We start from the raw sequence: 243,793 nt of genomic DNA, 5'->3' as shown, positions 1-243,793 counted from the left end.
AATGAGCAGTGTGAGTCTTAAAGGGACAGTGGCAGCTAATCATACTTTGGGAATTGGACAATCGAAACTTGGATGCCAGCCATTGTTCAGACTGGACCATGACATAAACTTTTTTTTTATCAATCTCTCAGCTAGTCCTGATGAAGGGCTTCAGCCCGAAACATTGACTGTTTATTCCCCTCCATAGATGCTGCCCAACTTGCTGAGTTCCTCCAGCACTTTATGTATGTTGCTCAAGAACAGAATCTCTTGTGTGTATGATCTAGTGAACTTGCCTAGCTGAAGTTTGCAAGCCCACTTATGACAGCAACAGAACTGACAAGATCTTTGCATAGAATATTTGCTATATGCTGGTTAAAATCTGAAATGGCAATGGTAAATGCAGTATAAGGTAGTCACAACATTTGTTTTTGACTTGTCTACTAATTGAGCAGGGTCAGTGCAGCAGTGAGGCCAATGCGACAACCGTGAAATGCAGATCAATTTAAGCATGGTCCCATTTAATGTTTTGCTAGTGGGGTGCTTAAGATTTAAACCAGATTAAAAATGAAAGCTGAAAAAGATACAAACTGTAATTGTAAAGTAAAAAGCCACAGATCTGTGGCTTTTTACTTTACAATTACAGTTGGGTGCCATTGAGCTGGGAAATCAGGCTCTATTCCCCTAGCAGTGTTTTTGGTTTCTACATTTATGACTAAATGCCAAGCATAGAAGGCAGCATTTCTTTAAATCGTAATGGTAAAACAAAATAATATTCATACTCCAGATATGGGAACTGAGGCAGGAAATCAATGACTGTACTTAGCAGGTCAGGCAGCATTAGTAGAGCGAGAATCGAGAATCAATGTTTCAGATCAATGCAGCAGACACAAAGTGCTGGAGGAACTCAGAAGGCCAGGCAGCATCAAATCCTTCCCCATCCTTCTTTCTTCAGTCCTGACAAAGGGTTCCGGCCCGAAACGTCGACTCATCGTTTCCACTGATGCTGCCCGACCTGCTGAGTTCCTCCAGCATGCGGGTCAGGCAGCATCTATGGAAATGAAGTCGACTTTTCGGGCCGAGATCCTTCATCAGTCCATTGTTGCTGCCTGACCAGCTGAGTTCCTCCTGTACTGGTTAATGCTTAAGATTTACAGCAAATGCAAAATCTCTTGTGCCGATGATTTGCGGAAAAGTCTGACGCAAAGCTTGATTTTCACAGTAGGCCGCGTCTCCGGTTACCATGGGAACCAGGAGCGGAGTTGCCGGGTGACCGGCCTTGTGCTTTCAGGCGGTGTCGGTGAAGTAACGTGGGCTCGGTTACTAAGCTTTTGCTTTTACGATGAGCGGTCACCTGACCACGGCGGTGGAGACGGAAGGGAAATTAAAGGAAGCCTGCGACCGCACCATAGGCACCGACACGGGAAATTTGACGGGCGATGGGCTAGGGTCGAAAGCAGCGCCGCTGACGTACAATCCCAGGCCGCCGAAATTGCGCAAAAATAAGACTGAGTGCTCGGTGTAAGTGAGCGTTACAATCGCGGCGGGGCTGGAGTCTGCTCCATTACTGCAATAACCTCAAGTCATTCTCACACTAAAATCAAGTGCAGGGCCATCCACAAGAATCTGTATGGGGCAAAATTGTTGTTTGACAACTTTGGGGAAAAATCTTGCATTTTTAATTAATATTAATGGAACTTATTTTGAAAAACTACATATAAATACTCAAGTTTTTGTGGTTTGAAATAGTTCTACTGTTTGTGTTGAAAATGATTACTCAAGAGTTTAATAATAGTTGAGAATGATTGGAGTTTTGTTATTAATGAAACTCAGAAATAGAGAATATTGGTAGATTTAAAAGTACATTTCACGAAAGCCTATAAAATGTAATGAAAATGTTCATAAACAAGAGAGAATCTGCAGATGCTGGAAATCCAAACAACACACACCAACTGCTGAAGAAACTCAGCAGGCCAAGCAGTAGCAATGGAAACGCGTGCAGTCGATGTTTCAGTCGGAGATCCCTGGGCAGGACCTTCCATTTCGATTCCAGTTAATATTAAATACTTCTTAAGCAGAAACCCTTCAGGGCTGAGGATGACTTGCTTCCACTTCAATTCTCAGGGTTTTTCCTATGATGGGTTCATTGTGGGTCCTGCAGATTAAATACAGGTGGTGTTGGTGTTTGCATGAACAGGTGTGTTGACTAGGAGGTAGCGTGCTCCTCTTGGCATATGTGCGTGCTTCTGTTCTGTTCACTCTGTATCCTTGCCGAAAATGACAGCAGGAGCAGAAATGTTGTGAAAAGTAAATCAACATTTTAAGACCACAAGGACTCACACCCACAGAGCACCCTGCAGGTAAGCTGACAATTACCAACCAGCTGCAAAGTGTCCCCAGCATCTGAATTGTCTGTCATAATTAATATTTGTGCGGAGATTCTTGGCCTTTCTACCAGAAAGTCTGGGACTGGTTTAATGAAAATAACCTGAAAATCTAGTTAATTAACCACAAACAAGGCATTTTTGGTTTGAAAACATCACCGTACAGCAAGGGAGGAGGAAAAACAACTTTAAAGGTAGCTGAAAAGTAAAGTTAATTAGAAGAATTAACTTTTTTGAGGAAATTACCGGTAGGCTAGACAAGGGAGATGTAGTAGATGTTGTATATTTGGATTTTCAGAAGGCCTTTGACAAGGTGCCACACATGAGGCCACTAACAAGATAAGAGCCCATGGAATTACAGTAAAGTTACATACGTGGATAGAGTGTTGGCTGATTGGCAGGAAACAGAGTGGGAATAAAGGGATCCTATTCTGGTCGGCTGCCGGTTACCAGTGGTGTTCCACAGGGGTCCGTGTTGGGGCCGCTTCTTTTTACATTGTAAATCAACAATTTAGATTATGGAATAGATGGCTTTGTGGCTAAGTTTGCTGACGATACAAAGATACGTGGAGGGGCCGGTAGTGCTGAGGAAACGGAGAGTCTGTAGAGAGACTTGGATAGATTGGAAGAATGGGCAAAGAAGTGGCAAATGAAGTACAATGTTGGAAAGTGTATGGTTATGCACTTTGGCAGAAGTAATAAACAGGCAGACTATTATTTAAGTGGGGAAAGAATTCAAAGTTCTGAGATGCAACGGAACTTGGGAGTCCTCGTACAGGATACCCTTAAAGTTAACCTCCAGGTTGAGTCGGTAGTGAAGAAGGCGAATGCAATATTGGCATTCATTTCTAGAGGAATAGAGTGTAGGAGCAGGGATGTGATGTTGAGGCTCTATAAGGCACTGGTGAGACCTCACTTGGAGTACTATGGGCAGTTTTGGTCTCCTTATTTAAGAAAGGATGTGCTGACATTGGAGAGGGTACAGAAAAGATTCACTAGAATGATTTCGGGAATGAGAGGGTTAACATATGAGGAACGTTTGTCCGCTCTTGGACTGTATTCCTTGGAGTTTAGAAGAATGAGGGGAGACCTTATAACATTTCCAATGTTGAAAGGCATGGACAGTGGATGTGGCAAAGTTGTTTCCCATGATGGGGGAGTCTTGTACAAGAGGGCATGACTTAAGGATTGAAGGGCGCCCATTCAGAACAGAAATGCAGAGAAATTTTTTTAGTCAGAGGGTGGTGAATCTATGGAATTTGTTGCCACGGGCAGCAGTGGAGGCCAAGTCATTGGGTGTATTTAAGGCAGAGATTGATAGGTATCTGAGGCCAGGGCATCAAAGGTTATGGTGAAAAGGTGGGGGAGTGGGACTAACTGGGAGAATGGATCAGCTCACGATAAAATGGCAGAGCAGACTCGATGGGCCAAATGGCCGACTGCTCCTTTGTCTTATGGTCTTATGGAAGAATGACCAAATGAATAGATGGTGGGTTGGAAAGATTGCAGAAGGTCCAGTAACTTGTTGATAAGCATGACATGCACAAGTTCTTCAACACTGTTAAGACCATGTAAGACCCAGTGTATCCACTGGCTCAACTGAGAGCTGAGGTGGGCTTAAAAGGACGGTGAGACACCTTGACGCTGTCTCTGACATTTGCATCCCTGATTCTGTCTCATAGCAAGGTAAATGGTTTGATGTTCCCCTTTCCCTGAGGAGGGTGCAGAGAATTGCAGCTTCTTTTGAATTGTTGAGGGAGTAGACATGTACATAACAGATGCAGTATAACCTGGATAAATGCAAGGTTCTCCAGTTTGGCAGCAATAAGAAGAAGGCAGATAATTACTAAATGATGATAAATTAGTGAAAGTGAAATAGACTGGATTTATTTGGGTATCATTCAATTGAAGGTAATCCTACAGGTGCAGCAGGTGATTAAGAAGGCAAATTGTATGCTGGCTTCATGGCAAGTGGATTTATGTCTCGGAGCAGGGATGTCTTACCCCAAACTTACAGTGTCATCGTGAGACCCTTCCTTAAGTATAATATGCATTGTAGGAGCCGTGCATCTGTTTTCTATCTGTTTTCATGTATAGTATTTTGTGTTCCACATTTATTATGTTTTTTATCTTAACTAGTCATGTGGGTGGGGGTGTAGTAAAAGCGAACTGTTTAGTTATTTATTTGTGTTTAGCTCTGGGCCATTTGGAGCTGGGGACCTCTGTTGACTGCTTAATTGCATCACTTCAAGATTGTACGCTTCGTTAGTTGCTAAAAGATCGAATACAGTTCTTTGACTTTTTGGAGCATTATTATTGGATTGATTGGAGGGCATGTCATATAAGGATAACAAACCGTGCCAGGTTGCCAGCAGTGGCATTGATTTGCTCTCCCTATCCAAAGAAGAAAGTTCTTACTACAAAGGGAATTGAGCAAAAACTTAACCAGACTGCTTCCTTTGTTGGCAAGAATGTTGTACAGTAAGAGATGTGATTATAAATGTAATTGAATTCACAAGGAACTAGAGAAAATTTACAATATTCAAACAAGCTGGCAGGACAGGTGTTCCCAATAGCTGAGAAGTCCAACAGTCTAAGGCTATGCCATTAAGGCTGACATGTGAGGGGGGAATTGCTTCTGAAGATGTTGAACCAGCAGAAATCTTTCCCACAGAAAGCAGTTGAAGCCAGCCATTAGATATATTAAAGTGAAGTGGATATTGTTCTTGGTTAGAGGGATTAAGAGATATGAGAAGAAAGCTGGAACATTGAATTTTGGTGATCAGCCATGATCATATTGAATATGCAGAGCAAAGCTTGAGGAGTCAAATAACTTTCTTCTCCTCCTATACTCTGCTTCTATATTTAACAGACTTCTGGCATACTCTAGTGCTGTTTATACAAGTTACATAAGAAAGTAAGACTCCCTGTGTGACATTGTCAAAACACAGCTGTTGGATTTACCCCTATGTAATATTGCACTGAACAAAACTTGGCTGACTTCAGCATCATATTTATTCTGTTTTGATGTATTGTGGAAGAGCCTGTAGGTGCGTTTCAGAGCTTAAGGACAGGTATCCCTGGCACGAGGTTGCTAGGATAATCTTTTGAAGGTCATGAACGCCTGCATTATGAAATATCTGCAGTGGAGGCAAATAGCAGTGTCTTCGCCTGCTTATTGATGTTGTATTTGGAGAATATTTAACAGTGAGCAGTATGAGCGGGATATTGTGGAGATTAACAGCACTTGGAAATGGTTCTAAGCCTAGGAAGCTAAGCATTGTGATGTATCAGCAAAGCAGTGAAGGCACATGTATGAAGGTATATGGGAGGTTTAAGTTCTCAGTGCAGGCAAAAATGTAGTTTGAGTAAATAAGAATTGTCTCTTTTCAAACCAAAGAGGTTCAAAATATCACAGAAGACAAATTTTGCATATGGCTTGACTGTTAGGGAATTTTATGCTGGGGGCATGAAACTGCAAGAGAACATGAAAATTCTGCCGGTAAATGAGGAAATTACTTCATTACTTTCCTGACTGGTGCATGAATACCCAGAAATGTGTGCAAAATTGCCCTCCACAGTGCTAAGCCATTTTCAACAGCAGCTGTTTATTCCAACCACCCTCCGCCCCCCGCCAACGTGATGTGAAAGAATTTCTAGCCTTTGATTTTTTCCAAAAGTTCAATCTTCTTGTGAGATATAATTGAAACATTTCATTAGTGGACTCGGGATGCACAAACACCGTTAAAAGTAGTCATGCCAAATCCTACTATTTCATAGTGTTTGCTACATAATGACAAATAGCCATTCCATTGAATACATGCAAAACAACCAAAAAAAATCAAAAGCTGACAAAATGAATCCTAAATTACTGCCTTACCTGTCTTCGGAGTCTGCAGCAACAATGTCAGTAGACTCAGTTATGGTCAAAAAATCAAGTTGCTTAATTTTTTTGAGTTTGCCATTGTAAATTAAGAAAAATTATGTTAAATGTTCATGATGTAGTAGATCTAATAAATTAAATAGAAATGTAATTTTATTTTTTTAAATAATTTCCATAAATTATCTAACAAACTCTGCTTTATTCACAACATAAAATAAATAACCTGTGATGGATAACCTTCTATTTCAGATAGACAAAGAAGACTTTTTATTGGCTGTGGCATAATGTGGAGACTGTATTCCCTACTGTGTATTTATTCTATACTTTAAGAACCATTATTTTTTCAATTTGGTTATTATACAGTACCTGCACAAAATCAACTTAAAATGTATCATTGCTTCTGAAAGGCAAAATTCCAAAAGGGGGTATTGGTTAACTGTTAACCATTCACAAAATAGTGGTGCTTTCTGCCTAACTATGTCAAATGACTTTGCAGATAAAACAAGATCACAAGTTCCAATCAATACTTGGAACAAATTGCCAGACATTAATACATTTGTAAAGTAAATGTACATATAATATGCAAGGATATTTCAGGACAGGTAAATGTGATGCACGCAACACACATCAAAGTTTCTGGTGAATGCAGCAGGCCAGGCAACATCTCTAGGAAGAGGTACAGTCTATGTTTCGGGTCGAGACCTGAGTCCTGATGAAGGGTCTTGGACCGAAATGTCGACTGTACCTCTTCCTAGAGATGCTGCCTGGTCTGCTGTGTACACCAGCAACTTTGATGTGTGTTACTTGAATTTCCAGCATCTGCAGATTTCCTCATAAATGTGATACACTACATTTTTATAAGAAAATATTCATATTATTTTGAAGAAATATCTAGGACAGAGGACCTAAGGAATCTGAGTTCAACTATACACATCAGCAAAGTAAGAAGAGCCATTAGAATAGCAATCAGTAAGGATCCTTTAATGCAGCGTTCCCAACAAGGGACCGTGGACCCCTTGATTAATAGTACGGGTCCATGTCATGAAAGTGGTTGGCAATCCCTGTTTTAATGGAACTAAATTTTAGAGAGGTTATTCTATATTTGCATAGAAATTAATTAGACCACTATAGGAATACTGCCTACATTTCTGGTTATGTTTTATAAGAAGGATCTAGACTCCAGAAAAAAATTGCGGAAAAAAACTATGGGGACTGCATAGTTATACTTACCAAGAAAAGTGAATAAAGAGTTGGGAGGAGAGAAATAAATTAATAATTTGAAGTTCCAAAAGCTTCTGCCTTGTTTTGAGAGGTTAGTTATGACTAGACTGAACTCCTGCCTCAGCAAGGACCTGGACCCATTGCAGTTTGCCTATCATCACAATAGGTCAATGGCAGACGCAATCTTCACGGCTCTTCACACAGCTTTAGACCACCTAGGCAACACAAGCATCTAGGTCAGGGTGCTGTTCATCGACTATAGCTCAGTATTTAATACCATCATTCCCACAATCCTGATTGAGAAGTTGCAGAAGCTGGGCCTCTGTACCTCCCTCTGTAATTGGATCCTCGACTTCCTAACTGGAAGACCACAATTTGTGTGGATTAGTGATAACATATCCTCTTTGCTGACGATCAACACTGGCGCACCTCAGGGGTGTGTGCTTAGCCCACTGCTTTACTCTGTGTGTACACATGACTGTGGCTAGACATAGCTCAAATACCATCTATAAATTTGCTGACGATGCAACTACTGTTGGTAGAATCTCAGGTAGTGATGAGAGGGTGTACAGGAGTGAGATATGCCAACTAGTGGAATGATGCTGCAGCAACAACCTGGCACTCAATGTCAGTAAGACAAAAGAGCTGATGTGGACTTCAGGAAGTGTAAGTCGAAGGAACCCGTAACAATCCTCATAGAGGGATCAGAAGTGGAGAGAGTGAGCAGCTTCAAGTTCCTGGGTCTCAAGATCTCTGAGGATCTAACCTGGTTCCAACATATTGATGTAGTCATAAAGAAGGCAAAACAGCAGCTGTATCTTATTAGGAGTTTGAAGCGATTTGGCATGTCAACAAATATGCTCAAAAACTTCTACAGTTGTACAGTGAAGAGCATTCTGACAGGCTGCATCACTGTCTGGTATGGAGGGGCTACTGCACAAGACTGAAAGAAGCTGCAGAATGTTGTAAATCTAGTTAGCTCCATTTTGGGCACTAGCCTACAAAGTACCCAGGAAGATGTGTCTCAGAAAGGCAGCGTCCCTTCTGAAAGACCTCCAGCACCCTGGGCATGCACTCTTCTCATTGTTACCATCAGGTAGGAGATACAGAAGCCTAAAGGCACCAGGAACAGCTTCTTCCCCTCTGCCATCTGATTTCTAAATGGACATTGAAGCTTTGGACACTACCTCACTTTTTAAATATACAGTATTTCTGTTTTTGCACATTTTAAAGATAATCTATTCAATATACATAATTGATTTACTTGTTTATTATTATGTTTTATTTTGTTTTTTTTTTCTTTCTCTGCTAGATTATGTATTGCATTGAACTGCTGCTGCTAAGTTAACAAATTTCATGTCATGTGCCGGTTATAATAAACCTGATTCTGAAAAGATTGACATTAGGAAAGCCAAAATAGAAGCTATTAGCTTAAGACAGGGAAGTCCATTAGGTACTGATAAAAATGGGAAATGTGCTAGTGGCTACCACATGGAGTAGTTGAATATTTTGAATGCAGTTTACTGGTAGTAGATAAGCTTACAAGGGAGGAGACTGTAGGTTATGCTGATAGGATTAGGCAAGGTAAAATTTGTTGAGAGGAGGATGGATATCCTGTGGATTGTTAGAAATGGTCTATTAATGCACTTGATGTCCTATTTAATAAATGAAATACCTGAAACTCACTAACATTTATTTTAGCTGGTGTTGCCTCTGGACATAAGAACTCCATAATCATGAAGGAAAAAAAGAATTCTGGGAATCCACCTGTAAAGGAAAGCAATTCCTACATGAAACTAAAAATATCCAGAGAACAAACCAATTCCTAGTCATCCACAATTGTTTTCTAATGGAAGAACCGCTAGTGCTGATAATGTGAAATCATGAAGGAAACTGCTCCCCTTGCTTGGAATCTAAAGGTTGAATACATGGAAAAACTACACACCACTAATCTATCAAACAGATGTTTGATTTTGCTCTGATTGTGATGACAGGACAACAGCATGCTTGCTCTTCAATTTAAATTCTTTTGGAACTTGTTTGAACTGCTTAAGAATTTCTCTGGTGTGTATTGAAATTTGGTCTGACAACATTAGAGAAATATAAGAATTTTTTAAACTTGTCAAAATGATTAATTACAAATATGGCATGCCTAAAGCAAAATAAAATGCCATGTGATTATTGGCTTTCCTTCCTCTTACGTTATATATTTGTCCATAGGAATGACAATGTGGAATGCATGGGGCTTTGTATCCGAGGTCAAAATTTTTAAGGTCTGCTGAAACTAAATGGAGATGTTAGGATTCCAATGTAACTGAACCTTGATTTATAAGAAGGTCTTGGCCCAAAACGTCGACTGTTTACTCTTTTCCATAGATACTGCCTGGCCTGCTGAGTTCCTCCACAGCATTTTGTGTGTTACATTGAATGGAAGTTGATGTAGGTTCATTCCAATATACAGTATAACACATTACAAAATATAACAAGGATGAATCAGCTGCACACACCTTATCACTGAACCCTCCCAAATTATTTACTAGCAAACCAAAAATTTGGCTTAAAGCAGAAACTGAGCAGTTCAGGCAGCATCTGTACAAAGGTGTAATGTTCATTCTGTTTGTGTTGTCACGAATGCTGAACTACTACGTATTTCCAGCATTTTCTGTTTCTAAAGTTCCAGTATCTGCAGTGTTTTGATTTACTAAATGTATACTGTTGTTTTGAGAATTTTATTAACTTTTTAAAAATCAGATGATCAATAGCAAAATATTATGATGTTTTATAAAAATACTGTAGCTTTCTTCCATACGGATGTGTAATTGTATATACGTGCATTTTCCTTGTACTCAATATGTTTATTTTCTGTAGAGTAGATTTTCAGATTATGCTTTCTGGTGTCTCATCAATTTTTAATCCAATATTTGCTGAATCAGTGGTCACTTTGTATTGATAATAAAAGTTTTCTGAGATAACATCACAGTTGTATTTCTCTTGGTAAAAAGCATAGTGAATTCTAAATGACATTTTTGAAATCTCAGCAGTACATTAAAACGGTATAAAATGTATCAGGGCTGTTCTGTGGTGGTTGTGTAATAAGGAGTGATAAAGAGAAATAGACCTTGCGCAAAGATAAATTTAAACATAGGGGATAATTCGTTCAAAGTGAGCATTTGCAGTTCTTTTATTAAAATCCCTGCTTCCTTTTAATAATGCTCTGATGTTTGAAATTGCTGTGTTTCAGTGCTTTTGCCTATGAAATCTGATACAAAGTGATGCAGGGTTATAGAAATGTCTCTTCAGTATAAGCTTAAAGTCAAAAAATGAAAAACTGATGGATCATCCTACCATTTCCACCAGAAGCATGAATTTGTGGTGTGAGAAGTTTACACAAATAACCATCAGAAACACAGACAAATGAATATTGAGAGGAGGGATGTGAGATTCTAAATATTATCCAAATATTTACAGTCAGCATTAGAAAAATTGGTGCTAACCTTAATGAAAACTGCTGACAAGTATCCAGGGATTTCTCTGAGGCAAACTTTTTCATTTCTGTGCTTGTTGGCATTAGGTATCAGTTCAGCAGATCTGTAATGTCCAACAGCTGTGATATAACAAACATTGCTGAACAATTAAATTTATTAAAAGGACAGTGGATAATGCATCAGGAAGTAAATTTGCACCTAATTAATTTTTTTAAATCCAAAACTTTGTTTAAAACTTTTCCTGTCCAAAACTTTTTTTTTAAAACTTTCCTGGTATTAAACTTAAAATTATATATGAAATCCCATTTATTTTAAAGTATTTGTGAGGGTGTTAAATTACACCTACATAGAATTAAATTGTTGCGACCAGAGAGTTTGCTAAGGAGTAGTTAACATCACTATGAATCAGACTGCAGAGGCGGAGAATTGAACAGCTTGCAGATGTATGTTGAATCACTTGCATCACTTAAGGATTTTCATATTAAATTGCCTGTACTTTAATGATAACAGTGAACACTTTTTGTTTTGCTGTCTAGTAAAATCCCAGACTATCTGCAAGTCACAAACTTAATATATGGAAGCAAAGAAATAAAATTAATTTGATTAAGTGAGTTCCTCTGTAGATTAGGCTGGTGCGTGGGGTGATGTGAAGCAGAATATTTAGAAGTGGGAAGTTGTAACTGTTAAACTATTGGTTTATATCAGCAATTTATAATATAAATGTGGATATAGGAATGTAAAATGTGATTTATTTTTTGAAAATGTGATATTAGAAAGTACACACAAATAAAACCTCAGGTATAGTAAGGAATTTGGGGAGAAATAAATCAGCAAAATAATATAAATTAATTGCTGATGTTAATTAGTTATATCCAAGTTTAATCATTGTTCTCATCTAACTTATATTTTTGCTCAGTACCTCTATAGCAGGGATTCCCAACCTATTTTATGCTACAGATCAATGTCATTAAGCAAGGGGTCTCTGGACCCCAGGTTGGGAACCTCTGCTCTATAGTCATCACGTGTGAGAAAATACAAAATACAAATTAGTGAATGCCAGCATAGTAAAGGGTTGGCACAAAGTGATTAGGATAATGAACATCTCTTCAAGAGTGTTATGAGGAAATAATTTGATGGCAGAAAACAGATCTAAGGAGGCCTTAATATATATTCCCTCAATTTCCTGGCAGGAAGGTTTTTTAATGCTGCACGGTGGGGATTAAACTAGAGTTGCAGGGGGATGGGAACAGTTACTGGAGAGATTGTGGAGGCAGGTATTGATAAGACCTCAGATAAAGTTAGGAATCAAAAAGATGAGCATGGTGCAACTAGTATCCTGAGCTGTGTATATTTTAATGCAAGAAGTATTGTAGGATGATAGTGCTGAAGAAGTGGTATCTGGTTTACAAACGGGCAATAAGTAGCGAGGAGAGGCTGTTGATGTGGCAAAATTGCAGTCAACAGGATGAGTTGCAACGTAAAAGGCAGACAAAACTCGAAAAAGATGAATACAGGATTGAAGGTCTTATATTTGAATGTGCGCAGTATACGGAATAGATGAACTTGTAGCGCAGTTACATATTGGCATGCATGATGTTGTCGGCATCACTGAAGCATGGCTGAAAGAAGATTATAGTTAGGAGCTGAATGTCCAAGGATACTTGTATCGAAAGGAAAGACAGGAAGGTAGAGGGTGTGGCGTTGCCCTGTTTGTTTAAAAAAAATGAAATCAAATCATTAGAGGTGACATGGGTCAGAAGGTGCTGTATCATTATGGACAGAGCTAAGGAACTGCGAGGGTAAAATACCCTGATGGGAGTTGTATAGTATACAGACCCCCAAACAGTAGTAAGGTGTGGTCTACAAATTACAACAGGAGATAGAAAATGCATGACAAAAGGGCATTGTTACAATAGTCATGGATTTCAATATGCAGGTAGATTGGGAAAGTCAGGTTGGTACTGGATTCCAAGGGGGGAGTTTCTAAAATACCGAAAGGTTGGCTTTTATTGCAGCTTGTGCTTGAACCCACTCAGGGATTAGGTATTCTCGATTGGGTGTTGAGCAATGAAGCAGAATTGATTAGAGGGAAGGTAAAAGAACCCTTAGGGGAAAGTAATCATGATATCATCAAATTCACCCAGAATGTAAGAAGGAGAAGCTAAAGTCAGATGTATCAATATTACAGTGGAGTAAAGGAAATTACAGAGGAATGCGAGAAGAGTTGGCCAGAATTGATTGGAAAAGAACACTGGCATGGATGACAGCAGAGCAGCAATGGCTGGAATTTCTGGAAGCAATTTGGAATGCACAGGATATATACATCCGAAAGAGGAAGAAGTATTCTCAAGGAAAGATGACCCAACTGTGCCTAACGAGAAGTCAAAGCCAACATAAAAGCCAAAGAGAGGGCATATAATAGAGCAAAACTTAGTGAGAAGTTAGAGGATTGAGGAGTTTTTTTAAATCAACAGAAAGCAACTAAAAAGAGTTATTAAGAAAGTAAAGATGTAAAGATGGAATAGGAATTTGAGCTAGCTAATAATAATAAAGAGAATACCAAAAGTTTCTCCAGATACTTAAAGTGTAAAGGAGAGGTGATGGTGGATATCGGACCACTGGAAAATGATGCTGGAGAGATAGTAATGGGCAAACAAGGAAATGGCAGACAAATTAAATAATTATTTTGCATCAGTCTTCACTGTGGAAGACACAAGCAGTATGGTGGAAGATCCAGGTGTCAGGGGTTATGAATTGTATAAAGTTACCATTACTGGAGAGGAAGGTCTGAAGATAGATAAGTGGCCTGGACCAGATGATGTACCGAAGAGATTGTGGAGGCATTGGTAATGATCATTCAAGAATCACTAGATCCTGGAATGGTTCTGGAAGACTGGAAAATTACAAATATCACTCTACTCTTCAAGAAGGGAGAGAGGCAGAAGAAAGGAAACTATGGGCCAGTTAGTCTGACCATAGTAGTTGGGAGATGTTGGAGCTGATTATTAAGGATGAGATCTCAGGGTACTTGGAGGTACATGATAAAATAGACCATAGTGCATGGTTCCTCAAAGGAAAATCTTGTCTGACAAATCTGTTGCAATACATTGAAAAAATAACAAGCAGGATTGACAAAGTAGAATCGGTTGATGTTATGTATTTCGAATTTCAGAAGACCTTTGACAAGATCCCACACATGAGGTTGCTTAACAAGCTACAAAGCCTGTCGTATTACAGGAAAGATTCTAGCATGAATAAAGCTATTGGCAGGAGGCAAAGAGTGGGAATAAAGGGAGCCTTTTCTGGTTGGCTGCTGGTAACTAGTGGTGTTCCACAGGGGAATGTGTTGGGACTGATTTTTTTTAAGTTATATATCAATGATTTGGATGACAGAATTAATGGTTTTGTTGCAAAGTTTGCAGACTAAATGAAGATGAGTGGACGGTCAAGTAGGTTTGAAGAAGTAGAGAGGCTACAGAAGGACTTAGATTAGGAGAATGGGAAAAGAAGTGGCAGGTGGAATACAGTGTTGGGAAGTGTTGGTTGTGCACTTTGGTAGAATAAATGAAATGGTAGGCTATTTACTGAATGGAAAAATACAAGAAACTGAGGCGCAAAGGGACTTGGGAGTCCTTGTGCAGGATTCTCTAAAGGTTAATTTGCAGGTGGAGTCTAGTGAGGAAGGCAAATGTGGTGTTAGTATTCATTTTAAGAGGACTAGAAGATAAAAGTAAAGACGTAATGTTGAGACGTTGTAAAGCTCTGGTGAGGCCTCACTTGGAGTATTGTTAGCAGTTTTGGGAGCCTTATCTTAGAAAGGATGTGCTGAAACTGGAGAGGGTCCAAGGGAGGTTCACGAAAGCAATTCCAGGATTAAGTGGCTTGTCGTATGAGGAGTGTTTGATGGCTCTGGGTCTGTATTCACTAGAATTCAAAGAATAAGGGGTGGCCTAATTGAAATCTATTGAATGGTGAAAGGCCTTGATATAGTGGATGTTTCTTGTGGTGGGAGTGTCTTAGACCAGAGGACACAGCCTCAGAATAGAACAGAGATGAGGAGGAATTTACTTAGCCGGAGAGTGGTGTATCTGTGGAATTCTTTACACAGGCAACTATGGAGGCCAAGTCTTTATGTATATTTAAGCAGAGAATAATAGATTCTTGATTGGTCAGGGCATGAAGGGATACAGGGAGAAGGCAGGATATTGGAGCTGAGAGGAAAATTGAATCAGCCGTGTTGAACTGGCGGATCAGAGTCAATGGACCAAATGCCCTAATTCTGCTCCTATACTGTATATTATAGTCTTATGATCTAATCCAACATTGAGAGCATTTATGACTTATTAAGAACTCAAAGTTCTTACAGGTATGTAAAAAGGGTTCATTGGATCATTGGGGACCCAAGTCACACCATACACAATCTATTCTAGCTTCTACCATCTGGGAAGCAGTACCACAGCATAAAAGCCAGGACCAACAGGCTCCGGGATAGCTTCTTCCACCAGGCCATCAAGCTGATGAACTCATGCTGATTTGAGTGTACTCTATATTACATTGACTGTTCTATTTATTATAAATTACTACCATTGCACATAGCATGTTTAGATGGAGACGTAACATAAAGATTTTTACTCCTCATGTATGTGAAGGATGTAAGAAATAGTCAATTCAATTCAAATGAGGTTAAGGTATTATTTCCTTGTCTGTTACTTGATCTAACACCCTGATTAGAACTGCAAGTTACTTTTGGAATACAGTAATATATTCATACAGAATCCTATGTTGGTTAATTTATGCACAGTCAAACAGACTTCTGTGACATTTGTGAAGGTGAAGATATTTCTTTCCTCTGTTCTTGTTTTTGCAGAGCAGTATTGAAATCCTCTTATTTATCACCATCAGATTATCTATCTCAAGTTCCATACCAAACTCTGACAGAGGTACGTGAACTTATATTAAAACTGCAGAAAATCTTTGTTTACCGTGAACACAATTATGTTTATTTCACTTAAAGAAGGATAAGTGTAAACTACAAACAGTGTAAAAGCAGAAAGTAAGAGCTTCTGCGGATATAAAAAGGGAGAGAGGCACTAAATAAACATATTACTTTTGAGAATTAAACTGCATTGCTCATGGTAAAAAGAGAAATAGCAAGCTTTATTTATTTGTTTATTTATTGAGATACAGTGCCGCCCAGCAACTCCCAATTTCACCCTAGCCTAGAGGCAGCACGATGGCGTAGTGGTTAGTGCAAAACTTTACAGTACAGTACAGGTGACCCAGGTTCAATCCCAGCAGCTACCTGTTCTCTCTGTGACTGTATGGGATTCCTCTGGGTGCTCTGGTTTCCTCCCACAGTCCAAAGATGTACCAGTGGTAGTTTAATTGGTCATTGTGAATTGTCCCGTGATTAGGCTAGGATTAAATTGGGGGTTGCTAGGCTGTGTGGTTTGAAGGGCTGGAAGATTGGATTCAAAGTTGAAGAAACTACTGGCCTCTGTATCATCATTCCAGTCACTCTCCTCAAATGTGCCCACACCCTTAACAGACGGAAACAGGGGAGGATCATTCTCTGCCAAAGTCTCAGCGCTATCCCCACATCCCTCCCTCCTTCATGGAGAGAGTCAGGAGCACCAAGTTATCTGACAAATGGAGACTATAGTGATGTAACAGTAATAGTGGCTGCATCGTACCTGCAGTGAACCAGGTTTAACTTGATCTCTTGGACTCTCTATGTTAAATTTGCACATTCTGCCTTGACTGTATGGAGTTTGAATGCTTGTGAGTGATCTGAAGCGGCGCAGGTAATTGTGCCAGTTTCCTGGCACGCAAAAACTGAAATTCAGTAGTTCCATCTGGAACCAGCAAAATCTCTCAGGAAAACCTGTGTTATTTTGTTTTTCTTCTGAGTCATTACATAAGAAATTATTTTTCTAATTTCTGGCTCAAGAATTGACTAACAGTATCATTTGGCTGTTTCTCTTTATACCTTTCCTACAACAGTGATGCATTTTTGGAACTATTAGCAAATGTCTGGTAATCCATTATCCAACCATTTGGAAATCCCAGTGATTTGCCATCTGGCTCGCCAAGTGATGTTTGTTATGTATTAAAATTAAAATTTGTTGGGTCATTAACAGGAAAAACAAAGATCTTGAAAATTTGTTCATGCCCTAGTATGTCAGCTAATCTGAGTTTTACTGTACAAGCAGTTAAGAATAGCAAATGTCATACAATAGATTTAATTTACTCCTTTCCTTAAAAATTGGGGATCTTGTTATTATAGTGTCTCTTGTGTCCTTATACCTAGAGGCACTAGTGGCAAATAGAACATCCACATCATGATCCCATTTAGTTCAGAATTGACTGCAGATCAAGGCAGAGATTATTCTGGCCCAAATGTTACTGTGTTCCTCTTGCCGTTGCTTTTGTCTTCTGCCAGTTTGTATATCCAATTTCCTTTGCCGTGTATTGTGAGTACTAACAGAAATAGTTGGAATATTTTTTTAAAATTAAAAAAAATCTCCAGGTTTAGCTTCTTTCCAAATCTAATTTCATTGGCAGCAAAATCATTAATAGCAGAATGATCGTTTTCCAGTTCTGTGTGTAACACATAAATTCTTTTGACTCCTGAACTTAGGTTTCATCAACTGATAAGCTACGCATACAAGCCGGCATCACTAACCGTTTTCAGGCAAAAGGGCCTTTGGATTCTGATTTGCTGGGAAAAGCACAGGCTACAAAAGCAGTTAACGTCTGTTTCAACGAGTCATTACAAAGAATATTAACAGGTAGCACAACATGAATGTATAGGCTTCACATATTAGATTTCTGAAAGATTTTTATATGTTTGCAAGAACAAGGAAGTCTGCAGATGCTGGAAATCCAAAGCGACATATTTAAAATGCTGGAGGCACTCAGCAGGTCAGGCAGCATCTATGGAAAAGGATAAACAGTGAACGTTTCGGGCTGAGGCCCTTCCTCAGTCCTGAAATGCGAAAGTGTTGACTTTTTCTTATTCTTTTCCATAGATGACACCTGACCTGCTGAGTTCCTTCAACGTTTTGTGTGTGTTGCTTTATATGTTTGCAGTCTTTTTAAAAATACTGATAAACATTCTCATTATTAAAGTGTAACATGTTGTTTGTGTTGATTCTTTGAAAAACTGTCCAATTGCTTCCACTCAAATGCTCCTTTCCCACAATCTTGTGATATTGTCTCTTTAAGTATAGACATACTTGTTGAAATTGTTGAAACAATTCATAGTATGAGTCTCCTGAACCACCAACATCCTCTAAAGTCAGCAAACAATGAACATGAAACCCTTGGTAAATAATGGTGGAATAAATAATTAATGTGTATTCAGCTCTTCTAAGTATGTACGGTAGGGGGACAGTATTTTCATGGTGAAATGTTTATGAATTAAATTAATTGATGTAGTGAATTAACATTTATGAACTGCCATGTCTTATACATGAAACTGAAAGAAAATTTTAGGTAATAAGAATTGAATGTGCACACAGATCCAATCCAGCTAATTACCACCCAATAAAGAGACATCATCACTATCATTAAGTGCCGTGTTGTATGATGTGGGCAGTTATGGTTTATTCATGCCCATGATTGTTCTTGGCAAATTTTTCTTCAGAAGTGGTTTGCCATTGCCTTCTTCTGGGCAGTGTCTTTACTGGACAGGGGACACCAGCCACTATCAATACTCTTCAGAGACTGCCTGCCTGGCGTCACTGGTTACTTAACCAGAACTTGTGATATGCACCAGCTGCTCATGTGACCATCCGCTACTTGCTCTCATGGCTTCATGTGACCCTGATCAGGGGCTAAGCAGCCACTCCACCTTGCCCAAGGGTGACCTACAGGCTAGCAGAGGGAAGGAGCACCTTACACTTCCTTTGATAGAGACGTATCTCGACCCTCCCACCTGAAATGGAGGGGAAAGAGGCTGCAAATGCTGGAATCTGGAAGCAACAAGCAAGATGTTAGGGGATCTCAACAGGTCAGGCATCACCTGTGAAGCAAAATGAACAGTTGATATTTCGGGTCATAACCCTTCATTTGGACTGAAAGATAGAGGAGAGTAGCCAGTGTAAGGAGATGAAATGAAGAAGTAGAGCAAGAGCTGGCAACTGATAGATTGATACAGGTGAGCTGTTGCCTGGCACACTGAGCTCCTCCAGCTTTTTGTTTCTTAATTGCCGCCATATCTGCTCTGAATCAGGAGCAAAGTGATGGAGGTTCATTGTAGTGCTAGGAATTGCCATCTATTTCCCAATAATCTGCTCATTCATGCCTGCTTTGGGCTCTTTCTTCGAACATGCACTGCCATCATTGTTTTAGATCAAACATGGACCAGGGAACTAAATTCCAGAATTAAGATGTAAATGATTGTCCTTCGTATCGAGGCAACGTTTAGCATAGTGTGACATTGAGGAGCTCTGGTGGAACTGACTGTTAAAAAGCATCGAAAGAATCCAATTGTGTTGGACTTCAGTCATCCCTACCCCAACATAAATGACAGGATTCTTCAAGCCAGTAATCAGGGCTTCATTAATGATCATATCTAGAAATATTTACTGATGAATGCATAATGTTTAATTCAAATGTGCAAATGCTGAGCAAATGAAGCAGTTCATTTATGCCACCATGCAGTCTCATTTCAGCATCTCTACTTCCCTGAATGAGTGCAGATGCAATCACATTTAAGCTCAAAAATCTTCCAAGACAATGCTTGACTGACACCCTTTCAATATCTCAAAACATTTCTTTCGTCCACCCTATTCGAACAAGGTTAGAATTTTTATCACCGACAAAAAGCACCGCAGTTACGCATCAAGGCGAATCTCAAAGCGCCTCTCAAACCCATGGCCTCTACTAACCAGGACAAGGACAAGACTGCAGGTGCATTGAAATGCCGTAATTGTTGGCATTTTCTCTCCCAGCTGCACCACCACATTGACTTGGAAGTAAATCACCACTCCACTATTGTCAGTGTGTCAAAATCCTGAAACTTAGTACTGAACAACATTATGGAAGTACAGTACTGTACAAAATTCTTGGGCACATATATATAGCTATAGTGCCTCAGACTTTTGCATGGTGCTTTAGTAATTCTATATATTGCACTGTGCTGCTGTCACAAAAATAAAACACAGTTAATGACATATGTGAGTGATGATAATCCAGATTCTGATACGGGTTTCTATTGTGCACTGAGAATGGGAAGAGGGCAGGGAGAGGGGAATCATGGTTGGGAAAGGAGGAAGGAGAGGGGAGGGAGCAGGAAGCATTCTGTGATGATTAATCAGCCAACAGTTTGGAACCAAATGGTGTCTCAGGGCTGGGTGTGTCTGCACATGTTCCACCCCGCCCCTGGCTCTCCTTCTATGCCACCTGTCTCACACCCCTCTTAGTGTTCCACACTCACCATTCCCAACATCCTTTGCTCCCACCAGATTTACAGACTTGCTGTCCACTCCACATTGACAAGTACAGTGCTGTGCAAAAGTCTTAGGCACCCGAGTTACATATAGTGCCTCTAAAAAATATTCACCCCCCACCCTTGGAAGATTTCATGTTTTATTGGTCTAGAACATTGAATCACGGTGGATTCAATTTGGCTCTTTTGACACTGATCAACAGAAAAAGACTGTTTCATGTCAAAGTGAAAACAGATCTCTACAAAGTGATCTAAATTAATTACAAAGAAAACACAAAATAATTGATTGCATAAGTATTCACCCCCTTTAATATGACACATCAAATCATCACTGGTACCATCAATTGGTTTTAGAAGTCACATGATTAGTTATATGGAGCTCACTATGTACAATCAGGGTCTTTCAATTGATTGTAGTAAAAATACATCTGTATCTGGAAGGTCCAACTGCTGGTGAGTCAATACCCTGGCAAAAACTACACCATGAAGACAAAAGAATAGTCCAAGTAACTCTGTGAAACTCAAGTCAGGAGATGGATACAAGAAAATTTCCAAGTCATTGAATATCCCTTGGAGAACAGTTAAGTCAATCATCAAGAAATGGAAAGAATATGGCACAGCTGTAATTTTGCCTAGAGCAGGCCGTCCTCAAAAACTGAGTGACCATTGCAAGAAGGAGACTAGTGAGGAAGGCCACTAAGAGACATATGGCAACTCTGGAGGAGCTCAAGCATCAGTGGCTAAAATGGGAGAGACTGCACATACAATTATTGCCTGGGTACTTCACCAGTTGGAGTTTTATGGGAGAGTCACAAAGGGAAAGCCACTGTTGAAAAAAGACTCACATGAAGTCTTGGCTGGAGTTTGCAAGAAGGCATGTGGGAGACTCTGAAGTCAGCTGGAAGAAGATTCTATTGTCTGATGAAGCCAAAATTGAGCTTTCTGGCCATCAGACTAAAAATGCACCATCAAAAATACACCATTCCTACTGTGAAGCCTGTTGCTAGCTACATCATGCTGAGAAGATGCTTCACTGCAGCAGGCTCTGGAAGGCTTGTGAAGGTAGAGAGTAAAATGAATACAGCAAAATACAGGGAAATCCTGGAGGAAAACTTGATGCAGTCTGCAAGAGAACTTGGGAGAAGATTTGTTTTCCAGCAAGATAATAACCCCAAGAATAAAGCCAAAGCTACACTGGAATGGCTTAAAAACAACAAAGTTAATGTCCTGGAGTGGCCAAGTCAGGGTCCAGACCTCAATCCCATTGAGAATTTGTGGCTGGACTTGAAAAGGCCGGTCCAATCACAATCCCCATGCAATCTGAAAAAACTTGAGCAGTTTTGTAAAGAAGAATAGGGAAAAATTGCAGTGTCCAGAAGTGTAAAGCTGATGGAGGCCTAGCTATCACTCAAGGCTGTAATTGCTGCCAAAGGTGCATCTACTAAATACTGACCTGAAAGGGGCAAGTAATTATGCAATCAATTATTCTGTGTTTAATAATTGTAATAAATTTAGACCAATTTGTAGAAATCTGTTTTCACTTTGACATGAAATAGTCTTTTTTGTTTTGTTAATCAGTGTTAAAAAAGCCAAATTAAATCCACTGTGATTTAAGGTTGTAAAACAATAAAACATGAAAACTTCCTAGGGGGTGTGAGTACTTTTTATAGGCACTGTATATATGATTAGGAGAGAGGAGTTAGAATGCACGGTAATTATGGGAAAGATTGAAGGGAAGAAAGCAAAAGGAAGGCAAAGACAAATGATGATAGAGACAGCAGCCAGAGAACTAGAAATGAATACCAGTGAATTGATCCACTTGACCTGAAACAGGAGTGTGTGGGCCATGGCAGTCAAAGCTCAAACTGGGCTTGGCACCTGATGATGATGATGATATATGCCTCAGACTTTTGCACAGTACTGTACTTCTCCACAGGACTGAAGCAGGTGAAGAAAGTAGCCCACCACCACTAAATGGGAGTTGATGTTGGGTAATAAATGTTAGCTTAGCCTGTTCTATGAACATCTCAAGAAATTAAAACTTTGCAACCTGTTCTCTGAGGAAATATGATGAGTCATGAAAATATATCAGCACATATACTGATTGTCACAATTGTAGAATGTACCCCATTGCTTGTAACTGATTAATTTTTTTTGTGTGTTTAGCTGATTGTCCTATGACCCCTTGGTCTGCAGAAAATGATCTACGTGCATCTCCAACTCAAGATTCTAGCTGTGTGCTCCATCTGCCAAAGTGTCATGCTGTTTCAAAAGCTAAAGGTTCAATTAAACCAGTCTATCATAAAAAAAGGTAATAATCCCATAGAGTTTATTATCTTGGTTCCTAACAGTTCGTTCCCATATTCCTTTTCCCTCAATGTAGGAAAAATAAGACATTTCTATGAGAATTAAACATCCTGAACATTGCTACTCTATTCCACTTTTAAAATCTCTTCACACTCTCAGTAACATCTTAAAACTATGTGTTCTATCATAGTTTCTAATTGCATTCTTTGCCTATCCGATGTTGGCGTTATCTTAATAAGAGCGCTATGTTACTCACACTTTATATCAATAGCTGCTTTAGCGTTATGCAATTTTTGGCCTTTAAGTTAAAGAGTTTTCAAGATTCTTAAATGACTTTGTATCTTGATTAACTGCAGCTTACCTGAAGTTATTAAACCTAATGAAATCTCCTGTTGCTATTCAAGAAAGCTGAGAGATGGCATGACTCCAGGTTTGTATTTTTTTAATCCAGTTATAAAACCACTACCATTTTGGATGTTAGAATGGAAAGGTAGATGACAAGACCAATATTTAAGGCCCTTTCCTAAATACCTTAAAGTTGGTTGTAAGGTAGCTTCTCAAACACTGTGGCTTCATTGGCCAGTTCATGGGGCAGTTAAAAGTCAATCACATTGCCATAGATCCAGAATCCCACCTAGACCAGTCCATCATGTACTGAACCTTCTTCCCTAAGAAACATTTTTTAAAAAAAACTTTGTTTCAACAATCCAAAGATTTTATAATCACTAGCATTGACATTAGCTTTGGACCATGAAACATAGGAGTGGAATTAGGCCTTTCGGCCCATCGAGTCTGCTCCAACATTCTATCATGGATGATTTATTATCCCTCTCAACCCCACTCTCTGGCCTTCTTCCTGTAACCTTTGACACCCTGATTAATCAAAAAAGTATCAACTTCCACTCTAAATATACCCAATGACTTGGCCTACACAGCCATCTGTGGCAATGAATTCCACAGATTCACCACCCTCTGGCTAAAGAAAGTTTTCCTTAACTCTGTTTTACATGGATGTCCTTTTTTTCTGAGGCTGTGGCCTCTGGTCCTAGACTCCGCACTATATGAAACATCCTCTCCATGTCCACCCTGCCTTAGCCTTTAAGTATTCAATGTTTTATTATGATCCTCCCCTCATTCATCTAAACTCCAGTGAGTACAGGCCCAGAGCCATGAAACACATCTCGTATGTTAACCCTTTCAATCTTGGGATCATTCTCATGAACCTCATCTGGACCCTCTCCAATGCCACCACATCTTTTTTTAAATAAGGGGCCTAAAATTGCTAACAATACTCCAAGTGTGGTCTGACCAATGCCTTTTAAAGTCCTAGCATTACATCCTTGCTTTTGTTTTCTAGTCCTCTCAAAATGAATGCTAACATTACATTTTCTTTCCTTACCACCAAACTACAAATTAACCTTTAGGGAATCCTGCCCAAGGTCCTTTTGCATCTCTTGTTTAAAAAAAATTTTCTCCCTGCCTAGAAACTGTTGTTGTTGTTGAGTGCCATTGAGTCTTCGTTGACTCATGGTGACCCTGTGGATAGTGTAGTTGTCCATGGATTTTCATGGCAAGATACAGAAGTAATTTTCCAAACCCTTCCTCTGCACAGGTACTACTGCTGCTGCCCAGGTTGGAACCTAGTCAGGTTCAAACTTGGGACTCTCTGCCTCGAGGTTCAGTGCAGATGCTGCTATGGCACTGGCTGGCCCATTTAGAAAGTAGTTTGCACCTTTATTTCTTCTACCAAAGGGGATGAACATGCAGTTCCCCATGCTATATTCCATCTACCATTTCTTTGCCCATTCTCCCAATCTGTTTAAGTCCTTCTGCAGCCTCCCTGCTACCTGCCCCTCTACCTATCTTTGTATCATCTGCAAACTTGACTACAAAGCCATCAAGTTAGGCCTTAGAAAATCCAAATAAACAACATCCACTGACTCAACTTTGTCTGTTCTCACTGTTACTTGCTCAAAGAATTCTCACAGATTGTCAGGCAAGATTTACCCTTAAGAAAACCATGCTGACTTTGGCCTATGTTGTTCTCTGCCTCCAAGCACCCCAAAACCTCATCCTCAGTAATAGACTCCAACATCTTTACAACCACTGAAGTCAGGCTAACTGGCCTATAATTTCCTTTCTTCTGTCTCTCTCCCTTCTTGAATAGCAGAGTGACATTTGCAATTTTTCAGTATTCCAGAATCTGGTAATTCTTGAAAGATCATTACTAATGCCTCCACAATCTCTTCAGCTACTTCTTTCAGAACCCTAGGATGTAGTCCATTTTGTCCAGATGACGTATTTACATTCCAACTTTTCAGCTTCTCAAGCATCTCCTCCTTAGTAATAGCCATGGCACTCACCTCTGCCCTCTGAGACTCTTGTGTTCCTTGTGTTCTGCTAGTGTGTTTCACAGTGAAGACTGATACAAAATACCTATTAAGTTCATCCATCATTCTTTTTCCCTCTTTACTGCCTCTCCAGCACAATTTTCCAGTGGTCCGATACCCACTCTCATCTCTCTCTTTTATTCTTTATATATCTTTTAAAAACTTTTTACATTATTGGTGAGCTTGCCTTCATATTTCATCTTTTATTTCTTTATGGCTTTTTAGTTGCCTTCTCAAATAAGAGAAAATCTGCAGATGCTGGAAATATAAGCAACACACACAAAATTCTGGAGGAACTCAGCAGGCCAGGCAGCATCTATGGAGAAGAGTAACTCTTTTCCATAGATGCTGCCTGGCCTGCTGAGTTCCTCCAGCATTTTGTGTTAGTTGCCATCTGTTAGTTTTTAAAGGCTTCCAATCCTCTAACTTCCCTCTAATTTTTGTTTTATTATTGGCCCTCTCTTTTGCTTCTCTGCTGACTTTGACTTTCCTTATCAACTGTGGTTTCCTCATCCCCTTTTTAGAATTCTTCTTCATATTTGGGATGTATCTTTCCTGTGCCTTCTGAATTGCTCCCAGAAGCTCCAACCATTGTTATTCTGCCATCTTCCAATGCCACCATCCTCTTCCAATCAACTTTGTCTAGCTCTTCTCTCATGCCCCTTTATCTCCCTTTACTCCACTGTAATACTGATACATCTGGTTTTAGCTTCTTCTCAAACTGCAGGGTGAATGCTATCATATTATGATCAATCACTCCTAAGGGTTCCTTTACCTTGAGCTCCCGAGTCAAGTCTGGGTCATTACACAACACCTCATCCAGAATTGCATTCCCCTAGTGGGCCCAACCACAAACGAGAAAATCTGCAGATGCTGGAAATCCAAGCAACACACACAAAATGCTGGGATTTTGTGCTCAACCACAAAATGCTCGAAGAAGCCATATCATGGGCATTCTACAAATTCCCTCTCTGGGTTCCAGCACCAACCTGATTTTCCCACTCTACCTGCATTTTGAAATCTCCCATGACTATTGTAACATTGCCCTGTTACTTGCCTTTTCTATCTCCTGTTGTAATTTGTATGCCACACCTTCGCTACTGTTCAGAGGCCCGTACATATCTTGCACCAGGATCCCCCCATGTCGGGTTAGGAATGCATATTTCCATTATTTAGTCCATTTTCTGAATTACTAATATGACAGCCATTTTACACTATCCTGTTCACCGGCTGCTGTGGACATATGCAACATGACCTCAATCTGCATTGGCAGCTTTCCACTTCAATTGAATGCACTGAAGCTGTTTTTCACTTTATTTTACTGTATGCCTTCTATTAATTTCAAGTAACTTAAGATATTTTTAAATAATTAGATTTTTTATTCAATTAAAAGTTTGGAACCCTAGACAACGGGGCTGTGAAGAAACCATCAGGGCCCTGAGAGTTGGGGTCTCAGGAACATTGCTTGAAACTAGTCAGAGCTGATGGCCTGCTCTCACTAGCTAGGCAACCAGTTTGATCTTAGTCCTGGAGGTCCACAAATCCATGCAAGGAGCATAAGCATGATGTCAGGCAACAAGCTGGGTTGAATGTGATCTGGTATATTTTTTGAAAACTTGAATGGGTGTAATTTGCACAGCTTCTGCTCATCCAATTTTTTGATCAGACTTTTTACTGTCACCAAAATACAGTATTGTGCAAAGGTCTTGGGCACCATCGTTTTTTATTCTTTAAATGTTTTCAGATGATATGGCCTCCACAGAGCCCTGATCTCAACTGCATCAAGGCTGCCTAGGATTACCTGTAGAGACAAAAGCAAGTGAAACAGCTAAAGTCTGCAGAAGAACCGTGACAAGTTCTCCAAGATACTTGGAACAACCTACCAGCTAATTTTCTTATAAAACTACACGACAGTGTACCTAAGAAAATTGATGCAGTTTTAAAGACAAAAGGTGGTCACACAAAATACTGATTTGATTTAGTTTTTCTTTACTGTTTACTGCTCTTTATAGTAAATATTTTGATATTTAGAAAGTTTTCTTTTAATTACTTTTGAAAGCATTTTCACTTCACATAAATTTTTACACGTGCTAAGACTTGCACAGTACTGTACCTCTGTTTGAATTTAATAATGATATTAAAATCGGGCTCAGATCATTTCAGCATAAATAAAATTGTGACTTTGTCTTCATAATCAATTTGTAACTTATATTTTTGTATTTGTTATCAATGAAGTTGGTATAAATTCAGCAATGTTTAGACATTACTTTTTTAATGTTTCAAATCAATAACAATGTTTCACGATAAGTATTTCATCTTTATTTCATCAGATGTAGTATTAGAAAGTATGAATACCTTGTGGGAGCTACATAGTCAATTTTTCTCAAAATCGGAACGGTTGCTTAACTTATTAAATACTTCAGATCAGTCAGAGTATTGCAAAAACAAATCAAGAGAAACCGGAGGTATCTGCCAAACAGGTGAGAAAACAAATGGATACTTTACTAATCTTTGACCATTTTCAGTAGAAAGCAAATCAAAAGTTCCCCACATATAGAAATTATTAATTATTATTTATTTATAGAGCACTTTTCATACAAATGATGTAAGTCAAGCTGCCTTACAATGGATAATGTACAAACATTGAAATAAAATAAATAAATATGAAAATAAAAGACAAAAATGTTAGTTAAAAGCAACGTTAAATAAATAGGTTTGGAACTGGGGAGTTCAAAAGTGTTAACTGAGGCTGTATCCCTTAGTTTTAGGTGTTGAATTCCACAGTGCAGGATCTATATTCAAAAAAGCTTCTGTGTTATAAAAATGTTTGAGAATTATGGCACTCATTCTCTCAATTGCGAGTTATGCGTGCAAATTGGATGTCTTCTGCACTTGTATTTAATTCCATCACATCCATGGACAATTTTAACTTAGTAAAATTGTTATAAGGTGGGTGGTACAGTGGGTGTAGCCAGCACCAGTGAGCACTGATCCATAGCCTGTGAGGAGTTTGTTCTTCCTCTCCATAACCACATGGGTTTCCTCTCAGTGCTCCATCTCCTCCCTTATTCCAAATATGTAGAACTGGGATTAAGGGTGAATAAGTTTGGGGCATATTTTATCAGCACTATAAGCACGGCGAAACTTTTGGTCTGCCCCAGGGACCGGTCCTTGCTGATTTGATTTGATGCATGTGATGCATTTCACTCTTTGTTTTGATGTACATGTGAAAAATAAAGCCCATCCTTAAACCATCCAAGCATAACTACAAGAATATGAAAAATCCAATCCATTCCACTTCCTCATGGTTGACTATCAATCAGCAGAAAAGTGATGGAAACTGTGATTGACAGTGATATCCAGGAGAACTTACTCACCAATTATTTGCTCACTGATAAACGCAAACAACAGGAATTCTGCAGATGCTGGAAATTCAAGCAACACACATAAAAGTTGCTGGTGAACGCAGCAGGCCAGGCAGCATCTCTAGGAAGAGGTGCAGTCGACGTTTCAGGCCGAGACCCTTCGTCAGGACCGATCACTTTGGATTTGGCCTGGGTTGTGTGTACAGGTCTCATTTCAACCTGGGACTAAATGTGTGTCAAAATGTGAGTTCTAGGTGTGAGATGAGAATGACAGACCTTGACATTGAGGCAGGATCTGACCCCAAGTGTGGAAGTTCAGATCCTTAGGAAAACTGAAGGCAATTGGAAAATTTGAGATCTTGTGAATAAAGGGAAAGCTCAATATTGTGCATTTCAGGATAGTTCTAGTTGTTCGAAGCTAATAACCTCATCTTAAGATATTGTTGCAGGACAGTGACTGAGGATCCAACTATCTTTAGCAACAGGCCCACTAATGTGATGATTGGTGATCTGGGTAATTGTACAATGTGTGATTCCATGTAATCATTCACCTGATGAAACCAGCCAGACGTATTGGCAAATTAATTCTGACAAAATACTAGCTCGCATCATCCCTGACTTCTCCCATCAACAATATCTTATGGGCCCAATTGACTAGCAATTTAAGTGGCCACATAAATTCTGTGCCACCTTAAGCACACAGTTCCAAAGCAGTACATCAGAAGTACCAGTCATATCATCTGCAAACTGGTCTTCAGCAGCATTTCCAAACCTGCGATACCTACTATCAGCTAAATGGTCAAGGTTTGCATGCAGATTGGAAAACCACACCTGCAAAGATACTTTCCTGACTTTGAAATTTACCCCCATTGTTGGCCAAATCTTGGAACTCACTACTCAATAGCATGATACAGACTGCATTGTTCAAAGCAGCAGTACATCTCCATCTTCTTAAAAACAATGACAGAAAATAAATACTGGCCTTGCTTGCAACACTCACCTTTCTGAAGTGGAAATAAAAACCATACCTTATGAGAGCCAAAGTTATAAAGCTGGAATTCCGTCTGTGTTTCTACCTACTTTTTCCATTCATCATCATCATCATTATGTGCCGTGTCGTATGATTGGATGATCATGATCTTTGATCATGATTGTTCTTGGCAAATTTTTCAACAGAAGTAGTTTAGCATAGCCTTCTTCTGGACAGTGTCTTTGCAAGACAGGTGACCCCCAAAATTATCAATAACCTTCAGAGATTGCCTGCTGTCAGTGGTTGCATAATCAGGACTTGTGATGTGCACCAGCTGTTTATGTGACCATCCACCACCTGCACCCATGGCTTTATGTGACCCTGCTTGGGTGGTGGTGGGGGGTGCTAAGCAGGTGCTACACGTTGTCCGAGGGTGACCTACAGGCTAGCGGAGGAAAGATGGTAGTGGGTATCATAGGTTTGGAAGTGCCGCTGAAAACCAGTTTGTAGACGTTACTGGTATTTGTGGTGTTTTGTTTTGGAGCTTGTGCTGAAGGAGGTACACCTCCTTTGGTAGAGATGTACTTCCTATTTTCTTCATTAACAGTCCTTAAATGCCTAAACATTTGATCACCAATGTTAATATCTCTGTATATGGCTAGATGCCAAATTTCATTTGAAGGTGCTGCTGTGAGGTGACCCAGGATGTTTTATTACTGGTGTTATTTACGTGCATTGTGTTAAAGCTGTTTTTGATGTACACCAAAACATGCAACATCTTTCCAAAGTTAAAGAGGAGATTCACCTTTCCCACTCAACATTCATAAGAAAAAGAGGCATTCAATTATATTGCACCTATCACAACATCAATATTTGCACACCTATTGAAGTTCTTGGGGAAAATAAACTTATCAATAAAGGTTAAATGGAAATGAGTCCCAACTCTTCCAGTTTTATTCTTTTGATTCAATCGCCTACACAAATACCATGAATTAATATCATGCAAAAATAATTAACTTAAGGAACACACACAAAATACTGGAGGAATTCAGCAGGTCAGACAGCATCTATAAACACTAGCTAATAAACACTCGACGTTTCGGGCTGAGGCCCTTCCTCAAGACTTTAAGTTAATCATTAAATTCTGTTTTGTTTGTTAGAAAAAAAATTACTCGTTAGAAAAAAATTACTCAAATTTGATTCTCAATATTTCATTGAACATAATTCTTAATTGAATGGTTCCATTTCTTTGTAGGAGGCTTGTATTACTGTGGTCCTGAAGATACATGTTGTGAATACAAGCCTAACAATTTAAAGAAGTGTAACTTGTGCAAGGTACATAATAAGGAAAACTACTGGATCACAGATAGAATAAAAAATATGAAGAGAATCATCAGTTTGAAGCTTGATGTGACAGACCCACTTGTCACTAGAGAAGGTATCAAATCTTGTGCATTGTGACTCATTTAGTTTTGGCTTCGTTATCACAGAATATGATAAAACCATTTCACATATGTACATGATGTGAAGTGCTTTTATCACATAAGTGTATACATTTATACTTACTGACATGTTTGCGTAATGGTTGGCGTGACACTGTTACAATTGGTGGTGTCAAAGTTCGGAGTTCAATCCTGGCGTTCCCTGTAAGGAGTTTCTATACGTCCTCCCTGTGGAATGCTTATGTATTCTGCGGGTGCTCCGGTTTCCTCCAAAGTTGTGCCTGGTAGGTTAGTTGGTCATTGTAAATTGTCCTGTGATTAGGTTAGGGTTAAATCGGGGTTGCTGGGCAGCACGGCTCGAAGAGCCAGAAGGGCCTATTCCAAACTCTATTTCTAAATAAGTACATTTTCATTTCTTCTGTTTTACAATCTGTGTATTCTGCTACTTGGCTTTCTTTCCTGCTTTGTTGCTTGTATACAAATATACCAAAGTGCTATAGCAATGATTAACTATCAATTTTGGCATTTTTAGCAACAAAATACTTCCTCAAGGATATTTATACAAGTATTGCTACAAATTCAAATAATTTTATTCACCAGACTTAACTCCTCCAAGAACAAAATAAATCCTTTGGTAAAGCACTCAAAACCTTTGTTCTGTGATGTTTAATATTGTGATCAAAATTAAATAATCTGGACTTTAATGTTATTTCATGCAGTACTTACTGTTTTAAAGATCAGAGCAGATTTTTTTAAATCACCAAAACATTAAAAATTCCTTTCTTTCATAACTACAACCTATATTTGCTTGTTTATCTTGTTTTTTTCATACTGTGCTAATGTGTAATGTGCACTGCAGGTCTATTCAATGGCCCAGTTGTCTCAAATTTAAAATCGAAATGCCAAAAAAATTTGGAAGTGACGATAGCGACTGATCTTCATTACATGCTCAGATGCAGAATTCATCAGCCCTCTGTGTGATCTGATGTTGACAGTTCCTCAATAATGACCACTCTCTACATCAAACATAACCATTTTACTTATAAGTACAAACATATTATTGGAAGGGAACCTTACCCAATTTGAACACTTTCTGATAGCTGGTAATTTAATTATCATTTCTTTGGATTACTAACCTGTGTACATTATTTGAAAGGAACATTGCATTTTATTGAGAATATTCTTGTATCATAGTTACAATAGTTGAATCATTGAGGTGACTCTAATGATGATCTTCTTGATGCTCCTAGAATCACAGATGCAATACAACCTACTATAGCAAGCAAACATCCTCCAACTCCATTTCCTGGAAGTGAGACAAAATATCAGATAAAATAATCTAAACTTAACTCCAACTCCCAAGACAAAACAGCAAGCTCCAGTAACACACCACTAATTACTGATACCTCACAATTATCCACAATAATTCATCACATTCTCAACTCTTGAAAAGCTGTCCAGTTTCCCCCTTATGGCAGTGAATCCATACTTAATGTATATTCTCATTTCCACCTTTTGCATTTTCAAGAGACTTGTTGCCCTCCAACCCATAAAGAAGTCATATTTCTACAGACCATTAAATTGTTGTAATAGTGTCAAGTTAATGATGGGTAATATACAAAAAACATATTAATTAACACACTTTTTACAAACTAATAATAACAACTGCTAGTTCAGTGAAATCCACATTCAGTTGTAGGTGTTTGTGAGCCTGTCAAGTCTGTCCATTTTAAGGTTCATAAAATTTAACATTCAAAAAATATTTTGCAGATACAATAAAACAAAATTTAGCTTGAGTAAATTTGGTTGTAGGAAGGATATACAAAGAATTTAACTTGGTTGTCGTAATCTGGAAATTAAATTTGGTTGCAGGAAGGATGTATAATTAATTAAACTTGCTTGGCCTAATCTATTTTGAATGAGTGTGAAATCATTTATTGTTGTGGTTAGCCTTAAAAATAACCAGCCCAAATGCAATTCCATTCATTGAAAGAAAGTTTACATTTATTAAGTATAAAATAATATGCTACTTGGAGTGGATCTGTATTGTGTCTAACAATAAATATTTTGTTGGTATAGGTTTTGCTATTGCATTAGGAAACCTGTATGATGATAAACCAGAAGTGGAAGTAGAACATATTTTGGGTGTCTTTGCTGCTGCTGTAGTTTTGCAATTCAAACGTCTGTTTAACAAGTAAGCATTTCTCTTTTAAACGTAGAACCTTTTGAAGGAAGCTTCTTGTTGATAAGATTTATGAAATGTTGAATTTGTAGCTGCCTGAGATTTCATAGCAGTTTCTTGGTTTCATTTCTTGTAGAACTATTAAAACAAAACTTGAGGTGTTAGTTTCCAAAAGTTTGGTAAATAACCAGCTGCAGCTAATCATCATTCTTATTTTTTAAAATGATTCTCAATGGGGGAAAAAGTGAAGTTACTCTAATCTCTAATTGGAGGTAATGTAATTTCAAGACCATAAAACCATTAAGACATTGGAGCAGAATTAGGCCATCTGGCCCATCGGGTCTGCTCCTCCATTTCATCTTGGCTGATCCATTTTCTTCTCAACCCCATTCTTCTGCTTTATCCCTTCATGCCCTGACTAATCAAGAATCTGTCAACCTCCACCTTAAATACACCCAATGACTTGACCTCCACAGTTGCCTATGGCAACGAATTCCATAGATTCACCACCCACTGGCTAAAGAAGCTCCTTCTCATCTATTCTAAGCCGACATCTCTCTCTATTTCGAAATTGTCCCCTCTGGTCCTATTCCTCCACCAAAAGAAACGTCCTCTTCACATCCTTTCTACCTAAGACTTTCAACATTCAATCAGTTCATTGAACTCCCCCCACCAAAATTCTTCTAAATTCTAGTGAGTACAGGCCCAAAGCCTTAAATCCCTACTCATATGATAATCCTTTCATCCCTGAAATCCTCCTTGTGAACCTCCCCTGAACCTTCTTCAATGTCAGCATTACTTTTTAAAAATAAGGGGCTCAAAACTGCTCACAATACTTGAAGTGAGACCTCACCATACAGCCTCAGCATTACATCCTTGCTTTTATATTCTAATCCTCTGAAATGAATGGTAACAATGTTTGGCCTTCCCCACCACCGGTTCAACCTGCAAATTAACCTTTAGGGAGTCCAGCACAAGGACTCTCAAACTCTTTTGCACCTTGGATTTTTGAATTTTTTTCCCTGTTTAGAATATTGCCTATGCTTTTATTCCTTCTACCAAAGTGCATGACCACACACTTGTGTTCCAGCTGCCACCTCTTTGCCCATTCTTCTAATCTGTCAAAGTCCTTCTGCAGCCTCTCTGCTTCCTCAACAGCATCTGCTCTTCCACCTATCTTCGTATCATCCACAAACTTGGTCACAAAGACATCAATTTCATCATCCAAATTGTTGACATACAATGGAAAAATAAGCGATTCCAATACAGATCCCTATGGAACATCACTAATCACTGGCAGCCAATTTGAAAAAGATCCCTTTATTCTCTCTCTTTGCCTCCTGCCAATCAGCAAAAGCTCTATCCATGCTGGTATCTTTCCTATAATACCCTGGGCACTTACGTATTTAGCAGCCTCAGGCGGCCTTCTGAAATTCCAAGTACACACATCAAACTGATTCTTTCCTTCCCCCAACTCTTCCCTTCTTCTTCTATTCTGCACTCTGACGCTTACCTCTTCTCACCTGCCTATCACCTCTCCTTGGGTCCTTTCCTCCTTCCCTTTCTCCTATGGTCCACTCTCCTTTCCATCTGTGATAAGACTGCTGAACGGATCCTGACCCGGATCTGGGCTGTACCCTCCAAATATCCGGACCTGCCTCTTGGTTTTTTTGCACTACCTTACTTTCCATTTTTCTATTTTCTATTTATGATTTACAATTTAAATTTTTAATATTTAGTATCGATTTATAATCCAGGGAGCGGGAAGCACAGAATCAGATATCGCTGTCATGATTGTATGTTCTAGTATCAATTGTTTGGCGACATTAAAGTATAAAGTATCTAAAAAAAAGTATCAGATTTCTTCTTCTCCAGTCCTTTATCTTTCCAACCCACTTGGTTTCACCTATCACCTTCTAGCTATCCTCCTTTCCTCCCCCCCCCCACTTTTTTATTCCGGTGTCTTCCCCCAACCCCCCCCCCGCTTCCTTTTCAGCCCTGAAGACTGATCTCGGCCCAATACATCGACTGTTTATTCATTTCCATAGGTGCTACCTGACCTGCTGCGTCTTGCCAGCATCTTGTGTGTGTTGTTTTTAAACCTTTCTCCTGCACCTGGGTGAAGACACCTTTACTTTTTGCTCCCGACCTCCGATTGCTGCTGTTTTAGCAATTGGAGTAGAGATACTCTACTAAAATTGAGATACGTTAATTCTAATCTGGATGTAGGGAAGTGTGCTCTTCTGAGGCGTGAGTAAATTTAAATGGCCAATATTTTCTTTAAGGTCTGTAAATGCCAATGAATTTAATATAAGTGATAAAACACATACCTTTCCTCACTGTAAAATGAACTTGTGACTGTCATTGTTGCCTTGCATGTAGTCCAATCGATACTAAATCCTTAGAAGATAAGTCCACATTGTTCTTAAACTGTCTATTGCTGTCACCCAAGTACCCTATTTACCAAAATGATTGTGGACTGTGATTGCTCTGGAGCTGAGCAATGAGGCCTTTGTTGTTGAACAATGTAATCAGATAATGAGAGGACCCAGAACACAAACTGCCTATGAAACCACTCTGGAATTTATTGTTTTATATGACAAAACTGTTATCATTGCTTCTCACTATTCTTAATATTAAGAAACATGTAAGTCCATTAAAATGAAACAAATGTTTAAAAATTAAGCACATATTTAAAACTAAAAGTAACCAAAATTATAAAATCTCGAAGTAATTTTTAAAAATCAAAGTACATATATAGAGTCATAGAAAAGTACAGCACAGAATTAGGCCTATCAGCCCATCTAGTCTGTGCCAAACCATTTAAACTGTCTACTCCCATTGACACACACCTGGGACCATAGCCCTCCATACCCCAACATCCATTTAACTATCTGAAATTTGCTTATACATTGAAATCGAGCTCACATGTCCCACTTGTGCTGGCAGCTCATTCCACACCCTCATGACCTGCTGAGTGAAGAAGTTTCCCCTAATGTTCCCCTTACACTTTTCATCTTTCACTCTTAACCTATGACCTCAGGTTGTAGTCCCACTCAACCTCAGTGAACAAGCCTGCTTGCATACCCTGTCTATACCCTTCATAATTTTGTATACCTCTATCAAATCTCCTCCTAATCTTCTACATTCCAAAGAATAAAGTGCTAACCTATAGAATAAAGTGCTAATCTTTCCTTGTAACTGGGCTCCTCCAGACTAGGCAAATCCTTGTAAATGTTCTCTGTAGTCTTTCAACCTTATTTATATTTTTCTTGCAGGTAGGTGACCAAAACTGCACACAAACTCCAAATTAGGCTTCACCAATGTCTTATACAACTTCAACATAACATCCCATCTCCAGTACTCAGTGCTTTGATTTATGAAGGCCAATGTGTCAAGAGCTTTCTTTCAGACCCTATCTACTTGTGACACCAGTTTTAACAAATTGTGGACCTGTATTCCCAGATCCCTTTGTTCTACTGCACTCCTCAGTGCCCTACCATACACTGTGTAAGACCCGTCACTATATATAACCCTGAGATTCATTTTCTTGTAGGCAAATCTATAGAATGATAACTGTGACAGAGTCAGTGAAAGACCACTCAACTTGGGTGTTCAACCACAGTGTAGAAGACAAGAAACTGTGTAAATATAAAAGAAAACAAATAATAATAATAAATAAATAAGCAACAGATATTGAGAACATGAGATGAAGAGTCCTTGAAAGTGAGTCCCTGGTTGTGGGAACATTTCAATGATGAGGCAAGTGAAGTTGGTTAAGTTATCCCCTTTGGTTCAAGAGCCTGGTGGATGAGGGGTAATAACTGTTCCTGGACCTGGTGGTGTGAGTCCTGAGGCTCCTGTACCTTCATCCTGAGTGCAGCCACAAGAAGAGAGCATGACCTGGGTGGTGATGGCCCCTGATGATGGATTCGGCTTTCCTGCAACAGCATTTCATGTAGATATGCTCAATCTTTTTAATAATTAAAACATTAAATGTAATGCAAATAACAAAAAAAAAGCAACTTGCTTATTCTTGCCATTTCTCCTCATAGTGGAACAGTTCCCATTCAAAGGAAGGATTTCATAGATCTAGCATTGAATCTAGCTTGGCACCTATTCTGAGAACCGATTCTCAGGAGGTGCCTTCTCTTCTGTTTAATTCCCCGTGAAGCTGAGCGACGGAATGCAGCTGAGAAATTGACAGTGAAATTTGGACTGTAAATTTAAGAGTTCTGGTTTTGCCCAGGGCTGATGAAACATGCTGGCATGACGTGTCGCAAATGATTAGTGGAACCTTCTGATAAATATGGAGAAATGCTATTCACTGTAAGTCACAGAACATAAATTGTGCTGTTTGCCGAAGTTGACCATCCAGTTCTGGAATGCGGTAGTGATTGTCTAAAGCTGTTATATAGAATGGGCAAAATGCTACATCTTCCATAGTCCAATGCTCATTTGGAGGGGAAAATGGACCACTGTTTTATGCTTTAGAAATATATTTTAAAATTCACAGAGAAGCTTATTTTCATAAAATCTCCATTTAAAAAGAGCTTTGACCAGCAACCAATTGGCATTTGAGATTGATTAGTAAGAGCAAATTAAAGGAAGGCAGGGGCAATCGCAGCGGCCGTCATCTGTGTGGACATAGTCAGAGTGATGATCTTGAGGCTTCAGTCAGAGGAAGCAAAGCTAATACAATAGAGATGCCAGGCAGGACAGTGAAATGCTCCTCTTGCAGGATGTGGGAAGGTAGGGACACCTCCACAATTCCTTACAACTGCAGGAAGTGCATCCAGCTGCAGCTTCTAACAAACCACATGTAGAGAGATAGTTACACCCAAGGTGCAGAACGCAGGAAACCGGGTGACAGTCAGTAAAGGGAAAATGTTTAAGAAGCCAGTGCAGAGTACCCCTGTGTCCATCTCCCTGAGCAACAGGTATATCACTTTTGGTGGGGGGAATGACCAAACAAAGGAAAGCCACAATGGTTGGGTCTCTGGCACAAAGTCTACCTGTAACTCATAAGGGAAGGAGGGAGAAGATGCACACCGTGGCAATAGGGGATTTGTTAGGGGAATGGACAGGAGGTTCTGTGGGTGAGAACGAGATTCCTGGATGGAATTTTGCCTCCCGGGAGCCAAGCTCAGGGGTATCTTGGATCGAGTCCTCAGCATTCATAAGTAGGAAGATTGACAGCCAGAAGCCATGGTCAAATAGGTACCAATAAATGAGTAGGTCGAGTGAAGAGGTTCAGCATAGGGAGTTCAGGGAGTCAGGTGCTAAGTTAAAGGGCAGAATCTCTGAAGTTGGGATCTCAGGATTGCTACCCACGTTACATGCCAGTGAGGTCAGAACTAGGAAACTTATACAGTTTAATTCGTGGCTAAGAAGTTGGTGTAGGAGGGAGGGCATAAGATTTTTGGATCATTGGGCTCTCTTCCAGGGAAGGTAGGACCTGTACAGAAGAGACGGCTTGCACCTGGACTGGAGGGGGACTAATATCCTTGCAGAAAAGTTTGATAATGGTACACAGTGGAGTTTGAACTAGAGTTGCAGGGGGATGGGAACCAGAGTGCCAGAACAGCTAGTGTTGTGGGGGCAGATGTTAGTGAGACCTCAAAGTTGGAAATCAAAAGGTTGAGCATGTTGAGACTAGTGTCCTGAGCTGCATATATTTCAATGCAGGATAATAGTACCGAAGATGAGGTAGCTGGTTTACAATAAGCAGCAATGTGTAGTGAGGAGAGGCTTTTGCTAGGGCAAAATTGCAGTCAACAAGATGAGTTGCAATGTAACAGTAGACAAAATTGAAAAAAGTGAATACAGGACTGAAGGTGTTGCATTTGAATGCGCACAGTATACGGAATAAAGTAGATGAAAGCAGCACAGTTACAGATTGGCAGGTATGTTTGTAGGCATCACTGAATCATGGCTGAAAGATTATAACTGGAAGTTAATGTTCAAGGATACACATTGCATTGAAAGGGTAGGTAGAAAGGCAAAGGGCAGCATTGATCTGTTGGTAAAAAAAAGAAATCAAATCAGTAGAAAGAGGTGACATAGAGTTGGAAGGTGTTGAATCATAGTGGATAAAGTTAAGGAACTGCAAGACCCTGATGGGAGTTGTATACAGACCCCCAAACAGCAGTAAGGATGTGGTCTACAAATTACAATAGAACTTAGAAAATGCATTCCAGAAGGGCAATGTTACTATCATCATGAAGGACATCAGTGTGCAGGTAGATTGAGAAAATCAAGTTGGAGCTGGATTACTGAAAGGGGAATTTCTAGAGTGCCTATTAGGTGGCTTTTTTAGAGCAGCTCATGGTTGAGGCCACTTTAGCTATTCTGGATTGGCTGTTGTGCAATGAACTAGAATTGATTAGAGAGCTTAAGTTAAAAGAAACCCTGGGGGAATGTGATCATAATATGATCAAATTCACCCAGAAATTTGAGAGAGAAGAAGCTAAAGTCAGATGTGTCCATTTTATAGTGGAGTAAATGGAATTACAGAGGCATGAGAGGAGATGGCCAGATTGTTTGGAAGTGAACACTGACAGGGATGTTGGCAGAGCACTAATGGCTGGAATTTCTGGAAGCAATTGGAAGGCTCAGGACATATACATCACAAAGAAGAAGAATTATTCTAAAGGAAAGATGACACAACCGTGGCTAACAAGAGAAATCAAAGGCAACATAAAATCCAAAGAGAGGGCAGTAAAAATTAATGGGAAGTTAAAGGATTGGTAAGCTTTTAAAAAGCAATAAAAGACAACTAAAAAAGTCATTAAAATGGTAAAGGTGGAATACAACAGTAAGCTAGCCAATAATATAAAAGAGGATACCAGAAGTTTCTTCAGATACATAAAGTGTGAAAAAGAGAAAGGAGTGGATATTGGTCCACTGGAAAATGATGTTGGAGAGTTAGTAATAGGGAAACAAGGAAATGGCAGGCGAGCTGCATAAGTATTTTGCATCAGTCTTCACTGTGGAAGACACTAGCAGTATGATGGAAGTTCCAGGTGTCAGCGATCATGAAGTGTGTGAAGTATAACTGGACAGGGTCTTGGGAAACTGAAAGGTCTGAAGGTAGATAAGTCACCTGGACCAGATGGTGTACACCCCAGAGTTCTGAAAGAGGTGGCTGCAGAGATTGCAAGGGCATTAGTAATGATCATTCAGGAATCACTAGATTCTGGATTGGCTCTAGGAAGACTGGAAAATTACAAATGTCACTCCACTCTTCAAGAAGGCAGAGAGGCAGAAGAAAGGAAACTATAGGCCAGTCAGTCTGACTTCAATGTTTGGGAAGATGTTCAAATTGATTATTACTTGGAGAAATATGATAAAATAGGCTGTAGTCAGCATGGTTTCCTCAAGGGAAAATCTTGCCTGACAAATCAGTTGGAATTCTTTGAAGAAATAACAAGCAGTATAAACAAAGGAGAATCAGTTGATGTTGTGTACTTGGATTTTCAGAAGATGTTTGACGAGGTGCCATACCTGAGGCTGCTTAACAAGCTACAAGTCCGTGGTATTACAGGAAAGATTCTAGCATGGATAAAGCAGTGGCTGATTTGGCAAGAGACAAAGAGTAGGAATAAAGGGAGGCTTTTTTGGCTGGCTGCCGGTGACTAGTTGTATTCCACAGGGATCTGTGTTGAAACTGATTTTTGTATTATATGTCAGTGATTTGAATGATGGAATTGATGACACTTACTGCAAAATTTGCAGACCATATGAATATAGGTGAAGGGGCAGATAGTTTTGAGGAAGTTTTGATGGGCAAAGAAATGGCAGATACAATACTATGCCGGGAAGTGTAAGGTCATGCACTTTCGTAGAAGAAATGAAAGGGTTAACTATTTTCTACCTGGACAGAAAATACAGAAAACTGAAATTCAGAAATCAGAGTTGCAAAGGGACTTGAGAATCCTTGTGTAGGTTAAGTGTGTGGTGAGGAAGGCAAATGCAATGTTAGCATTCATTTTAACAGGATTTGAACAAAAAAGGCAAGGATATAATGTTGAAACTTTATCAAGCCTGGTGAGGCCTTGCTTGGAGTATTGTGAGCAGGTTTGAGCTTCTTATCTTAGAAAGGATGTGCTGAACCTGGAGGGGGTTCAAAGGAGGTTCACAGAAATGATTCCAGGATTGAATGGCTTGTGTTTGATAGCTCTAGGCCTGTATTCACTGGAATTCAAAAGAATATGGGATGACCTCATTGAAACTTATAGAGTGGTGAAAGGCCTTGACAGAGTAGATGTGGAGAGAATGTTTTCTATGGTGGGAGAGTCTAGGACCAACAGACACATCCTCAAAATAGAGGGTTGTGCTTTTAGAACAGAAATGAGGAATTTCTTTAGCCAGAGAGGGGTGAATCTGTGAATTCTTTGCCACGGGCAGCTGTGGAGCCAAGTCTTTATGTATATGTAAGGCAGAGGTTGATCGATTCTTGGTTGATCAGGGCATGAATGGATATGGGAAGAAGGCAGGTGATTGGGGCTGAGAGGAAATAGTGGAGCAGACTTGTTGGGCCAAATGGCCTGATTCTGCTCCTATATTTTATGGTCTTATTTACTTGATGACAAGCCTCTATCAATATGAACTGTATAGCACTAAGATAAACAAAGTATCATCACAATCATCATTATGTGCTGTGTTGTATGACATGGGCAATCATGGTCCCAAGACTATGATTGTTCTTGGCAAATTTTTCTACAGAAGTAGTTTACCTTCGTCTTCTTCTGGGCAGTGTCCTTACAAGACAGGTGACCTCAGCCCTTGTCAATACTCTTCTGAAGTTGTCTGTCTTGCATCAGTTGTCACAAAACCAGGACTTGTGATACGCACCAGCTGCTCGTAAACCATCCACCACCTGCTCCCATAGCTTCACGTGACCGTGATTGGGGTGGGGGAGGGGCTGCGCAAGTCTACACATTGCCCAAGGCTGACCTGCCGGCTAGCGGAGTGAAGAAGTGCTAAACACCTCCTTTGGTAGAGGCATATCTCCACAACACCTCCCCACCATCCTGGAAACAAAGCACCGTGTCCTCAAAAAAGCATATGGACTCTTCTGCCCTAATCATGATTAAATATTATATTGGCATTAATAGGCCTAGGTTAACTCTGCAGTGGAAATTTAGTACTCCAATTTAGGAATAGTCCATTTTCTAGATAGGTGTTTTTTTTTAGCATCAATTCATATCAATTTTCATCACTATTTCTATTAAGAGATGCTGAAAGTGTCTCATGATGACACCCGAAACATAACAATAAGGTTTGGTCAAAGTAATCTCTTTTCCTTTTATTCTTTTAATTATTTTAGAAGGAATTAAATTATTTGCTACTTGTAATATCAGCTATAAACCATGAGGTAGCACTCTTGTCCACGAATCAGATGATGTATGTCTAAGTCCAACTCTAACAACCCAAATACAGTGGGTTCCGGTTAAATGGGACACATCAGGACCAGTACATTTTTGCCCAATTAAGTCGCTGACCCAATGAGCTGATGTTTCATGAAAATAGTTAAAAAGCTGTAAAAAAACTGCAACAAATTATGTATTTATATGAAATACAGAACCAATTTGAACACTACCAATAGTACTACAGTACTATCAAACTGTGTATTAGTTCCTTTTAGTTATTGATAGGGGAATTCATCCAGTGAACCCAATGAGCAAAATAGACGCAGACAGCTAGTGCAGATAACAGACTGCCTTCATACAATGCTATCAATAATTGCATCCTCCAAATCTTCTTTTTCATTGTAGCATTCAAGATGATTGTCGATACCTTCCAATTCTTTGTAGTTCCTAATTTGTTCATCTTTACTCCCAGCCATTTCTGGCATTTCCAAGCCTGTATGCTTGAAACTGCAGTGAGCAAAACAGTTAGGAATTGTTTTGCTGCTTATTTCTCACCAACTATGAGTGACAAAAATCACTACTTTTTGAACACAACACAACCGACACTATTTAAAAATTGTTCACTCAGCACAGTGTAGTATCTAACAGCCACACTGACATTAGTTAAAACCCATTCAGCAACAGTCTCCTGCCCCAATTAAGCAGCACAGCACATCCAAATAAACAGTTTTCCCAATCAGAATCAGGTTTAATATCACCGGAAGATGTTGTGAAATTTGTTAACTGTGCGGCTTCAGTACAATGCAACTGTGAATTATGGTAAGTAATTAAATAGTTAAATAAGTAGTACAAAAACAAATAAAAAAGTAGTGAGGTAGGATTCATGGGTTCACTGTCCATTTAGAAATCGGATGGCAGAGCGGAAGAAGCTGTTCCTGAATCATTGAGTGTGTGCCTTCAGGCTTCTGTACCTCCTACCTGATGGTAACAATGAGAAGAAGACATGTCCTGGGTGCTGGAGGTCCTTAATGATGAACGCTGTCTTTTTGAGACACCACTCCTTGAAGACGTCTTGGATACCACAGAGGCTAGTACCCATGATGGAGCTGCCTAATTTTACAACTCTCTGCAGCTTGCTTCGATCCTGTGCAGTAGCCATCCCCTCCCCCCCCCCCATACCAGACGGTGATACAACCAGTTAGAATTTTCTCCATGGTATATCTGTAGAAATTTATCAGTGTTTTAGGTGACATACCAAATCTCTCAGACTTCTAATGAAATATAACTGCTGACTTGCCTTCTTTATAGCTGCATCGATATGCTGGGACCAGGTAAGGTCCTCAGAGATATTAACACTCAGGAACTTGAAATTGCTCGCTCTCTCTACTCCTGATATTTCAAATACAAAAATCTAGGCTAACACTCCAGTATAGTTTATGTTTGACACCTTCAGTGATACTCCCTTTATCATAAAATGTCAATTCAAAGCACCAACAGCTGCCCCCTAGTGGAAGTAGAAGGTCTTATATTATTTTTTTTGCAGAGAATGAAGAAGTTTTCCCAGCTTTCCAGGGCATGTTTATCCATCAATCAGCATCATTGCAACAGATAATTTTGCCAGTTTCACATTGTTATTTAGAGGACTTGTGGCGTGGAAATTAGATGCCTCATTTCCTAAATTGAATCTGCTCTCAACTATTCTTAAAGATATTTATGAATTTATAAGGCAGTATAAATGTAAGCCTTTTCTTATTTCATAGGTTTGCATTTTGTTTATCCTGCTTTTCTTTATGCAATAATTAATATCCTCACAATCTTACTACCACATTTTTATTAGAAGATTCATATGTGAACGTAACGTAAAAATGACCCTAGGGGTTTTGTCCTCTTAGGAAGCAGGATCTATGCAGCTGTAATTGACAATGAAACAGATACTTGTAATATTTTTATCAAATATTATAGACAAAATACATTATTTTACTATTAGCAACAATCAATCATGTTAAATTTTATTCCAAATAGGTAAAAATTATGTGTTGTAATTGTAGGTGTGCAACTGTTATGCTGGATAACATAAATACCACGACTGTCTGTCACTTCCATCAAGCTGCTTTGAAGGTAAATTGTTGGTAATTCCCGAAATAATATGTTAGTTATTTTAAGTAATCTCAAACATTGACAATACATTTTGGAAATCATGTACATTGGTCCAAATTTTCTTGTAAGAGCACACAAAGTTTGAAAGAGAACAGAGAAAATTTGCTGCCAGAACTTGAGGACTCGAGTTATAGGGAAAGGTTGAATAGGTTAGAACTTCACTCCCTGGAGTGTAGGAGAATGAGAGGAGATTTGATAGAGGTGAACAATATTATGAGGGGATAGGGTAAATGCAAGTGAGCTTTTTCCACTGAGGTTGGGTAAGGCTAGATCAAAAGGTCATAGGGTACCTGAAGGAGTATTCCTTCATTCAGAGGGTGGTGTGAATGTGGAATGGCCTGTCAGTGGAAGTGGTGGAGGTGGGTTTGATTGCAACATGTAAGAAAAGTTTTATATGTACATGGATGGAAGGGGTATGGATGGCTCTGGCACAGGTGTGGGTTAATGGGACTTGGCAGAATTGCAGCTTGGCACAGACTAGCTGGTCTGAAGAGCCTACTTCTGCATTGAAGTGCTCTTTATGACTAATTAGAATAAACTAATTGCATATTTTGATAATTTGAAAGAATATTAGTTAATAGAATTCCTGTTACCTTATCATGTGTAAATTATGATTAGGAACAGAGATAACTAATGTGACATCTTGCTTCCCTGGTCATCTTCAAAGTTCAAAGTAAATGTTATGATTAAAGTACATATATGTCCCCATATACTACCTTGTGATTCATTTTCTTGTGGGCATACTCAATAATGCTATAGAATAACCATAACAAAATTAATGAAAGACTGCCCAAATAGGGCGTTCAACTAGAGTGCAGAAGACAACAAACTGCGCAAATACTAAAATAAATAATAATAATAATAAATAAGCAATAAATTTTGAGAACAGGAGATGAAGAGTCCTTGACAGTGAGCCCATTGGTTGCATGAACATTTCAGTGATGAGGCATATGAGGGTGAATGAAGTTATCCCCTTTGGTTCAAGAGCCTGATGGTTGAGGGGTAATAACTGTTCATGAACCTGGAGGTGTGAGTTCTGAGGCTCCTTTACCTTTGTCCTGATGGCAGCAGTAAGAAGAGAGCATGTCCTAGGTGGTGGGAGTCCCTGATGATGGATGGAGCTTTCCTGCAACAGCATTTCATGTAGATATGCTCAATCTTCGTTGGACCTACACTGTGCTTACACTGTGGCATTTACACTGAACCTACCTGATATTCTGTGGCTGCTCCTCTGAGGTAATAGAAGTTTGCAACTTTAAGTGCCAAACTATATAGTGACATAGAGAAGTACACCACAGAAACAGGTTATTCGGCCCATCTAGTCTGTGCCAAACGATTTAAACTGCCTAGTCCCATTGACCTGCACCCAAACTATAGCCCTCCGTACCCTGATATCCTTATACCTATCAAAATTTCTCTTAAACGTTGAAATAGAGCTGGTATGCACCACTTGCAGTGGCAGCTCATTCTACACTCTCATGACCCTCCGAGTGAAGAAGTTGCCCCTCATGTTCCCCTTAAACACTTCACCTTTAACCATTAACCAACAACCTCTAGTTGTAGTCCACCCAACCACAGTGGAAAATGCCTGCTTGCATTTACCCTATCTATACCCCTCATAATTTTGTATACTTCAATCAAATCTTCCCTCAATCTTCTACTTTCCAAGGAATAAAACCCTAACCTATTCAATGTTTCCTTATAACTCAGCTCCTCCAGTCCCAGCAATATCCTTGTGAGTTTTTGATGTTGTACTTCTGAGTTTACAGTGTGGAAATGACCAGCCTTTCCACATTAAAGAGGGACTGCAGGGTTTGCATGAAGGAGAAGAATGGGAGAGAATATAGTCGACCTCCATTGTTGGCAGAATGTTTCAATTCATCATTAACTCATCCTAGGAGCAGCCACAGAATGTGAAGTAGGCTCAATGTAAATGCTATGGTGCAAACTCAGTGTGATTCCAATGTAATTACTGCAACATTCACATATTAGTATTGTAACCAGAGTCTAACATATGATTAGTCAGAGGAGTGTGAAGAAAAAAATGGTTTCTGACTAATTGAAAAGAAGTTTTTGGAGCTAATAAAGTGGATGGAGGCAGTGAATGCATTGTTCCTAGATTTTCAAAAAACATTTTCATTCTAAGCGGCAGGTTATTGCATAAAATAAGGGCGTATGGGATTGAAATTATCTGTTACCACAGATGGAAGCTTGGCTGAAGTACTGAAAAAAGAGAGAAATAAGTGGGTTGGTTTTAAGTTGGCAGATTGTTACATGTGTACTACCTCAGGGATAATAGGGCCTTAGCTATTCAAAATTTATTTTAATGACGTCGATGAAACCACAGTGTGTAACATATCTAAGTTTGCCACTGCTAGAAATCCAATTAAGAAAATGAACCATAAGAGAAATGGAAAGAGCCTGCAATGGATATCATCAAAGGACTGAATATATCAGCAAGTTGAGTTGAGTTGCCAGAACAACCTTGTACTTAATATCAGTAAGACCAAAATACTGATTGTGGACTTTAGAAAGGGTAAAACGAGGGAACACACACCAGGAAAGGGTGAGCAATTTCAGGTTTCTGCATGTCAACATTTCTGAGGATCTATCCTGAGCCCAATGTATCAGTATGGCTACAAAGGAGGCACTGCCGCAGCTATCTTTAATTCAGAGTTTGAGGAGATTAGGTATGTCACCAAAGACACTCAAATTTCTACAGATGTACCATGGAGAGCATTCTGACTGGCTGCATCGCCATCTGGTATGATGAGAAGGAAACTGATGGAGTACAATTGGGCAGCACGGTAGTATAGTGGCTAGCATAACATTTTATAGCACGGGGATTTGGGTTTAATTCCTGCCGCTGTCTGTTAGGAGTTTGTACGTTCTCCCCGTGACTGTGTGGGTTTTCTCCGGGTGCTCTGGTTTCCCCTCACAGTCCAAAGATGTACCAGTTGGTAGGTTAATTGGTCATTGTAAATTGTCCTGTGATTAAGTTAGGATTAAATCGGGGTTGCTGGGACGCATGGCTTAAAGTGCCAGAAGGGTCTCTTTCATGTTGCGTCTCAGTAAATAAAATAAATAATATACTTTATGAGAGATTATGCACCTTAGTAGAGAGAATGGAAAGCTGCCTACATTTGAAAAGCTGAAAAAGAAACAATTCAGCTAATAAGATCTTTAATTTTTTTTTGAAATGTGTATATAATTGTTAAGGCCAGGATTTATTGCCGACATCCTAAGTAACTTGAGAAACTGGGATTCAGTTACCTTCTTGAACTGCAGTTCTTTTGGTGATGGCAGGAGATTCCACATTTCCCTCTGGGTTCACTCCCCATGAGTGGGTATAGCCGCAGTGCAGCAGAGGTTTGCGATAAGAGTTGTCCTTCTCCCAGCAGAGCTGTCAACCATGGCTGACAAGCCCCATCTGCTCGAAACGACTGGTTTTAAGGCACCAGCCTTTGCCCCTTCTCCTGTCATAGAAATGGTTCCACTAGGCTTAGTAGCTAAACCACATGTGAAGGCCAGGAGCTGGACTTGGTTATTCGATTAGAGTAGATTATGAGGACACTCAGTCCTCGTTTATTGTCATTTAGAAATGCATGCATGCATTAAGAAATGATACGATGTTCCTCCAGAGTGATATCACAAAAAGAACAAGACAAACCAAAGACTAACACTGACGACCACATAATTATAACATACAGCAGTGCAAAACAATACCATAATTTGATAAAGAGCAGACCATGGGAACTGTAAAAAAAAGTCTCAAAGTTCCGATCGACTCCTGATAGTCCCCGATAACAGGCGGCAGAAGGGAGAAACTTTCTCTGCCATAAACCTCCAGGCACTGACAACTGTCGATGCATTGGAAGCACCCGACCATAGCAGACTCTGAGTCAGTCTGAAAACTTCGAGCCTCTGACTAGCCCTTCGACAGCGAGCACCAAGCACCACCTCTGCCAAGCGCTTCGACCCCGTCCCGGCCGCTGAGCAACAAGCAAAGCCTTCCCCTCCGGAGATTCTGGATCACACAGTAACAGCGGCAGCGAAAAGGCATTTCAGAAGTTTCTCCAGATGTTCCTCCGTTCTCTCATGCCTGTCTCCATCAAATCAGGATTGTGCACAGCACCCTACTTGACAGATAGCAGATATCATTCACCGGAGTGGCCGCGCAAGCTGCATCGCGTCACCATCTTCTCCTCCGAGGATATTTGAGGCATACACCATTGGGAGCATTTATTAGGTGGTGGGAGTTTGTCCAGATTACCGCTGTGACGCCAAACCAAGTTATCAGACGATTGATGCTAATGAGAGAGATAAGAGAGACAATGGAGAAATGTTCAAAATATTAATGAGAAAGGAGAGAGAGATTAACAGAAAAGAAACACAATTCAGCTATTGACAGACCGGTTACTTTGAACCTGAACTGTTTGAAGTTTGATGGACAAGTGATACCCCAGCAGGGGGATAAAAAGAGCAGGTTTGCTAGGCACGGACACACACCACAAGATCGCGAAATAACGAGACCCTGGAAAGAGTGATGCACCCCCACAAGTTGGTGGGAGCTTGGAGGTCCGGTTCGCGGGAACCGACCATAGGCTCGCAGGGTGTAAAGGTACAATCGGTGGGAACCTGGTGTGTGTGTCCGCCCTTGCCTGGGTGCCGGGTTCACCACGGAAGAACGATCGTAACCGGAATGGAGGGGTCACAGTCGGTGACCACAGCGGGATAGAAGACATAAAAGGGTCCGCCCGAAAACCACTTACGAAGACATCAAAGGTCTGCCTGAATCAAATTGCATCCCCCTCCCCCCCCTCTCCAACGGCACAACAGCGATTACTGCGAACTGTACTAGCTGAACTGAGCTCTGCGTCACTTAAGACTGATCATTTTACCCCTAGACTGCGATAGAGCTTGGTTTGATTCCTATTACCCTAGTTCTGTGTACATGTGTGTATTATCATTGCTAACCTGTTGCATGTATATCCTTACGATTAGAGTACTGTGTTACTTATTTCTTTAATAAAACTTTATTAGTTCCTAGTAATCCAGACTCCAACTAGTGGTCCATTTCTGCTGGTTTGGCAACCCAGTTACGGGGTACGTAACACCACCCCCCGGCTATAACAACCTTAAGGACTGGAATATATTATAGATAATGCACCCACAGTTTCTTTCTGGCCATTGGTGGGGAGAATGAATGCTCATGCTATTGGATTGGTGAACCAGTCCCGTGGACTGACTTGTGCTGGATGCTGATGAACTTCTAAAATGTCATTTGAGCTGCTCTTATTCAAGCAAGTTGAAAGTATTTAATTGTGCATTGTAAATGGTGGAAAGGCTTTGGATGCCAGGAAGCAAGTCACTCACCACAAGCTGAGGAAGCAGCTGTTTAGGACTAATATGAGATGAAATGATCACAACTAAATTGTCACTGGAATTCTTTACTTGGATGCTCAGTTATTTTGTATACTCAAGGCCATGATTCACAAAGTCTTATATAGAAAGTAATTGAAAGAGTGACTTAAAACCCTAAGAAGAAATGGAGAGCAGCAGTAAATAGATATAGAGGCACAGAATCGTCTATGATCTTATCAAGTTCAAGCAAGCACCCCGCTTCTATTTATATGTTATCAAGCCAATGATTCATAAACTTTCGAAAGTTTAGCTATCGCATCAAATACATATTATATACTACATCTGAGTTGTGAGAACCTGTGAAGGCCTTATTTCATTGCCCTCCAGCAGAATGCCACTCTAATAAATCCTGAATTTCTCCCCTGTGTGGTTCCAGTCTCTGAACTAATTTTGAAGACCGTACATAGTATATGTTTCCTTGCTCTCTTCCTTTCTGTATTCTTCCTTATTTAATTCCTTGAAGGAATTTAAGGGGATGGTAATTCTTGCTATTGCTACTAGTATAACATGACCACAGATGATCAAGAGTGATGAAACAACATGGAGCTTTAAGTTATGATAAATTTCGGTTCATAATAATTATTTAGTGTAATGAAGCTTGAGTGGCCAGATAGCTGCAGGCAGCATTTCTTACTCAGTGCTGTGACTCAGCAATTGGCACTCCCTTCATGATTATTCTAATCCGGTAATAATCTGCTAGTTTCTATTATGTTTTATCCTGGATTTAAACATTTGTGGTTGTGAATGAATGTGTTTGTTAGGAAGTGTAGAGAAGGCTTGACCAAATGCAGAGCAGCGGTGAGAGATCACTTTAATAATAAACTGCAAAATAACAAGTCACAAGGGGCCACAAAACAATGGAGAATGGATACTTAACCTGGCAAGGCAACAAGTGACTGAAGGCTAGGAGCAACCGGTTGAGGCTGGCTTGTTCCCATGAATGAAAAAGGATTTTGGATGAGAGCTGGGTTTAAATCGACTGCAGGTGATGAATTGGAAACGAGTGGGAGTTGACTCCTGTTAGGTAGGTGGAGACTGGGAGGTGTCTGTTTGTCCAGGCCTTACAATATTAGCAAATGTATTGCATGTGCAATACTTTACATCATTGAAGAGCTGAAACTGGATCCAAGATATGAACAGTCCCATGAAGAATACAAAATATAGATTATGTGAAATAATCATGCTATCCTTTTAGTAAGTCCTCTTTGTAGCCTAGATCTGTTTTGTAATTGGGGAGGGTCTGGAAGGCTATGTGAGGGGTTCCAGGTCACACAAAGTTCTCTAAAGAATCAATGGATTCAATTGGAGCATCATCATCTTTTGTTACTGTATTAAGGGGCCCTTCATATAAACCGTAAGACCATAAGACAAAGGAGCAGAAGTCGGCCATTCGGCCCATCGAGTCTGCTCCGCCATTTTATCATGAGCTGATCCATTCTCCCATTTAGTCCCACTCCTCCGCCTTCTCACCATAACCTTTGATGCCCTGGCTACTCAGATACCTATCAATCTCTGAACACAACAAAACACAACAATCCTATTTATGAGTTAAATTTAACAAAAAAAATGTTTACAAGGAGAATTTTCATTTCAATTTCTTAATTGCTTTTCAAATGATGTGTTTTGCTTCCAGGTAGAACAGATCCTTCATGACATTACTTTGAATTAACTTGTTGATTTGTTATTTCTGATTCAGTATAACCAAGAAAAATTGAGACAAGCCTGTGAGAGATGGTTGGAGTTAAATCTTATTGTGCATTTAAGATATGAGACCACTCTGCGAGATTTACAAATGGAAGTCCTGCAAAAAACTTTATTCTCACCAAGGTTAGTTGACTGTTATGTTTGTGTGTGAAGTACCCACTTTAGAAACATAGAGAACCTACAGCACAATACAGGCCCTTCGGCCCACAAAGTTGTGCCGAACATGTCCTTACCTTAGAAATTACTAGGCTTACACATAGCCTTCTATTTTTCTGAGCTCCATGTACCTACCCAAAACTCTCTTAAAAGACCCTATCATATCTGTCTCCACCACCGTTGCTGATTTGCTACAACCTGCTCAGATACAATGTAGACCATCCTGAACAAATCCTCTCCTGAAACCACAATAAAAATATAATCACTGGTTGAATTTTTTGGATCGAACCCTGGATGTTCCAGGATTTCAGAATCACAAACTATTCCCTGAAATGGATATCAAGTGCTCCATAAACTGGAGTCTGTCTTAACAATCAATATAAGTTGAGTTCAGGTATGAGCTTGCATTTGTCTATGCCAGATGCTGAAGATGATGAATGCCACACCTTGTTCCCTTTACCCTAGGCTGTCATATTGAATGTATCCTCTTTTGACATCTATTATAATTTGAGTTCTCATGCATCATTGGATGTGTTCCTATATTAGCATATTTGCCTGCCTGCCTGCCTTCTCATTGTAATTCTGTTTCTTTTCACAGACCTTTTAAATTCCACGGAGGTCAATTTTTGAGAACAATGGTGACCATGATCACATGGTAATCATTGGGATTCTATCCTATAGAATTGATTGTGTCCTATAGGATTGTATCTTATTTCTTGCTGTAAATTTCAGTTCAGGGCCATTAATACCCCAGACTTTCAAATGATGATTACTGTCTGCACTTTGATAAGTTTTATGTTCTGAAAGTGGAATGGGATTTCTATCTGACAACATGACACTGGGAACATTCAGTGTTTTTTTTACTGGGGTCAGAAATAATTTTTTTTACATGGGACATCATCAACTAATATTCTCACTTCTAAGAGAGACCTTCTGCAGTAAAAGAAAACTCAGGCTGCTGCTCCAGCAAAATAAAAACAACTGATGTCGAAGTCCAGATACAAAATCTTTTTAAGATTCATTCTATTTCTGCCAAATGATTCTTGCTGTTTTGTGTGTGTAGGTTGTGCAAGCACAAAAGATACAAGCTCAGATGCAGGGGACTGCTGGTGCATCATCATCATCATCATCATCATCATCATCATCATGTGCCATGTCGTATGACGTGGGCAACATTGTCTTCATGACCATGATTGTTCTTTCCAAATTTTTCTACAGAAGTAGTTTGCCATTGCCACCTTCTGGGCAGTTGACCCCAACCATTATCAGTATTCTTCAGAGATTGTCTGCCTGGTGTCAGGGAAACTCTACCAGGGCTTGTGATATCAAAGTTCAAAGTAAAATTTATTATTGGAGTACATACTTGTCAGTACAAACAACCCTGAGATTCTTTATCTGCAGGCGCACTTAGCAAATCTATAGAACAGTAACTGTAAACATCAGGAACTGTTAACTTTAAACAAACTGTGCAAATGCAGATATAAATGAATAGCAATAAATAACGCGCCTGAAGTAACAATATAACAGAGTCCTTAAATGGGTGTAGCTATCCCTTTTTGCTCAAGAGCCTGGTGGCTGAGGGTGAAAAAACATGGCCTGGGTGGTGAGGATCTTTGATGATTAATGTTACTTTTCTACAGCAACATTTCATGTAGATGTGCTCAATGGTTGGGAGGATTTTACCCGTGTTGTACTGGGCCGAATCCACTACCTTTTGCAGGATTTTCCGTTAAAGGCATTGGTATCCCCATATCAGGCTCTAACGCAGCCAGTCAGCATAATTTCCACCACATATCTATGGACATTTGCCAAGGTTATCGATGACATGCCGAACCTCTGCAGACTCCTGAGGAAGTAGAGTGGCTGTCATGCTTTCTTCACAATAATATTTATATAATGGATCCAGGACAGGTCGTCTCAGATATCCAGGAATTTAAAGTTACTGACACCCTTCACTGCTGATCCTCTAATGATTACTAGCTCATGGACCTCTGGTTTCCCTCTCCTGAAGTCTAGAATCATTTCCTTTGTCATATTAACATTGAGTGAGAGGTTGTTGTTATTACACCACTCAGTCAAGATTTCAATCTCCTCCTGTATGCTAATTCACCACCCCCTTTGATACAGCCCACCACAGTGGTGTCGTCAGTAAACTTGTATATGGTGTTGGAGCTGTACTTAGCCACACAGTCATGGATGAAAAGCGAGTAGATCAGGGGGCTAAGCACACATCCCTGTGGTGATCCTGTGCTAATGGAGATTGTGGGGGAGATGTTTTTACCAAACCAAACTGACTGAGGTCTACAAATCCAGGATCCAATTGCACAAGGTGGTATTGAGGCCCAGGTCTTGGACTTTACTGATTAGTCTTGAGGGGATGATGGTGTTAAATGCCGAGCTGTAATCAACAAAGAGCATCCTGATGTGTGCATCTTTGCTGTCTGGATAAGGGTTGTGTGAAGAACTAATGAGATAGCTTCTGCTGTAGATCTGTTGCTGCAGTAGACGAAGTGGATCAAAGTCACCATTCAGACAGGAGCTGGTATGCTTCAACACCAGCCTCTCAAAGCACTTCATCACTGGATGTAAGTGTCACTGGTGATAGTCACTTAGACAGGTTACCACGCTCTTCTTGGGCACTGGTACGATTGAAGCCTGCTTGAAGCAGGAGAGGTTGAAGGTAGCTGTGAATACAGCAGCTGGTTGGTTGACATGGGTTTTCAGTACTCAGCCTGGTACTCCATCCGGACTGGATGCTTTCCTCGGATTCATTCGCTTGAAGGCAGCCCACACGTCATCTTCAGATACTGAGACCAAAGGATCAGCAGGAGTCATGGGGGTGCGAGATGGTTCCTCTCTTTACCTCTTGCAGCATTCCTGATCTGGCTCTCAGCAGGTTCCGGATTTCGTTGTTCATCCAGGGCTTCTGATTGGGGAAAACCCTGAATGATTTGGTGGGGCCACACTTATCCACAGCTGTTCTGATAAAGTCTGCAACAACCCTGGTGTTACAGGTCCTCAGATGAGTTCTTGAGCACAGCCCAGCTGCCCCAGCTGCTCATATGACCATCCACCACCATCTCCCATGGCTTCAAGTGACCCTGATCGGGGTCTAAGCAGGTGCTACACCTTGCCCAAGGGTGACCTGCAGGCTAGCATACGGAAGGAACATCGGACAGCTCTTCTGGCAGAGACATATTTCCACTCCACCACTCAATCGTGCATCCCAATATTAACATAAATAGACCGCTGAGAATTCACACCAATGAAGAAAATGAATGGTTGACGTATCATGTTGAGATCCCTCATCTGGACAGAAAGGTAGAGGAGAGACAGCCAGTTTAAAAAGGTGGAGCAAGAGCTGGCAGACTATAGATAGATGCAGGTGAAGCAAGGCAAGAGGCAGACGGAAGACAAAAGAATAGAATTTGTGTCACAGGCTGGAAGGTGGTTGGTGGAGGCATCAAAGGGCTAATCTAATGGAAAGGAGGGTGGAGCATGGAGCCAAATAAGGGAGGTAGGGTGGACAGATGGGAACAGTAGAGAGAGAGAGGGTCCAGTATGAGGAGTGTGCAGATGATGGGCAATAGTGTGGCTAGAAAAGGGTAAAGAAACAATTATGGTGGGGGAAAGTGGAGAATTCAATGTTCGTGCCATCAGGTTGTCAATTACCCAGGTTGAATATGAGGTGCTGTTCATCTACTTTGTGTTTATCCTCTCCCTGGCAGTGGATGAAGCTGAGGACACACAGGTAGGGATTGGGAGAGGAATTAAAATGGTAAGCAACTGGGAGCGCCAGAAGGCATGATGAATAGAACATAAATGCTTGGCAATGTGGTCATCTAGTCTGCACTTGGCTTCACTGATGTAGAGGAGACCTCATCGAGAGCACTAAATGGAGATGCCTGTGAATCGCTGCCTCATCTGAAAGGCTGTTTTAGAGCCCAGGAGGTGGTTGAGTGTAGAATAGAATACAATTTCAAATGGATGTTTCTTTAAAAAAGGACCTGGGATTTATCAGAGCAATGTGCATAAGTTTAATGTATGAGAAAGGAATTTTAAAGGGACTTGAAGGGTAGGGTTTGTACACAGAAAGTGGTTAATGTCTGGAATGAGAAGAATGTAGTATCAGATACAATCACAATGTTTAACAGATATTTCAACAGGAACTTGTCTCGGCAAGGCATAGCAGGATATAGAACTAATGTGGATTAGTGTAGATGGGCATTAAGGTCAGCATGGATGTGGTGGGCCAATTGGCCTGTCCCTGTGCTGTACAACTCTGACTCTATGCCGCCTGATAATTCTTATACTTCATATCACTGAAGGAGTGATACCCCTTTCTGGATATTGGCCTATATTGACAAATCGTTTGATTAAAGTGTGAAATGGAAACAGGAATCTGCTGTCAATAAGTTGATTCATGCCTTCCTTGCAAATCATACAATTACATTTTGCTTTTAGTTACCATGATACTTTATGTTGAAGCTTACATTATGCTGTTCTGTTTTTGCAGATTGTTTACTTTTACTGAATACCACGTACTACAAACTGTCCTCACCTGGGTTTTCCTTCAGGTGAATACCAAGGTGCGGTTAATGCCGCCGTACGGTACAATCATAGCCTATTTTATCAGGTGATTATCTTACCAGTCTGTTTCATTAAAACAAAAGTTAGTAGTTTTAAGTACAAATCTCTGGATGATGAATATTTCTCTTCAATTTTTTAGGTAGTGTATATGTAAAATTAAATAAAATACGTTGTGTAAAACAAGAGGAAAAATGGTGATGTAGATCTCTTGGGTTCACTGTCCATTCAGAAATCTGAAACGTTGAGTGTGTGTCTTCAGGCTTCTGTACCTCCTTCCTGAGGGTAGCAGAGAGAAGAGGGCGTGTTCTTAATGATGGATGCTGCCTTCCTGAGGCATCGCCGTTTGAAGGTGTCCTTGATGCTGGGGAGGATAGTGCCCATGAAGGAGTCGGCTGAGCTTACAACTTTCGGCAGCTTTTTTCCAACCTCCATACTAGACGGAGCTGCAGCCATTTAGAATGCTCTCCATGTAGTAATTTCCATGTGTCATTGGTGACGTACCAAGTCTCCCCTGCCGCTGTCATGCCTCAATATTGCATCAATATGTTGAGCCAAGAATAGATCTGCAGAGATGGGCAGGCAGGGACTGGAAACTGCTCACCCTTTCCGTTACTCAACCCTTGATGAGGACTGGTGTGCATTCGCTCACCACCCCCTTCCTGAAGTCCACAATCAATTCCTTGGTCTTATTGATGTTGAGTGAAAGGTTGTTGATGCAATACTGTTCAACCAGCCAATCTATCTCAGCCTTCCTGGTCACCACCTGAAATACTGCCAAGGATAGTTAGTTTATTTATTTGTTGATATACAGCATGGAATATGCCCTTTGAGCCAAGCCACCCAGCAATCCCTTGATTTAATCCTAACCTAATCACGGGAGAATTTATGGTGGTCAATGAACCGACCAGCTGGTACATCTGTGGGAGGAAACCAGAGCACCTGGAGGAACCCGTGTGGTCATGGGCAGAAGGTACAAACACCTTGCAGGCAGCAGTGGAAACTGCACCCGAGTGCTGGTACTGTAAAGCATTGTGCTAACTACCACACTACCTTGCCGCCCCAATAATTGTGTCATTGGCAAATTTATAGATAGCGTTTGAGTGTTCGAGCTACCGCACTCTTCTCAACCTAAAATGACAATGAGAACTCTATACTCTATCAATGAACACCAGCAGCACTACAAACACGAGAAAATCTGAAGATGCTGGACATCCAAGGCAACACACACAAAATGCTGGAGGAGTTCATCAGGCCAGGCAGCATCTAGGAAAGGAATAAACAGTCAACGTTTCGGGCCAAGGCCCTTCATTAGGGCTGGAAAAAAAGATGAGAAGTCAGAATAAGAAGGTGAGGGGAGGGAAGGGGAGGAAGCAGTACAAGGTGGTAGGTGATAGGTGAAATCGACCAAGGGGGAGGGGTGAAGTAAAGAGCTGGCAGTTGATTGGTGAAAGAAACCAAGGGCTGGAGGAGGGGGAATATGCTAGGAGAGGGTAGAGTACCATGGAAGAAAGGGGAGGAGGAGGAGTACCAGAGGGGGGTGATAAGCAGGTAAAGAAAAAGGTGAGAAAGGGAAACAGGAATGGGGAATGGTGAAAGGGACAATTTTTTTGCAAATGGGAGTTTTTTTTTATGTAACGCCCTGGTTAAGATTTCTGCTGCTATGCTGTGTGGTAGTTTCTATTAGGAGCTTTCTGTAAAACTGCAGGAAAGTATGCTTTGGCTTCGGCTAAGATGAGGACCCATTTTGTCCATCGAAGGAATGTGTGTCAGCTAAGCAGGATTGTGGGGTGTGAGAGAAGGTTCTAGAGAGCTGTGGGGAAGAGTTTTCTGAAGTACAGTAATCTGGTTTGGGGTCTTTTGGCGGGAGCTATGGAGTGGAGTGCAAGGGAAGATGCTGCAGAGTGCCATTGGACGGAGAGTCCCCATTGCATGAAATGCTTTGTGTAGATGAATGGCTCCAGGGAGGAAGGGCCGATACTCCTGAGAGAGCCAGTTCAGTTGAGATCGTCTTGGGGGGTGGGGGGGTTCAGAATGCAGTAGGTGCTTTCATGCAGACCGTGAGTCCAATGCGTGAGTAAAGAGTTACATCTCTGACTACTCCACTATGAGCTCCAACATATATGTGCACATTGGACTGGTTTAGCTGTAATGGGCCCTTTTACTTTTCTGTTCTTTTTCTGTTACTGTTTGTTAAAGCTGAAAATTTGGTAAATATACTTTGTCTATCATTTTATGCTGATGTACAAATGGATGGTACATAGAGCTTAGAAAAGTAGAGGGCTATGGGTAACCCTAGTTAATTTCTGAAGTAAGTACATGTTTGGCACAGCATTGTGGGCCAAAGGGCCTGTATTGTGCTGTAGGTTTTCTATGTTTCTACAATCTGTCATTTCTGGGCTACCGATAACAGTGTACGGGCGGTGCTTACACAGCATTTGCTCAAATTGAAGTTCCTTTCATCGGAACATCATGACATTCCTGTTTGGCTGAACCCCAAATCATACCGACCCTAGATGTTTGTTGTTTATGAAAGGTGGTCTTCTCACTGCTGAGTCACGTGGCTGGTGGCAGAGTTAGCTCACAAGCCAGGTCTGTGTACAGGCCCCGATGAGAAGGTTACATATATCTTTTTAAAGATCTTCTGCCTTGGATGCCAACAATGTTGACATATAATGACAATATTAACTATGAGGTTAAAAATACCCCGTTTAAAGTATTTTGTGCTGTAAATTGCTAGAAGTGTGAGTGAGTAATGGTATTGTGAGATCAGTGGTACATCTGTGACCTTCATGAACAATGGAATAATAGGTTTACCACTTAACTAATAAGATTTAAGCATAGGACCAATAGTCAGGAAAGTAAGAGAGGCATACTGCCTAGAAATTGCTTCCTGGTCAATATTGCTTCATTCAATATGTAGTAAGAACAATACATTCAACACTACCTCTTAATTCACTGGTACCAAGGTTCAGAAGCAGAATAAAACTTTAAGTTCTGAGGGACATAGGGTGATGTTTTATACCAGGGTAGGGGTGTCTGAAGTCAGAGGGTTTATGGTAGGAGAAATTGGGCTGAAGGCCCTGTTTCCATGATGTACTGCTCTCTGAATCATTGCTACACTAGGGTTTATCAAGGTTGAACTGATGTGTGTTAGAATGCAATAACAAAGAGAAAGAAATGTTTTTTAAAATCTTTATAATATTTCAAAGAGTGGCACAGATCTTCATGAATCTAAGCAACATACACAAAATGCTGGAGGAACTGCCATCCACCACTGCCCCCCCCCCCACCATTCCACATCCCCTTCGCCTTTCATCTTATCTCCTTATCTGCCCATCGCCTCCCTCTGGTGATCACTCCCCCTTTTCTTTCTCCCATGGCCTTCTGTCCTCTTCTATCAGACTCTCCCTTCTCAAGCCCTGTATCTTTTTCACCAATCACCTTCCCAGCTCTTTACTTCATCCCTCCCCCTTCAGGTTTCACCTATCACCTGGTGTTTCTCTCTCCCCTACCCCCAACTTTCAAATCTACCCCTCAGCGTTTTTTCTCCAGTCGACTGCATTCTTTTCCATAGATGCTGCCTGATCTGCTGAGTTCCTCCAGTGTTTTGTGTGTGTTGCTTGGGTTTCCAGCATCTGCAGATTTTCTCATGTTTGTCTTCAGGAATCCAGGTGTATTTAGTTTTTTTATAAAAGGAAAAAATTCTAACAATATTTTACAAACAATAGGAAAATGATATAACAACTTCAACAGAGAGATTGTGTGGTGTTAAAGGAATATAAATCTCATCAGTAGAAGCTCCTGTTGCAATAAAGCTCCAATTCTATGTCGTGCCTTTGATTTGTCTAATGCAAATTTTTGTAAAAAATTCTTGGAAAAATTGATGCAAACTGCTTTTTTCACAAGATTATGCCAAAATTTCCAACAATTTGTAACTCGTGGGATAGCATTCTGTTATCACAATTTGCTAATGATTTTCCCATTTAGAACGTCTGTGTTTAATGTTTATATTCTTATAGCATATTTTGATGAATAAGTTGTTTTAAAGCACTACACTCATCTAAAAGGAAAGCAATTTATTGCTTCCCAGTATTCTTTAAAAATGAATGGAATGTATTGATAAATAGTTTTTCTGACACTTTCACATTTATCTTGATATGTTGATACTAAATAATCCTTCTGTTAAGAGATTACTATGGCAGATTTGATGAGGAGTGTTGGAATCATAGAATTTTGGCATAAGGAAGGACCCCGTTCAGTGTGCAGCATGTCCATACCATATGGGTAAAGTGCTTTTTAGTCTAATCCCACTCCTGGATATTGGCCCATATTTTTATGGGTTGTGGCTTTGGACCTTCTTCAATATCTGTCCCCAATATCTCTTACATTTTTATATAAATTGTTGATTAATAAGTCTGGAGTTAGCTTTGGTTTTAAATCGTTCTCCTGATTTTCATCCATTCATTTCTGCAGAGGCAATTCTCAGAGCAATCAATACTTGTTCTGCTTTATTGTTTCTATCTACCCAAAATTTTGCAAAAACTAAACACCAGAAACTATTATTAATGAAGTTTCAGAAGTTTCTTCCCAAAAGAAACTTCTGTGGAAGTTAACTTTATGTTGTCTTGCCATTCAGTTCAAATCAGAATTCTTTTAATTTACTCTTTACTTCCCATTGAGGAAGTAATATTTTCATGGAGCAGAAAATCTAACCGTATTCACTTAAATGTCTTTTGTCCCTTTAGTTTACGTGAGATGGAAGTCTACCTAGATAAGGAAATTCGTCTGAAGTATTCTGGAGTGTTTCAGTCCGTCCGTTTCCATGGAATAACAGAAAGTAAGCAAGCTCTCTGAATCACTGAACAGTGCTGTTTTGTTCATTATTGTAGAAATGTTACCTTTTAATTCAAACCAAAGCCAGGCTTTAGAAATATTGAGGGTTTTTGTTCGCTTGATGATTTTATTACCTCTATATTCTGAAGTCAATTGTCTTATCCCACTCTTCACTATTACAGTGTCTTGAATTGTTTCTTTAAGCTTTAAGAAAATGTGTGTATCTGTTAAAATATACAGTATGCTTCAGAATGCTAGTTGCAATATTAGGCTTCAGATGGATTTGAAAGTTTCTACAGCCTTAGTACATCATCCATCTTGAATTTTAAGATAACTTGGATTCTTATATTGTACACAATAGCAACAACAGCATGCAGTAAAATTCTCTTCTGAAATCCTGATGGTTTGGGATTTGGTTCACTCTTTAGAGCAGGGGTTCCCAACCTGGGATCCACGGACCCCTTGGTGAATAGTACGTCTCCATTGCATAAAAATGGTTGAGAACCCCTGGTCTACAGCATGAAGGTTTGTGTGGAACCTGAGCCAGGGCCAGCAAAACAGGAACATGGTAATGTGTACTGGGGTCTGGAGTGCCTGTAGGATTCAGCTTGTTATGTTGCATCAAACTCTTTGTCAAAAAGCTAATTTAAAATGCCAATTAAACATGGATACTTTTCATTTCCTTGCTTGACTTCTGTGAGAATTCATCAGTGTGTTTGGCAAATTGATGGCATCACATTTTTTGGATGCCAGAATCTCCAGAACACTTGACTGACACCAGATGGCATTCAGAAAGATTAAATTCCCAATGTTAAAATTGCTAGATTCTAGTAGTCAACTTCCTTTGAGGTGAGCTTTAGCTATTTTCATTTCATTGAAGACTACATAATCTGAACTAATTATATAATGCCTCAAATATCATTACGTCTCTCACTTGGGTATCTACTAGCCAATATTCACTTGTGTTCAGTCATGACTAGATTCATAAAGTTTCTATTTTCCACTTGCTATTATTCTTAACTTTCTATTTTCCTGCTTTTATATCTTGAAAATTTATCCTTTACTTTCTTTTCAAGAGTTTTTCCAGAATTAGAAACATAGAGAACCTACAGCACAGTACAGGCCCTTCGGCCCACAAAGCTGTGCCGAACATGTCCCTACCTCAGAACTACCTAGGCTTGACCCATAGCCCTCTATTTTTCTAAGCTCCATGTAGCCATCCAGGAGTCTCTCAAAAGACCCTATTGTTTCCGCCTTCACCACTGCCACCGGCAGCCCATTCCACGCACTCCACTCTCTGCGTTAAAAAAAAACTTACCCTAACATCTCCTCTGTACCTACTTCCAAACACCTTAAAACTACGCCCTCTCGTGCTAGCCATTTCAGCCCTGGGGAATAGCCTCTGACTATCCACATGATCAATGCCTCTCATTATCTTGAACACTTCTAGATATTCTTGTTCCTTATTCTTCAATTCACCCTTGCAAGTTTCAAACTCCTTTCTTTGTTATTTAGCAGCTATTATTCTGTTCCACTTGTCATATATTTGCTGAAAGTTTAATGGCTTATGGTTCTGATTCATATCTTATCGGCGAGAAGACAGGAGATTGGGGCTGAGAGGGAAAATGGATCAGCCATTATGAAATGGCAAAGCAGACTCGCTGGGCCAAGTGGCCTAACTCTGATCCTATATCTATAGTCTTACACCTTTCTTTATTTTTGCATCCTGTGGATGTTGAGATTGTGAAAAAATACACATAAATCTGAGGTGATTTATTTTTCATTGTGTCCCCATGAGGAAGAGATCTCCCTTGAGTTATCAGGTGATATGGTTTTCTTTGTTGGGGTCTTGCCACTTACCTATTTACCTGCTGCTTATTCTACCAGTGTTTACCAATATCCTCATATCTCCTGCAGTGAAGTTTTATATTTAAACCAAAACTGAGGAAGATCTTACGGAACATTCAGGATATGAATCTGAACCATAAAGCTTTCAGCAAATGTATGACAAGTCAAGGAAACAGAGGTAAATAATGCAGGGCTTGGGCACACTTAGAATTGAGCTAGCCTGGTTTAAAGTCAAGTTGCCAGGATTTCTAAATGTAGCAGAGCAATAACTTGGTGCAAATTACCTAATTAATGCTCTGCTCTACTTGTCAAACATTTGCTGAAAGTTTTATGGTTTATGGTTCTGACTCATATCTTGAATGTTCCATAAAATCTTCTGTAGAGTTGTTTTAAATATAAAAAGTGACTACATGGGATCAGAGGGTATCCGTAAAAGGCTGATGCCAACATAGTATGTCCACAATGCTTGGCTGGACAACACAGAACACAACAAACCAGAATAGAACAAGCAACAAAACAACATCTGTAAAATGAGCCCCATTCCTCCCTCCCACCCATACGCAGTCCTCCAACACCAGGACAGGCCATCTCCAGCCTTGATCCTCCAGTGTACTGGGATATGGACTCGCAGACGTTGGGCCTTCGGCTTCCCCAGCAGACTTGTAGAGATTCACCAACTTGGGCTTTATCCAACTGACTTCCGATTCAATCCTTGGTATTGATCACGGGACATGCCAATCAATGAACACTAGGCCTCGAACTCCAGACTCACCAATGATGAGATCCCAAATACTAGGCCTCGAGCTCTGATCCTCCGAACCCAGGGGGTCATTGGTCCTCATTCTGCCTATCCACACAGAACGCAAACCCTGCAACCTGCCAGCAACTCACTGGCCCTAGGATGGGCCACTAACACTTGTCAGCACTGGTCTGCCAGTCTAACATCTAACCACAGATGTCCCATGTCTGCATCACTGGCCTTCAAACATGGAGTGGAAGCTTAGGCTAATCCTGATTTGATGGATACAGACGTGAGAGCACAGCGGAACATCTGGAAAACTTCTGAAAAGCCTGCTTTGCTGCTGCTGCTACTGTGTTGTAACCGGAATCTCCGGAGCTGAAGGCCCCAAAATCCTCGGCTTTGCATGTTTCAGCGGCCGGGGAGAGGTCAAAGGCGCTTGGCAGAGGATGGTGCTCGGGAGACGGTATCGGAGAGGCTGCTCGGAAGCTCGGAGTTTTCGGTCGGATGGACTCAGGGTCGGCTGGGGTCGGCAGCTTCCAAGGTATCAGCAAGTTGATGGTGCCTGGAGGTTTATGGCAGGGAGTTTCTCCCTTTTGCCGCCTGCTATCGGGGATTCGGGAGTTAATCGACTCGAGACTTTGAGACTTTTTTTTACTGTGCCTATGGTCTGTTCTTTATCAAATTATGGTATTGCTTTGCACTGCTGTAACTTTATGTTATAATTATGTGGTTCTGTCAGTGTTAGTCTTTGGTCTGTCCTGTTTTCTGTGATATCACTCCATTTCTTAATGCATGTATGCATTTCTAAATGACAATAAAAGAGGACTGAGTGTTCTCATAATCTAAATCTAAATCTCTGTCCCTAAACCCTGACTTAACCCCTAATTCCTTTCTGTCTCCAGAACCATTCCTATGAACCTAAAAAAACTTTAAAAAACTAAATCTGAGCCATGATGTTGATGGAGACTGCAGCTTGATGCAATGTTGGAGAGTTGACAAACCGATCAGTCAACTTTAGTTATTTTTCAAGAGGTAGTTAGAAAGGCTTTTTTCATAGATAATGAGGTGAAAACTAACTGGAAAGTATTGGAATTTAGTTTGAAAACTTTGGAGTATACAACTGATTGCAGATCTGAATCATCAGTCTGCAATGGTGCTAGTTATGGTATCCTGTTTGAACTTGAATGGTAATCACGATGAACATCAAAGGGATCCACGGGGACCTCCAGGAGAACTGAAGGAAGGAGATTAACAGAGAAACATATGGAAAGGGGTCATATCTGCAATGTGCAGCATGTAGAATATACAGACAAGATACGTTTATTTGCACTATCTGAAAACTAGAATGACAAGAGCCTTGGGATCTCATATCGGCATATAGCAAATATTTGCAATTTGCTGAAACGGTATATGCTGCCTTATGGATTTGGTGGAGGCAATCAAATGCATCTTAACCTCCAACTCGCTTGCTTTGAATCCTTCTAGGGATCTGCCGGAGACATTTGCAGACTCATGCATTCAGTGAAAGATAACTGATGACTTATTTATTTAGTCTGTGATGAGACTAGATAGATTAATAAGCTTGGGTTTATAGTTTTGACTTGCTTCCCACAGAGCTAAATCAAAACCGTGAAACCCAGCATGTATCATTGAAAACATCCCCAGAACATCCAGAAGTGTTCATAAGACTCAAGGACTTCCACTCTATCAACGTGAAGCATTGAAGGATCTAGTATGAAATCATTGAAGGACCTTCATGCAAATATCAGAATCGGGTTTATTATCACAGACATATGTCATGAAATTTGTTGTTTTGCAGTAGCAGTGTAGTGCAAGATATAAAAATTACTATTAGTTACAAAAATAAATAGATAGTACAAAAGATAAATAGTAAGTTAGTGTTCGTAAGTTCATGAACCATTCAGAAATCCGATGGCGGAGGGAAAGAAGTTCTTCCTAAAGTGTTGAGTGTGGGTCTTCAGGCTCATTTACCTCCCCCTGATGGTAGTAATGCAAAAGAAGGCAAGTCCCAGATAGTAATGGTCTTTAATGATGGGTGCCATCTTCTTGAGTCACCGGCTCTTCAGTGTTCTCAGTGGTGTGGAGGGTTGTGTTTGCGATGGAGATGACTCAGTCTGCAACACTCTGCAGCCTCTTTCAGTCCTGTGCATTGGAGGCTCCAGACCTGGCTGTGATGTAACCAGTCAAACTGCTTTCCAACCTACATCTGTTGAATTTTTCAAGTCTTTGGTGACATATCAAATCACCTCATGAAACGTAGCCTCTGGCATAACATCTTTATGATTGCATTAATGTGTTGAGCCCAGGACAGATCCTCTGAGATATTGACACTCAGGAACTTGAAGCTGTTCATCTCAATGAGGATGTGTGTGTTCTCCTGAATTCCCCTTCTTGAAGTTCACAATCAGTTCCTTGGTCTTGCTGATGATGAGTATGAGGTTGTTGTGATACTGCTCATCCAGCTGATGTATCTCACTCTGGTATGACTCATTGCCATCTGAGATTCTGCCAACAATAGTAATGTCATCAGTGAATTTATAGTTGGCCTTTGAGCTGTCTCTAGTCATACAGTCACGAGTGTAGAGAGAGTAGAGCTGTGGGCTAAGCATGCATCCTTAAGGTGGCCCCGTGTTGATTGTCAGTGAAGAGGAGATGTTATTGACAATCTGCACTGACTGTAGTTTCCTGAAGCGGAAATTCTGGATCCAGTTATGGAGGGAGGTGCAGAGTTCAGGTTTTGAAGCTTGATTAGCAGTGAGGGGATGATGGTTGAACACTGAACTGTAATCTTTAAACAGCAGCCTGCTCGTGTCTCGGTGCTCCAAAGCCAAGTAGAGAGCCAGTGAGATTGTCACTGCTGTAGACCTGTCATGGCGGTAGGCAAATTGCAGCAGGTCCAGGACCTTGCTCTGACGGGAGTTAACTTTAGCCATGACCAACCTCTCAAAGCACTGCATCACTGTAGTTGTGAGTGTGATCGGTTAACAGCTGTTGTGGCAGCTCACCCTGCTCTTCTGAGCGCCATTTGTTTAATGCATTTTTTTAAGCATGTAGGAATTTCCAAATACAGCAGAGAGAAGCTGATGGCCTTGAACACTACAACCAGTTGCTTAGCACAGGTTTTTTTAGTGCCCTACTTCGTAATTCATTGGGACTTGACATACCGTGAGGGTTCACCCTCTTAAAGGATGTTCTGATGTTGGATTCCAAGTCAGAGATAACAGGGTCACCAGCTGCTGTGGGGTTTCGCACAGGCGTGGTGTTATTCTCCTTTCAAAGTGTGCATAACCAATTTCCCCCTGGGATCAATAAAGTATGACTATGGCTATGACTATGACTATAAAGGGTGTTGAACTCATCGGGGAGTGAAACATCACTGACATTTATGCTGTTGGGATTCATCTTATTGGAAGCAGTTGGGTGATGCTTCCCAGGCAACTGCTACAAAGTTTTTGTCTTACAGAAACCCACCCTACATGATCTTATTGTGTCTTGAAAAGGACGTAGGCTGGGTGAATTGAGGCAAAATATGTACCTTTACAATACGAAACAAAAACAGAAATGCTGAAAGAAAGCAACTAATCAAACAACACCTGTGGAAAGAGATCTGTTTGTTAACATTACAGGTTGAATATCCTTATTCAGAATTGAAGGAGAGAAAGCAAGTTAGTCAAAGTAACAGAGGAGGAAGAGAAGGGCAATGGATTTAACAAAGAGAATGTCAGGAAGAGGGCTGGTTGTCATGTCACCAATATTAGCAACACACTACACAGACAAAGGAGCTTATCTGTTTATCGTATGGACGTCTGTTATTTCACGTGCCCTGTGTTTTAATTTTTCAAGGCCAAGCTCAGCCCTCTATGGCTTGAGCCATAAGGCCATGACATAGGAGCAGAACTAGACCATTCGGCCCATCAAGTCTGTTCTGCCTTCCATCATGGCTGATTTATTACTCCTCGCTGAGGCCTGCTAATTGACATTGAAACTCATCCACAGTCTACTCCAGATCTCTCTCCCATACAAAAAAATCGCCAATCTATCACTTTAATTACTGAGCTACCTGTTTTCCTTTACACATTCTACTGTGATGGAGTTTAGGAAACAAAGGCCATTAACAGCTTTAAGTTATTTTGCATCTTTTGATGCCTTGTATTATAGAATTACTTGAACAAAACTTTCATTTACTCACCACATAACACAATGTTAATGCAGCTTTCCAGGTGTTATACAATTGCTGGACCATAAACTTCACCTGGCTCAGAGCTACACCAGGAGCTTAATAATCTACCTATGGACAAGTACAAATTTCCACATTTTTCAAGTATTTCTATGTGGTACGTCGTCAGTAATTTCAGCAGAACAAGAGGCAGGCTGCCCAAACCCTACTCTTATTGCTCAGATACTCTTGTATGATTAGAACAGAGATGAAGAGGAATTTCTTCAGCCAGAGGGTGGTGAATCTGTGGAATTGCCACAGACTGCTGTGCAGGCCAAGTTGCTGAGTATATTTAATGGGGAGGTTAATAGGCTCTTAATTAGTAAGGGTGCCAAAAGTTACAGGGGGAAGGCAGAAGAATGAGGTTGAGAGGGACAATAAATCAGCCAGGATGGAATGGTGGAGCAGACTGGATGGGCTGAATGGCCTAATTCTATTCCTACATCTTATAGTCTTATGATGCTATCGAGGGCCCCACTGAAAATTGCTCCCCGTGCTCCTGTGAACATAAAAGCTTTGCCATTTGGCTTACGGTTGAATTCAGGACACTGCTGAGAGAAGAACACATTGGACGTGCTTTGATCAGGTCACTTCCATATCTCCCATCACCATCACACTCCAGGTTCAACTATATACTGGCTGGCCAATGACACTTAGCCTTAGACCAGAGCAGAGTCAGGAAGAGTCAAGGCTAAGCTGTCACATTGATTCCCAAGTAGCACACACAAAATGCTGGAGGAACTCGGCAGGCCAGGCAGCATCTATGGAAAAGAGTACAATCAACATCTCAGGCTGAGGTCTCAGCCTGAAATGCCGACTGTACTCTTTTCCTACGATGCTGCCTGGCCTTCTGAGTTCCTCCAGCATTCTGTGTATGTCACCTGGATTTCCAGCATCTGTAGATTTTCTCTTGTTTGTGACATAGATTTCCATTTTGATGAAAGCCTGCATGTATTTCTCTAATCAAATTGTTTGGTGTCCTTTGCAGTATCTCCAAGACAAAAATATTATGCCACCATATATGCTCAAGTTAGTCTCCAACAATTACTTTTACCAAAGCCATACCTAAATAAGCAGCCTGTTGTTATCAATTGAATAACCTGTAAAGAAAGTGAGAATCCCAAAATATACGTTTTCTGGTTAATTCAAACCATTGGATAATCTTCACCATTTTTGACTGCAAGTAAAATGTCAGGAATTTTTGGTGATGTCATGTGCTTTTTGTTTGGTTAGTTTCCTTTTGTCCTAACACATTTTCTATTAGTGCACAGAGTGGCATGATATGACGATAGGTGGAGAGGGTAGATACTGCTGAGGAAGCAATGAGATTGCAACAAGACTTAGACAAATTGGAAGAATGGGCAAAAAGTGGCAAATGGACTAGTTGGGAAATGTATGATAATGCATTTTGGTAAAAGGGACAGTAGTGTGGACTATTATCTAAATGGGGGAAAAATTCGAATATCAGAGGTGCAGAGGGAGTTGCGAGTCCTTGTGCAAGACTCCCAGAAGGTAAATTTTTACAGGTTGAGTCTGTGGTAAAGAAGGCAAATACAATGTTAGCATTTACTTCAAGGGGAATAGAATATAAAAGCAAGGAGATAATTCACTATCAGGCTGCTCTTGGAGTATTGTTAACAGTTTTATTGGGCCCCATATCTCAGAAAGGATATGTTGTCATTGGAGAGAGTCCAGAGTAGGTTCACGAGGATGATTCCGGGAATGAAGGGGTTAACATATGAGGAGCGTTTGGCAGCTTTGCGCCTGTACTCACTGGAATTTAGAAGAATGCAGGGGTATCTAACTGAAATCTACCAAATGTTGAAAGGACTAGATAAGGCAGGTGTGGAGAGGATGTTTCCTATAATGGGGGTATCCAGAACAAGGGAACACAGCCTCAAAATTGAGGGGCGACCCTTTAGAACAGAGGTAAAGGGGAATTTTTTAGGCAGAGAGTAGTAAACCTGTGGAATGCTCTGTCATAGACTGTGGTAGAGGCCAAGTTGATCAGACCTTTAAGGCGGAAGTTGATCGTTTCCTGATCGGTCAGGGCATCAAAGGATATGGCGAGAAGGCAGATATATGGGTTTGAGTGAAATCTGGGATCAGCCATGATGGAATAGTGGAGCAACTCGATGGGCTGAATGGCCTGGTGCTGCTCCTATGTCTTGTGGTCTTACGGAGTCACTGAACGTATTCAGACAGGTTCCAAATGTTTAATAATGTTGACGTGGTAACTTGCCTCAATGACTATCACCTAGTGGCACTTGCATCCCCCGATGAACTGTTTTGAGAGGCTGGTGTTGAAGCATATAGGTCCGGTCTGAGTGGCGACTTGGATTTGCTCTAATTTGCCTACCGAAGCATCAAATCTACAGTAGGTGCCATCTTAGTGGGTCTTCTCACAACTCTGGACAGCAAAGATACATATATCAGGATGCTCTTTATTGATTACAGCTCAGCATTTAATACCATCATCCCCTTAGTAAGCTCCGAGACCTGGGCCTCAATACCTGTTTGTGCAAGTTGATCCTGCTTTTCCTCAGTTGTAGACGCTAGTCAGTTCAGATTGACAAATCTTCTCCTCTACATCCTCCATCAGCACAGGAACACCACAGGGATGTGTGCTTAGCCCCCTGATCTACTCGCTTTACACCTATGACTCTGTGGCTAATTATAGCTCCAACACCACATACAAGTTTACTGATTGTGGGCTGTATCAAAGGTGGTGATGAATCAGCATACGGGGGGGGGGGGTTGAAAATTTGGCTGACTGGTGTAATAACAACTACCTGTCACCCAATGTCAGTAAGACCAAGGATCTGATTGTAGCCGTGAAGAGAGGGAAACCAGAGGTCCGTGAGCCAGTAATCATTGAGGATCAGAGGTGGAGAGGGTCAGTAACTTAAAATTCCTGGGTGTCACTATCTCAGGGCCTGTCCTGGACCCATCATATAAATATTTATAGGCCTCCATTAGTCTCGTGAGACCATGGATTTGTGCCTTGGGAGGTTTCCAGGGTGCAGGCCTGGGCAAGGTTGTATGGAAGACCGGCAGTTGCCCATGCTGCAAGTCTCCCCTCTCCATGCCACCGATGTTGTCCAAGGGAAGGGCACTAGAGCCGATACAGCTTGGCACCGGTGTCGTCGCAGAGCAATGTGTGGTTAAGTGCCTTGCTCAAAGACACAACACGCTGCCTCAGTTGAAGCTCGAACTACCGACCTTCAAGTCACTAGACCGATGCCTTAACCACTTGGCCACGCGCCAACGTATAAATATTATTGTGAAGAAAGCTCGACAGCACTTCTACTTCATCAGGATTCTGCGGAGATTTGGTATGTCATCAAAAGCCTTGACAGACTTCTGTAGATATGTGGTGGAAAGTGTGCTGACTGGCTGCATTACAGCCTGGTTTGGGAACACCAAGGCCTTTGAGTGAAACATCCTACAAAGGGTAATGGATTTGGCCCAGTACATCATGGTTAAAGCCCTCCCAACCATTGAGCACAACTAAATGAAAAGTTGCAGTAGAGAAGCAGCATCAATCATCAAAGATCTTCACTACCCAGGCCATGCTCTTTTCTCGGTGCTGCCATCGCAGCACCAGGTTCAAGAACAGCCACCACCCCTCAACCATCAGGTTCCTGAACAAAAGGGGACAACTACACTCATTCTTTTTCTGCTATTTCCACAACCGATTATCTCACTTTAAGGACTCTATCAGTGCAGCCACTCCAGTGATGAATTTCTGTTATTTGTCAAGTAGGGTGTCCTGCACAATTCTGATTTGATGGAGGCAGACGTGAGAGCACGGAGGAACATCTGGTGAAACTTCTAAGATGCCAGTTTCGCTGCTGCTGCTACTGTGTGATCCAAAATCTCCGGAGGGGAAGGCCCCGAGTCCTCGGCTTTGCTTGTTGCTTGGCGGCCGGGACGGGGTCGAAGATCTCGGCAGAGATGGTGCCCGGTGTCGGAGGGCTGGTCGGAGGCTCAAAGTTTTCAGACAGACTCAGAGTCAGACTGTGTTCGGGTGCTTCCAGGATGCTGCATCGGCAAGTTTGTGGCGCTGGAGGCTCATGGCAGGGAGAGTTTCTCCCTTCTACCGTCTGCGTGAGATGTTGGGGCTATCGGGATTTTGAGACATTATTTTACCGTGCCCATGGTCTGCTCTTTATTAAATTACGGTATTGCTTTGCACTGTTGTAACTATATGTTATAATTATGTGGTTTTTGTCAATTTTGGTCTTGGTCTATCCTGTGTTTCTGTGATATCATACTGGAGGAACATTGTATCATTTCTTAATGCATGCATTTCTAAATGACAATAAACGAGGACTGAGTGTCCTCACAATCTAATCTATCTTGATATTTCATACTTGTTTAATTATTTATTGCTATTTATTTATATCTGTATTTGCACAGTTTGTTGTTCATTGATCCTGTTTACAGTTACCGTTCTATAGATTTGCTAGGTATACAGGCAGGAAAAAGGGCTATATGTGATGACATGTACATACATGATAACTGCTCCGGCCTATGGTCAGGCCACACTTAGATCCCCTCCAGTTCGCCTACCAGCCCCGACTAGGAGTTGAGGTTGCCATCGTCTTCCTGCTGAACCGTGTCTACGCCCACCTGGACAAGCCAGCGAGCACTGTGAGGGTCATGTTTTTTGATTTCTCCAGTGCATTCAACACCATCCACCCTGCTCCGCTGGGGGAGAAGCTGACAGTGATGCAGGTGGATGTTTCCCTGGTATCATGGATTATTGATTACCTGACTGGCAGACCACAGTACATGTGCTTGCAACACTGTGTGACCGACAGAGTGATCAGCAGCACTGGGGCTCCACAGGGGACTGTCTTGTCTCCCTTTCTCTTCATCATTTACACCTCGGACTTCAACTACCGCACAGAGTCTTGTCATCTTCAGAAGTTTTCGGATGACTCTACCATAGTTGGATGCATCAGCAAGGGAGATGAGGCTGAGTACAGGGCTATGGTAGGAAATTTTGTCGCATGGTGTGAGCAGAATTATCTGCAGCTTAATGTGAAAAAGACTAAGGAGCTGGTGGTAGACCTGAGGAGAGCTAAGGTACCGGTGACCCCTGTTTCCATCCGGGGGTCAGTGTGGACATGGTAGAGGATTACAAATACCTGGGGATACGAATTGACAATAAACTGGACTGGTCAAAGAACACTGAGGCTGTCTACAAGAAGGGCCAGAGCTGTCTCTATTTCCTGAGGAGACTGAGGTCCTTTAACATCTGCCGGACGATGCTGAGGATGTTCTACGAGTCTGTGGTGGCCAGTGCTATCATGTTTGCTGTTGTGTGCTGGGGCAGCAGGCTGAGGGTGGCAGACACCAACAGAATCAACAAACTCATTCGTAAGGCCAGTGATGTTGTGGGGATGGAACTGGACTCTGTCACGGTGGTGTCTGAAAAGAGGATGCTGTCTAAGTTGCATGCCATCTTGGCCAATGTCTCCCATCCACTACAAAATGTACTGGGTGGGCACAGGAGTACATTCAGCCAGAGGCTCATTCCTCCAAGATGCAGCAGAGAGCGTCATAGGAAGTCATTCCTGCCTGTGGCCATCAAACTTTACAACTCCTCTCTTGGAGGGTCAGACATCCTGAGCCAAGAGGCTGGTCCTGGACTTATTTCATAATTTACTAGCATAATTTACATATTACTATTTAACTATTTATGGTTCTATTACTAGTTATTTTTTATGGAGCAACTGTAATGAAAACCAATTTCCCCCAGGATTAATGAAGTATGACTATGACTATAATAAATTCTACTTTGAACTTAGAACTTTAAAAGTGGCATAAAGGTCCTGAAGAAGGGTCTCAGCCTGAAACATTGACTGTTTACTCTTTTCAATAGATGCTGCCTGACCTGCTGAGTTCCTCCAGTGTTTTGTGCTTGTGATGTTAGTTATTAGGTTTAGTTGCTACTATAACCCACCCCAAGTGCAAGAGGTTGGTGAGTAAAATGGAAGGGTGTCTGTGTGTGTGTGTGTCTGTGTGTCTGATGAATTGAATGGTCTTCTGTTAATGTGGAAACACAGGTAGCTGTGGCATCAGTCACATTATTTTGCAACTATTTGCAATCACTTTTAATGGAAAAGCACCATTCACTGTCACTGTGTGTGACAAGTGACCGAATCTGGCAGAGTTGTTGGAAATGTGGGGGAAACAGGTTACCAGGAAATTTAGGGAGGGAATTGGACTGCTTTGTGAGCAATATAGTCATAACAAAACAGGTCATACTATGACCTGCTGAGTTCCTCCAGCATTTGTGTGTGTTGCAAAGGATATCCAGAAGGACATTAACCCCATCTGTGGTTTTTTTTCACTTTCCATTTTAATGCTCATGAGCGCAGCTTATCAGATTTTCACGACACACAGATGAAAGTACTTACTAAATGAAGCATAGTAGATAATGTCCTGACCTTGTACTCACTTACACATTGCATTGATAATGTGATAAATAATTAATGTACCTCAATCTATTTTTTCATATTTCTACAATCTACATGCTAAATTGCAGTAGTTTTTTGTTAATTAATGAAACACATGGAACAACTTTGAGTTTTGTTCTTTGTAAAGTGCAGGCATAAATTCTTATTCATTAAAATATCATGAGCCATTAAAGTCATGTTGAAACTGCAGTGGAAGAGGAAAAGAGACTGACTGGTGAGTCATCAACTTAAAGAGTGAGACATTTCGCTCTTTGAACATGGCATTACTTTTTGCTGCAGAGAATGATATTTCAGTCTCTTTATCAGTAAATCTTGTCATGTTTTTGCAAGGAGTTCAGCACTGCTTATGGTTTGAATAAATATTCTCAGGGTTGTGGTCATTCTTCTGCTCTGAAAATGGAGTCTGCATAATGTACCTTACTTTGAGAAAACCCTCAAGTGAGTTGCACAAGTCATTCCACAGCAAAAATCAAGGCAAAAATGACATAGTCATATAGCTTAGAAGCTAGCTTTTTGGCCCATCTAGTCTGTGTTGCCCATCAAGCACCCATTTAAACCATTATAGCAATTACTTTTTTATTCTCCTGAAATTCTTATAACTTTGCCTAAGATTTTATCATTCACCTACATACATATAGGAGACATTTTATGGTAACCAGTGACTTACGGTTTGTACACCTTTTATGATGTGGGAGCAGACTGGACCACCTGAAGAAAACCCACACAGTCATAGAGGAAACGTCTGGACACCACAGACAGAAACACCCGATCAGAATTGAAGCTAAGCTGAGCTGTACTGGCTGTGCCTCTCTGTTTCCTCTAAGTAAATATTTTCTAAGGAATATTTGTTATTGAACATAGAATATCAAACATAGAACAGTACAGCACAGGAACAGGCCCATTGGCCCATAATGTTGTGCCAAACTAATTAAATTAGTAATCAAATGGCCAACTGAACTGATCGCCTCTGCCCACACAATGTCCATATCCTTCCATTCCTTACATTCATGTGTCAATCTAAACGTCTCTGGTAAGTCTTTAATGTATCTGCCTCTGCCACCAGCCCAGGCAGTGCATTTAGGGCAGCCACCACGCTCTGTGTTGCCCCTCACATCTCCCTTAAACTTGCCCCTTCTCACCTTAAGTGTATTAGACATTTCAACCCTGGGAAAAAGATACTGTCTGTCTGCTCTTTCTATGCCCTCCACAATCTTATAAACCTCTATCAAATCTCCCATCAGCCTCTGCTGCTCCAAAGCAAACAACCCAGATTTGTCCAGTTTCTCATTACAGCACATGTCCTCGAATCTAGGCAGCATCCTGGTAAACTTATTCCAGGCCTGGACGTTCTCCCTATAATAGATCGACCAGAACTGCATGCAATACTCCAGATGCACAGTTTTATAAAACTGCAACATAACTTCGTAACTTTTGAACTCAGTGCCTCCACTAATAAAGACCAGTATGCCATATGCCTTCTTAACAACCTTTTCAACTGTGTAGCCACTTTCAGGAAGCTATGAACTTGGACCCCAAGATCCACCTGCTCGTCAACACTGTTAAGGGTCTTTCCCTTAATGGTTTATTGTCATTTTGCATTTGACCTTGAAGGTGTTGTTAGATGCTGGCTATTGAAGTCTACCCATCAATTACACATCAGTGGAATAATGTTAGGCTGGAACATAACTGGTATGATTACCATCATAGGGGTGCCACGGTAGCACGACACTGTTACAGCTTGGGGCATCAGACTTCGGAGTTCAGTTCTAGCGTCCTCTGGAGGAAGCTTGTACATCCTTCCAGTGAATGTGTAGATTTCCACCGTGTGCTCCAGTTTCCTCCCACAGTCCAAAGACGTTCCTGTTAGTAGATTACTTGGTCATTGTAAATTGTCCTGTGATTAGATTAGTCAAGTCAAATTTATTTATGTAACACATTTAAGAACAACCCACGTTGACCAAAGTGCTGTACAGATCAGAGCAGATAGCTAAAATTACAAATACAAGAAACAAAAACATAACCAATAAGGCAAACAGCTTATAGGCACAAAAGAAACAACACAAGGGCTTAGGCACAAGTCAAAAATCAGCCACATCAGGAGGATTCAAACACTAGTGAATAAAAGTAAGTTTTGAGCCTGAATTTAAAAAAGTCGGTGGAGGGGGCAGATCTGATAGAGAGGGGAAAGCTGTTCCACAGTTTAGGGGCTACAATAGCAAAGGCGCGGTCACCCCGAGCTTATGTTTAGATTGCGGGACAGTCAGGAGCTCCAAGTCAGCCGACCTGAGGGACCTGGAAGTAGAATACGGAGTTAGAAGGTCTATGATATGGGGGGGGGGGGGCAGCCCATTTAGGGCTTTATAAACAAACAGAAAAATCTTAAAATCAATTCTGAACTGTACTGGCAGCCAGTGGAGGGAGGCCAGGATGGGAGTAATATGGTCCCTCTTCCGGGCATCTGTCAGGAGCCTGGCTGTGGCATTCTGGACCAGTTGTAGACGGGACAGGGACGACTGACTAATCGCAGTATACAGGGAATTAGAGTAGTCCAAGCGGGAGGATATAAGGATGTGGATGATTTTCTTGAGATCTTTGAAAGAGAGAAACTGCTTCATTTTGGCAATAGTACGAAACTGGAAAAAACTGGCTTTTACTACTGCATTAACTTGCTTGTCAAACTTAAAAGTGGAATCAGATATCATACCAAGGGATTTAACATGGGGTTTGACAAGGGTGGACAGGTTACCAAGACTGTTGGTAATTACTTTGATGGAGTCAGGGGGGCCAAATAGGACAACTACAGACAATTACACACAATGGTCACTTTGCCAGTGGAAGCCAGTGTGATCTTCTGCTGCTATAGCCCATTCTATTCTAGGTTTCACATGTTGTACATTCAGAGATGTTCTCTGCACGCCACTGTTGTAACGTGTGGTTATTCGAGTTACTGTCACTTTCTTGTCAGCTTGAACTGGTGTGGCCATTCTCCTCTGAACTCTCTCATTAATAAGGTGCTTTCACCCATAGAATTGCCGCTCACTGGATGCTTTTGTTTTTTGTGCCATTCTCTGTAAACTCTAGAGACTGAGTGAAAATCCCAGGAAATCAACAATTTCTGAGCTATTCAAATCATCCCGTGGGGGCACCAACAATAATTTCACAGTCAAAGTCACTTGGATCACATTTCTTCCCCATTCTGACATTTGGTTTGAACAACTACTAAACCTCTTGACCATGTCTGCATGCTTTTATGTACTGAGTTTCTGCCATATGATTGGCTGATCGGATATTTGCATTAACAAGCAGGTGTACCTAATCAAATGGCCACTGAGTGTAAGTTTTGCGAAAGAATAGAAATGTGGCAGATGAAATGTGATACTAAAAAGCTGAATATCTTTCCCACTTGAATAGAAAAATGGACTGTGCTGAATGGGATTGACCTAGGTAAGGGTCAGGGTAAAAAAAGATTGAAGAGTGATCAATTCTGACTATTGCTGGAGACTTTTTAGCAAGAAATCCAATCAAGACTCTGGATAAGCTATGTCTGTCCAAAGAGATGTGGAATTCATTACTACAGGGTGACCACAAACAAGAGTCTTGAAAATTTTCAATCAATGCACCATTTGCAGCTCCAAAAGAAATATTCAAATTACTGTTTTTTTACTCCTGAATGTACCTTCATTTTATGATTGTTTTTGCTTGTTCTGTTTTGTCATGCAAGATAATTTGCCTTCACTGATTCTACTCATTTTTTAAAAAACTTTTGAATTGTTCCCTTAGTCTCAAATGGGTTATTATTCTGATCAGACTGTCCTGTTCATCTTTAGTATGCCATACTTAATAAAGCCTTCCAGATCAGATCTAGCCATACTTCTTTTCTCGCCCTGGCATTCTAGATACTCTGAAACAAAGGCGAGCATTTCATCTTGTTTTTGTATCTGTTCATTAACTTGTGGTGATCTATGGTCTTTCTTTAATTACTCTACGATCCTAATAACTCACATTAAAATATATATTCTAAGTTGTCTTTTTGGATTTCTCTCCATACACAGTAACCTATGTATTTGGGTATAAAAGCTAGTATTCATATACATAAATTTTAGTGAAATGCTGGTGTCCAAACACACCACTGATATATCCTGTCATACACCTTTACAAATGAAGAACCTATCAACCTCCATTTTAAATTACTTTGCCTCCACATCCGCCAGTGGCAATGAATTCCATAGTTTCACCACCCTCTGGCTAAAGAAACTCATCTAGAGAGTGACATTGCTAAACTTAGAATCAGAGAGTGAGCAACTGCTACTGAGAGTGTGTGATGGTGATCAATTCTTTCAATAAGGGGGTGCTAGAACACTTGGATACTTTCTTGCTCCAAGTTCAGGTAATTTCTGTTCCTTTTTACATACCCTACATTCCTGAGGCGGCTCACACAGTTGTGTTAATGCTGACTTCAGAGTCATCCAGTATTGGGACAGAGACAAGCAGGTATCAGGCCCCAAATTAGCATAAGCAAATTGCTGTAAGCCTTCTTCAAGAAAGAATAAAGGATGCTTCTTGTTTGCTCTTATCAAGATGGCTTTTCAGATCAGAAATATCATCTATCTGGAGTCTGATAGGTTATCAAGCACATTTAGTGTGGACCCTAGGTCCATGATGTTACATAATGTTCTCATCTTTCTTACTACTGAGGAGGCCATTTGGCCTCGAGTGCATGCTGATTCACAGAGCATTCCTATTAATTTCCCTGTAACCCATTCTCTTTCACATATCCATCAACTCCACTCTGATTGTCTTCTTTAATTATCAAAAAAAATCTTATGCAAGATAATTTTGGTCTTTGCCATAGCAAAGCTAAATGATATAAGATTGTTTTTATTATAAAAGGCAGACAATTCACCTAAATACAGATATATTTATTTATTTAACTCGTCACTCTGTTTAACCTGTGCCCACCAGTGCCTTTACTTCCTGAGGAAGCTAAGGAAATTTGGCCTGTCCCCTAAAACCCTCTCTAATTTTTATAGGTGCACTGTAGAAAGCATTCTTCTGGGGTGCATTACAACCTGGTATAGAAGTTGTCCTGTCCAAGACCGGAAGAAGCTGCAGAACATTGTGAACTCAGCCCAGCACATCAGACAAACCAATCTTCCATCCTTGGACTCACTTTACACCGCATGCTGTCGGAGCAGTGCTGCCAGGATAATCAAGGACATGACCAACCCAGCCATCACACTTTTCGTCCCTCTTCCCTCCGGGAGAAGGCTCAGGAGCTTGAAGACACGTACGGCCAGATTTGGGAACAGCTTCTTTCCAACTGTGATAAGACTGCTGAACGGATCCTGACCCAGATCTGGGCTGTACCCTCCAAATATCCAGACCTGCCTCTCGGTTTTTTTGCACTACCTTGTTTTCCCTTTTCTGTTTTCTATTTATGATTTATAATTTAAAATGTTAATATTTACTGTCAATTTGTACTCCAGGGAGCACAAAGAGCAGAATCAAATATCGCTGTGACGATTGTACGCTCTAGTATCAATTGTTTGGCGACAATAAAAATATAAAGTACTTAGATCTCTAATGAACTTATCCTTATCCCAGAACTCTTTCAATGACTTTTGGCTGGGAATTTTTTTTTTGTGCAAGGAAATTGATGGACTGATGAAGAAAGTTCTCCCATAAGTTAAATAAAGAACCAAGTTCTGAATGTTCCAACATGTTAATAGATTGTTCCTTCATTGAAATATATCAGCCCACAGCAGGAACAAAGCAGTTCTTACCAGGAAGAGAACTGATACTGCAAAAAAAAAGCATAAATGGGAATGCAAATTTATTTCCACAGCAGTTTAATAAAGAGCAGACAAGTTTCATTTTAGATTCAACACAAGTTCTTCTTTATGCTTGTTATTATAAATATTCTGACATCATTGTACAATAATTTTGCTGGCTCATCATTGCAAACCAGCATGTTAAGTTTGTCAGAGTTCCAGGAAACATAATGAAACTAGTCAGAAACATGTAGAGCAGGGATTTGCAACCCTTTTTTTATGCCATGGACCCCTACCATTAACCGAGGAGTTTGCGGACCCCAGGTTGGGAACCTTTGATGTAGAGGTACCTGGGACCAATTTACAATACAGAGTTATTTAAATGGGTTCTTCAACCGAACATGTTTATGCTGGTCTTTTGGCCCATTTACACTTGTCAAATGCCTTACTAAGGTCTGTAAAAATCTTTGTCTACCATTCTGTCTTCATTAGTTTTCTTAGTTATGACTTCAAACAATGCAGTCAAATTAGTGAGGCAGGATACACACACCCCCACCCACCTACCACTTCCGATCTGCCTCCACATAAAGCTTATCCCTTCGAGTTTTTTTCAATAATTTCCCTACCATTGCCGTGAGGCTCACTGGCCTGTGGTTACCCGGCAGGTGTCCAATATCTCACCACTGCCTGTGTGAATAAGTTACCACCACCCCCCTTCCCCACACCTCAGGCCCCTTTGAAGCAATTGATCTCTAACCTAAGCCTATGTCCCTGCCCTGGGAAAAGTTTTGGACTCCCCTGCCCTGGGGAAAAGTGTTACCGTATCTGTGCCTCTCATAATTTTAAACGTTTCTATAAGCTCACCCTTTCATTCTCCTCCATTCTAAGGAATGAAGACCTAACCTGGCCAACCTCCTCCTATAACTCAGGTCCTGACAACATCCTCATAAATCGTTTCTGCATTCTTTCCAGTTCAACCATGTTGTTCCTGTGACAGGGTGAACAAAACTGTACAGAGTTTTCCAAGTACGGCTTTACCAATGACTTGTACAAGTGCAACATAGTATCCCAACTCCTATACTCAGTCAACACACATAAAAGTTGCTGGTGAATGCAGCAGGCCAGGCAGCATCTCTAGGAAGAAGTACAGTGGATGTTTTGGGCTGAGACCCTTCGAATGCCCTAATCGATGAAGACTAGCATGCTAAACTCCTCTATCACTATCCTATCTACCTTACCTTCCCGACCGGCCTACCATGCAGGTCTTTATTGAATACCTTGCTAAGGTCCAAAAATGTAAATCCAATCCCCTACCTTTTTGGTTAGTTCTTCAAAAACTCTGAACAGTTTGTTAGGCATAACTTCCCATGCACAAAGACAGTCTGACTTCTAATCAGACCCTGTCTATCCAAATTCTGGTAGATTTTTTCCGTCAGAATTCCCTCTTGTAACTTCCCCATTACTGAGCGGCCTGTCGTTCCCTGCCTTACCCTTGCTACTCTTCTTAAGCAGTGAAACAGCATTACCCACCTTCCAGTCTTTGGAAGTTTCACCACTGGGTGACGTTGAAGAAAGTATACTTAGTGTCCACTTTATCCGGTACACTTGCACACCTATTTGTGAATGCAAATATCTTATCAATCATGTGACAGCAACTCAAAGCATAAAAGCATACAGACATGGTCAAGGGGTTCATTTGTTGTTCTGACTAAACATCAAAATGGGGAAGAAATGTGATCAAAGTGACTTTGAGTATGGAATGATTTTGGTGCCAGATGGGGTGGTTTGAGTATCTCAGAAGCTGCTAAAGTCCTGGGATTTTCTCACACAACTGTCACTGAAGTTTTCAGAGTGGTGCAAAAAACAAAATATATCCAGTGACCCGCAGTTGTGTGTGCAAAAACACTTTGTTAATAAGAGGAGTCGGAAGAAAATGGTCAGACTGGTTCAAGCTGACAGGAAAGGACAGTAACTCAAATAACCATGCGTACCAACAGTGGTGTGCAGTAGAGCATCTCTGAATGCACAACATGTTCAACCTTGAGGTGGATGGGTTACAGCAGAAGATGACCACACTGGGTTCCACTTCCATATCTAATAAAATGGCCATTGAATATATATCTGTGAGGGCCTCCACAGCTTCTTCTCTAGCATTCAAGAAAGTCATAGCATACACTCACTCAAGTCCTGGAGATTTATCCAACTTAATGTACTGTAAGGCTGCAAGTACCTCCTTCCTGGTAAAATGAATGTCCTCCAGTACACCTCCATTTGTTTCCTTTATGTCTTGATCAATCATGACTTTTTCCTCAGTAAACACTGAAGAGAAAGCTCTTGATTAAAATCCCACCTTTCTTCTGCAGCTCAAGACTTAGGTGGCACTGCTAATCTCTGAGGGGGCTTGATTTTCCTGTTAAGAGCATTCTTAATTTTTTTGTAGTATTCAAGGGATTCACTCAGTCCTGACCTCCTAAATCCGATATATGCACCCTTCTTTTTATTGACAAGTTACTCATATCTCTTGTCGACCAAGGTTCCCTAAGCTTGCCAGGTTTACCTTTCACTCTAACAGGAACATACTGCTTCTAGACTCCCGATATCACACTCTAAAAAGCCTTCCACCTCTCATTTGTTCCTTGCCTTTGAAACTGGCTCACCCATTTGATCTCTGTTAGATCCTATCTATATTCCCCAAATTCATTGGGAGTTGTTGAATGTTCCTCTGGTGAAGGTACCTCCATTGTGCTATTTGGTAGATAATGCTAGATTTTAGACTCAACAATGATTGTAAAATGACATTTATCTGAAGATTTGCAAAAAGGAATTGAGCACTTTGCAGGTATCAGCAAACATCCACATCCAATTTTAAAAAGCAACGATAAATCTGGTGAATTTGGTTGGGCTGAAGAACTCCTGCAGCAACTTACTGGAGCTGAGATGTTTGCTATGCAAAATCCATATATAGCAGGCATAATTCCAGCAAATGAAACTTCCTCTGGTTTGCAATGATTTCAATCTGACCTGGGCCCTGATGTTACATTTAGTCAAATGCTTTTCTTTCCCTGCACACTGCACAAAATACCTTTGGAATTCAGTTGTTTGGTCCATTTTTTGGCCAAAGCTCTAACGAAGTATGCAAATAAATGAACCTGGCAAAAGCCAGAACAAGCATCAGAAAACAATGCCACTTGATAGCACTATCTTTCTATGATGATTGAAGGTAGGTTAATGAAACCGTAATTGGCCAATCTAGATTACTCTATTTCCTTTTGTGTATCAATATACCTGAGGATTAACCTGGGAAAGTACCAATGGTGCATGTTTACTGGAACTACTTAACAGGTACAGCATTAGCCTTCAGTAGCAAAACTGGGATGTGTCAGGACCCATGCCTTGCTTTTAGAGAAAGGGAAGATTAACTTTATTTGCCACATGTACATCGAAACATGAAGTGAAATGTGTCAGACACAAAATGCTGGAGGAAATCAGCAGGCCAGGCAGCATTGCTAGAAAAGAGTATACAGTGGATGATTCATGCTGAGACCGTTCTTCTTGTGTTGTTTGCTCTTTTCTGGCCTGCTGAGTTCCTCCAGCATTTTGTGTGTGTTGCTTGGATTTCCAGCATCTGCAGATTTTCTTGTGTTCATGAAATGTACCGTTTGTGTCAAATCAAGCCAGTGAAAATTTTGTTGGGGCAGTCCGCGGGTGTTGCCATGTTTACAGCAGTGTGTATGTAAGTTGTTCATCGATTTCGACAATGACAAGACCAACTTGTGCAGAAAGCTTTTGAAGTGGAAAAGCCTTTGCGCTGTGGCAGTTCCACTCTCTTGACCTCAGAAACCCTATTCTAGTGGTTACAAGCGATCGTCACAACTGGAGACCTCCTTGGTTGCACTGGATGACCATGACATCTCTAGTGCCTTGCCATGCCACCAAAATAGTATACCCACAACTTATTAACCCTAACTTGTATATCTTTGGAATATGGGAGGAAACCCACACGGTCACGAGGACAATGTACTAATTCCTTACAGACAGCACAGTGGGTGGGGGCGAAATCAAACCCTGATTAGTGATCGCTGGCACTGTTTGCTAACTGCTATGCTAGTGTGCTGCCCTGATTTGTATCATCACCCATACAATGTCAGAATTGTATGTAAACACTAGGTACAGTTAAAATGTCTGAATTTCAACTGTCTGCTAAATAGTCTAGGGTCAACCATGAAGAATGACCAGATAGCACAGGAATCGCTTCAATAAAACTAAGCTAGAGTGAGGTAAATAAGAAGAAAAGTTTAAAAAAAGTATCTCTCAATATATTGCTTTCATTGACAGGACTTCCAACTTGCTAATAGAAAATGATACCCTCTCAAATCGATAACTGGAATGTATTTTATTTCTTCTCACATCATGTTCAGCATCATTACCATTCTGTGCTGTGTATATTAACATGGGCAATCACGGTCTTAACCATGATCATGATTGTTCTTAGCAAGTTTTTCTACAGAAACAATTTTGGTTTGCCATTGCTTTCTTCTGGGCAGTATCTTGACAAGACGGGTGACCCCAGCCATTATCAATACTCTTCAGGGATTGTCTGCCTGGTGTCAATAGTCGCATAACCAGACTTGTGATGTGCACCAACTGCTCATACCACCATCCACCGCCTGCTCCCTTGGCCTCACATGACCCTGACTGGGGGGTTAAGCAGGTGCTACATCTTGCCCAAGGGTGACCTGCAAGTTAGTGGATTAAAAGAGTGCCTCACACCTCCTTTGGTAGAGATGCATTTCCACCCTGCCAACCACCACATCATGTTACTGTGCATTAATTAATACATGCCCTGTATCTTGCAAATATAATTGTGACAAACTGCTAAATAGTCATAGTCATAGTCATACTTTATTGATCCCGGGGGAAATTGGTTTTCGTTACAGTTGCACCATAAATAATAAATAGTAATAGAACAATAAATAGTTAAATAGTAATATGTAACTTATGCCAGTAAATTATGAAATAAGTCCAGGACCAGCCTATTGGCTCAGGGTGTCTGACCCTCCAAGGGAGGAGTTGTACAGTTTGATGGCCACAGGCAGGAATGACTTCCTATGACGCTCTCTGCTGCATCTCGGTGGAATGAGTCTCCGGCTGAATGTACTCCTGTGCTCAACCAGTACATTATGTAGTGGATGGGAGACATTGACCAAGATGGCATGCAACTTAGACAGCATCCTCTTTTCAGACACCACGATGAGAGAGTCCAGTTCCATCCCCACAACATCACTGGCCTTACGAATGAGTTTGTTGATTCTGTTGGTGTCTGCCACCCTCAGCCTGCTGCTCCAGCACACAACAGCAAACATGATCGCACTGGCCACCACAGACTCGTAGAACATCCTCAGTATCATCTGGCAGATATTAAAGGACCTCAGTCTCCTCAGGAAATAGAGACAGCTCTGACCCTTCTTGTAGACAGCCTCAGTGTTCTTAGACCAGTGCAGTTTATTGTCAATTCGTATCCCCAGGTATCTGTAATCCTCCACCATGTCTACACTGACCACCTGGATGGAAACAGGGGTCACTGGTACCTTAGCTCTCCTCAGGTCTACCACCAGCTCCTTATTCTTTTTCACATTAAGCTGCAGATAATTCTGCTCATACCATGTGACAAAGTTTCCTACTGTAGCCCTGTACTCAGCCTCATCTCCCTTGCTGATGCATCCGACTATGGCAGAGTCATCCGAAAACTTCTGAAGGTGACAAGACTCTGTGCAGTAGTTGAAGTCCGAGGTGTAAATGGTGAAGAGAAAGGGAGACAAGACAGTCCCCTGATGTACAATTCTGGAGGAACTCAGCAGGTTAGGCAGCATCTATGAAAATGAACAAACAGTCAACATTTCAGACCGAGACCCTTCATGATGATCAATGTACAATAGATAATGTATTTATTTACTGAGTAACTTTGTTATTCATATTATCCTATACTTAATGATGGGTGTGTGTCTCTTGAATATTTTTAATTTAATTTTCCTTAATAAGCACTGAGTTTCCACATAGTGGACTGTATGGAATTTTATTATGCTCTGGAGTATTAAGTAAATTGATGTTGTAAAACCAAAAAAATTTAAATGTTTATCAGGGAACAATAAAATAGTATTCCACTGGTAGCGTAAAATATTCATTGTCATAGATATTTTAAGCTACAACGTCCTGTTTATAGGCTCTTTCATCTGTTTCCTCAATGAATTCCCTTGTTTCCTTCTAAAACATCCAATATAGGTTTTGTAGATTCAATTTGTATTCGATCTCACATCACTTCAGTTTCTTGACCTTTTAGATTATTTGCTTATATGTGTATTATATTCTCTCAAGATTTTTCAAATACCTGACTATTTCATTATCCAATGTTAGTGACTATGGACATACTGCAGAATTAACACTGAACTGTGATCTGCAAAACCCTTCAAATGTTTTGATGATTATTCAGCATTGAGTGTCTTTTTGCTTTGGGACATATAATGTGTTATTTACTGTATGTATACTGTATATGCAGTATATTAATATATATGACAGCATATAGGAGAATGGGACCTAGAGGGTAGGGATAGGAAGGTGAGAAGAAGGTCAGAGTGGGGAATAGAGGGAGGAAATTTTTTTACCAGAGGGAAAAATTGATATTCATGCCATCAGTTTGATGGCTACCCAGACAGAATATAAGGTGTTGCTACTCCACTCTGAGAGTGACCTCATCTTGACACAAGAGGAAGCCATGGACTGACATGTCAGAATGGGAATGGGAAGAGGAAGTCTTCCCTTTCTCCTGTGGTCCACTCTCCTCTCCTATCAGATTCCTTCTTCTCTTGCCCATGACCTTTCTCACCCATCACCTACCAGCTAGCCTCATTCCCCATCCCCCTTCCTTCTCAGAGCTGACGAAGGGTCTCGGTCTGAAATGTTGACTGTTTATTCATTTCCATAGATGCTGCCTAACCTGCTGAGTTCCTCCAGAATTTTTGTGTGTGTGTGTGTGTAGATATATACAGATACCTGGTGTGAAAAATAGTTTACTTTAGTAAAGGAGACCTTTTAAGCTTAGAATGTGGAGAAGCTTATGGAACAATAGTTTAACCTGGAAAAGTAGTGTAATGGTTACTTACACAAACAGCAAAATGCTTGTATCTCCTTAAGATTCCTTTTGTTTGCATGTACACATTAAAATTGCACATTTTGGTGGAGGTCTGGAGAAAGGTTGAGAACACAGCCTTGCTTGAGATCCATTTTGTCATGGACCTGTTGATGAGTATCATGGGTTGCGTACCATCATGGAGTAAGTGTTGATTGGAGGTGAATTGCTGTGGTAAACCAAGTGTGAGGAGTGTGTTTCATAGTCCCTCCCAATTGATGCAGTCAATGACAAGTGAAGTCAAAGAAGGCAAGGTATAGTGGCTGGTGCAGCTGCTTCCATTTCCTTGTAGTTATCACATGGTAATGATTATACCCACTGTGCTTCTAGATAGATGGATCCCACATTGTAATTTGGGCAGCAGCTGTTCAACCACAGGGAGGAAGTGGTTGATGATAACTTTTCCTGTGGCAGACAGCATCTATGTAATTACCATAGTCAGACTCGTCTCCTTTCTTGAAGATTATAATGATAATTGTATCCCTGAGATTCCCTGGGATAGCCACCTTTTTCCTGATGTGGATGATGAGATTTGTAACTGAAGTTCTTCACTGTGGAATTTTAGGATTTCAGCGGGAATGCCGTCTGCTCCTGAGATCTTGTTACTTTTGGGCTAGGATTTGACCTCTTGTCTTCTTGTTAGTCAGAGTTGGCAGCAAAGTGGCTGAAAAAAGGTTACTGTGAGATGGAGTCCAGAGCAGGCAGGTCAAGGACAGAGATGTGGTTGAGGAGGTCTTCGAAGTGCTCTTCCCTGTCTCTTTGATTAATTTTTCTCTACTCTCAGTAAAATGAAGCTTTTGGTGTTTGGGCTACAGAGATGGCTTACAGAAGAAACTGTACTTTAAATGGCTGAACCTCCTCCATTCTCTCCACCCCCCCCCATAGATTCTTTATATCTACATCTCTTATAATTTTATATTCCACGCTTAAATCTCTCTCATTTTTCATAGTTCAAAAAAATCGATCTGTGATGAATATGCCTGCTCTTAGCTATCTCGTCAGTCTAAGCAATATCCTCATAAATCTTCTTGCATTTATTATCTCTCATGCAGTCACCCTTTCCCCATGATGAAATAACCAAAATAGTAGAAGTAGTCTAAAAGTGACATATGGTTTATACAGTTCCAGCATAACCCTTCTGCTCTAGTATCTTGTGTGTCTATTTGTCCATATCACCTCAGTAATAGAGGCAAATAGACATGCAGTGTAATATCCCTATGAACTTCGATGCCTCTTAGTATCTCACCAGTTATTGTACGTTCCTCGGCCTCATTTGTCCTTCTTTGATATGATAATTAAATTAGTCACTTTTGTGCTCTCAAAAGTTATGACTGTATTGCTCACAGAACAGTCCCATTCCTTCCCTAATTTTCCTGGTAACCTATTTCCCCCACATTTCCAACAACTCCCCCAGATTCTGCTACTTGTCTACACAACAGTGACAGTGAATGGTGCTTTTCCATTAAAAGTGATTGTAAATGGTTACAAAATAATGTGACTGATGACATAGCTACCTGTGTTTCAACATTTCCTTGTAACTTAGAAGACCATTCAAGTCCAAAGCAATTTGATCAATCCCTGTAACATAACATATTCCCTTACATATATACATAACACTTCCATTTTACTCACCACCCTTCTGCACTTGCAGCAAGTTACAGTAGCAAATAAACCAAATAACTAACATCACACACACAAAATGCTGGAGGAACTCAACAGGTCGGCAGCATCTATGGAAAAGAATAAACAGTCAATGTTTTGGGCCAAGAGCCTTCTTCAGGACCTGAAACATCAACTGTTTATTCTTTCCCATAGATGCTAACAACTAACATGTCTTTGGGATGTGGAAAGAAACCAGGGCAAATGGGAGGGAATGTGCAAACTCCGCACAGAAGTCTGACACTGGCAAATTTTGTGACTGGCTCTTCTTCAGGTATGACCACTGTGATGCCAGCTAACTGCAATGCACCTTCATAACACAGGAATTTTCTCTAAGGAAATTATTCCTATTCAGAGCTAGTAAAGTGTTTTGACTCAGCGTTAAGAGGAGCTTGGTTATTAATATTTGTTCTGCTCCCTCTTCATCAGCTCGACAGATTGAGGAACTACAGCAGATCAATCTGTTGCCACAGACCATTTTGTTGCAAGTTGTCACCAACAACTATTATGCAGTGAGTCAATATATTGATTATCAAAAAATAATCATAGTAAGGCATGGTTCAAAGCTTTAGACTGGTCATGAGTATGAACACAAATACTATATATGTAGATAATTGTCCTGAAGGTAGGAAATTGAGCTATAGAGAGCTAAGTGATTTAAGTACTTACGTAAATAAATCACAGAAACCTAGTGCAAATTAGAAAAAAATGTAATTAAAAAGATGAATAAAAGATTGGCTTTTAGTCTCTTGGAAATCAAAAGTCAAAATTCTGTATTAGTTCAATGCCTTGATCAGTTCTTCTCTGAGATATTGTGTTTACTGTGAGACAACAGACTGAGTCCTGGAAAAAAAACTCAATAAACTGCTATCAAATTGTTTGGAAATTCTGATGGTTTGATATCCAATTCGCATTGTGCTCCCTATAACAAAATGAGGACCCGGTTCCTGGGCTTTCTCGAGCACAGCAAGATCAACTGTTCCCATGCTCCTTCTGAATCGGACTCTACTACTTTTATAGTGACCAGGTCCTTGTTTCCACTCTCCTTTGATCAAAGAGATAAAGATTAGCTTTATTTGTCACATGTACACCAAAACATACAGTGAAATACATCATTTGCTTCATTGTTTGTGATGTGCTGGGAACAGCCTGCAAGTGTCACCATGCCAACATAGCATGCTCACAATTCATTAACCCAATGATACGTCTTTTGGAAAGTGGGAGCAAACCAGAGCACCCAGAGAAAACCATGTGGCCACAGGGAGAACATACAAACTCCTCACAGCCATCGGTCGGAATTAAACCTTAATTGCTGATGCTTAAGGCGATTGCACTAACTGCAACACTACCATGCCACCCACCAACAGATAAAACTCTCCTAGTTCTCTTTCCCATGCTTTCTTGGAACTTACAGAGTTCAATGGAAAATTTATGAATCGAGTAGGCAGCCATTGATCCCAGGGGATCGTGGGTTTGCACCTCTGGTGGACTGTGTCCTCTACAGGGTACAAACCTGAGCAGGAAGATTTGAAGAACCGGCTGTTGCCCATGCAATGGGTTCCCCTTCTCCACGTCACTGATGTTGTCCAAGGGAGGGGCAAGGGCCGATACAGCTTGGCACCAGTGTCATCGCGGAGCACTGTGTGGTTAAGTACCTTGCTCGAGGACACAACACGCTGCCTCAGCTGGGGCTCGAACTCACAACCTTCAGATCGTTAGTCGAATACCTTAACCACTTGGCCACGTGTGAGTTAATTGGTTATTGTAAATTGTCCCATGATTAGTTTAGGGTTAAATTGGGTGTTGCTGGGAGGTGTGGCTCAAAGGACGCAAAAGGCCTTTTCACGTTGTATCTCTAAGTCAGGGGTTACCAACCTTTTTCATGCTATGGACCAATACCATTAAGCAAGGGGTCTGTGGGCCTGAGGCTGGGAATCACTGCAAGTCTAAATAAATAAAATCGGCCCTCGATGAAAAGGTTGACAGATGATCTAATCAAGGTGTTAAAATTGGTCAAAGGGTTGAATATGATAGATACAATGAAGCTGCTTCATCTAGATTGATAAACCAGAACATAATCTTAGAAATAAAGCAGCAGCGTTCAAACGGGCAATGAACACATTTTCAACCATGGCTAGGGTTATTGAGCGGCTATAACAGAGCAAAAATATAAGTTTGCTTTTGGAAATTAATACATAAAAATGACTATTTGAATCTCAAATTATTTTCAAATTTTACTATTTGTAACATTAATTGTCCAGCTGCAGTTTGTGTTTTACCATTTTTTTTGGATCATTTGTGTCAGAAGAATAGGAATGTGTTGGGAATGACTGTACAATACTTGAGAGAAATCAAAGAATTATTTGTAGTGATATTGTGAAAGACCATATTGTAAAATCTGAATGTTTTCATTCATATTACAGCTACAGCATGGTGGAGATATGCCATATGTGAAATACTTTCCCTCTGAAGCAATCCGCTATGGTTTCATCATAACAGAGGTATAAACATTAGTTACACAATCAGGACAATCACTAGTTGTGTACTTTCCCGAAAAAAAAATCCAACTTTTTCCTGGAATTTAGGTTTTTCAAATAAAATTTCATCTGAGGTTTAAATAACAATAAAAGTTTAAGCAAACAAAGGTCTTTGACCTGAAGCATGAACTCTGGTTCTCTATTGGTAGGGTTGGGACCCATGTTATGGATATAACCATCACAGATCATGACATTTTAATCTCGCTTTCATAGAGGAGATTGTTGTAAACATTCCTGATGGATGTGGTCTTCCTTTGGAAGTCTTTACTCCTCTCTCTCCCTCTCTTGTCTCTGTATTACCTTTGTTTATTATTGTAGGACCAGTGAGAGTTAGAATAGGATGATTTGGCTGAGGAATTGGTGCAGGGGGCAAAGTTTCAAATTCCTGGATCGTTGGGATTTCTTCTGGCGAAGGTAAGACCGGTAAGACAAAATGGACAGGTTACTCCTGAGCCTGAGGGAGACCAATATACTTGTGGGCAGGTTTGCTACAGAAGTTGAACGTTTAATCTAATTTGGCAGGGGGATGGGAACTGGAGTGATAGAACTAAAGATGGGGCAATTGATATACAAGTAGATGCAGTGTGTAATGAGACTGAGAGGAAGGATAGGCAGATGATAGGGCAAAATTGAAGTCAGTGGGATAAGGTGAAGTGTACCATGGGGACAAAATTGAAGAGAGTGATGAATACAGAACTGAAGGTGTTATATTTGAATACACACAAATTACAGAATAAAGTAGATGATCTTGAAGGGCAGTTAGACTTTAATCGTGCAGGTATGACATTATGGGCATCACTGAATCATGGCTGAAAGAAGGTTATAGTTGGGAGCTTAACATCAAAGAACTTTGTTTCGAAAGGGTAGCATTGTTGGTAAAAAATTAAATCAAATCCTTAGAAAGAGGTGAGGCAGGATTGAAAGATGCAGGATTCTCGTGGGTAGAATTAAGGAACTACAAGGATAAAAAGACCCTGATGGTATTATATGCAGGCCTCTGAACAGTAGCCAGGATGTCAGATACAAATTACAACAGAAGATAGAAAAGGCATGTCAGGGGGCAGAAGTGAGTGCTGTTCCTATTACTAAGGGTAAAGTGAAAGGTATGAAGGTTGATAAATCACCTAGACCAGATGGTCTTCACCCCAGTAAAAGGTAGCTGAAGAGATTGTAGGGACATTAGTAATAATCTTTCAAGAATCACTAGATTCTGTAATAGTTCCAGAGGAATGGAAAATTGCCAGTGTCTCTCCACTCTTAAGGAAGGGAGGGAGGCAGAATGGACATTATAGGCCAATTAGCCTAACTTCAGTGGGTGGGAAGATATTGGAGTGCATTATTAAGGACGAGGCTTTGAGGTGCTTGAAGGCACATGGTAAAATAGGTCAAAGTCAGTATAGTTTCCTTAAGGGGAAGTCTTGCCTGACAAACCTGTTGGAATTCCCCAAGAAAATAATTGACAGGATAGACAAAGGAGAGTCAGTAGATGTTGTTTAACTGGATTTTCCAAAGGCCTTTGACAGGGTGCTGCAGATGAAGCTGCTTAACAAGATAAGAGCCCATGGTATTACAAGAAAGATCCTAACTTGGATAGAAGATTGATTGACTAGCAGAAGACAAACAGTGGGAATAAAGGGGGCCTTTTCTGTTTGTTGCTGGTAACTAGTGGTGTTCTACAGAGTTCAGTGTTGAGACTGTTTCTTTTCATGTTATATGTCAATGATTTGGATAACAGAATTGATATCTTTGTGTCCAAGTTTGTGCATGATACGAATATGGGTAGAGGAAACAGGTAGTCAGCAGAATGACATAGACAGATTGGGAGACTGGGCAAAGAAGTGGCAGATGGAATATAATGCAAGGAAGTATATGGTCATAAACTTTGGTGGAAGGAATAAAGGCATAGACTATTTCTTAAATGGGGATAAAATTCAAAGGTCAGGGGTGCAGAGGGTCTTGGGAGTGAATCCTTGTGCAGGATTCTTTAAAGGTTAACTTGCAGGTTGATTTGGTGGTGAGGATGGCAAATGCAATGTTAGCATTCATTTCGAGAGAACAAGAATATAAGAGCAATGATGTAATGCTGAGGATTTATAAGACATTGGTCAGTCAGCACTTGGAGTATTGTGAGTGTTTTGGACCCCTCATCTAATAAAAGATGTGCTGGCATTGGAGAGGATCCAGAGGAGGTTCATAAGAGTGATTCCAGGAATGAAAGGGTTAACGTATGTGTGATTGATGACTCTGGTCCTATACTTGCTGGAGTTTAGAACAATGAGGGGGGACCTCATTGAATAATGAAAGGCCTAAAGTGAGCGGCTGTGGAGAGGATGTTCTTTACAATGGGTGAGTCTAGGATCAGAGGGCACTGCCTCAAAATAGAGTTGAAAGTAAATTTATTATCAAAGTACATATATGTAATCATATACAACCCTGAGAATCATTTTCTTGTGGGCATATACAATAAGTTCATAATAGAATAACTATTACAGAATCAATGAAAAACCTCTCCAACTTGATCATTCAACCAGTGTGCAAAAGACAACAAACTGTTCAAATATAAAACAAAATAAATATAAATAAATAAGCAATAAATATCAATCGTATGAGATGAAGAGTCCTTGAAAATAAGTCCATAGTTGTGGGAACATTTCAATGATGAGGCAAATGAAATTGAGTGAAATTATTCTCTTTGGTTCAAGAGCCTTATCTTGAGGGGTAATAACTGTTCCTGAGCCTGTCATGAGGCTCCTGTACCTTCTTCCTGATGGCAGCAGCAAGTAGAGAGCATGTCTTTGAAGGTGAGGGGTCCCTGATGATGGATGCTGCTTTCCTGCGACAATGTTTCATGTAGGTGTGCTCAGTGGTCGGGAGGGCCTTACCCATAATGGGCTGGGCTGTATCATCACTTTTTGTAGGACTTTCCATTCAAGGACATTCATGTTTCCATACCAAATTAAATCCTCTGTGATTCAATGTTGTAAGACAATAAAACATGAATATTTCCAAGGTGGGGGGTGCGGGGTGAATACTTTTTACAGGCACTGTATGTGCCTAAGACTTTTGCATAGTACTTACTGTACATCAACAATATTAATTTTTTGGGACTATTTTGTACACAGTGATGTTGATGGAAACATTGTTTAGAAAGCTGTCTGAGCAGTTCAGATATCATCAACTGGAAAAATGAGACATGAGTTGTTTTTTTGTTATCTGAGCTCTAGATGACTATTTTTAGAGCAATCAATCTTATTTTCACACAATACATGGCAATATTTATACAAAAATCAACTCTGACATTCAGTCATCCTGAGGGCAAATCCAGCTATCAGTTAGATTAGAAATTCTGGGGAGGTTTGAAGCTTTATGGCCCGTATTAATTATGGCGTGAAATTGTCGACGTTTTGGGTCAAAACCCTCCATTATGGATTGCTGTTCAGCCTGTGAGCTTGGTGCCAAATTTATGTAATAATATTTAAACCCCATTCTTTTCCGTTGGTCAAAGAGATGCTGAAGTTTCTTAATTAATAGGGGCATTAAATGTTATGGGGTGAAGGCAGGACAATGGGTTTGAGAGGGAAAATACAGTATATCAGCCAGGGTCAAATGACAGAGCAGATTTAATGGGCGAGTGGCCTAATTCTGCTTCTATGTCTCATTGTCACTCATGATCCCCATGGAATCTACATAGAAACATAGAAAACCTACAGCACAATACAGGCCCTTCGGCCCTCAAAGTTGTGCCGAACATGTCCCTACCTTAGAAATTACTAGGCTTACCCGTAGCCCTCTATTTTTCTAAGCTCCATGTACCTATCCAAAAGTCTCTTAAAAATCCCTATCGTATCCACCTCCACCACCGTTGCCAGCAGCCCATTCCACGCATTTACCACTCTCTGAGTAAAAAACTTATATATCTTAATTTTTTTTGTAATTTAAAAATGGGTAGTTGCTTTATAAGATTATCCATCTGTATTTGTAATCATTTCCAGAAATTAGCCTGCTTTGCACAATTTTGTGTTACTTAATTAAATTCCCATAAAGCAAACAATTATACAGAAGACCCTTGGACATACTCTGGGTATGAGAGTCCATGGAGATTCTTTCAAATTCTGCATGGAGTTTATGCAGAAGTGAACTATTCATTCCTAAGTTTCTGATGCTTGCTTCATCATTAGTTAAAGTGAATCGGGGTCCAGGCAATAGAGTCTGAAGATGAAAAACCATCTTTCAGGGATCTTTATGTTGAATTATCTTTCATGGCAGCTCCCTGAACCTCAGACTCCCACATACTCCCTCCCATCAATCTTTAGCCTGTTCCTTGGAACACCACCCAATCCCAGTATAGCCCTGACTACTATTCCTCCTCCACCACGATTGATCTGCTAAAGATTGACCAATGCTTTTCAAGTTGATACTGACACGTAACTCCAAGTTAATTGATAACCCTACCCCAACCCCTACCTCCTTAATGTACAGACCAATATGTAGGTCTTGATTACTGTAGTCCTCAACTCAGTAATGCCTCAGTCCTTTGTTCTTTAATTTTTTTCTCCAGCGACCCACCCTATCAACTTGACGTGTGCAATGACACGGGTAAGGACTTTTGATCATTTGAGGCCTATCTTATCTTTTTTAGTAAAATGAGCCATATGTCATAAGTAGTTCTACTTTCACTCAACACTCTGTTCCCACCACTCTAAATAATGTTATAAACTTGGCTATTTTACTAGTGGCACTGTGAATTGGCCATCTGTGAAAGAAAAGCACCTGATTTTAATTGAAATGAAAATAAGATTTGGATGATTTCTGCTATGGACTATAAGTTTACTTTGGCAGTTATTGTCGTATTTAAAGACTTACTAGGAATTTAAAATTACCATGGCATTATCACATAACAATTGAGTGAAATCTAGAAATTCAGTCAAGCTTGAAACATATGCTAAAATGGGAATCTGTGACAGTTTGTTCTCGTACTGATGGGGACTGACCTTTGCTCTCTTTGAACAAGCTTGTGCCTCTATCAGTAACATAAATACAGATCTTTTTATTTTTCCCCTCCTCCTTCCCTCTTCTGTTCTCCGCTCTGGCCTCTTTTCTCCCTGTGGTCCCTTTCCTTCTTCCCTTTCTCCTATGGTCCACTCTCCTCTCCTATCAGATTCCTTCTTCTCCAGCCCTTTACCCTTCCCACACACCTGGTTTCACCTCTCACCTTCTAGCTATTCCTCCTTCATATTCGGTATGATGGTGAAAGTTCTGGATGACGGCGACGAGTCGGAGGCCTTCCCAGTGACAAATGGCGTCAAACAAGGCTGCGTTCTTGCCCTGACTCTGTTCAGTATGGTATTCTTTGCCATGCTGACAGATGCCTTCCATAACTACGAAGAAGGAATCCACGTCAGATACAGGACTGACGGCAGGTTGTTCAACCTTAGGTGCCTGCAGGCAGTTACAAAGGTGTGAGAGACTGTCATCAGAGACTTGTTGTTTGCTGATGACTGCGCACTCAACGCCAGCACAGAGCAGGAGATGCAGCCTGAAATGGACTGCTTCTCACAAGCCTGCGACAACTTTGGTCTCACTATCAGCACCAAAAAGACCGAAGTTATGTACCAGCTTGCCCCAGGAAAGCCATACCAGGAGCCGCGCATCACGGTGAAGGGCCAGAACCTCCAGGCAGCCGACAACTTCACCTACCTGGGCAGCATACTCTCTCGCGCAGTGAACATAGACGCTGAGGTCAACAACAGGATTGCCAAAGCCAGTGCTGCCTTTGGGAGACTCTGTGAGAACGTCTGGGAGCGGAGAGGACTCAGCCTTACCACCAAGCTGAAGGTCGACTGTGCAGTGGTCCTTACCACCCTCCTTTACGCCAGCGAGAACTGGACTGTCTACAGCAGACACGCCAAACAGCTTAACCACTTTCACCTGAGCTGTCTCTGCAGACTCCTCCACATCAGGTGGCAGGACAAAGTCCCCGACACGGAAATCCTGGAATGAGCTGGGCTCTGCAGCGTCTACACCCTCCTGCTGAAAGCCCAAGCCAGGTGGGCTGGACATGTGGTCAGAATGCCAGACAGCCGATTGCTTAAGCAGCTGCTGTACGGAGAACTGTGTCAGGGAAAGCGCTTAGTCGGGGGGGCAGAAGAAACGTTACAAAGACTGCCTGAAAGCGTCCCTCAAAGGCCTGGGTGTCAATATCAACACGTGGGAGACGCTTGCCCTCGACCGTCCAGCTTGGCGCAGCAAGATCACCACAGGAGCCCGTGCAGCTGAAGTCAGGCGCATCATCGAGGCGCAACGAAAGTGTGCTGTGCGCAAGGCCCGAGCAGCATCCACTGCCATGACAGCACCCACCCACTTGTGTCCCACATGTGGGCGAGCCTTCAGGGCCCGGATTGGCCTCATCAGTCACCTCCGGACCCACAGCCACCAATCTCCCATTTGACTTTGAAGCCGTGGTCATCTTCGACTACGAAGGATGAACAACAACAACAACAACAACAACATTCCTCCTTCCTGTCCTCTCACCTTTTTATTATGGGGTCTTCCCCCTTCCTTTCCAGGCCCGAGGAAGAGTCATACCCCAAAACATAGACTGTTTAATTCACTTCCATAGATGCTACCTGACCTGCTGTGTTCCCCCAGAATTTTGTGTGCGTTGCTCTGCAGAATCTCGTGTGTTATGGATCTTTACTGCACTGCAGTTTTTCAGAGTAAATAAGTCTTTGGAAATTTCCAGACAACTGTCATGCCTCAGCCTTGGAAGGTGGTGGTGCTCAACTCCATTTACAGAGTTTGTATTGGAATTAATTGAAAGTTGGATCCAAAACAGATACTTTTTGATCAATGAAATGACGTCCTGGTGTTTTGACTTTTTATGAATCCCAAAAAAAATTAAAATGGCCTCTCCTGAATAACATCTAGCACTGTGTCCTATCCTTGCAGCTAAGCCAATAAGTGATGATGTAAAGGAATTCTCATTAAAAATGAGGATAATATATGTTCCTCTGAAATCACACACATGTTTCTTTCAACCAGGGCCTGCTTCCTATGTGTGAGCCAGGTGGTTTCCTTGTAGAGGATATGCAGTTCATTTGGTAGCAGCCGTGCCAAGTGGACAAGTGATGTCCATTCTGCCTGCCTGTTACCTTTTGTGTTTGTGCATGTTAAACTGAGATCCACACACTCAGATCTTATTTAGTGGCTGTTTTCATTGCAAAATGTAACTCTTACATGTGACGCAGTTGAATGTTAACCCAGAATAATATAATATATAGAGCCATAGTGCAGTTACATTACCATTTGTTGTATTAATTGCAGAATGATGTTACAGTTAAGTGCTGAACTGGGCTTGTATCTTTCTTGCTCATAGAGTGCACATGATAAGCCAGATCCTAATGCACATATTGATACCTTTACATCACTGATCCAAGCAAAGCAAGGTGTTAATAAAACAAGTGCTGAGAGTTTGCCTATTTCACACAGAGGGAGCAATATTTGAAATTACTGTCCAGGGTCAAATCTGATTGAGCAGAATCCCAGTGATCCTTCTTGGCTGACTGGCTAGAATCAAGAACAGGATATGGAACAAAACACAATGGGTTGCAACTCACATCTCCATACAAACAATGTCTAACAGAACAACATTCGTTTTCCTACTTGTTAATCTAATACATGTGGAAGGAGTATATTATTCCTCACAGGTGCTGGAAGTGGATTGAATCGGATTTCTCTTGGCAATTGAGGAAGTTCATTTTGTTTGGTCAGTCACAGATTCCTTTGTTATATTCTGAGTCGAAAGGCAGGAAGTACCCTGTAACTTAAAATAATCTGAGAAATCAGATGATCGAGGCAGGGAAGTATTCCTCCAGGGGAATTTATAAATAGGTTTGGTGATTCATCAGGTTAAGTCCATGATAAAACTCAAGGTACTCAAAGATAACAGCAATTCACTGACCCATACAAAAATAACGCAGCAATATGCTCATTGAACTGGAAGACTGAAACTATCACCTGAAGGATAATTGTGTTTAGCTATAGAACATAGAATTGTACAGTACAGGAACACCACTGACAGATCTCCAGCTCTTCAACCACTACCCTCATCTTCTATGGGCAATTATATTCTTTTTATTCCGTCTGGGTAGCCTCCAACCTGATGGAATGAACATTCATTTCTCGTAATTGCCCCCCCTTCACCATTCCCCATTCCTCTCGCGCCTTTTTCCATACCCACCCATCACTCCCCTCTCGTGCTGCTCCTCCTTCCCTTTCTTCCATGGTCTTCCGACAGAAGACCTCTCCTATCAGATTCCACCTTCTCCAGCCTTTATCTCTTTTACCAATCAACTTCCCAGCTCTTCACTTTAACCCCCTTTCCCCTCTCGTGGTTTCACCTATCGCCTATCACCTTGTACTTGTTCATCCCCTCCCACCATCTTCTTATCTGACTTCTCATCTTTTTTCCCAATCCTGATGAAGGGTCTTCGCCCAAAACTTTTGACTGTTTATTCCTTTCCATAGATGCTGCCCGATCTACTGAGTTCCTCCAGCATACATTTTGTATGTCAGAGTAATAAAAAATGTTGATTCTGCCTCTTTCAGCCATTTCTAATGATTTTAGAAAGGGTCTGAATTCAAGATTCCTAGGACTTGAACCTTACTCATTCACACTTTGTGTTTTAAATCGGCAGTGAAACTAGATAAACTCAACTGTCTGCGCTCCTCAAGCATGAAAAAGTGATTAACCTTCCAAATTTTAGACAAGCTAATTTTAGCAAACTCCCCGGGATCCTGCTAAACCTGCAATCTGTGAAACAACAGTACTTCAGATAATCTACTGTGTAGAGCTTCTGAGCCACAAAAAAAGTTAATTCAGAGCTCCAATCACCAATGGTAACTAAAGATGATCAAAAGATTCAGAGATAGTGTGGGAAGAGTACTTGGAGACTGGCCATGGTAGAGCAGCATCAGAAGACTAATTAGCCTACTCCTGTTCCTTTCCTAATGTTCTTTAAAGTGGAATATGGAATGAATGAAAACTGAAAACCGACAGATTTCTGTTCCATATGAGGATTGAACTGTGCTGATTAATAACTCACTGATTGATAAAGAGAAGTCTGGCTGGCTGTTAATCATTTGCTGCTCAATGAATATTGGAATTTAATACACATTCAGTCAAATTTATATGTCAGAGATAAGCTGGAGGCTTGTTCATTCCATCCCTGAGCATACTGTAGGATCTAGTGGTGAAGCAGTAAGGTTTTGAAGCACCAGTGTGCACTTGGCACTCAAGTCCACAGCATAGTGCCACGGAGGGTTGGAGTAGGGGCTGAAAGATTTGATCCTTTTGAAGAATGTGAATGGAGCTAGGTGCTTTTTAATGCGTTTAATTATTTATTGCAATTTAAACCTGTTTAATTAAATTTGTTTATTCTTAAAACAAATAACATTAATTTATTAATTAAATGTATTTGAATAATATTTAAATTATCAAATATTGAAAAACTGTTGAAGAATAGCCTGCTTTGGTGTACTGGATGCCTGTTCAATACAGATGGCCTACCCTTTCAGCCCTCTGAATCTGGAAAATGATACAGGTAGGCAGGGACTGTGGACATCAAGTCACCTTGTCTGGGACAATCCCCTATGATAACACATCAGTGGAACATTACTACAGCAACATGAACAGCTGGACCAATAAATGCCACTTCTACTGGATTGATCGAATGTCACAAATAAAAACAGATGGAAAGATGGAAACTGCTTTATTAAAGCAGTCATTCTCACCTAAACAGCACTGTTAGCACAACTATCTGGTGGTGGGGTGGAGATACGTCTCTACCAAAGAAGGTGCAAGCCACTTCTTCCCTCCACTAGGCTGAAGGTCACCTTTGGGCAAGGTGTAGCACCTTCTTACCCCTCCCCCAATCAGAGTCACGTGAAGCCATGACAGCAGGTGGTGGATGGACGTATGAGCATCTGGTGCATATCACAAGTCCTGGTTATGCAACCACTGATACCAGGTGGACAATCTCCGAATAGTATTGATAATGCTGAGGTTGCCTGTCTTGGAAAGACACTGCCCAAAAGAAGGCAATGGCAAACCACTTCTGGAGAAAAATTTGCCAAGAACAATCATGTTCATGGATAGGCCATGATCGCCCTTGTCATATGACACTGCTCATAATCGTGATGATGATGATGAGTACAATCATGCATCAAAGCCATACTATATGGTATAACTCTGTTCTTATAAATGTATATATACCTTTATACACTTGTATTCAAACTAAAATAATGTTGTTACAGTTGGGAATCTGGTATTCAAAGTCCCTTGAAATATTCGTTGTCAGTATTTGATGCAGCTGTTATTTAAGAGCTTTAAGCAATGGGGTGGCCTTGGAGACGATCTTTCCAATGATGGGGGTGCCACGGACCAGAGGGCACAGTCTCAGAATAAAAGGGATGTCCCTTTAGAACAGAGATGAGGAAGGATTTCTTTAGCCAGAGGGTGGCGAATCTGTAGAATTCATTGCCACAGATGGCAGTGGAGGCCGAGTTACTGGGTTTATTTAAAATGGAGGTTGATAGGTTCTTGAATCATAATGTCATCAAAGATTATGGATAGAAGACAGGAGAATCCATTTGCGAGGAATAATAAATCAGCCTTGATCGAATCATAGAGCAAACTTGATGGACTGAGTGAGATAATTCTACTTCTATGTCTAATGGCCGTATGGTCTTAATTTTCTAGCCATATGCAAGCAAATGTGAGTTTAAATTTTGGTGTGATAGTGTAAGTACTTATAACTTGATAATAGGACTAGAAGTATTTATGTATTAAAATGCACTGAAGTTGTCTATAATTTGTAATACTTTGATGCTACATAAAATAATTCATGTCCTTTAACATCAAGGATTAATTTGCATTTAATTTTTATTCATAAACAGGAACCATGGTACCATTCAGAAATAATTTCCTACTGCGGATTTTATTTTGAACTCAAAGCAATTCAAGAGAAAAAAGGTTCCAATTATAGTTTCTACATGCAGGTAAAGAAATTAATTCTTTGAGTTAAAAGTCACTAAAATTGCAATTGAAAACATTTTTCTCACAGCACTATTACCATGGAAACTGCAGAATTGTGCTAAATCAAATGTAAAATCAAACTAGCTGCTTGTAATAAAATAAGACCATAGAATAACAAGACAACCAACCATGTTTCCACTGCACTTAAAGGTCACAATTTCATCTATTATAATTGCCCTTTCAAATAATTTGCCAGCATGCAAATTTTAGATGTACATGATCAAGTGATGTTCATTGTGACTTCATAGTGACCTTTGTTTCACACACAGCATAGTCCAGTGAATATTCAAAAGCACATAGAATAATCCATATTTTTCACAAAATGCTGTTAGTAGTGCCTCTGACAACATCAGATATTAATTTCAGAATCAGAATCAGGTTTAACATCATTGGCATATATCATGAAATTTGTTGTTTTGCAGCAGCCATACAGTTTAATATGTAATAGTAAAACCATAAATTCCAATGTACTGTATAGATAAAAAGAAACTTAAATTAAATAAGTAGTGCAAAAAGAGAGGGAAAATGCTAATGTAGTGTCCATGGGGTCATTGTGCATTGAGAAGTCTGATAGTGAAGGGGAAGAAGCTGTTCCTGCAAGGTTGAGTATGTGTGCTCAGGCTCGTGTACCTCCTCCTTGATGGTAGTGATGAGAAGATGGCATGTACTGGGTGATGCCTTGTTGAGGCATCATCTTTTGAAGGTGTCCTGGATGCTGGGGAAGCTAGGGCCCATTGTGGAGCTGGCTGAGTTTACAACTATCTGTAGCTTTTTCCAATCCTGTGCTGTGGCCCTTCCATATCAGATGATACAACCAGTCAGAATGCTCTCGACGGTACATCTGTACAAATTTGTGAGTGTCTTTGGTGACATCACAAGTCTCCTCAAACTCTTCATGAAAGATAGCCACTGTTGTGCCTTCTTTGTAACTGCATCAATATGTTAGGCCCAGGATAGATCCTCAGAGATGTTGACACCCAGGAACTTGAAACTGCTCACCCTTTCCACTTCTGATCCTCAATAAGGACTGGTGTGTGTTCCCTCGATCTCCCTTCCTGAAGTTCACAATCAATTGTGCAATTTGCATTGAGTGCAAGGTTGCTGTTGTGACCCCACTCAATCAGTTGATCTATCTCACTCCTGTATGCCTTTATTCACCATCTGAAATTTTGCCAGCAACAGTTGTGTCTTTGGCAAATGTATAGATGCCATTTGGCTGTACCTAGCCATACAATCCTGGGTGTAGAGAGAGTAGAGCAGTGGGCTAAGCATGTATCTTTGAGTTGTGCCAGTGTTGATTTTCAGTGAGGAGGAGATGTTACTTCCAATCTGCATAGACTGTGGTGTCATGGTGAGAAAGTCAGGGATCCATTTGCAGGGACCCAGGTTTTGGAGCTTGTGAATTAGAACTGACAGTATGATTGTGTTGAATGCTGAGCAGCCTGACATAGGTATGCTATTGTCCAGGTGCTCCAAGGCTGAATGGAGAGGTACTGAGATTGCAACTGCTGTAGACCTATTATGGTGATAGGTAGATTGCAGTTGGTCCAGGTCCTTGCTTAGGCAGGAGTTGATTGTACCCATAACCAACCTCTCAAAGCACTTCATCACTGTAGATGTGAGTGCCACTGGGTGATAATCACTGAGGCAGCTCACCCTGCTCTTCTTGGGCACTGGTATGATTGTCGCCCTTTTGGAGCAGATGGAAATCTCTGACTGCATCAGTGAGAGACTGAAGATTTCCTTAAACAATCCAACCAGTTGGTTGGCACAAGATTTCAGAGCCCCTCCAGGTGCACCAGTAGGGCCAGACGCCTTGCAAGGGTTCATGCTCTTGAAAGATGTTCTGGCATCATCCTCCAAGCCAGAGATCACAGGGTCACCAGATGCTGTAGGGATTTGCACAGGTGTAATTTTATTCTTCCTTTCAAACCATGCTTAAAAGGCATTGAGCTCATCTGGGAGTGAAGCATCACGGCCACTTACAATGTTAGATTTTGCTTTGTAGGATGTAATGCCTGCAGACCCTGTCAGAGCTGACGTGCATCCAATTCCATCTCTAACCTCAATCAGAATTGTTTCCTTGCCTTTAAAATAGCCTTTGATTTTAAAATAGCTTTCAGTTTAAACATGATTCATATAGTAATGTATCTTTGCTATCAGACCAAAATTGGCACAGCGGCAGTAGAAAGCATGATTTTTTCCTATTGAAAGAGTTAAAATAAAAAAAAGTCATACGGCATGGAAACAGATGCTTTGGCCCAACTGGTAATGCCAACCAAGACTACTCCGTGCCAACCAGGCTGTACCTGTACCTTATAAAGTGGCATTATTGCATATATGTGGTATCTGCTGCTATAGTTCATCCACTTCAAGGTTCAGTGTATTGTGCATTCAGAAATGCCTTTCTGTACATCACTGTTGTAACCTGTGGTTGTTTGAGTTACTGTCACCTTCTTGTTCGCATGAACCAGTCTGGCCATTCTCCTCTGACCTATCTCATTCTCAAGGCATTTTTGTCCACTAAACTGCTGATCACTGAATATTTTTTGCACCATACTCTGGAAACCCTTGAGAGAGCTGTGTGCAAAAATCCCAAGAGATCCGCAGTTTCTGAGATATTCCAACCAATCTGTCTGGAACCAACGATCATTCCATGGTCAAAGTCACTTAGATCACATTTTGTCCCCATTCTGATATTTGTTTGGAACATAACTGCACCTTTTGACCATGTCTGCATGCTTTTATGCATTGAGTTGCTGTCACGTGATTGGCTGATTAGATACCTGCATTAATAAGCAGGTCTGCAGGTATGCCTAATGAATTGGTCACTGAGTGTACGTCTAGTTTTATTTTATCTATTTAGTATCATTTGTATTTGAATAGAAGTAGAAATATCAATAGACTATATAGTTTGGAATCTGAGCACAGAATAGACAGACATAACTCAAAGTTAAGCTCTTTTAGACCATAGTCGTCAGCAGAAACCATTCTGAAATGTTAAGATACATGGAATATTTTCATTGATAGTGATTGATTATATGAAACTGCACTAATTTAAAAAGTATCTGTTCAGTAACTCAGTTCAAAACTACGGGCATGAGTATGCACTGAGGTAACCTACTGAACATGGGCTGCTGGAGAGATGCAATTGTCCATAAGTTAGGTTGTGAAGCTTGATGAATTATCTGGAATTTTGTCTGAGATCATCTGGAGCCAAGGAGTACATTTGCCAGAATGGCTCCTGATAGGTCTGTGGAGATAAGAAGACTGTTGTGAGAAAAGGCACCTGCTATTTTTGAATTGTAACAACATTATTTGGGGCATTGGTAAATTAAGTTTCATAACTTTCCATTCACTTAATTTTTAATTGCAAATAAATAATGTTATTAGCTGACCTATCTAAGGAAGAAAAAGTAGTTAAAAGGGTGTGAAAGGAAAGTGAGAGTGAGAATATTTGTTAATAAAGAAATGAAATTGTTGGCATCTTGGGTACTAGCCTACAAAGTACCCAGGACATCTTTAGGAAGCGGTGTCTCAGAAAGGCAGTGTCCATTATTAAGGACCTCCAGCATCCAGGGCATGCACTTTTCTCACTGTTACCATCAGGTAGGAGATACAGAAGCCTGAAGGCACACACTCAGCCATTCAGGAACAGCTTCTTCCCCTCTGCCATCCGATTCCTAAATGGACACTACCTCACTTTTTAAATATACAGTATTTCTGTTTTTGCACATTTTTTAAATAATCTATTCAATATACATAATTGATTTACTTGTTTATTTGTTATGTTTTATTTTATTTATTATTATTTTTCCTCTCTCTCGGTTAGATTATGTATTGCATTGAACTGCTGCTGCCAAGTTAACAAATTTCATGTCACGTGCCAGTGATAATAAACCTGATTCTGATTCTGATTCTGACTTGTATTAAAAGTTCAAAATTATTGGCACCTGGAAAAAACTCCATTCATACAGATACTCTGCTCAAATTTACGTTACTTACCACACCAAAATTATGGATTGGAATATTTGGACAGATTTGCTGCATATTTGAAGAAATTTTACCAACTAGGTTGTTAAGTCATGAAGTGCCTACATGTCTGAGGGTAAACCTATGCCACACATTATTTATTTCCATTGTTATACTGAATTGCAGAATTGAGTCTTTTGCATAGAAGATGCAGAACCATGGAAATGAATGCTATATTCTGAAAACAGTATAGTCAGAAATACCCCATTTGGCCACAAAGCATAAAACAGTCAAGCATTAGTGTTCTCACAAAAGGTTAATACAAAGGGTCTCGGCCTGAAACGTTGACTGTACCTCTTCCTAGAGATGCTGCTTGGCCTGCTGCATTCACCAGCAACTTTGATGGTGTGTTGCTTGAATTTCCAGCATCTGCAGAATTCCTCATGTTCGCATTTTTAAATACAAAAAATTATCAAGCCATTAGATTGGAAATTACTTAAAAATTCATGATCCATGTTTAGTATTCAGTGTTTAGACATCAATTCAAGGCTCCATTTATAGTGAATGTTCATCTCCTGTTCTGCAAAAACTTCATGTTATTTGGCTTATAAGTAATTGTATAGTTGCTAAGAAATTACAAACACTTGAGGGTTTCTCTAAGGAACCAATTCCATGTCTGCAGAAGATATCTTTGGTCTTTGAACAACCATCCGCCCAGATTCTCTCTTCCTTCAACAATCCAAGGAGTAATATATAGTTGCTATTTCAAGGTTAAAGGTATTGCTTTATTGCTGTCACATGCCACTTGACCATTAACACGATGAAACCATTCTCCTGTTCAATATTAGCCACAGTCTTTATATGAGATATGATCTTTCTATGAGATGCAACTTCCCCATGAGAAACCTCAAGAATCCTTACCAGATGGTGAAAGTTTTATGTCTGTTCAGCTGTTGCTTCTGTCTATCTAATATAGGTGATAGGTGATGATCCTTGCATCACACCACTTTCTTTGGCACATGAATGCCTCGCTGCAGGGAAAGTTCCAAACTGTATTGTAGACTTGTTGATCTGGTAGATGTCCCCTGAGAGGGATCTCAGGTGTAGATAGGTTTTAAGTAAATAATTCTGAACTTTTAATGAAGCTGCAGTATGTAACCTCCTCCACAGCCTTAAGAGTATTGGTTGCAAAATGAAGCAGAGCTTTACCCTTGTGTATAGGTTTGCAAGAGATCATAGACTCAGCAAGCCTGTTATAGAAAAATGCTAGTTCTAGCTCTAAAACTTAACATCTGGCTACAAGAGGTTTAAAACAATAAAGATCATCTGTTCGTTGTGAAGATTATAAATTCCAATGATTAATTCCAGGACAGAAGATATTTGTCTCTAAAATATTAAATTGCTGAATGAATCATTGTCTCTTAATTACAATGGTATGAAAAACTGAGTAAAGGTATGTGCAAAAATTAATTTTCAGCATTCAGACATGGAATAGTTAACAAGTAGTCTGGCTGTTAGGGATATTCTTAATGTTTTGACAATACATAGTTTGCTGTTTTACTAGAAGAAGCAATAATAAGTTGTAAAGCTTCTTTTCAAGTGTGGCTTTGGCACCTAAAATCATGATTCCTTACAGGTGACCGAATAAAGCCAACATTGACAGTGGTAGCTTACTCAATATGACCTTTAGAATAGTATAAATATTCCTTATGAAATCACTGCAGAAAAGGTGGATGCAATTCCTAAGCAAACAGCCATAAATTATGCATAGTCATGCCTAAACAAAAGAACAGTTAATTGAATTTGTAAATCAGGTTATGTATTAAAGGCAAGGTTAGTCAAGTATTAGTTTTGAATACCCTGTACCAAGTTATCATAAGACACTGATGACAAAGCATTTAACCAATTTAGTGCATAATCTGGGTTATGATTATTGATTTAAAAACAAGAGAAAATCTGCAGATGCTGGAAATCCAAGCAACACAAACAAAATGCTGGAGGAACTCAGCAGGTCAGGCAGCATCTAAGAAAAGAGTACAGTCAAGGGGTTTTGGCCCGAAACATCGACTGTACTCTTTTCCTAGATGCTGCCTGGCTTGTTGAGTTCCTCCAGCATTTTGTATGATTGATTGTCATCTTTTAGTAGGCTGTCTCATGGTTGCATCTCATGAAGGAAAATGTTACTACAATTGTTGGCATAACTCAGTGGCCACTTTTCTAGGTGCTTCCTGTACCTAATAAAATAGTCAATGAGTGCATGTTTGTGGTCTTCTGCTGCCGTAGCCCATCCACTTAAGAATCAGAATCAGATTTAATATCACTGGCATATATCGTGAAATTTGTTAACTTTGCAGCAGCAGTACATGTTAATATAGAGAAAAACTGTGAATTACAGTAAATATTTATATATTTATAGTTGTTAAATTAGATAAGTAGTGCAGAAATAGAAATAATAAAGTAGTGAGGTAGTGTTCATGGGTTCAGTGTTCATTCAGAAATTGGATGGCAGCGGGAAAAAAGCTATTCCTGAATTGCTGAGTGTGTGCCTTCAGGCATCTGCATCTCCTTCCTGACGATGACAAAGAGAAGAAGGCATATCCTGGGTGGTGAGGAGTCCTTAATGATAGACACCACCTTTTTGAGGCACTGCTCCTTGAAGATGTCTTGGATACTAAAGCAGGAGCATGAACAGGAAGGAAAGCAAAATGTTCAAGTTTAAAAAATGTATTTGAACTGATGGAGGAATCTTAATAAGGAGACTATGACAAAGAAGAGAATGTGCCATAAGAAGGAATTGCTATGTACAAACTGTACTGGTGACAATCACCACAACTCTTGTTCCAAAAAAAAATCAAGCACATAGTCAGAGCCAAAAAATGGAATAAATGGCAGATTATAAATTAAGTATATTTTAGAGATGAATAGTGAATTGTTTAGAGAATTCAGATGATATTCAGATTATTGAGATTCAACAAGTGCATTGAAGTTCTTTTTTATAATCAGCAGTCCTTTGATTTGTGAAATAACTTCATAAACTCCAGGCAAAACTGAACATTATGGTACGGAATGATAATATGAGCAGTGTGGTGTGCCACTCAGTCCATTATCTGCTCTCTTTCCAGAACAAGAATTTAGTCATCCCTGAAAAGTACTGTTAGTCTACATATCAGTCATTTACTCCAATCTGATCAGAAGCAACCACTTGCCCAAGTAGTCAAAGTGAAGTTCAAAATGAGTTGATTACACTTTTTTCATTTAAGCACCAATGAGCACTATGAAATATCAAAAGTCTTGACTTGGGTTTCTGGAAGAGTCCATCTGCTGAGATCCATCCATCCATCCTTGCTGAGAACACCCTTACAGAATCTCACCATGAAATATCTAAGGCAACATTTCAGTGGAGCATGATGTAATATGAGACCCAGGTTGATGAAATACTTGTCTCCATACACATGATCATTGAAAGATCTTACAATTCAAGTGAAAGCACAGTAGCCTTATCTGTAATGCACCTTATAGTCAAACAAGGCACCTTTCTAGCCAACTGTTACTACTGAGTACCACTAAGTTGTCATTGGCTCATGGCTCCCCTATTGATAGTATAGTTGTCCATAGAGTTTCATGGAAAGATACAGAAGTAGATTGCCAAGCCTTTCTTCCGCGTAGATACTGCTACTGCCCAAGTTGGGGCCCATCAGGATTCAAACTCAGAACCATCTGCCTGGAAGTCCAGTGTTGATGCCACTACACCACCAGCTGGCCCACGTAGTCAACTAGCACTCATAAAAACGGAATTAAAAAACTGCAAGTTTGAACTGAAAACAGAAACTTTTGAAACTCTCTACAAGCCAAACATCAACAGTGGAAAGGAGAACAGAGCTGATGTTTCAGATTAAAGACCTTCTGCTAAAACTGACCAAGAGAGAAAATCAATTAGTTTTAAATTCCAGAGAACGTGGGGGAGGCATGTACAGAACAAAGAGAATATTTCTGAGGGGCTGAGGCTAGTGTGCCAAGGAAATAAAGTGGGTGATAGATTAAAGAAGGCATTTACAGAGAGGACAGAAGCAAAGACAGGCAAAGGCCATGAGATGAGACCAGTTAAAGTGAGCAAGCACTAATAAAGCTGCTTAAGCTTTATGGATTGCCTGGCAGTGCTCAGCCAATATTACAGATGAATGTCTTATGGCAAAACCAGACAGTCCGATACAAACAGAAAACATGTTATCTGAAACTATTGAGTCTAGAAGACTGCAACGTGCCCAAACGGAAAATTACATGCTGTTGATCCAGCTTACATTGGATTTCATTACAACAGTTCAGGAGGCCACAGACAGATGGGTTGGAGTGGGAGTGGGATGGAAAATTAATGTAATAGGCAAAAGGAAGCTCAGGGTCAGGTCTGTGGACCGAACATAAGTGCTTCACAAAGAAGTCAATCAATTTGTGTTGGGTTTCTAAATGTGTAATGCTATTACAATGCCAGTGACCTGGTCGATTCCACTGCTGTCCATAAGGAATTTGTACATTCTTTCCATGACCATATGGGTTCCTCCAGGTGCTCCAGTTTCCTCCCACATTCCAAAGGCGTACGGGTTAGTAGATTTATTTGTCACATAGATGTAATTGGGTGGTGGGGGCTCATAGGGCCGGAAAGGCCTGTGCCTGTGCTATATCTCTAAGTAAAATAAATGAGACTGGAAGGAATGTGAGTGAGTCATTGCTTCACTGATTTCACTTGGAAGAAGTGTTTGGTTCTGTGGGATGGGAAGAGGTTGTTTGTAGAGTTGTTCGCCAAGCCTGGAGCTTGTAAACGTTTTGTCACCAGTCGAGGTGACATCATTGGTGTGCAAGGAAGTGCTATTTTTGCCGGCTGCTCACATTTATATGGGGAAAGGTGGAAAGAAAGATGAAAGCAAGAGGGCTGACCAGGGAGTCACAAAGGGAACACTTGTTAGGAACACTGAAAGGTGAGGGGAGAGGAAGATGCATCTGGACCTGGAATGATATTGAAGGTGGCAGGAAATATGGAAGGTAAATGGAGAGGCTGGGTGGAGAGAGTAGGATCAGGGAAACTCTGACCAGGATGAGAGAGGATAAGAGCACTGCTGTAGAAAATAGATTCTGTTAACCATGGAAGAGGTAAAGCCATAGTTCAGAAAGAACAAAGGTAACTTAGAGGCACCTGATACAATGGCAGTCAAGAAAGTGAGAAATGAAGTAGTATCCTCACAAGAGGTAGGGTGGTGGGAAAGCCATGGTAGTCTGTGGCCTTGGAATGGATGTTGGCTGCTAACTGCATCCCACAAAAAGACAGGCACAGTGTGGGCCAATGTTGGTATAACTTCCATGCAACCTGTACAAAGGACTCTGAAGTCACTACTAAAACTTATTAGCCGACAGTAAAAAAGAAACCCCTGACATTGATTAAGATAAAAGCACCATGGCAAATCACAGGTTTTCAGATCACTATGCAGATTATCAGATGGTCGTTCAGCTCCCACCAGAACTATTCCTTCAGTCAAGGAAGTGTTAAAGTAGTATGTATCAACAAGTAACACCAAGAGGTTTGTGCAACATAAAGTTGATTGCATTCATCATAATTGTTGGGAAATCCTAATAAAATTTATTTATTTTAAACCTAGTGGGAATGACAAATTTGACTCTCAAGAATGCAGGTATGGCCGAGTGGCCGTCACTGGGAGTGGGCACTGCGTTGAGGCCTGAGAGCAGAAAACAAATCTGTGCTGATTAAAGCATCAAGCCAGATTAAAATTGTTGAAGTCAATAACCCCTCTTCTCTGTACGACCATCAACTCCTCCCTCCTTGGGGTCCCATGCCAACAGGTTCAGGAGCTATTGTTGCCCTACGGCCAATGGGCTTCTGGACTGGCATCACTCACCTCAGCACTGAACTGACTCCACAACTGTGGACTCATTTTTAGGGATTCTTCAACTCATGCTCTATGTGTTATCTATTTACTTTTTTATTACTATTTGCACGTGTTTGTTGTGTATGATTTTTCATCAATTCTAATGTGTTTCTTTGTTCTGTGGCTGCCTGCAAGAAGATAGATGTCAAGGTTGTATATGGTATACGTAATTTGATAATAAATGTACTTTGAACTTCGAAAGACACACCCATATGTGTCCCTAGTGGAAATCTTCATGACCAGATTGGATTCCTCTATCAAATCTCTACCCATGGCTTTAAGAGAGTATGTGCTCTCTCTAGTGCTCAGATGATTGAATTTGTTCAATAGTAACAGATGGCATACATCCCTCCCCACTAATCTCCTTCCTGGCACTTATCCTTGCAAGGTGCCTAAGTGCTACATCTGCCCATTCACCTCCTCCCTTACCTCCATTCAGGGTCGCAAACAGTTCTTCCAGGTGAGGCAATATTTCACCTATGAATCAACTGGGGTGGTCTATTGTGTCTATGGCTCCCCATGTGGCCTCCTCTACATTGGTGAGACCTGTCGTAAATTGGGAGACTGCTTCATTGAGCATCTCTGCTCCATCCACCAAAAGCAAAACTTCCCAGTGGCCAAACATTTCACCTCCAATTCTCATTCGCGTTCTGGCATGACAGTCCATGGTCTTCTGTTGTGCCATGATGAGGCCACCCTTAGGATGGTGGGGCAACACCTTGCATCCCATCTGGGAAACCCCAAACTGATGGCATGAATATTGATTTCTCCTTCTGGTAAAAATATGTTTCCCTCCCCCTCCGCTCTTCTTCTATTCCCCACTCTGTCCTCTTACCTCTTCTCACCTGCTTATCACCTCTCCCTGTTGCCCCTCCTCCTTCCCTTTCTCCTATGGTCCACTCTGTCTCCTATCAGATTCCTTCTTCACCAGCCCTCTACCTTTCCGACACACTTGTCTTCACCTGTCACCTTCTAGCTATTCTCCTTCCCCTCCCTCCACATTTTTATTCTTGCATCTTACCCCTTCCTTTCTCATTTGCAAGAAGGTTTTTGACCTGAAATGTTGGCTGTTTATTCATTTCCATAGATGCTGCCAGACTTGCTGAGTTCCTCCAGAATTTTATGTGTTGCTTTGGATTTCCAGCACTTGCAGAATTTCTCATATTTATGATATACAGTTAAACAGGTTGTTTTTGTTAAACATAAATAATTTTTATATCTAAGAGTAGAAAGATCCGAATCACAGTTTTTGTATTATGACAATTGGCACCAGTTTTGAATCTTGTTTCACAATGCAGAAAGGTTTAAAACATAAGAGCATTAAACATAAGCACTTTAAGTAGCATAAGGGTGGCGCAGTAGCATACTGGTTAGTGCAATGTTTTACAATGCCAGCGATTAGCAAATGGGGTTCGATTTCCACCATTGTCGGCAAGAAGTCCCCATGGCCGCATGGTTTTCCTCCTGGTGTTCCGGTTTCCTCCCACATTCATAAAGCATATGTTTAGGGGTTAGTAAGTTGTGGGTGTGCTATGTGGCAGCAGAAACATCCTAGGACTATGTTGCTCATTGACATAAACAGAGCATTTCACTGCATGTTTCCATATTTTGATGTACCTGTGTCAAATAAAGCTAGTCTTAACCTTAAAATCTTAGATGCTGTTGTAAACAAAATGACCACTTCACCATCGAAGACTTCTTGGCTGTGACTGCACCTCTGGTCCACCTTTTGGTATCATTCTCATGTCCCTTGATTCCATAAGTGTATAAACATCCATCAAACTCCTAAATGTATTCAATGCCAATGTTCTCTTCATCTTAATTCTAAATGGCCAATCCCTATCGTGGAACTATCCCCTCATTCTACGTACTCCAGCCAAAGTAAGTAACCTCTCAGCATTTACATTAAAAATTTCTGTAGGAATTGGTTATGTTTCAAAATTTACATCTCTTATTATAAAAATTCTCATGAGAATAGAATAGCTATATTGTTTCCCCAGAGGACAACCTAATTGTTGTGAGAATCAATCTACTGAAACTATATTTCAGTAGCTCCATGGAAATTACAGTTTTCCTTACGCACAGAAAGCAAAACTCTGCACTATACTCCAGGATGTGGTCTTACCAAAACCCTGCAAGATTGCAACAAGACACCCTTATTCTTGCACTCCTACCGTTTTGCAATGAATGGCAACATACCATTTGCACCACTGACAGCTTGCTATTTCTAAGTTCATAAGCCAAAATACCAAGAACCCTTTCCACACTGACGTTTATCAATTACTCAGCATTTAAAAAAATATTGGGCTAGATATTCTAAAGTGAATAAACCGAATTTTCAAATGCATTTAGAGAATGGCCTTGCTAATTTCTTCCAGGTCTATGAAGTACTGATTTTTATAAGCACAAAATATCCAAGGAATCACGTACGATTCTTTCTCTTTCGGCATGATTATAGCCTTGTCGAAGTTCAGGAGGCACAGGAAATGTGACAGCTTACTTGCATCATCTCCCAAATGATGTGTCCTCTAAAATAACTGTTCACATTAATCCTAGTGAGTTAGATGCCCCTTTGCTGGAGGTGGTGAATAAACATTTTATGAGGGGTGTCTGAGGTCAAAGTGTGGGCTTTGAAGAGTGTTGGCTTCATTGAGGAGAGTGAATAGTAACTAAGTCTGGATTTTTTTTCTCTGTTTCTTAGTGTCTTTCTTTCTTAGTGGGGGAAGTCTAGTGTCAATAATGTAAGAGAGGACCCAGTGAAAACAAATTGGGAGAAGATGTTTGCAGGTAAAACAGCAGCTCACAAGTGGGAGTTTCTTAAAAGAATGTTAGTAAGAGTTTAGGGCCAGAATGTTCTGATGAGTGTGGATGGCAAAGAATGGCAAGACAAGATAACCTGAAAGACAAAAGATGTTGTAAGTTTAATCAGGAAATAGCAGAAAACATATGGCAGATATAAGCAACAGGGATGAAGGGAATTTCTTGAGGAATGTAAGGTGTGTAGACATCTTAAGGAAAAATCAAGAGGGTATAAAGGCACGATGAAATATACCTGCCAAGTAAAATTAATGGGAATCCAAAACATTCTATAAGTACACCAGGAGCAAGTGAAAGAACCCATGGAAAGAATGGGTCTCCTAAGGGACCAATCTATTTGTGAAGTCCTGTGATGTGGCCAAGGTCCTAACTGAGTACTTCCCCTTTGTATTTACCAAGGAAAATGATGTTCGGTTAAGTATTGCTTTTAATTTTAGCACTCATTTATTGAAAATGGACTTTTCCCAAAATGAAATGTGCTAATGCCCATGACTAGTTTGTCAGAGAAAATGGACAGTATTGTCCCATGGATCAATCTTGCTCCTGGTCCTAAAAGCACTCACAGCATTACTTTTCAATCTCCATCTGGTGGACCCTGTGCTTCCCAATGACCATGCTGTTCTCTACTTCTCTGCTTTTTGTCTATCCATAGGCAGCTGGCTCACTCTCATCTTCCCCAACAGAGCACAAACAGCCCTGCTGGTCAGCTAGTACTGAAATGTAAACTGACTAACACATTTGTTTCATTCCTAACCATGCCCCATTCCCAGTACCGGATCAGACTGCAAAATCTTCTTTTCGGTGTAAAGGATGTTTAGATTATGAAGACACGCAGTCCTCTTTTATTGTCATTTAGTAATGCATGCATTAAGAAATGATACATTATTTCCTCCGGTGTGATATCACAAAACACAGGACAGACCAAGACTGAAAAAACTGACAAAACCACATAATTATAACACATAGTTACAAACAGTGCAACAATACCATAACTTGATGAAGAAGTCCATGAGCACAATAAAGTTCGAAGTTTCTCAAATGTCCCACATCTCATGCAGACAGGAGAAGGAAGAAAAACTCTCCCTGCCATGCCGACCACAATCCGACTCTTGAGTCATCCGAAAACTTTGCGCTCTGATCAGCCCTCCGACACCGAGTTCTGAGCGCCATCTCTGTCCGAACGATTCGACCTCCTTCTCGGTCGCCAAAAGCAGGCAAGGCCGGGGATTTTGAGGCCTACCCTCTGAAAGATTCCTGACCACACAGTTTAGTCATGTCACAGAGCTTTAACCAGTCACACTACTGAAATCTGTGAATGCTCACTGAAATGATCAGTGGCATACCAAACAATGATCATGTAGAGTGCCTTTAATGAGCGCACTGCAATTTCTAGACCTCTGTGTGTTTCTGATATATTCTGCTTTATTCTGTAGCCTTGAACTTTCTATCAATTCCATTAAGCACAGCTCAGATACCATATTCCAGTTTGCTGATAACACCACTCTTGTAGGCCAGATCAAAGTTGGTGATGAATCAGCATATAGGAGGGAGGTAGAAAATCTGGTTGAGTGGTGCCATAACAACAACCTCTTACTCAGTGTCAGCAAGACCAAGGAGCTGCTTATTGACTTCAAGAGAGGGAAATCAGAATCCATAAGCCAGTCCTTATCAGAGGATCGGAGGTGGCGAGGGACAGCAACTTTAAATTCCTTGGTGTTATTTTGGAGGACCTGTCCTGCACCCAGCATATGAGTGCAATTGTGTAGCATGCACGGCAGCTCCTCTAGTTCATAGGAGTTTTTGAAGATTAGGCATGACATCTAAAAATTTGAGAAGTTTGAATAGATGTGTAATGGAGAGTATATTGACAGGCCTGGTCTTGGATAAGAAATCCTACAAAAAGTAGTGGATACAGCCCTCCACACTGCCTGAGGATAAAAGGTAGAAACGAGTCAGTACAGTGGAAAAGAACTTTGACTAGTGGCCAATCGACATTTGAGATTGATTTGCAAGAGCAAATTAAAGGAAGGCAGGGACAAGCACTGTGGGCATCGTTGCAACAGCCATCATCTAAGTAGACATAGTCAGGGAGGTGATCTTGAGGCTTCAGTCAGAGAAAGCAATGGAAAGAAAAGCTCAAGTTTCTTCGTTCTTTTCTTTATATCTACTCAGCTAGGACAGTAGAGATGCCAGGCAGGATAGTGGAATGCTCCTCTTGCAGGATGTGGGACGACAGAGAGATCTCCAGTGTCCCGGAGGACTACAACTGCGAGAAGTGCATCCAGCTGCAGTTTCTAACAAACCATGTTAAGGAGTTGGAGCTGGAACTGGACGAACTCCGGATCATTCAGGAGGCTGAGGGAGTGATAGATAGGACATATAGAGAGGTAATTACACCCAAGATTCAGGACACAGGAAACTGGGTGACAGTCAGGAAGGGGAAAGGGGATAAAGAGCTGGTGTAGAATATCCCTGTGGCAATCCCATTCCCCTCAACAACAGGTAAGTCACTTTATCACTTTGGATAATGGTGGTGGCAAGAGGTCCTAGGAGCGGACAGTCACAGTGCTCCGGATGGCTCTTGACGTGAGTTGGCAACAGCATATGATGAACGTTGAGCTCTATAACGACCTACAGATGCTCACCACTAAAATCGAGGTGAGAAGACTGCAACTAGTGGGGCACTGTCTACGCCATCCCGAGCTACCTGCCAGCTTAGTCATCATATGGGAGTCCAAGCATGGGAGGATGAACCCTGGGCACCCTCCCAAGACTATGGTCAACACGCTTCTCAAAGACAGCAGCGCGGCTAATGCGGATGAACTGAACACACTGATGAGGGAGAGGGAGAAGTGGAGAGTCCATCACCGTGCCCGACGCTGGCCCCCTAGGCCTGAGTCGACGTAGTAGTAGGCATCACTGAATCATGGCTGGAAGAAGATTATAGCTGGGAGCTAATGTCCAAGGATACACATTGTATCGAAAGGACAGGCAGGAAGGCAGAGAGGGTGACATTGCTCTGTTGGTAAAAAATTAAATCAATCATTAGAAAGAGGTGACATAGGGCCAGAAGGTGACAAATTAGGAGAATGGACAAAGAAAAGACGTACGGAATACAGTGTCAGGAAGTGTATGGTTATGCACTTTGGTTAAAGAAATACAAGGGTTGACTATTTTCTGATAAGAGAGAAAATATTAAAAACGGAGGTGCAAAAGTACTTGGGAGTCTTTGTGCAGGATTCCCTTAAGGTTAATTTGCAGATTGAGTCTGTGGTGAGGAAGGCAAATGCAATGTTAGCATTCATTTCAAGAGGACTAGAATATAAATGCAAGGATGTAATGTTGAGACTTTATAAAGCACTGGAGAGTCCTCACTTCGAGTGTTGTGAGCACCTTTAGAACATAGAACATAGAATAATACAGCACGGTACAGGCCCTTCAGCCACAATGTTGTGCCGACCCTCAAACTCTGCCTCCCATATAACCACCCCCACCTTAAATTCCTCCATATACCTGTCTAGTAGTCTCTTAAATATCACTAGTGTATCTGCCTCCACCACTGACTCAGGCAGTGCATTTCACGCACCAACCACTCTCTGAGTAAAAATCCTTCCTCTAATATCCCCCCTTGAACTTCCCACCCCTTACCTTAAAGCCATGTCCTCTTGTATTGAGCAGTGGTGCCCTGGGGACGAGGCACTGGCTATCCACGCTAACTATTCCTCTTAATATCTTGTATACCTCTATCATGTCTCCTCTCATCCTCCTTCTCTCCAAAGAGTAAAGCCCTAGCTCCCTTAATCTCTAATCATAATCCATACTCTCTAAACCAGGCAGCATCCTGGTAAATCTCCTCTGTACCCTTTCCAATGCTTCCATATCCTTCCTATGGTGAGGCAACCAGAACTGGACACAGTACTCCATGTGTGGCCTAACCAGAGTTTTATAGAGCTGCATCATTACCTCACGACTCTTAAACTCTATCCCTTGACTTATGAAAGCTAACACCCCATAAGCTTTCTTAACTACCCTATCTACCTGTGAGGCAACTTTCAGGGATCTGTGGACATGTACCCAAAGATCCCTCTGCTCCTCCACACTACCAAGTATCCTGCCATTTACTTTGTACTCTTCCTTGGAGTTTGTCCTTCCAAAGTGTACCACCTCACACTTCTCTGGGTTGAACTCCATCTGCCACTTCTCAGCCCACTTCTGCATCCTATCAATGTCTCTCTGCAATCTTCGACAATCCTCTACACTATCCACAACACCACCAACCTTTCTGTCGTCTGCAAACTTGCCAACCCACCCTTCTACCTCCACATCCAGGTCATTAATAAAAATCACGAAAAGTAGAGGTCCCAGAACCGATCCTTGTGGGACATCACTAGTCACAACCCTCCAACCCGAATGTACTCCCTCCAGCACGATCCTCTGCCTTCTGCAGGCAAGCCAATTCTGAATCCACCTGGCCAAACTTCCCTGGATTCCATGCCTTCTGACTTTCTGAATAAGCCTACCGTGTGGAACCTTGTCAAATGCCTTACTAAAATTCATATAGATTACATCCATTGCACTACCCTCATCTATTTGCCTGGTCACCACCTCAAAGAACTCTATCAGGCTTGTTAGACACGATCTGCCCTTCACAAAGCCATGCTGACTGACCCTGATCAGACCATGATTCTCTAAATGCCCGTAGATCCTATCTCTAAGAATCTTTTCCAACAACTTTCCCACCACAGACGTAAAGCTCACTGGTCTATAATTACCTGGACTATCCCTACTACCTTTTTTGAACAAGGGGACAACATTCACCTCCCTCCAATCCTCCAGTACCATTCCCGTGGACAACAAGGACACAAAGATCCTAGCCAGAGGCTCAGCAATCTCTTCCCTTGCCTCCTGGAGCAGCCTGGGGAATATTCCGTCAGGCCCCGGGGACTTACCCGTCCTAACGTATCTTAACAACTCCAACACCTCCTCTCCCTTAATATCAACGTGCTCCAGAACATCAACCTCACTCATATTGTCCTCATCTTCATCAAGTTCCCTCTCATTGGTGAATACGGAAGAGAAGTATTCATTGAGGACCTCGCTCACTTCCACAGCCTCCAGGCACATCTTCCCACCTTTATCTCTAATCGGTCCTACCTTCACTCCTGTCATCCTTTTGTTCTTCACGTAATTGAAGAATGCCTTGGGGTTTACCTTTACCCTACTCGCCAAGGCCTTCTCATACCCCCTTCTTGCTCTTCTCAGCCCCTTCTTAAGCTCCTTTCTTGCTACCCTATATTCCTCAATAGACCCATCTGATCCTTGCTTCCTAAACCTCATGTATGCCGCTTTTTTCCACCTGACTAGATTTTCCACCTCACTTGTCACCCATGGTTCCTTCACCCTACCATTCTTTATCTTCCTCCCTTTTGGGCCCCTTATCTTAGAAAGGATGTGCTGTTACTAGAGAGGGTTCAAATGAGGTTCACAAAAATGATTCCAGGATTGAATGCCTTGTCATATGAAGAGCATTTGATTTCCTTTGGGCTTGTATTCACTAGAGAATGAGCGGTGACCTCATTGAAGCATATCGAATAGTGAAAGGCCTTGATAGAGTGGATGTGGAGAGAATGTTTTTTATGGAGGGAAGAGTCTAAAACCAGAGGACTGAGCCTCAGAATAGAAGGGAGTCCTTTTAGGACAGAAATGAGGAGGAATTTCTTTAGCCAGAGAGTGGTGAATCTGTGAAATTCTTTGCCACAGGCAGCTGTGGAGGCCATGTCTTTATATATATTCAAAGCAGAGGTTGCTAGATATCTTGATTGGTCAGGCATGAAGGAATGTGGGGAGAAGGCAGGAGATTGGGGTTGAGAGGAAAATTGGATCAGCCATGATGAAATGGTGGAGCAGGTTCGATGGGCCAAATGACCTGTTTCTGCTCCTATATATTGTGTTCTCATATAACATGTCCACTTTTTACTTTAAAAGCCTTTCTCAAAATGATGGACTGCCATTGCAAGGACACAATATCCCTTTGGTCTAGTTACTAGAGATCTTTAAAATGCACAATGAATGCTCATTTTAGCGTAAATGTTTGCAAGTTACAGAAGAATGAAATCTGAATGCCAAGAGCAGCCAGGCAGTATATGCGTATATGTAAGAAAATAGCGAGAAAAAGAACTGTGGCCTCTATTATGCATAATTGTAGACGTTCACTAAATTAATTTACAGAAAGATCAAATGAGTATATGTAGCTCTGTCTGTCAATATAATTATGTAATATTTGCATTTACAATGCAAATTAGATGAAAATATTCTGCAAGTGATCTGGTTCAATTTGTTCTAACTTAATTAGCATTAGTTAAATATTCACAGCATTTTATCTTTCATGTCTGCCTTTTATCTTTTAAAGAAAATTGAATAATATTGCTTTGGGGTAAAATAATAGTGTCATATTAATCCCCATTATCTTAGCAAGAAGGGATCAAGATGGTGATCATGTTCGCTACGGTGTTTTAGTAACATAATTTAAATAATAAAATCGGGTACGCAAACTGAACACAGGACAGCTGGCTGATAAATAGTGGCAAGCGTGAACAGAGCAGTATGGTGCGATTATAAGCTGTTATAACTTCAAATTGTTCAGATATTTTTCCCTATTGTTGGAAAACCCAGAACATGGTAGCATAGTAGTTAGCACAATTCTTTACAGTACGGGTGAAATGATTTCAGTTCCTGCCGATGCCTGTCAGGAGTTTGTATGTTCTTCATGAGACCATGTGGGTTTCCTCCTGGTGCTCCAGTTCCCCCCCCCCCCCACCCCACAGTCCAAAGACATTCTGGTTAGTTGATTAATTGGTCATTTTGAATGGTCCCATGATTAGGCTAGAATTAAATCAGGGAATTGCTGGCTCAATGGGTCAGCGGGGCTGTATTCTGCGCTGTATCTCAATAAATAGATAAACATGAAAGAGAATGGAGGCAGTCTGCTTCGGCAGTCAGGTGGTTCTTACAGAACTGCTTGAAAGTTGGAGAGAGCAGGTATGTTCCATTCCATTGCTAAACAAATTTTCTACAGATGACAAGCTCTGCTTTCTGCCACTATTTACCTGAAACAATCTGCCTCATCCCTCTCCCTAAAAGGTTATTCCCAATTCATATTGTCTCCTTTCAACCTTATGTTATCCGCTTCTCTCTTTCAGTTTCAAATCTGAACACCCATTTTTGCTCAAGGTTGTCACTATCCTTCTGTCTGATTTATCGGACTTTGACTCTGCCTACCAGTCCCTAGTCTTAGCTATTTTGGCAAGAGCCATTCCTAAAGGTCATTGTTTGCTCTCCTACACAGTCAGCAATGAGTCAATCTTCTTGTTATGTGCACAAGTACGTGTAGACACAGGTGCAATGAAAACCTTACTTGCAGCAGCATCACAGGCAAATGTAATCAGGTAGATTGCATTGTTAAGTGAAGCATAAATTAAGCAGAATTTATGCACCATTTTGAAAAGAAAGAACACAGCTAGAACAAAAAAACTGAAATCCATTGTAGCGCTAAGTGATCAAAGTTGTGAATGTGTTGCTATGCTGAGGTAGTGATTAATGTTGTGAAGGTTGATTCAAGAACTGAATGGTTGAAGGGAAGTGGCCATTCTTGAATCTGTTGGTGTTGCACTTCAGGTTCCAGTACTTACTGCCTGATGGTAGTGTAAGAATAGGATAGGCCAGATGGTGAGGATCTTTGATGATGGATGTTGCCTTATGCAGATACTACTGATGGTGGGGATGTATTGAAACTGAGTTCACTGCTCCCTGCACCTTCATACATTCCTGTGCAATCGAGTTGCAATACTAGACTATGATGCAACCAGTCCGAATACTTTCAACAGTACATCTGTAGTAGTTTATTAAGGCATCAACCCATTATCCGGGACATGCCCTCTTCTCATTGCTACCATCAAGGAGGAGGTACAGGAGCCTAAAGACACACACTCAACATTTAACATTTCAGGAACAGCTCCTCCCCCTCTGCCAACAGATTTCTGAATGGACAGTAAACTCATGAACATCACATCACTTTTTTTGCTCTCTGTTTACACTACTTATTTAATATATATACACACACAGTTCGTATTGTAATTTATAGTTTTTTCATTTTTTTTATATTACATTGTACTGCCGCCACAAAACAACAAATTTCATGACATTATGCCAGTGATGTTAAACCTGAATCTGAACTCTTGATTTTATTGCTGTTCCAGAGATTAAATCATGCAGATTCAAATATACCTTTTGGAATTACTGAACGCAATGCTTTCAGCTTAAGACAGGAACGTAAAGTGAAATATGAAATCCTAGTACAGACAGAAATAGATGAAGAATGGCAAGTATTTACAACTGGTTACTTATGCCAGAAATTTGGTGTTACCAAAATGTCCTGCCAAAGCCAGGTAAGTCATTGTTTTAACATTATTAATAATTATCTTTTTTAACCCACCAACAACTGCCAAAATGGAACCTACTAATTAAAAATTAACAGATTAACAATCCATTATATGTGGATGCAGTCATTGCCAGCTGATTTCTGAATTTAATAATTGACCAGGGATCAAAGGATATAAAGACAGTGAAACTAGGAGTAGGAATATCAATAAATGTTTTGTTGTAATTGCCCCAAGCTGTTTTTGAGTTTTTCTCTGACTACTTGCACCACCTGTGTAAACCTTCATAGCAGACATATATCTAACTTCAGAGGCAAAGGGAAATTCAATACGAAACAGGTCCTTTGACCCAATTGTTCCAGGCCGACATCAGCATCCTCTCTGCTAGTCCTAGATGTCTGCATTCGGTCCATAACCCTTCAAGCCCTTGCCCTCTGTGTACAAATCCAAATGTGTCTTAAATGTTGGAATTGTACCTGCCCTGACCACTTCCTCTGGCATATCATTCCATGTACTCATTACCCTCTGTGTAAAGAATTACTTCTCGGGTCTATTTTAAATCTCTCCCTCTTATTTTGTACCTGTGCTCTCTAGTTTTGTCTCCCCAGCCCTGGGGAAAAGATTATGACTGTCTTCCTCATAATTTTATAAACTTCTATGAGGTTACCCTTCAGTCTCTTGTGCTTCAATGAATAGTGATACATCATGGCCATCCTCACCCTGTAACTCAGGCCCTCTAGTCTGGGAGTATCCTCATGAATCTTTTCTGCTCCTTCTCCATCTTGACTACCTTTCTTATAATAGGGTGCCGGGCGACAGCGTGGAGATACTTCTCTGCCAAAGCAGGTGTGAGGTGCTCCTTCCCTCCACTAGCCTGCAGGTTAGCTTGGGCAAGATGTCGCACCTGCTCAGTCCCGCATCAGGGTCACGTGAGGCCATAGGAGCAGGTGATGAGCAGCTGCGATCACAAGTCCTGGTTATACAACTACTGCCTTCTTCACCACCTTTTCTAACCGCGTGTCTGCTTTCAATGAACTGTGCTCTTGTACTCCCAGCTCCCTCTGTTCCTCTCACTTCAAGGACTCCTCATCTCATTTTGCGATATTTATTGCTTATTTATTTATTTTTTTCTTTTTGTACTTGCACAGTTGGTTATCATTTGCACACTGGTTTGCCCAAGTGGGTGTGATCTTTCATTGATTCTATTACAGTTATTATTCTATTATGGATTATTGAGTATGCCTGCAAGAAAATGATTCCATGTGTATGTATATGTACTTTGGTAATAAATTTACTTCGAATTTTGTCAATGCTCTGATGTATGTTGTATAGATTCTACCCCAGTCTGAGTGTCCAAACCACTTTACGTCACACTCATCTAAGTTTAAATCCATTTGCCATTCCTTAGTCCATCTTCTTAACTGAACAATACCTATTTGCAATTCATTGTTACCTGCTTCACTTTCAACAAGATAATATAATATTTTCAGCAAATTTACTATGTGCCACATACAGTATATTAACATCCAAATTATTATATAAGTAATGAATACAGAGGGCTCAACACTGAACCCACTAGTCACATACCTTCAGTTGGAGAATTGACCAACCATCAGCCTCTGCTACCTGATATCAAGCCAATTATGAATGCCTCTCATAAACTCCCCCTGATTCCCATGCAACCAAATCTTCCAGATGAGTCTGCCACATGGGACCTACTCAAAGGTTTTACTAAAGTCTGTATGGACATAAGCACTGCCCTACCTTCATCTATCCCTTTCGTTACCTCTTTGAAAAACTCTGAAAGATTCATCAGACATGACCTCCACAATGAAAGTTGTGCTGACTATTCTTGATCAGGCCTTGACTATCCAAGTGATGGCAGATCTTGTCCCTCAGAATTCCCTCCAGTTGCTTCCCTCCTGCTGAAAAACAGTATCACTACCGTATAATTCCCTGGCCTGTCCTTGTTACCCTTCTTGGACAATGGAACAACATTGGAACAACACTTTCCATTCTTCAGGAATTTTACCAGTGGTTAATAATGAAGCAAATGTCTCTGCAAAGACCTCATCAATTTCTTCCAAGGTATCCATGAGGCCTGGAGGTGCATTTGGTCTTGTGCTTTAAGGCTGTTACATTTCCTTCCTCCTATTATGCATATGTTCCAAGATCTCATTACTTATTATCCCCCATTTCTTTGGCAGCCATGATTTTCTCCTTAGTAAACACTGAGAAGAACTAGACATTAAAAATCTTATCTACTTCCTGTGGTTCCACATATAGCTGCAGAAAATGTTGTAGAACATACTGTAATATTAACAGTAAACTGGTTCCTTAAGGCAGCGGTCCCCATTCAGCGGGCCGCAAAGCATGTGCTACTGGGCCGCGAGGAAACGATATGATTTGGCGATAGGAGTCAGCTGCACCTTTCCTCATTCCCTGTCATGCCCACTGTTGAGCTTGAACGCACGCGAGGTCATTGCCCGCGCATCGTCCATGTCAGCGCAGTAAGAAGATCAACTCCTCAAGCTTACAAATGATGGCGGGCTGAAAAGTATGTTTGACATAACGTCTCTGCCAGCATTCTGGATCAAAGTCAAGGCTAAATATCCTGAGACAGCTACGAAAGCACTGAAAGCGTTGCTTCCATTTCCAACATATCTCTGCAATGAATGCAACGAAAACTAAATTGCGGACTAGACTGGACATAAGGAACCCCGTTCGAGTATCGCTGTCTCCCATCGCCCCTCGATGGGACCATGTTGTTGCAGGGAAACAAGCCCAGGGCTCCCACTGATTCAGCAATATTGGTGTGTTGCAGTGATTTTGTATGTTCATACGGGGAAAATATGTGCTGTGTGTTTAATATCCAAATGTTACTTAAATGTTATGATGCTATTGACTTATAAGTGACATACAGTAATTGACTTATCATTATATTCACGTGAGGAAAATATGTGCTGTCTGTTTATTATTAAATTCGTTAGATAAACCCTTTTAGAAAGGAAATTGAGTGTATTAGCCACTAAAAAGTGACTTATAGTTGACTGATCTATATTCCGGTCGTGATTAACACCCCTCTCTGAACAGAGTAGCCAAAAACAATTTGTAGGAAAAAAATCGGCATGTACACGCATGCGCAAGTCACGCATGCGCACACAGGTGCCCGCGCAAGGCTTCATGGTAATTGTAGTCTTCTCGGGGTAAACACAATGTATTTGACAGTTACTCTTGTCCGTTGGCAACCCTACCACCCCGCCCCCCCCCCCCCCGAGTCGGCCGGTCCACAAGAATATTGTCAATAATAAACTGGTCCACGGTGCAAAAAAAGTTGGGACCCCTGCCTTATGGTTGTCATAGCCAAGGGGGTAGTGGGGATAAGCTCCCACTACCTATTAAATGTCCCCACTGAAGAGCCTCTGACAACCAAGTTCAGCTCTAGGCCTTCATGTGTGACTTAGCTACTAAGCCCAGCAGAACAGTTTCTACTGACAGGAGAAGAGGAAAAAGTGGGTTATTGGCACCTTAAAACCAGTTGCTTTGGGCAGCTTGCCAGCTCATCTAGGAGAGGAAAACTCTGATCACAAATCTCCTTTGCCTTGCGGCTATACCCACTTACAAGGAAGACCGGGAGTAACCCCAAGGAAAAATACAGAGTTGGAGTTGTACGTTGAATTCAATGTTGACTGACAATACCTGTGATGATCAATGTAGATAGCTGAGACGCAACATCTATGGTAGACACCAACGAACTGAGGGTCTCAAAAAGTGTCTGGGAGGAGACTAGGTTTCTAAGCAGTCAGTCTCTCCTTAGTCACCTTTTGGCTGTAATATAACTTAAAAATTTTGGGATCATCTTTAACCCATCTCATACCCTCTACTTGCCCTCCTAATTTCATTCATAAGTCTGCTCTTAAACTGTATATTTGTTGAGGAATTCATATGTACCCAGCTGCCTAAATGCAATGGATGCTTCCTTCTTTTTTGAACAGAGCCTCGATGTCTCTCGTCAGACAGGTTTCCCTATCATTGGCATGTCTAACCTAACAGGAACAAGCTTCCCCCAGACTCTTAATGTGACCCTTGTAAAAGCTTCCCATTTACCTACCGTTCCTTTGCCTTTAAATAATCACCCAGTCGACCCCAACTAGATCCTATGTAATACCCTCAAATTTGGTCCTACTCCAGTTCAGGACTTTAATCAGCACCTTCTTAACCTTTTTTAACCAGTACTTTTCTGCTGATCATTAGCTTGCTGCTGACATTAATGAAGCAGATGTTACTGCAACAGTCAGAAGTTTTGTTGGGGACATTGCTATATTGTGTTTTGATACATAAAGTCTGTAACAGCTGTAAGATATTACAGCTCTAAGTACATATTCTATTCATATCTATCTAGCTTTGCATAGAAATGTTTGACTTCACATTGCCAGAAGTAAATCACCAAGCAATATAAACATTGTGTATGCGTTTCATTCTTAATTGTTTATCAAAGAAAATTAATGATCCTTATGTTTTTTTTTCAGATTCTGTTAGTGGATAGACTGACAATGCCTGTTTATGTGACCTTTGCTCTTCTTTTTCCTGCAACTTGAAGAAATCAAGTAAAACAATAAGAAATCATTGAAAACTTTGAATATCAATGTTCACATCATGATTGTTTGATCTGGTATTTTCATTCTGCAAGGGATGCAATATTTCCCCCCCTCCACCTCTCTTTGGGAGTTTTCTTTTGATAAACGGCTTTCTGAAAAGCTGTTGTGATTTTTTTTGTTAAAACTTTTAATTTCAATGGTTAATTCAAAGGCCTTGGTTAAAAACAAATGAGAAATACAGTACTAAAAATACACAGCAGAGATAAGGTTCTCTCTAACTCTGACAGGAAGGAGTTATCTTGGTTATACTGGGAAAGATTAAAGGTCCCCAAATAAATCCTGACAACATAAATGAGCTTAGATAGGAGATACATCTCTGTCAAAAGAGGTGTACGGTGCTCTTTCCCTCCACTAGGCCACAGGTGATCCTTGGGCAAAGTGTAGCACCTCCTTATTCCCCAATCAGGGTCACATGAAGCCATGGGAGAAGGCAATGGATGGTCATATGAGCAGTTGGTGCATATCACAAGTCCTGGTTATGCAATCACTGACACCAACCAATCTCTGAAAAGTTTAATAATGACTGGCACCACCCATCTTGTAAAGACACTACGTGGAAAGACCATGATTGCCCATGTCATACAACAAGGCACATTACAAATGAACAAATGAAGAAGCTAGTTCAGCATGATATACTTATGTCCACATTACCTTCATCCAGTTCAAGCAAATTGGGAAGACGGTGTAGAAATATATTCAAATCATTGAGATCTTTATATATTTAATTTTATGATATAACAAAATTGAACCTATTAAATCCCATAGTGCTTTGCTATATGCTGAGTGTCTTCATGACAGGAGGCATGTAATGTTCTGGATCATTGTGTAACTAAGGGGAGGGCCTTGGGAAGTGCAGCTGTGTTGAAGTGGAAGAGCTGACCTGAAGAACATATAACGGTCAAAGCATAGCCTGAAAACTTGCATTAAAAAGCAACTTGGTAAGCTGTAAATGAGAATCAGTCTCCAGCCATTGAGGAGTGGAGATGTTTCTTATTATTGCTAGCAATAAATATGACTCTGAACAGATCCAATATGTTTTTGATTCTTTGTTATAAGACCTAGTGAAAGGTACATGACAATGGAATCTTCTGATCAATTGTCCAGCCTTGAAAATGTTCACTTTGTAAATATGTTTATTGCTCTTCACTTGTGAATGGAATAAGTCACTCTCAAACCCATTAATATATTTTATTTAACTGGGATTTTCATAAAGGTTCATAAAAATTTGCAAATGGTGAGCTGACCAACTGAATCAATTCTTAGCAACCTTCAGTATCCTGTCAAGATGAAGATCAAAACCTTTGTGTATTTAGACTAATATCGTTCCAAAAACTTTGAAGCAGATGATACCAAACAAGTGGAAAAAACCAGGGTGCTGAGAAAGTTTAAGTTTGACTTCTGTTGCAATTAAGATGCTCTGTAAATCTAAGTAGAGCCTTGCTTTTTTAATAACATGGTTTAGAATTGAAAAAGAAAGATCAAGTCATAGAAATCATCTGCATTTTTTGCAAACTGAGGCCAATATTTCAAAGCTGAACTCAGCCCTCTTTATAATTCAAGGCTAGTTACCATTTTTAGAACATTTTCTTTAAGCTGAAAGCTGAACATTTTAATATATAATTTTTGGATGAATAAACTCAGAGAATAATGCAGCCTTTTAGATTCTTTGTGATAACATCAACTAGAAATATTCTGCAAACAGAAACCGGTATTCATTTCAAAAAGACCTGATGATTCCTTAACAAGTGAACTGATCCAACTTTACAAGGAAACCTTTATCTTAGTTAATGAGTTTGAGAACACAATGGTCCTTTCTGATGTAAGATGCGGGGGTGGCCTGAATGTCTGCATCTCAAATGATGGCACGATGAAAGAAAAACTGACAAATGCTGAACATTTAAAATTAGTTGCTTTCAGGGTTTTAATAGAAATATCCAAACTTCAGAAAGATTTTTAAAAAGGGTCCATGCAATATTTTCCAGGACTGTAAACATTTTGTTTTTAACTTTTGAGAGAATCATCTGATTGTATGAGCAACTGTTCATAGGATATCCTGCCTGCAGATTCTATTTAAGCACTCCTTTGTTGGCAAACCATAGAAATATCTAAACGTTTTGGTCTGCCTCTGTGAATCCAGTCGGCACAGCACTTCTATTTTCCTCAATTTTATGCAATAACTTCAAGTACAAGATATCTTTTTCAAAGCTTAAAATTTGTTTTTACTTTCCTGAAGTAAATATTGCTATATCTTCATAAACAAAGTTTTACTTATTATCAAAATAGCCCTGTCCCATTGTTATCTGTTACCATAAACCACTGTAGTTTTTTGCTATAAAGAACTATATTCAACCACTAATAACCATGAACATTATATGACTTGGTTGTATATAAATTATGCATGAAGATTCAATTTTTCTCTATGTTCAGATGATTTCCACATTAAATTGCTCAGGTAGGATGACTCACTTGATCAACACCTACCTGACATTGAGAATAAATATTAAAACCCTTAATAATGAGCAATGGCTAATATATTCAATAACACAAGAAATTCTGCCGATGCTGGACATATAGAGCAACGTACACAAAATGCTGGCGAAACTCAGCAGGCCGGGAAAGGAGAAGGGAAGGCGCCAGAATAAAAAAGTGGGGGAGGGGGAAGGAGCAGGAGCTACAAGGTGATAGGTGAAACCAGGTAGCTGGAGATGAAGGAATCTGATAGGAGAGGAGAGTAGACCATAAGAGAAAGGGAAGGAGGAGTGGCGTCAAGGGGAGAATCCACCACCACCCTCTTCTTTCTGGGATCCAGCACTACCCTCCTCCATCTGGCAGACCTTCCAGTTCCCCTCCATCACCACCCTCCTCTTCCCCCTCATCCTCACCCTCAACAATTTTCCTTCAGGTCCTCCCACTTTCTCCAGGCCCTAGGGATAGCACGAGCCCCAGCAATGCCTGCCTTTTCACTGGCTATGCAGAACAGTCCATTTTCCAAGCCTTCCCTGGTAATGCTCCCTAACTCTTCCTCTGATACATTGATGACTGCTGCTTCATGCACCCATGCTCATCAGTTTAATCAACTTTGCCTCCAACTTCTGCGCTGCCTTTAAATTCACTTGGTCCATTTATGATGCCTGCTCTCCCCTTTCACGATCTCTTTGTCTCCATTTCTGGAGACAAATTGTCAACCATCTTTTATAAAGCTACTGATTCCCATGGCTATCTAGGAAATACCTCTTCTCATCCTGCCTCCTGTAAAAATCCTAGTCCTTTTTCTTAGTTCCATTGTTTTCACAGCAGCTGTTTGCTGGATGACGCTTTCCTTTCCAGGACATGAGATGTCCTTCTTCAAAGAATGAGGTTTCCTTTTCTTCACCATTGATGCTGCCCTAACCCACATCTCCTCCATTTCCCATTCATCCATGCTCGCTCAATCTTCCCGCCTCCTTGACAGGGATAGAGTTCCTCTTGTCCTGATCTACCACCCCATAAGCCTCCAACACATCGTTCCCGCAAATTACACCTTCTCCAAAGGGATCCTACCACTAAACAAATCTTTACCTCGCCCCCCCCAGTTCATTTTCCACAGGCATCACTCGCTCCATGATTCCCTTATCTATTCATTCCTCCCCACTAATCTCCCTCCCAGCACTTATCCCAGTATGCATCCAAAGTGCTACAACTGCCCATTCACCTCCTCCCTCACCTCCATTCAGGGTTCCAAATAATCCTTCAAAGTGAGGCAATTCTTCACCTGCAAATGTGCTGGACTAGTCTCTTGTGTCCAATGTTCCCGGTGTGGTCTCCTCTACATCGGTGAGGCCCGTCATTAATTGGAGGACCACTTTGACGAGTACCCCCGCTCCTTCCTCCAAAAGCGGAACTTCCCAGTGGCTGAATATTTTAATTCCAATTCCCATTCACGTTCTGATATATTCGTCCATGGCCTCCTCTTGTGCCATGATGAGACTACCTTCAGGGTGGAGGAGCAACGCCTTATATTCCGTCTGAGTGGCTTCCAACCTGATGGCATGAATATCAGTTTCTCCTTACAGTTAAAAAAAAATTCCTTTCCCTTCCCCTCTTTTTCTGTTCCCCACTGTGGCCGCTTACCTCTTCTCACCTGCCTATTACCTCCTACTAGTGCCCCTCCTCCTTCTTTTTCTTCTGTGGTCCACTCTCATCTCCTAAAATGTCTTCCTCTCCAGCCCTTTACCTTTCCCACCCACCTGGCTTCACCCATCACTTTCCAGCTATCTTCCTTCCCTCCCTCCCCCCACCTTTTTATTCTGGTGTTATTCCCTTTCCTTTCCAGTCATGAAGAAGAATCACGGCCCAAAATGTTGACTGTTTGTTCATTTCTGTGGATGCTGCCTGACCTGCTGAGTTCCTCCAGCATTTTGTGTGTGTTAATATATTCAATGCCAGTTAAGGAACTTCAGTTAGAATTTGGGATGTTAAAACAACACTGAAATCAAATTGCAAGCTGGACAGCACAAGAAGCTATCTTTTATAATCATCAGTAAAGCAATAAGAGTGATAAGTCCATGGTTTTAGGAGTGAAACATAGAAAACAAAGACCTTTTTATATGCAACATTACCCTATGAACTTAACATCATCCTACACAATCTAATGATTAGAATCATGACTTCATGCTTTTGAATTCCTCAATTTTAAATACTTCCATTTTCTTTGTAATATCTTTGTAGTGGCTATATGGCTTTATAATTATCTGTACTTCGGAACCTCACTCTGATAGATTGATACTTCACCTCTCAAGATAGGATTATTCTTATCTAGTGATTATAGTGATTAGGTTGTGTAAAGGTTGGAAGTGCAGGCTATGTCTGTATCTACATATCATACTCTTTTTCTGCATGCAAAAATAAATGTACACTTAAAGGGTTCAGCCTCTGCCTAGAATGGTCTCCAGTTCATTCTTTACCTAGAATAGAATTCTAGGTAAATTATTAATATAAAATACTTACCCATAATGCTTTGTTTCATTAATTCACATGTTCATGGGGAATATTAATAAACACTGTTTCCAGTTAGTTACTCTGGATGCAAGTTCTGAAATAAAACTGGCCATTTCCCCACAATATTTCCAATGAACTCACTTTGATCCTTCTCCCATCATCCACCTGTAATAGTTATATTTCCTGGCCCATTTGATTCATTGTTCTTCAACCTCTATATCCTTCTCTAATTATAATTAAATCATAATTATTGATTTGGAATCTATTGAAAGACCTAAATCAGGATTCCATTACCCAACATTACTTCTGATATAAAGTCGTCTACATTTTGATTACTTCAAAGCCAAATGCTTGAGGATTCATTTCCAAATATGCAATTAACACGTCAATTCTATTAAATAATTTCCTTACAGTGTTCCCTCTAATTTCTTTTTTCAGCTGCATAGACAAACCATTGGTCTGAACAGGAAATTTTTACATGACCTGAAAAATGTGCGGCACTTTATATGTTTTTATTGTGATAAGCAAATTTAGAATGAATAGCTACATGGGAAAAAGGGGCTATGTGTGCACAGCATTTCAGTTATTGCGCAGCCACACACTCGTGCAGTTTAGAGGGAACAGTGCTTCCTTACATTTAGCGTTGAGGAATTCTTCACGGATGGTCCAGACGTTATCGTTACCGACAAAAGGGGCAAAAAAGAATGTGAAATTTTTTGTTTAAACTGCAAATGCTGTAAATCTGAAACAAAGGAAGAAAATTCTAGAACGTCTCTGTGGCGTCTCTTGAAACAGAGACAGATTTGATGTTTTATGTCCAGGACCCTTCATTGGAACTGGGGAAGAGAGAAAACTTTTATTTTTGCCAAGAGGGTAGGGAAGGGATGGATATAACAAAAGGAAAATCTCTGATAGGATGAGACTAGGTGGCTAAAGATAAAAATTAAGGTAAATTCAAGCAGCCCATTGTCACAGTTTCTTCTCACCAGTCATTGTCACCCTACCTCATTTTGTTGTTTCAATGAAGAGGTTCAAGCAACCTACCTACTATCAAAATGCTCAGGTAGAACTGTACTAGAACCACCAGCTACAGATGCAGCTAATTCAAGAACCCAGTCCTCAGCTCTACATGGGATATTATGTGGATTCAAAGTTTTTGGGTATCTATTCCTCTAAGCCATTTGTTCATATTGCGTGGGGGTACATCAAACTGGCTGAAGACTGGATTCTGAGATGGCAGCAAACACACAAGGAGGCTGAGATGGATGGTCTATTCAACACTTCCAGGTGAACATGTTTCTAAATGCTTCAATATTGTCTTTGGTACTCGCACACTGAGTCCTGCCATTACTGAGCAGTAAGGTGAATTTCTCCTGCTCCTGAGGACCTGCAGATCCTCATGACCCTCTCTGTTGTCTTCTCTGTTCTTCTGACCTACGCAGGTTCTCCCACAACCCTCTTTTTTTTGACAATACTATAACCCGACCCCCAATCACGCAGTTTATTTCCCTCCCCTGCCTACCCTATCTGCCCATTGCCAACACACTCCTCTTAATGTGTGGCCTCCCCCCTCCCCCATTGTGGCCATCTGCCCACTATCCTCCCTTATTTGCTTCCACTCTTCACCCTTTTTCATATCAAATTCCATAATCTGTAGCCCTTTGTTGTCTCCACACCACCTCCTATCTTCTGTCACTATCTCCAACCTTCCCTCATCCTCCTACCATTCAAAAATTCCTCACTTGTTTGCTAGCTCTTGCCCCAACCCTCCCTCTCACTTCTTCATACCAGCTATCCCCTCTCTATTCTTCCAGACCAAATAAAGGGTCTTGACCCAAAATGTCAGCCGTCCGTTTCCTTCCGACTTGCTGGGTTCCTCCAGCAATTTGATTCTGAAGCTATTCCATGTGGAATGATTGTTGCATGACTCAAGTCCTTGGTGTTAATGTGAGACTTTATCTTCACAAAGACTGTGCATTGGTTATTTCTGTCAAAGTCATGGACACGTACATCTGTCATATGTAGACTGCTGAAGGTGACTTCATCCTTTTTGGTTCACTGCTACCTGTTATAGACTCAGTCTCGCAGTTACATCTTTCAGAATTTGACTATCTCAGTCAGAGGACATGCTAACAATGCACTGATGATAATGAATATTGTTCTTTAATTGATGCAAATAGCTAAGTTACTGAGTCATGAATTTAATTGGTCTCTATAACTGACATCCTCTCCCTCATGGATCATCTGGGATACCTAATGTGTATATTTATTTTGGAAAATAACATCTCTGGAATAACAAATGTTCTCTTTGCAATATAAACATTCTGTTCTCATCTTTTGGAGAGTCTGCTTTTTAAAACCTATCATTGGTGTCTGATAATATGGAGATAACAATTGTTGGTGCTCTTGAGTTTGATTACATCATCAGATTCTAATAACATTTGTGAAATTCAGCCTCAATTTAAGGCATCTGTTAGTCTTGCGAGACCATGGATCTGTGTCTGGAAAGTCTTCACTCTCCAGGGCGCAGGCCTGGGCAAGGTTGTATGGAAGACCAGCAGTTGCCCATGCTGCAAGTTTCCCCTCTCCACGACACCAATGTTGTCCAAGGGAAGGGCATTAGGACCCATACAGCTTGGCACCAGTGCAAAAATGCATTCTGCGATATTGAGTACTATAAACAGATTCACATGACCAATGATTTTTAAGATAGAGTTTCTTTTTTAAAAAAAACAGGGACACATCTAATTCCTGTCAGCTTTCAATGTCTGTTAATTAATACATTATAAATAACAATGTGCATTGTTAGCTGACAAATAATTAATGCACTTTTTGAATCAGAATCAGGTTTACTATCACTGACGTGCACTTAGTGGCAGCTTTATTAGGTACATCTTTCCATCTGCTTGTTTTCTACTCAGCCAGTCATGTGGCAGCAACTCATGCATAAAAAACACATATTCATGGTCAAGAAATTCAAGCGTTGATCAGACCAAACAATCAGAATGAGGAAGAAATGTGACTTAAGTGACTTTGACCATGAAACGATTGTCTGTGCTAGATGGGGTGGTTTGAGTATCTCAGAAACTGCCGATCGCCTGGGATTTTCATGCACAACAGTCTCTCGTGTTTACAGAAGATGGTACAAAAAGCACAAGAAAATCCAGTGAGCGCAGTTCTGCGGGTGAAGATACATTGTTAATGAGAGAGGTCAGAGGAAAATGGCCAGACTGTTTCATGCTGACAGGAAGGTGACAGTAATGCAAGTAACTAAGCATTACAGCAGTGGTGTGCCGTAGAGCATCTCTGAATGCACAACACGTCGAACCTTGTATTGTATTAAGGTACCTAATAAGGTGATCACTAAGTACCTGGCATGAAATTTGTTGTTTTGCAGCAGCAGTACAATACAATAGAATAAATAAAAAATATTCCTCAGATAGTAACATATATTGATTCAAAATCACTGGTGATTATCACATTAATAAAACAGACATGATGCCATGTGAACGTGTTGAGCATTTGTTTACCCATAATACCAATATGAATTTTTAGAATAAGCAGACTCATTATTAAGGCAAAATCAACTCTCCCTGGAGCCCCCCCCCCCCACTTCCCTTTATCAGATTCTTTCCTCCGAAGCCTTTTATCTTTCCAACCCACCTGGCTTCACCTATCACCTTCCAGCTATCCTTCTTCCCTTCCACCCCCTCCCCAACCTTCTTATCCTGGCATCTTCCCCCTTACTTTCCAGTCCTGAAGAACGGCCTCGACCCGATACATCAACTGTTCATTCATTTCCATAGATGCCGCCAGACCTGCTGAGTTCTTCCCACATTTCGTGTGTGTTGCTTTGGATTTCCAGTCTGCAGACTTTCTCATGTTTAAAATTTCACAAATGTTATTAGAATTTGGTTTAGTCATTAAACACAAGAGCAACAGCAGTTTTTATCTCCATATCATTAGGGACCAATGATTGGTTAAAAAAGCAGAACCTCTTAAGGGTGACAGCAGAATGTTTATATTGCAAAGGGAACATTTGATATTTTGAAGAGGTATTCCAGAGAAATGCAGCCAAATTAATATAAACTATAACTCCTGAACTAATAAATCTTGTGCATGCACAAAATGCTGGAGGAACTCGGCAGACCAGGCAGCATCTATGGAAAAAAGTACATTCGACATTTCCGACCGAGATTTTGACTGTACTTTTTTCCATAGATGCTACCCGGCCTGCTGAGCTCCTCCAGCATTTTGTCTGTGTTGCTGGGATTTCCAACATCAGTAGATTTTCTCTTGTTTGAATCTTGTGCATAGCTGCTTCCTGACTCAAACTGTAAATGAAACCTAAGAAACAGCTCTGAACTCAATTTGACAATGATATCACTTGGAGAATAGTGGTTTTTGCACAGTGTGGGTGACAGTGACCACAAGTTTGGTATGACCTGAAATTCAATATTACTTAAGTCTAGCAACTCATAGCACTGTTTCAGGGTACACTTCTGTTATAACAATAGCATTGAAGCATGAAGATTGTGGTTCTCACGGATATAGCAGTCATTGTGTAAATGCAAATTGACTGTGTAGTGAGGGTCTGATTTGGCGGTGGAGAAAGGTGAGAAAGCTGTGGACCTGCTAGCAATTGCTTAACCATTTCTTAGTTAGAAAAACTTGACAATGACTGTAAGCTATTGGCTTATATGAGCTGGGAAATAACATATCCCTGCTCAAGATACGTTGCAACTATTAGGCAGCATGGTAGCATAGTGGCTTTACAATACAGGCAGCTTGGGTTCAATTACTGCAACTGCTAGTAAGGAGTTTGTACGTTCTCCTGTAAATGCCTGTGTTTGCTTCAAGTGCTCCAGTCTCCTCCCACAGCCCACAGACGTGCTGGTTAGTAGGTTAATTGGTCATTGTAAATTGCCCTGTGATTAGGCTAGGGTTAATTTGGGGACTGCTGGGCAGGGTGGATTGAAGGGCCGGAAAGTCCTATTCTGTGCTGTATAAAAATTTTTTTAAAAATTTGCAAATGAAATGGCAGCATAATTCCCTTTACTGATATGAGCTACTCTGGAATAATTTCAAAGGAGTTATTTTCTGTTATCTCCTATTATTGCACAACGATATGATGGATACACATTCGGAATTCCTCTTCAGGTCTTCTTGATAAAAACAGGAGTAATGGTGAGATGTTAAATCTCAGCATCAAATCACGTGCCACCTCTGTGCTCTTCACTCAGATGAATATTTTCATACACAACCTCACACAATAAGCAAAGGCTGTAAGCTTTCTCTTACAAGAAAATATCTGAGACAGACCTCTTATTTATCCCGATATTTTGCACAACCTAATGTTATGTGCATAGCACAGTGCCCAATGCTGACAATAAGGAAGGAGATGGAAAATATACACCCAGTGAAAAGATGGTGTTGTACTGGAAGTTGAAAATTTTCTAACCGTGCAGGCAGTAGCAGGTGAAATTCAATATAGTGATATCAAATATTGAAAATAAAGAAATGATATGCATACTGTATTATAGTGTGAAACTTGTTCTTATGTTAAATTGCATCTTAGCTGATTAATGGCCATATACAGTATTAGTCCATAAAGGAATCACAATGCTGAATATCAGGAGAGATTCTACTGAAACCAGACAATGTTTCACAATCTGCTTAAGAAATGGGAACATGGCTGGGCACCAGGAAATAGGAAAATGGACTCAGGGCAGAAATAAGATCACGAGAGAATTCCCTGGACCACTGGAAGAAACCATAGAAATGTAACAAATAAAGGTCAACGTTGAATTTTTGTCATCTGCACAAGGAAGGTCGCTGCATTTGGATGTTCTCCCTCCCTCAATGCTGTTACAGGATTTGGATCTCGGGCAAAGTTTACAGTAATTGGCGTGGATTGTGGTTTCGACTCTGTAGTCCACATTAGGATGTGTTTCTGGTTTCAAGTTGCTCATTTTTTTGTTTCTATTTTGGATGATTTTGAATCGGGGAGTTCTGTGAATAACAAACACTTAACTGAACTGAATATGCCTGGATTCTTTCGATTTTGTGTCTTATATCAATTGTTTTTCGCTCATTTTTCTTAGTTGCTATTTGTGTGATTTGTTTTTTTTAATTATGCGTGGAGGGAGTTGATGTTTTCCTTTGAATGGGTTCCATGGTTTTCTTTGTTTTGTGGCTGTCTGTGCGGAAAATGAATCTCAGGGTTGTATACTGTACATACTTAGATAATAAACATTTTGAGTACATGTATGCACAGGTGAAAATTAAATCTTATTTGCAGATGCATACCAGCTACATTGCATCTGACAAGTAGTATTCACAAGAAAAATATAAATTATACACAATCTTTACAAGAAAGAACACAATTAGGACAAAAAAAACCCCCGAAGTCCACTGTAGTGCTAAGTGATAAAAGTAGTCACAGTGTTGCTATGCTGAGATGATGATTAAGGTGTGCAGGTTGGTTCAAGAACCAAATGTTTGAAGGGACTGTTGTTCTTGAAAATGATGGTGCTGCATTTCAGGCTTCTGTACTTCCTGCCTGATGGTAGCTGCAAGAAGATGGCATGGCACAGATAGTGGGGATCTTTGATGATAGATGTTGTTTTCATATATTTCAACGCAAACCTTTAACAGTGAGTCATTGGTCCAAGTTAGTGAAAAGGAGAATTATAGAACTGAGACCAAAAAGAATTTCTTCATTGCAAAATGCATTAACACTTTGACTTCCAAGTGAGTAAAGCAAGTGAAATACCTAGAATCAAGAAAACCCAATTCTATGGTGTTCGATTCTGAGCTCTGTCATGAGAAAGGATTACTAAGGAAAGAGAGCAAAGCATTCAAAGGTGTTGGTCAAAGCCTCCTTGAAGGAATACTGGATTCCCACTAATGTCTGGGAAACTCAGGATTCCAACTACTTGAAGTGGAGAACAAGCGTTTTGAATGGCATCAAGAACCTCAAGGCCAGGTGACAGGAATGCACATCTCCTGTGTAAGTGGTTGAAAGTGTGAATGGTCTCACAAACTACCCACTCGTTTGCCCCATTTGTGGGAGATCATGTGGCTCCAATATTGGATTTATTAGCCACTTATAAAACCACAAAATGGAATGGAGCATTCTTGATCCCACGGGCTTTCCTAAGAAGGAGCATCTGATGGGTGTTTTAGAGGACTACAGTCACTATTCCAAGATGCAGGAGCTGACTGTGCCTCTTGTTTTAGATGCTCTGTCAACGCCCATGACGGATAAGAAAACTAAAAATATTTCATGACAATTTCTTAACTTCATATGGCATATCTTATTTTTGAATCATAAACTTTTTACAAATTCATTTTTGTCATCATGTAGAAGTGTAGTGTGTTTTTTCCATATCTATAATATAGAAAGTTTTGCATGTCTGTCCCCTATATGCCTCCAAGAGGACCACAACCTTGTCATGGCTTGGAGGCTTGCAAGCCTCAATGACCCGCAGAGCTATGTTGGCTGGAGTTAAAGCTTTATGCTTTGGGTCTTGGTCGGGTCATCCATGCAAAACAGGTCAACGGGTAGAGGGCAGACAAAGAGAGGTCCACCGGTCCTCCAGGTTCAGGGGTTCAGCTCAGGACTGGTATAAAACAAAATTGTTATGAAAACAACAATGAAGACTCCTTCTACATCTGAGTGTGATGGTACTACTGAGTCTCCAGCTGGGACTTGCATGACTTACAGTGGTGAAAATCGACTGGAAACTACTGACTTGATGAAGGAAGTCCTGAACACAGCCAGAGATGGAAGATCTTCATTGCTGCCCTAAACACCAGTGGCATAATGGGCAGTAAGTAAGTAAGTCCCCCATATGCTCTTCAAATGCTTGGGATTTTCTGTAAAACCATGTTTGCAAGTATTCCCCTCCAATGTTAACATTGAGCAGTATTGTAAACCTTTGTTTTCTATTGGAAAACTCCTGATAATTTAATACAGACTGTTCAATGATAAAATAAGAACTATTTTAGTACACTAACATTTCCTGGGACTTGAAAATCCAATGGATTTCAGAAATCATAACTTTTCCAAAAATGGTAAAGAGAAGGAAGGGCTGGATTAGTTCCCACATAGAGTAGATAATTCAATAAAAATCTCGTGTATGTTGGTGGGAGGGGGGTGGGTTGGGTGAGGGAAGAAAATTGAGAACTGGAGTAAAATGGGGTACCGTCATGAGAGAGTGCAATTTGCGTGTGAATTTGACTGAAAGAGCAAACTCACAAAAGAGGAAAAACTTTAGTTCATAAATGGTGTTGATATGTTTCTCAGTAATTCTGCAGAGGACAGCCTTATGTAGTCATGGCACTGTGGACAGAAATAGAAATCGTTTTGTTCAAATAGTTTAACAACAGCTTTCATATGAATAGCTATATGCATAATGGCTACTGGCCAAGTTACTGGAGGATCTGTTTGCTCATCTTTGAATAGCTGATTGGGATTTTTAATTCTCCATATAAATATCTATTCAGGCAGATAGTCCCTGGACTTAATATCTCATTTGAAAGCTGACATCTGCAACATTGAAACAGGGCCTCACTCAGAGTTGCACTGATGTCTGAGCCTGCATTATAAGATCAAACTATTGATGATGCTTCAACTTTCACAGTTCATTTTAGAATTCCATTATTTTAGTGAACTTAATATTTAAAAAGCAATGCCTCGGTGAGTAGAGATGTGAAAGAAAGAGAGGTGCACACTTTGCAAATTCCCCTCAATTTACATTAAACATAGAAACATAGAAAATAGGTGCAGGAGTAGGCCATTCGGCCCTTTGAGCCTGCACCGCCATTCAGTATGATCATGGCTGATCATCCAACTCAGAACTCTGTACCTGCCTTCTCTCCATACCCCGTGATCCCTTTAGCCACAAGGGCCATATCTAACTCCCTCTTAAATATAGCCACTGAACTGGCCTGAACTGTTTCCTGTGGCAGAGAATTCCACAGATTCACCACTCTCTGTGTGAAGAAGTTTTTCCTAATCTCGGTCCTAAAAGGCTTCCCCTTTATCCTCAAACTGTGACCCTTCGTTCTGGACTTCCCCAACATCGGGAACAATCTTCCTGCATCTAGCCTGTCCAATCCCCTTAGGATTTTATACGTTTCAATAAGATCCCCCCTCAATCTTCTAAATTCCAACAAGTATAAGCCTAGTCGATCCAGTCTTTCATCATATGAAAGTCCTGCCATCCCAGGAATCAATCTGCTGAACCTTCTTTGCACTCCCTCTATGGCAAGAATGTCTTTTCTCAGATTAGGGGACCAAAACTGCACACAATACTCCAGGTGTGGTCTCACCAAGGCCTTGTACAACTGCAGTTGTACCTCCCTGCTCCTGTACTCAAATCCTCTTGCTATGAGTGCTAGCATACCATTCGCCTTTTTCACCACCTGCTGTACCTGCATGCCCACTTTCAAAGACTGGTGTATAATGACACCCAGGTCTCATTGCACCTCCCCTTTTCCTAATCGGCCACATTCAGATAATAATCTGTTTTCCTGTTTTTGCCACCAAAGTGGATAACCTCACATTTATCCACATTAAATTGCATCTGCCATGAATTTGCCCACTCACCTAACCTATCCAAGTCACCCTGCATCCTCTTAGCATCCTCCATACAGCTAACACTGCCACCCAGCTTCGTGTCATCTGCAAACTTGGAGATGCTGCATTTAATTCCCTCGTCTAAGTCATTAATATATATTGTAAACAACTGGGGTCCCAGCACCGAGCCTTGCCCTTACCCTTACCCTTATCTTGTTGGCTACTATTTTAAGATAGCATATTTTTACCAGATCTATTATTTAAGATTACATTAAATAAATACATATTTACAACATTCTATATCATTATCCACAAAGGTAGTAGGAATAGGTTCTACAACTCTTGCTATAATCAATTACATTGACTTTACGGGCTCAAAGAGACTGCAAATGCTGGAGTCTACAGAATGTAAAAAAAACTACTGAAGCAACTAAAGCTTTCATTTGGGGAAACAGATGGTCGACACTTATGGTCCCAGAGCCTGTATCAAGACTGACCGGGCAGAGGGAAGAATCTACCTCAATATAGCAACACTTAGCACTACAATGGAATTCTTTTTATTTTGTTCTTAATTGTGTTCTTTCTTATACAAAATCCGTATAATTATAATACGTTTTTCTATGGATGCTGCTGATCTGATACCATATGCTCGTGATGCTGCTAAAGTAAGTTTTTAATTTGCACCGGTACTTGCGCACATGACAATGAACTCCATTTTGACAGCAGCGCACAGATAATTTCCGAAACCCTCAGCTCGGTGTGCACTACAATCCCCAGAAAGCTCTACGGGGGCAGATGACGGCATATCCGGTTTGCAAACGACCTCTTGCGAGGATGGGGAGTGGGGGGTTCGTTTGACCCGGAAAAAGAGCGAGAATTACGAGGTGGTCGCTGGTCGGTCGGATGCTGGTGCGGTGACGGCTGCATCTCCGTGGGAGACTCTCGCCAGACCAGAGCCGGCTGACAATTTTTCGCTGTGGGTGTCGCTCGGGTGAGTGTCACAACAGCCAGGTGTGCGGCGGCGGCTGCCGAACCGCACCGGGGGTGAGAACTGGTGTCTGCCCGCGAAGGTTGCCGATCTGATGTGGGTGCCGCTCGGCTGACTGCAAAGCCGGCCTCGCTCACCCAGCCTGTCGCTGTCTCCACAGCCACGGGATACCTCTCAATATAGGTGTGCGGACTTCGACACTTTCACTTGTAGGATATCTCTAGACTCGGCTATCATAGTTCTTGGAAACTAATATAACTAACCCCGCATTATACGATTGTGGAAACAAGTGGTTTGTCACCGAGGCTTGCTGTTCTATGTCTTTAATCTTGCGCACATTTTGTTTATTACCCCCCCCCCGCAAACACCATTCCCCCTAGTTATTACTGCATGCACCCCACATTCTGGGGATGTTGGTTTATTGCACAGAAAAGAAAACAAAAAGTAACAGCTCTCCGCATCATTCGACATGCTGTTGTTGAATAAATGACGCCCGACCTGTTGCTGCCTCTGACCATTGGTGCACGCTTTTTTTCCGCGGATAGTCTCTTACGTTTTTTTTTTGTCGGCTGCTTTGCTCTCTGGCATTGAACATGTCGAATCCAGCTGTGGAGTAACGACTTCATGGCGTTTACTGGCATTTATCGTGGATATTGTGAACCTTTGGCTAGTTAGACCTAAAGCTGTAGTTCATTCTGAGGGTAAGATTGACTTTAAGGCTAGTGAAGCTTGAGATAATTTGAAATTTCTTTTAATTAATTTTAATTATTTTTAGTTCATTTTAAGTGTACTGTTTAAGGGAAAAAAATCAGTAATTTATGTTTTAGCCCTTGTGAACATCAGATGTTTAACAAGTTCAAAAGTGATGGTTGTTAAGCCTGGGGGTGTGGTTTGCTTGCTCTCGAAGCATTTGTGGGGTGGGGTGCGGTGGGGAGGAGGAGGACTTGCTATTTTCAGTGGCATTCAAGAACTGGCTGCAGAGATCAAGTTGTCGCTGCAAGTGAGAGCAGAATGGTTATTGCATGTAGCCTGTTGCTTATGAGGTGATGTAGACAGAATTTAGTCCAGTTGATAAATGCTGTAGTTTTGAAGCCCTGGGAACATTGTGAAAATGACTTGGTAGTGAAGTATTCCAAGGAACAGGACAGAATGGGGAAAATTGCAGAAGGGGAATTCCTGAAAAGATTAAGTCATGATGTAAGTTTAATGGTGCAGATTTTGTTTTGTGATGGTTATTTATAGACTTATTATCAAAGTTAGATAAACACTCGCAAAGTCAATACTGTATAATGTTAATTATTCTGTTGATTAGGAGAAGTAGAACAAATGTACTGAAGGCAATGAGAACTTAGACAGAATTTTTTCCAGAACAGTGTTTTAGACTAATGCCAAAGTGGGTTTTGTGATTAATTGGTAATAGTTTGTCCCTCATTTGATAGTGTGAAACACCTTGAAAATGGTGATGTAAATTTATTTTTTTATTTAAGTTTGGGGAAGATAAGGGGTAATAATAAAGTTTTCATCATTCTATGCAGTAATTTAGGCAGATTTGTTATGGGTAAAAGCCTGTAAATTTTAGCTGGAGATGCTTATAAGTAATACTTTTCAAATTTCATATGCAACATCACAAAAAAATGGAAATTTTGCTGAGTCACAGGTATGAAAGTCATAAAGGGAATGTGATAAAAGTTACAGAGGAAGCAAGTATGTATAACAGAGTAACAAGAATGACTCAGTCATTTAAAGACATATTTGCAATTATAAACAATTATAAGAGAACATCAGACCTGCTAAATGTTCAGAATCACATTTTTAGAGTAGGAATATGAAGAAAATATGTAAAGGAATGTAAAATTAATAATGGAGTGGGTTCATGTTCAATGTTTTAGAAATAATAAGATGGAGAGAATAATCCTACTCAAGAAGGATCACTAGGACCTAATGATTTTCATTCTATAATAAAGTAATTGTAGAATTTGCACAAATATTAGCTATTTTCCGGAACACTTTATGTTCCACAGTTTGATGGCTTGAATGAAAAACTAGAACATTTTTAGTAACGATTGATTTTCATAGGTGAATAGCAATCGTTTCAAGCAGAAAGCTCAGATTTAAGGATTGTCAGAAGAATTAGAAATGTTGTGGGTAAATCGATATAGTGCAGCAGGTAGTTGAGATTTGAACCTGAAATGGTGATGCACTCAGATATGTTGGTGGCCTTCAAGAAGGAATTGACTAACACTTGAAAGAGGGAAAAATTGGAGAGAATTAGTAGGGGAGTAGTAGTTACTGGATTGCTTTTTGAGCAGGTCGTTGTGCAGATTAAAATGGTTTTCTGTGTTGATACCATGACATCCATGCTTGCAGAGGATACTGTTCATAGACGTCGGAAGCAGAAGTGGAGTGGGCTGTCTTGACCCCCTAATCCCGTACTGTTAGTCAATGAGATGTCTATTCTGTAACCTAGCTCAACAATAACATTTTCCATTTACACTGCATTTTAATACATCAAATCATCTCTGTAGATCAAATAAAAATTACTGTAGAACCATGAGGTATTACTCAAGCTGAGGAAAGGAGTGCTTTTGGCATAAACTCATTTTATATCATTGATGTGATTTATTCAGAGCTCTGAACAAATCTCGATGATGATAAATGGGTTTAGTATTTTGTTTGGGGAGGCGGGAGTGGGGAAGGATGCCTGATTTGCAAGACATCAACTTCTGCCTCCGTTTGTATATAAAATTTACTAATCACAGATTTGAAGTTGCCCAGTGTCAATTACCATTTCCTAACTTCTGGCATAATTTGCATGTATAAGTGCATCCTAAATTCATTTCTGAAAGGCATGGTTCAGATTCTTGTATTATGGCCATAAACAGCAAAGTTGTTTTCTCCTGCTGGGTTTTAACCCAAGATGTTGGTAGATGTCCTCATTGGTAGACAGAACAGCATCCATGATGGAGTTGGCTGAATCTAGCACTCTCTATGACCTTTTGAGTTCCTGTCCATTGGAGGCTGTGCTGCAACCAGTCAGAATCTTTTCACTGTACATCTGTAAGTTTGTCAGGAATCTTTTACATGTTGAATCACCAACAGATTTTTTTAGTTTCCCCTCTCTCTCCCCTCTTCTATTCCCCACTCTGGCCTCCTACCACTTCTCACCTGCCTATCACTTCCCCCTGGGTCCCCATCCTTCCCTTTCTCCTATGGTCCACTCTCCTCTCCTATGAAATTTCTTTCTTTCCAGCCCTTTACCTTCCCTACCCACTTGGTTTCACCTGTCACCTTCCAGCTAGTCCTACTTGCCCTCCCCCCACCTTTTTGTTCTGATATCTAACCCCTTTTCTTTCCAGTCTTGAACAAGGCTCTTGGCCTAAAACATCGACTGTCTATTCATTTCCATAGATGCTGCCTGGCCTGCTGAGTTCCTCCAGCATTTTGTGTGTGTTGTTTTGGATTTCCAGCATCTGCAGATTTCCTCATGTTTAGATTTTTTAATCTCGTCTCTGTCAGTTTCCCCTCAATATCAGATGTATTGTATTCCCTGTGATTTATAATCACCTCAGGGAATACCTTTCTACCTTGACTAATCACTCTTAATTCTTGGAATCCAGGTATCCTTTATGCTGCACTTCCCCCAGGTCCAAATAAATTGTCTTAAGGTGTGGTGCTTGGATCTTAAAGTATTGCTTTTGGTGTACAGAGTAAGGTTTTAATATAGATGTAAGAAACTTCTCTCCTCTAACAATTTTAAGTATGACATCTCTCAAGTCTTACTGAATTCTCATCTAAGTTATTTCAATTATATGCCTGAACATTCCTGTCCCTGCCTCCCACTGGCATTTTGAATTTGCTTTTCATTGTTTGAATAGCCTTATCTTTTTGTTTTGGGTCCCAGATCGAAGACCCTTCCCTTTATTGATATCTGTCACATTTTTTTCTTTGTTTGGTCCATTAATATATCTTCATAATTTTCTTTCAATTTGCAGTGCATGCCTTCTGTTTTTGATATTCCTGAGTATGTTTCCATCTCTCATGTAATTAATAAATATAATGAATAGTTTTGACCCTGACGCATCCATGTCAGATACTGTGAGTCACTTCATACCAACTGGTGGACCTGCTCATTAGCACTTCACTCGATTGAGGCAGATTGAATATGTGGGAAAATTAATGACTGATGAAATTTGTAATGAAGAATGTGCATTATGAAAAAATATTGCAGTTGTGTGTAAACTGTATTGGTCTCTACCGTTTGTTTGGATTCATCAGTTGAGTGGAGAGAGGGAGTCCGTTGCAGGGAAAGCAGCTTCTCTTCATATTGTCTTGCCCTGGCTTGTGTATGACTGCTAGGATGCAACATCCGTGGTTGATCCTGATCAAGAGAGGACCTCTCCTATAATTCAATAGAATTCCATTAACTTCTTGGATATTTAAGTAGAGTCCTGGTCCAGAGCTTACCTTGCAACTTTTTGGGAGTATTAGGAAAGATGTATTAATCTTCAGAGGGTATTGTTTAGATTCACTACATTCTATTTCATTTTCTTTAAAATGACTGTGATCTACTGCCATGATGTGATCGAAATAAAAGATTTAAAACCATAGAGGGTGCATGGCAGTTACAAGTAAACTGTTTCTGTCAAATGGAAATCAGCAAGTGATGTAATTGGAGATTTAGCGAACTAAGCACATTAGTTTTCATAAAAGTGGCGGGGAAAAGCTGAGGCAATTGAAACTTCCTGTATTGAATGTAATGTTGTTTTATAGGGGGAATCGAGGAAGCAATTTCAGTTTAGTTTCATTGTGTTCATTTCTAATTGTGCCATAAGCTGAGCAGTGGAGCACAGAAACAGGCCCTTCGGCCCAACCTGTCCTTGCTGACCTATCTCTCTCAACTCCTTCTAGTCATGCATTTATCCAAATGTTTTTGTTGTACCTGGCTCAACCACTTTCTCTGGCAGCTCATACTATGCATGCACCACCCGCTAAATGAAGAGTTTGTCCTCAGATCCATTTTACATTTCACCTTAAACACATGCCCTCCGGTCTTTAGTTCCTCTTCCCTGGTGGGAGGGAAGAAACTGTACATTCACTTTATCTGTACAGCTCCAAAGCTGCCCCTCAGTCTCCTGCGTTCCAGGTAATAAAGACCTAGCTTGCCCAGTCACTCCCTGCAACTCAGTTCCTCAGGTCCTGACAGCATCCTCTTAATCCAGGACACTTCAATGTTAACCACTTTGGTAACATGAAGGCAGATTTTCTTTTCTGAAGGATGTTAAAGAACCAAGTGGTTCTTTTAGCCAAAATCTGATTGGTCCATGGTTATCCTTATTGATGCTTTTTATCATGCCAGGTTTGCTTGGTCATTAAAATTTATATTACCCAGCCTCTGTGGTTGGATACAAACCCATGTCTCTGCACCTTTAATCCAATAAATACTCATTTGGTGCTACCAAAAGGTTTGAATAGAGGGAGCTGATGTGAAAATTAATTTGTGATTGTAAATCTTAGTCCCAGTATTTGTTTTCATTATGCTTTTTGATACTTTGAGTTACAGTGTACAAAATATTCACTTGAGGTTGGAAAATGCACGGAGCTGATGTCTTTGTTGCCTCTTTTAAACTTGTAGTCACCAAAGTTAGTTCAAAGTAAATTTATTATCAAAGTACATATGTCATCACATACAACCTTGAGAATTATTTTCTTGTGGGCATACTCAACAAATTTATAATAGAATCAATGAAAGACTGCTCCAACTTGGGCATTCAACCAGTGTGCAAAAGACAACAATGCAAGTACAAAAGAAAGAAATAATAAGCAATAAATATGGAGATCATGAGATGAAGAGTCCTTGAAAGTGAGTCCTAAGGTTGTGGGAAATTGCAATAATGGGGCAAGTGAAGTTGAGTGAAGTTATCCTTTTTGGTTCAAGGGCCTGATAATTGAGGGGTAAAAACTTTTCCTGAACCTGGTGGTGTGAGTCCTGAAGCTCCAGTATCACCTTCCTGATGCAATTGTAAGATACAGATCCATTTGGGAATTGTTGTGACAAGTTTCATATTGCCTTTTAGGCTACTGGTAAAAGAGTGAGGGAGAATTGACTTGAATAGTTCCATTTTATATGGGCTATCGTGTTTGAAATATGTGACTTGACTGTAGATATGGCAATGGTTGTTACAATTATTTGAATGTTAATACCCAATAAATTCTAGCTCATTTACTGAGATGTTGCCATTTTAAAAAAAATGCCTGAATTCCACGTTTCCTTTTAAAAACAGTCTTATAATTAATGCTTCTAAACTATCTATTTTGTTTTCATGGAAAGAGAGTATTTTTAAATCAGTTTTAGATGGTGAAGTATTTGAAACGAAGACAGGAAACTTGAAAATGATCCTTGTGCATATTGAATCTTGCTATCGTGTGTTTCAGAAATTGTGAAGTATTTGATGGCTTTTGAAAATGTTTATTTTGTGAACAGATTTCAGATTTTGCCAAGGCATGCTACTTGGAAATTAAATCAATAAGATGGTTTATACATTGTAGAGTGAAAATATGCCAGTGTCTATTCAAGTGTTTAGATAAGTTTTCAAACAAAATATATTGTACTATTTTATTGCAAGTGAGAAGGGGGAGAAATCAATTCTACTTTCATTAAATGTTCGTCTGACATTTTAATTTATTTGTGCTGTATAAGTATAATGAAGAAAGTTGCCTTTGTAGGCAATTTTGAGTGTGAGAATGAGATGAGCCTTCTTGAATTACCATGGCCTTTCAGGAGAACACTGCAATAAAACGCTGCAAATCTGACACATTCGGGAATTTTGGATGTCATTTCTAATAACAAATCCAGTTTTTAATTGGTTTTTTTGCACATTACACAGTGTTAAATTTTCTAGTGAATGGAAAGGGGAGACTAAAGAAAGTGTGGGAGCTAGGGTCCCAGTGTGAAAAGGGATGGTGAAAAAACATTGCTTGCTGAGTCATATACAGAGCCATTGGGATCTCTGAATCGTCAAATAGTGAATTATCAGGGTTGTATTGTATATAAATATGACCCTAAAGGCCATAACTGACTAAACATTTAAATTACAAAAATGCTTGGTATTTTGGTACCAAAATTATGAAAATAACATTTATGAACTTGAATTGCTAGGCTTTTTCTGGATATGCATACTGGCAGCTGTCAGGACCAAAACCTCCTTTTTAAAAATTTCTTTTGTTTTTTTTCCCTCCAGATCTTGTTTTGCTGTGTTTCTCTGTCAGTCTCTGCCTGCTTTTCGCTACCTTTACTGGAGCAAGTCAGTTGCTTTGGTTTCTTTTTATCTTCGAATTTATTAAATGATTTCTCCATCTCCCTTGATCCTCTCACTACTTTGTTGCCTCCTTCAGAACACTAAATCATGATTTCGTCATTTGAATTTGTTAATCACCAGTCCTCGTAGAGGGATCAGAAGTGGAAAGTGTAAGCAATTTCAAGTTCCTGGGTGTCAACACTTCTAAATCTATCCTGAGCCCAACATATCGATGCAGTTACAAAGAAGGCTCAGCAGCGGCTATGTTTTATTAGGGGTTTGATGAGATTTGGTGTGTCCCCAAAGACACTCGCAAATTTCTGCAGACGTAGCATTCTAACTGGCTGCGTTACCGTCTAGCTTGGAGGATCCACTGCACACGATTGGAAAAAGCTGCAGAAATTTATAAACTCATCCAGCTCGATCATAGGCACTGGCCTCTCCAGCATTGAGGACATCTTCAAAAAGGTGATTCCTCAAAGAAGGCAGCATCCATCATTAAGGACACCCATCACCCAGGACATGCCTTTTTCTCAGTGCTACTATCAGGAAGGTGGTACAGGAGGAGCCTGAAGGTGCACACTCACAAACCAAATAGCTTCTTTCTCTCCCACCCAATTTCTGAATGCACATTGAACCCATGAACAATACCTTAGTACTTCTTTTTTCCTCTTTTTGCACTTATTTAACTTTTTTTAATATATATGTACTTACTATAATTTACAGTTTTTACTATGTCTTGCAATGTACCGCCGCATAACAAATTTCATGACATATGCTGGTGATCTTAAACCTCATTCTGATTCCTGAATTAATTAGCTGAGTTGAATTCTCTAACCTTTTTGTGCTCACTACAGTACCACTCCTTCCTTGCCAGTGGCAGAACAATCGGTCCCTTTTCATTTTGTGCCTTGAATGTTTGTTTTGTGGTAGTCCCTTGCCATCCATGACCTCGTGTGGATGAAAATTATTGCCACTCTGACATGTTTGTGTGGTAATACTGTCCTTACTGCCAGTGTATTCCAGTGCTTGCTTTGTGTATTTCTGCAACAAATTTTTACTGCTAAGTCACATTTCTCTTTTAGGGCAATTTCCCTTTGTTCCTCTATCATTGGAATCTACCTCCAGTGTACTTCAATTTTGATTTCCAACGCAAATATCAGAGTCTTCGATCTCAACCATTATCTGTGAAATTTTCTACTTGCACTATTCTGTTGATTCGTGATTACTGCAGATCTTTTAGAAGTCCTGTCAGAGACCGAACTTTGATTTTAAAAAGTAGATAAATAAGTAAATAATTCCATGGCGTTTACGTGCTAGTGAGGCCAGAACTAGGAAGATTATAGAGTTTAACACTTGGCTAAAGAGTTGGTCTAGGAGGGAGGGCTTAATATTTTTGGATCATCGGACTCTCTTCATGACCTGTACAAATGGAATGGTTTGCACTTGATATTCAAGCAGGAAGGTTTGTTAATGCTGCACGGTGGGGTTTAAACTAGAGTCGCAGGGGTTGTGAACCGCAGTGCCGGAACAGATAGTGGAGAGGTTGTAGAGGCAGATGTTGGTAAGACCTCAGACAAAGTTAGGAATCAAAAGGTTAAGCATAGTGCGACTAGTGACTTGAGCTGCATGTATTTCAGTTTAAGAAGTAATGTAGGAAAGCTGGGTAGTAGAGCTGAAGATGAGTTAGCTAGTTTGCAAACAGAGGCAATATGTAGTGAGGAGAGGCTGTTGATGGGACAAAATTGCAGTCAGTAGGATGAGTTGCAACGTAAGAGGCGGACGAAATCAAGAAGGATGAATACAGGACTAAAGGTGTTATATTTGACTGCACGCAGTATAGGGAATAAGGTAGATGAACTTGTATCACAGTTGCATCCCACGGTTTGGAAAGAGGTGGCTGAAAAGATTGTGGGGGCATTAATAATCTTTCAAGAATCACTAGATTCTGGAATGGTTCTGGAAGATTGGAAAATTGCAAATGTCACTCCACTCTTCAAGAAGGGAGAGAGGCAGAAGAAAGGAAACTATGGGCCAGTTAGTCTGACCTCAGTGGTTGGTAAGATGTTGGAGTTGATTTTAAGAATGAGGTTTCAGGAGACTTGGAGGCACATGGTAAAATGGTCACCATGGTTTCCTCAGGGGAAAATCTTACCTGACAAATCTGTTGGAATTCTTTGAAGAAATAGTAAGCAGGATAGACAAAGGAGAATGGGTTGATGTTGTGTACTTGGATTTTCAGAAGGCCTTTGACAAGGTATCACACACCAGGCTGCTTAACAAGCTATGAGCCCATAGATAAAGCAGTGGCTGATTGGCAGGAGGCAAAGAGTGGGAATTAAAGGGAGCCTTTTCTGGTTGGCGGCCAGTGACTAGTGGTGTTCCACAGGGGCCTGTCTTGGGACCGATTCTTTTTATGTTAGATGTCACTGATTTGGATGATAGAATTGATGGCTTTGTTGCAGAGTTTGCAGATGATATGAGGCGGGGCAGATAGTTTGGAGGAAGTAGAGAGGTTACTGAAGGACTTAGATTAGGAGAATGGGCAAAGAAATGGCAGATAGAATACAGTGTCAGGAAGTGTATGTCATGCACTTTGCTAGAAGAAAAGAAAGGGTTGGTTGTTTTCTAAATGAAGAAAAAATACAATAAAATGAGACAAAAAGAGACTTGGGAGTCCTTGTTCAGGATTCCCTGTAGGTTAATTTGCAGGTTGAGTCTGTGATGAGGAAGGCAAATGCAATGTTACCATTCATTTCAGAGGACTAAATTATAAAAGCAAGGATAATAATGTTGAGACTTTATAAAACATGTGGGGACTCATTTGGAGTATTTTTGAGCAGTTTTGGGCCCCATTATCTTGGAAAGGATGTGTAAAACTGGAGAAGGTTCAGTAAAATGATTCCAGGATTGAATTGCTTGTCATATGAAGCGTTAGATGACTCTGGGCCTGTATTCACTAGAATTCAGAAAAATGAAGTGTGACCTGATTGAAACCTCTCGATTGTTGAAAGGCCTTGATAGGGTGGATGTGCAGTGGATATTTCCTATGATTGGAGAGTCTAAGACCAGAGGGGACAGCCTCAGAATAGAAGTGCATCCTTTTAGAATGGAGATGGGGAATTTCTTTAGCTAGAGAGTGGTGAATCTGTGTAGTTCTTTACCATAGGCAGCTATAGAGGCAAGTCTTTATGTATATTTAAGGCAGAGGTTGATAGATTCTTGATTGGCCAGATCATGAAGGGATATGGGGAGAAGGCAGGAGATTGGGGCTGAGAGGAAATTTGGATCAGCCATGATGAAATGGCAGAGCAGACTTGATGGGCCAAATGGCCAGATTCTGCTCCTATATCTTGTGGTCGGTAATCTTTCCTTTCAGTATGTGTTTTATCTGCTGCCTTTGTCTTTGAATTTTTTTTTCACTAAAAATATAAATTGACTTTGCCAGTTGATGTTTCATTACCTTAAAACTGAAACCCATGATATAAAATTTTTGTGTCACTGGAAGGTTAATTATAATGTGGTAATGAGTAAGAAATTTAATTATAGTATAGCAAGTTGTGCTGCTTTATTCGTGGAGCCAACTGAGTGTAATTAGGTTTCAAATGCTGGGCATGTGAAGTTTGCTTATTCTTCCCAACGGATTTTGGCCATGGTATTGGTGTTATGTCTCAAGTGTCTTAAGATGTTGGCTGTTTGTAGCCCAGTTCTCAGTGCAAGAGTAAGAAAAATTCCAGCAGGATATTTTTATGGTGTTGGCCTTTCATTGGAAATAAAGAAATACTGTTCTAATTGTACAAGGTATTGGTAAGCTTGCCCCTGGAGAATCTTGCAGAGTTTTGTTCCTCTATTTAAGAAATGATTTTCTGGCATTAGAGGCAGTTTAGAAGAAGATCACTTGAGTTAATTATTAGTTTAGAAAGGTTGTTCTGTCAAGAGCAGCTAAAGTAAAATGTATATTCGAAGTTTAAAAGATGTGGGTGATCTTATCGATGTATATAACATCTTTAGAGGGCAATACAAGTAGATGTCAGCATTACTATTTGTGGAAGATTTTTGAATCAGTAACTTGGTGGTCTATTATCATCATGATTACCAAGGTACAGTGGAAAAACTTGTGTTGCAGACTTCGTTCAGATCAACTAATTACAACAATACAGTGAGGTAGTACATGGTAAAGCAAGAACATAGTGTAGAATAATGTTACAGTTTTAGAGAAAATGCAGCTCAGGTAGGCATTAAGACGCAAGGTCCTAACGAGACAGTTTGAGGTCAAGATTCCATCTTGGGTGGTAACATGATTTCAAACTTTTGTATCTTCTGCCTGATGTGACCGGAGAAGAGAGAACATCTCAGGGTGGGTAAACTCTGATTTTGCTGGATGCATTACTGAAAAAGTGAGTAGTGTAGAAAGAGTTCATGGAGGGGAGGATGGTTTCCGTGCTGAGTTGTATCCATAATGCTGCGGTTTCTTGGCGTCATTGGCAGAGCAGTTGTCATTGAAGTTGGGGAAGGCAGTCATTTAAAACTGAGCTGCACTGCATATTCTGGCATGCAGTGATGAATTATTGAATTCTCTACTGCAGAGTATCATTTGAGGTGTTTAAAGAATTGGTTAACTTTTTTTGAATGGGGAATTGAGGTCTGTGTGGAACTGGCATAGAAGAGGAGATGATGCTTGAGGCTCATCAACCATGATCACACTGAAAATGGAGAGACTTGAGAAGCTGAGTGGCCTGTTATTTTCTTTTGTGGCCAGAAGATCCTGTTAAGGTGATGAATACTAAATGTAGCATATTGTACACTGATAATGTGAAGTTAATGTGTTCACTTTTGAATGTCATAAGTTCAGAAATACAAAACAAATTACTTTTGAATTATTAAATTTTTGAATTCCTGATTAACAGTGGTATAATCTGGCATCTGAAAGCTTTTTTTTAAAACAGTAGCTGAAGGTGTTAAACCACCTCATTCCCAGCAATTCATTTCATCATCTAATTTAAGTCTAAAGTATTCTTTAACTTCAGAGATGTTTTAATATGAATGACCAAGAAAACTACAAAAGTGGGAATTTTTTTTTGCAATACTAGTCAGCTCAAGCAACATTTGTGATATCTCTTTTCACAGATGCTACCTGATCTGCAGGGTTTTTCCAGTATTTTCTGTTTTATTTCAGATTTCAAGTATCTGAAGTTTTCTAATCAACGTTCTTTTCCACTTTCATCTCGGCTGAATTTGTATTTTTCTAGTCCATGGAAATGTATGTAAAAATACTGTGTGTGTGTGTGTTTATGAAATCTTTTTGAAAGCTTGTAAGGTAGTAGATAGAAACAGTAGTTGGCATAAGGAAAATAAGTGGCTCATGAATCCTTAACTTGTAATAATATAAATAGACTTTAAGGGCATGATACTTAAAAATAACTTTTGAAAGAAGTTTTTTGTTTTCCTCCAAGATGCCTGCCTTGTGTGGTCTTTTTATTTCCACTTGTAAAAGTTATTTAATGTTAAAAAGATGACCAAGATGTAAAGTTAAATTTATGCAGATTTATTGTAAGTTCTAGTCTCAGTTGTATATAATTATCTGTCTAGTTGTAGATTCTGTTGATAGCTGCTCAGCAACAAACAAAAATAGCTTGAACACCATTGCCTCTATATCCAAGTTATTGTGTGTAACTTGTGCATTTTTGTTCTGTAACACATGTGCCTGCCACCATTGTGATTATATAGTAACTGTATATACTATAACTCCTTAAGGCAAATAAGGAAAATACCTTCATTTAAATATTTTAAGAGTAAATCAACTGAACTCAAAATAGAGCAGTTATTTTGGGAAGGAGGAAAAAGTTCTTCCTCAAGTTATTGGTTTTATTCCAAATCAGCAATTCCCAATAGAGATTGTTTGTGCACCTTGTGATTTAATTGCACACAATGTATTGTTTTTCCTGGCTCCCTTAATTCCTGACTTCCCCATCCAATGCTATATATAGTCCTGCCATTTTATTATTTTAATGAAGTAAAGATTTCCTATTAAAAGATGAATCTTCAGTATACTTGAGTCAAATGAATATTATCTGGTCATTTGCCCCCATTATTAGCTCTGTTCATTTGATTTGTTCCATTGGCTTCATTGTGAAGGAAGATTTGATGCACTATATTGGGAAGCTGCATTTTTATGCTGTCGCTAAAAATGGCCCAGACTCTCTGCATGGGCTAAAGTGTTATTCAACATAATTATAGTAATAAGCTGTAAATTAAGATCGTTAAAGATCACTGAGATTAAGCGATAGCAGTAAGCATAAAACCTTTTTGGTTTCACTGTAGAGTGAGGAGGATCATTTGCAATTGCTTTTTGTCGTATTTCCCATATTCTCTGTGTGTATCTATTCATTCATCGTTCTGTTTCCTTTAGTCAGTTGAAAAAAACATTTTGCTCTTTGGGTAGTCAGAACTGCCCAACGCATCACTGGCATCAGCCTATCCGCCATCAAGGACACGTAGAAAGGAGACACTAAAATCATGAAGGATCCCACCTTTGTTGACTGCTCATGGACTGTTTTTCCCACTCCCATCATAGAAGAGGCTATGCAGCATGCACACCAAGGCCACTAGACTCAAAAACACAGTTACTTTTTCCAAGCAGTCAAACACTTCTAACGACTGACCCACCACTACTTTATTATTTCCTGTCAATTGCCTTGTGTACAGTCTAGTGACATACAATCAATGTATATAAGCTATCTTACGTTTGTACTGTTTTATTATTGTGTTCTTTACCTTTTGTGGCGATTTTTGTGCTGCATCAGATTTTTGTAACAATTATTTTGTTCTCCTTTACACTTTTGTACAGGGAATAACATTAAACAATCTTGAATGTTAGAGCAATATTTTCAGTTCTGTAACAAATAGTGCTTTTAATATAAAAAATGAAAGAAACCAAGGGAGGTGGTACTTTGGGTAATTGGGGGTAGAGATTTTATTTGAAAGGATGAGTTGAAGATGGATCTAAAAGGCGAATGAATTCTTCTTCATTGGAGCTTGAGTCTTGAAGGTGCAGATGCCCAAAGTACTACCAGTGGAAGGGAGACAATTCAGGTGTGGCAAGATGGATTTAAATGAGACAATGCAGGTGGCTTGTTTCCATTGCCAAGAAACATTTCTTAAATTCCATTTGAAGTGATTGTTACACATTTCCTCACATTTATGATTGTGACTGCACTTTATTTTTCTAAATTTGTGAAAGAAGTTTAAGTGTAATCAGCATCGAAGGAGGGCATTTGGCCCATTGTGTGGTGGCAAAAACCTAGATTTCCAGCTGTTGCCATCTGCAGCTTTTTGAAAGGCCTAGTTGGTACCTATTTAAATAGGGTTAGAGTTTCTGTCTTTGTTATTCCTTTTGGCAGTGGGCCACTCTGTTCTTCCCACAAACCATAGAAAAACCATAGAAACAACAGCACAGAAACAGGCCTTTTGGCCCTTCTTGGCTGTGCCGAACCATTTTCTGCCTAGTCCCACTGACCTGCACACGGACCATATCCCTCCATACATCTCCCATCCATGTATCTGTCCAATTTATTCTTAAATGTTAAAAAAGAACCCGCATTTACCACCTCGTCTGGCAGCTCATTCCATACTTCCACCACTCTCTGTGTGAAGAAGCCCCCCCCCCCCATGTTCCCTTTAAACTTTTCCCCCCTCACCCTAAACCCATGTCCTCTGGTTTTTTTCTCCCCTTTCCCTCAGTGGAAAAAGCCTGCTTGCATTCACTCTATCTAGACCCATCATAATTTTATATACCTCTATCAAATCTCCCCTCATTCTTCTACGCTCCAGGGAATAAAGTCCCAACCTATTCAACCTTTCTCTGTAACTGAGTTTCTCAAGTCCCGGCAAAATCCTTGTAAACCATCTCTGCACTCTTTCAACCTTATTTATATCCTTCCTGTAATTTGGTGACCAAAACTGAACACAATACTCCAGATTCGGCCTCACCAATGCCTTATACAACCTCATCATAACATTCCAGCTCTTATACTCAATACTTTGATTAATAAAGGCCAATGTACTAAAAGCTCTCTTTACGACCCTATCTACCTGTGACGCCACTTTTAGGGAATTTTGTATCTGTATTCCCAGATTCCTCTGTTCCACTGCACTCCTCAGTGCCTTACCATTAACCCTGTATGTTCTACGTTGGTTTGTCCTTCCAACGTGCAATACCTCACACTTGTCAGTATTAAACTCCATCTGCCATTTTTTAGCCCATTTTTCTAGCTGGTCCAAGTACCTCGACAGGCTCTGAAAACGTTCCTCACTGTCTACTACACCTCCAATCTTTGTATCATCAGCAAACTTGCTGATCCAATTTACTACATTATCATCCAGATCATTGATATAGATGACAAATAACAATGGACCCAGCACTGATCCCTGTGGCACACCACTAGTCACAGGCCTCCACTCAGAGAAGCAATTTTCTACCACCACTCTCTGGCTTCTTCCATCGAGCCAATGTCTAATCCAATTTACCACCTCTTCATGTATACCTAGCGACTGAATTTTCCTAACTAACCTTCCATGCGGGACCTTGTCAAAGACCTTACTGAAGTCCATGTAGACAATATCCACTGCCTTCCCTTCATCCACTTTCCTGGTAACCTCCTCAAAAAACTCCAATAGATTGGTCAAACATGACCTACCACACACAAAGCCATGTTGACTCTCCCTAATAAGTCCCAGTCTATCCAAATGCTTGTAGATTCTGTCTCTTAGTACTCCCTCCAATAACTTACCTACTACCGACATTAAATTTACTGGCCTATAATTTCCTGGATTACTTTTCGATCCTTTTCTAAACAACGGAACAACATGAGCCACTCTCCAATCCTCCGGCACCTCACCTGTAGACAGCGACATTTAAAATATTTCAGCCAGGGCCCCTGCAATTTCAACACTAGTCTCCTTCAAGGTCCGAGGGAACACCCTGTCAGGTCCCGGCGATTTATCCGCTTTACTTTTCCTCAAGACAGCAAGGACCTCCTCCTTTTCGATCTGTACAGTTTCCATGATCTCACTACTTGTTTCCCTTGACTTCATGCCAGTTTCCTTAGTAAACACAGACACAGAAAAACCTATTTAAGATCTCCCCCATTTCCTTTGGTTCCGCACATAGCCGACCACTCTGATCTTCAAGAGGACCAATTTTATCCCTTACAATCCCTTTGCTCTTAATATACCTGTAAAAGCTCTTTGGATTATCCTTCATTTTGACTGTCAAGGCAACCTCATGTCTTCTTTTTGCCCTCCTGATTTCTTTCTTAAGTATTTTCTTGCACTTATACTCCTCAAGCACCTTATTTACTCCCTGCTTCCTATACACGTCATACAACTCCCTCTTCTTCTTTATCAGAGTTGCAATATCCCTTGAGAACCAAGGTTCCTTATTCCTATTCACCTTGCCTTTAATCCTGACAGGAACATACAAATTCTGCACTCTCAAAATTTCTGCTTTGAAGGCTTCCCACTTACCGATCACATCCGTGCCAGAGAACAACCTGTCCCAATCCACGCTTTTTAGATCCTTTCTCATTTCTTCAAATTTGGCCGCCTTCCAGTTAAGAACCTCAACCCTAGGACCAGATCTATCCTTGTCCATGATCAAGTTGAAACTAATGGTGTTATGATCACTGGAACCAAAGTGCTCCCCTACACAGACTTCTGTCACTTGTCCTAACTCATTTCCTAACAGGAGATCCAATAAAACCTTTGGATTTATTAAGTTAACTCTTAGTTAATTAATAAGGGCAATTATTTCAAGCTAAATCCTCATGATTTTGTATATCTCAGTTAAAATTTCCTCCAACCTACTTTGATGTGGAAAAAGCAATTGTAGACTGACCTGTCCCTCCCCATAAATGTAGTTCTCCATCCTCAGCTATGTTCTGGTGCATCTCCTCTGCATCTTTTGTATAGTTCTTGTAACTGGGAATGGGCAGTAAATGGTGACTTTGCCAGTGATGCCTAGTTTGTGGAAAAATGAATAAAATGATAAAACCCTGCTCTTCCCATTCATTTGTATAGTTGTGAATGTGTCTGGCCCCAGCATAGATTTCCATGCACCCAATTAGCCAGTCTGTCAATGTGCTAACGATCTATTTATCCCTTGTGTTTCTGTCTTTTAACCATTTGCTTTTCTTTCCCAGGAAATTACCTCTAACGTCTTGAGTGTTAATTCTATTTAGGGGGAAAAAAGAAAATCTGTTTGGAAACTTTTGAAAGTCCAAGTTCTTCATATCTACTGGTGCATCTTTCTCCATTTGGTTTGTTTCAGCTTCAGAAAAAAACAAGCAGATTTATCAATTAAGTCGGACAAAGCAGTAATAATAAGAGGCTCATTAGGGGGACAAGCAGGAGATTCTGTGGCCGTGAAAGAGATGTCCGGGTGGTATGTTGTTTCCTGAGTACTGGAGGTGAGGATGTCTCAGAGCAGCTGCAGAACATTCTCAAGGGCGATGGTGATCTTAGTGCACACTGGCTTTAATGACTTTGCTAGAAAAGCGGAATGGATGAATGAGTGGCTGAGGATCTAGTGTAGGAGGCAGGGTTTCAGGTTGTTGGATCATTGGAACTTCTCGGGGCAGGAGTGACCTCTACAAAAGGGACATGTACAAGAGTAAGATGATGTGAACAGGTAGGAGCTTCGCAATAGACACAATGTGATGGAGAAGTTGAAGTGTGTCTACTTTAGTAATAGGAGTATCTTGGGTAAGTGATGAACGAGAGCATGTATCAGTACATGGTCTATAACACTGCGGGCATAACAGAGACTTGGTTGAGAGAAGGAAAGATTGAATGCTTAATATTGCGGGTTTTGATGTTTTATAAAAGATGGAGAAGGAGATAAGAGATGGTGGGTTGCAGCACAGTGCGCCTTGTTGGGCCAGAAGGGCCTGTTCTGCACTTAATTTTTTAAATTTTATTTAGAGATAATGAGTAGAACTCAAAAATAAGAAAAGTGTATCACTCTGAGATTATTCTACAGAACTACATCTCCCGCCCCCCCCCCCCCCCATAGCTACTGGGACATTGAGGTACATGAATACAGGCAGATTAGGGAAAGGTATAAAATAACAGCTTTCCTAATAAAGTCTGGGACCTCCTTAGTGAAAAAGGTTTAAATGGAGTAGAATTTGTTAGGCGCATCCAGGAAGATTTCTTAAATTAAAATGAAGATAGTTCAACGAGAGAAGGGACTGTATTGGATCTGGTTTTGGGTCATAAGCCTGGCCAGGTAACTAACATTTCAGTAGGAGAACTGTTAGGAATAATGATCACAGCTCCTTAAGTTTTAAGATAGCTATAGATAAGGATATATAAAGACAAGTGTTAAATTGGAGTAGTGCAAATTACAAGATTATTAGGAGTGAGAGTTTGTTGGGAACAGGTATACCTGGTCAAGGCCATATCTGACATATTAGACCAACTGCAGAGATTGTACGACAGATATGTTCCAGTAAGAAGGAAGGACAAGAATTGTAAAGTAAGGGAACTTTGGATATGGAGGGAGACAGTGAATCTAGTGATAAAGAAATTGTCTAAATGTAGGATTTAGAATGCTAAAATCAAAGCCTTTGAGATTATAAAGAAACCAGAAAAGAACTCAAGAAGGGAATTAAGAAAGCCAGGAGGGAGTAGGAAATGCCATTGGCAAGTAAGTTTAAAGAGAATCCCAAGGCATCTATACATCAAAAGCAAGAGAATAACCTTTGAAAGATAAAGGAGGGAACATGTTCTTGGAGGCGGAATGTGTGGGTGAGGTCCAAAATTAGCATCAGTATTTACAAGGATGTGGAATTAAGCTTGGAGCATGCTCATGTGCTAAGACATTTTGACTTGAAGGACGCAGTGTTGGGCCTCTTGAAAAACATTAAGGTGCATAAGTCCCCAGGGTCTGATGTGATATACCCCAGGCTATTGAGAGAGGCAAGAGATGATATTGCTGGGTCTTGACCGATAGTTTTGTATGCTCTCTAACCATAGATGATGTTGTGGAGAACGGACAAATAGCTGATGTTGTTCCACTATTCAGTTAGGGAAATAGAGATAATTGAGGAAGTAATTCTCAAGTTGGTGGCAAGGAAGTTTCTGGAGAGCATAATCATTTGGAAAGCATGGACTAGTTAGGAGCAGATGGCTTTGTCTTACTATTAAGAGATATTTTTCAAGGAAGCGACGAAGGTCATTGATAAAGATGTGGATGTTATCTGTGTGGATTTTAATTAGACTTTTGACAAGGTCATTCATGGGAGGTTTATCCAGAAAATTAAGATGCATAGGATGCATGGTAATTGGGCTGTTTAGATTCAGAATTGGCTTGCCCAAGAAGACAGCAGTTAGTGGTCAATGGGACTTATTCTAGCTGGTAGTCTATGACTAGTGGTGTTACACTGGGATCTTCATTGGGTCAGCTCCTGTTTGTGATGTATGTAAGTGACATGGATGCAAACATAGATTAGTGGATTAGTAAATCTGCAAATGATAAGATTGTATAGTGTAGAAAACTGTCAAAGGAATAGTGGCATATATAGTAGATCTGTTGCAGATATGGGCTGAGAAATAGCAGATGGAGTTTAACCCAGCCAAGTGTGAAGTGCTGCGTATGAAATGTAAAGGGACAGAATGCTTATGGCAAGGTCCTTGATAGTGTTGATGTATGGAGGGAATTTGGGGTACAAGTCCATAACTATGAAAGTAACAACACAGGTCAGTAGGATTGTAAAGAAGGCATATGGCATATTTGTCTTTATTAGTTGAGGAATAGGGTTCAGGAGTCAGGAAATTATGTTGCAGCTTTATAAAACTCCAGTTAAGCTGCATCTTTAGAATTGCTTTCAGTTCCGGTCAACCCCTTATAAGATGGATACGAGGCTTTGGGGCAGGTGCAGATGGCATTAACCAGTATAACGCCTGGATTAGAGGGCATGTGGTACAAGGAAAATGTTGATTAAACTTGCAGAGTCTGGGGAGAGATCTGGTAGAGGTTTATAAGATTTTGAGGATGAGAATAGAGTAGACAGGATAGCTGCCATCTTTTTTCTAGGGCTGAAATATCTAATATCAGAAGGTATGCATTCAAGGTGGGGGGGCGGCGGTTAAGTTCAAATGTTTGTTTAAAACAGTGCGGTGGGTGTCTAGAAGGTCCTGCCTGGGGTGGTGGTGGTGGCCAGTGCTATCGAGATGTTCAAGAAACTCTTATGCATGTGAATGTGCAGAAAATGGAAGGATTGTGTAGGCAGAAGGAATTGTTTAGATGGGATTTTGAATAACTTACTTATTTCAGCACAATATTGTGGGCTTGAAGGGTCTTTTCCTGCACTGTATTGTTGCCCGTTCTATAATAGGATTAGGCAGATGCAAAAGAGAAGCTATTTTCCTCCTGTCAGATTCTTTCTTCTCCAGCCTGTGAACTTTCCCACCCACCTGGCTTCAACAATCACCTTTAAGCAAGCCTTCTTCCCCTCCCTTTACTGTTTTATTCTGGCATTTTCCCCACTTCCTTCTTAGTCCTAAAGGAGCGTTTTAGACCAAAATGTTGACTATTTACCCTTTTTCATAGGTACTGTCTGACCTGAGTTCCTCCAGTATTTTGTGTGTGTTGCTTTTTTATCCCAAGTGCTTTGTAGCCACTTCCTTAATAATAGATTCCTGCGTTTCTCCAGTGCTGATTTCAGGTTAACTGGTCCAATAATCTTTCATTCCTCTTTTTTTTTATGTGGAGTACATTTCAGACTGTGGGAACTGTTAAAGAATTTGCTTTTGCTTACTAGACCGCTTCTGATTCTATTTTTCCTCATGTTTTGTTTTGCTGAATACTGAAACTGTCCCAATACTTTTGGTTTAATGCTTTTCTTGAGGACGTTAATCCTTTTCCTATTGAGATTCTTTTCCTTGTAGATCTTTATTTGTGAAATACAGATGGTAGCTATTGCCAATAGTCATAGTTATGCAGCAAGGATACAGACCCTGTGGTCCGACTTGTGCATGCCGATCAAGGTGCCTAACTGAGTTAGTCCCATTTGGCCCACATTCTTCTAAACCTTTGCTATCTTATGCACCTGTCTAAACGTCTTTCAAAGATTGTACTGGTACCCACCTCTATTACTTGTGACAGCTTGTTCCATATACCCACCATACTCTGTGTGGTGATCCTCAGCTCCCCTTTAAATGTTCTTTTCTTACAATCAACCTTTCTCGTTTCAGACTCCCCAAATCTGAGGTGGGGGGTGGGGAGACAGGCCTTTTATATCTTTATAAACCTCTAAGGTCACCCCTTGGCCTCCGATCTTCAGGAAAATAGCCCAGCCTATCCAGTTTCTCCTTGTAATTCAAGCCTTCTGGTGGCACCACCTTTGTGAATCTTTTGACTTCTTTCCAGTTTAATGGCATCTCCCCCTGCAGCTATGTGATCAGAGCAGCACATAGCACTTGTGTTAGGGTCTCACCAATATCCTGTACGGCTGTGACCTGACATTTCAACTATTGCTCTATGTTTAGACTAATGAAGGCAAACATCCCAAACATGATCTTCATCACCCTTGTGCCATCACTTACAGGGAACTATGTACTTGTACCCTTTGGTCTCTGTTCTACAACACCCTTCAGGCCTCTACTATTTACCATGCAAGCTCTGTCTTCGATTGACTTCCCAAAATGCAACGTTTTGTACAGTTAAATCTGACCTGCCATTTCTTTATTCACTGTCTCAGTTAATCTACATCCTGTTATAATCTTGGATAATCTTTATCACTGCCTACTATACTATCAAATGTTGGTGTCATTTGCAAGCTTACGAGCCACTGGTTCCTCAATTTATTGATGTGGAAAGCTATCTCCTTCCTGGTCCATGAATTTGTTCTTTACTGCTGATTTGGCTGGCTCAATACAGTTTGCTGACATTTAGAGATTGTTGTTTTACTCTGTCATGTACCCCTATAATGTACCTTGTAGTACTGACATGTGCCTTCCAGATGGCAAATCATTTGTCAAAGGATACCTGTTGCAAACTTCCACTTCTTTACCCACCTTAGCTCTGCCCAAACCGATCTCATTTGCTGCTTTTTTCATGATCCATGCATTTATCACAATCCTTAATATCAGTGTTCTCCAGCCCTATCCCTTTTGCAATCATAACTACTTACTGCCATAATTTCAACAATTTTGGTATACATGTTGTATTTTCTGTCATTGAAAATCAACGTTTTTTCCACCAATTTTTGAGCCTTTCTTTCAAATCTCTGATCTTATTTATCCAATAAGAATTTGCATGTGTTTTTGGTGCTACTTTGTAATTTGAATTCTATTTTTTTCAGTAGAACTTCTTTCGTTGCTTTAATCATGCCATTAGTTTCCATCGAGTTTGGCAACTGTCTCTTTATACTCCTATTCCAAATTCCTTTTCATCCCCAAGATGTCCATAACCCTGCCACTGAGCAAGCATTGGAGTTTCTGATCCCTGCTTAACACTACAGAAAACATTATCTGTGCAGTGGATTCCGGTTAATGGTGACATATCTGAGTCAATACATTTTGGCCCAATTAAGCGCCTGCCCCCAATTTGCCGAAGTTTCATGAAAGTAGCTAAAAAGGTAGGGGAGGAAAACCAACTCAGTAAGAAATTATGTATTTAAATAAAATACTGAACGAATGAGAACACTACCAATGCTACTGCAGTATGATAACACTATTAGTTCCTGATACATCGCGATGGAGGAGTTAATCCGTGTTGGGATCTTTTGACTGTAAGTTAACAAAATTAGCACAGACACCTAGTGCAGATAATGGACTGCCATTATACAATGCAGATGACAATTGTATCCTCCAAATCTTCATTTAAATTGTAATATTCAAGATGATTGTTGATACCTTCAAATTCTCTGTGGGTTTTAACTTGTAGTGAAATCATTTCGTTTTCACTCCTGGCTGTCTCCAGCATCTCCAAGCCTGAATGCTTGAAACTGGTGAGCAAAACAGTTCCAGTTGTCTTACTGCTTACCTGGTCCATTTCTGACACCTCCCTCCCCTTCCTTGATCTTTCTGTCTCTATCTCTAGAGACAGCTTATCTATTGATGTCTATGATAAGCCTACGGACTCTCACAGCTACCTGGACTATTCCCCTTCCCACCCTGTCTCTTGCAAAACTGCCATCCCCTTTTCGCAATTCCTCCATCTCCGCCACATCTGCTCTCAGGATGAGGCTTCTTATTCCAGGACGAAGGAAATGTCCTCCTTTTTTAAAGAAAGGGGCTTCCCTTCCTCCACCAACAACTCTGCCCTCAAATGCATCTCTCTCATTTCACACACATCTGCTCTCACCCCATCCTCCTGCCACCCCACTGGAATAGGGTTCCCCTTGTCCTCACCTACCACCCCACCAGCCTCCGGGTCCACCTTATAATTCTCTGTAACTTCCGCCACCTCCAACAGGATCCCACCACTTAGCACATCTTTCCTTCCTACCCCCCCCCGCCTCTGCTTTCTGCAGGGATCGCTCCCTACGCGACTCCCTTATTCATTCGTCTCCCCCCCCCCCCCCCACCCCCATCCCTTCCCACCGATCTCCCTCCCGGCACTTATCCTTGTAAGTGGAACAAGTGCTACACATGCCCTTACACTTCCTCCCTCACCATCACTCAGGGCCCCAGACAGTCCTTCCAGGTGACGCGACACTTCACCTGTGAGTTGGCTGGGGTGATATACTGCGTCCGGTGCTCCCGGTGCGGCCTTCTATATATTGGCGAGACCCGATGTAGGCTGGGAGACCGTTTCGCTGAACACCTATGCTCTCCGCCAGAGAAAGCAGGATCTCCCTAGTGGCCACACATTTTAATTCCACGTCCCATTTCCATTCTGATATGTCTGTCCACGGCCTCCTCTACTGTCAAGATGAAGCCACACTCAGGTTGGCGGAACAACACCTTATATTCCGTCTGGGTAGCCTCCAACCTGATGGCATGAACATTGACTTCTCTAACTTTCGTTAATGCCCCACCTCCCCTTCGTACCCCATCTGTTATTTGTTTATTTATTACTATTATTAATTTTCTCTCTCTTTCCTTTTTCTCCCTCTGTCCCTCTCACTATACTCCTTGCCCACCCTCTGGGCTTCCCCCTCCCCCTTTCTTTCTCCCTAGGCCTCCTGTCCCATTATCCTCTCCCTTCTCCAGTCTCGTATCCCTTTTGCCAATCAACTTTCCAGCTCTTAGCTCCATCCTCCCCCTCCTGTCTTTTCCTATTATTTTGGATCTTCCCCCTCCCCCGCCCACTTTCAAATCTCTTACTATCTCTTCTTTCAATTCGTCCTGACGAAGGGTCTGAGCCTGAAACGTCGACTGTACCTCTTCCTGTAGACGCTGCCTGGCCTGCTGCGTTCACCAGCAACTTTTTGTGTGTGTTGCTGTTTTACTGTTTACTTTTCGCCAGCTATCAGTGACAAAGGTCACTGCTTTTTGAACATAGACATACAAAACTGAAACTATTGGAAAACTATTTGTTCTAAGCACAGTGTCTAATGGCCACGCATATGCACGTGACTGATTCTAGTTAGAAACTGTTTGGCAACAGTCTCCTGCCTCAAATAAGCAGTGTAGTGTCTCAGTTAAACGAAGGGAATCCTGGCTATTTTCTCAACTAGTTTTTGTTCGTTAAGAAATGCCCCAAATGAACGGCTGCCCTGATTTAACTGATAGCCCAATAATCAGAATCCACCGTATTCCATTGTCCATTGGATATAACCCTCGCCATTACTACACACTCTTTTCACTGCACCAACTTGAATGACTTCCTCTACCATGACACTCTGGCCAGTTTGCTGTTATACCCTGTAGTCTCCACTGGTTTTCAAATGTGTACCTACTTGGGTGTTCATCAAAAACTCATCTGGAGTTTCCATTTACTTTCCATTTGCCTAGATGTATGGCACTCAAGCTCAGTAGAAATGGTCAAAGCACTCCACTTGATTAGCAGCTCTGCCGTACCCAATATGAACTCTGTTCCACCAGCAGTGTACTTTGGCCTCCGAGTGCATCATCTACAAAATCCACTGCAATTCCTTGCACAAGTTACTTCTCCGGCATGTCTAAAACTGACAACCATTACTATCAAGATGTGAAACATATTGATGCATGTGATAAGCATGACCTTATTTCCCCTCCCAAGTTGGTCACCAGACTGGTTAGGAACTACATGGACAATCTTTCATAGTTGCATGGTCAAAATCCTGTAAATCCCTTCCCATCAAAATTGGAACTGCTTTTATCAGCAGAGGTGTCTTGGTTTTAAGAATCTTTGCAAGTGAAAGCAAAGGTAGGCATGTTCATCTTCATTTCATGAAAATGCATACCCTGAAATGCTCTGCATTTGAATAGTTTAAAAATATATTCAAAGTACAGTATTTTAAAGATGTGGTGGCATCTGTTAGTCTGGTGAGACCATGGATCTGCGCCTGGAAGTTTCCAGGGCACAGGCCTGGGCAAGGTTGTGTAGAAGACTGGCAGTTGCCCATGCTTCAAGTTTCCCCTCTCCACGACACCGATGTTGTCTAAGAGAAGGGCAAGGCAGATACAGCTTGGCACCAGTGTCCTCACAGGAGTTGCCAGAACGAGGTTGAAGGCAACATCGGACTGCCTTAGGGAAATATATTCATAAATATAGTCCAAAAATTAAGTGACAACTGATTTCATTCTCTTTGAACTATATTTGAGACTGTTTCCTCCTTTAGTCCTCTGTCTTCAAACCAATTTCCTGACCAAACTTTTGGTCAGTTTCCTTTTGCATCTTGATGTTAGATTTTGTTTAACAATAGTATCTTGGGGTGTTTAGCTCAAATAATATTTGTTTATATGTGCATAAATACAAATTGAGAGAAATGCCAGAGGACTGAGATAGGATGGATGGATGGAATGGCAGAAGGAGTGAATGTACTACAAGCAGCTGCACGTTCTGCTGAGCTGAATGGCGCTTCAGTGCTTTTGTCAGTCTCATTATTATATCTGTATTCTATCAGTTCCGTTATATACAATTGCATTTTAAAGCTCATTTTTGTTATACAAGGGGACATAGTTTCTGTATTTTACAGAATCTCAGATGTTTTGAATTAATGTGTGATAGATTAGGTGCATCACTTCTGCGCTTCCGAAGTGTAATCTATATATAAATCTTCATTGCCTGAAGTATGTTTGTAATACTTAACACACGGTAGCGTCACAGTTAGTGGTTATAGCTTAGGACGTTTTAGTTCAATTTCGTTGTTGTCTGCAAGAAGTCTGTATGTTCTCCCTGTGACTTCCCTCTGGATACTCAGTTTCCTCCCACAATCCAAAGCCATACTGGTTAATAGGTTCATTGGTCATTGTAAGTTGTCCTGTGATTAGACTGGTGTTAAATAGGTGGAATACGAGTGGTGTCGCTCATTGGACTGGAAGGCCTTGTTACCTGCTGCATCGCTAAATCAATTAAAAAATGAACAATGTGTCTGAATCTCTGTCATTAAAGGACACCAAATTAACATAATCACTCAGCTATTCTGCAAGTGAAGTTGATGAAGTGTAAACATTCCTTTCTTTTCACTGAGATGGCATTAAGTATTTGACTTTATTATAATATGTAGATTGCAACCTAATTTTAAGAAACTTGGAATCATTGCCTTTTTTTAAGTGGCTTTGAAATGCTCAGGTACACTTAATAAGGTAGGTACATGTCACCATATACAATCCCGAGATTCATTTTCTTGCAGGCAGGCATTCACAGTAGAACAGAAAAATACAATGGAATCAAAAACTACACAAATACTGAAACAAACAATATACAAAAGACAAACTGCTCAAATACAGTAAATAATACCAAGAACATGAGTTACATAGAAACATGTAAAACCTACAGCACAATACAGGCCCTTTGGCCCACAATGCTGTGCCAAACATGTACTTATTTTAGAAATTACCTAGGGTTACCCATAACCCTCTGTTTTTCTAAGCTCCATGTACCTATCCAGGAGTCTCTTAAAAGATCCTACTGTATCCCCCTCCACCACTGTTACCGGCAGTCCATTCCACGCACTCACCACTCTGGTTTTTTAAAAAAAACTTACCTCTGACATCTCCTCTGTACCTACTTCCAAGCACCTTAAAACTGTGCCGCCTTGTGTTTGCCATTTCAGCCCTGTGAAAAAGCCTCTGACTATCCACATGATCAATGCCTCTCTTCATCTTATACACCTTATCAAGTCACCTCTCATCCTCCGTCACTCCAAGGAGAAATTCTAATTTCAGAAACAGGGATGTGTGAGGTTATTCCTCATAAAGGCCTCTATGTCCTGCATGCTGTGATTCGGGGTGAATTAGCAGGATATCCTTTCATTTTCAATTTTTCAGGCAGAACTGAGCCTTGCGACAGCAAGTCTCAAGCTCTGGTTCAGCGTTGCAGAGGCCAAAAGCACTTCCTTTAGTGTATGGGAAGCATTCCTCAGGTTGAAAAATCATCAAGACTGACAGAAGTCTCCCATCCAGCTGGGGTGGGAATTGACATCAGATACTCCTAGATAAACGTGCATCCATGAGATAAATTGCATCTCAGAGCAGAGCCAGTCAGGCTTGCTCCGCAAAATTAATATATCTGCTGCTGATTGCACTTCAGAAATACTTAATTTATCCATTCAAAGTAAATTCAGCATTTATTGTCCAATCCGGTTTGTCCCTCAAGTTGATGGTGACCATTTCCTGTTACCAGTCAATCATATTGCTGGAGTCCCACCAATAGATTTCTGAACAGTCCACGAACCCATGAACACTACTTCACTATTTTGCTCTCATTTTGCCCTATTTAAAAAAAAAAAAATTTTGTATTTTTATGTATTTAGCTACACTGCTGCCTGAAAACAACAAATATCACAACATATGTTAGTGATAATAAACATGGTTCTGATTCTACAAATAACCCCGGAAAGGTAGAAATGGCAGATTTCTCTCCCCCCGGAAGGATATTGGTGAACCATTTATGTTTTTTATAACCAACTCAGTAGTTTTATGATTCCTGGTCTAGATAAATATAATCTCACTAATTTAAATGAGTTGTAGAGTCTTTTAAAGTGAGTCCATAGGCTGTGGAACCAGTTCACTGTTGGGGTTTGTGAAGTTATCCACAATGGTTCAGTAGCGTATTGGTCGAAGGACAATAACTGTTCCTGAACCTGGCAGTATGGGTCAAAAGGCTCCTGTACCTCCTTCCCAACGGTAGCAATGAGAGGAGAGTATGGCCTGGATTATGGGGCTTCCTGATGATAGACACTGCTTTCTTGTGGCAGCAATGTTGTAGACGTATTCAATGGAGGGGAGGCCTTTTCTACTACTTTTTTGTAAGGTTTTTTTGTTATTGGGCTGTGGTTTTCCATATTAGGCTCATAATATAGCCAGTCAGAATACTTTTCACTGTGCATCTATAAAAGTTTGTCAGTTTTAGATGATGTGCTGGAACTGTGCAAACTTAACATTCAAGGTTATTGTTATTAAACTGTGCATGCGTATACAGCTAAATGAAACAATGTTCCTTTGGGACCAAGGTGCACATCAAAGTACATGTGTATATAACATATAGCACATAAAATAATAATGCAATAATATCAACAGATTAAAACATGTATTCTGTAAATGTCAAAGTTGACAAAGTGTATATGCAATGTGTAGTTAAATATTAAATATTACTGCTACTAGTGCACTCAGAAATGATGTATACTGGGTGGTAGCAGGTTCTTGCAGAAATTCTACAGCTGAGGGAAAGAAGCTGTTACCCAGCCTAGCAGTTGTACTTGTACTGTGGTACCTTCTGCCTGATGGTAGAAGGTCAGGGAGATGGGAAGGGTCCTTGACAATGCTGAGGGCTGCAAATGCAGTGCTTCTGGTATATCTTGGATTGTGGGAGAGAGACTATTCTCTCAACAGTCCTCACAATCCATTGCAGGGTCTTGCAGTTGGATATTTTTGCAATTCCATACAGCTGGTCAGGATACTCTGGTAGAATGTGGTTGGAATGGGGGTGGGAATCCTCACTTGTCTTTATCTCCTCAGGAAGTGGAGGTGCTGATGTGCTTTCTTGACTGGTGTTGTTGAGGGACCAGGTGAGATCATCTGTGATGTGCACTCCAAGAAATCTGGTGCTCCGATGTCTATTCTCAGAGGAGTCGTTGATGTGCAGCAGGGAGTGCTTAGCCTCTTTAGTCTTTTCATGCTGAAACTCAAGTTGTTGTGTTCATACCAGTCCACAAGGCACCCTGCTTCCTCTCTGTATGTCAACTCATTGTTGCTGATGAGGCCAATCACTGTTGTCATCAGCACATTTAATAATGTTGTTAATATGTGGTTACAGTCATGTCAGCTGTGTGAACAGTAGTGGGCTGAGCTTACAGCGTTGGGGGACACCAGTGCTGGACGTGATGGGGCTAGAGATATTGCTGCCAACACAGTCTATCTGAGGTCTCTCCATTAAGAAGTCCAAGATCCTGTTGCAGAAGATGTTGAGATTGAAAAAGGACAGTTTACCTACCAGGTTCTGAGGAATGATTGTATTGAATGCTGAACTGAAGTTGATGAACAGTGTTCTGATGTAGGAGACACCATTCTCCAGGTGGGATGGGACTGAGTAGAGTGCAGAGGCTATTGCATCATCGGTGAACCGATTCGGGCCTTATGTAAACTGGTAGGGGTCCAAAAGAGTGAATTACTAGCCAGGAGGTCATGTGAGTATATAGACGAAGGGAGATATGGAAAGAGCTGCAGAGGTAATTCAACGTTTGATTTTTAATAAAGATCACTTCACCCAAACCAGTCTTAATTGTTGGCAAATGTACAAACGTTGTAAATTAGCAGTTGACCTTGGCAGTTGTTTATCTTCAGTTTTTTTTTATATACATGTGACTATGTGCTTCAAATTTTCATCCCTTCTCATGAAGATATGAGCAAGATATGAAGGAGAGAGCGACAATAGAACAGAGAATGAGTTTATGGAATTTATATTGTGGTACAGACCAGTGGATTGATCAGGTTGGTTCTGAGCTGCAAATTCTATGTAATCTTTATTGCTTTCTGTCATTTCCCCAGCCCAGCTGTATGGGAATCTTTTGGGGCGGGGGGTGGAAAATACAGTATCATGAATCTTTATGCTCAGCTTTGGGAGTTTATGGTAACCTTGTTGAACAGGTGTCAAATATCTACAGTAATACAGTAAGATGGTTCTTCCCAGCTGAATCCTTTTTGTAGATTTTTTTTACTCCTGAGAAAAGTATTGTTCGGTGTTACTATATTGAGCAGCTTTTGAGAAAGTTAACACTCTATTCATGTTGGATTCATTTGCATTTGAGTTCAGAATTTTTACTAAAGGGGTAACAAAATAATCCTATGCATTTTGTATCTACTATAATATGTTTATTTCCCTTGCAGTGTGATGTGGAGGATCAGAAATGCCTTATGTGGATCGACAGAATCGAATTTGTGGATTTTTAGACATTGAAGAAAATGAAAACAGTGGAAAATTTCTGCGTCGTTACTTTATACTGGACACTCAGGCAGATAGCTTGTTGTGGTATATGGATAATCCACAGGTCAGTAACGATTTTCTGTTGATAACATAGTTACAGTTATTGATTTTTATAATTATAGTAAGTAGTTCTTTGTGGAATAAGTATTTTTAGGTATGATGTAAATGGGAGATTTACTATTTAGTATGAAAATATAGATTATAAGTAGTTCATGACTGATTTTCAAAGAACATCAATAAATCATAGGGAGGTTACACATTCCATCCATTGAGTCTGAGGTTCAATTCAGACAGTCTCAGACATGTGCATTTTCCCTGAGCCCTGTATTATATATTCATTTTTGCCCTCCGTATTTTATTTCCTTTTGAGATAGTAAGTAAACCTGCATCCACCATCCTTTTTGGCAGATCGTGCTTACTCGAGTGGAAGGTCTTTTCCTTTCTACTTTTCTTTTTGTCAGTCATTTAAATGATCATATTCTAACCCTTCCAGCAGGGAAAACAGTTCCTCACTTGGTCTAAACCCTTCATGATGTTCATAGTATCTGTTTCATTTATCACCTCGCAAAGTTCACCATGTGCATGTAAAGAAAAACAATCCTAGATTTTCAAAGAGAGCAACTTCTGTTTGTAAAGAAAGCTATTGATATAATGCATCTCAGATTTTTTAGATTCACATTCATGTGCACTTCTCCATTTCAACATATTAGCTCATATTTCAATGGCAAATTGGGCAAATTTTGATTTAATTTCATGTTTAGATTGCATTTAATAGATGAATATTACATTATCTGAAAAAATATAATACTGAGGTTGCTGGTTTCTCATTTTTACTTTTGATATGTGCTTAATTTTAGAACCTTCCTTTAGGAGCATCGCATGTTGGAGCTCTTAAGCTTACCTATATTTCTAAGGTAATTCTGGATTCTGGTGGAATTTATCTCAACAAATAGAAATATCAAAAAAGTTTTAACTTTTGTAGTGCAGAAAGTCTTGAATCAGAATACATGGCAGGTGCATTTCTGAATCTAGATGTCTGTGATATCACCCGTATTATTATAAGATGACCTGTAGATATAGATGCAACTCTGAAATTTGAAATCTTGAGTGTAGATTTAATGTAGACTTGATGTTCTGAAATTTGATACTTTTCCATCATAAGCTTATTAATCAAAATAAGGATTTGTGTAAGTAGTATTTTTGAAGGCAATATGGACTACTTTAGAGAAAGGTCTTATTTAAAGCCTAGATTATAATTGGTTATTAGTATTGTGCACTAAGGTTAAAGTGAAGTCATTATGCTGCAACACACATCAAAGTTGCTGGTGAATGCAGCAGGCCAGGCAGCATCTCTAGGAAGAGGTACAGTCGACGTTTCAGGCCGAGACCCTTCGTCAGAATTCTGCTGCATTCACCAGCAACTTTGATATGTGTTTCTTGAATTTCCAGCATCTGCAGAATTCCTCTTGTTTGCGTCATTATGCTGCACTCAAATTTTGTTTAAGCAGCATGAAACTTAATTGATTATTTAACAAATTTGCTAGGCACTTTAAACAGCAGTTTTAGGAGAGTGGGGATTTGGTTGTTTGGCTCATTCTTCCATTTCTTAAAGTAGTTACTTGCCTATCTGCCTCTCTCGTGTGCTATTTGTGGCATTCTGTAACTGGTCTTCTGGTTAAGTGCCAGTTTACTACATTGGGCAACAGTGTTAGTGTTCTCTTCTGACTTATTTTAATTTGACCTTTGAAATGTTTTGAGTTTGGACAGCTGGCTCCATCCAGTGCCTTAATTGTGTATTATTTTGGGTAAAACAAGTCTGTTCCTGTTTAGTTAAAGATTGAGCTTGCAATTAGATGATTTTATTTTAAATTCTTGGGCATCTGACAGTTCATCACAGCCAATGCTTTTAAAATTTACCCAATGTTACCATATCGGGTAGTGAACCAGCCAGTTCACTAAGTAACAACGTAACGTTGATTGAGTTAGGAATTTTGATCAATACAGTAAGTATAACTTCTCTCTCATTGGAAAGGCGATGCTTCTGAGATTGTGCCTTTGCTGTGGTTTTGCCCTTTCACTTTTTTTTTTATCAACCTGGGGGTTAAATTGGATCAGAGGTTCCCAACCTGCTGTCCATGGACCCCTTGGTTAATAGCATTGATTCCCTTGGTCAATGGCATAAGACTGGTTGGGAACTCCTAAACTAGATTAAGTGCCTTTCCCAGTAGTCCTTGATTGTGCAATTTCTCTATTGCAACTAACTACTAAATAACTAGGCTGAAGAATATGGGAGAAAGAAATGTGCATGATAGTTTCTCATGGTGTGATTTTTTTTTTGTTTGTAATTGCTAATGCTAATTAAAGATATAGTTTAGTTGCAAGATATTGCTGTATGCATTGCACAGCCAAATTTGAAATTCAGAATATGAGGAGATGTATGTAGTGAAAAGTAGTTTTGATCTTGAATGTTTACTTTTATCATAGAATTAAATTTTGGCACCTTATTCTAAGGGTCATTAATATATTTAACTCCCTGTATTTTCATTGTTATCTGTAGTTAACTGTTTATATTATCTTATGTTATTTTATCCGCTGAAATCTGTAGAAAGCAGAACGTGTCACTTGTTTGTATGTTGACTTGCTGCCTGTGGTTTGATAGGTCAGTGATGCAACAAAACAGCGACCAAAAGCAGAGTACTGTTTTGGTAAGTGTTAATCAATTTTAATACTTTGTTTGAGCCATTAATTAATGTCATCATTAGTTGATTTTGATATACTATATAGATACCTAGGATGAGAACTGTAGCAGGTTTTTCTATTCTAACTAAGAAGATAAAATATTGTGCAGTTATGCATTGGTTTATCATATCCCCATCGTCCTGGATTACTATGGAAGTGCAGTCTAAGTTAAGAAATACTTTTAGTATGGTGTTTTCCTGTCCTTGTGATATTGTAATCTAGGAAAGCAATAGCCAACTTGCACACAGCAAGTCCCAGAAATAGTTTTGTGAATATGACAACTGTTTAAATTTTCGAAGAAATGTTGATTTGTCACACTTGAACCCTGAACTGAATAGAATGATGAACTACTCTCAAACAAGAGAAAATCTGGATGACCTATTCTCCGCTACTTCAATAACTCACTTAAAACCTTGCTTTAAACTAAAATGTTCACACTTCATATGATTGACACAATGATGGATTATTGAATTACAGTGGTGGAGAAGTATTCTTTGTGTTCACATATCTTTAGGTTTGAATTGACTGCCACAATCCTGACACAGATGTACAACCTCATTGTGGATGATGGGTTGGGTTTGCATTCTGGGAAGGGTCTTGGCCCAAAACATTGACTCTGTTTTCTTCTATAGAGGCAGCCTGTTCTGCTGAGTTCCTCCAGCATTTTGGGTGTGTTGCTTGTATTTCCAGCATCTGCATATTTTCTCTTGTTTGTGATTGACCTGAAGTTGACTATTTCTCTAGCCTCAGATGCTAGCTGACTAGCTGAGCGTTTCTGGCATTGTCTATTTTTGTTTTAGGTTTCCAATATTTTGTTTCAAGTTTTAAACCATAATGTGTTGTGTTTAAATTAAATTTCAAGATTAATTGTTGATTTATAATTACAATATTTAATAAGCCAGAGTAGTGTAAAAAGTAGTGGGGTGTCCTGTGGTGATGGTGGATCCTGTGATGTATTAGATTGGAGAGCTCTCAATATTAGGCTGTTTTTTATTGTTTCTAAATTCACAGGTGTACCAAGCAATTACAAATGGTTGAAGTAGAGTTAACTAACATTATATGTTATTAATTCAAAAAGTATTAACTCATCATGAAATGTATAGCATTAAGTAATACATAAGGGGAAAGCACACCTTCTGCATCCATTCACCAGTCCATTCAGGTTGACAATGCTATCCAAATGATTGCCAGCCATGCAAATACAAAGTATATTTGTCTCTTCAGCTGGTATGGTTGAGCTTCCCCACGAAGGCATTGCTGAGACAAGTTGTGGAGTTGAAGGTCAGAAGTTATTGATATTGGACCTCACAGTATATTTCTGACATAAGTACTACGGTATATTGGCTTTGGTGTTCAAAGCACACTGACCTGCAGAGGGTCGTATCTGGGCCACTTTTTTAATGTCTCCATTGTGTACCCATTTATTTATCAGTGCATTATCTGATTAGTAATAGATGTGGGCCAAGGTTTGGAAGACAAAACTGAATGATGTATGTAACTGTGGAAGCATTTGGGGTCAGCATGTGATCAAGCAGCAGGTGTGACAGGACGGGGTGCAAGTGAAAAAGATGAAAGCAACAGTCCCCATCAGATTAACAAAACTACCATTGGAATTCAAGAGAGGTTTTGTGATTTCTGCAGATGTATTGAATCAAAATCAAGTTTATTATCACTGGCATGTGTCGTGATATTTAAGAAGTCAGTCAAGCTCCAGCATTTCTTGCAAATCATGTATGCATGCTTTCTTGCAGTTGTGTGAATGTATTTAATTAATGGTATAAAAATGGCCATCTCCTGATCTGGGCATATTTAATTTCCACTTGTAGAGATTTGTAACATTGCATCTCAGTAGAATGATAAAATAAACTGTTCCTGTGAAAATTGAGAATGGCCCAGCCAAGAAAAAGATGTTGTCTAGCTAACTACCGGTTTTACACCTGCCGTTGTAAATTGGGGGGCCATTTCATCAAGCACTTTTGATTCATCTGCCACAAGTGGAACTTCCCAGTGGCCAAGCATTTTAATTCTGATTCCCATTACTGTTCCGACATGTCAGTCCATGGGTTCGTCTTGTGTCAAGATGAGGACATCCTCGGGGTGGAGGAGCACACTTTGTATTCTTCTGGGTAGCCCCCAACCTGATGGCATGAATATCAATATCACCTTCTGTTTAAAGGGAAAAAAACACTTCTTTCTTTCTCTCTTCCCCACTATCACCTTTCATCTCTTCTCACCTGCCTATTACTTCCCACTGCCCCCCCCCCCACTTCTTTTTCTCTTGTAGTCAACTCTGTTCTATCAGATTCCTTCTTCTCCAGCCCTTGGTGTTTTTCACCAACCTGGCTTCACCTATCACCTTCCAGCTCGCCTCCTTCCCCATCCCCTACCCCCCATCTTTTTATTCGTGTATCTCCTCCCCCTTCCAATAAACGTGGACTGTTTATTAATGTCGTAGATACTGCTTGGCCTGAGTTCCTCCAGTATTTTCTGTGTTTTGCTCAGTATGACAGATTTTTTAGTTTGCTTTAGTCAAAACTTTTTCCTAGAAAAACATTGCATGCTATTTATTGTTACGGAATGACAAGGGAAGAATATTTCCAATGCTGGTTCAGAGTTCTTAACAGTTACCATAAATGAACTTGCTAACCATACCAATTGCAGATAGGTTATGAAAAAATATTTTGACGTTGGTGACTTGCTGTACACTTCTTGACGGATTATTGTGTAAGATTGAAAGTACCCGGCCGATGAGTAAACGTCTCTGCTAATGCATATGCCCACATAGTGAAATAGTTTTGTTCATTAAACTAGTTCATCTTATTTGTAATTTTAAGTTCAGCATAGTGTTGAACCACAGTGGAGTTGTGTCTACTGTAAGTGGATAACATCAAGTTTCAGATTCTTATTAACTCACAAAATCTTGAAATCTATTTTTGATAATGGTAAAATTCAGTAAAGGGTTTTGTAAAGACATAGTTGCTGCAGCATAGTGATTGCCTCTAAGAATTATGTGTAAGGTATTTGTGTTCAACGGAGATGATTGGGGATTTTGGCAGTAGTGTTCTCTCCCCTCCACCTTACATTTAATGGATAATGTCTTTGTTGATAACTGTAGACCTGCAATGGAATATTACATACCGCATTTTATTGTGAGCTGCAAGGATAGCCTGTCTAATAAAGTTTCATAAAATTCTTTTTGCAATATACCCAGATTTCTGATTTGAGGCAGGGGAATTTTGGTGATTGAATAAATGGAGGTGGCCCATATGGTAAACTTCCCCTTTAATTTGTATCAAAGACAATTTCATATTTATCAAAGTAAAAAATGTACTTTGCAACATTTATTTAAGTTCATATTTGCAGTTAGATATTATGGCCCTAGTCCAAAAATGATCATATTTAAACAAAGGCATTTAAACAGTTAATGTTTGCACTACTTTATAAACGAGTAACATGTTTACTTCCTGTGTCATAACAGTTATTAATGCAGGAATGAGAAAATACTTTCTGCAAGCCAATGATCAGCAAGATTTGGTTGAGTGGGTGAATATTCTGAACAAAGCCACCAAGATCACAGTAAGTAATGCTTACGTAAATATCCTTACAACACAGCGCTACATGAGTTAAATATAAATGACATGCGTGGACTGTTGTTAAATTAGATATCTTGCTCTGTTTGGAATGTTATAATTTTATTATGTCTTATAGTTGATTCATTTACTCAGGCACATTTGCACCGGTGCTTCACATTTTCACAGTCCCAGGTTCAATACTGACTGAGTGCTGTATGTGTGGCGTTATCATGTTTTCCCCATGATCACACGGGTGTCCTCTCTGCTTCCATTTCCTGCCACTTATCAAAATCTAGCTGGATGGTCGGTTAAGTAGCTACTATAAATTGCCCCCAGCCTAGAATCAGTAGGGAATGGAGGATGCACAGGAGCTATGGGTGGGTTGTGGTAAAGTAATTGAGGAGAATCCTAGAGGGGGAAACATAAGATTAGTGAAAATGGATGCTTGGTCAGGATAAATGGGGTGGGTTCCCTGTTTTATGACTGATTATGACAACGTTTGTGATTTGATGTTTCTTTTTCTCCAAGCCAATGTGCTAAACTAATTGCGTCATTAATCCTGAAATAAAGTTGCTGGAATGGCAGAATGGGACTAACATTGCTCTTCAAAGATACCAATAATTGTTTGATTAGAATATGTAAATACAGACAGGATTGACATAACAGATTAGATGGAGGAAACCAAAGTAATGAACAGGGAGGTATATTTTCATTTATTGGAATCAGCTACTGATCTCCTATGTTTTCTTGTATTTATCTGTAATTTTGGCTGAGCACCACAGTTGCACTTAAGAATCTTAATACAAGATTACCTCCGATTTAAAAGAGAGTGCTCTGAATTTTATTAAGAGAATCACAAGTCTCTTTCAGGATCCTTGCAGAAAATAACAATAATTTTGGGCCAGAGCAATCTGTCTTTAGATGTAAAAAATTAAGTAAAATAATGTATGGAAAATGGTGGTGACAATGCAAGTCTGTCATCATACTTTATATTAAGACGTAAGGACTGTCATGAGAAATTCTATCGTCTCCGAAGAACAGAAAGCACAGTCAATATGGAAAACCTAACACTGTAAAGGATTAAAAGCATTTAAAATCATCGAATCATACAGTGTAAAAATGAACCATTTAACCTAGCATGTTGTGCCGACCACAATGCCTATCTATGTAAATGCTATTTGCCTACTTAAGACTTGTATCCCTCTACTCCATTCTTATCTAAATACCCTTCCAAATTCCTTTGAAATATTGTAACTGTATTTGCTTCTACCACCTCGAACAGTTTGTTGCATCCTGTATGTGGAAGAACTTGCACTTCAGCACTCACTTAAATGTTTCCCCTTCTTACTTTAAATCTGTACCCTCTTGTTCTAGACTTCCCTTTCTTGAGGGATTTTTTTCCCCCTTTAGACTACTCTCTGGTTCTACTTTCCCTTTTAAGTAACAGAAGAGAGAAAATGTTGGATGTTCAGAGGGACTTGAATGTCATTGCACACAAACCACTGAAAGTTAACGTGCAGGCTCGTCCAGGCTATGTTCTCTCCACACTGCTGCCATCGGGAAGGAGGCACAGGTTGCTCATGTCCCACACCAATCTTCAGGAACAGTTATTACTCTTCAACAATCAGTCTCCTGAATCAGCATGGATGACTTCACCTTTCTCAACACTGCTGAGCTCATGTTCTAAATCTTATTTATTTACTTACTTATTACTGTTTTCTTATTTGCACGGTTTGTTACCTTTTACACATTTGTTGTTTGTCACTCCTGATATGTGTGTAGATGGAGATGATAACCAGTACATCCACTGTCTCTTTTGAACTCCTTCAAAATTCTAAGATTTACATCTGTCTTTCCTATGTTCTGAAAACTTTACAGTCATCAGGCTGGCTGTTACTTTTAGCAATGTTAAATCTGTCCCTTTGGTCTAATTTTTAAATTCTAATCTGATGTTAATTTTTCAAATGTAGATTGTTTACTGACATAGCTTTTAATATAATTTTCCAGTCTGACATAGCCAACCCATTCTTGTGTCTTCATTGTATACTTTATTTAGATTTAAGATCTTTAGTTCCAGGCTGAACAAACTTTCTATGGAATAGTTTCATCTGATTGCTGTTCCTTGTAGGGTTGTTAATCATTAATCATTTCTGTTTACACAATACCTGCACTAAAAGAGCTCTAAGTTTTCAAGATTAATAATATTGAGAAACAATCTCTTACAACATGAATATGTCCTCCATACTATTATTGCTAATTTAGTTTGCCAAGTCAACAAATGGCTTAAAATACTCTTTGTATAACTTTGTTTTATGCACATGTAACTTCTTGCTTTCCACTTTGGTCTGCATTGCTGCTACACATTCTGAAACCTGTAGACCAGGGGTCCCCAACCTGTTTTGCTCCGCGGACCGGTTTAATATTGACAATATTGTTGCAGACCAGCCGACTGGGGGTTGGGGGGGTGGTGTTCAAGTAGGGTTAAACTCAACTCAACATGTCTTTTACAGTTAGGGTTGCCAACTTTCTCACTCCCAAATAAGGGACAAAAGTAGCAGTCAAATACAGGACACTTGTGTTTACCCCATGAAGCCTTGCACGGGTACCTTTGTGCACATGCGTGACGTGCGCATATGTGAGGTGCGCATGCGCGTACGTGCGGATTTTTTCCCCCACAAATTGGTTTTGGCTTGATCTTCCCGACTACACTGTGCATACATTATTTCTACTTTATATAGGCTGTGTATTTATCATATCATTCCTGCTTTTACTATATGGTTAGTGTTATTTTAGGTTTTATTTGTTATTTGGTATGACTTGGTAAGTTATTTTTTGGGTCTGGGAACGCTCAAAAATTTTTCCCATATAAATTAATCGTAATTGCTTCTTCGCTTTACACCATTTCGGCACGAAAGGTTTCATAGGAACGCTCTACCTTAGCAAGGGAAATACAGGACAAGGGCGGTAAGGGAATTTTGGGGCACTAAGGGAATTGGGGGTTGTTGGAAGTGGGCAGGAACTGGCCTCCATACAGGATCTGCCCTGATCTTATTGAATGGCTGGGACCCCTCTTATTTGTGTTTTTGATTCCTTTCTGGTCACTCAGAAGTTAATTAGATTATGAAGACACGCAGTCTTCTTTTATTGTCATTTAGTAATGCATGCATTAAGAAATGATACAATATTTCCTCCAGCGTGATAGCACAAAACACAGGACAGACCAAGACTGATTAATTACATTACTAATTAGAGATTCAAGTTGAGCAAATAAGGATTTGGAAGCACACCTTGAATAGTTTTATGATGTGCACTTTGGCTGAGTCTCTTAGAAAGCTTGCATCTTTGTCAATCTGCCAATTGTGCATGTTAGAACATTATTCCTTTATTACGTTGCATAAGGTCTTCTCAGAGCTCTTTGGTTAAATGTTATTTCCCCCCGCCCACCCTCCCACGCTATTGATCTTGCTTCATCTGATGGCCATTTTCTTTGTAACCGTGAATATTTCAACTTAAGCTACTATTGTTTTGCTTTAATAATGAGAGATTGTTGAACGAATAACAATTACTATATTTAAGCAGCATTTAGACCTGCTTAAATAGGTAAGACATAGAAGGATATAGTCCTAATACAGACGAAAAGGTTGTTGTGTCTTCCTGATTTGGCTTGTTATTTTATTTCTAATTACTAGATCTCACTGCTTACTTGTAAGTTCACCGCTGTTGATTACTTACTATCATGTTGTTAAGCAATTAGCTTTCATCATCAGGTCAGTCATTTTATATTGTTTGTGCATTTCATGTAGTTGCTATCAGTTATAAACATTCTGTTAGAAATCAAAGGAATTTTAGTCAATATTTGAATCTACCTTTTGTGAGAATGCGGAGAAGTACTGTCTTTTTACTGAGCCCCTTGCATACTGTAATGTGTAAGTGAACAATAAAACCACCTTCAAACTACAAATACACTGGGATTGGAGTTTATCTGCCTAGCTTAAAAAAAGCGGGGCAACTCTTGGGCAAGGGCAGAATAAAGGTCATCATGTTGCTGAAGAGCCTGTTCTGTGCTGTATAACCCTGACTCTGTTTCTCTATTTACTTAGAAAAATAGTTTAGTGTTGTCATAGAAATTGTGATTTGAACTTCAAGCTTTAGGACTTCCATTTACGGTAATGTTAAAGTTATAACCTGTTTTGTTAATTTTAGAAAGGTGGCTTTTCTGCTAATTTTTGTGGGGGGAGATGAAACTATTTTTCCTTGAACTCTAGAAATTTTTGGGCTTGGCTTTTGAATTCTGTTGGACAGCTATCTCCACTAAACTTGTCTGCGAATTTGCACCAACTGTACAAGAGTCTGACCCAGGAACTGAATGACTAACCAGGATTTCTTTTTCTGTGATCTTCATCTAATTGAGTTCAGGGATCACAGCTTAATGTAATGGCTTTTATCACAATCTTTAATATTTGTTAAATTGCTGCATATCTTCTTTGTTCTGTCATTTTCCTTGAGTCCGAGAGAATTCAGTTGAATTGCATTCCCTCATTCATCTTCTGGAGTATCACATCTATATTGGTACAATTCCATTGATTGCAAACAAGTTATTTTGTTCTATCCTCTTATACCATGTTTTTCAAAGTACATCAGGTGCCTACTGTCAGAAGAACTGCACTTTAATCTCAAAGTCGGATGAGTATTATCTGTTTTTTTTTAACCATTCTTTAAATTGGCCTCCATTCTCATCTCATTTCCTGTTTGCTCAAAATTGACAAAAGACATTTTTATACTGCATGGCTACCAATGTTCCTACATCCATCATCCACTTGATTTGCTAGGGAAGGAAACCTCATTTTAGAAGCTTCCAACTAAGGATTACAACTGATGCCTAATATTGGCAATCCCAGCCTTTTCTATATATTACTGAAGTTTAGAGAGCCATCCCTTGAAAATGCTCTATGGTGAAGGTATAATGTCTGTTATTAAGTATTTCAAAGTTTTGAATCAGTGATCAAGAAGTTCCATTCTTACTCCAACTCACTATCTGAGTGTACTGGGGGAAATATAGGCTGGCACATTCCCAGTCATCTGCTGCCTTTGACCACCGTGGCAGTAGAGGATGCGGGGTTTGCATGGGATGTTGATGTGGGCAACGTGGACTGAACATCTGGATAAAATTGAGAAGCAAGTATTTAAGATTTGGGGGGAAAATAACTAAAATGGAAAAAAAAAACCGAAGTTACTCTGCAGAAGTCATTATGTTGGGGGGAAATGGAGGTTAGGCAGTTTAAGGTCTTCTGAGGAAAGTCAGATCCTCTGGTATTTTTTTTTGTTTTAGTTACCATTTTCCCCCATAGATAACCACTATTCAGGAATCTACCCATGTTCCAGAAATGACTAGCATAAGTAGTGGTGCTCCATTGATTTGAATATAATTCCCAACATGGATTGAAGAATTGTGTTCTGTGTCTCTTTATTTACTTGCAATATTTTCGACTAATTTTTAGTTCAATAAATATTTTTTCTGATATAAAAATATATTTTAAGCAATTTTTGAATGTCCCTAATGATAGACATTCTGTAAAGTGTCAATAAGCTATCAGTATGGGAAGGGTTCAGTAATACCTTGAGGTCTTTTACACCTTCTGGATTGCTTCTGTTAAACAATTGTGGCAGCATAGGCTCAGGGCCCAATCCTCTGCTGTTTCTTAATCTACTTGCTCATTTTGTTCTGTATTTTTCTTGCAATCGTGAAAAAATTGAATTTCTGTGCCACATAAGAATTTGAATTTTTCTTTAAATCTGGCAATTACAAAATTGCTAGAAATTGCATTGTCATCTGAAATTACACAGGAAAATGTTGTGAAATTGAAATGAACTACATACTAAAGGTGGGCATTCCTTTATCTGAAATTCTGAAATCTAAAAAGCTCTGAAAACCGAAGTTTTTTTTCGCCAACAGCTGACGTCACCCAGGTGTTACGTGGCAGCACTAGCAGAGGCCGCCAGACGTCAGTTATGGCTCAGCGCTCGTACTGGTCACACGTGCATTTGCTGTTCACTGATATTTTATGTTCACTGTTGACTTTGTGTTTAATTTTACTGTGAAAATGTCAAAAAGAGCTGCAGATACCCCTATGGGTAACAATGAGAAAAAGAGAAGGAAGCATCTATCATTATCAATAACACAGAAAGTGGAGTTATTACAGAAGCTTGATCGTGGTGTGTCTATGTGGTGTCTTACTGCAGAAAATAGTGTTGGAACTACCACTGTATATGATTTAAATAATCAGAAAGACCAAGTTACTGAAGTTTTATAGTGACAGTGATGTGCTACATTTATTCCAGTAAGTCATTTACCATGTGTTTGATTCGATTCGTTTAAAGCTGTATATTTTTGTTTTATTGAATGTTTTTGTTGGAAATAAAAATTTTTCTTGTCATTATTCCCTAAACAATACAGTATAACTATTTACGTAGCATTTACATTGTATTAGGTATTTTAGGACCGAGATGAGGAAAAACTTCACACAGAGAGTGGTGAATCTGTGGAATTCTCTGCCACAGGAAACAGTTGAGGCCAGTTCATTGGCTATATCTAAGAGGGAGTTAGATATGGCCCTTCTGGCTAAAGGGATCACGGGGTATGGAGGGAAGGCTGGTACAGGGTTCTGAGTTGGATGATCAGCCATGATCATACTGAATGGTGGTGCAGGCTTGAAGGGCCGAATGGCCGACTCCTGCACCTATTTTCTATGTTTCTATAAGTAATCTAGAGATGACTTAAATTATACGGGAGTTCGTGCGTAGGTTTGGTGCGCCGCCGGGTCTTAAGTCCACCGCACTGAGCCAGGTTAAATAAGGGGCTGGAGCATACGTGTTTTTTGGCATCGGGGTGGGGGTCTGAAATCCGAAAAATTCTGAATTCCGAAATGCAACTGGCCCCAAGGATTTCAATAAGGGATTGTGGACCTGTATTTATATTTCACTGTTTACCGTTGCCTCCTTTATGTTATATACAACAGTCTAACATTTGCTGTTATTGTTCTATGAATGTTTAATCAAAAACATTTATAATAGCATGATTAACCTTAGCTAATCCCTTTTAAAGCACCTTCTAAATATGGGGTAGAGTTGTGAATGCACACATTTTTAATTGCCTTGCTATTTGTATTTTTTTAACGTAGGTGCCAAAACCATCAGATGTTCAGTTGAACACGGATAACCAGAATTGTCTCGTGGAGGGGCCATGTGGACGGAAGCCTGGACCATATAAAACAGAAATTATTGGTGGTGTTCCTATTATTACACAGACTAGCCAGGTGAAATGCAGAGTTAATGTCTTAGTCTACTAGCAAATTTTATTTATATTTTAATCCTCACCTAATCATAGGACCATTTACAATGACCTATTAACCTGTGTTACTTTGGACATTGGTAGGAAACTGGAGCCCAGAAGCCCAAGTTGTCATGGGGAGAATGTACATACTCCTTACAGATTGTGACAGAATTGAACTTCGAGCTCTGACGCTCTGAGCTGTAATAGCATTACATTGTTCTGCTACTGTAGCGCCCCAGTTTAATGCTATTAAAGCAATGTATGTTGGTGAAATAAAGTTCAGTCTTTTGGCTGACAACAATGCTTTCATGAAATGGATGGAAATCAATAGATTTTTAAAACAGTCAAACAATTGTATGTTAAACATTGTCATTGTGCAAATGAAATTTTTAGCAATTTTAATCTGGTTTTACTGGTTGTAAGTCACACATCACAGCACAAAACTGATAACTTCAGTAGCCCTTTGACACACATGATGTTGAAGATGCAAATAAAACACTAGTTGGAAAAGAGGAGAAAAGTTTCTCATGTGACTGACGTTGTGCCAGATTATTGAGCCGATTTCTTTTCGGTGACCTTTGTTTTCTACCATCTGATTTTGAACCCTTATAGATTCCATGGGCCAATCATACAATATCCAGTTGGCTAATTATTAATTCCTTCACAAGATATTAATCAAGAATCCTTAAACTGTTTTCAAATGTCAAATGGATTTCATGTTTTCAAAGTAATTCACATAATGTATGACTCGTGGCTGTGTTTAGCAGCTACTTAAAATTATTTGGCTAATTTATCATGCAATGAATCTGGGATGCCTGGACTTTGAGACTGAAGAAAATAGCCTGTTTCACTTGCAGGCAATTCAATTTTTATTTTGGTTTTAAGTTCTCAAAAGTAAAGTCTAGGTTTTTTAAATAAAATCTATGTTCTTTACAAACAAGAAAAAATCTGTAGATGCTGTAAATCCAAGCAACACACACAAAATGCTGGAGGAACTCAGCAGGCCAGGCAGCATCTATGGAAAAAAAGTACAGTCGATGTTTGGAGCCGAAACGTTGACTGTACTTTTTTCTCCCCCCCCCGGCTTGCTGAGTTCCTCCGGCATTTTGTGTGTGTTGCGCCATGTTCTTTAGTTAGGAATGCATTTGTCTTAAATTAGCTAATCTCCCACCAGGCTTTTGATAAATTAATTCTTCTGAAAGTAGTTGGCATGTTAAAAATAAGTAACTGTTCTCAATATGGGTACTACTACGAACACCACATTTATTGATCATTCCATGTTGTTTTGAGTTTTGCAATCCTCTTTGTTAGGTAATTTTCCGATTCATTCTTGATCATAAACCCATTTTGAGTTCTGAAGACCTAATTAGAGGGGAAAAATGCTGTAAAATAGGCTCACGAAGTCAACATCATTAGGCGCAAATTGGAGAGCTTTTTGTTTTTACAAACACATCCAAGTAGTTCAACTTGCAGGTTCAAACATTGTTACTTCAGATGTTGTGGTCTAAAAGATAGCTGAAAATAGTTCACTGGATTGGTTGAGTGACACAAGTTTCCTCTGTTTAGCTCTTGTATGAGCTAAACTTGGCAGATAAGGTTAGTTTGTTCAATTATAAGGATGCAAGAGCAAAAACACATTTTAATCCCTTGGTCAAGACCAATTTGCCATCAAAGTTCATGAACACTGCCTTTACTCCATGTATTTCATAATATTCTGTAACAAAATTGAAGCTCAAATTTAAAAATGACAATTGTCAGTCATGGAATAGTGTTCCAACAGAGTTTCTTAATTTCACTTAGGAAAAGGTTGGTGCTAATTAAATCTTGCTTCCTTGCCTTGGATTTCCTTACCAGCAGAAATAGTTGCCATTTATCCTGTCAGTCTCCCATTTATCTTTAAATATTTTATATTAAATCAGCACTTAATTCTAAATTCTGTGATCATGTTTCTTCTTTCATGCTGTTGCAGTCCTTGGAGATTGAGTTATCATACTGGTAAATATATAGTATGTCCTTCCTGATGTGTAATGACTGCTCCAATTGAACATAAAATTGTGAAGTGTTATATTGCCAGCTATCAAATAGAGGGTTGAGAGAAGTTTTTCTTAATTATTTCTGTTAATAAAGTAATCAGATCTTAAGATGAAGACCAAGAATTAATAATACAGGAGAAATGGATTTAATTTCTTTATTCTCTTCCTGATAGATTAAAAGCTTCACAAAAGTTGTTGCCAATAATTTGGGGCTTCCAAGGCAACCTGAGATTGTGTAATATGTATGTTGGATGTGGTCTTGTTTTTGGCTCTCAAAGTGAAACTCACTACTAAAGGAGATAGATGTCAACTTAACCTGTTATGTTGGAAGTTGCAAGCAACCAATAACATAATAAACATAACTGTGTTTGGAGAGCCAGCTGGCAATTTGATTTGGTGAAGTGCCTGGCCTCTCGTCAATCTAACAAAACATTTGTGACCAAGCATTGGAAAACCATTTATGGGTCGCCAGAAAATGAGTTAAATGCTCTTAAAATTGGATGTATGATACGTGATTGTGGTTCACAAGCTTCCTGGGACTGTGCCAATTTGCTTGATCAAAATTACTAGTTGATGTTGTAGGATTTTAAGTACAAAATGTTTGCATAGTGAAAATCATTCAGGTTTACCAGAGCAGCGTATGTAAGTTTCTGTGGATGTTGAAATAGTAAATGAAGCTGGAATTGAATTTTCCATTTAGAATACTGCATTTAGGCCAACTATAGTTTCAGAATTAGTTTTCCTTTAATTTATCTCATTTGTGGAGATTATTATTGAATCAGTAGCCCTTATTTTGCTGTATTATAATCAAAATTGTTCCTGCTCATAATTAAGAGGCTAACCAACGAAACTAAAAATATATATTTTTTGAAATGCATCCAGCCTTGTATTAGCATCATGGTAAGTCCAAATGTGTTACTTTTTCCATTGTGTAATCTGGAAGGCTAATTTTGAATATTAACCAATTTAAATATTGACAGTAAAACTTCAATTATCTGTTATGCAATTGTTCAGCAATCCCAATATTTGGCAATGGCTTTAGGGGAAAAAAAACAAACAAATAAATACATAAATTGCTGGGCCCTAAATCTCTCATGCCATTTAAAACATGCTGGGGTCACTGGAAAATTTATTATGCTCTTTTAAGTAAGTATTTTAAAAGTGTGGAGTAATAAGTGGAAAAACATCCAGCTGTTTTAGAAAATCTGCCACCTCATAAGTTCTCTGTACTGGATTATCAGCGCTTTACTATATTATTCAATGAACTCTTTGAATTTATTGTACTCTAGTTAATTTAACAAATTATTTTAATATTTGGTTCTCACACACACTTCAGTTCCAATATTTTTGGCTTTGATAGTCTAATATTTATCTCACAGGATGGAATGGAATTTCTTGAAGGAATTGACAAAAGTAATTTGAAGCGTTCCCAAAGTCAGCTAACATATTTTATTGGTAAACCTACACCTGATCAAGCAGTCATTAAAAGTGGTTACTGCGTTAAACAAGGAGCAGTGGTGAGTAATCAAAGCCTCAAAGTATCTTTGTTTCAAAATGTATTTACATTTGCATACACTTTTATAGTTGTTGACTATTTACCTTTCACTAATGTTCTGAACTTTTTAAGAGGGTAAAAATTTTAATTTGTTGAGCAGATATAAGGAGCTAATTGGTCAATTTTTTTTCTCCTTTTTCTTGTAACCTGGCTAATTGAGATTCTGATTTACTCTTGGTACTTATTTTTTTCCAACCCGGCTTGTCCTGTATCCATCAAGCATAGTGTTAGTCATTGTGTTGGTCTCTTGCAGCAGAAGACTGTTAGGAGAAGACTGTTACGTACCCCGTAACTGGGTTGCCAAACCAGCAGAAATGGATCACTCAGTTGGAGTCTGGATTACTAGAACTAAGAAAGTTTTATTAAAGAAACAAGCAACACAGTACTCTAATCAAAAGGATAATAAATGCAACAGTTCAGCAATGATAAACATACATGTACACAGAATTAAGATAACAGGATCAATCAAGCTCTATCGTTGTCTAGGGGTAAATGACCAATTTCAAAGTGACGCAAAGTTCAGTTCAATTTAGTTCAGTTCAGTTCGCAGACAGTGGGGGGAAGGAGAGAGAGAGCAAAACGAATGAATATTCAAACGGCTTCCACACACAGACCTTCGCAGTCAGCTTTCGTGCGAGCCGTTTGTGATGTCATCTGAGGTCACCGACCGTGACCCCTCCGTTTCCAGATACGATCTTTTCCCTGCGCTGAACCTGGCACCCAGGCAAGGGTGGACACACACCAGGTTCCCGCCGATCGTGCCTTTCCACCCTGAGCGTCTATGGCTTGATCCCGCGATCAGCCGTCCAAAAGCTTCCCACCGACTTGTGAGAAGCGCACCGCTTCCAGGGTCTCGTTACCTCAGGTGTCGTGTGTGTGCTGCCTCAGCGAACCTGTCCCTTTTTATCCCCCTGCTGGGGTATCGCCTGTCCATCACTTCAAACAGTTCAGGGTTCAAAGGGGGAGCCGCTCTTGACTGCTCTCCTTCCCCTTCATTACACATCTCCAAATGCTGCTCCATTGTTTTCCTTATCTCTCTTTACTCCTGAAGACAGGTGGCAGACCAACTGCTGATCACACAGGACAGCTACATCGTAATCTATGTGTATTCTTGTCACAAGACCAAGATTTTAATAGTCCTGTCTTAGGTTTAAGCTTGACTGCATCCTTTCTTGCTGAGTTTGTTCCTTAAGAATTTAATTGCCCAAAACTGTTTGCTTTTCAACAATGGACATTCCTCTTCAAAATTGGTCATAATAAGAACAAAGGAAGAAAGCTTATAATAGATCTTTAATACCATACCAAAGCTTTCTTCCATGCCATCTGATAGAGCATGAAGGTCCTATTCCAATACAGTTCTTCATTTTCACTTAGATTTTACTTTTATCTTTTGGAACTTCTAAGTGCATTTCTTTCTGACTGTGCATATTTGGTGATGCAGTTAAATGTGATGCAAGTAGCACGTTGTGCTCAAGTTGTACTTGGGGAAAAATGCATTAAAAGAAGAGGTGTTTAGGTTGACCAAGAATATGATTAAAATATATATTTCAAAATGGATTTGGTTGAAGAATTAATAGCTGAAGGCAAACTTGATACTTGTGCATCTGACCTGTCTTTTGTTCAAAAGAGACTGGAGTAGAAGAAATGAAGATTAGGGTTGCAAAGGATTTAATGGTAGTTTGAAGAGCGACAAGTCCATGAAGAAACTCGAGTACAAATCAGGAACTTTACGTCTGACTCATTATTGGATCAGAAGTAAAAGTGGGTTTGCCGGAGCATTAGTGAAGGATGAATGGAGGAGTTTCAAGCTATGGCTGCAGAATTTAAGATGAACTAAATTGTGCAAAGTATGAAGAATAAGAAAATGTTCAGGAGAGCATTGAAATAGTCAACGACTTAATGAGCATGAAGAACATCTGAAGTGTGGATAAAAGCTGGTTTTAAGTTAGCATGCTGAGAAACTAAGGAAATAGGCTATTTTCATTAAATATTATGTAATGGATCTCTGGTAGCTAGGGTGCAACAGTGATAGCAATATGATAGAACAGGAAGCAGTAGTATTTGATTGAATCAAAGAAAGGTTTGAGGTAACTGTAGCCTTAATGGACATTTGAGGGCAAAACACTGAGTCAAATGTTTACCAAAGGAAGATAATATGGGGTTTTCAGATCAGTCAACTCAGTCCCAAGAGTTGAGTACAGCAGTTCCTCAGAGCTGTGTCCTAGGCCCAGCCACCTGCTGTTGAGTCATCATTGACCATTGTTCAAATGTGGCAACAATCTGGGCAAATGGCTAGTTCTGTTAGTAAATGGAATTGGTTAAAAACGTGTAGTTGGTGTGGACATTGTTGCTAAGGGTGCCTGTTTCTGTGCATTACGAATTTACATTTAAGCATGCTTTTTAGAATGCTTTGCAGAAGTTTATCCTAATTTAAAAAAGATGAGAAAGACTGTGGTTAACAAAAATATTTTTAAAAAATTAAATAAGCATGCGAATTGGCATAAGCTAGTGGTGGTCAAAAGCTGGGAATTTTTCAGCAGAGAGATTGATTTTGAGAGGAAACTGGCAAGTAATATCAAAACAAAAAAGAAAATTATAGCTTGGGTAACTGTGGGATCCTGTGAGGGTAAGACTGGAAATAAATAGCAGGAGATGAGCAGCTAACAGATAATTTAAACCAGTGCTCTGTACTGTTGTTTTTCAGTCTTCACGGTGTAGGGCTCTGTAAATATCTCAGAAAACAGATGAATTGGTTTCAAATGGTGTAGAAAAACTTGTAAAAGTACCATAAGAAGGGAAAGACTAATGCAGTGGATTCTGGTTAATCAGAGCAGCTGCTTATTTGGAACGAAACTTAAAGAAAAAAACTAAATTAAGAAAGTAGCTGGGATCCTCTTTGTTTATTTGGGACATGATACAGCTGAACAGGAACAGAAGACTGCTGCAGAGCAGTTTCTAACTGGTGTCAGTGATGTGTATTTGCACAACTATTAGGTGCTACACTGCTTGGAGCAAACAGTTTTTAAATAGTGTCAGTTACGTGTGTTGTGTTCAAAAAGAAGTGATTTTTGTCACTGATAGTTGACGAGTAATAAACAGGAAGGCAAACTGGAACTGTTCTGCTCACTGCGTTTCAAGCATTCAGACTTGGAGATGCTAGAAACGACTGGGAGTGAAAATAAAACTATTTCAAGTTGGGAATTAAGGTTAGAATTTGAAGGTATCAACTTGAATGTTACAATGAAAATGAAGATTTGGAGGATGCATTCAGTAAAGGCAGTCCATTATCTTTATACTTCATTGTCACCAAACAATTGATACTAGAACGTATAATCATCGTAGTGATATTTGATTCTGCGCTTCCCACTCCCTGGATTACAAATATTAAATATTAAAAAATTAAATTATGAATCATAAATAGAAAATAGAAAAATGGAAAGTAAGCTAGTGTAAAAAAACCGAGATGCAGGTCCGGATATTTGGAGGGTACGGCCCAGATCTGGGTCAGGATCCGTTCAGCAGTCTTATCACAGTTGGAAAGGAGCTGTTCCCAAATCTGGCCTTACGAGTCTTCAAGCTCCTGAGCCTTCTCCCGGAGGGAAGAGGGACGAAAAGTGTGTTGGCTGGGTGGGTCGTGTCCTTGATTATCCTGGCAGCACTGCTCCGACAGCGTGCGGTATAAAGTGAGTCTAAGGACGGAAGATTGGTTTGTGTGATGTGCTGGGCTGTGTTCACCATCTTCTGCAACTTCTTCCGGTCTTGGACAGGACAACTTCCATACCAGGTTGTGATGCACCCTAGAAGAATGCTTTCTACGGTGCATCTATAAAAATTAGTGAGGGTTTTAGGGGACAGGCCAAATTTCTTTAGTTTACTCAGGAAGTAAAGGCGCTGGTGGGCCGCCTTGGCAGTGGACTCTGCTTGGTTGGACCAAGTCAGGTCATTTGTGATATTGACCCCGAGGAACTTAAAGCTTTTGACCTATTCCACTTGCGCACCACTGAAGTAAATTGAGTCGTGCGGTCTGCTACTCCTTCTGAAGTCAACAACCAATTCCTTCGTCTTGTTGATGTTGAGGGATAGGTTATTGTCTTCGCACCATGCCGCCAGGTTCTTAATTTCCTCTCTGTACTCAAACTCATCATTACCCGAGATATGGCCTACAATTATTGTGTCATCAGCAAACTTGTATATTGAGTTTGATGGAAACTTGGCTACACAATCATGGGTATACAGTGAGTACAGCAGGGGGCTGAGTACACAGCCTTGTGGGGCACCGGTGCTCAGAGTGATTGTAGAGGAGAGCTTGTACCCTATTTTTACAGCCTGGGTCCTGTCTGTGAGGAAGTTAAAGATCCAGCTGCAGATCTGAGTGCTAAGGCCCAGGTTCCAGAGCTTAGGAATCGGTTTATTTGGAATGATGGTATTAAACGCAGAGCTGTAGTCAATGAAAAGGAGCCTTACGTATACGTCTTTATTCTCCAGGTGTTCTAAGGAGGAATGTAGGGCCAGAGAGATGGCATCTGCCATTGGCCTGTTACTCCAGTAGGCGAATTGCAAAGCGTCAAGGTTGATCGGTAGGCTGTGGTTGATGTGTGCCATAACCAATCGCTCGAAGCACTTCATAGCAATTGATATCAGAGCCACAGGTCGATAGTCATTCAGGCATGCCACCTTGCTCTTTGGCACTGGGATTGTTGTTGCCTTCTTAAAACACGAGGGGATCTTAGACTGAAGCAAGGAGCAGTTGAAGATGTCAGCAAACACTCCAGCTAGCTCGCTTGCACAGGCCCCGGAGAACCCGTCCCGGGACGCCATCTGGGCCAGTCGCCTTCCTTGGATTTATCTTCAGGAAGGCCCTCCTAACGTCCTCCTCAGTGACGATGAATCTTGATGCCACCAGGTTCGGTTCATCTGGAGGGAGCGGGACGCTCCTCTTCTGTTCGAATCTTGCGTAGAATACGTTAAGTTCATCAGGAAGAGAAGCGCCACAGTTATTGATATTCCCAGCCTTTTCTTTGCGCCCAGTGATCTCATTTAAACCCTGCCATAGTCTACTGGCATCCCTCTGGTTAGCCTGGGCTTCCAACTTGGCTCGATATTGCCTCTTGGTGCCCTTAATGGCTTTCCGGAGTTCACACCTGGATTCCGTGTAGCGACTGGTATCTCCGGATCTAAAAGCTGCAGCTCTAGACTTCAAAAGGGACTTGACCTCATAATTCATCCAAGGTTTCCGGTTAGGGAATACCCGGATCGTCTTGCGAGACACACAGTCCTCCGTGCATTTCCAAATAAAGTCCGTGATAGCTGAGGCGTACTCATCAAGGTTAGCTGCCGAGTCCTTGAATACTAACCAGTCCACCGATTCAAAGTAGTCACGGAGGACCTCATCTGTATTCTCCGTCCAACGCAACATGACTTTTGACACTGTGACCTCCTGCTTCAGTTTCTGTTTGTAAGCCAGGAGGAGGAGTACGGCCTGATGGTCCGATTTTCCGAGGTGAGGTCGTGAGACGGAACGGTAGGCATCCCTGACTGCTGTGTCAAGTATATTCGGGCCTCTAGTGGGGCAGGAGACGTTGGTATAACTTTGGCAGCGCCTAGCTGAGGTTGGCCTGGTTAAAGTCCCTGGCTGTAATGAGCAAAGCCTCCGGATACCTGATCTCAAGTTCACTAATGTTGGCATGTTCCAAAGCACACTCCACGTCCACCCGGGGGAGGAATATAGACCGCTGTCAGTATGACCGGGGTGAATTCCCGTGGCAGATAGTAGGGACAACACTTCACTGACAGGTGTACCAGGTCCGGGCTGCAGGAGCTTGTCAGTGCCACTGTGTCCGAGCACCAGGCAGTGTTGATCAGTAGGCGGACACCACCTTCCCTCGTCTTGCCTGAAGACGCTGTGCGGTCCATCCGATGGATCGAAAATCCCTCTGGTCGGATGGCACAGTTGGGGGTGGCAGGGGAGAGCCAGGTCTCGGTGAGACAGAATACACAGCAGTTGTGCATCTCCCTGCAGTAGGTGAGTCTGCCTTTAAGATCATCCACCTTGTTTTCTATGGCTTGCACATTAGCTAGTAGGATGGTGGGCATAGGGACCCTGAAGCCCCTCAGCTTCAATCTGACCAGCAGCCCAGCTCTTTTCCCACGCTTCCTCAGTAAATATTGCATCTTTCCAGGTTTCCATGGATGCAGTGTGTTGTTGGCAGCTCTTTGAGGTTGGTGGACACGTCCCGCAGGGATCAATCGGGTCGCGTCATCGGGTGCTCCGGGTCGGGCCGAGTGACGGGGGAGGCTCCGCTGCCACTTCCAGCTGCCGGGGGCCTGGGCTGTCGATTGGGTCAGGCCCCGAAGCCGACACTAAATTCCGGAGGGCCGGGCTCCTGGCTGAAACAAGTCCGTAAACTGAGTCAAGGTTGCGGAGGCCTCCTCTCCAGCTGAGCCTTGGGCTCAATTTCCGAGGTCGGCGGCGGAGGCCTCACTTCTGGCAGCTGTGGATGTCCACCAGCGGGGCTTTACGGTGGTCGCTCCAGGGTAGCGTCTGGGGCACCTTGAGGTCTCCGCCGTCACTTCTGTATGGTCGTCTGCTCCAGAGATGCTCTCGGAATGGGCCGTGTCTCCAAGCGCTCCGGCACGGTAGCAGACTGCGGGTCTCCCGGAACGTGGTGGGCCTCGGACCAGGCCTCGCTGGTGGGGTCCAGGTGCGGTCCGGAGTTTAAGAAGCAGTTCTGGCGTGGTGGTCTCCAGCTGGGTCAGTAGCTTCACCAGGGTGTTGTTGATCTTGCCAGATGTAGCAGATTGAAGGTTTAGAAGGGTTTCTTGGGTATAGGATAGTGTAGAGGGCAGTTTGCTCGGGAGAGCACGTGCAGAGTCGCCAGTTACCGGCGCCGTCTTAAACTGCACTGATTTTTGTTCATCTACAGATTCCTCCAACAACTATAATGTTATAGAAACATAGTAACATAGAAAATAGGTGCAGGAGTAGGCCATTTGGCCCTTCAAGCCTGCACCGCCATTTATTATGATCATGGCTGATCATCCAACTCAGAACCCCGCCCCAGCCTTCCCTCCATACCCCCTGACCCCTGTAGCCACAAGGGCCATATCTAACTCCCTCTTAAACATAGCCAATGAACTGGCCTCAACAGTTTGCTGTGGCAGAGAATTCCACAGATTCACCACTCTCTGTGTGAAGAAGTTTTTCCTAATCTCGGTCCTAAAAGGCTTCCCCTCTATCCTCAAACTGTGACCCCTCATTCTGGACTTCCCCAACATCGGGAACAATCTTCCTGCATCTAGCCTGTCCAATCCCTTTAGGATCTTATACGTTTCAATCAGATCCCCCCTCAATCTTCTAAATTCCAACGAGTACAAGCCCAGTTCATCCAGTCTTTCTTCATATGAAAGTCCTGCCATCCCAGGAATCAATCTGGTGAACCTTCTTTGTACTCCCTCTATGGCAAAGATGTCTTTCCTCAGATTAGGGGACCAAAACTGCACACAATACTCCAGGTGTGGTCTCACCAAGGCCTTGTACAACTGCAGTAGTACCTCCCTGCTCCTGTACTCGAATCCTCTCGCTATAAATGCCAGCATACCATTCGCCTTTTTCACCGCCTGCTGTACCTGCATGCCCACTTTCAATGACTGGTGTATAATGACACCCAGGTCTCGTTGCACCTCCCCTTTTCCTAATCGGCCACCATTCAGATAATAATCTGTTTTCCTATTTTTGCCACCGAAGTGGATAACTTCACATTTATCCACATTAAATTGCATCTGCCATGAGTTTGCCCACTCACCCAACCTATCCAAGTCACCCTGCATCCTCTTAGCATCCTCCTCACTGCTAACACTGCCACCCAGCTTCGTGTCATCCGCAAACTTGGAGATGCTGCATTTAATTCCCTCATCCAAGTCAGTAATATATATTGTAAACAACTGGGGTCCCAGCATTGAGCCTAATGTATTATTGATAGTGTTACAATCTGTTCTATATTATTGTTTGTTTATACCTTTTTAACTATTCTCAGGGAATTTTGGCTAATTGGGGCACTGCTTAATTGGGTCAAGATGTACTAACTAGTCCTGCTGTGTCCCAATTAACAAGAATCTATTTTTCTACATAAAGACAAGACGAGTCTTTAAAGGAAGTGGTTGCAGGGATGCTAGAGTCATTGACTGAAGTTCTGGGAGAGTACAGCAAGTTTGGAAAAGTACAAATGTGGCTCCCTTGTTCAAGAAGAGAGGAAGACAAAAAGTGGAAACTACAGACCAGATACCTTAACTTCTGTTGTTAGCAAAATGCTTGTAATAGCTTGTCATTTATACAACCTTGATGCTATGCAATTTTAATAATACCTCTGTTGTAAACTTCAATTTCTTTGTAAGAAAGACCAACCCAAGTCAACAAGGTTTTATAAATGGAAAATCATGTTTGACAATTTTTTCTGTAGTTCTTGGAGGATATAGCAAACAAGTACTCACGCTATTAGAAGTGCATTGACATGGATTTAATGGCAAGTTGTCACCTAGAATACTGAGTTGGAATAAATGGGTCTGTTTTCAGGTTAGAACAGTCTACCTAGTGGACTACTCTGAGGATCAGTTCTTGACTTTGAGTTAGTTATTACATTTATTAATGACTTGCAGGAGGGGTAGTGTGTATTGCAGTGATCCCCAATGGGGGCAGTACTGCCTGCCCCCCTGGGGGGGAGTTATGTGTCCCAAGGGTGTGTTAGGGTAAATAGAAGTCATTGGGGAGCATTCAAGATTCTTTGGGGGGGGGGGGTGCAAGCGGCACCCTATCTTGAGGTAAGAGACCTGACCAACCGTGTCAACTCACTGCCATCAACATCCGATAGACATTCTCAGTTTGTGCTAAGCCTTTATTTTAATTTAGCCCCGTTAATGATGGATAAATACGTAGGGTGCGATCTCATTTGAAGGCGGTGAAGCCTTGAATTCTATTCCTGCTAAGAAAGAGAAACTACAGAAAGTATGTCAATACAATGTTATTACATACCTGGAGTATGGATTTATTCCATTCCCGTCAGATTAGCGACGCCCCATGTCTTATTTGTAATACAGTACAGTGTACTGTCTAATGAGGCCATGAAACCATCAAGATTGCAGGAACACTTCCGTAAAAGACACCCTGCAAAGTCTACTTATGGTATTACTCAGTTCCAGAAGATGAAAGATACTTTTGAAAAGGTTGCACACTCGAGTCATTTGCCAAGAAAGCTAAAAATGATCTTGATAGTAGTCTCGTTGCTTCTAACAGCATTTCCAAATTGATAGCAAAGTGTGGAAAATCTCATACAATTGGTGAAAGATTAATAATGCCTGCTGTATCAGAAGTGCTTGCTGCTGTGTATACCAGTATTTTTAAATCAATTCCTCTCAGTAATAACTGTAGCTCATTGTATCGACAAAATGAGTGAAGACATTGAATATCAACTATGCACTGAGCTACGAGAAACAGAATTTGGGATATAGCTGGATGAGTCAACTGTGCAAGACAATGAGGCAGTGCCAATGGCATATGTACAGTTTATCAAAAATGGAAAAGTTTATGAAGAAATTCTCTTTTGTAAAAAGTTGAAAACAAATATCAATGGAGAATCAATCGGTGACGAGTTGAAAATGTATATTGAGAATATAAGTATTCTGATTAGGAACATGACTTCTTGTGCAACAGATGGAGCACCATATATGATCGGTTGCCATGCTGGTTTTGTGGGATTTATGAAAAAAGAAATTCCAAGTCTGTTTGCAATCATCAATTGTGTAATTCATCGTCAACATCTCGTGGCCAAAAACCTCAATTGGCGACTTTTTTCAAGCGTGACTCTTGTAATATCTGCTAGTAACAGAATTAAAGCTCATCCATTAAATAGCAGAGTATTTTGCCAGTTATGCCAAGATAACGATGAAAAGTTTGAATGCTTGCTTCACACTGAAGGGTGTTGGCTGTCAAAAGGCTGTTGCTTAAAACATTTCTTTGTTCAAAAATTCAACCAGTGTTAAAAAGATTAAAGTCAACAAGAGTTTGGGAAACAAGATTGAACTTCTACATGGAGATGTGGCATACCTAGCTGATCTGTATGACAAAATGAACATTCTAAATATGAAACTGCAGGGTGAGAATTTCAATTTAACCCAGGCAAAGTACAGTACTGTGCAAAAATTGGCAATAAACTGGACTGGTCAAAGAACACTGAGGCTGTCTACAAGAAGGGTCAGAGCCGTCTCTATTTCCTGAGGAGACTGAGGTCCTTTAACATCTGCTGGACAATGCTGAGGATGTTCTACGAGTCTGTGGTGGCCAATGCAATCATGATTGCTGTTGTGTACTGGGGCAGCAGGCTGAGGGTAGCAGACACCAGCAGAATCAACAAACTTATTCGTAAGGCCAGTGATGTTGTGGAGATGGAACTGGACTCTCTGACGGTGGTGTCTGTAAAGAGGATGCTGTCCAAGTTGCATGCCATCTTGGACAATGTCTCCCATCCACTACATAATGTACTGGTTAGGCACAGGAGTACATTCAGCCAGAGACTCATTCCACCGAGATGCAAGACAGAGTGTCATAGGAATTCATTCCTGCCTGTGGCCATCAAACTTTACAACTCCTCCCTTGGAGGGTCAGATACCCTGAGCCAATAGGCTGGTCCTAGACTTACTTCCTGGCATAATTTACATATTACTATTTAACTATTTATGGTTTTATTACTATTTAATTATTTATGGTGCAACTGTAACGAAAACCAATTTCCCCCGGGATTAATAAAGTATGACTATGACTAAAAATCTTAAGCACATGTATAGCTAGGGTGCCCAAGACCTTTGCATAGTACTGTATTTGTCAACATGGAGTGGAGAGCGAGTTTGTAAAGCTGGCAGGAGCAAAGCTTGTTAGGAGTGGCAAGGGTGAAGCACTGCAGGGAGGGGTGTGGGTCAGGTTAGCAGAGGAATGCCAGGGTGGTGGGAGGCAGGGGCAGGTGGCACAGGTGATGACACACCCAGCCCGGAGATGCCAGGTAAGGTCATTTGATTCCAAACAATTGGTTTATTGGTCATTACAGAACGTCCCTCTGGTGCTTCCTGCTCCCTCCCCTCTCCATTTCCCTTTTCCCAATCATGATTTCCCTTTCCCACTCTGTCCTCAATCGAAACTCATATCAGAGTCAGGTTTATCATCACTCATGTCATGGAATTTTTTTGGGTGCAGTAGTACAGTGCAATACGTAGAATTACTACTGTATTGTGCAAAAGTCTTAGGCACCTTAGCTATATATATGCGCCTCAGACTTTTGCACAGTACTGTACAATGTATGTTCTGTTGGAAGGACCGAAAAGCAGACTGGGAGAGAATGGAGTACAAAGAAATCCCAATTTTCTTATGAATGAAGCAAAATTTATTGTGCAGGTGAAGTAGTTAAAAGGGAAATAAGTATAATGACCTTTCTTAAAAAAAGAATTAGAGTTTAGAAAGGGGGGAGTATTGCTAAAGTTGCACCGGACATTAGTGAAGCTGCATCTGGAATCTTGCACACTTTTAGTCCCCTTGTTTAAGAGGGAACGAAGAGGAGAGAGAAAGAAGGGAAACTTGTTAAGGATTGCATGAATGACTAAAAAGTTTGTTTTCTGAAATTTCTAAGACTGACAGGAAGTCATATTGAGGTACATAAAATCTTAGAAACTCTTGACAAGGTACATTTTGAGAGGGTGTCACTAGTTGAAGAATGAAACAATGGGTTGTAGCTTCAAGATCAGTCATTTAAAACTGAGGTGTCCAGTAATTTCTCCTTGCAGAGGGCGTTTCTGGTAGTCTCCAACCCAGAGATTAGATCACTGAAAGTAGGTAATTTTTCTTTTCTTTTTTTTTGAATGATCAGGGAATTGGGAGGTGTGCGGAGCTAACACAGAAAAAGAATTGAGAATGGGATGGATCAACCATGATTGTGTAAAATGGCAGGGTAGGCCTGAGGGGCTTTTTGAGCTACTGCAGTTCCAAAATTCGTGTCTGTCTGGATGTTTTTGTGTTGTTCAATTCTACAACATGCATTCATGGCTGATAATTGACAGGTAGCAGTCATCTTACTAAAATAAAAATGATCAACTCCAGTGGAAGTATCAAACGACTTGTTTCTGGCATTCAAGAGCACGAACATTGCTAAGTCTTCCACCCACATTCTTGAAGCCATCCTTAATCAGAAACTCAGTTGGACCAAGTTTTAGTGTCTTGACACCTTGGCATGTTTCTAGTATCTACAAGACGGGCATGCCTCCGGGTTTGACAAGAAGCTCAGAGATCTTGACCTTCACACTGCCTTGTACAGCTGGATGCTGGACTTCCTGTCAGATCGCTGGCAGGTGGTACGAGTGGGCTCTTTCACCTCTGCCCTTCTGACCCTCAACACAGGAGTCCCTCAGGGCTGTGTCCTGAGCCCCCCCTTTACTCTCTGTATACCCATGTGTTGCGACCCACAGCTCCAATCTGCTAATTAAATTTGCAGATGATACTACATTGACTGGCCTTATTTCAAATAACAACAAGGCAGACTACAGAGAAGAAATCATCCCCCTGACATAGTGGTGTCAAGAAAACAACCTCTCCTTCAATGTTGCAAAAACAAAGGAGCTGGTTGTGGACTACATTAGGAATGGTGACAGGCTTACCGCAATTCACATCAATGGATCTAGGGTCGAGAGGGTGAACAGCTTTAAGTTCCTCAGTATAAATAGCACCAAGGACTTCATGTGGTCTGTACATACCGGCTGTGTGGTGGAAAAAAGCACACCAGTACCTCTTTCACCTCAGACGGTTGAAGAAGTTTGGCATGAGTCCCCAAATCCTAAGGACTTCCTTTTGGGGCACATTTGAGAGCATCCCGACTGGCTGACCTGCCAGCAATACTAAAAACTTGAAAACCAAATAAATAATAACATTCCTTGCATTGAAGTTATGCATGGCCTATATTTTTTTGAGTTCATTTTAAAGAACTATTAAATACAGTGGATCTGAGTAATTGGGCCATCGATCAATCAAAGGAGGCTTATTTGGGACAGCTTAAGAACAAAAGTGAATGGAGGGAAAATAGCTGGGATTCCCATTGTTTATTTGGGATACTCTGCTACTTAATTGTGAAAGGAGACTGTAGTTGAACAGTTTCCAACTCGAGTCAATCAAGTGCAGTTGAACGGATGTTGGACACCACTGATTTAGTGAACAGTTTTTAAATGGCATATGTTTGTGTTCAAAAAGCAGTAATTTTTGTCACGTAGTCGGTGAGAAGTAAGTAGTTTGACAATTCAGAACTGTTTTGCTCACTGAGGTTTCATGCATTGAAGCTTGCAGATGTCAAACAGCTGGGATTGAAATGAAACAATTTCACTGCTTCAGCAAGTTAGGAACTATGAAGAATTTGAAGGTAGCATTAATTTTGAATGTTATAATGAAAATGGAGATTTGGAGGATTGTTGATAGCATTGTATGAAGGCAGTCTATTATCTGCACTGTCAGTGTTGATTTTGTTCATTTACAGAGATTCAAACAAACATGACGGCATACACTGGATGAATTTCTCAGTTGATAACTGTTAGGAACTAATACAGTTTTACAGTACTGTAGAAGTATCAGTTATACTTGCCCTGATGTGTCCTAATTAACCAGAATTCACTGTATTTAATGGGGTGTATTTGTTTCTACTTCTGTGAAATAGATTTGTCTACATCAAGAGTATTTAGAAGGGTTGGAGGAAAAGGAAAGTGATTGCCATAGAGAGGAACTAGAAAACCAGTTAAAGAATGATTGTTAGCAAATTGACTGCGGTACCAAAGTTGTAAGAATCTTTATTTCTGATTTGTCACAGTGCATTAGATTAAGTCTACTTCTCATAAGCCTTTCGATGAATGTTCAGTATGCTGAAAACTCTATAAATGGCTGTATTTTTAACTACTGCATTTATCATTACAGATGAAAAACTGGAAAAGAAGATATTTCATACTAGATGAAAATTCCATAAGTTATTACAAATCCGATCTGGTATGCCACTTCTATTTTTCCAAGTAATGCATATTTTTATGATCTCTGAGTTCCATAGTAACTGCTGATATCACATAGTTGTGTAAGTTTGTTTTTTTTTAAAGTGGTTGTTTTGATCAACCATTATTAACAGGGTGACATAAAATATTAAACATGCTGGTCATAGGTAGTTAAACATTTAGAGACCAAGTAGGTTAATGCAGGATTTCATGAAATTCTAAAATTTACTTATGTGAGTGTTTTCTCGCAGATGGCAGTAGAACTTCCAGCTAGTACTGTTTATCAGTTTCTTGTACAAGGAAGTCTGTATGCATAGGATAATTAAATTAGAGAGAGAATTTTCTTTTATAAATAGGATAATCCCCCAATGACATAATGAAATTAATTTTACATTGATTACATAAGGCTTGCCCTGTGTTCCTTGGTGACCTAGAATATTATTTCTAACTGTAATCATGAAAATAATCTCAAGGTGAATATATAATTACCTTTCAATGTTAATTTAAATATACAAATCAATGTCTAACATTTAAAAGATTGACTTTTTGTTAATGAGGTACATTTGTGAGTCAAACCTAATTAAATATCTGCATATGTTAAGTTGTAAAATTTGCTGGTTTATAATAGCAGTCAGAGTGGTGGATTTTTAGTTTGTTATTTGAGTAACTTGGAAAGGGGCCCACAGCTACCATTGCCAAGGGGGAAGAAGTGATATTAGTAAGGTTATTCACACTATTTACCAATGATTTCCTGTTCATGTCAATCCAATGCTACAAGTGGCTGTAGAGCACCCTAGTCTTGAACTTTTTCTAAAAATGTTGATATTTGGATAAATCAGCTTTAAAAAATGTGGTGTATAAAACAATTTTGTTGCCAATGCAGAATTTTCTGATATATAAAAGTTCTCAATTTGTGATCAACTTCCACTTACTGTTTTGCTTTACAATAGAGTTTGATAGTTTAATATCAGCATGAAAGTTGGAGATTAAATGCATGAAAGCTATTTACTGAGAGAATCTGGTCCAAAGTTGCTGAGACTTGTTGAGCTGTGAAATGGTATCATTCCTTTTCCCGTTTGTGTAAGAGCCATCAAGCTGCCAACTGATTAGATCAGCCAGTTGAAACCTGTTGAACTTGTTATGAAACTCACATGATTAGTCATAAAAAAAACTGATTTCCATAGAAAAATCACTCTATTTTAATATGCAGATCAAAAATTTGAAGTTAACTTAATATTTAAGTGGATAGAATGGAAGATTGATTTCAATTCTGTTTTGATAGTGTTTAAAGCAGGCAATGCATTAGTAGCAACCAGTACCGCCTCTTAATGGCACTCATTTAAGGCAGTTGAAAAGAGTTATGATAAACTTCTGTTTTTCTGACTTTTTAATTTTTCTCTTTCAAAGTGTTCATTTCTGACCTTCAGCAATTAGTCCGAGAGACAGCTGAACAAGTGTAAATTACCACTGTTTTGTGTTTATTGCTATGTTGCTCCTTGCCTTGATAACACTCTCAGTAGCACTTTACCTTTTCTTGTATTAGTCCTCCCACTGCGAGAGGGGAGTATCCATGTAGACGTGTTGCTGCTGTTAGGATTGCAGTTGTTCCTGCTTGTCTGCATTGACCGAGAGTTAGTAACTCATAGTTTTGACGCTGAGGGTGAAATAGTTTAGTCTCAAATTGATATTTTTTTTCCCATTGATCTGTACTTACCACAAGATTGTTTATCTAGTTACTTTTTTGTGCCTTAAGGCTCAAAACACGTCTATTGTGGATAGTTTAATGCAGATTGATTTGCATTTTGAATTGTATATTTCAAGTATTGAATCTGAAAGTAATGGTTTACCTCTATGAAATGAAAATTATTCTGAAATTTTTTTTCCCTTTCAGGATAAAGAGCCGCTTCGCAGTATACCACTTAAGGAAGTTAATAAAGTTCAAGAATGCAAACAAAGGTCAATATTTTACCTAACACTTAAAAAAAAACACATTTCTGATGTATTTGTATAGCTTAATCAGCTGTAGAATAACTGCTGATGACTTGACTCATGGTTTCCAGAAATTTCGTGCTAATATTTCCTGTACTTCAAATATAAATGTAAAATGTTTATCTTGTAAGTTTAGAATGGTTTTCCTTTCATATCCTATTTTAATGACTTAATGTAGGAATGAAAGTGAGTTGCCAGGCCACTGTACTCCTTTGTGCAGTCAAATTGGTGTTGTATGATGAGTTGCCTCATTTTGAGTCGGATTCTTTTACTATAAACCCCACCCCAACCCTTCAATAGGCCTGCATGGATGAGTCTCCTCTTCGAAACAGGCAGCTTGACTTAGGGCAGCATTGAGTTTGCTAATAAAAATATTTCCTTAAGAATGCAGATATGGTGGGAATAAATTTATTTCCTTTAAGTTCAAATTCTGCAAATTTAATTAAATATAGTTGCACTGCTGTTTTATTCCAAGTAAAATGATTACTTACAGCAGCATTTTTCTGTTGCAGAGAAATTTTGTTACGAGACAACTTGTTTGAAATAGTCACTAATTTTAGAACATTTTATGTTCAGGTAAGAACGTTATTTGCATTAAGTAGAAGTTAGCTTTTTTGTAATCAAATATAACTAACTAAGCTAGACTTTTCTGCAAAACTAAGTTCAATGAGAGGTCACATCACCACAGAATGAAGTGGAAATCTAAGTATATATTGTTTCCAAGTGGCAAATAAGTGAAATTTTATTTTGCTGTTTAATCTGCAAAATGTGCAATCGTGTTTGTTGCAAGAGGTTGTGTATACGCCATCTCAGTAAGGGCGTTAACACATCTGTTTTCACCATTCACCCAAACTATGGAAGAGGGCCAGACCACAAAGGAACTGGCATGGAGCTCCATTTGGTACCACTGCCACCATCTAAGGTAAATGGGCTTTTTGGGATGTGGTTGCTATTATCAAAGATAACATTGGTCAAAACTAACGCCCATGAAAAGATGAAGTGTTACTACCTTGATCTAATGTGGTCTTTGTGAGGAAGGCACCTCTGCATTGGTCTTCGGTGGAGAATTCAGAGATTTGTATCCAGCTGATGATATTTTATATTAAGCGTACTGAATATATTTCCAGGTCAGGGTGGCTGAAGGCAAGTCGGCAAATGGTGGCATCCAATTGGGTATCTTGCCCTTGTCTGTGGTGGTGATGATTTGGGGATATTATGTCAGTGTAATGTAATGCAGCAGTAAATCTTGTAGCTGGTATTTTAACAGTGTGTCAGTTATGGACAGTGGACATCTGCAATAATAACAGGTGCAGAACTATGCAGCGCAACGGTAACATCAATGAGTTAATATTTGTCTTGATGACCTTCCATTAGACTGGCAATAATTAGGAGTTCCACAGATTTTAATGTGTCTAGAAAGTGGGGAAAGGAGGAAAGAACAAAAAGGAAAGTCCATAATGAAAGAAGAAAGAATAGATAACGAAAGAGGGTGAGGGATCTTCCATTCTCTACTCCCATGTTCTCTGATAGACAAATGGGCTGCTTTGGCTTGATGCAAAATTTGAATGCATCCATCTGGAGATGTGGCAAGCCATCCATCACATTGTTAAACTGATGCCTGATTGTTCGTTATGTGCCATGTCATATGATGTGGGTGATCGTGGTCTTTCCATAGCCATGGTTGTTCTTGGCAAATTTTTCTACAGAAGTGGTTTGCCATTGCTGCCTTCTGGGCAGTGTTTTTACAAGATGGGTGACCCCAGCCATTATCAAAACTCTTCAGTGATTGTCTGCCTAGTGTCAGTGGTTGCATAACCAGAACTTGTAATATGTACCAGGTGCTCATACGTCCATCCACCACCTGTTCTCATGGCTTCACATGACCCTGATTGGGGTGGATGGGGCTAAGCATGCTCAAGGGTGACCTGCAGGCTAGTGGAGGGAAGGAGCACCTTACATCTCCTTTGTTAGAAACATATCTCCACCCTACTATCCAGATGCCTCATACATAGTGTAAATAGTTAGTCATTTAGTGTGTCCTTTCTAACCTTGAGTTGCAAGGTGGCTAATTCATTTAAGTTTCCAGTCATTGGTTGTAGGTTTTAGTAGGGAGGTCAGGAATTATTGTTTGGCATCTCTTGTTGGCAACAGCAGTTACTAGGTATTTGTGATACATATACTGCCTACTTACACCTTCGGTGCGGGGGCCTTGCTACCTACAGGATGGGTTGCTTTTTCTTCTGAGGAGTTGCAAAGCGAATTGAACCTGATGCAATCTTCATCAAAACTCCCCACTTCTGACCCAGATTGTGGAGGGAATATCACTCATAATTCAGCTAAATATATTTGGACCAAGGCTGCTGCCCTGAGGAGCTCCTGCAGCATAACACTTCCAGGTTGCCACTGACAAGGTGACTTGTGCATGTAGTTCTGATGGATACCATCAGATCCTCCTGTTTCATTCTGCTGTACAGAATCTAAGGATTGTACAGTTACTAACAATGTTTTAATGTGACTAAAAAAAACTATCGCTATGTAAAATCAACAGAGCTAGAACGGACTCTGTTTATGGTTCCCCTTTAAGATGGCAGAAGAGGAGATACCGAGCTGGATGAAGTTTGTTTAAAGAAGCAACTCCCAATACCAACCATCTTGCTGGCAAGTGTATAGTTTGTAGTAAATACAATTGAAGAACTGAGCTAGGATGCTGTATCAGACGGACATTAGGACCGCTTCCATCTTTTGTTTCACAGAATCTTGGTTAACCTCTTATGTTTCAGATACAGCGATTCAGATTGATGGGTTCACAATACATTGCCAAGATAGGACTCCTGAGTCTTTCAAAGGCAGGGGAGGAGGAGTGTGCTTCATGATCAACTCATTGCAATGTAAACGTGGTGGTCCTGTCTCGGTCCAGGAACACTTCACAATTAAGTGTTGTCCATTTTACCTGACATGGGAAGTTTCAGCGACCATTCTAGTAGTGGTGTACATCCCACCTCAGGCTAGTGAAAAACAGGCTCCAGACGAGCTGAGTGATGTAATCACAGGCATGAAACAGAACATCCTGATGCTTTCCCTGCCATTTTGGGAGATTTTAACTGGGCCAGCTTGAAAGTGTCTCTAACTATTATCAACAAATCACTTGCAGTACCAAATTGAAGCAACACACAGGACCACTGTTAAACTATCATCAAGAATGCCTACTGTGCTGTCCCACTCCCACGCTTTAAAAAGTCTGATCACCTGGCTGTACTTTTACCTCCTGAGTATAGGCAGAGACTGTAGTGAGTCTCTGTGAGTCCCAGTAGTGAGGACCAAGAAGATATGGACAAGGGAGGCGCAAGAGCTGCTTTGAATCGGTGGACAGGACGGTACTCACGGATTCATCTTTGAGTCTGAATGAGTTCATTAAAACTTGGGTGGTTGAGTGTGTGTCTATGAGAACTTACTGTACATAGCCAAATCAAAAGCTGTGGATGAATCAGGAGACTCATAGTCTGTTGAAGGCTAGATCTTCATTTAAGTCTGGTGACCCAGGTTTATGCAAGAAAACCAATTACGACTTGCGGAGGACTATTTCAAGAGCTAAGGGACAATTTTGAGCGAGGTTGATGGTGACTTTGGATGTTCATAAACTCTGGCAGGGTTTACTTCCTACAACCCCAACATCATGAATGGCAGTGATGCTTCACTACCAGAGGAGCTAAACACCTTTTATGCTCACTTTGAAAGGGAGAATAAAACTATAGCAACAGTGATCTCTGTCTCAGAGACTGAGGTCAGGCTGTCTTTCAGGAGGGTAAACCCTCGCAAGGCAACAGGCCCCAATGGAGTACCTGGTAAGGCTCCAAAAACTTGTGCCAACCAGCTGGCTGGGGTGTTCAAAGATGTATTCGATCTCCCTTTGCTACAGTTGGAAGTTTCCACTTGCTTCAAAAGGGCAGCAGTTAACACTCATGCCCAAGAACAGCAGGGTTACTCGCATTAACCACTGTCGCCCAGTGGCACTTACGTAAATGTTGATGAAGTGCCTGGAGAGGTTGGTATGGTTAGAATTAACTCCCGCCTCAGCAAGGACCTGGACCTACTGCAATTTGCCTTTTGTCACAATAGGTCTACAGTGGATGCAATCTCATTGGCTCTTCATGCGGCCTTGGATCACCTGGATGATACAAATACCTATGGCAGGATGTTTATTGACCAAAGCTCAGCATTTAATGCAATCATTCCTACAGTTCTGATCAAAAAGCACCAGAACCTGAGCTTCTGTACCTCCCTGTACAACTGGATCCACCACTTCCTAATGAAAAGACCACAGTCTGTGTGGATTAGAACTAATATCTGCACCTCACTGATTATCAACACCGGTACTGCCCAGGGATGTGTGCTTGGCCCTCTGCTCTACTCTCTCTACACCCATGACTGTGTGGCTAGGCATAGCTCAAATGCCATCTACGGATATGCTGACAGTACAAGCATTGTTGACAGAATTGCAGGTAATGACAAGAGGGTGTATGGGAACGCGATATACCAGCTAGCTGAGTGGTGTTGCAGCAACAACCTTGCACTCAGTGTCAGTAAGACTGAAGAACTGATTGTAGACTTAAGAACGGGCAAGATGAGGGAACACACACTAGTCCTCAGAGGGATCAGAAATGGAAAGAATGAGCTGAAAGATGTTGAAAGATTGGAGCGACTGGGGTTGTATATACTGGAATTTAGAAGGATGAGAGGGGATCTGATTGAAATATATAAGATTATTAGGGGGTCGGACACTCTAGAGGCAGAAAACATGTTCCCAATGTTGGGGGAGTCCAGGACCAGAGGCCACAGTTTAAGAATAAGGGGTAGACAATTTAGAACGGAGTTGAGGAAAAACTTTTTCACCCAGAGAGTTGTGGATATGTGGAATGCTCTGCCTCAGAAGGCAGTGGAGGCCAATTCTCTAGATTCTTTCAGAAAAGAGTTAGATAGAGCTCTTAAAGATAGCGGAGTGAAGGGATATGGGGAGAAGGCAGGAAGAGGGTACAGATTGTGGATGATCAGCCATGATCACAGTGAATGGTGGTGCTGGCTCGAAGGGCTGAATGGCCTACTCCTGCCCCTATTGTCTATTGAGCTGTTTCAAGTTCCTGGGTGTCAATGTTTCTGAGGACCTAACTTGGACCCAACATATCGATAGCAGTTTTAAAGGCGGCAAGACAGCAGCTATGTTTCATCAAGAGTTTGTGGAGATTTGAAATGTCACTAAAAATGAATGCAGATTTCGATAGATGCACCGTGGAAAGCATTCTAACTGGCTGCATCACTGTCTGGTATGGTGGTGGGGGAGGAAGGGGGATACGACACAGCATCAAAGTGAGCTGCAGAGAGTTGTAAAATTAGGCAACTCCATCAATGTGCAATAGCCTGTGTGATATCCAGGACATCTTCAAGGAGCGGTACTTCAAAAAGGCGGCGTTCATCATTAAGAACCACCATCATCTCATTGCCCTCTTCTCATTGCTGCCATTGGGAAGGAGGTACAGAAGCCTCAAGATGCAAACTCAGTGATTCAGGAACAGCTGCTTCTGCTCTGCCATCCGATTTCTGAACGGACTCCGAACCCACGAACACTACCTCACTGCTTTTTTTGTGCTGCTTGTTTAATTTAACTAATTATATATTCATAGTGTAATTCAGTTTTTTCCTCTATTGCATTGTATTGCTGCTGCAAAGCTAACAAATTTCACAACGTAACCTGTGATATTAAACCCAATTCTGATTCTATCCTGACAGCCTCAAATGACAACAACTGTCTTCATGCTAGTGCAGTTTATTTCCCATTGGTTCCAATTACATTCGGTCTTAAAAAGCCTGGTTTGACATTTGGTTAATCATTGCCTGGTTAATTGCAGTTGCTGCTATCATGTCTCTGGAATTCTGTTCTGGACATGGATATGGCTGTCATGAAGCTAGCCGCTGTGCTGTCTGTGTGCAATCTAAACTGAGCATTGGTAAGCAAGTTATTGGCAAATGGTGCTTGATATTCTCAACAACAGAGATTCTGCAGATGCTGCAAATCCAGATTAAAACACACAAAATGCTGGAGGAACTCAGCAGGTCAGGCAGCATCTATGGAAATGAATAAACATTCGATGTTTTGGGCTGAGACCCTTCTCTCAGGACTGGAAAAGAAGGGTGAAGATGCTGGAGTGAAAAGGTGGAGGGGTGGGGAAGGAGGACTAGTGAGAAGGTGATGGGTGAAACCAGGTGGATGTGAAAGATAAATGGTTGGAAAAGAGAGAATCTGATAGGTCAGGAGAGTGGCGAATTGGAGAAAGAGAGGAGGGACACCAGGAGGAGGTAACAGGCAGGTGAGGAGAAAAGATAAAGGGCATTTTTACCCCCTGTGGTTAATTGAGCTTAGATCAATAGCTGAACTAAATTTTAATGGACGTGACTGACTAGGCAGTTCTCCACATAATTAGCGGATGACAGTTGTAACTATCAAGGCAGCTTGGGGAGAGACGCAGCTAATTCTGGAGAATAGGTCTTTAGTTTCACAGTTATAATGTTGTCTGGAACCATGGGCCCTGTGATACCCATTCATTGAGTGTGATCACATGCAGTGACTAGAGCTAGCATCCATGAAGACATTGCCTCTGGTGCCTTTTCTATTCACCCACTCAAGGTCAGTCTGGACACATTTCAAATTTCCCCTCAGTCTCCTGTTCCAAAGAAACATCTTTAGCTTCACCAAACTATACTCATTAGTTTCTCCAGCATTCTCATTACATATTTAGATTATGAGAACACTCAGTCCTCATTTATTGTCATTTAGAAATGCATGCAAGCACCGACAACTTCAGATGAATTGGAAGCACCCAACAACAGCCGACACTGAGTCCATCTGTCCGAAAACTTCGAGCCTCCGACTATTCCCTCCGATACAGCCTCCCAAGCGCCTTCGACCTCGCCCCGGCCGCTAAAACAAGCAAAGCCGAGGATTCGGGGCCTTCTTCGGAGATTCCGGACCACACAGTAGCAGCGGCAGCAAAGCAGGCATTTCAGAAGTTTTTCCTGATGTTCCTCCGTACTCTCATGTCTGTCTCCATCAAATCAGAATTGTGCACGGTACCCTACTTGACAGATTACAGATTTCATTCAAGGAGTGGCCGCGCGCACTGTGTCACGCCGCCATCTTCTCCTCCTCCTCCTTATTCACATCTATGTAACTTTCTTCACACCAACCAGTGCTATTATCAACCCTCCCTTCCAGTAAGCTGCCATTAAATGCTTTTAATAATTACCAAATGGAGCAGTCTCTGAAATTGTGTTCTGATACATGAATAGTTCAGACTTCCAAACATCTAATTGAATGTCAAGGCTGATGTGTCACAACTTGGAGAGTTCTGGAAAGAAATGCTATTTTGTATGGTAGTGTCTTGGACTAGTTGTGAATGTCATTTATGTTTGTATTTAAATCTTTCCAAAGACCGAATTGGTGAGTTAAAGCTTCAGGTGAAATATATTGTAGATTTATGTCAGTGCAAAATTGCTATTGCCAGTTGTGATCACACTTGCCCAATTCTATGTATCTTTGCACAAAGGAGTTTCATTTCCTGGAATCAATAAACAATCATATTTAACTATGCAACGTCAGGTCTAGCTGTTCTCCCCTGCATTATAACTTCTTCTCAGTCTATAGAACCTGATCAACTTAATTTCAAAATACACGATTTCTCTCATGCCTCGTCTTTTACTCTTGCTGCTTTAGCATCAGGGAAGAGCTGAAAAAGTCTTTAACATAAGGTGTTTATCAAATGCTGTGGAAGTCCCATGAATTGTGCTAATAGTTAATGAGAATGACGATTAATCTCAGGACCATTTTGATGTTTTGAATAACATTTATTGAATAAAATAATTATTTTTTAAAGTAATTTTAGAAAAACTTTAAAAATGCTGTAATAAAAGGATTTTTACAAAAACTGAGCTTTGTGCAGAAAATTATTAAATGGTTCAAAGGTGTTACATTTCCTGAAAGCTGATGAATGGTCCTTTGCAAATTACCTTTGTATCAGGTTCACATCTGTCTGTAATTGGAAAGTAGCCATACTAGTGCTTCATTTTGCCTCTAGACATCTATTCATAAATACTATCACCTTTGTAATGTGGAAAGTATAGCCTCTAATTTGAACATTAGCTATTGAATGCTTTTTTTTAATTGTTAAGATGATGAATGTCGCGGTAACAAGTGCCTGGTGCATAATATTTTTCAGACTGACAGCCCTGAAGATATGCACAACTGGATCAAGGCAATATCGGGTGCAATAGTAGCACAGCGAGGTCCTGGAAGATCAGCAGCTTCTGTATGTCAATACATTAATTCCTTCTGGAAATGTTTGAAACCACTTGGGAAAGCAATTTTTCACAACCTTAAATCTTTTAAATTACTGAATCTTCCTCCTCATCCCTCCCTTCTGTTAAAATCATTATATGATCATAGTCGTTTCTTCATTTCTTTCCATGTCGCTGCAGTTTTATTCAGTTGAGACATAATTTCTAATAGGAAAATCAGCAAACAGATATTCAGTGAATTGTTTTGTGCCTCTTGTGTTTTACTTTGCCCTTTATCAAGCTTTAGACATAAAATAATAATCAGGAGATACTTGGTTAATCAACACCATTTAAAAAATATTATTTATAAGTAAGAGGCTCATGAGAGTTGGTGTTGGCAACCAATTGGGCACTTATATAGAGCAAGGAATGCATGATTTAAAGAATTGACTAGAATAAATTGTATCAGAACAATAAGCTTAGATTTTTGCTACAGTTCCTTTCAATCGTCCCCTTGTGTGCTTTCTGTTCACATGGACTACTGGAAAAAAAATCTGTTGTTAAGTGTTTTTTCCAGCATGTGTGGTACTTACGAAGAAGGGTTTCAGTTGTTGATTTTATGTAATTTAAACTCTGAATATAAGCTGCAAAAATTGAGGTTGCTTCTGCACTTTTGTTTCCTCTAGTCAAATTCTATTTTAAATGGATTTCAGTATTTCTTCATATTAATCTTATTCTTCAAGGTAGCCTTCTTGGTTTTACTTTTCCGCAAAGATTACGCAGTCATATTGCTCTAATTTTTTAAACCACAAAGCAAACAATGCAAAAAATGTGGATAGGTTTAAAACAGTGTTAAATTAAGTTAGTGCATTCAGAACTATGTTGATTTGGTTGGCTGTTATCTTAACATGCAAGTATATGGCTGTGTTTTCTATTATTTCTCTGCTATCTTTCAGTGTCGGATACTCTAATTTGAGCTTTGCACTGTGTTCTTCCAGATGCGGCAAGCCAGACGGCTGTCGAATCCTTGTATACAGAGGTATACATCAAGAACTGGTGAATGCAGCATGTATGTGAGCTCTCATGTAAAAGAACCATTTTATGGAGGATTAGAATCTAGTAAATTCTGACTGTGCTGGAAGTAATCTTTTCCTATGTTGGCAAAAATAATGGACATTAAACCATAGGTTCATTTGCTGATTTAACAACCAAAATTGAAACTAATACTTTTATCCCTTCTGAAATAAACAGCTTGTATAATTTTAACTTTCTCTCTGCTACAAGTTGATATACTTTTCATGTTGATTTGAAATCCATGTAATTCACGTCTGCCATCATGATTCCTCTCTTAACACGTGTCACAAGTAGAACAAGGAATATGCTGAAGTGCTTCAATAGAAGACTAAGCTTAGTTTCTGAGGCTAACGTTATATATAATAGCTAGATGGTCAGTTTGCCATGGGGCTTATTCAGGGATTGGCTTCACTCCATTCTCTGAACCAGTGTTGTACAGAGAATTCTGGATGGTGGAAGGGCATCCATCTGCAAAAAATAGGAAAAATGATACCACTGAAGAAATATGGCCTGTATTTCAGATCTCTCATTTCAAATTGCAGTGGTCATGGAGAACAAAAGTTCTGTAATGAAACAGAAACCATACCATAGTTGCAGCTATAAACATCTGTGAATATTGGTAGCTTAAAAAATGATGGTGTGAGTGCAAACATTTCTTTAACATACATATTTAAACATGTATAATTAATCCTCCATGGTGTTATTGCCATTTTGAGTAATTTGCATGAGAGTTCATATTTCCTCATTTTTATTTATGGCACAGCTAACCTATCACAGCAATACCAAATACCATTAACGCTTCTTAACAATTCTTGCAACAGATTGGTCACTGACTTTGAGTAAAGTCTGCAATCATGTCTTTGCATGCAATGTGTTTTGGAATGTGTGACGCTGTAGCAATGGAACTGATTTGCATGAGCTTAATTTGATGTGGATGTGTATGAATATCTTTATGGCATAAATCCTCTGACTTAATTTCAAAGGTAGTCCGTTGGATTTGTTCTGTAAATTCTGTTAATGATTTCAAATTAGTCTATTCTGGAATTTGGTGTTCATTTGTGTTATGCATTTTATTGAGTAAGTTTGTTTGATGTTGGTGGGGGAGGGTGTTGTTGAGGCAAGCTTTTACATGAAGTCCTCCCCACTCAGTCTGGTACTCGTGCAGAGTTCTCTTCAAGGCAGTTGGGTATCACACACCAACAGTTAATACTCAGCAGATCTGGGGAGAAGATCATCGTGCATATTTTAAAGACTTGTTGGATTCATTGATTTTTTTTGTATTGTCTTGCTAGTCTTGATCATGGGTGTGCTGAGTAGTTTTCAAACAGCATACATTTACAATGCCTTGTTAAAATTCAGTTCTTGTACCAATATAACACAATTTTAGTAACTATTCAGTAAAATTTTAGTAATACTAGTTATTAACTTAAAATGCACCATTTTCATTTATAATAGCTTGATTAAGTGAGATTTTTGCTTATTAATTCACTAAAATGACAAATTCTCTCATACATATTTGTCTGAATATTAGCTTAGAAAATGGTTTGAAGCTATACAATTGATGTCTGAGTGCTAATATTTTAATTGTGTGCAAGTTAAACATCTCCACTGCTGCTTGTGATTTTCTGTGCTTTATATGGTAAACTTATTAATTGTGAGAATTGTTGCCAGCCTGTTCAGTTTTATAGTATGATTTAGATACATTGATGGTCCATATAGAATTTGGTATTTTTTAAAAATTTCCTCTGAAACTTCTTGCAAAGTTACCTGGCAAGTTAGTGTTAAAATACAATGAGTTTCTATAACATTATCTGCATAGTTGCATGTAAATCTTATCTGTCAAACTGTTTCTAATTGCTTAATGCTATTACCATTGTTGTCTGGGTATTGGGGCTGTCAGTTCTTAATTGCTGTGCACTTTGCATGAGGCAAAAAGACTTGTGTTCCATTGCTTGCTAAAAACGCACATGTGAATGAGTTAATTACTTACCAGAAATGGATTATCAAATACTAGTATTTCATCTACACCTGTCAATATAATATGAAATGGTGTATTGCCAAATTCAAATCTAAGAAACAATTGAATTTATGTGAAATTGATGTGTATTTATATTTGATGACAACATTTATGAGGCAGATTTCTCATTGTGAAACTCCGATGCAATTTACATTCTTAACACCATTTATTAAACAGGTATTGCTCATAATTTAGTTTTTTAAATTTCAATATCTGAAGTGATTGGCATATAGTTCTTCAAATAATTAATAGTGAATTTGGAAAATACTCTGTTCAAAATCAAAGTTTAATTTGTAATATTTTAGAAAAATACTTGTGGAACGTACATTGCATCCGAATATGAATTGAAATCTCGTTTAAATGCTCATGGTATCCTATCCAAATTTAACTATTTTGTACCTATTGGATCTAAAATTCTTTGATTCAGTCCCTTGTCTGTCACGAGTTTTTTATTGCCACAGTCCATGTGGAGGTTAAAATTAAATATGATTTGATTTGTTAAGCTGTAGAAAATTATGGTGGCTTGAGTTCATCTTACAGAACACGGTTCTGTGTCTAGTATTTTTATCTAAATTTTTAAAACTTCTGATTTACTGTTTTTGATAACATTGATACTTTCCACGTGCTCTTCCTTAATCCAGAAGCCAGAGAAGAAAAACCTCACTAAGGCACTGATTTGGACTTTAATGAGTAAAATTATTTAGAATGTGCATGGTAATCGTTTACCCTCTTGCATATGTGCTGGTTTAAAAAAAAAGTTATGCCGCATAATCCCAGTTTCCAGCACCAGGCCTCTTGCCCTTGTAATTCTTCAAGTACACATACTGTTAAAATGAATTTATTGTTTTTGCCCCTTTGTAACCTATTGGCTAGAAAGTTCTGGACATTAACACCCTCTATATACTAAACTATCCCAGCTGCAACCCCCTTATTCTTCTACTGATTATTTAAACAAATTAAATCGACCATGTGTTTAACAGTAATTTGATTTGGAAAAGCGTAGGATTTCATTATCATAGTTGTATAAAATAGCTTCATGAGTGAATTATAAAATATAGATAATTGCTCAAGTATAATGCACAATATAGGGAAACTTGTAGACAAGAGCTATAGAACATTTTGTAGATTATAATTGCTACTTTTTGCTTGAGGACAGTAAACTAAAACATAAAACATTAAACAATTTTCTGTGAGATTAACTTTTCTGTCAAAAATATCCACGTTGGATACTATGGGTGATAAAAAGAAATAGATAAAATGTTTATTTTTTGTCCTCCTGTGCTTTCTCTGGAAATTTTGACAGGTTGGATGAAAGATGTGGATTGTATGGCATGCCATTTTTAAAAAAACACCCCCTTTCATCATATTTGAGAATTACCTTTGGTTTTTAAAATTGCGTACCAGCTGGCATTCTTTCTCATTTGAGTATTCTTGGCTCTGGTCCTCTTTCATTATCTAACATGCTGCGCTTCTCCTTTGATAGCAAATGCTTATTAACATCGTTGCTGATGCTTTGCTCTGTGGTCTTTCTGCTTTTGTTTTACAGAGAGTAAAATCTGACTCTGAAATACTGACATGCCACTAATGCCCTGTGTGTCTGATCAACAATCCTCTTTACAGGAGCCTCTCGACACTTGCACAGCAGAATTCAGCACATTCTCATCGTCCGCAAAAACATCAGCCATCTATAATCCCCACAATCTCACCACCAGTATCCCTGCAGACCACAATCCCCAACATCTCCAGGAGAAGCGAGGATTTCACAAGTCTTCTTCCATGGCTCAGTCAGAGCCGAACAAGAACCAGACTCTCTCTACCAGAAAACCAGCTGCCAAAGTGATGAAAGATGACTCTGTCCTTCAAAGTAAAAACGGCATGCAGGAGGATTACCCTGTTCCTGTAGATCTGGATGATGCCAGCCTTCCTGTTAGCGACATCTGAAAATGGAAGTTGAAGGTCTACATCATGTGTTTTGGAGCTGTAAGGAAGACAGAGTTTATTCTCATATTCAGACCTTTGCTTCTAGATTCATCTGTAATCTATGTAGTGAAGTAAACCAGCTAAGATCACTCTGACGGATTCCATGTTCCAGTATCAATAGATACATTTGGATCAATTTAGTGTTCCATTATCTGCCTACTTTGTTTGTGCCTGAAGAACATTATAGTGTACTGCCTTGGTCCTAAAGATACTGCACCTTGTCACTAAACATGCAGATTACTTTTTTATACAGTATATTTGGGTCAGTAAAAATTTCCATTGTGGAAAATCTTGTACTAATTCTTCAGTCTTTAACTTGGTCTGTGTTTTAATGTATCAAAACCCTTTTTGCTTAAAGTGCCTGACTTTACATTCTGGAACCAAGTTTTCAAATGTATCAATACATGGTCTATATTGCACAATGTCACATTTCGTTATCTTAAATTAACCTTTTACTGGAGGAGATGCTGTAATTTGATTGGGTGAATTTAAATTGATAGAATTATACTGTAGCTCATTTGGTTGCCCGAGCAATACTTTTCACTAATCATGAACTGCAAAAGTTATTAGTAATATCACGGGGTGAATGTGAACAGTGCTGCATGTATTTTTGTTAAATATTTTTAATTATATAAGTAGAATCGTATGCAGATGTCCACCAAATATTTTCATGTTAAATTCTCTTGGCGGGTTGGTGGGTGAATATCTTGGAACACAATATTCAGCTTACTGGTTCCTATGTGGAACTCAAGGATCTGTAAAGACTTGAAGAAACACCTAATTGGAGCATTAATAGGAATTCGGCATTGCATTTTGGTTAAGTTCATATGGATATTTTTATGATGAACATGTGGCAGTCACTTGAGTTATGGTACATATGTTAAATCCTATTTAGTCAATATGCACAAATTAAGTTTTTACCTTTATACTGCTAGTATTTCTGCAGATTCTAATAATAGGATATCATAACATGTTTTCCACTGAAGAATTTGGGATAAAATAATTATTTCACACATAGTCTATAGGAGGTGTCATTAATATTCATTGTTTTGTATGGAAAAGTAATTTTTTTCTTCGGGAGATGTTTTCAACTGTTACATCTGTTCAGTTTGTGCCAAATGTGGGGAGCTATTTCATTAGGAAGGAATTGGAACTGCTGTATACTGTGTGAATAGGACAGCTTATTCTTTTTCTGTATCTGGTGTATTACGTTAATGTGTTCATCCAATTTATGATTTTAATGCAAGAAATGATGCTTGGATGCTGTAAAATGTTTTATTTTCTAACCTGCTGCTCAATTGAAAATGGTAAGTAAGAAGAGTCCTGGTTGCAAAGGGTGAGCTATCACATGGTATGTCAGCAATTCAGTCTGGGAATTATTTGGAAAATGGGTGCCCCCTGTGGAAAACCTAACTCATTACAACTGTTTTTTTAAAAAAAAACTAATTTGCGATGCCTGGAGGGTACTTTGTGTTACAAATCTTTGAAGTTATAGCAGTTGCTGGACTTAATTCCACAATCTTACTTTAATCGATTAATTTATTGGTGGATTTTGATAAACAAAAGTATCAGTAGCTTGAATCACTTTAATGCTACAATTGACAAAATGATTACCTGTTGTTTTTCGAAGTACTTCATAGATTTACATTTGTTTCCTGTAGTGTTATTAATTTTGGAGGCCTTCAGAACATTGGGGTTTTCCAAATTCAAACAGATAGTTTAATTGTTTTAATAACAAATTTACATGACTTGATGAAAATATTTACTATGATTAATCTCATAAATAGCAGCTTAATTTCATATTTATATCCTGTGATGTTGCATGCCCGAGTTTTGCAGTTAACTTAAATTTATAGTTGGAAAGAACAAAATACATTAATGCAGGGCTCTTGTTTTTATTATCAACCAGTATAGCTGTGCCTCTAGTGTTAACATGTTTTAATATTGGTTGTCTACAGTTTGTGTTGTAAATTAAATAGTTTAATTGCTAATATCTTATTGTTGAACAGGGTCATCAATACATGTAACATAGTACAAATATCAAAGATGACCACTTTTTAAACTGAGGGTGAAAGTGCTCCTTTTGAACACACTAAAGCTTCTGTTTCTTTCCCACTGCGACAATTGAAATTGAAATAACTGAATTGCTTTTTGCCACCCAAAATGGATAGAAAAGATGAAAAAATGATTCCTCACTTGATTGGTTTTCTTTTCCATCTGTGGAAATAAATTGTTTGATTAACTACATTTATTCTGAAAAGAAGCCTGTTGGGAAAAGTTACCTTTAGAACCTGTAAAATGTTCATATGTTTAGTTTAATATTTTTATTTTTATAATTGTAGATTTGCTAAGCTTGTTTGGCACTGGTACTGCTTCTGATATTGCATGTGCTACTGCTGTATACTTGAAAACATTCTGTATGGATTGGGTGAAGAAATTGACTGCATTTACACTATTATAGGGGACTATATTCAACTACTGGTGAACTAAAAATATCTAATATTTGAGTTGGGAAAATGTCTATTTCTGAATTAGTCTGCTAACAAAAACTTTTATTTATCTTTGCTGAACTTTTTATATAAATCTATTAAAAATGTTTAAATTATTTTTGATGGCTATGTAAGGAGTGTCCTGGACGATGTTTGTTCATCTGAGACAATAAAATAATACATGATTTTTATATTTCTCTTGACTTTCTAAATTGTGTATTGGAATTTACTTATTAGTGCAGAGCAGGTCCTGCAGAGGTGGATAAGCAATGTAAAGTTATGAAACATATTACAGAATGGGCTACAAACTGTCATTCAGAATCAGGTTTATTATCACCAGTATGTGACGTGAAATTTGTTAACTTAGCAGCAGTTCAGTGCAATACATAAACTAGCCAAGACAGGAAAAAAAAGTAATATATAAAATAAATAAGTAAATCAGTTATGTATATTGAATAGATTATTTAAAAATGTGCAAAAACAGAAATACTGTATATTAAAAAGTGAGATAGTGTCCAAAGCTTCAAAGTCCATTCAGGAATGGGATGGCAGAGGGGAAGAAGTTGTTCCTGAATCACTGAGTGTGTGCCTTCAGGCTTCTGTATCTCCTACCTGATGGTAACAGTGAGGAAAGGTCATGCCCTGGGTGCTGGAGGTCTTTAATAATGGATGCTGCTTTTCTGAGACACTGCTTCCTAAAGATATCCTGGGTACTTTGTAGGCTAGTGCCCAAGATGGAGCTGACTAGATTTACAACATTTGGCAGCTTCTTTTGGTCCTGTGCAGTAGCCCCTCCATACCAGACAGTGATGCAGCCTGTCAGAATGCTCTCCACACTACAACTATAGGAGTTTCTGAGCATATTTTTTGACATGACAAATCGCTTCAAACTCCTAATAAAGTACAGCTGCTGTCTTACCACCTTTAAGACTGCATCAATATGTTGGGACCAGGTTAGATCCTCAGATTTTGACACCCAGGAACTTGAAGCTGCTCACTCTCCACTTCTGATCCCTCTATGAGGATTGGTATGTGTTCCTTCGTCTTACCCTTCCTGAATTCCACAATCAGCTCTTTCGTCTTACTGACATTGAGTGCCAGGTTGTTGCAGCACCATTCCACTAGTTGGCATATCTCACTCCTGTACACCCTCTTGTCACCACCTGAGATTCTACCAACAATGGTTGTATTGTCAGCAAGTTTGTAGATGGTATTTGAGCTATGCCTAGCCACAGTCGTGTATACAGAGAGCAGTGGGCTAAGCACACACCCCTGCAGTGCGCCAGTGTTGATCGTCAGCAAAGAGGGTATGTTATCACCAATCCGCACAGACTGTGGTCTTATGGTTAGGAAGTCGAGGATCCAATTACGGAGGACCAGGTTCTGCAACTTCTCAAACAGGATTGTGGGAACTAGAGAACCAGAGCTTTGTTTAGACCTTTTGATGTTAATCATCACTATAAACACGGTATTGTGCCTTTGTCGTGAATTTTCCTCTACGTGCCTATCTTCTCTGGACATACCCAGATATGCCAGGAAGTTACGGCACTCTTTCTCTATCTGTTCATGAATATCTGCAGGATGTCCATTCATCATGTTATTTGAAATTTGAAGTTGGTAATGGTGTTTAAAAATGCAAACAACAGGAATTCTGCAGATGCTGGAAATGGTGTTTAATCTTTTTTTCATGAATTTCAGTATTTTTCTTTTTACTGCTAGAATAAAGTTTATTCACTCGGTGGCAACTTTAGGTACACCTGTACACCTCGTTAATGCAAATATCATCAGCCGGTCATGTGGCAGCAACTCACTGCATAAAAGCATGTAGACATGGTCAACAGGTTCAGCTGTTGTTCGGACCAAACGTCAGGGGAAGGAATGTGATCTAAATGACTTGGAACTGTGGAATGATTGTTGATGCTAGATTTCGGAAACTACTGACCTCGTGGGATTTTCATGCACAAAACAGGAGTTTATAGAGAATGGTGTGGCAAAACAAGACATCCAGTCTGTGGTGGTTCTGTGGGCGAAAGCACCTTGTTAATGAGAGGTTAGAGGAGAGTGGCCAGACTGGTTCAAGCTGAGAGAATACCAATGCGTTACAACAGTGGTGTGCAGAAGATCATCTCTGAATGCAAAACATATCGAGCCTTGAAGTGGGTGGGCTACTACAGCAGAAGACACAACCAGGTTTCACTCCTGTACCTAGTAAGGTGGACACTGAGTATATAAAACTTTTAATAATTTCTCTGAAAAAATTGAAATCATTTTTCAAAGTGAACTCAATTGAGTATGAAATATTTCATTTATTAGAAACATAGAAAATAAAACATCTGTATGTAATAATATCCATTTAATAGCAGAAAATGAATGCCAAAACCTGTTAGAAAGAACCAAGAGAAACTAAGGGTTAAACATAAATTAAGTTGATGTTTAATTATATTATCACCTCCGGTTGAAAGATCAATCAGAATCTGTTTAGAAGCAAGCTTCTTTTTAATTATACTTCAGTTGATAGTGGGTAGAAATGCTTTCTGAGTGAGCTTCCATCCAATTTGCTGCAGTAGGTTACGAGAATCTATTGTCCAGTTCTTTTGAGCTTCCCTGGAATAAACTCTGAAATGTACCACCTCAGTTTGCCTCTCTTTCATGGAGGATTCCCACATCCCAATATCAAATATGTAGCCCAGCAACTACATTGATGCATCTGGCCAGGTTATATTGATTTAAGTCAAAATGAATTGATTCAATAAATTGTGTCCTCTGCCTTCGTGAGTCATGAATAAACAACGTTGAGTGGTATTATCCGTGTGATATTACATGCATGATAAGCATGCATTTCGCAAAATCAATTGAGAATGTTGATTAAAACATTCTAAAATTAGTATAAATGTGTTCTATAAATCATTAGATGGAGAATAAAGGAAGTACTTATTCTACCATTGTGAGTTTCATTTATAGATGTTTATCTTGAATCAGTAGGAAGCTAACAGTAAGTTGCAGAGACACCGTTCTTTGTGTAAAATGGAGCCTGTGCGGTGGAGTAACCTGAACACACCTGATGCAAACTATGAAATTAAGTCACTATACAAAATTCTCAGATTACTGTGGAACTTTGGGCTATTTATCCTATATTTTGAATTTGTTAATCACATATTAAGATATTAACTCTTCTCAAAGTTCAAAGTAAATTTGTCACCATATACAACCCTGAGATCAATTGTCTTGTGGGCATACTCAATAAATCCATAGAATAATAACCATAACAGAATCAACAGTATCAACTTGGGTGTTCAATCTGTGTACAAAAGACCATAAGACAAAGGAGCAGAAGTCGGCCATTTGGCCATCGAGTCTGCTCCGCCATTTTATCATGAGCTGATCCATTCTCACATTTAGTCCCACTGCCCCGCCTTCTCACCATAACCTTTGATGCCCTGGCTACTCAGATACCTATCAATCTCTGCCTTAAATACTCCCAATGACTTGGCCTCCACTGCTGCCCGTGGCAACAAATTCCATAGATTCACCACCCTCTGACTAAAAAAATTTCTTCGCATTTCTGTTCTGAATGGGCGCCCTTCAATCCTTAAGTCATGCCGTCTTGTACTAGACTCCCCCATCATGGGAAACAACTTTGCCACATCCACACTGTCCATGCCTTTCAACATTTGAAATGTTTCTATGAGGTCTCCCCTCATTCTTCTAAACTCCAAGGAATACGGTCCAAGAGCGGACAAACGTTCCTCATATGTTAACCCTGTCATTCCCAAGACAAACTGCAAACCAAAAAAAAGCAATAAATATGGGGAACATGAGATGAGTCCTTGAAAGTCAGTCCATAGGTTGCGGAAACATTTCAATGTTAGGGCAATGTTCCTACAACCCTAAGGACTCTCTCTTAAAGCAGAATTAAAATAGAAATTGGTAAGCACACAAATGAATTTTAAGGGTCACCTCCTAGGGAGAAGAAAGTCACCAGCTTGTTGATAGCCTTTGTGATTTCATGCTACAGAACTAATGAATTGTTGAGTCCACACAAAACAGTGGTAAACTAGTAGCCCAGAGCTCTCAATGTAACTACAACCCTAATGCTGTGATGACAGTTGGTGCATACATCAGTGCCTCATTTGCACAATTGTTAAGAGTTGAGATGTTGTGTTATCTAATAAGAACCTTTCCTTTCAAAAGTTACTGATAGAGTTCACCCAATAAATTTGACCCATGACACACAGGACTGTTGTTGCGTGAATGAAGTCACTGGAGAAAATTACTGGTAGATAGCTCCTTTATTTGACAAAACAAGGTACAGCAGGCATCATATGGAGACGCTTTTGGTTGAAAGCTCTTGCTGGCCCGATATGGGGCTTGGTATTTCGTGTGCCAAACATCAATGGACAACTCCACCCATATTTACAATGTATGGACAATGCTTTCTTTGAACCCACATACACCCTTCACACCTCCTGATTCACTTCAGATGAATTTTAATCAGCATTTTCTGGACTGGAATTCACAGATTTTAGAAACCCATTGTTCAGAGCCACACTCCAAATTAAGTGCACAGTACATTTTCAGATATGAAGACTGGTAGCCAAAGTCAATTGCTAAATGTATACATCCTAAACCCAAAACTCACTCTAAAAAGGACAATTTTTAGTGTGGCATCTACTCTTAATGGGTTGCAGGATCTAGAAGGGTGGAATAATTATAATATTACGGTGGAAATTAGTTTTATACTACAAAGTATTTGAATGTCATGTGCAGGAAGCATATCAATTCTATCAGGAGGGGGTTTATTTGCTATTGAAGATCTTGATTTAAAGCATAACTTTTGACAATGTTGGGGTAGATTATTGAATTTAAAAAAAAAACCAAGTCCCTCACATCTACAACTGAGCTTTGAGAATAAAGCAAAAGTGAGTGCACACGTGTCTTAATTACTTTAAGGGTCAATGACTGTGAATTAATATGTTATTTGAAAAACCTCAAAATTGTTCTTTGGTATATAATCATTTGTACTTAAATATTTCAGCCTCTGTTTAGCAGTCTGTTCCCCTTTAAAGAGTCTGTTCCACTTTATACACTTGCATGATAAACTCTCAAATATGTTATCCAATAAATTGAGTGGACTGCCTCATTTACTTCATATTTTCTATTTTCACATTACGCCAGTTCTATATTGATGGTAATATAGTCAGAACTGATTTTGGTATTCATAAAAATAAGTTGGATTGAAATTCCAAGTGGTATATAGTATTCAAACGTTTTTGAAGAAAGCAGTAGTGACATCTTGTGGTTATGAAGATGATCTTTACTTTGAATTATTAAGCTATCTTAATGGATTTTTGTTTTGCTTTAACCATCCTAGTCAATCAATTAACTCTATTACTAGATATTGAACTTTTAATAATTCATTAGCAAAACAAAATGCTGGCAGAACTCAGAGGGTCAGGCAGCATTTGTGGAGCCAGAAGGATGGGCAATGTTTCAGATCAAGACCCTGCTTCAGGACTTGGTGTGAAGGGAAGGCCACCAGAATTGAGGTAAAAGGGTGGGACTGGCAACTGACAGGTAGAACCAGGCAACGGGGATGGGTGTGTGTGTGGGGGGGGGTGGTTAATGGGAATTTGGAACTGGGTGGAGAAAAAAAACAATGGGTGAAAGTTGTTAAGTGGAGCTAGAAGAGCTGGCAGATGCTGGAATCTGATGAGGGATGTGATGAGTGGAACCAGATAAGGGAGGGATGATTGGCAATTGGTTGACTTGGAGGGTGAGCATAGGAGACCCTGTAGGTTTAGTGTGTGGGTGACAAGCAGGTGGGGGAGGGGAATGAAACTAGGTGATGGTCTGAGAGTGGGGGTTGTAAGAAGAATGGTGAAGGAACTGGGTTGATCAGCAGTAAAGAGAGAAAGGAATAATGTATGGGTTCCCCCAATCCCATTTGGTTTCAATTGCCTTTCACCCACCAGCCATATTCTGCTGTGTAATCTGAAGCATAATGGTATGAACAGGTTTGAGTAGTGTACATACCTCTGTTTTGCTTTCTTTCTCACCACCCCTCCATGGCACCAAGTTCTCTTCTCCACCTTTTTTTCTCTTCCTGGTTCCATCTGCTCAACATCCTTCCCTTATGTGGTTCCTCACAAAGAAGTGCAGCACAGAAACAGGCCTTTGGCCCATCTGGTCCATGCCAAAAACTATTTAAGCTGCCTCCTTCCATTGACCTGCACTGGGACCATTGCCTTCCATATCCCTACTATCCAAACTTTGAAATCAAGCTCGCATGGACCACTTATGCTGGCAGCTCATTCCACACTCTTATGGCCCTCTGAGCGAAGAAGTTTCCCCTCATGTTCCCCTTAAACCTCACCTTTCACCCTTAAGCTATGACCTCTGGTTGCAGTCCCACCCAATCTCAGTGGAAAAAGGCTTTTTGCATTTACCCTAATTTTGTATACTTCTATCAAATTTCTTCTCAATTTTCTACGTTCTAAAGAATACAATCTGAACCTGTTCAATCTTTCCTTATAACTCAGATCCTCCAGACCTGGCAATATCCTTGTAGATTTTCTCTGCACTATTTCAACCTTGTTTATATCTTTCCTGTAGGTAGGTGACCAAAATGACACACAATACTCCAAATTAGGCCTCACCAACACCCTATTCAACTTAAGCATACATCTCATCTTCTGTACTCAATACATTGATTTATGAAGACACTGTGCCAAAAGCTTTCTTTTTGACCCTGCCTATCTGTAACTCACTTTCAATGAATTATGTACCTGTAATCCCAGATCCATTTGTTCTCCCACAATCTTCAGTGCCCTACTATTTACAGTGTAAGTCTTATCCTGATTGGTCCTATCAAAGTGCAAAGCCTCGCACTTGTCTGCATTAAATTCTATCTGCAATTTTTCCAGCTGATGCAGATCCTTCCTTAAACCATGATAGCCTTACTAACTGTCCACTACACTTCCAATCTTGGTGCCATCTGCAAATTTGCTGATCCAGTTAACCACATCATCATCTAGATCATTGATATAGATGACAAACAAAGGACCCAGCACCGATCCCTGCAGCACACCACTAGTCACAGACCTCCAGAGAGGCAACTATCTACTACTGCTTTCTGGCTTCTCCCCCAAAGTTGATGTCTAATTCAATTTACTACCTCATCCTGAACGCCAAGCAACTGAACCTTCTTGACCAGTCTCCCATGTGGGACCTTGTCAAGTGCCTTACTGAAGTCCATGTAGATGACATCCACTGCCTTGCTTTCATCCACTTTCCTGATAACTTCCTCAAAAAACTGTATAAGATTAGTTGGACTTGGCCTACCACGCACAAAGCCATGCTAACCATCCTTAATCAGTCCATGTCTATCCAAATAGTTAAATATCCGGTCCCTTAGAATACCTTCCAATAACTTCCCCAGAACTGATATCAGACTCACTGGCCTATAATTTCCTGGTTTATGTTTAGAGCCTTTTATAAACAGTGGAACAACATTGACTATCCTCCAATCCTCTGGTACCTCTCTTGTCACTAAGGATGTTTTAAATATCTCTGCTAGGGCCCCAGCAATTTCTGTACTTGCCACCCATAGGGTCTGAGAGGTGATCTTATCATGCCCTGGGGATTTAACCACCTTGATTTGCCTCAGGAAAGCAAACACCACCTCCTCTGTAATCTGTACAGAGTCCATGAAGTTGATGCCACTTTGCCTCACTTCTTTTGACTTTGTATCTGTCTCCCAAGTAAATACAGATACAAAAAAAAATGCATTTAAGATCTCCCCCATCTGTTTTGGCTCCACACATGAATTACCGTCCTGATCTTCCAGAAGACCAATTTTGTCCCTAGCAATCCTTTTGCTCTTAACCTACCTGCAGAATCCCTTAGGATTCGCCTTCACGTTGTCTGCTAGAGCAACCTCATGCCTTCTTTTAGCCTTCCTGATTTCTTTCTTGTATTTCTTATACTCCATAAACAGCCTATTTGTTCCTACTTGTTTATACCTGCTATGCACCTCCTTTTTTACCCCTCTTAACCAGGGACTCAATATCTCTTGAAAACCAAGGTTCTCTATACTTGTTCTCTCTACCTTTTATTCTGACAGGCACATATATGGTTTGTACTCACAAAATTTTATTTTTGACAGCCTCCCACTTTCCAAATACACCTTAACCAGAAAACAGCCTGTCCTAATCCCAACTTGCCCTTTCTCCAATTTAGAATCACAACCTGCGGACAAGACATATCTCATTGCATATTTGAAACTAACGGCATTGTTCCCCCGACACAAACTTCTGTCACCTGCCCTGTCTCATTCTCTAATAGTAGATCCTGTATCACACACACTCTCATTGGGACTTCTATGTACTGATGAAGTGAAGTGAAGTCAAGTAAAGTCACTTTTTATTGTCATTTCAACCATAACTGCTGGAACAGAACATAGTAAAAATGAGAATGTTTTCCAGGACCATGGTGCTACATGAAACAATACAAAAACTACACTAAACTACGTAAGAAAAAACACAAAAGCTACACTAGATGACAGACCTATCCAGGACTGCATAAAGTGCACAAAACAGTGCAGGCACTACAATAAATAATAATAAATAATAAACAAGACAGAAGGCACAGTAGAGCGTATAGCAGGTTTGGAAACCTATAGTAGGAAGGAAATTTTCCTGAACATATTTGACAAGTGCTATCCCATCTAGTCCTTTTACAGTATGGGATTCCCAATCAATATGTGGAAAGTTAAAATCACCTACAATAACAACCACATCACATTTCTTGCGTTAGAATCCAGAATCTGCAGCCTCTTGTGTCCAATTATTAGCATCCATCTAGCCTGTGCCTCTTTTTCCATTCTCTATTCTCCACTCCCCCTACCCATCTCCGTCTGGCATTTTATTCCCCCTCATCTGGGTCTATCACCCTCCAGCTGTTGTCTTCCTACTCCACCTTCCCCACCTGCCTCTATTTGCCCTTTGTACATCACCTTGCCTACATCTACCTCCTGCCTGCAAACCTTTGCCTCACCCCTCTCTGCCCTTAATACTAGCCATCTCCCTTCCACTCTGTACTGATACAGGATCTTAACCTGAAACATTGACCATCCGCAGATGCCATTTGACCTGCTGAGTTCCTCCAGCAGTTTGTTTTTTGGCATAGTTTACAACATCTACAACACTTTGTCTACGATAGTAACTCGTGTTTATTTTATTTTAAGCACAAGTTGGTACTGCAATCATTCATTCAGGATATGCGATGCAATGGAAAACATTTGAGTGCCATTCAAGCAGATCTTGGAAGCACCGACATACATTATGGCGGTAAAAAGAAAACATTGCAAACAATAGTGAAGTAGCTCTAGAGAAAGTGCAGTGCATTAATTATTAAAAGTGATAGAACATAGTTAAGTAGTAAATATAGTTTCAAGGCTAATGTCAACACACGAACAATCTTGAAGTTATATACATCATTTCCTATGTGCAAGTGTAAGTAAGTAGAACAAACTATTTGTTACTTCAGATTCAATGCAGCATAAAAAAACACAAAAGAGCATGATAAAAACACAATGAATATAATTACATTGATGTCCATAAAGTGATGCCAGCTTGTACATGAAGTTCAAAGTAAATGTTATCAAAGTACATATGTCAACACATGCAACCCTGAGATTCATTTTCTTATGGATATACTCAACAAATCTAGAGAATAACAACTATAACAGAATCAATGAAAGACCGCCCAACTGGGGTCTTCAACCAGAGTGCAGAAGCCAACAAACTGTGTAAATACAAAAAGAAACAATAATAATAAATAAATGAACAATAAATATCGAGAACAAGAAATGAAGAGTCCATGAAAGTTGATTCCATTGGTTGTGGGAACATTCTATAATGAGGTTGAGTGAAGTTATTTGCTTTGGTTCAAGAGCCTCATGGTTGAGGTGTAATAACTGTTCCTGAACCTGGTGGTGTGATCCCTAAGGCTCCTCTACCTTCTTCCTGATGGCAGCAGTCAGAAGAGAGCATGTCCTGACTGGGGGGAGTCTCTGATGATGGATGCTGATTTCCTGCAACAGTGTTTCATATAGATGTCCTCAATGGTTGGGAAGGGCTTTACCCGTGATGGACTAGGCTGTATCCACTACTTTTTGTAGGATGTTCCATTTGAGGGCATTGACGTTTCCCTGCCAGGCTCTGGTGGAGTTAGTGGGTGGAAGTGTTGATCAGCTTTACTACTTGTAATTTAGAGATTGGTGGTCCCTGTGTGGATGCTATGTAGTTTTCTCCCTGATGGGAGTGGGATAAACAATTCATGACAGGGTTTGTGAGATCCCTCACATTCTCTTTTCTGGCACCTTCAGTATGTAAGTCCTTGACAGGAAGCAGGCTGGTGCTGGTGATGTATCAGACAGTTTTGACAATCCGTTGTAGAGTCTTCCTGTCTGCCACAGTGCAGTTTCCATACCAAGCTGTGAGACAGCTTGTTAGGATACTTTCTGGTGTGCTCTTGTGTAATTCTAATTGAAGTGAAGGACCAATTACTGAAACTTGCAAGAAATAAACTATCTTTTCCTTGTTACATAAGGCACATCAGTATGGTCTCACTGTTCTGATTAAAGTTGAGGTCTAGACTCAGATTTGAAAGGTGGCCGGTATCATGAGGTAATGAAGGTCTGTTGGCACCTAGCACCCTGTATTAATCTTTCAAATCTCTTACTCATTCTTCCTTCAGTTAGTCCTGACAAAGGGTCTCGGCCTGAAACGTCGACTGCACCTCTTCCTAGAGATGCTGCCTGGCCTGCTGTGTTCACCAGCAACTTTGATGTGTGTTGCTTGAATTTCCAGCATCTGCAGAATTCCTGTTGTTTACCTTGTATTAATCACTGCTTTCTATAAAAGAAGTGAATAAAATGTGGCAATCCAGAACTTCTCTCTCAAAATGACGCATACTTCTACACTTTCATACTTGTGGAAAGAAGCAAATTTTCTAATCCAAACAAAAATTCTGGAAAATGGTTAACAAATCTACCTATTCTCTCTCCAATTCTCCTCAGCCTTAAAAATTACTCATCATCCGAATTATACCTGTCATTAAAGTTAAACTTTAATTTTAGCTAATTAAACCTGGAGATGTGTAAGTGATTAGACCATAATACATAGAAGCAGATTTAGGCCATCTGGTCCATCGAGTCAGCTCCACCATTCAATCATGGCTGAGCCTTTTTTCCTTTCCTCAGTCCCACTCTCTGGCCTTCTCCCTGTAACCTTTGATGCTGTACCAATCAAGAACCTATCAATCTCTGCCTTAAATACACGTAACGACCTGCTCTCCACAGCTGTCTGTGGTATCAAAATCACCACCCTCTGGATAAAAAAATTTCTCTGCATCTCTGTTTTAAATGGACTCCCCTCTAACCTGAGGCTGTGCCCTCTTGTCCTAGACTACCCCACCATGGGAAACATTCTTTCCACATCTACTCTTTCTAGGTCTTTCAACATTTGAAAAGTTTCAATGAGATCCCCCCTCATCCTTCTAAATTCCAGCAAGTACAGACCCAGAGCTATCAAACATTCCTCTATTGGTAACCCTTTCATTCCCAGAATTATCCTTGTGAACCCCCTCTGAACCTTTTCCAACGCCAACACATCTTTTCTTAGATGAGGAGCCCAAAACTGTTCACAGTACTCAAGGCGAAGCCTCATAGTGCCTTATAAAGCCTCAGCACCACATTCCTGCTCTTGAAATGATTGCAACCATTGCATTTACCTTCCTCACCACCGACTCAACCTGCAAGTTAACCTTTAGGGTGTTCTGCCCAAGAACTCCCAAGTCCCTTTGCATCTCAGATTTTTGGATTTTCTCTCCATTTATTTCTACTACCAAAATGCATGACCATGCATTTTCCAACATTATATTTCATTTTCCACTATTATATTTCATTTTCCACTTTCTTGCCTATTCTCCTAATCTGTCTAAGTCCTTCTGCAGCCTACCTGTTTCCTCAACACTACCTACTCCTCCAATCTTCATATTATCTGCAAACTTAACAACAAAGCCATCTATTCCATCATCTAAATCATTGATCTACAGCATAAAAAGAAACAGTCCCAACACCGTCCCCTGCAGAACATCACTAGTCACTAGCAGCAAACCAGGAAAGGATCCTTTTATTCCCACTCACTGCCTCCTACCAATCAGTCAATGCTCTAACCATGCCAGTAACTTTCCTGTAATACCATTGGCTCTTAGCTTGGTAAGCAGCCTCATGTGTGGCACTTTGTCAAAGGCCTTCCGAAAATCCAAATATACAACATCTGCTGCATCCCCTTTATCTATCCTACTTGTAATCTCAAAGAATTCCAACAGGTTCATCATGCAAGATTTTCCTACGAGGAAACTATGCTGTCTTTGTTCTACCTTGTTCTGTGTCACCAATTACTCCATAACCTTATCCTTAACAATTGACTCCAACATCTTCCCAACCACTGAGGTCAGGCTAACTAGTCTATAATTTCCTTTTTGTTGCCTTCCTCCTTTCTGAAAGAGTGGAGTGACATTTGCAGTTTTCCAGTCATCTGGCACTAGGCTGGAGTCCAATGAATTTTGAAAGATCATAACTAATTACTACACAATCTCTACTGCTACCTCTTTCAGAACCCTAGGGTGCAGTTCATCTGGGCTGGGTGACATACATAAGTCTTTCAGCTTTTTGAGCACCTTCTCCCTTGCAATGGTAACTGCACACACTTCTCTTCATTCACACCCTTCTACATCTAGCACACTGCTAGTGTCTTCCACTGTGAAGACTAATGCAAAATACTCATTTAGTTCATCTGCCATCTCCTTGTCCCCATTATTATTTCTCCAGCCTCATTTTCAGCGGTATATCTACTCTCGTTTCTCTTTTATTTTTTATATACTTGAAAAAGCTTTTACTATCCACTTTGATATTGTTTACTAGCTTGCTTTCATATTTCATCTTTTCCCTCCTAATGATTATTTTAGTTGCTCTCTGTAGGTTTTATAAGCTTCCCAATCATGTATCTTCCCACTAATTTTTGCTTTGTTGTATGCCCTCTCTTTTGCTTTTACATTAGCTTTGACTCCCCTTGTCAGTAACAGTTGTACTATTTTGTCACTTGAGTATTTCTTCATTTTTGGAATACATCTATCCTGCACCTTCCTTATTTTTCCCAGAAACTCACACCACTGCTGCTCTGCTATCACCCCTGTCAGCATCTCCTTCTAATTTACTTTGGCCATCTCCCCTCTCACACCACTGTAATTTCCCTTACTCCACTGAAATACTGCTACGTCAGACTTCACTTTCTCCCTGTCAAATTTCAAGTTGAACTCAATCATATTGTGGTCACTGCCTCCAAAGAGTTCTTTTACCTTAATCTTCCTAATCACCTCCAGTTCATTACATAAACACCCAATCCAGTATAGCTGATCCCCCAGTAGGCTCAATGACAAACTGCTCTAAAAAGCCAACTTGTAGGCATTCAACAAACTCACACTCTTGAGATCCACTTCCAATTTGATTTTCCCAGTCAAGCTGCATGTTAAAATCTTCCATGACTACCATAGCATTGCCCTTTTGACACGGCTTTTCTATTTCCCACATCCCAGCTACTGTTGGGAGGCCTGTATAACTCCCATTAGGGTCTTTTTACCCTTGCGGTTTCTTAACTCAACCTACAAGGATTCAACATCTTCCAATTCTATGTCACATCTTTCTAATGATTTGATACCATTATTTTCCAGCAGAGCTACACCGCCCCCTCTATCTACCTTCCTTTCCCTCCAATACAATGTGTAACCTTGGACATTCCGTTCCCAACTACAACCATCCTTCAGCCATGATTCAGTGATGCCCACAAGATGATACCTGACAATCTGTAGTAGTGCAACAAGATCATCCACCTTATTTCTTATACTCTGTGCATTGAGATATAACACTTTGAGTACTGTATTTACTAACCTTTTTGATTAGGCATCCCTTGGCAGGAGGAGAAGATGGCAGTGCGACGCAGCGCGCGCAGCTCTCTGGTGAAATGATATCGTATCTGTTAAATAGGGGCCGTGGACAATTCTGATTTGATGAACACAGACGTGAGAAGCAGAGGCACATCTGGAGAAATTTCTGAAATGCCTGGTTTCGCTGCCGTTGTTACTGTGCGATCGAGAGTCTCCGGAGGGAAGGCCCCAAAATCCCCGGCTTTGCCTGCTGCTGGCGACCGAGGCTGAGGTCGAAGCGTTCGGATAGAGATGGTGCTCGGTACTCGGTGTTGGAGGACTGATCAGAGGCTTGAAGTTTCCGGGCGACTCAGAGTCGGACTGTGGTCGGGCATGGCAGGGAGAGTTTTCTTCCTTCTCCCGCCTGCATGAGACGTGAGACATTCGAGAGACTTTGAACTTTTTACTGTGCCGTGGACTGTTCTTCATCAAGTTATGGTATTGTTGCACTGTTGTAACTATATGTTATATTTATGTGCTTTTGTTAGTTTTTCAGTCTTGGTTTGTCCTGTGTTTCTGTGATATCACACCGGAGGAATATTGTATCATTTCTTAATCCATACATTACTAAATGACAATAAAAGAGGACTGTGTGTCCTCATAATCTAATCTAATAATGCATTGATACTCACCCTGCTGGCTGCAATTTTGTCCTATCATCTACCTGCCCTTCCTGACAGTCTGAATGCACGCCATCTTTGCTTTTTCACCATCCGTCCTATTCTGAGTCCCTTCACTCCTGTTCCCACCCCCCCCCCCCGCCAAATTAGATTAAACCCTCTCCTCTCGCTCTAACAAACCTGACGGTGAGAATATTGGTCCCCTTGGGTTCAGGTGCAACCCGTTATTTTTGTGCAGGTCATACCCCCCCAACACCTCCCCCCACCGCCCCCAGAAGAGATCCGAAATGATCCAAGAACCTGAAACCCTGCCCCCGTATCATCTTCTCAGCCACACATTTATCTGCCAAATCATCCTATTTCTACCCTGACTGGTGCATGGCACAGGTAGTAATCCAGAAATTACTACCCTGGCAGTCCTGCTTCTCAGCTTTCTGCCTAGTTCTCTAATTTGTCTCTTCAGGTCTTCTTTGCTTTTCCTTTCTATGTCATTGGTACAATATGTAGCAAGATCTGGCTGCTCTCTCTCTCTCTCCCTCCAAAATGCTGTGAACACAACTCTGAGACGTCCTTGACCCTGGCACCTGGGAGGCAACATATCCAGGTGTCACATTCACGTCCACATAATCTCCTGTCTGTTTCCTTGACTATTGAGTCCCCTATCACCACCACTCCCCTCTTCTCCCTCTTTCCCTTCTGCACCACGGACCCATGCTCAGTGCCAGTAACCTGGTCTCCTTGGCATTCCCCTGGGAGGTCATCCCCCACAACAGTATCCAAAACGGTATGCTTATTGTTGAGGGGAATGGCCACAGGGGTGCTCTGCACCAACTGCCTGTTCACGTTTCCATTTGTCCCGACAATCCCTTGAGTCCTATGCACAAACCAGTAACAAAACAGACTTAAATCTTCCATGTGATTTAGCTTTAACGTAAGGATGTGCACTTCACCGTTTTCCTGAAACCCCAGTAGAGACACTCCATTGCCAGAAAGTGCAATTTTAATTATCCCTATTGAAATTTTTGTTAGAACTACTTTTCCAGTACTGACTGAAATACTTTTGGTCTACCCGTACCATGGTGAGAAACTGAAAATTTGTGCAGGTCACCAGCTATGATTTAAACCAGCTAGGTGACTATAACAGAGAGAAAACCCAGTTTACTGCCTTTGATGATATTATAGAGGCTATTTACAATAACAAGGATGTTTTTTTTTGGATGCTTCTGGTGGACCAGGAGAAATTTCCCTTGTTAATCTACTTTTGGCTAAAGTCTGAAGGTAAAATTTGATTATCCTAGCTTGACATCATGAGGAATTACTTCAATATATTTTACAGGAAACTGCACATTTGGTTCTTAAACTCCTTTTGAATTTGAGAAATTTGGATACTCCAACATGTAACATTAGTTGGAGAACTCGTGCCAATATTCTAAAATATTGTAAATTTATTGTCCGAGATGAATGGAATGACTCACAAACCAGCCATTAAAGCATTAGATTGAATGTTGCAAGATCTTAGATGCAATAATACATTAATAGTTGGCATTACTTTGGTGCCAGTTAAAGATTTTCATCAAGTGCTTCCTATAATTCCATGAATTGAACCCCTGCATTAAAGCATCACATATCTGGGAAAATATTCCATGTTTATACTTGGCAGCTGATATGAAAACACAATCTAATTGTGAAGGAGTTTGATTCAAATTTACTCAAGTTATGAAGTGGGCAAAATTAAACATGAAGACTCAACAGAAATATTTTCAATAAAAATTTGAGCTGAATTGTTATATCACTTCTGATGCAAGCTGTGTTCCCGTTCACTCAACACAATTTGAATTACCAATGGCTGTGTGAATGAGCAACTTTAGTTACAGAAAAATGCAGTGCAGGCTATGAATAAAGAACCATTGAAGCTTCCTGGGCAATGTGTACGATTTAAATCTATCGACCATGTGACGAAGATTGAGCATGTCCACTTCACTATTGAATTTTCAAACTCTCTGTCACCACCTAGTGTGCCATTACATTTTGAACTAAAAGGAGGCCGATCATGCTGCTTGGAACTTGGATCCACCAATACTACTCAATGACACAAGATTATCAGTCCAAAAATAACTACCACATGTAAGCGAGGCTACAATGATTAGTCATAATGTCTTCATAATGGCTATCCCATCTGGATCTGCGACTTCAGTTCCATCTTTTTCAAAGCACAAGGACAATCCACAGAAGTTAATCTCAAAACTCAGTGCTTTCCCCTTGGTCAACTGTATGTTGGTTGCTCCAGAGCTGGACATAAAAATAATCTATACATATTTACATCAGATTCCAAAGAAATGTAGTGCATACCAAATCACTTTAATATTGGAATCTAATCAATGTACACCTTGTGATTTGGCTCATAACTACTTAAAGAAAATTATAACAAATATAATTTATATATGCATACATTTTCAGAATGCATGTGTTAATTGGTGACTTACACATAATTTAACACGCTGATTATATAACTGATGCAATACTTATATAGTTAAGATAGATTTTATCTTATTTACAGGTATTATAAGACATAATTCAACATCTTCATTATCATTACGTGCCGTGTCGTATGACATGGGCAATCATGGTCTTTTGTCCATGATTGTTCTTGGCAAATTTTTCTACGGAAGTGGTTTGCCATTGCCTCCTTCTAAGCAGTGTCTTTACAAGACAGGTAACCGGAACCATTAGCAATAATATTCAGAGATTTTCTGCCTGGCGTCAGTGGTTGCACAACCAGGACTTGTGATATGCACCATCTGCTCCCATGGCTTCACGTGACCCAGATTGGGGGCTAAGCAGGTGCTACACCTTGCCCAAGGGTGACCTGCAGATGATTGGAGGGAAGGAGCACCTTACACCTCCTTTGGTAGAGATGTATCTCCACCCTGCTGCACTAAAGATATAATTACATGGAAATAAATGCAAATATGATTGCCTGCAAAATAACACGAGCAACACTGTTTATTAACTAGTATAGAAATACAATTGAGTACAGCTTTCTTGATTACTGATTTTTGATAATGGCAAAACTTGGGCAAAGTATTATTTCATCAGATAACTGAAGTATTGGTTAATGTGCAACCCAGTGTTCATAAAATTTATCAGTTTTAAGAGACAAATGTTTTTGTTTCCTTGGATTGTTAATGATTCTCCAGGTAGATGTGCTGGAAGTATAGGAGCAGGAAGATAAAAGTATGTTTGTATGTGGTTGGAAATAGTGTAGGAAAGGGATTTTCATAGTTCTGGGACACTGGAATGTATAAAAAATGGCCAAGTTGCACCTCAACTAAAGATCTTCCTTCTGCAAAGCTTAATTGGTACCCTGAATGTATTTAAAATAATTTGCAGGTACAGGGAGGTGGAAACCAGGAGAAAATATAATCAAAGGAACATGGGGTGCATGGAGGCATGGGGGAGTCACTGTTTTATTTTCTGTCAGGCACAGGAAAGGAGGTACAGAAGGAAGTTCGCAGACTAATTGTAGGAATATGCAAGAAGGATAGTATTAGGGATGTCACTTCTCCTAAATATAGATGGGGAAAAGTGAATGTTGAGAGTGAGAAAAAGGGAGAAATTCTAAAGTGGTTCTTAATCAGTGTGTTTGCCCAGTGAGAAAGGAGGCGTTGCTGGATTTAAATCTGAGAAATGATGTGGAACAAATTTTCTGTACTTCAGTGGGATTGAATTTGGAAGCCAATGTTGATGCATGTTAGCATTAATCATTTCCCAATATTTCACCATTTAAGAAAAATATAGTTGCTTCCTCATACAACTCACACTGTTTGCCCTTTGAGGCCTTTTTCCATCGTCAGGACAACTCACATTCATGTCCGCAGCAAACTCTGATTTAATCTTCTCAGTCACAAGGTCCCCATAGATTATGAATAGTTGGAACTTTGAGCACTAGTCCCGCTAGTCACAGCCTTCCACCTGAGTTGGACCCATTTATTCCTAATGGTTAGGGTTAAGCAACTCTCAATTATTAGTGTTCCATGTGTTCTCAACTTGTTCACCAACCTTTTATATGACTTTTTCATAAGCCTCTAGATCCCAAATCTACATGGCTTCCTTCAGTGACTCTGCTAGATACATGTATTGAGATTTCCAATTGGCTGGTTGAACATTATTTTTCCTTTCCTAAATCCATGTTGATTCAACTCACTCACATTATTTTCTAAGTATCTTGATATCATTTTTTCATAGATTCTAGCACTCTCCCAACAAATTAGCAGGCTGGTAGTCTCCTGTAATCATTTCCCCTTCTCTCTAAAATACCAAGGTTCCCTTTGTCGCCCTCAAATCTGCAGATATTAAGTCAGCTGAGACCATGTTTAAAAAGCCATGTATGTTTTGCTTTTTATTAGCTGAAGTGTTGAATTTAAGAGCAGAGTTGACTGCAGGAATAAGTTTCTTTTGTACGAAATTAGCTCAGACATTATGTGTGGAATTATAGTTTAACTGCATTATTTTATGATACCCAGACTCCCAACTCAAATTTACACAGTTGTACTGTGGACAGCATTCTAACTGGCTTCCCCACTGTCTGGTACGGGAGTGGGGGCACTGCACAGGATCGAAATAAGCTGCAGAAAGTTGTAAAGTCAGTCAGCTTCAGCCTGGGCACTCGCTTCCTCAGCATCCACGACATCTTCAAGGAGTGATGCCTCAAAAGGGCAGCGTCCATCATTAAGGACCCCATCACCCAGGTCATGCCCTCTTCTCATTGCTACCATCAAGGAGGTGGTACAGGAGCCTGAAGGCTCACAGTGAATGATTCAGGAACAGCTTCTTCCCCCCTGCCATCAGATTTCTGAGTAGACATTGAACCCAT

The 243,793-nt window shown here is 40.2% G+C and overlaps 2 protein-coding genes across 14 annotated transcripts; both read left to right on the top strand.

Moving 5' to 3' along the window:
* Positions 1–980: 980 nt before the first annotated feature.
* btbd16 (BTB (POZ) domain containing 16) lies at positions 981–128,915 on the top strand. The gene is made up of 17 exons (XM_063071117.1): positions 981–1,500; positions 15,820–15,892; positions 17,593–17,743; positions 22,573–22,717; positions 23,070–23,143; positions 27,434–27,583; positions 30,694–30,876; positions 32,960–33,074; positions 44,485–44,554; positions 51,714–51,844; positions 56,394–56,513; positions 61,213–61,304; positions 89,661–89,743; positions 91,655–91,732; positions 102,725–102,826; positions 123,841–124,029; positions 128,550–128,915. The coding sequence occupies exons 1-17, from the start codon at positions 1,322–1,324 to the stop codon at positions 128,616–128,618; spliced, it is 2,004 nt and encodes a 667-aa protein (XP_062927187.1). The 5' UTR covers positions 981–1,321; the 3' UTR covers positions 128,619–128,915.
* A 15,144-nt stretch (positions 128,916–144,059) lies between these two features.
* On the top strand, positions 144,060–224,457 carry plekha1b (pleckstrin homology domain containing, family A (phosphoinositide binding specific) member 1b). 13 transcript variants are annotated; one of them, XM_063071886.1, is made up of 13 exons: positions 144,060–144,232; positions 175,006–175,166; positions 175,960–176,016; positions 177,762–177,807; positions 181,320–181,417; positions 188,592–188,726; positions 192,156–192,293; positions 206,316–206,384; positions 208,275–208,339; positions 208,885–208,948; positions 216,637–216,726; positions 217,693–217,733; positions 221,406–224,457. In XM_063071886.1, the coding sequence occupies exons 2-13, from the start codon at positions 175,026–175,028 to the stop codon at positions 221,623–221,625; spliced, it is 1,164 nt and encodes a 387-aa protein (XP_062927956.1). In that variant the 5' UTR covers positions 144,060–144,232; positions 175,006–175,025; the 3' UTR covers positions 221,626–224,457. The 13 variants fall into 13 exon arrangements, 9 of the variants coding, with proteins under 9 accessions (XP_062927956.1, XP_062927955.1, XP_062927958.1 ...); XM_063071885.1 differs by having other exon boundaries at positions 217,693–217,763; XM_063071888.1 differs by having other exon boundaries at positions 221,332–221,548.
* The last annotated feature ends 19,336 nt before the right edge of the window (positions 224,458–243,793 follow it).

Source organism: Mobula hypostoma, chromosome 19 (genome assembly GCF_963921235.1).
Source record: "Mobula hypostoma chromosome 19, sMobHyp1.1, whole genome shotgun sequence".
Lineage (NCBI taxonomy): Eukaryota > Metazoa > Chordata > Chondrichthyes > Myliobatiformes > Myliobatidae > Mobula > Mobula hypostoma.
This window is presented reverse-complemented; position numbering and strand designations above follow the sequence as displayed.

Bases quoted from the DNA above. Each gene is read 5' to 3' on its own strand.
- btbd16 (XM_063071117.1), top strand. From the start codon at position 1,322: ATGAGCGGTCACCTGACCACGGCGGTGGAGACGGAAGGGAAATTAAAG. The intron at 23,144-27,433 runs GTTTGTATTTTT...TTATTTCATCAG, and splicing joins GAGAGATGGCATGACTCCAG to ATGTAGTATTAGAAAGTATG. The intron at 33,075-44,484 runs GTAAGCATTTCT...TTGTAATTGTAG, and splicing joins TTCAAACGTCTGTTTAACAA to GTGTGCAACTGTTATGCTGG.
- plekha1b (XM_063071883.1), top strand. From the start codon at position 175,026: ATGCCTTATGTGGATCGACAGAATCGAATTTGTGGATTTTTAGACATT. The intron at 192,294-206,315 runs GTGAGTAATCAA...TTATCATTACAG, and splicing joins GCGTTAAACAAGGAGCAGTG to ATGAAAAACTGGAAAAGAAG. The intron at 216,727-221,405 runs GTATGTCAATAC...TCCTCTTTACAG, and splicing joins CTGGAAGATCAGCAGCTTCT to GAGCCTCTCGACACTTGCAC.